Source organism: Bufo bufo, chromosome 1, assembly GCF_905171765.1.
Source record: "Bufo bufo chromosome 1, aBufBuf1.1, whole genome shotgun sequence".
NCBI lineage: Eukaryota > Metazoa > Chordata > Amphibia > Anura > Bufonidae > Bufo > Bufo bufo.
Window position 1 is genome coordinate 185,738,350 of NC_053389.1, and position 288,358 is coordinate 186,026,707.

Sequence of the window (288,358 nt, forward strand, 5' to 3'; positions counted from 1 at the left end):
CCGGAGCCAAAAAGTGACGCCCGTCTGAAAGAGGCCTTAGGGTCAGGAAAAAACATCATGCAAGTGTAGAACCAGATCAATTAAACCTGCCCAACGGAGACCACGAACTCCAGTCCAGAAAACTTTGATGGCATCTGACGGTAATGATAAATTCCTGCCATAACAGCTGCAGCCCTCCTATGTGCCCAATGGATATAAGAGTGGCCCAGAATCCATACCTGTAAAAACGAAATAAGAAAATTAATCAATCAATAAATGGGGCTGCGCATTAAGTTGATATCTATTTGACAACCACCTACCAATACATCTGATAACAGATTCATGCATACCGGCCTGCGCAGCGGCAGTTGCTGCACCGATCCAAAATGAATGGGATGACAATTTTTTTTGCACCAAGCCTCAATTCGGTTAAACACTTTCCTAACACAGCCCTGAACTGAAACTGAGACAAAGGGGACAGATCCTCATGAACCAGAAAAAAGGGAACATTACCCGGGGGCCTGATAGCTAAATAGCCTAAAACTGCCGCAACGGGGCAAATAACTTTATCAGACACTGCACCAATATGAACATTACAACCTATACCACACTGGTCTGTCTTAGACTTCTTAATAAAAATAAATAAAACAAAACCACGCACACCAACATGCTGCAGGGCTTGACCAAAAATACAGCGTTTAGAACGTGGTAACAGCTCACCAATACTCAATGCTCCGAAAAATAGTAAAACAAAAGCTGTAGAAAATAATGACGCCTCAAAAGAAGAAAAACAAACCAGCTGTGTAACTTTACATAATCTTACCAATAACTCAGGAGATATAGGACAACGCTCATCAGGCAAATGACCTATAGATTTGTAACCTTTCAAAAGCTGCCTTATTAAGAAGTACTCAGAAATTGACTTAGATCCAAAAAGTTTTTTGAAAAAACTAAACACCAGCTAAAATTCTACAAATAGTTCCAAACAAAAAGCCCAATGCCATTGATTTATTAGCTACCAAAAGAGAAAATGACAAACCAGAAGCAAAGTGATACCAGCGCAACCAAGCTGATAAATAGCTTTTCCATGTTGCCGTAGCCACCGAGCGACTCAACAAATCCAACGCTAAGACCAAATTAGACCCCAAAGGTGCTCCGGGCAAGGAGTCCCTAAAACATCGGAGACGGCACCAAATTCCGAAAACGATCCATCTGAAAACGTGACAAAGAATCAGCAATTTTGTTATCAATACCCGGGATGTGCACAGCTTTAAGCCAGATATTTAACTTCAAACAGAGCAAAACGAAAGGACGTAAAAGCTTCATCCCCAAAGGACATTTAGATTACAAGCAATTAACCGCAAACATTACGCCCTTATTATCCGTGTGCAAACGGATATGCTTATCTCTAAAATTCTGCCCCCAAAGCACTAACGCTACCACAACTGGAAATAAATCTAACAAAACCAATTTAGACAATACAGGAATCTCAACCCACGATTCATGCCATGAAGCAGCACACCAATGACCTTCCCAAAAAGCGCCAAAACCCGAACTACCTGATGCATTCATGAATAGGTTCAATTGTATCGAGTCAATAAAATCATCCTGCCACAAAGACCTCCCATTAAATTCCTGCAAAAAACGTAACCACACTAACAGATCATCCTTGCATAAAGATACATGTAAACAAGGATTGCGCAATACGACTAGATAGCTGCCTACAAAAAACTTGCCCCATAGGCATGATTCTGCAACAAAATGCTAACAGACCTAACAACGATTAAACTTCTCTAACAGTAACACTATGCCGCAATAAAAAATTCCTAATTAATAAAACTGCTTTTAAAAAATTTCTTCCGGTAAACTAAACTCACCAACACATGAATCAATAACTATCCCTAAACAAAACTAGAAGGAAACACCGTCTTCTAACTTGAGTTAGCTGGACCCACAAATAAAAAGTCACCCAGATAATGCACAATGCCTCCCTCCTCTCATGGAGCGCACTGCAACAGCCCATTCAAGAAACGTGGAAAAAGCCTCAAAATAAAAACACGAAATAGAACACCCCATGGGTAAACATTTATAAAAAAAAAAGAAAACACCCTCAAAAAAAAAAACCTAATGAATTAAAAGCAGATGGGTGAATTGGAAGGAGCCAAAATGCAGACTGAATATTAGCCTTAGCCATTAGGGCCCCTTTACCAAAAGCTTTAATAACAGAAACCGCCATATCAAACGTGGAATAACAGACACGCGACAAGGATTTATCAATCTCATAATTCAGAGATTTCCCAAACGGATAAGACAAATGATGTATAATCTGAAAAGAGTTAGCCTCCTTCTTTGGTACTACCCCAAGTGAAGACAAATGAAAATCCTCAAAAGGCGGCACCAAAAAAGGACCAGATATCCTGCCAGCATCAATTTCTTTTTGTATTTTTAATCTAACCACTTCCGGGAAACTCTACACAGAATGTAAATTACTCACCATTGTACAGCCCTGTCCCGAAAATGGAGGCAGAATGAAACCTTCATAATATCCAGCAGTTAATAAACCAGCTATCTGCTGATTTGGAAACTTGCTTAACCATGGCAGCATTTTCACTAAGTTTACCGGCGTCCAAGCTTTTGTAAAGAAACTCCTCCACCGTCGGTTGAGACAGCAAATTCGGCTTTCTAAAACATCTGGAAAGAGGGTGACTCCCGCTGCAAAATCTACATTCGTGCTTATACTTACAACTCGCAGGCCATTTACACTGCGATTCATTGTAAGCAAAGCAAAGACCACATTTAACAAACCCCCAAGCAGGGGAAGACTGCTGGGTTACTGCCGGTGATTTCTGGGGAAGCAAAAGATTTAGCCACAGGCCAGCATCTTTTGTACCCTAATTTAACTGAGAATAAACTGCCAATTTCTGACGAAAATTCTTATCATACTGAAACCATCCAAAACTGCCACAATGTCCACATGCTGAAATAAAGCTGAGCATTTCTTAGGTTATTTCTCACCAAGAATGCTGGCAAAGATGCAAAATGCCTGAAGCCAATTATTAAAAGATTAAGGTACAGGACGGCGCCTATCCTCTTCTGATCTCTCTTCCCTACGATCCAATTTGGAAACAAATTCCTTGGACGCAGGCAAGAGAGATAAAATATCCACATATTCTGAGTTCCATATTTTCTTTTTAACTGAAGTAGAAAGATGAATACCAAGAGGAGAGATAGAACAAGTCAGAACTTCCTTAAAACAACTCTCAGCAAGACCTCTAGACCTGTCAATTACGGGCAAACCTTGCGGAACCACTAATGGCTCCACAACGGTGACCGAATCACACCCCCTTACCCCTCAGCTGCAAGCCAAGCAGAAGACACATCAGTAGTGACAGGGTAACATAATGCAGACTGGGGGGGGGAAGGCCAGAGGAGAAGACATTTCTCCGGAATCTTCTCCCCGCCGAACATGGAGCTCAGGGACCAGGGATGCCGCCGCGCCTCCGTCTACATGTATAACCGGACCGCTGACATCAAAGCAGGCTCCAGCTCAGACAAGGTGGACGACAACTTGACCCGCAGAAGCCATTCCCGGATCCAGGAAGGGGCACCATCTTCTGAAGCACAGCTGGTGAGCTCCTCCATAAAGGCGTCTATCTTCTAGGTGGTCACACAGATCCAGGCTCCACAGGTACATCAGTGTCATATCGCACCATCTGGCACTGTGTTAGCCAAAGTGGAAGATGACCAAGGAGAAAACCATTGTTGGAACCAAATCATAAAAAACAAAGACTAGAATTTGTCAAAATGCATATTGACAAGCCACAAAGATTTTGGGAGAATATCCTTTAGACAGATGAGACTAAGCTAGAGCTTTTTGGAAGTCATATCAGCTCTATCAGCTGATTATGTTTGGCACAGGGTATCTTCAACCTGTGCAGGGTACAATGAATTCTCAAAACTATCAAGGCATTCTGGAGCGAAATGTGCTGCCGAGTGTCAGAAAGTATGGTCTCTGTTGCAGTCATGGGTGCTCCAACGAATAATGACCCAAATCACACAGCTAAAAACATCCAAGAACAGCTAAGAGCAAAGCATTGGACTATTCTGAAGTGGTCTGATCTACATCCTATTAAACATCTGTGGAAGGAGCTGAAACATGCAGTCTGTAGGAGGCACTCATCTAAGGGTGCATTTACATCACCGTTTAGCTTTCCATTCTGATCCGTCAGAAGAAGAGAGAGAGAAAAAAATGGATGCTGTTGCATCAGTTGTCATCTGTTTGAGCGATTTCTGTCTGAGATCCGTTTTTTAGACGGAAACAAAAGTACTGCATGCAGGACTTTTTTTCCCGTCTAAAAAAATGGATCTCAGATGGAAATGGCTCGAGATGACAACAGATGCAACAGGATCTGTGAATGCACCCTTACCTGAGGCAGCTGAAGCATTTTGATCACGAGGAGTGAGCCAGAATAACTGTGGACAAGTGCAGAAGTCTTATTGAGATTGCTTGATTGCAGTGGTTGCCTCAAAATGTTGTTCAACAAAATATTAACTTAAAGGGGTTGTCTCACTTCAGAAAATTTGCATTTATCATGTAGTAAAATTTATTACAAGCCACTTATTTATATATTGTTATCATCCATGTTGCTTCCTTTGCTGCGGGATTCATTTTTCCATTACATTTTACACTTCTCGATTCCAGAGGCTTTGGCGACCTTGTTATCCAGCAGCACACTATAGGGAAAAAGTACCAGCCTATGTGCACTCCTGCTTTCTCCTATAGTGTGCAAACATGACCACCACTGCTGGATTGCAGGGTGGTCATAACCATGGAAAAAAGCTGTGTATCATGTGATGGAAAATGAATCCAGCCAGCAAAGGAAGCAATATGGATAATACCTATACATTAGTAAGTGGCTTATATTAACTTTTTCTACATGATAAATCCCACTTGCTGAAGTGACACTACCCTTTTAAGGGTACCATCATTTCTGTCCAGGCCAGTTTTATAAATGATTCTGTTGAACACCAATTCAAAAGTAATGTCTGATTTTCATTAATTGATTTTCAGTAAAATTGTATTTATTATTACATTTGTCAGTTGCGAGTTATTTCAGTGACTATTGTGTTTTTTTTTTTTGTTCTTTTTCATTCTCAAGCCCTCACACAGCTCTGTAGAAAGAAAGAGAAAAAATATTTATGCTGAAAAATGAACGCCGCAAAATTTTTTATGTATTGCTGTCGCCCGCCCAGAGTTAATACAAGTTAATCAGAAAGTTATATGTACCCCAAAATGGCACCATTAAAAACTACAACTTTACCCACAAAACTAACCCATGTATGGCTACATTGACAAAAAAAAAAAAATTATAGCTTTTGGAAGGTGACGATGAAAAAAAAATCTCTTGGTCATTAACCTATTTAAGGACTTGCCCATTTTTTGCTAATCTGACCAGTGTCACTTTAAGTGCTGATAACTTTAAAACGCTTTGACTTATCCAGGCCATTCTGAGATAGTTTTTTCGTCACATATTGTACTTCATGACACTGGTAAAATGAAGTCCAAAAAATTCATTTTTATTTATAAAAAAAATACCAAATTTACCAAAATTTTTTAAAGAATTGCAAATTTCCAAGTTTCAATTTCTCTACTTTTATAATACATAGTAATACCTCCAAAAATAGTTATTACTTTACATTCCCCATATGTCTACTTCATGTTTGGATCATTTTGGGAATGATATTTTATTTTTTGGGGATGTTACAAGGCTTAGAAGTTTAGAAGCAAATCTTAAAATTTTTCAGAAATGTTCAAAAACCCAATTTTTAGGGACCAGTTCAGGTCTGAAGTCACTTTGCGAGGCTTACATAATAGAAACCACCCAAGGTATTCAAAACAGATTTTACAAACGTCGTTAACCCTTTAGGTGTTCCACAAGAATTAATGGAAAATATAGATACAATTTCAAAATTTCACTTTTTTGGCAGATTTTCCATTTTAATAATTTTTTTCCAGTTACAAAGCAAGGGTTAACAGCCAAACCAAACTCAATATTTATGGCCCTGATTCTGTAGTTTACAGAAATACCCCATATGTGGTCGTAAACCGCTGTACGGGCACACGGCAGGGCGTAGAAGGAAAGGAATGCCATACGGTTTTTGGAAGGCAGGTTTTGCTGGACCGTTCTTTTTTACACCATGTCCCAGTTGAAGCCCCCCTGATGCACCCCTAGAGTAGAAACTCCATAAAAGTGACCCCATCTAAGAAACTACACCCCTCAAGGTATTCAAAACTGATTTTACAAACGTCGTTAACCCTTTAGGTGTTCCACAAGAATTAATGGAAAATAGAGATACAATTTCAAAATTTCTATTTTTTGGCAAATTTTCCATTCTAATCCATTTTTCCCAGTAACAAAGCAAGGGTTAACAGCCAAACAAAACTCAATATTTATGGCCCTGATTCTGTAGTTTACAGAAACACCCCATATGTGGTCGTAAACCGCTGTACGGGCACACGGCAGGGCGCAGAAGGAAAGGAATGCCATATGGTTTTTGGAAGGCAGATTTTGCTGGACTGTTTTTTTTTTACACCATGTTCCATTTGAAGCCCCCTTGATGCACCCCTAGAGTAGAAACTTCAAAAAAGTGACCCCATTTTAGAAACTATGGGATAGGGTGGCAGTTTTGTTAGTACTAGTTTAGGGTACATATGATTTTTGGTTGCTCTATATTACACTTTTTGTGACGCAAGGTAACAAGAAATAGCTGTTTTGGCACAGTTTTTATTTTTTGTTATTTACAACATTCATCTGACAGGTTAGATCATGTGATATTTTTATAGACCAGGTTGTCACGGATGCGGCGATACCTAAATTATTTTTGCGGGATGAGATTACGGTTTTATTGGCACTATTTTGGGGTGCGTGTGACTTTTTGATCGCTTGCGATTACACTTTTTGTGATGTAAGGTGACAAAAAATGGCTTTTTTTACACCGTTTTTATTTTAATTTTTTTACGGCATTCACCTGAAGGGTTAGGTCATGTGATATTTTTATAGAGCAAGTTATTACGGACGCTGCGATACCTAATATGTATACTTTTTTTTTATTTATGCAAGTTTTACACAATAATATCATTTTTGAAACAAATAAAATGATGTTTTAGTGTCTCCATATTCTGAGCCATAGTTTTTTTTATTTTTTGGGCGATTGTCTCAGGTAGGGGCTCATTTTTTGCGGCATGAGGTGACGGTTAGATTGGTACTATTTTGGTGGGCATACGCCTTTTTGATCGCTTGCTGTTGTACTTTTTGTGATGTAAGGTGACAAAAAAATTGTTTATTTAGCACAGTTTTTTTTTTTACGGTGTTCATCTGAGGGGTTAGGCCATGTGATATTTTTATAGAGCCGGTCGATACGGACGCGGCGATACCTAATATGTATCCTTTTTTTTTTTTTCCTATTTTTTACCTATTTTTTTTACTTTGTTTGGGGAAAATGACGTTTTTGTTTATTTTTACTTGAAACTTTTAATTTTTGGGAGGGGAAAACTTTGCTTTTTCAACTTTTTTTTACTTTATTTTTTGTCCCACTTTGGGACTTCAACTGTTAGGGGTCTAATCCCTTTTCCAATGCATTCCAATACTTCTGTATTGGAATGCATGGGCTGTATGAGTAATACTGTGTGTATTACTCATACAGCTTCCGGCCTGTGAGATCCAGGGGGCTGGATCTCACAGGCTCGTCACCGGAAGGCAGCGCGATGCCTTCCTTAGACATCGCACTGCCTTCCATGCCATCGGGTCCCCCCTACAGCCGCATAGGGACCCGATGGCACCGCTGCCCGCCGGATAAGGTAAAAGCCGCAAACCGCAGGTCTGAATTGACCTGCGGTTTGCGGCGATCGCCGACACGGGGGGGTCACGGGACCCCCCACCCGGCGTTGTGACATGATGCCCGCTGTTGCGATTAACCCCTGCCGCAATCGTGATTTAAAGTTAGGACGTACCGGTACGCCCTGAGTCCTTAAGGACTCGGGAAACAGGACGTACCGGTACGCCCTAAGTCCTTAAGGGGTTAAAGCCCAAAACAGGCTGGTCACTAAGGGGTTAATGGGATTGTGTTATATTTGTCTGTTGCGACTGACTAAGGCCTCCTGCACACGACCGTTGTGTGCACCCGTGGCCGTTGTGCCGTTTTCCGTTTTTTTTCGCGGACCCATTGACTTTCAATGGGTCCGTGGAAAAATCGGAAAATGCACCGTTTTGCAGCCGCATCCGTGATCCGTGTTTCCTGGCCGTGAAAAAAATATGACCTGTCCTATTTTTTTCACGGCCAACGGTTCACGGACACATTCAAGTCAATGGGTCCGTGAAAAATCACGGATGCACACAAGATTGTCATCCGTGTCCGTGATCCGTGTCCGTGATCCGTGTCCGTTTTTTCCTATCATTTCAATGGCAAACTTGACTTAGATTTTTTTTTCATTTTTCATGTCTGTGGATCCTCCAAAAATCAAGGAAGACCCACGGACGAAAAAACGGTCACGGATCACGGACCAACGGAACCCCATTTTGCGGACCGTGAAAAAATACTGTCGTGTGCAGGAGGCCTAACAATGTGAAAACGAAAACACAATTCGTCAGCACATCCTATAGAATGAAAATATGAAAAAATGACTAAGGGTACTTTCACACTAACGTTTTTCTTTTCCAGTGTTGAGTTCCGTCACAGGAGCCCAATATCGGAAAAAAACTGATCAGTTTTATCCTAATGCATTCTGAATGGAGAGCAATCCGTTCAGGATGCATCAGTTCAGTCCCTCTTAGGTTTTTTGGCCGGAGAAAATACCGCAGCATGCTGCATTTTTCTCTCCGGCCCAAAATCCTGAACACTTGTCGGAATACCGGATCCGGCATTAATTTCCATTGAAATGTATTAGTGCCGGATCCGGCTTTAAGTGTTCCGGCAAAATGGATTCAGTTTTCCGGTCTGCGCATGCGCAGACCTTTAAGAATGCAACAAATAAATACAATAAAAATTACCGGATCCGTTTTCCCGGATGACACCGGAGATATGCATCAGGTATTTTAATGCATTTCTCAGTCGGATCCGCATCCGGATCCGTCATGCCATCCGTTTGCGACGGAACTGCCTGCCGGAATCCTCTGCCGCAATCCTCTGCCGCAAGTGTCCTTAGAAGGTGCACACACTGAGAGCCTCTGAAACCACCAAGCTCATTGTATGTTTTAAGGCCGAATGCATGCGGCCGTGTTCCGCGGCCGAGAGCGGTCCGTGGTATGCCGGGCTGGATTCCCGTTCAGAGCAGGAGCACACGGCGTCATTGGTTGCTATGACGCCGCACTACAGTAATACACTCGTATAGTGTATTACTGTAGTGCAGCGGCGACATGAAGCGCACGGCGTCATAGCAACCAATGACGCCGTGTGCTCCTGCTCTGAACAGGAATCCAGCCCGGCATACCGCGGAACACAGCCGTGTGCATTCGGCCTAAGTCTGTAACCCCTAAGCTTGTTGCCCGATGTGAAACCAGTAACAGTGCTTTGTTTAGCTATGCCTTTTCTTCCGCCATCCTAGGGGCGCCACACATACCAGTTAAGACCAAAACGATCCTTCTGTATGGATTGAGCCTCTCACACATGTCTCATGATCAAGGTTTAATATGTCGGAAAACATAAACCAAGGCATTACGATCCATCTTGGCTTAGGGACCAGGACATTAAAGGCCGACTTGTAGCCGTGATACGCTTGGTTTTGGTCACTAATTTGCATCTGAGTGTAAGGCCTCATGCACACGACCGTAGTTATGGTCCACATCCGAGCCGCAGTTTTTTGCGGCTAGGATGCGGACCCATGCACTTCAATGGGGGTGCACAAGATTCGGACAGCACTCAGTGTGCTGTCCGCATCCGTTGCTCCGTTCCGAGGCCCCGCAAAAAAAAGTATAGCATGTCCTATTCTTGTGCGTTTTGCGAATAAGAATAGGCATGTCTACAATGGGCCGGACCGCAAAAAATGGCACGGTCGTGTGCATGTAGCCTTAGGCTTCTTTCACACCTGCGTTTAGGTGCGGATCCATCTGGCATCTGCACAGACGGATCCGCACCTATAATGCAAACGCTGGTATCCATTCAGAACGGATCCGTTTGCATTACTCTGTAAAAAAAAAATCTAAGTCTAATTGTAAGTCAAACGGATCCGTCCTGACTTACATTGAAAGTCAATGGGGGACGGATCCGTTTACAATTGCACCATATTTTGCCAGTGACAAACGGATCCGTCCCCATTGACTTACATTGTAAGTCAGGACGGATCCGTTTGGCTCCGCATCGCCAGGCGGACACCAAAACGCTGCAAGCTGCGTTTTGGTGTCCGCCTCCAGAGCGGAATGGAGGCGAAACGGAGCCAAACTGATGCATTCTGAACGGTTCCTTATCCATTCAGAATGCATTGGGGCTAAACTGATCCGTTTTGGGCCGCTTGTGAGAGCCTTGAAACAGATCTCACAAGTGGACCCAGAAACGCCAGTGTGAAAGTAGCCTTAGGTGTCTCCACCTTAGGGCACAACTTATTTTCAGATAGTTGCAGTGCAGTCTGATCATTAGGTGGTGCTGATGCACAAAGATGAAGAAACTGCTGCTGCTGCTGTAGAGGAGAGGTGTCAGGATCACCAGCTCAGAAGATTATTCTCTGGCCTATTAGAAAGGTACATGATGTAAATTGTAGTGAAGGTAGTCTTTTGACCGGTGGCTGTATTTGTGTGTTATCCACTCCCTCCTGGTCCTCAGCTGTGGCCTGCGACCAACGACACTCTGACTCTCCAACTGACACACTCACATCGAGGCTTCCAAAGATATGAACAGAGAAACCGACTTCCTGTCCACACATAAATCCTCCACCACCAAATGATCCCACATCATGGGATATATGAAAAGGGTACTGAGAACTTTATTGGGAATGCTCATTTCTACAACATGTGGCTTACCGTTTGGTCTGGGTGTGTTATCTTTGGCCCTACAGTACAAGGTGTGTTTAGGAATAGCATTTATGTCAATTTCAGAATGTGGTACTATAAAGCTGGCAGGAGTAAGCCTGGCGATGGTGCACAGTCCTGTGACATTCTCGGATAACCATTTGTACGCTTTGTGTCCACAAACTAAGTATATGTCTTCTGGAACTGCCACTGCTGTGCTATTGAATAATTGGGTAATTCATTTGGCTAATTTTAACACTTTCGCCAGCTTATATCCTTTTAACTGACCTTTGGTGTTGTTAGCTAATATACCTGTGATAAGGTCCTGTACAGTATGGTTGTTGCAGGGTAGGTCTTTTCCGTTCACGGCATCTACACTAATACACTGCACGTGGCTGTTTTTGAGTCATTGCAACCTGAGTGTACAGTCGTGGCCAAAAGTTTTGAGAATTACATAAATATTGAAAATTGGAAAAGTTGCTGCTTAAGTTTTTATAATAACAATTTGCATATACTCCAGAATGTTATGAAGAGTGATCAGATGAATTGCATAGTCCTTCTTTGCCTTGAAAATTAACTTAATCCCAAAAAAGCCTTTCCACTGCATTTAATTGCTGTCATTAAAGGACCTGCTGAGATCATTTCAGTAATCGTCTTGTTAACTCAGGTGAGAATGTTGACGAGCACAAGGCTGGAGATCATTATGTCAGGCTGATTGGGTTAAAATGGCAGACTTGACATGTTAAAAGGAGGGTGATGCTTGAAATCATTGTTCTTCCATTGTTAACCATGGTGACCTACAAAGAAACGTGTGCAGCCATCATTGCGTTGCATAAAAATGGCTTCACAGGCAAGGATATTGTGGCTACTAAGATTGTACCTCAATCAACAATTTATAGGATCATCAAGAACTTCAAGGAAAGAGGTTCAATTCTTGTTAGGAAGGCTTCAGGGCGTCCAAGAAAGTCCAGCAAGCGCCAGGATCGTCTCCTAAAGAGGATTCAGCTTCGGGATCGGAGTGCCACCAGTGCAGAGCTTGCTCAGGAATGGCAGCAGGCAGGTGTGAGCGCATCTGCACGCACAGTGAGGCGAAGACTTTTGGAAGATGGCCTGGTGTCAAGAAGGGCAGCAAAGAAGCCACTTCTCTCCAAAAAAAACATCAGGGACAGATTGATCTTCTGCAGAAAGTATGGTGAATGGACTGCTGAGGACTGGGGCAAAGTCATATTCTCCGATGAAGCCTCTTTCCGATTGTTTGGGGCATCTGGAAAAAGGCTTGTCCGGAGAAGAAAAGGTGAGCGCTACCATCAGTCCTGTGTTATGCCAACAGTAAAGCATCCTGAGACCATTCATATGTGGGGTTGCTTCTCATCCAAGGGAGTGGGCTCACTCACAATTTTGCCCAAAAACACAGCCATGAATAAAGAATGGTACCAAAACACCCTCCAACAGCAACTTCTTCCAACAATCCAACAACAGTTTGGTGAAGAACAATGCTTTTTCCAGCACAATGGAGCACCGTGCCATAAGGCAAAAGTGATAACTAAGTGGCTCGGGGACCAAAACGTTGACATTTTGGGTCCATGGCCTGGAAACTCCCCTGATCTTAATCCCATTGAGAACTTGTGGTCAATCCTCAAGAGGCGGGTGGACAAACAAAAACCCACTAATTCTGACAAACTCCGAGAAGTGATTATGAAAGAATGGGTTGCTATCAGTCAGGAATTGGCCCAGAAGTTGATTGAGAGCATGCCCAGTCGAATTGCAGAGGTCCAGAAAAAGAAGGGCCAACACTGCAAATACTGACTCTTTGCATAAATGTCATGTAATTGTCGATAAAAGCCTTGAAACGTATGAAGTGCATGTAATTATATTTCACTACATCACAGAAACAACTGAAACAAAGATCTAAAAGCAGTTTAACAGCAAACTTTGTGAAAACTAAGATTTGTGTCATTCTCAAAACTTTTGGCCACGACTGTATGTGTGGACTAAATGTCATACCTTTGGTTTGCACTTGGAGACAATAACAGTGTGTCCAGCTAGGAAAACATGTGACATTAGCCCAATGTCCCTCTTGCCAGGGGGTAGAGCTATAATCTATCGAGGGTCCTGATCTGTTTATCATGAGCCATGGGGCATCTGCCCACCCTGCGACAGGTAAGGACACTTCCCTGTCCTTATCTTTTCTGGATTTACCTCGGTATATGCTAGTGAGAAAGATAGTAGAGTTAGACAGGTCAATCAGTTCAGAAAGGTCCAGGGGTATTGCAACATAAGTAAATATATTGGAAATAGCTCACTAGTCCCACAACCATAAGAGGTGCACAATCTGATGAATTCACCCTTCAAATTGTATGACTGTCAATGTAGGATTGGCACACTCAAAACATGCGGAGCCCCACGGAGTTGAAACAATTTATTATAACTACGTTTGATAAAATATGATAAAATACAATAAAATACATAAAATAAATTAAACAATGGTAGAAGTTTTGTAATATTCGAATCAACTTATTGCAGACAAAGTATCCTGGATGTTCTCAATAGTGGATGGGTCTGCAATGACACACAATAGATGCTTAACTGCAGATCCTAACAACAGGGTGTTGTCTTGCAAATAAAACGCACTCTAGGTCACTACAGTCCATATGTATACAAGTCACTAAATATTCAGAAGGACTGTTTGAATTCCAGGAGGTTGCATCAAACTCCGGATATATTCATATGCAAGAAAAACGCACTGAGAGACTCTACATGCAGAAAAGCGCATACAGTGATTTCCTATGCAGGCACTATATTCCTATCTCTGTATATCTACAGTTTCTGCAATCCATGCATTCCAAGGTTGTTATAGGAGTTTTTCATAAGAATTTTCTGCATGCATTTATATTTGTATTTTTCTCAAGAATTCTATTCAAGAGGATCCTCAAAGAAGTTATTCCACACAAAGTCCCGATTGCAATATTCACATATGAACGCTATATTGTTGTTTCGTTATAAATGTAAGTTTGTAACGATAACCCACACTTGTGGGCTTACCTGGCCTTTTTATTCAGCTGGTTTTTTCTGGGTGATTGTCGCTTCCGACTTTAGGCCGGCGTCCCGGTCTTTGCTGTGTCAGCGGCTTAGTATTCCCCAGTGATGACTTTCAGCTGGTTGCAGGCAGGTTAATATAGAGCGTCTTGTTTGAATCCTTGATATCCTCTGGTTTTTAACAGTGCACTGTTATTTCGGGGTTCAAATCCTTCAGGGGTGAAACTCTCGCCAGACGCGTTTCGGGGACACTCTCCCCTTCCTCAGTGGCATCACCCCTATGAGTGAATGGTGGGTTTTTATATCCCTCACGGTCTTGTGTGGAAAAGGATCATGGGAAAAGAAAGGGATCATGGGAAAATGGTATTCTGGAAAAGAAGGAGTATGGATTCTCCCAATATAAGTCTTCCCCTACCATATTTCTTTTTCATTTTTTTCATATTTCTTTTGCGTTTTTTTTTGCATGCGTTTTTTTTTTTTTGATATTTGTTTACATTCTTTACTCCTGAATCTGCTGTAAACCATATTTTCTCAGAATAACATTCATAGATAGTTCAAAGTTCATAAGTCATACGATATTGTTGCTTTTCATACATGCGGTTTTTGGTTGCGGTTATTGTGCGTTTTTTTTAAGATTGCGTTTTTTCACCATTTGTTGCATTTTTGGACCATTTGTTGCGTTTTTTGAAAATTTGTTGTGTTTTTACTTCGAAATGTACTATACCCCATGTTGCATTAAAATAACATTGATATTTAAAATTGTAGGGCAATTTTAGCAGCTTAAAAATGACCTCAAATTGGGTCGGATGGCGATACATCCGACACGTTCAGGGAAAATTAAGAAAATCATATCATTTATCAATCCTTGAATGATCATGTATGAACAAGATTGAAAAAGATTGAAAAAGAAATATGGTAGGGGAAGACTTATATTGGGAGAATCCATACTCCTTCTTTTCCAGAATACCATTTTCCCATGATCCCTTTCTTTTCCCATGATCCTTTTCCACACAAGACCGTGAGGGATATAAAAACCCACCATTCACTCATAGGGTGATGCCACTGAGGAAGGGGAGAGTGTCCCGAAACGCGTCTGGCGAGAGTTTCACCCCTGAAGGATTTGAACCCCGAAATAACAGTGCACTGTTAAAAACCAGAGGATATCGAGGATTCAAACAAGACGCTCTATATTAACCTGCCTGCAACTAGCTGAAAGTCATCACTGGGGAATACTAAGCCGCTGACACAGCAAAGACCGGGACGCCGGCCTAAAGTCGGAAGCGACAATCACCCAGAAAAAAACCAGCTGAATAAAAAGGCCAGGTAAGCCCACAAGTGTGGGTTATCGTTACAAACTTACATTTATAACGAAACAACAATATAGCATTCATATGTGAATATTGCAATCGGGACTTTGTGTGGAATAACTTCTTTGAGGATCCTCTTGAATAGAATTCTTGAGAAAAATACAAATATAAATGCATGCAGAAAATTCTTATGAAAAACTCCTATAACAACCTTGGAATGCATGGATTGCAGAAACTGTAGATATACAGAGATAGGAATATAGTGCCTGCATAGGAAATCACTGTATGCGCTTTTCTGCATGTAGAGTCTCTCAGTGCGTTTTTCTTGCATATGAATATATCCGGAGTTTGATGCAACCTCCTGGAATTCAAACAGTCCTTCTGAATATTTGTGACTTGTATACATATGGACTGTAGTGACCTAGAGTGCGTTTTATTTGCAAGACAACACCCTGTTGTTAGGATCTGCAGTTAAGCATCTATTGTGTGTCATTGCAGACCCATCCACTATTGAGAACATCCAGGATACTTTGTCTGCAATAAGTTGATTCGAATATTACAAAACTACTACCATTGTTTAATTTATTTTATGTATTTTATTGTATTTTATCATATTTTATCAAACGTAGTTATAATAAATTGTTTCAACTCCGTGGGGCTCCGTATGTTTTGAGTGTGCCAATCCTACATTGACAGTTATACAATTTGAAGGGTGAATTCATCAGATTGTGCACCTCTTATGGTTGTGGGACTAGTGAGCTATTTCCAATATATTTACTAAGTTTTATTCCCTTTTTCACCTAAGTTGAAATTTAGCTCCTTTTTCTCACAGCCATGGACATATGGAACCACATGGAGAATAAAAGGCAAAAAGCAGAGGCCTTCATATTTGATGTCATTGATGATGACATCATGGGATCGGGTGGCGAGACGTCTGTCTCTGACACGTTCAGGGATTTGGAAAATCTAATGCAAAAACAGCTGAGACAGTTCTGGGAAATACGTTCCTTGAAACAGTATTTGGCATTCAATAAGATCCCAAAGGGTTTGCAATTAACCAAATCACCAGCACAGGATTTATCAGGAGAGGCATTTAACAAAGAGTGGGAAGAATTTTTATCCACACAGTCACGTGTATTAGTCGAATTGATTATTAAACTGTCACGGAACAATGAACCAGACGTACAACAAGGGATAAGTGAAAATAAGAAGGCTTTATTGAAAATAAAGCTGTAAAGCAAAAGTCCAAACGGATGGCGAAACCGAAGCAGAGTCTTTGCGAAGCCAGAGGTCAGGAACCAGAAGGGTAGTCAGACGAAGCCAGGATCAGGAACCAGCAGGGTAGTCAGACGAAGCCAGGATCAGGAACCAGCAGGGTAGTCGGACGAAACCAGGATCAGGAACCAGCAGGGTAGTCGGACGAAACCAGGATCAGGAACCAGAAGCAGCAGCAGTCTAGAAGCATGTGAACACAGGAGGACCAAGCAAGGAACTGAAGCCACAGACCTCCTATATATATGAGCTGGGCATCCAGCTCCTCCCAGTGGGAAGGAGGAGCCGCAGGGTGGGAGGCTACAAGAAACCCAGAAACCAAGATGGCCGCCAGCACATGTCAAACGAAGGAGAACAGCAAGAAGGTAAGACCATGACAGTACCTCCCCCTCGAGGGCTCCTCCTCCGCGGAGTAAAGAACGGTTTCTGAGGGAAGCGTGCGTGGAAGGCTCGGAGCAAGGCAGGAGCATGGACATCTGCGGAGGGAACCCAGGAACGCTCCTCTGGACCATAACCACGCCAATGGACCAAAAACTGCACCCGACCGCGGACCAGGCGTGAGTCCAGGATATTGCTCACCTCATACTCCTCACGATTACCCACTTGGACCGGACGAGGCCGAGGAACCGAGAAGTGAAACGATTACACACCAGTGGCTTCAACAGGGAGACATGAAACACGGTTGGAGATCCGCATGCCAGGAGGAAGCGCAAGGGCATAGGCTACCGGGTTTACCCTGCGAAGCATTCGGAAGGGACCAACAAAGCGAGGCGCCAGCTTGGGAGTGGGCACTCGAAGGTTGAGGTTGCGGGTGGACAACCATACACGGTCTCCGACCTGGTAGGAAGGAGCAGGCGCTCGTCTGCGATCAGCCTGGAGTCCTCTGGCGCTGCGCAGAGACCTCAAGGGACTTCTGGATCAGTACCCAAGAAGCACGTAGGACGGAAAGGTGATCCTCCACAGCCGGAATATCCTGGGGAGAGAATACCTCCGGTAACACGGCAGGTTGGAACCCATATTGGCCATGAAGGGAGACGTCCCAGAGGAAGAGTTCACCGCCGTGTTCCTGGCAAACTCAGCCCAAGGCAGGAGGTCCAACCCAATTGTCTTGGTGATCGGAGACATAGCAACGAAGGAATTGCTCCAAGGCCTGATTGGATCGTTCTGCGGCCCCATTGGACTGAGGGTGGTAGGCCGAGGAGAAGGAGAGATGAATCCCCAACTGGAGCAAAAGGCGCGCCAGAACCTGGACACAAACTGACTCCCCCGATCCGACACAATCTCCTTGGGCAAACCGTGCAACCGGAAGACCTCCCTGGCAAAAATCGTGGCCAACTCTTGTGCAGAGGGTAACCTCTTGAGAGGAACACAGTGGCACATTTTGGAAAACCGATCCACAATCATGAGAATGACCGTATGGCCTCGGGATGCAGGGAGGTCCACAATGAAATCCATCCCCAGGTGTGACCATGGGCGCTCCCCGGTGGCTATGGGTTGCAGAGGCCCAACGGAAGGTGCCGAGGGGACTCACTCTGGGCACAAACGGAGCATGCCGCTACATATGCGGCGATGTCGGAACGTAGGGAAGGCCACCAGAACAGACGTGAAACAGCCCAGGACAGCTGATTCTTTCCAGGATGCCCCGCGGTCTTGGAGTTATGGTAGGTTCGCAACAACCGAGTGCGCAACTCCTCAGGCACAAAACATCTGCCGTTGGGTCTCCCAGAGGGAGCACCAGATTGAGCCGCCAAAATCTGCTCACCCAGGGGAGAGGTCAGGCTGGTGCGAATGGCGGCCAAGATCTGATTCGGAGGTATGACCGAAGTCGGAATCGACTCCTTCCTGGACAGCTCGGAGTACTGCCGTGATAAGGCATCCGCCCTGATGTTCTTGGAACCGGGTAGGTAGGAGACCACGTAATTAAAACGTGACAAGAACAGAGCCATCTGGCCTGACGTGGTGTCAATCTCTTGGCCTCAGAAAGGTAGGTCAGATTCTTGTGGTCCGTCAGGATGAGGACCGGAACCACCGAACCCTCGAGCAAGTGCCTCCATTCTTTAAGGGCCTGCACGATGGCCAATAACTCCCTGTCACCAATCTGATAGTTGCACTCCGCGGAAGACAGTTTCCGGGAGTAAAACCCACAAGGAAGCAGAGGACCCTCTGGTGTTCTACGCTGAGACAGAAGGGCGCCTACTCCCGTCTCAGACGCGTCCACCTCGAGGACAAAGGGCAACCCAGGGTTGGGATGCGACAGAATCGGAGCCGACACAAAGGCGGACTTTAGGGCCTCAAAAGCTCGGATGGCCTCGAGCGGCCAGACCTGGGAATTACTGCCCTTCCTGGTCAGATCCGTGAGAGGCTTGGCTAGCATGGAAAAGTCCCTGATGAACTTCCGATAATAATTGGCGAAGCCCAAAAAGCGCTGCAGGGAACGAAGACCACTGGGCTGGGGCCACTGTAAGACAGCCGAAACCTTCTCAGGATCCATGGAGACCCCTCAGCGGAAATGATGTAACCTAAGAAGGTTACCTGGGATCGGTGAAATTCGCATTTCTCAAGCTTACCGAACAGCTTGTTCTCTCGTAACCGTTGCAACACTCGTCTGACATCCAGAATGTGGGCCTCCATGGATTCAGAATATACCAAGATGTCATCCAAATAGACCACCACACACTGCTGCAACAGGTCACGGAAAACATCGTTGATGAATTCCTGAAAGACTGCGGGCGCATTGCACAACCCAAAGGGCATAACCAAGGATTCATAATGACCGGTCCTGGTGTTAAACGCGGTCTTCCACTCATCGCCCGCCTTGATCCTTACCAGGTTATATGCCGCCCTCAGGTCGAGTTTGGTAAAGACCGTGGCCCCTTTAAGGCGATCGAACAGCTCGGAAATCAAGGGTATCGGGTAAGCGTTCTTGATCGTGATGCGATTGAGACCCCTGTAATCGATGCAAGGCCTCAACTCACCGCCCTTCTTTTTCACAAAGAAAAATGCAGCCCCTGCCGGGGACGAGGATTTGCGAATGTGTCCGCGTGAAAGCGCCTCCCTCACGTACTCCTCCATGGCCTCATTCTCCGCTACCGACAGTGGATAGACTTTGCCACGAGGAGGAACGGCACCAGATTGTAACTCTATGGCACAATCGTATGGGCGGTGCGGAGGTAGGGCAACCGCGCGCACCTTATCGAATACATCCCGGTACTCCTCGTATTCAGGAGGCAACAGAGAGTCTGAGAAGTACACAGCAACTTGACAGACCCATGGATGCAACTAGCCCCACACTGCGGTGACCACGAGAGGATCTCGGCCGATCTCCAATCGAAAGTCGGATTATGCTTCCGGAGCCAGGGGTACCCCAAGACCACCGAGTAGTGTGGAGACGAAATAACCTGGAGGCAGACCGACTCTCTGTGAACGGCACAATGGCTATCCCCACTGGAAGGGTCTCATGAGTCACGTGTGGCGGCAGAAGGGGTCTGCCGTCTATCGCCTCAAGAGCCAGTGGGGAACCTCGAGCCTGCAGAGGAATGGAATTGGCGGCAGCGAACACATTATCAATGAACAAACCACCAGCACCAGAGTCCACCAACGCCTGGGTCGTCACCGAGCCCCCGACCCAGGAGAGGACAACAGTGATCAGTGGTTTGTCAACACGGGAAACCGGGGACGAGGAGACTCCACCCAAGATCTGCCCCCGACAGGATCTCAGGTGCGAGCGTTTCCCGGACGGTTCGGACATGCCAACCGAAAATGCCCACCGAGACCACAGTACATGCATCGGCCCTCGCGTCTCCGGAGTACCCTCTCCCCCTCGGACAGGCGAGCAAACCCCAGCTGCATGGGTTCACCCCCAGACAAGTCATCCCCAGGAGGCGTGGGAGGAGAGGGAGGCACGGGTGGGACAGCAAACGTAGGCGCCAATCTGTTAGAAAACCTCCGCGGCTCTCCTTAAAGGAAGGTCTCTCCCTGAGTCTGGTGTCAATCAAAATCAGGAAAGAAATAAGAGACTCGAGCTCCACTGGTAGGTCCTTAGCTGCAACCTCATCCTTCAAGGCATCCGAGAGACCATGAGAGAAAGCAGCGACCAGAGCCTCATTATTCCAGCCCACCTCTGCTGCCAGGGTACGAAACTCAATGGCGTATTCAGCTACGGATCGTGAACCCTGTCTGATGGACATAAGGAGCTTCGCAGCAGAGGCAGCACGAGCCGGCACATCGAATACCTTCCGAAGAGAAGCAACAAAACCGGAAAACTCGGCAACCACCGGATTGTTGTTCTCCCATAAAGGGCTGGCCCAGGCCAAGGCCTTGTCCGAGAGCAGCGAGATCAAGAAGCCCACCTTTGATCTCTCAGTAGGAAAGGCATGTGGCAGCAACTCGAAATAAATGCCCACCTGGTTAAGGAAACCTCGGCACTGAGTTGGCTCTCCCCCAAAGCGCTGTGGAAGAGGGGCAGAACCGGTCATACCCCAAAACACCCGCAGGCGCAACAACAGGTGTCGGGGTAGACTCTGGCGCAACAACCGGAGCGGCAGTAGGAGCGAGCCCAGGAGCGACAACCGACCCATCGGCAACGGGAGCGAAATGAGCCGTGCGTTCAAGCAGGGTTGCAACGCCACAGCGAACCGACCCAACAGGTGATCCTGCTGATCAAGTCTGGCAACCAGCGTGGGTAGCGAGGATGGCCCTGTACCGTCAGAATTCATGGCTTGGTCCTAATGTCACGGAACCATGAACCAGACGTACAACAAGAGATAAGTGAAAATAAGAAGGCTTATTGAAAATAAAGCTGTAAAGCAAAAGTCCAAACGGATGGTGAAACCGAGCAGAGTCTTTGCGAAGCCAGAGGTCAGGAACCAGAAGGGTAGTCAGACGAAGCCAGGATCAGGAACCAGCAGGGTAGTCAGACGAAGCCAGGATCAGGAACCAGCAGGGTAGTCAGACGAAACCAGGATCAGGAACCAGCAGGGTAGTCGGACGAAACCAGGATCAGGAACCAGCAGGGTAGTCGGACGAAACCAGGATCAGGAACCAGAAGCAGCAGCAGTCTAGAAGCATGTGAACACAGGAGGACCAAGCAAGGAACTGAAGCCACAGACCTCCTATATATATGAGCTGGGCATCCAGCTCCTCCCAGTGGGAAGGAGGAGCCGCAGGGTGGGAGGCTACAAGAAACCCAGAAACCAAGATGGCCGCCAGCACATGTCAAACGAAGGAGAACAGCAAGAAGGTAAGACCATGACATAAACGTAGATCTGAGATTTTGGATAACCTGTCAGAACAGATTACAAAACTGAAAAATAAAATAGACCAGTTTCCAAAAGATCAGATCTTCGAAATTTGGCAAAAAAGACTGTGTAAAAGTTTAGATAAAACAGAGCAAGAAATAATTACCAAAAAAATGAAAAAGCACAAATATATATCAAAAGTAAAACCAAACGAAATAAGATCAACAAATGAAGTGCCGAAAACAAAAAGCAATGTACAGATGTTAGGAGAATATGAGGACCATAACAGATATAGCGTACCAACCCAAAATAGATTTGAAACCTTGGCGCAGAATTCTTTTTTAGACCAAACCCCGCCTCACCACCCACCCAGAATCAGACGCAGACGATCACAATCACCAGATCACGAAAAACAAACACCAATACCTTACAGACCACCATACAATCTGAGGCACAGAACTCCACTATTGGAACAGAAGAAATCGACATACCAGAGGACACATGCAGAGAAACAGGACTCACGCTCACACAATGTTCAAGACAATTATTTAACAGACAGTCAGAGACACTATCACAGGGAATATCCCATAAAATTAAGAAAACACGACGAGGTAAGAGGAAAACCAGAGCACAAGAGACACTATTAAATACAGACCAGAGTAATATTGTTAATCTGAGTCAAATAATTCTCACACCTGCACAAATCACCTTATTAAATAAGGGATTAAAATTTGCCCCCACAAAAAAACTAAACAAATTTGATACCTACATAGGTATTCAAAAATTTATCCGGAAATTGTGTTTGAAAAAATATTTTTTGAAGAATCCAATTAGCACAGACACGGAGAAGGTAGATCCCTTCACACACACTCATTTAAAGATCAAATCAAAAAAGTTTCCGAGAGCAGAGATCAGTCCAGAGATATCTGCCTTTCAAAAAAACATTGAAATAGGTCTGAACAAGATCAAACCAAAAAGATCTGATAGGAACAATCTAACCAACGCCGAGATTAAGGCCATAAGAGAATTGCAGGAAGAACAGAACATTGTAATTCGCCCGGCCGATAAGGGGGGCGCTATTGTTATTTGGGGTAAAGACAAATATAATGAAGAATGCCTGTTTCAGCTGTCTGACCAATCCACTTATAAAAAAATAAAGAAGGATCCAACAAGCGAATTCAAGTTGGTTTTGACCAATTATTGTGATAAAGGTTTTCAACAAAACATTCTGACTGCACAGGAATATAATTACATTACGGGAACATTAGGTAGACTTCCAATTTTCTACTGCCTGCCGAAGATCCATAAGGATATTGAAAACCCTCCGGGGCGCCCAATTATATCAGGGATAGGGTCCTTAACAGCGAATCTATCGCAATATATCGACATCCTGCTGCAGCCATTGGTAAAAACTACCAAGTCCTATATCAAGGACACAACCCAAATAATTGGGATATTGGAGGGACTGGATGTCCAACCGGAGTGGATTATTAACACACTGGACATACAGTCCCTCTACACGATAATAGACCATACACAGGGGGTTTTGGCCCTAAAGGAACAACTGAATTCCAATGGGACTATGCAGCGGGAACAGATAGATTTTATAATAGAGGGTGTGGATCATATCCTTCACCATAATTATTTTTTCTTCAACGATGAATATTATTTACAGTTGAGGGGCACCGACCATGGGTACCAGGTTCGCCCCCAGCTACGCTAATTTATTTTTGGCCCAGTGGGAACATGAGTTTATAGACCCCAAGCTTGGGGGCGACCTGGTCCTATGGCGGCGCTACATCGACGATGTCGTTTTCATTTGGAGAAATGGTGAGGATGGACTACAACAGTTTATGCAAGACTTAAATAAGAATATATACAACTTACGTTTTACGGCAGGCATGAACAAAGAAAAGGTAGACTTCCTAGACATACAAATAACAAAAAAAGACAATAAATACCTGTGTAACACTTATCACAAACCAACATCTAAAAATGGGTTTATTCTTTTCTCTAGCTTGCCATTTGCCAAGATGGCTCACAAATGTCCCCCTCGGGCAGTTCCGCCGCATTAGACGTAACTGTACTGAAAATAAAATTTTTGAGGAAGAAGCCATAACAATGAATTTGCAGTTTAGAGAAAGGAATTACCCGGCTAAAATACTTGAAGAAGCTTTGGGAAAGGTAAGACAGCTGAACAGAGAGTCCTTCTTTGAGACCAAATCCCCACAGAACTTTGATAAAAGTTCTGAGTTCAGAATAATCCTGCCTTACAATGCTCAATCGAAACAAATCTCACAGCTGATCAAACAACATTGGCACCATGTGCTATATGATAAAATAATTGGCCCTATTTTACCAGCTCAACCACTCATTACCTATACTAAAGCTCCTAACTTGGGTATACAATAGCCCCTCAATAAAGGACAAAAAGAAGAAAACAAATACATCAGGCTGGCTGAATGCTAAAGGTTTCTTTAGATGTGGAACATGCATAGGATGTAGGAAAACTAAATTTCCCCAAAAAATGACAGAAATTTCCTCAACCCAAAATGCCTTCTCGATGACAGTGAAACAACCTCTGACATGCAATTCCTCCAGTGTGGTCTACCTAATCCAGTGCCCTTGTCCTAAACAGTATATTGGCCGCACTAAAAGACAGCTGAAAGTGAGAATATCGGAACATCTCAACAATATCACAAAAGGATGCGAAAATAATCCACTATCTAAACACTTTAAAGAGACACATAACAAAAGCTATACAGGCCTGACATTTATGGCGCTGGAGAAGATAGACACACACTGGAGGGGGGGCAATCACATAGAGAAAATGTCGAGAGCGGAATCGAGACGTATATATGACTTTGGGAGCATGATGCCAAGGGGACTAAACTCAGAGCTTGAAATATTTGGCTTTTTATAAGACGGAGGGTCGCCCGCCCGTGAGTCCACAGAGAGTCGCATGTTTGGCTGTTTATCAGCACTGTGACTCTCTCTGGGCCACAGGCGTGCGCCCCCTAACTCTTCCCTGAACGTGTCGGATGTATCGCCATCCGACCCAATTTGAGGTCATTTTTAAGCTGCTAAAATTGCCCTACAATTTTAAATATCAATGTTATTTTAATGCAACATGGGGTATAGTACATTTCGAAGTAAAAACACAACAAATTTTCAAAAAACGCAACAAATGGTCCAAAAATGCAACAAATGGTGAAAAAACGCAATCTTAAAAAAAACGCACAATAACCGCAACCAAAAACCGCATGTATGAAAAGCAACAATATCGTATGACTTATGAACTTTGAACTATCTATGAATGTTATTCTGAGAAAATATGGTTTACAGCAGATTCAGGAGTAAAGAATGTAAACAAATATAAAAAAAAAAAAAACGCATGCAAAAAAACGCATGCAAAAAACGCATGCATAAAAATATTTAGAAAATTAAGAAAATCATATCATTTATCAATCCTTGAATGATCATGTATGAACAAGATTGAAAAAGATTGAAAAAGAAATATGGTAGGGGAAGACTTATATTGGGAGAATCCATACTCCTTCTTTTCCAGAATACCATTTTCCCATGATCCCTTTCTTTTCCCATGATCCTTTTCCACACAAGACCGTGAGGGATATAAAAACCCACCATTCACTCATAGGGGTGATGCCACTGAGGAAGGGGAGAGTGTCCCCGAAACGCGTCTGGCGAGAGTTTCACCCCTGAAGGATTTGAACCCCGAAATAACAGTGCACTGTTAAAAACCAGAGGATATCGAGAATTCAAACAAGACGCTCTATATTAACCTGCCTGCAACCAGCTGAAAGTCATCACTGGGGAATACTAAGCCGCTGACACAGCAAAGACCGGGACGCCGGCCTAAAGTCGGAAGCGACAATCACCCAGAAAAAAACAGCTGAATAAAAAGGCCAGGTAAGCCCACAAGTGTGGGTTATCGTTACAAACTTACATTTATAACGAAACAACAATATAGCATTCATATGTGAATATTGCAATCGGGACTTTGTGTGGAATAACTTCTTTGAGGATCCTCTTGAATAGAATTCTTGAGAAAAATACAAATATAAATGCATGCAGAAAATTCTTATGAAAAACTCCTATAACAACCTTGGAATGCATGGATTGCAGAAACTGTAGATATACAGAGATAGGAATATAGTGCCTGCATAGGAAATCACTGTATGCGCTTTTCTGCATGTAGAGTCTCTCAGTGCGTTTTTCTTGCATATGAATATATCCGGAGTTTGATGCAACCTCCTGGAATTCAAACAGTCCTTCTGAATATTTTGTGACTTGTATACATATGGACTGTAGTGACCTAGAGTGCGTTTTATTTGCAAGACAACACCCTGTTGTTAGGATCTGCAGTTAAGCATCTATTGTGTGTCATTGCAGACCCATCCACTATTGAGAACATCCAGGATACTTTGTCTGCAATAAGTTGATTCGAATATTACAAAACTACTACCATTGTTTAATTTATTTTATGTATTTTATTGTATTTTATCATATTTTATCAAACGTAGTTATAATAAATTGTTTCAACTCCGTGGGGCTCCGCATGTTTTGAGTGTGCCAATCCTACATTGACAGTATTGCAACATAAGGCATACTGGCTGAGCTCACGGATCTGTGGGTACAGATCCAACAATCTCTGAGTTTGTCTCATTCAACCCCTGGACTAGAATTTTATGGTGCTGTATCAGTGAATTGTCCTATTCATCAACACTGCGGATATGCCTACAGTCAAAGTCATGATAAGTAGGTGGACCCTCATGGCTTACTGTTCCAGGGTCGTCGGGACAGCCTTTACTCTTTTACAATGTGAGGCGTGGATCCAGGTAGGTCTCCCTTCGAGTTTCACAGAGGTTGGGGTAGTCAGCAACACCTGGTAAGGCCCCTCGTATCGTGGTTCGAGGGTGTTTCTGACGTGTTTCTTGACCACCACCCACTCTCCAGGTTTGAGAGTGTGGCTTCCCTCTAGGGAGTCAGGATCTGGAATGGAAGAGAAAACTTGTGCACGTATGTTAGACAATTGTTTGCTCAAGGCTATCACATATTTTGCAACAGATTCATAATGCATTTGCAATTGCTGTGGGAAGTACTGCCCCATCCTAGGCCCCGTCCCAAACAAAATTTTGTGTGGAGGCCTAGGGGTGTGTCTAACTGAAAATAGTGCTATTGGCAGGCATTGTACCCAACTGAGCCCTGTCTCCCTAGTCATTTTCAGCATCTTGGACTTCAGTACCCTGTTCAGTCTTTCGCCTTTGTCGCTGCTTTGGGGTCTGTAGGGCGTGTGATAGGCTAAGTGTGACCCTACCATCGTCCAGACTTCTCGCTCTCCCTCCTTCTGTGATCGTCCCCTTTTTGGAGATTTTGTAGATTTGAGGCTGAACTCCGATACAGGCTAATAGGAGAACTCCTTGTCTCAGTCAGTGATACTTGTCAACAGGGTGTTCACAACTTATAGGCACAACACAGTACATCAAGACTTTAAAAAACATATGTGGTTCTTACTTTCATGCCCTCGAGGACGTCCCAGACTGATGCCGCACCCCTCCCTCAGATGAACACCAAGAGGCTACACCAGGGGACACTTTATAGGCAAGATGACTCAGTTTTCCTACCTCGTATTACGGGTCGCGATCCCGGTGTCCTTTAGTGCGCCTCTCCTCGTCTGGTCTCCGGGGGTACAGGAACAGAGGGTCCAATCCTCGAGCCCCACGCTGGGCTCCAAAATTGTTCTGGTTCTGGTCAAGCTGCCAGTTCGGTTGATGTACTGCTCCAAATTAATTAATGCTAAAGTATACGTATACTGAGAGATCAATACTGAGACAACACACAGCTGGGGGTCCTAACAGGATCTTTGGTTTATTGCAGAACAGCAGACAGTATATAGGACAGGAAGGAGTGGGGGGGGGGGGGGTGTAAGGTGGCATATATCTTTTCTATTGGCTATAAACTCTGTATTTTCTGTCACATCTATGTGCAAGAGGAAGTTCCCCCCTCCCCCTTCCAGATAGGGGAAGCTGCTTCTTTCTGTCTCTTTGAAGGTGCTTGCTTCATGTAACACATGATAAAGCAAAGAGCAAGATTCTTGTTATAGGCGTTGGCTGGGTACCTGGTACTACAGTATAGTTCTCAACAAGCAAGTATCCATTTTGTATCAATATTCCATAACACTGCTTTTGTAATGCCCCTCTGCTGCACACAAAGGGGAGGGGGGAAGCGTGCAGAGCACAGGAGTGTTACAAAATCAGTGGTCCAAGGGCTCTGGTCGGCACCCTGGTGTATTTCAACATACAAACAAAAGAAAGATATAGTTTTGGGTACTTTCACACTTGCGGCAGAGGATTCCGGCAGGCAGTTTTGTCGCTGGAACTGCCTGCTGGAACCGCCAATCCGGACGCAAACTGATGCATTTGTGAGACAGATCCGGATGCGTATGAAAAATGCATTGCAATACCGGATCCGTCTCTCCGGTATCATCTGGAAAAACGGATCCGGTATTAACTTTTTTTGCAGTTTCAAAGGTCTGCGCATGCGCAGACCGGACAGCCGGATCCGTTTTGCCGGAACACTTAATGCCGGATCCGACACTAATACACTTCAATGTAAAATAATGCCGGATCCAAAATTCCGGCAAGTGATCAGTATTTTTGGCCGGAGAGAAAACTGCAGCATGCTGCGGTATTTTCTCTGTCCAAAAAACGTAAGAGAATTCAGAATGCATTAGGATAAAACTGATAATTTATTTTCCGGTATTGAGCTCCTGTGACGGAACTCAATACCGGAAAACAGAAACGCTAGTGTGAAAGTACCCTTAATCAACATGATTCATGGTTTAATAGCTTTGATCATGTGTAACATCCCAGAGTTATGTTACTAAACTCTTTTCCCCCTCTACTATTTGTTGGTAACATGTGCATTGTCATCCTATGTGATTTTATTTAATATTATTCACAAATGTGCATTTTCTAAGCCTGTTATATATATTTGCTGTAATTTTCATGTACACCAGCAGGTGGCAGCAATGGGCTTAGGTCAGTTTAGCATATCTAGACTGGAATAGTTCATTCCAGTTTAACTCCCCACTCTTTGAGCAGAGTGGGCTCGCCCATGTCCTGCCTCATGGGGAGGGAAGGAAGTTACAGTGAGTGTGCCAGCCACCCCGGCTAGGGGAAGGCTGTGCTGGTAGGAGCTCCCAGTTCTAGGGATCCCAACCCAGAATCTCGTCTCGGCTGAGACAAAAGATCACCATTCCCAGTCTGAGCATTCAGCCTCAGCTGGTGACAAGCAAGCAGCCATCTCCAGAACGAACCATTCCCTGTGAGCACAACTGTGAGTACCGTCCAGAGACCAGGAGAAGCCAAATTCCTCCTCAGCTAGTCAGTCCCATACACAGCAGAAGATAGACAGAGCAGAATACAGATTCCTGCCATATTCTCCAGGCACATGATAGGAGCAGAAGAGATATTGATCCCTGCCATACATTGCCAATACCTGCTGGGATCCAAGACTATTGCTGTATCTCGTATGGATTAATGCTGCCTCCAGTAAATACAAGTTGAATTATATTACAAGTCTGGATCTCATTTACTGCTACCGAATTCCTCAATTACTCCTACTAGCAACACACTCATTTATTGCAAGTGAGCCAGGATCCAGGAGTCCAGCCGTACCAAGGTAGGAGACACCGTTGACACTATACCTACTACTACACAGAGACATTACTCCACTCTGGCATTCCTAACCTGGTACGTGAGTTGCAACACCTTAGAGGGCCCTGAGACCGTACCCTGCGCACGCTGCAATTGGCGTCACAAGCAAAAATTATAGACTTATATACCCATATCCGGACCCACTGCATAATTTGGCGTCCGTGTAACCGTATCACGCCCCGACTCATTGCACATGCTGACAGATGCTTTTTAAGTGTTTTTGCATTGAGGGACTGTAGCCACCAAAAGCATATTGACTATATAATTTGTTTTATGCAACCGCCATGATTATTGTACCCGAGACTGCATATGTACAGTAAAGTTTTAAGCTGTGCTGCAAAACTGAACCACATGCCTCTGACTGTCATTTATTTCCACACCAACCCGCAACCTTCAATCTTACATGAGGAGCACTTATCACTGGCACATTGGTTTTTTGCAGGCCCTGTCCATGGAGCTGTAACTGACTAACGTTGTCCATGTATTTTCAATAGCAGGCGTGCATATGTGCAGTTATTCTTCCAGACTTCTCCATATAGAGATGCGTTTAAGTGTTTTCATTGTGGAGAGGGGAGTATGCAGCTGTCAGACGCCTCTTATCTTCTTTAAGAACAAAGGATGGGGTATGTTGGGAGAGAATTAGAAGAATTTTCCGCCAACGTGTTTGCCCATTTTAAGGAACCACCGGCCATTTTTCTTTTCAATTTATTAAAATATAGCCCAACCATGCCCTTCAACACTAGCCACAATAAGCCTAATATTGTTAAACAGGAAGTTTATCTGCAAAGTTTGGCTCCCCAAACCTTGCTTAGTCTGAAACCCCCTTTAAGAAATCTGACTCTCACCCAACTCCATACATAAATAATCTGTGTGGAGATCCAAAAGTCATCAAAGAGGGTCTATGAGGCAGCCGAGCCTTGTGCTGGGTGGGGCGCAATTTATTCTTAGCTCAACCAGCTGTCGTCTGGAATGCAGTTACTGTAGGAACAAGACTTCGTAAAGCCAGGACCATGCCAGCGTCACACACACAGTATCAACCTGGGCTCCCATGAAGTGTGAATACACAGTGGATATAACTGCAGATTTGCCCCAGATTTCACCTTCTCGACTACAAAGGGTGAAATCTGCATAATGCTGCGGATTTAAAATCAGGTTCAATTATGTGCATATCCCACTGTGGAAAAAAATCTGTAGCGTATCCACCATCTGTGGCTGCACCCTATCTGTTTGCAGTTCTTGTGCTCATGTGGAGACCAGGACAGTCACCCACCATTTTTGCAGAACCTCCTGTGACACAAATGGATGATCCACATTTCTCCTAGCAAGATGGTCACCATTTCACAAGAACCTTATAAATGTAAGATAGAAGAGAGGTAAAAAAAAGCATTGTATCTCATAAATTCCCATTTCTTCGAGTAACATTGCTTGGCTACTAAACACTTTCAGAAATGTCTAAAGCGGCTGTGGTATTAGTCTACTGACCAAGACCTTACCTCAGGCTATCCAGCTGCCGAAACCCCCCAGCAACTAGTTGTAATCTGTGGGGGAACCCAACAGCATGTTTTCAATTTCCCTACAGTGCCACCTCAGGAGAGATCCAGCATTACAAAGCTCCTGTTTAAATCAATGGACTATCTGTGTAGTACAGCTTTCTGGGTCCTCCAGGGTGGGAGACACTCTTTGTAGCTGCTCTCGAATCTGGTTAATAGACAAAAGTCTTAGTCAGAGAGGCTGAGATCTTTTATTTTTAGAAGGGTCCACTGACAACAAGCTTATCATAAGCTATCCTGCCGCTAAAATCCACAGCAACTAGGTCTAATTTCTGGAGGAACCCAACGGCATTGGTTCAATTTCCCTGCAGTGCCAGGAGAAATTATGTATTGTAGTGTTCCCACTAAAATCAGTGGGCTATCTATGTAATACACTTGGCGAGTTCTCCGAGGTGGGAGACACTCTTTATAGCTGCTCTCCAATCTGGATAATAGATAAGGGTCTTGATCAGAGAACTCCTCTATAATAATTCCCTAAGAGGGTAATAGAAAGTGTGTATTCTAAACCAGACTACCACTTTAATGCCACATAAGCTGGCAGCACATGTTGGCATTGTGCTGGCGTTCCAGCTGTGCTTCACTCAACACCACAACAGCTGCAGAGAGCACTGCTCCTGTCAGTGATACAGCACAGTTCTCTCTACTGTTTCTACTTGGACACTAGTCAGTTACTCATGCGGCTCCACGTGATCCTGCCACAGCAGCAAAGTCGTGATGTGCCAGTATCTGGATAATGCTTTGAATAGTTTATAGACCGAGGAGGGGAGCAATGCTGAGTGCCCTGTTCACGCCCTTCTCAGCAACAAATGGTCCCTGGAATGATCAGGTCAGTGCCAACTTTTTTGTATGAGGGATTATGCCACCTACACACTTATTGTCATTTTCCTCCCTAAAGGGGGCATGTAGCCTACTATCTGCTAGATACAACCCCCAGCATTCATCAGTGAGTGAGAAGAAGACACAGATGCCTATGCTTGCTGTATATGAGAGGTTTACCAGAACGACTAACAGAGCAAAACCAGTACTTGTATTCTGAACAGGTAGCTGTAGCCCCAGGGTTGGAGATGATGTGTAAACTCTCCGGTCATGTCTGTGTTAGTAAATGTTTGCATTTCCCATGAAATAACAATTCTGGAGCATCGTTTCTTAGAACTCTCTGTTCTGCCATTCTTCTGCTACTCCTCTTGGAAATGGATGAATACATTGGCCATTGTCTTTTTTTTTTTTTTGCATAAAAGGTGTGTACCCCACACTGTCTTATACATAGAGCCAGAGTCAGTATGGACATGCCCCTCTAAGCGGAGGAGTGGTAATACCCAATTATTAAGTTATTCATACATTTCCAGGAGGCATAACAGAGGAGTGGCACAACCATTGTTTTTTTTAGGGAGAATTAGAGCATTTTCTAAAACAGAAATGTCAGGAAAGCTGTGTGGCCATCTTTAAAGTTATATCCCTTTAAAAAAAAAAAATGATAGCTTCAAAAGGGAGTATTTAATTGATCTGCAGTTGCCATGTACGGTCAGTAGGGTCATACCATCATCGTGCTGTATCTTTATTGGCAATGAAAATAAATTTGCCTAGAAATATGTGTAGTTAATGTCTTAATTCATACACTTGTAGGAACCCAGCACGGGAATTTCATATGGTATCGGGATGGAAAGAAGATTGGACAAGAAGGCATTGACCACTCATTTTATACACTGTACGTTATGTGGCATAGTCTCTGCCAGAACAGCCTGCCGGAGCTCTGGAGTTGGAACTGCCGGGTGTTACCGAAATGCCCATCAGCCCAATTGACTATAATGGGGTCTGGCAGAGATCCGGCCGTTAGCCGGCAAATATGGCGGGATTCAGCCTGACAAAAAACGATGCCACACCGGATCCAGAGAGCTCCGGCAGGCTGCTCTTTGCCGGAACAGCCTGCCGGACCTATCCTGCGAGTGTGAAACTAGCCTTAGATTAAAAGTCCCCAACCTTTTGTATGTTGTGAGCCACATTCAACTTTCAGTGATGGTCGGGAGCTACAGGCAATTCAAAAACGGAAGAGGGAAATTTTGAATATGGAGAAACAAAACCATGAAATTGTGTGAAATGTAGCATTAGTATTATACCATCTAGATTGGCACTGTTTGGTGGTAAATCTAAGATAGGTCTGCAACAATGTCAATTGCTGGTACATATGGTCATAACTCAAGACTACCATGACGAGCCACAGAAGCATGGGGTCGTACGCAACATTTAATACACTCGTTGGGGACCACTGCCTTAGAGGATGGGAGTGAGAAATGTAGACGTCCATTTTTAGGCTGGACAGTCCAGTTTTCTTGCTCCCTGTCCTCTTGGGTGTCCTTCTTTTCTGTGACTCAGCAGCATTGCACTGTAGAGTGCGGTACAACTACAGACTGACTGACTGAGGATCTCTCACCCCAGTCAGTCACTACAGCCGGCCGACATGTGACTCTGTGACTGACTGAGGTAAGAGAAGCACCCCGGGCCTGAGTGTAGCCCACCTTGGGGTCCCCCTTTTTTTTTTTCCCTTCTTATCATGCTACTAGGAGAGGAGGAGGGGCTTAGCAGAGTTGGGGGCATGGCTTAGTGATGATGAGGCATGGTCTCGAGTGTCTTCCTTTTTGGGGCCACCCTAGATATATAAATGATGAATGAATACAGCTATATTACTGATGTAAGGATATATAGATATATTTTCCAATAAATCTGATAAGTGCTGGAACATTTCTTTTACTTTCAATGGGTTGTGTATTATTTGTACATGAGCAGACAGGACAGACGTCTGTCTTCTTGGCCCTTAGGATTTTAAAAGTATTCTATCATTTTTTTATTTTATCACTTGGCTAAACTAATGGCAAACATAGCCGTAAAGGGGTTGCCACTCATCTTTCCTGAGACCTTGAATGGATCTTACACTCCCCCTCTCTTGTTATTTTGTCTGCAGAACAATTAGTCATTCTGTACATTTTATCATTCTATTAATGCACCAGGAGGATCAGGATGATTGTTCTATTCAATTACAGATTTATCTTCAAGTAAGTAATGTTTTTGGGGTTTATTTTATAACCGTGCTATGGGAATTGTAATATTACTGCAGCTGCTGCCCGTCCACGATCGTCTGTCTCTGGCTTGTACTATAGGATTGCATACAAGCAGAATTGAGTTAATACTAAGACCTCGGAGAGTTGCGGCTCAGACATTACATAAGCAGAGCTGTTGGTGCACGTAGCTAAGTGGCTGCCCATCGATTTCTAGAACCATTTCTATGTATAATGGCTGCAGTTATATCAAGAGTACAGTAGAAGATAATGACTTTTAGAAGCTGACACATGCACCCACAAACACTGATACGTAATTATCACCAATCCCATGGCCATATTCCAAATAGCTTTTCAAGAACAAGCACATAAAAGGTATCAGACTTGGGTCCAGGTTATTTGGATCAGAGAGAATTATCTAGACTGGCTGTAACTGTAGCAAAGAATGTTCCCATTCACTGGCAGCAAACAGAGATATTGAAAAATATCCATCCAAGTAATACTGGAAATGGCAAAGCTATTGCAAAGCCTGGATAAGTAACAACTGCCACCGGCAGCAACACCTAGTGGTGCAGGGTGTTGAAAGGGTCACTGATAATATCTGTGGTGGAATGGGTTCATGTTGCCATCCATAGTGGAGTAAAGCTGGCCATTAGGCCTCATGCACACGACCGTTGGTTTTGTCCACATCCAAGTTTTTGCGGCTCGGATGCGGACCATTCACTTCAACGGGGCCGCAAAAGATGCGGACAGCACTCTGTGTGCTGTCCGCATCCGTTGCTCCGTTCCGTGGCCCCACAAAAAAAAATAACATGTCCTATGGTGCCATATTCAACAATAAATAATGACATAATAATTAATAAACTCAAACCTCGTATGGATGAAAAGGCCGCGCTCTTTAGTAAAATCTTGGGGGTTACATAAATCAACCAACTTTTAAATACCAATATAAATACCATTCTGAATAAATAATAAAGTCCATTAGTGAAATAATTTAAGTCCACACAGAATTCTGAGCGACTAACCCCCCCAAAATAAAACAAAGACCGCGACAAATTGCAGGGAGGAGCTTCTTCTTTGCTCTTGACACGGCGACTGAACTCCACAGGTAAGATACCTTAATAAATAGGTGAATTTCCCGCCACTCCTCTCTGCTAACCAATCCTGCAGCTAGTTAAAAATAGAAACAGGCCCAGCAACTGGACAGCAACAGATTTATCCAATAGCAACGCAGTTCAGCGATCCAACTGACCAATCCTGAAGCTGTCCAGAATAACTCCGGTTCACTTAATCTGAGGAGAAATAACAGGAGACAAAAAAAGGGGGGGGGGGGGGAGGGATAGAAACACCACAGACCAAACAATATACACTGCTCAAAAAAATAAAGGGAACACAAAAATAACACATCCTAGATCTGAATTAATTAAATATTCTTCTGAAATACTTTGTTCTTTACATAGTTGAATGTGCTGACAACAAAATCACACAAAAATTAAAAAATGGAAATTCAATTTTTCAACCCATTGAGGTCTGGATTTGGAGTCACACTCAAAATTAAAGTGGAAAAACACACTACAGGCTGATCCAACTTTGATGTAATGTCCTTAAAACAAGTCAAAATGAGGCTCAGTAGTGTGTGTGGCCTCCACGTGCCTGTATGACCTCCCTACAACGCCTGTGCATGCTCCTAATGAGGTGGCGGACGGTCTCCTGAGGGATCTCCTCCCAGACCTGGACTAAAGCATCTGCCAACTCCTGGACAGTCTGTGGTGCAACGTGACGTTGGTGGATAGAGCGAGACATGATGTCCCAGATGTGCTCAATTGGATTCAGGTCTGGGGAACGGGCGGGCCAGTCCATAGCATCAATGCCTTAGTCTTGCAGGAACTGCTGACACACTCCAGCCACATGAGGTCTAGCATTGTCTTGCATTAGGGGGAACCCAGGGCCAACCGCACCAGCATATGGTCTCACAAGGGGTCTGAGGATCTCATCTCGGTACCTAATGGCAGTCAGGCTACCTCTGGCGAGCACATGGAGGGCTGTGCGGCCCTCCAAAGAAATGCCACCCCATACCATTAATGACCCAATGCCAAACCGGTCATGCTGGAGGATGTTGCAGGCAGCAGAACGTTCTCCACGGCATCTCCAGACTCTGTCACGTCTGTCACATGTGCTCAGTGTGAACCTGCTTTCATCTGTGAAGAGCACAGGGTGCCAGTGGCGAATTTGCCAATCTTGGTGTTCCCTGGCAAATGCCAAACATCCTGCACGGTGTTTGGCTGTAAGCACAACCCCCACCTGTGGACGTCGGGCCCTCATATCACCCTCATGGAGTCTGTTTCTGACCGTTTGAGCAGACACATGCACATTTGTGGCCTGCTGGAGGTCATTTTGCAGGGCTCTGGCAGTGCTCCTCCTGTTCCTCCTTGCACAAAGGCGGAGGTAGCGGTCCTGCTGCTGGGTTGTTTCCCTCCTACGGCCTCCTCCACGTCTCCTGATGTACTGGCCTGTCTACTGGTAGCGCCTCCATGCTCTGGACACTACGCTGACAGACACAGCAAACCTTCTTGCCACAGCTCGCATTGATGTGCCATCCTGGATAAGCTGCACTACCTGAGCCACTTGTGTGGGTTGTAGACTCTGTCTCATGCTACCACTAGAGTGAAAGCACCGCCAGCATTCAAAAGTGACCAAAACATCAGCCAGGAAGCATAGAAACTGAGAAGTGGTCTGTGATCATCACCTGCAGAACCACTCCTTTATTGGGGGTGTCTTGCTAATTGCCTATAATTTCCACCTGTTGTCTATCCCATTTGCACAACAGCATGTGAAATTGATTGTCACTCAGTGTTGCTTCCTAAGTGGACAGTTTGATTTCACAGAAGTGTGATTGACTTGGAGTTACATTGTGTTGTTTAAGTGTTCCCTTTATTTTTTTGAGCAGTGTATGTTTCAATGGCACCATGAGGTGCAAAGCCCATTCAGGCCATGCCCCTATCATTCTTGTCCATTTTGCGGACAAGAATAGGCATTTCTACAATGGGCCGCCCGTTCCGTTCCGCAAATTGCTGAAAGGCACATGAGCGGCTTCCGTGTTGCGGCTTCCGTGTTTGCAGACCGCAAAAAACTGAACGGTCATGTGCATGTAGCCTTAGATGTCAGCCGAACCTATCGATATCAGACAGGCCGGTCAACCATGTAATGTGTATGGGACTCTCCAGACTCTCCTACGACTGCCGATGTCAGGAGAAAGAAGAGTTTATCATGTTGAGTTTCAACATGACAGATCCTTTTGTCCTTGGGTAGATAAGCCGCCACCAGAGTGGATTGCCTATCTCTTCCCACAGAGAACACATTCATGCTCAGCCAAGCTGAGCATGCATGTGTGTGAGGAGTCAGGAGACTTTAGAACTGATGACCTATCCACCCAACACCTCACAGGTGCACCTGTGCCTTCTCACACAGTTGATCTGCGGGGGTCCCGAGTGTCAAACCCCCACCGATCAGATACTGGTGACCTATACTGAGCATAGGTAATCCGTTCTAAAATCTTGCGAAACCCTTTTAAGGCAACGAAGGGTTACTTTTACCATCACATCATCACTTTTGTTGTAGGATAGTAAAGAGGTTAATATGAGCATCCCTGGTGGTCTAGGGCACTGAAAAGGTAATGCTGCATAACTGGTATCCAGTGGGTTTCTCAGCTTTCCTTGTTCACCACTGACCCTTGACAAGAAGTTTCTTCTTCCTTTTCTGCACTGATCATAGAGATCATGGCAGGAAAGGGTTAGGGAGGACTGTGCTGCAGCGACTTTCTCTTGGATGAAGAAGTGCATCCAATGAACATTATGGTGGCCATATACATTTAAAGGGGCTCTCCAGTGTGAGCAATGGGTATCACGTGAACAAGAATATCCCCCTTCACTGATAGTTTACCACAATGTATCAGTGCGCATCAAGGTATCAGTCTCAGATCCAGGTTATTTGGATCCCAGAGAATTATCAAGACTGGATACCGTTGTGGCAAAGAATGCTTCCATTCACTGACAGCAAACCGATATTGAAAAGAGGAGTGGAAACGAAAAGTATTAGAAAGTTGCAGAACTTTCAACAGATGATGATTATAGTGTATGGACACAAAAACACTAACCCCTTTGAAGGGTAATATCAAGCCTTATGTAATCTGTCTCCTGGCAGTTGCATCCTTGTGACCCTATTCACAGAGGTAGAAATGCACAGCTCAAGGGTATGGTCAGAATATGCTAAACAAAGTCTGAAAACTGAAAAAAGTTACTTGGAGGAATTCTCTTTTTGGATTCATGTAACATTAAAACTAAAGCTGCCAACTGCACACAGAGAGCGAGATGTACACGTCAAAGGGAGTGCCTGGAAGAGAGAGCGTCCAGCGGAGCGGCTGCGAGCAGTGCTCAGCACTATTCTTCAGTCTCAGGTTTTAGAATATCCCCATTATTTACTATTATTTAGTATATGCTCCGTTTTACTTTGTGTTCTTGATACATTTTAATTCACCCAGTGAACACCAGAGGTACTACTTGTGGTGGGAGGTTTAATAAGCTGTGCTGGAATAGGATGATCTACCCCTTATGAGAGGGATGTCAGTAAGGCCTCTTGCACATGACCGTATGTATTTTGCGGTCCGTTAAAAAATACAGATGTCATCCACGTGCATTCCGTATTTTGCGGAACGGAACAGCTGGCCCCTAAGGCCTCTTGCAAACGAACGTATACGGAACCATTCATTTCAATGGGTCCACAGAAAAAAACGGAGGGTACTCCGTGTGTATTCCGTTTCCGTATATCCGTTCCACAAAAGTATAGAACATGTCCTATTATTGTCTGCACTAAGGACAAGGATAGTGCTGTTCTATTAGGGGCCAGCTGTTCCGTTCCGCAAAATACGGAATGCACACGGACGTCTCCCGTATTTTTTTCAGACTGCAAAATACATACGGTCGTGTGCAAGATGCCGAATAGAACAGTTCTATCCTCGTCCTTAATGCGGACAATAATAGGACATGTTCTATTGTTTTGCGAAACGGAATGCGCCCGGAGTACCTTCCGTTTTTTTGGCGAACCCATTGAAATAAATAATTCTGTATACGGTCCGCAAACAACACGGAACGGAAATGGAATGAAAATACGTTCGTGTGCAAGAGGCCTAAAAGGTAAGTCTTCAGTCACCCTCTTATTGATCCTCATTTTTATAATTTTTTTTTTTTCTTTACTATTAGTGGTTGCATTGGAGATGAGACATCCATTCACTGGCTTGGCGAGCTTGTACCTATACTCAACAGCCACAGCGAACAACGGGAGTTGCAGTATAAAGCATAGGGGAGGGACACAACAGGAACTTGAGCTTCTAGGAACATAAAAAGATTTTAAACTACCACGAGCAGGCTCCATATAGACACTGTAGTAGATGTAGTCACTGGTGTTAGCTTTGTCCTAATGGAGAAGAGATAAACAGCCAACACTGAATGGCAGGTGAGGTTAACCTCACCCAAAGACATTGGACGGATCCTCTGACAATGAGCTGATCACAGAGCGTCCCTCTGTAGAATCTCCCAGCTGAACTCTATGATGGAACCCTGCAGCAAGTGCTCAGTTTCCCTATAGCGCCACCACAGGGGAAAAGACACATTACAGGGTTGTAAGTGAAATTAAAGAAATCCTGTCACCTGTACTAGGTTACTCTCACTGAGAGCAGCAAAGTGTAGTGAAAGGCCCACTGATTACTGAGTACTGACCTGCTGAGCCCCGCAGGGAGATGAATCTGATGAGGCTTGCTGTCCCCACACTGCTCCACCTCCAGAAGATAACTGACAGGTTCATTTCCTGTTGTGCATAGGAAAGAAACCTGTCAGTCACTATCCAGTGGGGACAGCTGCCATCACTGGGCTCGTCTCCCTCTCAGCGCTGGTTCGCACTGCGGGGCTCAGAAGGTCAGCACTGGCACACCGCTGAAATCACTAGGCCTTTCACTACACTATGATGCCTTTAGTAAGGGCAGTATAGTGCAATTTACAGGTTCCCTTTAAGATGCAGTATAATGCCTCATTCACACAGTCAGGCCACATGCACACGACTGATTGTACCTTCTGTTTTTTTGCGGACACATTGAAATGAATGATTCCGAATACGGTCCGCAAAAAAAACAGAACGGACATGGAAAGAAAATACGTTTGTATGCACAAGGCCCCAGTGTTCGGTCAGTTATTTCCATCAGCGATTGTGAGTCAAAACCAGGTGCGGCTCTAAACACAGAACAGGTGCAGATCTTTCCCCTATACCTTATGTCTGTGGAGGCTCCAGTCCTGGGTTTGGTTCACAGTCACTGATGAAAATCAGTGACCATACACTGATTGTGTGAATGAGGCTTAACCACCTCCGGACCGCCTAACGCAGATTCGCGTTCCGGAGGTGGCAGCCCTGCGCAGAGTCACGCATATATGCGTCATCTCGCGCGAGCCGGGATTTCCTGTGAACGCACGCACACAGGCGCGCGCGCTCACAGGAACGGAAGGTAAGAGAGTTGATCTCCAGCCTGCCAGCGGCGATCGTTCGCTGGCAGGCTGGAGATGTGATTTTTTTTTAACCCCTAACAGGTATATTAGACGCTGTTTTGATAACAGCGTCTAATATACCTGCTACCTGGTCCTCTGGTGGTCCCCTTTGTTTGGATCGACCACCAGAGGACACAGGCAGCTCAGTAAAGTAGCACCAAGCACCACTACACTACACTACACCCCCCCCCCCCCCCCCCCGTCACTTATTAACCCCTTATTAGCCCCTGATCACCCCTGATCACTCCATATAGACTCCCTGATCACCCCCCTGTCATTGATTACCCCCCTGTCATTGATCACACCCCTGTAAAGCTCCATTCAGATGTCCGCATGATTTTTACGGAATCACTGATAGATGGATCGGATCCGCAAAACGCATACGGACGTCTGAATAAAGCCTTAAAGGGGCGTGATCAATGACTGTGGTGATCACCCCATATAGACTCCCTGATCACCCCCCTGTCATTGATCACACCCCTGTAAAGCTCCATTCAGATGTCCGCATGATTTTTACGGATCCACTGATAGATGGATCGGATCCGCAAAACGCATACGGACATCTGAATGGAGCCTTACAGGGGCGTGATCAATGACTGTGGTGATCACCCCATATAGACTCCCTGATCACCCCCCTGTCATTGATTACCCCCCTGTAAGATCCATTCAGATGTCCGCATGATTTTTACGGATCCACTGATAGATGGATCGGATCCGCAAAACGCATACGGACGTCTGAATAAAGCCTTACAGGGGCGTGATCAATGACTGTGGTGATCACCCCATATAGACTCCCTGATCACCCCCCTGTCATTGATTACCCCCCTGTCATTGATTACCCCCCTGTCATTGATCACACCCCTGTAAAGCTCCATTCAGATGTCCGCATGATTTTTACGGATCCACTGATAGATGGATCGGATCCGCAAAACGCATACGGACATCTGAATGGAGCCTTACAGGGGCGTGATCAATGACTGTGGTGATCACCCCATATAGACTCCCTGATCACCCCCCTGTCATTGATTACCCCCCTGTAAGATCCATTCAGATGTCCGCATGATTTTTACGGAATCCCCTGATAGATGGATCGGATCCGCAAAACGCATACGGACGTCTGAATAAAGCCTTACAGGGGCGTGATCAATGACTGTGGTGATCACCCCATATAGACTCCCTGATCACCCCCCTGTCATTGATTACCCCCCTGTCATTGATCACACCCCTGTAAAGCTCCATTCAGATGTCCGCATGATTTTTACGGATCCACTGATAGATGGATCGGATCCGCAAAACGCATACGGACATCTGAATGGAGCCTTACAGGGGAGTGATCAATGACTGTGGTGATCACCCCATATAGACTCCCTGATCACCCCCCTGTCATTGATCACCCCCCCTGTCATTGATCACCCCCCCTGTCATTGATCACCCCCCCCTGTCAGGCTGCATTCAGATGTCCGTATGATTTTTACGGATCCACGGATACATGGATCGGATCCGCAAAACACATACGGACATCTGAATGGAGCCTTATAGGGGGGTGATCAATGACAGGGGGGTGATCATCCCATATAGACTCCCTGATCACCCCCCTGTCATTGATCACCCCCCTGTAAGGCTCCATTCAGACATTTTTTTGGCCCAAGTTAGCGGAAATTTTTTTTGTTTCCTTACAAAGTCTCATATTCCACTAACTTGTGTCAAAAAATAAAATCTCACATGAACTCACCATACCCCTCACGGAATCCAAATGCGTAAAATTTTTTAGACATTTATATTCCAGACTTCTTCTCACGCTTTAGGGCCCCTAGAATGCCAGGGCAGTATAAATACCCCACATGTGACCCCATTTCGGAAAGAAGACACCCCAAGGTATTCCGTGAGGGGCATATTGAGTCCATGAAAGATTGAAATTTTTGTCCCAAGTTAGCGGAAAGGGAGACTTTGTGAGAAAAAAATAAATAAAATCAATTTCCGCTAACTTGTGCCAAAAAAATTTTTTTTCTATAAACTCGCCATGCCCTTCATTGAATACCTTGGGGTGTCTTCTTTCCAAAATGGGGTCACATGTGGGGTATTTATACTGCCCTGGCATTCTAGGGGCCCTAAAGCGTGAGAAGAAGTCTGGGATCCAAATGTCTAATAATGCCCTCATAAAAGGAATGTGGGCCCCTTTGCGCATCTAGGCTGCAAAAAAGTGCCACACATGTGGTATCTCCGTACTCAGGAGAAGTTGGGGAATGTGTTTTGGGGTGTCATTTTACATATACCCATGCTGGGTGAGAGAAATATCTTGGCAAAAGACAACTTTTCCCATTTTTTTATACAAAGTTGGCATTTGACCAAGATATTTATCTCACCCAGCATGGGTATATGTAAAATGACACCCCAAAACACATTCCCCAACTTCTCCTGAATACGGCGATACCAGATGTGTGACACTTTTTTGCAGCCTAGGTGGGCAAAGGGGCCCACATTCCAAAGAGCACCTTTCGGATTTCACAGGTCATTTACCTACTTACAACACATTAGGGCCCCTGGAAAATGCCAGGGCAGTATAACTACCCCACAAGTGACCCCATTTTGGAAAGAAGACACCCCAAGGTACTCCGTGAGGGGCATGGCAAGTTCCTAGAATTTTTTATTTTTTGTCACAAGTTAGTGGAAAATGATGATTTTTTATTTATTTTTTTCCCTTACAAAGTCTCATATTCCACTAACTTGTGACAAAAAATAAAAACTTCCATGAACTCACTATGCCCATCAGCGAATACCTTGGGGTGTCTTCTTTCCAAAATGGGGTCACTTGTGGGGTAGTTATACTGCCCTGGCATTCTAGGGGCCCAAATGTGTGGTAAGGAGTTTGAAATCAAATTCTGTAAAAAATGACCAGTGAAATCCGAAAGGTGCTCTTTGGAATATGGGCCCCTTTGCCCATCTAGGCTGCAAAAAAGTGTCACACATCTGGTATCTCCGTATTCAGGAGAAGTTGGGGAATGTGTTTTGGGGTGTCATTTTACATATACCCATGCTGGGTGAGAGAAATATCTTGGCAAAAGACAACTTTTCCCATTTTTTTATACAAAGTTGGCATTTGACCAAGATATTTCTCTCACCCAGCATGGGTATATGTAAAATGACACCCCAAAACACATTCCCCAACTTCTCCTGAATACGGCGATACCAGATGTGTGACACTTTTTTGCAGCCTAGGTGGGCAAAGGGGCCCACATTCCAAAGAGCACCTTTCGGATTTCACAGGTCATTTACCTACTTACAACACATTTGGGCCCCTGGAAAATGCCAGGGCAGTATAACTACCCCACAAGTGACCCCATTTTGGAAAGAAGACACCCCAAGGTACTCCGTGAGGGGCATGGCAAGTTCCTAGAACTTTTTATTTTTTGTCACAAGTTAGTGGAAAATGATGATTTTTTATTTATTTTTTTTCCTTACAAAGTCTCATATTCCACTAACTTGTGACAAAAAATAAAAACTTCCATGAACTCACTATGCCCATCAGCGAATACCTTGGGGTGTCTTCTTTCCAAAATGGGGTCACTTGTGGGGTAGTTATACTGCTCTGGCATTCTAGGGGCCCAAATGTGTGGTAAGGAGTTTGAAATCAAATTCTGTAAAAAATGACCAGTGAAATCCGAAAGGTGCTCTTTGGAATATGGGCCCCTTTGCCCACCTAGGCTGCAAAAAAGTGTCACACATCTGGTATCTCCGTATTCAGGAGAAGTTGGGGAATGTGTTTTGGGGTGTCATTTTACATATACCCATGCTGGGTGAGAGAAATATCTTGGCAAAAGACAACTTTTCCCATTTTTTTATACAAAGTTGGCATTTGACCAAGATATTTATCTCACCCAGCATGGGTATATGTAAAATGACACCCCAAAACACATTCCCCAACTTCTCCTGAATACGGCGATACCAGATGTGTAACACTTTTTTGCAGCCTAGGTGGGCAAAGGGGCCCACATTCCAAAGAGCACCTTTCGGATTTCACAGGTCATTTACCTACTTACAACACATTTGGGCCCCTGGAAAATGCCAGGGCAGTATAACTACCCCACAAGTGACCCCATTTTGGAAAGAAGACACCCCAAGGTACTCCGTGAGGGGCATGGCAAGTTCCTAGAATTTTTTATTTTTTGTCACAAGTTAGTGGAAAATGATGATTTTTTATTTATTTTTTTCCCTTACAAAGTCTCATATTCCACTAACTTGTGACAAAAAATAAAAACTTCCATGAACTCACTATGCCCATCAGCGAATACCTTGGGGTGTCTTCTTTCCAAAATGGGGTCACTTGTGGGGTAGTTATACTGCCCTGGCATTCTAGGGGCCCAAATGTGTGGTAAGGAGTTTGAAATCAAATTCTGTAAAAAATGACCAGTGAAATCCGAAAGGTGCTCTTTGGAATATGGGCCCCTTTGCCCACCTAGGCTGCAAAAAAGTGTCACACATCTGGTATCTCCGTATTCAGGAGAAGTTGGGGAATGTGTTTTGGGGTGTCATTTTACATATACCCATGCTGGGTGAGAGAAATATCTTGGCAAAAGACAACTTTTCCCATTTTTTTATACAAAGTTGGCATTTGACCAAGATATTTATCTCACCCAGCATGGGTATATGTAAAATGACACCCCAAAACACATTCCCCAACTTCTCCTGAATACGGCGATACCAGATGTGTGACACTTTTTTGCAGCCTAGGTGGGCAAAGGGGCCCACATTCCAAAGAGCACCTTTCGGATTTCACAGGTCATTTACCTACTTACAACACATTTGGGCCCCTGGAAAATGCCAGGGCAGTATAACTACCCCACAAGTGACCCCATTTTGGAAAGAAGACACCCCAAGGTACTCCGTGAGGGGCATGGCAAGTTCCTAGAACTTTTTATTTTTTGTCACAAGTTAGTGGAAAATGATGATTTTTTATTTATTTTTTTTCCTTACAAAGTCTCATATTCCACTAACTTGTGACAAAAAATAAAAACTTCCATGAACTCACTATGCCCATCAGCGAATACCTTGGGGTGTCTTCTTTCCAAAATGGGGTCACTTGTGGGGTAGTTATACTGCTCTGGCATTCTAGGGGCCCAAATGTGTGGTAAGGAGTTTGAAATCAAATTCTGTAAAAAATGACCAGTGAAATCCGAAAGGTGCTCTTTGGAATATGGGCCCCTTTGCCCACCTAGGCTGCAAAAAAGTGTCACACATCTGGTATCTCCGTATTCAGGAGAAGTTGGGGAATGTGTTTTGGGGTGTCATTTTACATATACCCATGCTGGGTGAGAGAAATATCTTGGCAAAAGACAACTTTTCCCATTTTTTTATACAAAGTTGGCATTTGACCAAGATATTTATCTCACCCAGCATGGGTATATGTAAAATGACACCCCAAAACACATTCCCCAACTTCTCCTGAATACGGCGATACCAGATGTGTAACACTTTTTTGCAGCCTAGGTGGGCAAAGGGGCCCACATTCCAAAGAGCACCTTTCGGATTTCACAGGTCATTTACCTACTTACAACACATTTGGGCCCCTGGAAAATGCCAGGGCAGTATAACTACCCCACAAGTGACCCCATTTTGGAAAGAAGACACCCCAAGGTACTCCGTGAGGGGCATGGCAAGTTCCTAGAATTTTTTATTTTTTGTCACAAGTTAGTGGAAAATGATGATTTTTTATTTATTTTTTTCCCTTACAAAGTCTCATATTCCACTAACTTGTGACAAAAAATAAAAACTTCCATGAACTCACTATGCCCATCAGCGAATACCTTGGGGTGTCTTCTTTCCAAAATGGGGTCACTTGTGGGGTAGTTATACTGCCCTGGCATTCTAGGGGCCCAAATGTGTGGTAAGGAGTTTGAAATCAAATTCTGTAAAAAATGACCAGTGAAATCCGAAAGGTGCTCTTTGGAATATGGGCCCCTTTGCCCACCTAGGCTGCAAAAAAGTGTCACACATCTGGTATCTCCGTATTCAGGAGAAGTTGGGGAATGTGTTTTGGGGTGTCATTTTACATATACCCATGCTGGGTGAGAGAAATATCTTGGCAAAAGACAACTTTTCCCATTTTTTTATACAAAGTTGGCATTTGACCAAGATATTTCTCTCACCCAGCATGGGTATATGTAAAATGACACCCCAAAACACATTCCCCAACTTCTCCTGAGTACGGAGATACCAGATGTGTACACTTTTTTGCAGCCTAGGTGGGCAAAGGGGCCCATATTCCAAAGAGCACCTTTCGGATTTCACTGGTCATTTTTTACAGAATTTGATTTCAAACTCCTTACCACACATTTGGGCCCCTAGAATGCCAGGGCAGTATAACTACCCCACAAGTGACCCCATTTTGGAAAGAAGACACCCCAAGGTATTCGCTGATGGGCATAGTGAGTTCATGGAAGTTTTTATTTTTTGTCACAAGTTAGTGGAATATGAGACTTTGTAAGAAAAAAAAAAAATCATCATTTTCCGCTAACTTGTGACAAAAAATAAAAAGTTCTATGAACTCACTATGCCCATCAGTGAATACCTTAGGGTGTCTACTTTCCGAAATGGGGTCATTTGTGGGGTGTTTGTACTGTCTGGCCATTGTAGAACCTCAGGAAACATGACAGGTGCTCAGAAAGTCAGAGCTGCTTCAAAAAGCGGAAATTCACATTTTTGTACCATAGTTTGTAAACGCTATAACTTTTACCCAAACCATTTTTTTTTTACCCAAACATTTTTTTTTTATCAAAGACATGTAGAACAATAAATTTAGAGCAAAATTTATATATGGATGTCGTTTTTTTTGCAAAATTTTACAACTGAAAGTGAAAAATGTCATTTTTTTGCAAAAAAATCGTTAAATTTCGATTAATAACAAAAAAAGTAAAAATGTCAGCAGCAATGAAATACCACCAAATGAAAGCTCTATTAGTGAGAAGAGAAGGAGGTAAAATTCATTTGGGTGGTAAGTTGCATGACCGAGCAATAAACGGTGAAAGTAGTGTAGGTCAGAAGTGTAAAAAGTGGCCTGGTCTTTCAGGGTGTTTAAGCACTGGGGGCTGAGGTGGTTAAAGGGGCTGTTTTTTTTTTCTTCTCCTTTTCTACAGGGCTCAGACGGTCCCCCACTCATTGTTGACATCGATGTTTATGGTCGCGCTAACTACCTGCCGCATTGCCCTGTGGGTCCCAGCGCAGCATCGCGTGTTTTCTGATGACTAGCAATCCACCGTGTATCCGCTCCCCCTCATTCATATTCTGCCTCCTGCCGCACATCGTGACCTCCTCCGTGCATCCGCCCCCTGAATCATTCTTTCTCCAGCCTGCTGCAGCTTTTGCCTGTATTTTACATAGGAGGCGTTTACTATGCTAAGTAGCATAGTGCTCTGCCTCCTTCATTGAGAAGAAAGCGCACTGCCCGGTGACGTCAGCAGACGAGAGGGGCAGGGATTAGCGGAATGTATTGCCGCCTAGTTACCGCCCCTCAGTGCGCTCTGCATAATCACTGAGGCTGACGGTGATGTCACCGGGCTCCCTGCGAAGCTGAAGCAGAGGCTTCGCTCTGCAGAAAGGGACCCGGTACGGTTCAAGAATCTTTGAATAGCGCCACTTCCGGCAGAGAATTTATCACATGAAAACGGGACATCAGAAAAGTCTGGCAAAGGTAGGACAGGAATGTATGTAATATTTATGTGCTTGGTGTTCACTTACAGCAATGTCCCCGATCCCGGACAACCCCTTAATTAGACATGAAAGTCAGGTCCTCCAGAGCGGAGCTGGTCTTAGGGGTTGTGCAACAGGATGCACCAGCAGGGAGAGAGTATGGCACCTGACGCTTTTGACCCTAGGAATCTTCTTGAGGCCTCATGCACACGGCTGTTGTGCGGCCGGTCCGTGCATTGGGGACCGCAATTTGTGGTCCCCAATGCACGGGCAACATCCGTGTGGCGGATGGGATGGATCGAGACCCATTCAACTTGAATGGGTAAATGATCCGTCCGCACCGCAAAAAAATTGAACATGTTCTATTTTTTGGCGGTGTGGAGGCAAGGATAGAAACACCAGCGAAGCACTCCGTAGTGCTTCCGTGGGATTCCATGCCTCCGTTCCGTACCACAGCTCCGGATTGCAGACCCATTCAAGTGAATGGGTCCACATCCGTGATGCGGGGAGGACACGGACGGTGCCAGCATATTGCGGACCCGCTGTTTGTGGGCCACAATATGGCCACGGCCAGGCAAAGGCCGTGTGAATGAGGCCTAAAGGGGTTTTTTCATCATAGACAATGGGGACATATCACTAGGATATGCCCCCATTGTCTTATAGGTGCAGGTCCCACCGCTGGGACCCACACCTATATCGAGAACGGAGCCCTGCAAGTGAAGGAGAGTGCACTGCGTATGCGCAGCTGCCCTCCATTCATTTTCTATGGGGCCGGCAAAAATAGCCAAGCGCTGGCACGGCTATTTCTGTCGGACCCATAGAAATGAATGCGCGGTACGCTCCCATTCACTTCTATGGGGAGCCGGCTTGGTGGTGGCCGGACCGGAGTCCTCCAGCCACCACCTTGCGGGGCTCCGTTCTCAACAGCGGTGGGATCCGCACCTATAAGACAATGGGGGCATATCCTAGTGATATGCCCCCATTGTCCATGATGAGACAACCCCTTTAATCATACTGTAGTATTATTTACACATTGTATAGCACTCTTATTAGATTACTTTATGTATGGAGCTGGTATTTCGTCCCTTTACGGTATGTCAGTATTATTTTAGCACCACCAGAAATGACTGCACAAAGAATTACCATACATAAGGGCAACCCTGCTCCAGAGAACATCGCCTTCTAGCCTCTAGCTTGCAGAGGGGGATCTTGAATAGGGGACCCCCATCTCTTAACTCAAAATTCTCATAGGATACTTGAAAATGCCAAATAGATTGTAGCACATATGTAAACTTGGGTCTTAAAGGATTACTATGGTAATTACTTACCTCATGTACATCTTCCCCATGCTTTCTTTTTCAGTTTGGGCTCTCCTGACCCATTTTCACCATGAGAAACAAACTCTGGTTTTGGTTCCATTCTCTATGTAGCATTTCCTGTTGCTGTATCCAACCAAACCCATGATGCACTTCTCCTTTCTCTCCAGCCCTTCCCCTAACAATGCACTAGTTTATAGCTCCTCCCATCCAGCTAGTTACATAGACACTCCCCTATCACTGCCCACAGGGCCAGGGGCCCACTCAGGTCTACTCGCAGATTGCTGAACAGTGGGGACTCTTCCTGGCTTAGGAGTCCCTGTTCTGATATGTCCATATATGGAATCAGTGCTATGACCATGAAGGGAATATCCCCAAGCATTGTCAGTATGCTTGGGGACACTCTGTGTATTTAAAGGGGTTGTCTCATCATGGACAATTAGGTGGTGGTCGGACCGGAGTCCTCCAAACACCACCTTGTTCCGTTCTCGATATAGGTGCGGGTCCCAGCACCTATAAGACAATGGGGGCATATCCTAGCGATATGCCCCCATTGTCCATGAGGAGACAACACTTTTAAGTCTAATTACCCTCTCTTTCTGAAATGTTCCTGCTGGGATTTGAACTCACAACCTTCTACATTAAAGGCATAAATCTTAACCACTGAGCTATTGAGCTCAATGCTAAGCTGTGACAGAAAAACCTCATAGTTGTTTACCACTTGGAACCGAACCCGAGTTCGAGAAATGTTTTTTTACAGTGTAAATCAATTTCTGAAGTTATTATGCGAAGTCTCGCATAATAACTTCGGCTCATCTGAGCCAATACATTCTAATACTGTACAGACCACTCGCTCCGTACAGTATTGAAACAAAGTTTTATGCAAATCGACTTTGGATGTTTCATCCGAAGTCGATTCGCTCATCCATAGTGGCAACTCCCTAGTGGCAACAAATGCCACAAGGGGGCCCACTGAGATTTATCGCCTAAGGGCCCACATGAACCTGGAGCCGGCCTTGACTGCCCATAACAACACCCAGCTAGTTTATAGCTCCTCCCGCCCAGCTAGTTACATAGACACTCCCCTATCACTGTCCTGCCCATAGACAGAAGATTGTGACCGTAGCCCAGAATGCAAGATAGGAGCAATAACGATAAAAGGAATAAATTACAGAATTACAGCTACCTTCATAAACGGTTATTTTAAAGGATGTTGATGCAAACTGGAAAACCCCTTTAGGCCTCTTTCACACGAGCGTGTCCGGATGCGTTGCGGCAAACCTGCGCGAGTAGGTACCCAATTGCAGTCAGTTTTGACTGCGATTGCGTTCCGTTGTTCAGTTTTTATCGCGCGGGTGCAATGCATTTTGCACGCGCGTGATAAAAAACTGACTGTGGTACCCAGACCCGAACTTCTTCACAGAAGTTCAGGTTTGGGTTCAAGGTTGTGTAGATTGTATTATTTTCCCCTATAACATGGTTATAAGGGAAAATAATAGCATTCTGAATACAGTAAAATAGGGCTGGAGGGGTTAAAAAAAATAAAATAATAATTTAACTCACCTTAATCTACTTGTTCGCGCAGCCGGCATATCTTCTGTCTTCATCTGTGAGGAATAGGACCTTTGATGACGTCACCGCGCTCATCACATGGTCCATCACATGATCCATCACCCTAAGGCCCCTTTCATATGGGCGACTTTTCCGCACGGGTGCAATGCGTGAAGTGAACGCATTGCACCCGCACTTAATCCAGACCCATTCATTTCTATGGGGCTGTGCACATGAGCGGTGATTTTCACGCATCACTTGTTTGTTGCGTGAAAATCGCAGCAAGCTCTATTTTGTGCGTTTTTCACGCAACGCAGGCCCCATAGAAATGAATGGGGCTGCGTGAAAATCGCAAGGATCCGCAAGCAAGTGCGGATGCGGTGTGATTTTCACGCACGGTTGCTAGGAGATGATCGGGATGGAGACCCGATCATTAATATCTTCCCTTATAACATGGTTATAAGGCAAAATAATAGCATTCTTAATACAGAATGCATAGTACAATAGGGCTGGAGGGGTTAAAAAAATAAATAAAATTTTTTAACTCACCTTAATCCACTTAATCACCGCTCATGTGCACAGCCCCGGCTTCTCTTCTGTCTTCTTCTTTGCTGTGTAGAGGAAAAGGACCTTTGATGACGTCACTGCGATCATCACATGGTCCGTCACATGATCCATCACCATGGTAAAAGATCATGTGATGGACCATGTGATGAGCGCAGTGACGCCATCAAAGGTCCTATTCCTCAAAGAAGAAGACAGAAGAGATGCCGGCTGCGCGAACAAGTGGATTAAGGTGAGTTAAATTATTATTATTATTTTTTAACCCCTCCAGCCCTATTGTACTATGCATTCTGTATTAAGAATGCTATTATTTTCCCTTATAACCATGTTATAAGGGAAAATAATACAAGAACACCTAACCCAAACCCGAACTTCTGTGAAGAAGTTTGGGTCTGGGTACCACATTCAGTTTTTTATCACGCGCGTGCAAAATGCATTGCACCCGCGCGATAAAAATTGAACAACGGAACGCAATCGCAGTCAAAACTGACTACAATTGGGTACCTACTCGCACGGGTTTGCCGCAATGCATCCGGACCTTATCCGGACACGCTCGTGTGAAAAAGAGGCCTAAGGCCCCTTTCAGACGAGCGTGACGGATTAGGTCCAGATGCGTTCGGGGTGCGTTCAGTGAAACTCACACCATTTTGCAAGCAAGTTCAGTCAGTTTTGTCTGCGATTGCGTTCAGTTGTTCAGTTTTTTCCGCGCGGGTGCAATGCGTTTTGATGCGTTTTTCACGCGCGTGATAAAAAACTGAAGGTTTACAAACAACATCTCTTAGCAACCATCAGTGAAAAACGCATCGCACCCGCACTTGCTTGCGGATGCAATGCGTTTTTCACGCAGCCCCATTTACTTCTATGGGGCCAGGGTTGCGTGAAAAACGCAGAATATAGAACATGCTGCGATTTTCACGCAACGCAGAACTGATGCGTGAAAAACAACGCTCATGTACACAGACCCATTGAAATGAATGGGTCAGGATTCAGTGCGGGTGCTATGCGTTCACGTCACACATTGCACCCGCGCGGAAAACTCGCTCGCGTGAAAGGGACCTAAGGCTACAACACCAGAGCAGCATACACAGTAGTGGCAAATGCATCTCATTCACATACCTCATCAATATATGTTATAGATTTCATCTTCGGATTAACCCCTTTCAATGCAAAGGGTGTAATCCATTGCAAAGTTTTCACACCAAACTATGTCCCATGTGGACGTCCAATTACTATTACAGTACCACCAGGAAAGGTCCACCATGACAACATTATTCATTAACAAAAAGCAGCGCTCGTTACACCTTGTACCCAGTCTCCTATCACATCCCAGTCAGCAAGAGGAATCAGAAGAGCTGGTTTACTGCACGTTCCAGCGTCTTCTGAAATTCTGCCCCCCCTTCTGACACTGTCTAAGGTTACCCCTCCTACTCCCATCCAAGCCTCCTCCTCTCCTGGCCATCTCTAGCCCTAGCGAGCTGGCAGGGAACAAGTCATCATCTGCAAGGGAAAGTCAGGGAGCAGGACTGCAGGCAGACACTCCTCTGGTAAGTCCGCTCTCCTCACTTCTATTCTATACCTCCCATTATGTGGAGATGACCCCTCGTTAGAGTTTACACTCATGTCGGGGGCAGACCACTTAGTGAATTCTCATTAGGTCCTGTGCAACTCGAAGATATGGAAATAATCTGGGAAGAGCACAAAAGCAGAAGTGGAGAAGTGCACTGGAAGAATTATAGCAGCACAAGCTGTATGGGGGCGGTGAACTCTCCCTTTCTGCACCCAGAAATAGCATATAGGAGGTTGTGGTCTAAAAGGTTTGCTCATTTATAGTGGCGACCTATTCCAAGGCGCAGTACACCGAATGTGATCACAACAATAGCTGTGTCAGTGGAGCTTACAATCTAGTATAGCACAGATGTGAACCCACACGATCTAGGGGTAAGGCTACATGCACACGAACGTTGTTTGTTTCCGTGTCCGTTCCGTTTTTTTTGCAGACAGGATGCAGATCAATTTATTTCAATGGGTCCGCAAAAAATGCGGACAGCACACTGTGTGCTGTCCGGATCAGTATGTCCGTTCTGTAGCCTCGCAAAAAAAATAGAACATGTCCTATTCTTGTCCGTTTTAGGCATTGTTACAAAGGATCCGCAAAAAAAATGGATGGCATACGGATGTCATCCGTTTTTTTTTTTGCAGATCCGCAATTTGCGGACCGCAAAACACATTCGGTTGTGTGCATGTAGCCTAAATCTGAGTATGGGTAGGATACATTAGTGACTATTGATAGACAAACCCAATATCCCAGGTACCTTGTCACCCACAAGTAATGGATAATATGATAGTCAACACATTTCTAAACTGGAGATTCAATTCCTTTTCATTTTCAGTATCACTGCTTGATGTCATGTATCTACTTAAAGGAAATTACACAATACCCAACCAGCCAGCAGCTTATATATACGGAAGTGGGCAAAAATCCAATAGAACTAATAAATTATTCATTTATATTCCTGCTCACTCTGGGCTTAGGAGTCCAGTGGGCGGGTCCACTGACTGAATGACAGCTATCTCTGCATGCACACTTATACAGGGCAGACTGTCAATCATCCATTAGGACCGCCCAGAATGAACGGGAATATCAATGAATAGTTTATAAGTTCTGCTGGATCTCTTCCCACAAAGCCATATATCAATCGCTCTATAACATGAGGCTGAGCAGATCAGACGCCTTGTACAATAGCTCTTATAGATTGTAAGCTCTTGCGGGCAGGGTCCTCTACCCCGCAAAACGGACAAGAATAGGACAGGTTGTATATTTTTTCGGGGCCACAGAGTGCTGTCCGCATCTTTTGCGGACCCATTGAAGTGAACGGGTCCGCATCCAAGCCGCAAAAACTGTGGCTCGGATGCGGACCAAAACAACGGTCGTGTGCATGAGGCCATATTCTGCGTTTTTTCACGCAGCCCTGGCCCCATAGAAGTGAATGGGGCTTCAGTGAAAACCGCATTGCATCTGGAAGCAAGTGCGGATGCAATGCGTTTTTCACTGATGGTGGCTAAGAGATGTTGTTTGTAAACCTTCAGTTTTTTATCACGCGCGTGAAAAACGCATCAAAACGCATTGCACTCGCGTGGAAAAAACTGAACAACTGAACGCAATTGCAGACAAAACTGACTGAACTTACTTGCAAAGTGGTGCGAGTTTTCCTGAACGCACCCCGAACGCATCCGGACCTAATCCGTCACGCTCGTGTGAAAGAGGCCTAAGGGCCCATTCACACCACCGTATTTTCAGTCTGCATCCGTTCTGCAAATTTTGCAGTATAAACCCCTCCATTATATTTCTCATTCCGTTCCAGCTCACTTCTGGCTTTGACAAAAAATTTGCCATAAAAAGCTATGTACACAACCGCACCGTGTTTTACGGTCCACAAATTGCGGATCAGCAAAACGCGGATGCTTTTTTATTATACGTGTGGCCTTGTGTTGTTGCTCATAGTAACCAATTCAATTTCCAAATTATAGAAAAAAAAGTGAGCAAAAATCTCATTGGTTGTCATAGGCTACACAAGGGTCTTCTTTTATCAAAGCTGTCTACAGTAAGGGCTCATTCAGATGGCCGTAGGTGTTTTAAGGTCCGCAAATTGCGGCTCTGCAAAACACATATACCGGTCATGTGCGTTCTGCAGGGCCACCACAATATGTATATTCTTTTCCTTGATTGTGGGGCACTGAAACGGATCTACGGACGTGGACAGCACACAGAGTGCTGTCAGCATCTTTTGCGGCCCTATTGAAATGAATGGGTCACAAAGTTGCGGAATGGATGCGGACCTATGGCTGTCTGAATGAGCCCTAAGGCTGTCTTTGTTGCCCAGAGCAACCAATCAGAATTCAGCTTTCATGTTTCCAGAGCTGTTTAAGAAATGAAAGCTGAGTTCTGATTGGTTGCTATGGGCAACGAAGACAGTTTCACAGACTGTTTTGATAAATGAGGGCATTTCTTTCTATCTACAATCCTCCTGGTGTTTCTCATAGTCCGACACCTCGTGATATGAAGTCATCACAAGTGTCACACATATGTGAGTGGCAGCAGGTGCCAAAACTTTTAGATTAGGAGAGTCTGCTCATTTGTTGCCCTGTTGATAGTGAAGGGTTAAGCTGTTTTCACCCACTGGAAACTAGGCCTTTCATGCCCGTGGGCTCTTGGCAGATATGGGAATTCCATGTGCAGTAGTTGTCCTGTCACACAGTTCGCATTTTAGTCAGTGTACAGTAAGTCAGACAAAGGGCTGTATTCTCCTGAGTCCAAATATGAAAAAAAAAGTGTCTGTGAACAGTTAATAAAAGACATAAACAGGGCTCGACGCTTCATTTTGAAAAAATCCTCCAAGTAAATTAATGGAGTTAGAAGGCTAAACTTCACCAGAATCCCCTGAAGAGCTTACTGTATGGGAATTGCAGGATCTTCAGATATTCCAGGGCCAGTTTGTGCCTAAGCAAGTGAATGGAGGCAAAGGGATTTTCTCGTTTTATGTAAATGAAACATAACCACTGTATAAATGAAAAGTTCTGATATCCACTTTGGCCCGGATTGACTAGACAGGGGGTCTTTCAATGCTCAGGCTGTACAATAAATCAGGCTCATATAGACTGCCTGTCTAAGGCTACTTTCACACTTGCGGCAGAGAGATCCAGAAAGCAGTTCCATCGCCGGAGATGCCTGCCGGATCAGGCAAAACATATGCCCACGGATGGCATTAGTAAGACTGATCAGGATCATGATCAGTCTTAAAAATGCCTGATCAGTCATTCCGGTATTCTGAATGCCGGATCCGGCACTAATACATTTCTATGGGAAAGTCTTCAGTTTTTTTCACCGGAGATAAAACCGTAGCATGCTACGATTTTCTCTTTTGCCTGATCAATCAAAATGACTGAACTGAAGACATCCTGATGCATCCTGATGCATCCTGAACGGATTACTCTCCATTCAAAATGCATGGGGATATGCCTGATCAGTTCTTTTCCTGTATAGAGCCCCTGTGACGGAACTCTATGCTGGAAAAGAAAAACGCTAGTGTGAAAGTACCCTAACAACGTAAGCCAACTTTTAGCTGTCTGAATTCTCTTCAGATTTATATGCCAGAAATTCTGGTCTCTTGCACACATTTTTTTGCCACTTTTTGAAATTTAGGTGGAAATATGGACATGGTTAGCTATGTTAGGCTACTTTCACACTAGCGTTTTTGCTGGATCCAGCAGGGTTCAGCAAAAACGCTTCCGTTACTGATAATACAACCCGTTATGAACGGATCCGGTTGTATTATCTGTAACATAGCCAAGATGGATCCGTCATGAACTCCATTGAAAGTCAATGGGGGACGGATCCGTTTTCTATTGTGTCAGATTGTGTCAGAGAAAACAGATCCGTCCCCATTGACTTGCATTGTGGTTCATGAAGGATCCCAGGACATAAAGCAAACACAGAAAATTGTGCACCTTTTGGCGCCAATTTATTCCCAAATACCCCAACTACATTAAGAGGTGTGCACCTTTTTACAAATGTGGCTACATCCACTGTAACAATCTTTTTTTAAGACTGGAACCTAAAATGGCCATTCATAATATATTAGAAAGGGGCCACAATATATTAGAAAGCTGCAGAATTCATTATTAAAGGGTATGTGTCGTTAGAAAATTATTAAAATTATTATTTAAATTAGGTTTTATTTTAAACATATTTTTAAAGAATTTTTGGTTATTATTTAAAATTTTCCGTGTCACTACTTTAAAAAAACAGCAAAAAATAAAATAAAAAATTCTGCAGTTTTTGTACTGGCCAATAAGCACCACTTCTTGGTCTGTACAGATCACTTTACTGTAGTTTTCAGCTTATCATTACAGGCAGGATTACAATGACAGATAATATATACATATATATATACAGTACAGACCAAAAGTTTGGACACACCTTCTCATTCAAAGAGTTTTCTTTATTTTCATGATTATGAAGGCATCAAAACTATGAATTAACACATGTGGAATTATATACATAACAAACAAGTGTGAAACAACTGAAAATATGTCATATTCTAGGTTCTTCAAAGTAGCCACCTTTTGCTTTGATTACTGCTTTGCACACTCTTGGCATTCTCTTGATGAGCTTCAAGAGGTAGTCCCCTGAAATGGTCTTCCAACAGTCTTGAAGGAGTTCCCAGAGATGCTTAGCACTTGTTGGCCCTTTTGCCTTCACTCTGCGGTCCAGCTCACCCCAAACCATCTCGATTGGGTTCAGGTCCGGTGACTGTGGAGGCCAGGTCATCTGGCGCAGCACCCCATCACTCTCCTTCATGGTCAAATAGCCCTTACTTTCAAAGTTTTCCCAATTTTTCGGCTGACTGACTGACCTTCATTTCTTAAAGTAACGATGGCCACTCGTTTTTCTTTACTTAGCTGCTTTTTTCTTGCCATAATACAAATTCTAACAGTCTATTCAGTAGGACTATCAGCTGTGTATCCACCTGACTTCTCCTCAACGCAACTGATGGTCCCAACCCCATTTATAAGGCAAGAAATCCCACTTATTAAACCTGACTGGGCACACATGTGAAGTGAAAACCATTTCAGGGGACTACCTCTTGAAGCTCATCAAGAGAATGCCAAGAGTGTGCAAAGCAGTAATCAAAGCAAAATGTGGCTACTTTGAAGAACCTAGAATATGACATATTTTCAGTTGTTTCACACTTGTTTGTTATGTATATAATTCCACATGTGTTAATTCATAGTTTTGATGCCTTCAATGTGAATCTACAATTTTCATAGTCATGAAAATAAAGAAAACTCTTTGAATGAGAAGGTGTGTCCAAACTTTTGGTCTGTACTGTGTATATATATATATATATATATATATATATATAAAACACAGGATCCACTATTCACATAGGTGATATCACAGCTTATCTACTCCCTCCTGACCTTTGCACAGGTCACAAACCATGCCAACAAAACTCTCCCAAAGAAGTCAATGACGTCCTCTCCTGTCTGTTGTGTCCATGATAGCTGCTGTAATTCATGCCTCAACAGGTCAGGCAAGAGGACACCTCCAATAATCATTTTCAAGAAAAAGATAATTAAAAATCTGCAATCGAAAAATAAAAATAGATTAGAAAAAAGGATATGTGTTGCTATCTGGTTTTAACTGGCAGAAAAAATTATTTTTAAACCAGACAACCCCTTTAAGGGGTCACCTGTAGCTGGGGCACTAATGGATACCACTGAGGATGGTGCACACTTTTATGGGAGCATTTGTGCTTACTGGGAAATTGGCAACCAAAATTCAGTCTTCTTGTCAAGATTGTAAGGACTTACATGTGCCTCGCTGGACTTGTGAAAAAAGATGGCAGCCCGCATATGTTCGCGGGCGAACAATGCGAACTGGCCATCACTGATGAGAAAACTACAACAATATGCAGTCTAGTGGAGAGGCCACTGCTTGGATATGGCTCCAGGCAACGTAGCCTAAGGCATGTCATTAGAAAGATATCACGAGGAGAGCTCTCTGACTCTATTTGAATAGCTCTGATGAAGTGTCTCAGAGATACAGTACCCAGTGCACGGAAGTAACCCTGCGCCCGTTCTGTCTATATTATAACCAGGAAAACAATGTGATTTCTGTACAGTCAAAACAAGATAACTTGTCTGGATTATTTTCAAAAGACCTTCAGCTAATTTCGAGCCCCCCCCCCCCCCCCCCCCCCTCCCAAAGCATGTTAAAATCCAGGAACCCTTAGGCTAGACTGCTGGCTTTGTGTAGAGGAAAAAGTCGATTTTATTGGGAATTCTTTTCACACCTCCTCGGCTGCTGGGCTGCAGTGGGTTTCATGGGGATGTGGCAGAATTTCTATTCTCCATCTACCTCTCCGCTCGGCTCCTCTCACTCTGTGACCCTAAGAACACACGAAAAGATAGAGCCGAAGGCCTATTATAGTCATAAAACGTGCTGGTTGATTTTTCGGTATTTCTGCACAGCTGTGAGAATAAATGGGATGATGGATGACGTGCTGGAGGGGGAGGTGGGGTTAATGGAAAAAATAGGCTTGGGAAAAGTTAGCAAACTATGACAAAGAGCAGTTAACATCATGAAAAGGAAAATCTGAAAAAGCTACGGTACTTATGGTTCAGTCAATTAAAGCTACGGTACTTAGACACTTACATTATGTACTGATATCTGGAAAGCATCCTTCGAGATTTCAGCCTTAGGTTCTAAGCACTACACGCAACTGCAACAACAGCAGTCCGCAAGGGGTCCCTTTAAGATGAGATAAGTGTTTCGTGACGCCAGTTGCAATGAAGCAACAATGGGACGGAGTCCCTTTAACCACTTCATATCCGCCCATAGGATATAAACGTCCTATGGGTGGATGTTTATCTCTGAATGGACGTTCTAGAACGTCCATTCAGAGATGGCAGCTGCATGCTAATAGTGCAGCTGCCGAGCAGGGGGCCCGCTGTCAGTGACAGCAGGCCACCCCAGAGAGAAGGCATGGACCTTTTCCTGGGTGTCCCTGCCTTCTAGATCGCTGTATACACAGTGCTCACCGAGTGCTGTGTATACAGATCAGGAAACGCTATGCTGGGAGAGCCGGGAGAGTGCAGGTCTTCTACAGACCTCGATCAACCCTGCACTGAGTCTGTACAGCGTTGTATTCTGCTGTACAGCCTCTCTGGGGGGTGCATTTCCCGTGTAACTGGGGCTACTATGTAAGCCCCAGTTACAGGAGAAATCAATGGTGAAAAAAAAAAAAGTGAAGGTAAATGTCCCCCAGAGGTCTTGTATGACCTTATGGGGGACACAAAGTGTAAAATAAAAAAATAAAACACTAAAGTGTTTAAAAAAAAAGGTTTCACAAAAAATAATAATCGCCAATTAAGTAATAAAAAAAAATTGGAAAAAAATAAATAAAATAGACATATTTGGTATTGCCGCATCAGTAACGACTGGCTCTATAAATATATCACATGATCCACCCTGTCCGATTAACACCATAAAAAAAATAAAAAACGGTTAAAAAAAAAAAAACGATTTTTGTCACCTTACATCACAAAAAGTGCAACTCCAAGTGATCAAAAAGGCATATGTCCCACAAAATGGTACTAATAAAACCATCACCTTATCCCGAAAAAAATGAGCCCCTACATAAGAAAATCGCTCAAAAAATAAAAAAAACTGTAGCTCTCAGAACATGGAGACATTAAAACATCATTTGTTAGGTCATGGTGATGGAGCATGTGATGAGCGCAGTGACGTCACCAAAGGTCCTTTTCCTCCAGGTCATCAAAGAAGAAGACAGAAGAGAAGCCAGGCTGCGCGAACAAGTGGATGAGGTGAGTTAAAGCGAACCTGTCACCATGATTTTGCGCATAGAGCTGGGGACATGGGCTGCTAGATGGCCACTAGCACATCTGCAGTACCCAGGTCCCACAGCTCTCTGCGCTTTTATTGTGTTAAAAAAAAACGTTTTGAGTGATATGCAAATTACCTGATATGAGTCCTGTAGCCGGAGATGAGTCAAGCGTCAAGGAGCCCAGCACCGCCCCGCGTCCTCCGAATCTCCTCCTTGCCGGCTGACGTCACAGAGCTGGAGCGCCGAAATCTCGCGATGCGCGAGCTAGCGCATGCGCAGTGTCGGCATCATGTTCATTCCCTGTGCTGGCATCAGCACAGGGAACGAACTACGCATGCGCTAGCTCGCGCATCTTGAGATTTCGGCGCTCCAGCTCTGTGACGTCAGCCGGCAAGAAGGAGATTCGGAGGACGCGGGGCGGTGCTGGGCTCCTTGATGCTTGACTCATCTCCGGCTACAGGACTCATATCAGGTAATTTGCATATCACTCAAAACGTTTTTTTAACACAATAAAAGCGCAGAGAGCTATGGGACCTGGGTACTGCAGATGTGCTAGTGGCCATCTAGCAGCCCATGTCCCCAGCTCTATGCGCAAAATCATGGTGACAGGTTCGCTTTAAATTATTATTATTTTTTTAACCCCTCCATCCCTATTTTACTAAGCATTCTGTATTAAGAATGCTATTATTTTCCCTTATAACCAGGTTATAACCAGGTTCTTCTGTGAAGAAGTCCGGGTTCGGGTCTGGGTACCAAACATGCCTATTTTTCTCACGCGCGTGCAAAACGCATTAAAACGCTTTGCACTCGCGCTGAAAAATCTTGCATTTTCCCGCATCCTATCCGGCCCTCACACGCGATGCCCGTGTGAAAGATGCCTAAGGCCCCTTGCAGACGAGCGTGTCCGCATTAGGTCCGGATGCGTTGCGTCTGCGATCAGGGAAAATCGTGCAAGTAGGTACGCAATTGCAGTCAGTTGCAGTCTGGTACCCAGACCTGAACCCGTACTTCTTCACTGAAGTTTGGGTTTGGGATTGGTGTTCTGTATACTTTATTATTTTCCATTATAACATGGTTATAATGGAAAATAATATCATTCTTTAATTTAGAATGCTAAGTAAAAGGTCCATTGTGGGGTTAAAAAATAAAATAAAAATGTAACTCACCTCATTTGCTTGAGGATGCTTGCAATTTTTACGCATCCCCATTCATTTCTATGGGGCCTGCATTGCGTGAAAAACGCAGAATATAGAACATGCTGCGATTTTCACGCAACGCACAAGTGATGTGTGAAAATCACCGCTCATCTGAACAGCCCAATTGAAGTGTATGGGTCCGGATTCAGTGCGGGTGCAATGCTTTCACCTAACGCATTGCACCCGCACGGAATTCTCGCCCGTGTGAAAGGGGCCTAAAACATCATTTTTTCTGTTTCAAAAATGCTATTATTGTGTAAAACTTAAATAAATAAGAAAAAGTATACATATTAGGTATTTCCACGTCCGTAACGATCTGCTCTATAAAAATGTCACATCACCTAACCCCTCAGGTGAACGCTGTAAAAATAAATAAATAAAAACTGTGCTAAAACAACCAATTTTTTGGTCACCTTGCCCCATAAAGTGAAATAATGAATGATCAAAAAGTCATATGTACCCAAAAATGGTACCAATAAAAACATCAACTCTTCCTGCAAAAAACGAGCCCCTGCACCAGACGATCGGCAGAAAAATATGGCGTTCAGAAAATGGAGACACAAAAGCTTTTTTTTTTTTTCAAAAATGCTTTATTATGTAAAACTGAAACAAACAAACAAACAAACAAAGTAGACATATTTGATATCATTGCATCTGTAACTACTTGGTCTATAAAAATAGATCTACCCTGTCAGTTGAATGTTGTAAAAAATAAAAACTGTGCCAAAACAGCAATTTTTTTGTTACCTTGCCTCACAAAAAATATAATATAGAGCAATTAAAAATTATATGTATCCCAAAATAGTACCAATAAAACTGGCACCTTATCCCCTAGTTTCCAGGGTCACTTTTCGGGAGTTTGTACTGTAAGGGTGCATCAGGGGGGCTTCAAATGGGACATGGCATCTAAAAACCAGTTCTGGTAAATCTGCCTTCCAAAAACATACGGCGCTCCTTTTCTTCTGCACCCTGCCGTGTGCCCTTACATCAGTTTACGACCACATGTGGGGTGTTTCTGTAAACCGCAGAATCAGGGTAATAAATATTGAGTTTTGTTTGGCTGTTAAACCTTGATGTGTTAAAGAAAAAAATGGATTAAAATGGAAAATGTGCCAAAAAAGTGAAATTTAGAAATGTCATCTCCATTTTCCTTTAATTCTTGTGGAACACCTAAAGGGTTAACAAAGTTTGTAAAAATCAGTTTTGATAACTTGAGGGGTGTAGTTTCTACAATAGGGTCATTTATGGGGGGTTGCCACTATGTAAGCCCTACAAAGTGACTTCAGACCTGAACTGGTTCTTAAAAAGTGGGTTTTGGAAATTTTCTTAACAATTTTAGGAATTGCTTCTACAATTATAAGCCTTCTAACGTCCTAACAAAATAAAATTACATATCCAAAATGATACCAAGATAAAGTAGACATATGGAGAATGTTAAATAATAAATATTTTATGAGGTATCACTTTCTGTTTTAAAAGCAGAGAAATGGAAATTTAGAAAATTGCGAATTTTTCAAAATTTTTGTTAAATTTGGGATTATTTTATAAATAAAGGGGAAATATATCGACTCAAATTTACCACTGTCATGAAATACAATGTGTCACAAGAAAACAATCTCAGAATGGCTTGGATAAGTAGGCATTGGCTCTAAAGCAGACAAATAGGGTGAACAATTGAGGCATTTGAAGAAAGACCAGACCTTGTGATGAAGTTCAATGGCAGCTTTAATTTGCATAAACGTTACTCCAAACGGTTTAGAGACTTTACAGATAGCATTAACTCTGGCAGACAAACAATTTCTACTCTGCTACATCGGTTTCACTTTGGCTCTGCTGTACTAACAGACTTAAATGGAACTTCTCTCTGTAGTCTGAATCTGGATTACGCCAGGGAATAGGTTAGAATCCTGGCAGCTCCAACATGTAGTCTCAACCAGAAAACACCAGAACTCCTTACCTCCTTCTGGTAGCAAACAGGACTGGCCCACTTCTGACCAAGAAAGGAGGGGAGAATGGAATGGTGAGTTCTATTCTCTCTAAGTGTACCACTGCCATGGTTGCTGCCACCTGCTGGTGAACCAGGCACATTACATGAACACTTGCATAACATTATTATAAATGCACAGTGTCTAGGGACCTGGAAATAAATGCTTAAGATAACATTATATTAGCATTCACAGATAGAAGCAGGGTGTAGGAGTGGTAATGCCACTCGGGGGTGTTACACAACCATCCAAAAATGGTTTGAGAGATGCATATTGCTTCCACCTTACTGCCACTGCTCAAGAACTTGTGGCAATGTTAAGACATCTTGTGCTATATCCCTGCTCTTACTGCATCAGTATTGAGGTCACATCTCTTGAGTTACTGGTTTCTCTAGTACAGAGATATAGGCAGGAATGTCTTCAAACTGTACCACCCAGATGGCCGATTCAGTGAGTAGGCTGAAGGACTGCTTAGTTGTTCACATCTCATTTTACTAAATGTTCGGCACATGCACAGAAAAGCTCCAGATGTACAGACTAATTGTGCCCATAGGCCCCCACGTATCCAGCATATTCCAAAAGAGTATCCTTTGGGTATACCTTTGTCTGGTATACATCTGCTGTGCCTTCCTATACAGAGAGACACTGTAAAAAACATACATCACACATTTACTTTTACAATCAAGCTGAGAGGCATGTGTTGGCCTACACAGTGGCATACCTGAAATCCAACCCAAAGTGATCTTGTCATAAGGAGGCCTCCATATACCGTAGAGTGTCAGTAGACCCCAATAATCAAAAATTCAGTAGATCATTGGAATCTAATAATATTGGTATTTTAAAGGGGTTGTCCAGTGGGGCAGAAGTTTTAGTAAAGTGCCCAGAATGGTGTGAGAAAATCAAAGAATTAATATTCAAAAGATCACTTTGGGTTGGATTTCCCAATGAAAGTGCATTTGCCTTTAATTTATATAAAGCCTCATTCACACAGTCAGTGTTTGGTCAGTGATTTCCATCAGTGATTGTGAGCCAAAGCCAGATGCGCGTCAAAAACACAGAACAGGAACAAATCTTTCCATTATACCTTAGCTATGTGGAGGCTCCACTCCTGGTTTTGTCTAACAATCACTGATGGAAATTATTGACCAACTCCTGACAATGTAAATCAGGCATGAAGCCTGTATTAGACTGGCAGATTGTTCGTAGTAACACTCGTTAGCGATGATCTGGCAGTGTAATACTGCCCCTGATTAGCCGATGAACGAGCAAGCTCGTTCATCGGGCAATCCAAGTTCTTCTACAGGTTTAAAAATCATTGTTTCCCTGCGGCAGATCGTGGTGTGTAATCATGATCTGCTGCCGGAAAACAGTGATTCAGTATGGGGACAAGCGATGGCATAAAAAAAAAAACATACTCACCTTATCCACTTGATCGCGGAGAGGCCATCTTGATTGAAGAAAACTCACCAATTCTCTCACGTGCTAACATGTAACGTCGCCACGCGCGAGAACTGGCACGTTTTCTTTAATCAAGATGGCCGCAACGGTTTCTCCCCGATCAAGTGGATGAGGTAAGTGTATTTTATTTTGTTTTAACTCTCGCTTAACCCCCTGATAGGCTGTATGTTACTCTCAGATGCTGCGATCAGCATTGAACACGGCATCTGAGGGGTTAAATGACGTTCCCCAACATTGCGCCCGCTCCATACAAGGGAATGCGATTCGTTATGAAGCAATTGGTAATGAATTGAACTTCATGTCAAAGTTCGGCGAAGCAGCCGTATCTAATTTTTTTTAAACTTCGCTCATCATCACTATTCAAGATCATAAGCCATTTTTTTTAATCAATCTCCTACTGCACACTCACTAAGGGCTGATGGCTCTGTATTGTGAAGGGCTTTCATAGATGGCTACTGTACCTCCCTATCTCACCAATTTCCATACATTTGGACCTTGATGGAACCTGCGTGGCAGAGATATGTGGCAGTGTGGAGACATACATAAATTAGGTCAACTGCCCTTTGTGACAAGCTTGATGGTGCAGTTGTTATGGGCAGGTCATCTGAGGCTAGCAAGTAATAAAGACATGCCATTCCATATGTGATGTAATATGGATTTACTGTGCTCTCTGCCCTTCTCTCCAGGGCTTGGGGTTTTCATGCTGAATTTCATATTTAACCAGAGATCTCCCTCTAGTAATTCTAGGCGGCATAAAAGTTTTGATTTCATATTTTGCCTTAATTGCTTTTAATTGCACGATACGCCAAATAAACTCAATCAAAATGTGCAGCAATCCAATGACCTAATGACCATAGTAGTGCAAGAATCCTGACATTTTCTTCACAACCACTTAAATATTTTTGAATGGCCAAGGGGTTGTTAGAGATGGTTCCAGAAACAGTCACTTTTCTTCATGAACTGCATCTGGTAGCACACCTCCGATATTTGCATACATTTCAAGGTTGAATAACAGAGGAATTGCACAATGCAGAATTATAAGAATAGATACTCTATAATTGTAGTTGGTAACTATTAACCCATCCATACAGGGAGACAGGTCCACTTTAACCATAGATGGCTTAGTGATCGGTGACAAGATAATCGATCTTACAATACTTTGTTTTTTTGTGACGCTTTTGAGTGTTTTATTTTCAGCTAAAACTAGTATAGGAGCTTCTTCTTTTAGCATCTATTCCTTACTATAGCTAAGAAAAAGGGAGCAGGATGAAGGTCCAGGATAAAAAAGATGACTGCCTTATTAGGCCTCATGCACACAACCGTATGTATTTTGCGGTCCGCAAAAAATGGATCTGCAAAAAATACGGATGACGTCCGTGTACTATCCTTGTCCATAATGCGGACAATAATAGGACATATTCTATTTTTTTTTGCGGAACGAAAATACGGATGTACGGAAACGGAATTCACACGCAATATCTTCTGGTTTTTTTTTTGCGGACCCATTAAAATAGCCCTTTAAAAGTGGCACTATACTTTGATTAAGCTTTTGATATGTTATAGGTTCATATCAAACGGTGGGGCCTGAGGGCTTGAGACTCAAACTGATCTCTAGAACGAGGGGAAAGAAGCATGCGCTGAGCGCTCTCTCTCTCCTTGCTGTGCAAGACGGGCCCCTCAGACTTTCTATAGAGCCTGTCTCGCTTCCCGTCTAGAGAGAGAATGTGCTAAGCATGAGCTTCTCTCCCCTCATTCTAGAGATAGTGAGGTTCACAAAGCTAAGACCCCCAACAACAAAAACTATGGGGGTCATTTATCAAATTGGTGTAAGGTGGAACTGGCTTAGTTGCCCATAGCAACCAATCAGATTCCACCTTTCATTTTTGACAGCTCCTTTGGAAAATGAAGGGTGGAATCTGATTAGTTGCTATAGGCAACTAATCCAGTTTTACTTTACACCAGTTTGATAAATCTCCCCATATGCGCCAATAAAATATAAAAAGTTTAATGAAAATACAGTGCTACTGCATCGACCCAGCCACAGGGGTGTAGTGGTTGAGTGAGTGAGCGTACTAGTGATGAGGTGCCGAGTATAGTAGTAGTACTCACAGTTCAGTTGTCCCTTGAGGCCGGCGTGCAGTGGATGGGAAGACAGCACGAAATCCTCCGGGGCACTCTCTATTGCAGGGAACACCAGCCAGATGGTTGTTGAGGTGCCCTTGATAGTAATGGGTGTTTAAGGTGCTTTGGTGGCTGGGCCCCTGTGTTCGTGACGCCTGCACCGTAAGGTACAATCAAGAGATGGAGCAGAAGAACGAGGAATGAGACAGTAGTTAAACTAAACAGGAACTTTACTTGTCAGATGTAGTAGGGCATCCAATATCATCACTTTGTCTTGCATACAGATGGCATAAAGTGCAAAGCTGCAAATCCAAATTAGCAGGCTCCTTATGGTGAATTGTAGAGGTTAACTCCAGCTTACTTTAGTAAAGGTGTTGTTCTTACTTGTACTTGGTTCCTGTTCTTGCTTTTATCTCTCAACCTTTCAGTAGTAGTTCAGATCCTCTGTAAATAAGTATTCTGACAGATGGCCTTTCTGTCCTTGGTTATGGTAGGGCAGCTTGAAGCTTAGAATCTCTCCACCTGATGCAAAGGTGACTAAAAACCTGATAAACGGCAATTATCTTCCTTAGCCTATATTCTTTAGGTCAATGATCCAACAACCCCAGGGCAATCTCCCTCCATTTGATATCCCGGAAGGGTATTCTACAGTATAGGATCATACAGTCCCAATCTTGGACTCAATGGTTGAGGCAAATTAGTTCCCCTGTCTCCTCTCCTTCCTTCTAACTCCTCCACTCAACTACACTCCTTATCTCTATCTCGCTTCCTGTGTCTGCACTATATAAGTGGTGTGATAGAGACCTCTAGAGGTGAAAGTATGTAGTGCATGTTACCAGCCTGTAATATGGATTCAGCAGCATAGAAAAAGAAATAGTGCAATATAACATCATAATACACACCAATTAGGAGTGGACTATACACACATGGGGGACACTACACTACTTTAAGGTTGCGGTCCAGACAGATGCCACACTTCAGTTCTCCTGGCCGGGCACTCCAGTTCTCCCAGTTGGGCTCCCAGCTGCAGCAGTGACATCACATTGACAACATGTGACTGCTGCAGTCACTTACTGGACTCTTAGGTGAACCAGAGAGGCAATGTAGGATCTGTCAAGAAATGATCTAGTCTTTATTCCAGGTGGATCGCATGTGTTGTCCAGTTTTTTCCTGAAACTAGACAACCCCCTTAAGCTTCTGGGCCCCTGTCTAAATGCTTTAGATAAAAGTCCAGTAACCTACACCTTGTATAGTGAAGCCGCTCCACCTGTCACTAGTAGAACATGTGTAGGCAGTCAATGGTATTCACTCAGTAGCATGTGTTCTGCTCTATGTATTAATAGATATTTCTAGTCTACTCAGGATTGTATGCTTGGTCTAACTACATACCAGGGCCCCGCATTATTCTCCTGTGCAGTAGGATATACATAGCATGCTACTATGTGGCATTCACTGCGCCTCTCAGTTTACACTACAACCACCAGTACATGAATAGAACTGAGAGAGATGGAGTAAGGAGTGAAAGATAAGAAGGCTAGGGTAAAGAGAGCGAAGGAGGGTGCAAGTGAAAATGTCTTCAAATACTAATTTCCTAAAGTGGAAATCCAATAAGGTATATAAACTTTTGCAACTCCAGAGCATCAAAAGAGAAAAGTGAAGTAACTTTGAAAATAGCCTTGACTATACAAACCTAAGCATTTTGGTGACTACAGCTCTGAGGCAGATTTATGTGACTATATGGTAACAGACTACAAACAATCCATGTGTAGTCTGTTACTACTCTACTACTGTCTGTAGGTTGGCCGTCATCTCCTGTGTTACCCAATGATTTCAATGCCCTTTCTTGAGGGCCAGAAAGCATTTTTACAGAACATTTACTAATACTGCCTTAAAATAAGACTTAAAATTTTGGTGGATTTTTTGGCACATTTACCCCATGCCCCTTTTCTGTGAAGCTACACCCTTTCTATCAAGCTCTACCCGCTTCTTGACAAATTGCTAAAAGGTTAGAAAAGTACCCAAAACATCTTAATAAATGTGGTACACAGTATGTTGAGCACTGGCCTATGCAGGACCTCGTCATTGGGAAATTTTCTTACATTTAAATTTTTGCACAAAAAGTTAATTATGGAATTAAAAATCTGGCGGCCCAGGTATATACATAAAAATCAGAGTGCATCCCCAGACATAACTGGAATCTCCTAGACCCCAGTGAACTCTGTAATAGGGCCCTCTATCTTCTATGTGCCATTTATAATAATGGAGCCTTTTTATGTAAAGGTGATGGACTCCTCCAGGTCTATGGCCCAGGGTTGACCACTGCACCGCTTGGTGTACTACAGTGAAAATGAAACTGTGTTCTGCCATTTGTAACCCTTCAAACTGTTTTCCTTGGGGAAGTTCCTCCTTTCATGTTTGCTTAGGTAGTTAAGACAAAGCATAATTTTCTATATAATTTGGTTCTGTCTTCAATAATAAGATAAGCAAAGGGTTGATATGTTTAACCATTCTTCAGTAATGATGAAAAGGGAAGAAGTCTGATGACTGCAGGTTGTCAGGGCATGATGGGAGTTATAGTTTTGCAACAGCTGGAGAGCCACAGGTTGGTAAAGATAGGTCTACAGTATTGTAAGAATCACTGTAATAAAATAAAAGTAAAATAAAAGCTGTGATTGGCTGATATTGGCAACAAATAGTTTGTCTTTTAGACAGCACATGCAAGAGATAAGAGGCTCAGGGGAGTTGTATAATCCTACAGACTCCATACAAACGGCACTCCCTAAACAGGTTCACATTCGATAGCTGTTGGCCAAACGATCAGCTTCTTCCCGACTCCCCCATACACGATCAGCACGGCGAAATGTGTATGAGGAGAAACCTCTGGCAGAGACTTCTGGTGGTGGCTTATCTCCCAGGAGAACAAAAGGATCAGGCGAAAATATTCGCTTCATCTGATTCTTCTCTCCCCCAACATCATATGTCAGGGAAGAGCCGGGAGCTTCCCATACACATAAATCTGTTGCCCGAAACTGCCGAGAATGGTGGATGTGGCCAACAATACAATCAGTGCTTTAAGTGGGCCAAAAGAGGTGCCGGTACTCTATTAGGCGCCGGTGCTCCCCCCCCCAATACTGAGCATGAAAATACCCTTAGAAAGTACCCTGAAAAAGAGCTACTGTAGAAAGAGCTACTGAACATAAATAAAATGTGCAAAAGGGTATTGAACAAAATGTTGTACAAAATGTACATAAAATAATTTATAAAAATTATAATAACATACTAACCATAGAACAGTAAACAGTAAACAGTAAAACATAAACCTGAGTCTTGAAGATGAAGGTTAATTTCTTTACCCCTGAAAAATATACAAAAGCAGATTCAATACAATCACAGTACATCAAATGAAAAATGAAAAATATTGTACAAATCATTTTACCTAGAAAAGGCTCCAGCACGTTTTGGGCTCCACTTTCCTTGCACTTTTGGCTTCGCAGTTTGTGAAGGCTGCACTTCTCCTCCCTTTTGCCAGCCATGTCTGCACATATGTTTGTGCATTAAACTGATCCAAGGGTGGTCCGTTGCATTTCAGGAAGATCAGATTTGAAAGCCTTTTGATGTCGAGAGAGTTTCTTTTATCTGTCAAAGTATCATTCATTGAGCTGAAAGCTCGCTCGCATTCACTTGTTGATACTGCAATGGTGTGGACAGCTTTAAGAAGAGGCTTCAGGTCTTCTGGTGTCTTGGAAGCTTTAAGGTCTTTATACTCCCTAAATCCTTGGACACTTTTCCTCTCCCCAACTCTGAATCTCTGACATAAACGTCTGACCGCTGCATCACCATATTGAATCTCAAGAGATGCAGGCCAGGAGTCAGACTGGAGGACCTTGATGTCTGAGAGGAGGTGACTGTCTGTCTTTTCAGATGAGGTTCTACTGACATGTGAGGAAGTTGTTGGAGTCATCCTGCACTTAACATTTTCAGCCAGGCTACGGAAAAATTGCCCAGGGTTGATTTTTATAACCCTCTCATTTTCATGCAGGCATACATTTCTGAAGATTTTCTTATTTTCAGCCTCAATGGCAATTTGTGTGTAGGGACCAGGTGTGGATACCATTGACTCAAACACCCGGATCTGTCGGTCCAGCTGCCTGTCGGCTTGATCCAAAGTCATGTCACGTCTCTGGAGCATTCTTGAGAGGTCACTGAGTTCTGTGACAGCGTCATACATGATGCCAAGATTGACCACAAAAGAAACAGTAGTGAGAACATCATTGAGTCCTTTGTATTTTGCTCTCTCTCTTGAGTCCCTGCTGGTATCAGCAGCAGCACTTGTAAAGTGTACCTGCAAAGCTGGGTAGTTCTCCCATACTGCTTTCACCGTTCTCTCACTTGAAGCAACCCAACGCACTGATAAAACACGGCCTATCACAAGGAGACGCTGTCCAACACTGTGAGCACTCTCTGTTAACTCCCTTTGGTTTTTTGGGGATGCATGGTAGAGGGAGTAAAGCTGATCTAAAAATATTTTAAAGTGGTTGATTCCTCCAACCTCCTTCAAAACATCACAAACTGCCAGTTCCAGTCTGTGATTGGAACAATGCCAGACAAACAGGTAAGGGAATTTGGAACAAAGCTGCGCAGCAACTCCTGCTTTCCTCCCAAGCATCACTGAGGCTCCATCACAAGCAAATGCCAACAAATGTTCCTGTAGGTAGTGAGGGTCAAAGCCATTATTATGAAGACATTCTAACAGTGCTGGTACAGAGAGGAACGAATGTGCGGTGGTGGGGGGGGGGGGGGGTCCTGGTACATAGAGGAACTAATATATATGTGTGTGATGGGGGGGTCTGATGTGCAGGGGCCCCCTACACATCAGACCCACCCATCAGACACATATATATTAGTTCCTCTATGTACCAGTACCCCCCCCCCCACCACCGCACATTCGTTCCTCTCTGTACCAGTACCCCCCTGCACATCAGACCCCCCCCCCCTCATCACACACATTAATTCCTCTCTGTACCAGTACCCCCCTGCCAGGGGGGGGGGGGGGGTACTGGTACAGAGAGGAACTAATGTGTGTGGGGGGAGGGGGGGTGCCTGTCACTCACCAGTACTCTTCAGAAGTTGGATTCCAAAGCAAAGTCGATGTTCTTTGCTGCACCGTCCGACTCCTGACTCCAAGGAGGACCAGTCACTGGTCGCCGCACTGATCGCTCCTCACAGGCGCGCGGGAAGGAGTTGACGTCACCTAACGTGAGGTCAACTCCCTGCCTGCGCCAGCCTGAGCCGTACTCTGCAACGACCCGCCCCCCTCCACTAGCTGCCCAGCCAACGACATTAGGGAGGAGATACTGCCAGCTCTCCGCTGCGCTCCGGTACCGGAAACCCACGTACTGGGCGCACGGAGAGGTGCTGGTACTCTCCAGGGCAATTTTTGGAAGTGGCGGTACTGAGTACCGCCGCGTTCCGGCCCACTTCAAGCACTGAATACAATACATAATGAGTATAAGGACCTTTAACCTCTTAAGAATGACCACCTAGTTTGGAAGAAGCCTCATTTTTCAAATCTGATGTGTCTGACATTGTTTTTTTTGTGACATATTATATTTTATGTTAGTGACGAATTTGGGTTGCTATGTTTTGTATTTTTGTCTAAAAGAATCTTAAAGTTAAATAATTGGAAACATTTTTTTTTTTTGCATTTTCATTTTTCACTCCCAGCCTTTCCAGAGGCCATTACTTTTTTATTTCTCCATACACGTAGCTGTATGAGGGCTTGTTTTTTGAGGGACAAGTTGTACTTTCTATTACCATTTAATACTGTACACAATGTAGTGGAGAGCTGTAAAAAAATTCTAAATTGGTTGGAATTGAAAAAAAACCAATTCCGCTGCAGTTTTAAGGGTTTTGTTTTTACGGCGTTTGCTATGTGGTAAAACTGACCTTATACTTTAATTCAACGGGTCACTACGATTATGGTGATATCACATTTGGATAATTCTTCTAGCGTTTTAATACTGAAAAAAAAAAACTTGGAAAAAGTTAATTTTTTCTTTTCATCCCCATATTCTAATCCCTACTTTTTTGTAGTTATGTGTACAGAGCTGTGTGAGCACAATTTTTTTTGTGGGGCAATTTGTACTTTTTATTGATACCTTTTAGGAGTGGCTATGATCTTTTGATCACTTTTTTATTGATTCTGTTGTGGGAGGTGAAATGAAGAAAAATAAGCGATATTACTTTTTTCTGTTTTACAGTATGGGATAAATATATGTATATTTTAATAGTACAGGAGTTTTCGCATACAGTGATGCCCATGATGTTTTTTACTTTTCATTGTTTATCTATTTTGATAATTGGTGAAAGGGGCTGATTTGAATTTTTATATTTTTTTTAAATAGTCCCCATAGGAAACTTGAAAAAGCAATCATCAGATTTCTTCTCTCATAGACCCCAGTGCTAATGCAGACTATGAGACTTACACTATATTCCTATAGAGCCCTGCCAGGAGGACTCAGGCTTCTGCACATACACTCCAGTTCCCCCGATCCTCGCTAGGGTGAGCTGGTATACAGAAGCGCGTGCTTCTGGGTTTTGGTGCTCCCAGATGCCATGGTTACATTTGATTACCATTATCATCAATCACATACATAAGCCCTAGGTTTCTGCTGTTTAAAACACCCTGGAGCAGGTGCCACCTTTAAAGACCCAACATGTGATGTACTATTACGTCACATGTCGGGAAAGGGTTAAGGTAGTCATACCACACAAAAAAGCTTGTTTTACATTTTCCATGTTTTTTTCATTTTTTTAAAAGTATGTTTATTTTTAGGGGGTTGTTAGATGGCTTAGGCTACTTTCACACTAGTGTTCGGAGCGGATCCGTCTGATGTTTCATCAGACGGATCCGCTCCGATAATGCAGACGTTCGCATCCGTTCAGAACGGATCCGTCTGCATTAAAACTTAGAAAATTTTCTAAGTGTGAAAGTAGCCTGAGCGGATCCGTTCAGACTTTACATTGAAAGTCAATGGGGAACGGATCCGCTTGAAGATTGAGCCATATAGTGTCATCTTCAAGCGGATCCGTCCCCATTGACTTACATTGTAAGTGTGGACGGATCCGCTCGCCTCCGCACGGCCAGGCGGACACCCGAACGCTGCAAGCAGCGTTCAGCTGTCCGCCTGGCCGTGCGGAGGCGAGCGGAGCGGAGGCTGAACGCCGCCAGACTGATGCAGTCTGAGCGGATCCGCATCCATTCAGACTGCATCAGGGCTGGACGGAAGCGTTCTGCTCCGCTCGTGAGCCCCTTCAAACGGAGCTCACGAGCGGACAGCAGAACGCTAGTGTGAAAGTAGCCTAATAAGTTTAGCAGGAATTTTACAAATTTTCAAATTTTTTTAGGGACCAGTTCTGAAGTGGTTTTGAGAGGCCTATATATGAGAATCCCTCATAATTCACTCCATATTAAAAACTGAACCCCTTAAAGTAATTAAAAATGGCATTGAGGAAATTTATCTCTTTAGATGTTTCTCAGGAATTAATGCAAAATGGAGGTAATGTTTAGAACATAATTTTTTTGCAGTTTCAATTTTAATCAATTTCTTTGGAGCATAGCAGGTGATAAAATGGAATGAATACTCCAAATTTCCAGATTTTGCCGTTTTAAGAAATATCCCATATGTAACCCTAGAGTGCTACTTTGTGGATTTTGGTCTCCATTTTTTAGGAGGTTTTTTGGGCACCATTTCAGCTTTGCAGAGGTCTTAAGGTGCTAAAACAGAAGAAACATCCCAAAGGCCCCATTTTGGAAACTGGAATTAATATAGGGGTGCAGAGAGCACATGTGGTTGTAATCTACTGTTTGGGCACACAGCAGGGCTCAGTAGGAAAGAAGCACTATTTGGTTATTGAAATCCAGATTTTACTGCAATGGGTTTGGGTGCCATATCAAACTTACTGCACCCCTGAGTACAGTACAATGGAAACCCCAAGAAATAGCCAAATTTTTGAAATTACACCCTCAAGGAATTCAGCTTGGGGTGGGGTGATGGTTTTAATCCCGTGGGCGTTTTATAGAATTTATTAGAATTGGACCATGAAAATGAAAAAAATAGTTTTTTTCTAATAGTACTTTGCTTTAGCCCCCAATTTTTTAAACTTTTTTTTTGCAGGGCTTAAAAGGAGAAAAAGCATCAAACTACTTCTCCTGAGTACAGAAATACCCCATATGTGGTCATGTGGGGAAACGCAGCACTCAGAAGGGAAGCAGCCGCATCTGAACTGTGTAATTTTGTGCAAATGGAATTTTTTGCAGTTTTTATTGGTACCAATTTTTTGAATGCTTTTTATTTCTTTTTTTGGCAGGTGAGCAAAAAAATGCAGTTCTGTCAGTGTTTTATTTTATTTTATGAGGTTACTCATCGCCATATCTAAGACTCATAACTTTTCACTTTAATGTAGCTCTATTAAGGGGCTTTTTTTTACAGAATGGCCTGTAGTTTTTATTGGTACCATTTTGGGACACGTGACTTTTTGATTGCTTTTTATCGATTTATTTTTTTTTGGTGAGGGAAGGTGACAAAAACAGCAATTCCTTAAGTGTTTATGTTTGTTAATGGCGTTCACCTTGCTGGAGAAGTAACATGATTCTTTTATAGATCAGATTGTTCCGGATACTGTGGTAACAATTATGGTAATATCTGTTGCAGTGTATTGTACAGTCAGTGTTACACTGACATTTAACCTGATGAAACCCTGCCTCATGCAGTGAAGCGGTCGCTAAAGACCACAGCATCTAATGAGGTTAAATCGCACTAGCACCTATTTTGGCCTTTGTAGCACAGTATCCTCTGTATGTTATTATTATTTATCTATGTCTGTGATCGCTAACATGTGCCTCTCCAGCTGTTGCAACACTGTCTTGCAGCACGACCTAAAACCCAGGGCATGATGAAAGCTACCCTTTTGCAACAGCTGGAAAACAACATATTGGAGATCACTGGCATATATAACATCCTTATCATATTATGGAGATATAATACAAATACATTCATTCAGTACTGAGAAAGCTGGAAGACAACCCATGATGGAGTTGTAAAGGCATTTTGGGTGCTATCCAGCTTTCTTTGAAACAAAAAGAGAATTTTGGTTGCCCATTGTGTCTAAGAAATAAGAATATTGCACAATATACACAATGCACTGGAAGAATTGCTTTCCTCTAGGATACATATGTGTAACAGATTTCTGTGGTCATAGTTAGGCAGGATGGTGGCAGTATTAGAACAGAACAGTGGAGGCTTGCGGTAGTACTTGGCCCCCTTCCATAGTTACTGAAAACTCCCACCCATGGGATATCACACGAACTGGAGAAGTGTCAGAGAGAGAATTAATCTCTCAAACAGAACAGCTAAAACAGCTCTATCTATACTTTTCAGAAGTTTCCATGATCATCTGCCAGCTTGCCCTGCTCCCTTTAACTCTATTCATCCTTTTCTCTGTGTGCTATACTGATCTGTAAGGGAACTGCACAAATAACAATTCCCTTATGTCTTCTTATTGTAACATGCCTAGGGAGAAGAGTAAGAGGGGGGCTGCAATAAATGTATATTCGCTTGATGCCTCCCTGTCAGCTATTGCTCTATTTGCAGAATACAGGCTTGTATGCAGACAGTAGGCCTAACTTGTACCTTAATGCCATGATTCTGCATTTGCCCTAGATTTCACCCTATGCATTGCAAAGGGTAAATTCCACAATGAAAATGCAGAATATTTTAAAATTCACCTCACACGTCAATTGACAAGTGGAAAATTTCTGCAACGTGTAGATGAGATTTTTAGGGTCTCACCTACTTAGCTGTTCATACTATATATTGCATTGTAGATTTTCCAAATACAAATCCATGCAGAAAGTCTGCCTAAAGATGTGTTTTAACCTAGTGTTGCGCAGCAACTCACAGGGGGGGTGGGGGGGGGGGATATAAGGGTGGAGAGAATGGGAATGATATCTGCGGCAATGAGGGTGGTTGCAGTTCTCGGGGTTGATAATTCCTGCTCCATAACATGATAGCATTAACCCTTTAGCAGTGAACCATAGCATGAACCCTTTAGAACAGGTAGCTCAACCTGCGGCCCTCCAGCTGTTGCAAAACTACAACTCCCATCATTCCCGGACAGCCCACAGCTATCAGCCTACTGAAGGGCATGGGGGGAGTTGTAGTTTTACAACAGCTGGAGGGCCACAGGTTGAGCATCCCTGCTTTAGAAGAACTAGATTGTGGTAACCTACCAGTTACCTGAGGACTTCCATGCTAAAGTGCTCAGGAGTTCTACCTTCAGCCTACCTCTTCCAACACCTGTGGTGCCATGACCTGCTCCTTTCCTTTGTAAAAATAGTGGACCTCTCTGATACATATTACCTACAATATATGCATTTGGGCTTTGGTGCCAGAAAATACAAAATCACCAGTATATATAAAATGTTAACGAGAACCTGCCACACTTTTTCCAGAATCTTTTCCCACAGAACCATGAATCGATCTGCTCAGCTCTTTTTGCCGGTTGACAACCAATATGGCCATTGTTACAGCTCAACATGGGCACCATTTCTGTTCTGACACAGTTTACCAGCCACGTTTTAGAGACTGTCACCATGCAGTGAGACATTCTGACTCCATATTGTAGAATAACAAGGTGGATGTGGCATTCAGGTCTCCAAGAAAGCTTGGAGACAATCCCTGAAGGAGCTGAATATAATTGTATACCTAAACTACACAGCAATGCCGCCTGCAGAAACAAGCACAATCTATAGTGAGTAAAAAATCATTTACATAAAGTAGTGTTGGAACTTCTAACATTTACATAGGAGGTAAACATGTTGTTAGGGCTGGGATTGTTTGTGTGAGTGAAGGCTGAAGCCCAGGATAGGCTCCAAAACAAATCTATGATGATAATATCACAAGATGTCTGCAGAATGTCAGCGGTAATACAGGAAGAGTACATCTTGCCTCATAGGGAAGCCCTTGAAGTAATATACCAGGAAATTGCTTAAAGGGGTTCTCTGGACCTGTACCTAATAGTCTCTGTGAGCACAAGACAATTTCAGCAGTACTTACCTTTCTGATGCTCTCCCAGACAGGATCACAGACCACCCATGGGATCACATGTCTGCCAAATGTCTGAGGCCTTTCCTCTGATGTTGCAACCGGATGTGCTCCTCTTTCTTCCTGTTCAGATACATATGGCTGACAGTAACATAAAAATAAAAAAGTAAGCCATGCTCGCCATCAACAATCCCTCACCACTGCCATGCTGAACCTCTCACTGTATGATTCAGCAGTGGGAAGTGGCCAGGGGCGGACTGGGAACTTAAAGTGGCCCTGGAGAAAATACTAAAATCGGCCCCGTTTTGTAGTCGGGTCCAAATTGATGGAAGGCAGGGCCAGCAATACCATATTGTGGCACATTATACCAGCCCAACAGAGCCAAATACCACAGTCCATCACAAGATACTGCTAGCAGCACACAATACATCCCCAAAAGCTTCCACTGGCCGGCCGTGAGGAGGCCCACCGGGAAATTTCCCTTTAAGGTCTATGGCCAATCCGCCCCTTGAAGTGGCATTGGAGAGAAGAAGGGACCAAAGCAGCAGTGGTGGAGGATCGGTGGGGGGTGAATAGGGGGGGGGGGGTGAATAGTGCTTATTTTTCATTTTTAAACCACAGAGAGCCATATATAAAGGTAAAAACAGCTAGATAATCCATTTAAATAATATGATATTGAGGGTTTGCGAAAACCTTTAAATAGACTGTATGTTACATCATAAAGAATTTTTTTTCCCTGTAGAAAAAATGTTTTTTATTTGCATGGCGCCAAAACTGTTATCATTTTGTAGGGAAAGGTGACATTTTCCTGTAAATGTGACTTCTCTGTGTATGAATCCCTATTTAAATATTTGCTTTATGTCATTCTGTAAAGGCAACAACTTCATCCCAAGGGCAACACATAGGAAAAATGCGTGTACACATCACCATCCAATAAAAAATTCATACATTGTAATACATACATAGTAATACATGTACTGTGAAAGATAGATACGTAGTGATACATACATTGTGTTACATTCATAGTTATACATGTAATGTGATACATACGTAGTAATACGTGTACTGTGAATGATACATACGTAGTGATACATGTACTGCGAAATATACACAGTGTCATGTATGCATCGTTCTAGCACATGACATGAGTACGACTACAAGGGGTTGATCACTTGCTCTATCTCCACTCAGTCTTTCACTCACCTTCCACTTCAGGCTACAAACTGAGCATAAATTTCAACCCAAACACAGTCCACACACCCCAAACACACGCTGCCTCTACCCATTGTTAGGGTTACTGAGATGGTGACCCATTAGCACACAAGTACACACAGTTTTCAGTAAAACAATATATTGATTTCCTCTCTAGGGTTAATAAGTGCAGACATATATTCATTTTTATATTTATGTAAATTAGCGAGTGAAGTATGAAGCTCAGGAAAGGCTTAAAAACAAATCACGATTAACATCACAGAATGTCTGCAGAATGTCAGATATGACAGCTCTAATACAGGAAGAGTACATTTTGCCTCATAGTGAAGCTCTAGATTTGGATCCCCTTAAAGTAATATACCAGAGAATTGCTTGATTAGTTATTTGGGGCACCAGGGGCTGGCCATAGTGCTAGGAGAACTGCTAGCGGAATGTTCCCTGTGCTGTCTTTACTGCCCCCTCCCCATGTATCTTGTTCAGCCCTATGTTCTCGCAGCAGCGCTGACGGCTCAGTGACTCGGTGCTTGCATAGTGAATCTGATGAGCGCTGCTCACTAAGCTCACCAGATCCACTGCGCAAGCGCTGAGTCACTGAGCCTCCGTACTGCCGCGAGAACACAAGGCTGGAGGACATGTCCCGCCCTGTCACTCAAAGGGGAGGGGGGAGTACAGGGAGTGCAGGGGGCGTTACACTAGTGGTGCTCCTAGCGCTATAGCCAGCACCCTGGTGCTTCAAATACCTATTTTACGTAAATATAAAAATGAATATTATGTCTGCACTTATTAACCCTAGAGAGAAAATAAATATATTGTTTTACTCAGCATGATCAACCCTATCAGGCGTTATGCCTGGTTTAATAGAGCTGATCATGCTAATGGAGGCTCTTTAAAGTTTTAATACAGTGCTTACAAAAATATAAAAAGAGACAAAATGACATCCAACTATAAAAACAGTGGAGACCCAGGACTTACAAGTTTTTTGCACTTTGAGGGTAGGCTAAACGAATGGATTCGAGCTCAGTGTTGTCTGCCCTCAGAAAATATTGTATGAATGCCAATTTGTGGTTTCAAACATGCTTTATAACTTCATTCTTTGGTTCAGGTTTCAAAATCTTCCAATAATTTATTAGTCAAAAGTGTGGGTTTTTAGTGGACAATAGGTAATGGGGGGTCTGAGATATTAAAGGGGTTTTCCGGGATGTTGACCCTCACTGATCTCATATCGATGACCTATCATGCATAGTGTTACATGTCTGTAATGCATATACAGTGATATATACATTATGATATGCACAACATAATACATGTACTATGTTACATACACTGTGATGCATACATAGTGATACATACACTGGGATCAATACATATAGATATAATACATAGAGTACATAGCATATTGTGTATTGTATATCTGAGGTATTGAGTAATTGTATTTTTATAGGATGCATGTTTATTGGGAGGTCAGAGATGATAGATATAGGTTGAATTCAAAGCTGTGTTATTCATATGGCCAGCAGAAGATGATGATCAAGTAACAGATATAAAACATTATAAAGATACCTTATTATTTAGGCATAGTCATTAGTGTACTAGAGGATCTTCTTAAAGAGGTTTTACAGTTTCTTTTTAACTGATGATCTATCCTCTGGATAGATCATCAGCATCTGACCGGCGGGGGTCCGACACCCGCGACCCCCGCCGATCAGCTGTTTGAGAAGACAGCGCCGCGGCCTTCTCACTGTTTACCGCTGGCCCAGTGATGTCACGACTAGTATCAACTGGCCTGGGTGAACAGAGCTTAGCTGCGCCCAGGCTGGAGCGCCGCTGCCTTCTCAAACAGCTGATCGGCAGGGATCCCGGGTGTCAGACCCCCGCCGATCAGATGCTGATGATCTATCCAGAGGATAGATCATCAGTTAAAACAAACTGTAGAACCCCTTTAAGGTTACAAGCTTTCAAAGGGCCGGGAGTCACACTATTTGGAGGTGACTTTGGGCCAATCAGTTACTTTAATGACAGTGTCTTTGTCACGGCAAGTGGGGATAAGAGGAACACCAAGTAAACAAACACCAACAGGTAAACAGACTAGGCCCCAAGGCTAGGGAGGGGCGAATGTTAACCTCCTAACAATCCCTGAGCCTCTCCCTGACTGCTGACAGTATGAGCAAGTCCTGATGGTGAACAAACTCATACGCTGGAACCTAAGCCCTGCTGACACTGTAGCAAACCCTAACTTAGGGAGAGGGGAATGAGACAGCTGGTACCTTCCACACAGGGCCGGTGCAAGGATTTTTGCCACCCTAGGCAAAGATCCATTTTGCCGCCCCCTCATGTCACTCACTCACTCACTGACAGACACACACACACACACTGACAGACACTCACTGAATTATGTACATAGAAACTCACTGACAGACACATACACTCACTGACAGACACACATACACTCACTGACAGACACACATACACTCACTGAATGACGTACACAGAAACTCACTGACAGACATACTCACTAACAGACACACACTCACTCACTGACCGACACACACTCACTCACTGACAGACATACACCTACCCACTGAAACACACACACACACACAGAAACTCACTGACAGACACTCACTCACTGGCAGACAAACACACACATATACTCACTGACAAACATTCACATACTCACTGACAAACACACAGACACTTACTGACTGACAGACATCCACACTCACTGACATACACTCACTCACTGACATACACACACAGACACTCAATGACAGACACACATACATTTACTGACAGAAAGACAGACATACACTGTTTCCATATCAGGCAAGTAAATTAGTATGTCATCGAGGTAAATAACAGCAAACCTCCCCACCAAATGAGGAAAAATGTCATTGATAAAGTGCTGAAAGACCGCCGGGGCATTAGTCAACCCAAAGGGCATGACCAAGTTCTCAAAGTGGCCCTCAGGGGTATTAAAGGCCGTCTTCCATTTGTCCCCTTCCCTGATTCGTATCAGATTATAAGCCCCTCTTAAATCCAACTTGAAAGACACCTTGGCTCCGACAATCTGATTGAATAAATCCGGGATCAAGAGAATTGGATAAGGATCACGGACAGTGATATGATTTAGCTCCCGGAAGTCTAAACACAGTCTAAGGGTCCCATTTTTTTTTTAAACAAAAAAGAACCCGGCAGCCACCGGTGACTTAGATGGTCTAATATGTCAGTTTGCCAAACTCTCGGTAATATACTGTCGCATAGCTACTCTTTCGGGTTGGAAAAGATAGCTTTGGCAATTTAGCTCCGGGAATAAGGTTGACCAGAAAATCATATCCTCGGTGAGGGGGTAACTCCTGATCTCCACCCTCAGAGAATACGTCAGAAAAATCTGAATAAAAACCGGGGGTAACACCTTAGTGGATACCACAGAAAGTGACGCGCCGAGACAGTTGTCTCTATAGAAATCACTCCAATTACTGATCTGTCTTGCTTGCCAATTTATGGTAGGATTATGTCTGGTCATCCATGGCAAACGTAGCACTAGAGGAGCAGGCAAACCCTTCAGTACAAAACAAGAAATTAACTTAACATGGGAATAACCCAACCTCAAATGAATATCATGTACCATATGAGTCAGACACTTTTGCGAGAGAGGGGTGGAATCAATAGCAAACACAGATATTCCCTTGTTTAATGTGCTTGTTTTAAAACCATGACTGAATGAACTGATAGTCCACAAGGTTAACCCCTGCCCCACTGTCAACAAATACTTCCAATTTAATATTTTCAGAGTCTAGCGCCACCATGGCAGGCAGGAGAAATAGGGTACTACCGGTAAAAGACAAAAATACCTTCTCCCACTCCCCACCCACACTTCAAAGAGTAAGAGAACTAGACCCATTAGTTACTACAACCTTCTTTTTTTTTCACCTTGACATTTAATATAAGGACATACGTTTATAAAATGTCCTTCTTTACCACAGAAGAAACAAAGTCTTCTCTGAACCCTGAAGTTCCTATTACCAGGGCAAGAAGAGACCTGTCCCAATTGCATAGGCTCATCACCAGACACGAGCTCGAGTGTCTCTGTACCCCGCGGAGCAGAAGAGGCTGTTTCCCCATATGGTAGTGCATCCTGAGTGAGGGGAACCTTGCACCTCTCTCTCAGGCGTCTATCAATCCGTACAGCCAGGGAAATAGCCGCCTCCAAAGAATCAGGGTTTTCGTGGAATGCCAGGACGTCTTTTAGTCTCTCAGACAGCCCTTGACAAAATTGACTACAGAGTGCTGGGTCATTCCACTCCGAATTAGTTGCCCATCTCCTAAATTCAGAGCAATGTGAGTCTGCAGAACGTTCTCCCTGACTCAAACTACGCAGCTTAGATTCGGGCAAAGAAACCCGGTCTGGGTCATTATAAATAAGGCCCAGGGCTCGGGTTTGGGTTAGGTGTTGTGTAGATTTTGTTATTTTCCCTTATAACATGGTTATAAGGGAAAATAATAGCATTCTTAATACAGAATGCTTAGTAAAATGTCCATTGAGGGGTTAAAAATAATAAACAAATTTAACTCACCCCATCCACTTGGTCGCGTTACGGATCTCCTCTTCTTTCTACTTTCTTCAGGACCTGGCTAAAGGACCTTTGATGACGTCACTGCGCTCATCACATGGTCCATCACCATGGTGACGGACCATGTGGTGGACCAAGTGATGAGCACAGTGACGTCACCACAGGTCCTTTTCATCAAAAAAGAAAGAAGGCATGCCAGGCTGAGAGTTCAAGTGGATTAAGGTGAGTTTATTAATTGTTTTTTATTTTTTAACCCCTCCATCACTATTTTACTAAGCATTCTGTATTAAGAATGCTATTATTTTCCCTTATAACCATAATATAAGGGAAAATAATAAAGATCGGGTCCCCATCCCGATCGTCTCCTAGCAACCATGCGTGAAAATCGCACCGCATCCGCACTTGCTTGCGGATGCTTGCGATTTTCACGCAGCCCGATTCACTTCTATGGGGCCTGCGTTGCGTGAAAAACGCACAATATAGAGCTTGCTGCGACTTTCACGCAACGCACCAGTGATGCGTGAAAATCACCGCTCATGTACACAGCCCCATTGAAGTGAATGGGTCCGGATTCAGTGCGGGTGCAATGCGTTCACCTCACGCATTGCACCCGCACGGAATTCTCGCCTGTGTGAAAGGGGCCTAAGAGGCGGACTTAAATAGAGCCTCTTAAACAGCTAACGAGCAGAACCTGTGGAGAGGTGGGATCCAGCCCACAACAACAAACAGAAAGGAAACACAGAAAGACCTGTCAGATAGGCTCACGTGCTGCAAGTCTATCCGATCTTCTCAGAACTCTCACAGGGCAGGCAGTGACAGTCTTATAACCTGACAGCACATATTCTGTATACATGAGGGTAGGCTCTCAGTGGGCACAAAAAAGCCCAGTTGCTCCTGGCTGCAGTAGACATAAGTGAAACTATCAGCATTTCCATGATGCAAATCTTCACATTTTAAGGTTTTATCCACTTAGTCATAGGTAATGTATTTGCTCTAAAATCCCTCTTTGGGATACAAAATATTTGGTGAGCTGGAACTTGTGACATCAATGAGGCATAAGGCAGATATTTCCTAGTTTTTACCTATATTGATGGTCTGGCATTGATTTTTCTTAGTCATGTGTTTTTGCAGAGGGCGCCTCCACCCAAGGCCCATTAAGAGGAAAAAAGTACTTGTTTTCGTGATGCCAGTTGCAGTGAAGCAACAAGGGCACAGGGCCCCTTTTAGTGATACTATGGAGGGTACCCAGGTGTAGGAATGCCAGAGTGGTTTTGGGTGGCATAAATGTCCCTTAATGTTGGTGCACGTGTCACGGTGCTCCTACCTGGATATGCTGGACCCCAAGCGTTGGCTCCAAAGCAATGAAAAGGGGGTTGTTAATGAAGGGGATGGAGAAATAAATTGAGTCCAGACCTTGTAATGAAGTTGACAGCTTTACTTTGCATAAACGTTTCTCCAAACAGACTCAGGCTTTGTCTTAGTTCCAAACTGTGGCAGGCAAACTCCTCTCTGCTACATCTGTTGCTCTCTGGCTCTGCTCTGCTGACAAGCTGGCTATATAACTCAGCTTTAGCTGTAGGATGCAACTTCTTTCTGTAGTCTGACTCTAAACTGGTTACATTTTCATCAAACAGGAGCATTAAATAATCTGCTTCATTGCCTAAAAAACACTTCATTACATAACAATTAATACCACAGACTCTGTGCCTTCACTTAATTGGCAATTCCCAAATATGACATCTCAGTAAATGTTTTTTAGCACTAATACATTCCACCTTTCCCTTAACCACCTCCGGACCGCCTAACGCAGGATCGCGTTCCGGAGGTGGCAGCGCTGCGCACAGTCACGCATATACGCGTCATCTCGCGAGACGCGAGATTTCCTGTGAACGCGCGCACACAGGCGCGCGCGCTCACAGGAACGGAAGGTAAGAGAGTTGATCTCCAGCCTGCCAGCGGCGATCGTTCGCTGGCAGGCTGGAGATGTGATTTTTTTAACCCCTAACAGGTATATTAGACGCTGTTTTGATAACAGCGTCTAATATACCTGCTACCTGGTCCTCTGGTGGTCCCCTTTGTTTGGATCGACCACCAGAGGACACAGGTAGCTCAGTAAACTAGCACCAAGCACCACTACACTACACTACACCCCCCCCCCGTCACTTATTAACCCCTTATTAGCCCCTGATCACCCCATATAGACTCCCTGATCACCCCCCTGTCATTGATTACCCCCCTGTCATTGATCAACCCTCTGTAAAGCTCCATTCAGATGTCCGCATGATTTTTACGGATCCACTGATAGATGGATCAGATCCGCAAAACGCATACAGACGTCTGAATGAAGCCTTACAGGGGCGTGATCAATGACTGTGGTTATCACCCCATATAGACTCCCTGATCACCCCCCTGTCATTGATTACACCCCTGTCATTGATCAACCCCCTGTAAAGCTCCATTCAGATGTCCGCATGATTTTTACGGATCCACTGATAGATGGATCGGATCCGCAAAACGCATACGGACGTCTGAATGAAGCCTTACAGGGGCGTGATCAATGACTGTGGTTATCACCCCATATAGACTCCCTGATCACCCCCCTGTCATTGATTACACCCCTGTCATTGATCAACCCCCTGTAAAGCTCCATTCAGATGTCCGCATGATTTTTACGGATCCACTGATAGATGGATCGGATCCGCAAAACGCATACGGACGTCTGAATGAAGCCTTACAGGGGCGTGATCAATGACTGTGGTTATCACCCCATATAGACTCCCTGATCACCCCCCTGTCATTGATCAACCCCCTGTAAAGCTCCATTCAGATGTCCGCATGATTTTTACGGATCCACTGATAGATGGATCGGATCCGCAAAACGCATACGGACGTCTGAATGAAGCCTTACAGGGGCGTGATCAATGACTGTGGTTATCACCCCATATAGACTCCCTGATCACCCCCCTGTCATTGATTACACCCCTGTCATTGATCACCCCCCTGTAAAGCTCCATTCAGACGTCCGCATGATTTTTACGGATCCACTGATAGATGGATCGGATCCGCAAAACACATACAGGCGTCTCCCTGGAGCCTTCCAGGGGGGTTATCACCCCATATAGACTCCCTGATCACCCCCCTGTCATTGATCACCCCCCCCCCCCTGTCATTGATCACCCCCCCTGTCATTGATCACCCCCCTGTCATTGATCACCCTCTGTAAGGCTCCATTCAGACATTTTTTTGGCCCAAGTTAGCGGAATTATTATTTTTTTTTCTTACAAAGTCTCATATTCCACTAACTTGTGTCAAAAAATAAAATCTCACATGAACTCACCATACCCCTCACGGAATCCAAATGCGTAAAATTTTTTAGACATTTATATTCCAGACTTCTTCTCACGCTTTAGGGCCCCTAGAATGCCAGGGCAGTATAAATACCCCACATGTGACCCCATTTCGGAAAGAAGACACCCCCAGGTATTCCGTGAGGGGCATATTGAGTCCATGAAAGATTGAAATTTTTGTCCCAAGTTAGCGGAAAGGGAGACTTTGTGAGAAAAAAAATAAAAAATATCAATTTCCGCTAACTTGTGCCATAAAAAAAAAATTTCTATGAACTCGCCATGCCCCTCATTGAATACCTTGGGGTGTCTTCTTTCCAAAATGGGGTCACATGTGGGGTATTTATACTGCCCTGGCATTCTAGGGGCCCCAAAGCGTGAGAAGAAGTCTGGTATCCAAATGTCTAAAAATGCCCTCCTAAAAGGAATTTGGGCACCTTTGCGCATCTAGGCTGCAAAAAAGTGTCACACATCTGGTATCGCCATACTCAGGAGAAGTTGGGGAATGTGTTTTGGGGTGTCATTTTACATATACCCATGCTGGGTGAGATAAATATCTTGGTCAAATGCCAACTTTGTATAAAAAAATGGGAAAAGTTGTCTTTTGCCAAGATATTTCTCTCATCCAGCATGGGTATATGTAAAATGACACCCCAAAACACATTCCCCAACTTCTCCTGAGTACGGAGATACCAGATGTGTGACACTTTTTTGCAGCCTAGGTGGGCAAAGGGGCCCATATTCCAAAGAGCACCTTTCGGATTTCACAGGTCATTTACCTACTTACCACACATTAGGGCCCCTGGAAAATGCCAGGGCAGTATAACTACCCCACAAGTGACCCCATTTTGGAAAGAAGACACCCCAAGGTATTCCGTGAGGGGCATGGCGAGTTCCTAGAATTTTTTATTTTTTGTCACAAGTTAGTGGAAAATGATGATTTTTTTTTTTATTTTTTTTCATACAAAGTCTCATATTCCACTAACTTGTGACAAAAAATAAAAACTTCCATGAACTCACTATGCCCATCAGCGAATACCTTGGGGTCTCTTCTTTCCAAAATGGGGTCACTTGTGGGGTAGTTATACTGCCCTGGCATTCTAGGGGCCCAAATGTGTGGTAAGGAGTTTGAAATCAAATTCTGTAAAAAATAACCAGTGAAATCCGAAAGGTGCTCTTTGGAATATGGGCCCCTTTGCCCACCTAGGCTGCAAAAAAGTGTCACACATCTGGTATCTCCGTACTCAGGAGAAGTTGGGGAATGTGTTTTGGGGTGTCATTTTACATATACCCATGCTGGGTGAGAGAAATATCTTGGCAAAAGACAACTTTTCCCATTTTTTTATACAAAGTTGGCATTTGACCAAGATATTTATCTCACCCAGCATGGGTATATGTAAAAAGACACCCCAAAACACATTCCTCAACTTCTCCTGAATACAGAGATACCAGATGTGTGACACTTTTTTGCAGCCTAGGTGGGCAAAGGGGCCCATATTCCAAATAGCACCTTTCGGATTTCACTGGTCATTTTTTACAGAATTTGATTTCAAACTCCTTACCACACATTTGGGCCCCTAGAATGCCAGGGCAGTATAACTACCCCACAAGTGACCCCATTTTGGAAAGAAGACACCCCAAGGTATTCCGTGAGGGGCATGGCGAGTTCCTAGAATTTTTTATTTTTGTCACAAGTTAGTGGAAAATGATGTTTTTTTTTTGTTTGTTTTTTTCATACAAAGTCTCATATTCCACTAACTTGTGACAAAAAATAAAAAGTTCTATGAACTCACTATGCCCATCAGCAAATACCTTGGGGTCTCTTCTTTCCAAAATGGGGTCACTTGTGGGGTAGTTATACTGCCCTGGCATTCTAGGGGCCCAAATGTGTGGTAAGGAGTTTGAAATCAAATTCTGTAAAAAATGACCAGTGAAATCCGAAAGGTGCTCTTTGGAATATGGACCCCTTTGCCCACCTAGGCTGCAAAAAAGTGTCACACATCTGGTATCTCCGTACTCAGGAGAAGTTGGGGAATGTGTTTTGGGGGTGTCATTTTACATATACCCATGCTGGGTGAGAGAAATATCTTGGCAAAAGACAACTTTTCCCATTTTTTTATACAAAGTTGGCATTTGACCAAGATATTTATCTCACCCAGCATGGGTATATGTAAAAAGACACCCCAAAACACATTCCTCAACTTCTCCTGAATACAGAGATACCAGATGTGTGACACTTTTTTGCAGCCTAGGTGGGCAAAGGGGCCCATATTCCAAAGAGCACCTTTCAGATTTCACTGGTCATTTTTTACAGGCTCAACTGGGTGGAGCCAACTGGGTGGAGCCGGCAGGCTTTTACAGGCTCAACTGGGTGGAGCCGGCAGGCTCAACTGGGTGGAGCCAAACATATGAAGATACCGGAGGCTATACTGGGAGAACGGAGCGGCGCCCAGGGATAATAGTAAGTGCAGGGAGATCCCTGGGCGCCGCTCTCCATGTCTGTATACTTAGTTTAGATTTTCTATTCTAGTGAAAGGTCCTCTTTAAACCCAATGGAACATCTCTGGGGAGAACTGAAAATGGTTGTCCACCGATGCGCCATATATTTAAAGCACCTGTTCCACTTTTTCCTACATAAAAATCTGATAAAGTGGCTGTGTACAGATGGGAGAAACTTCAAGAAGGCCAACCATCACTATCCAATACCATCATCATCTGTCCAAAACCATCCCTACAGTGAAACATTGTGGTGGCAGCATCATGATCTGGGGGACAGGTTGACTGGGAGTCAGGGTTGAAAGAAAACTGAATTAAGCAAGGTACAGAGATATCCTTAATGAAAACCTGGTTCAGAGTGCTCTGGACCTAAGACTGGGCCGAAGGTTTACCTTCCAACAAGACAATGACCCTAAGCTCACATAGAACACGAGTGGCTTAGGGACAACTCTGTGAATGTCCTCAGGTGGCCAAGCCAGACTCATCACTTAAAGAGGACCTTTCACCAGAATAGAAAATCTAAACTAACTATACAGACATGGAGAGCGGCGCCCAGGGATCTCCCTGCACTTACTGTTATCCCTGGGGGCCGCTCCGTTCTCCCGGTATAGCCTCCGGTATCTTCATATGTTCGTCTCCACCCAGTTGAGCCTGCCGGCGTCTCTTTCTCCCAGGCTGGAGTGCTGGCCAATCGCAGCACTCAGCTCATAGCCTGAGCGAAAAAAAAACTCTCAGGCTATGAGCTGAGCGCTGCGATTGGCCAGCGCTACAGCCTGGGAGAAGGAGACGCCGGCAGGCTCAACTGGGTGGAGCCAAACATATGAAGATACCGGAGGCTATACTGGGAGAACGGAGCGGCGCCCAGGGATAATAGTAAGTGCAGGGAGATCCCTGGGCGCCGCTCTCCATGTCTGTATACTTAGTTTAGATTTTCTATTCTAGTGAAAGGTCCTCTTTAAACCCAATGGAACATCTCTGGGGAGAACTGAAAATGGTTGTCCACCGATGCTCACCATCCAAAAATCAGAGTTTGCGAGCGTCTGCAGAAAAGGATGGCATAAAATCCCCAAATCCAAGTGTGCAAACCTTGTGGCATCATAGAGAAGAAGACTGGAGGCTATAATCTCTGCCAAAGTTGTTTCAACATAACAAAATGTGAAAAAAGTGGAAGGGTATACATCTTATATACATGGGGCTTTTCATTTACTAAAAATCTATTTAGTTTACCATTTCTGGCCAACTCAACATAATGATTCCAGACTGACAGAGTTTTGGGTCCTGTTTTTACATTGCTCACTGTTCTCCTAAAATGACATCATAATCTTATTCTGCTGGTCAGTAGACACCTCGTTCATATAGTTTTTTCATTGTTCTACTACATTTAAAAAAAAATAGAAACCTTTGGAAAAAATATCTTTGTCACCAGTTCAGCCATTTGTTTTTTTTCCCATTACATCATTTATTGTATGAGATAAATACTTTTATAATTTGAGTTTGGACATTTTTGCACTTTGCAATACCAATTATGGTTATTATTTTGCTTATTTACTTTTATATGTAAAATTGGAAAAGGGAGGTGATTAGAATTTTTTTTATTTTTGTGTTTTTTAAATTTTAAAAACATATTCTATTACTTTACTTTTTTGCCCCCTTAGGGAACGTGAGCCTGTGATTGGTCAATCACTTATAACATAGACAGCAATAGTATACTATTATAATCTATCAGAATTTTCTGCACTGCCTATTAAGTCCAGCCTGAGGCAGGGCTTAACAGATAGTTTACTATGGTAGGCCTGGGAGCCTTCACAAGGCCCCAGGTTGTCTTAACAACTCATTGGAAAGCAAAGGGAGCCCCTTCCCTCTGTCTATTCTATCAGATGATGTGGTCACTATTGACTGTGGCATCTGAGGTTTTAAATGACTGGGATCAAAGGTATCTCCTGGTCATTGTCAGCGGGTATCAGCTGCATTATTTAGTGAAACCTCCAAATTCGTGCTCTTTTTGAGAGAATGTAACCACTACACAAGTTGACTTAAAGGGGCTGGATGGCAGCCAATAGCAGGCTGTGACAGGAACGAGCCTCCCTAGAATCGCGGGTGACGCTAGGGAGGCTCGTTCCCGTCACGGCATGCTATTTGCTGCCGCCCCCATTGCCGGATGTTTTGATCCGCACGACGGGGTGATGTAGAGGTGGTCGTCTGGGCATCAGGAGCAACGCGGGTGTCGGGGAGCGGGGTAAGTATAACCTGTATGCGGTGCCCAGACATTTTGGGGGACATTATATGGGTTGGATAACCCCTTTAATCTAAGTCAATTACTGTTCAAGTTAAACCTTGCTGAGTCTGTATGAGACTGTGCTATCCTCGAGTGGGGTACTAAGGTAACGGTCCTAGGTCATATAAGAACTGACTGCTTACATCCACTGTTGTCCGATGTCATTATTTTATGGACTTGTGGTTTGTGCCACAAAATCAACGTCACAGGATATGGGATAAGGATTGGTGGGGTTCTGGCCACTGGGACTCCCACTAATCATGGGAATGGCAGTGAGGTGCGCCCCAATAAATGGATTGGCAGGTCAAGCATGCACACTGCAATTTAATTCAGCTGCTGGAGATAGCCGAGTACAGCTGGCAGTTTCATAGAGAATGTCTGAAGTGTCAAGGTCCGCCGATGGGCACTCAGGATCGCCACTCTCATGGGATCCAGTGGACAGGGAATAAGTAGATTTCGTGGCACAAGCCCTTTATCCTCATTGGTCAGTGTGATTCAAACAAGCAAGACTGGTTCTATTCCGTTCAGGATGCATCAGTTCAGTCCCTCTTACGTTTTTTGGCCGGAGAAAATACCACAGCATGCTGCAGTTTTCTCTCCGGCCAAAAATCCTGAGCACTTGCCGGAATGCCGGATCCGGCATTAATTTCCATTGAAATGCATTAATGCAAGTGTTCCGGCAAAATGGATCCAGTTTTACGGTCTGCGCATGCGCAAACCCCTTCAAAAATGAGAAAAAACTAAATACCGGATCTGTTTTTTCGGATGACAACCGGAAAGACGGATTCGGTATTGCAATGCATTTGTGAGACCGATCCGGATCCGTCTCACAAATGCGTCCGGATTGCCGAATCCTTTGCCTCAAGTGTGAAAGTACCCTAAGTGATGTGTTTTATCGCAGAGCAGATGTGAGAGGAATGTGTTGTCCTGTGGATGACTGTGCCTCTGACCAACTCCAGTCTTCTTTATGCCTTGGTGCACATTGTACAGATGTTTCAGAGCAGCCACTGTAATATGCCGTACACTCGACATTGTGCACACCAGAGCAGCATTCCATGAATTCTCTCTGAGTAAAGATTAACTTAGTTATAGATGAACACATTCCTGTACAGCTCAGTTTTCTTCCGGACAGCAGTCTTCTTTTCCTTTTGTAATCATTCAATTAAATGTGTAGTGTCAATGCGCAGACGCAGACTCACGTGGGCAAGCGCTTCAGAAAACATTACCCTGGATCTGTGTCAGTCACGGGATCAGGAGCACTTGCGTATTGACTAGCTGAAGCCAAGCACACTACATCGGGGATCTTGGGCGGATTGGCCATAGACCCTACAGGGAAATTTCCTGGTGGGTCGATGCTAAGGGGGCCACTTAATCCCTCCTCTTGGCCGTCAGCAAGGTACAGAAAAACCTAATGCCCTCTGCATTAACTAATGTAGGAGCATCAGGCACTTATGTGCCAATGGCTGCAGGTGCCCCCTCGAATTCAATGATATTACCATCCTCAGGACGATGATACAGCTTCGTACTGTGGGGCAGGTGGCAGTGTTTTGTCCTGCACTGTGGTATTTGGTTTCCCAGAGGAGGAATTTTGTGCTGCACTGTGGTATTTGGTTCTGCTGATGCAGTATTTAGTGCCGCACTGTGCCATTTGTTTCTGCTGGGGCAGTATTTTGTGCTGCACCACGGTATTGCAGGCCCCATCTACTTATGTTGTCCCGCCTTATATGTATTTGACCTGCCGACAACATGAGGCCACTTTCGTTTTTTCCCAGGGCCACCTTAAGTTCCGTGTCCGCCTCTGATGGGGATCATTGCGCAGGCACGGGAAACAACGGCGCATGCGCAAAATCTCAGGGTGGAATCGCACCTGAAAAAATCCAAAAGGCCATCAATCTAATGAGAAGGGACAGAAAGGGGCCGCGGTGAGCTTGGACTTCAAGCATGAAAGCCACTGCCAACTTGACTTCAAGAACCTAATTTACATATTTACTGCAAAGGCAGGGGCGTCGTTAGGTCAAAACATTCGGGGCTTGAGCCCCAGATATTTTGTCTAGTGCCCTGAATGTTATGCTGGCCTGGTAGCATTTTTTTTATTTATTTGGCTATTCCAGGGCCCTTTAATATTGATTGGTCCTGGGCAACCCACCACAGATCATCCCCCACCCCCCTTGTACTTGATCCTCTGATCCGCTACTTGCGGGCTGCGCGGGCATGAGTTCAGTCACTTTGTTGCGCAATCCCCTCCTGCGGCGCGTAATCCCGCGAGACCTGTCGTAGGAGTTCACGGGTCTCGCGGGATCACGCGCTGCAGGATGGGATTGCGCACCAAAGTGACTGAACTCATGCCCACGCAGCCTGCAAGTAGTGGATCAGCGGAACAATACAAGGGGACTGGGGGGATGATCTGTGGGGTTGCCCAAGGTCCACTCCCATCAATATTAAAGGGCCCAAGCAAATATTTCTGCAGTGGTGAGGAAATTAAACATAACAGATATTGGAAAGTTACCGAATGATGTATTATATAATGTCTGCAGTACTGTACTTCATTTGCGTAAACCAGAACACCCCTTTAAGCATGCCTTTAACCACCTCCGGACCGCTGTACGCACAGACGCGTCCTGGAGGTGGTTGATTCATTCCTCCTGGACGCGCCGGCGCGTCCTCTCGCGAGACGCGAGATTTCCTGTGAACGCGCGCACACAGGCGCGCGCGCTCACAGGAACGGAAGGTAAGAGAGTTGATCTCCAGCCTGCCAGCGGCGATCGTTCGCTGGCAGGCTGGAGATGTGTTTTTTTTAACCCCTAACAGGTATATTAGACGCTGTTTTGATAACAGCGTCTAATATACCTGCTACCTGGTCCTCTGGTGGTCCCATTTGTTTGGATCGACCACCAGAGGACACAGGTAGCTCAGTAAAGTCCCACCAAGCACCACTACACTACACTACACCCCCCCCCCCCGTCACTTATTAACCCCTTATTAGCCCCTGATCACCCCTAATCACCCCATATAGACTCCCTGATCACCCCCCTGTCATTGATTACCTCCCTGTCATTGATTACCCCCCTGTAAAGCTCCATTCAGATGTCCGCATGATTTTTACGGATCCACTGATAGATGGATCGGATCCGCAAAACGCATCCGGACGTCTGAATGAAGCCTTACAGGGGCATGATCAATGACTGTGGTTATCACCCCATATAGACTCCCTGATCACCCCCCTGTCATTGATCACCCCCCTGTCATTGATTACCCCCCTGTAAAGCTCCATTCAGACGTCCGCATGATTTTTACGGATCCACTGATAGATGGATCGGATCCGCAAAACGCATCCGGACGTCTGAATGAAGCCTTACAGGGGCATGATCAATGACTGTGGTGATCACCCCATATAGACTCCCTGATCACCCCCCTGTAAAGCTCCATTCAGATGTCCGCATGATTTTTACGGATCCACTGATAGATGGATCGGATCCGCAAAACGCATCCGGACGTCTGAATGAAGCCTTACAGGGGCGTGATCAATGACTGTGGTGATCACCCCATATAGACTCCCTGATCACCCCCCTGTCATTGATTACCCCCCTGTAAAGCTCCATTCAGACGTCCGCATGATTTTTACGGATGCACTGATAGATGGATCGGATCCGCAAAACGCATCCGGACGTCTGAATGAAGCCTTACAGGGGCATGATCAATGACTGTAGTTATCACCCCATATAGACTCCCTGATCACCCCCCTGTCATTGATTACCCCCCTGTCATTGATTACCCCCCTGTAAAGCTCCATTCAGACGTCCGCATGATTTTTACGGATCCACTGATAGATGGATCGGATCCGCAAAACGCATCCGGACGTCTGAATGAAGCCTTACAGGGGCATGATCAATGACTGTGGTTATCACCCCATATAGACTCCCTGATCACCCCCCTGTCATTGATTACCCCCCTGTAAAGCTCCATTCAGACGTCCGCATGATTTTTACGGATCCACTGATAGATGGATCGGATCCGCAAAACGCATCCGGACGTCTGAATGAAGCCTTACAGGGGCATGATCAATGACTGTGGTGATCACCCCATATAGACTCCCTGATCACCCCCCTGTCATTGATTACCCCCCTGTAAAGCTCCATTCAGACGTCCGCATGATTTTTACGGATCCACTGATAGATGGATCGGATCCGCAAAACGCATCCGGACGTCTGAATGAAGCCTTACAGGGGCATGATCAATGACTGTGGTGATCACCCCATATAGACTCTCTGATCACCCCCCTGTCATTGATTACCCCCCTGTCATTGATCACCCCCCTGTAAAGCTCCATTCAGACGTCCGCATGATTTTTACGGATCCACTGATAGATGGATCGGATCCGCAAAACGCATCCGGACGTCTGAATGAAGCCTTACACGGGCGTGATAAATGACTGTGGTTATCACCCCATATAGACTCCCTGATCACCCCCCTGTCATTGATCACCACCCCTGTCATTGATCACCCCCCTGTCATTGATCACCCCCCTGTCATTGATCAACCCCCTGTCATTGATCAACCCCCCTGTAAGGCTCCATTCAGACATTTTTTTGGCCCAAGTTAGCGGAATTATTATTTTTTTTTCTTACAAAGTCTCATATTCCACTAACTTGTGACAAAAAATTAAATCTCACATGAACTCACCATACCCCTCACGGAATCCAAATGCGTAAAATTTTTTAGACATTTAGATTCCAGACTTCTTCTCACGCTTTAGGGCCCCTAGAATGCCAGGGCAGTATAAATACCCCACATGTGACCCCATTTCGGAAAGAAGACACCCCCAGGTATTCCGTGAGGGGCATATTGAGTCCATGAAAGATTGAAATTTTTGTCCCAAGTTAGCGGAACGGGAGACTTTGTGAGAAAAAAATAAAAAATATCAATTTCCGCTAACTTGTGCCAAAAAAAAAAAATTTCTATGAACTCGCCATGCCCCTCATTGAATACCTTTGGGTGTCTTCTTTCCAAAATGGGGTCACATGTGGGGTATTTATACTGCCCTGGCATTCTAGGGGCCCCAAAGCGTGAGAAGAAGTCTGGTATCCAAATGTCTAAAAATGCCCTCCTAAAAGGAATTTGGGCCCCTTTGCGCATCTAGGCTGCAAAAAAGTGTCACACATCTGGTATCGCCGTACTCAGGAGAAGTTGGGGAATGTGTTTTGGGGTGTCATTTTACATATACCCATGCTGGGTGAGATAAATATCTTGGTCAAATGCCAACTTTGTATAAAAAAATGGGAAAAGTTGTCTTTTGCCAAGATATTTCTCTCACCCAGCATGGGTATATGTAAAAAGACACCCCAAAACACATTCCCCAACTTCTCCCGAGTACGGAGATACCAGATGTGTGACACTTTTTTGCAGCCTAGGTGGGCAAAGGGGCCCATATTCCAAAGAGCACCTTTAGGATTTCACTGGTCATTTACCTACTTACCACACATTAGGGCCCCTGGAAAATGCCAGGGCAGTATAACTACCCCACAAGTGACCCCATTTTGGAAAGAAGACACCCCAAGGTATTCCGTGAGGGGCATGGCGAGTTCCTAGAATTTTTTATTTTTTGTCACAAGTTAGTGGAAAATGATGATTTTTTTTTTTTTTTTTTTTTTTTTTTTTCATACAAAGTCTCATATTCCACTAACTTGTGACAAAAAATAAAAACTTCCATGAACTCACTATGCCCATCAGCGAATACCTTGGGGTCTATTCTTTCCAAAATGGGGTCACTTGTGGGGTAGGTATAATGCCCTGGTATTTTAGGGGCCCAAATGTGTGGTAAGGAGTTTGAAATCAAATTCTGTAAAAAATGACGAGTGAAATCCGAAAGGTGCTCTTTGGAATATGGGCCCCTTTGCCCACCTAGGCTGCAAAAAAGTGTCACACATCTGGTATCTCCGTACTCAGGAGAAGGTGGGGAATGTGTTTTGGGGTGTCATTTTACATATACCCATGCTGGGTGAGATAAATATCTTGGTCAAATGCCAACTTTGTATAAAAAAATGGGAAAAGTTGTCTTTTGCCAAGATATTTCTCTCACCCAGCATGGGTATATGTAAAAAGACACCCCAAAACACATTCCCCAACTTCTCCCGAGTACGGAGATACCAGATGTGTGACACTTTTTTGCAGCCTAGGTGGGCAAAGGGGCCCATATTCCAAAGAGCACCTTTAGGATTTCACTGGTCATTTACCTACTTACCACACATTAGGGCCCCTGGAAAATGCCAGGGCAGTATAACTACCCCACAAGTGACCCCATTTTGGAAAGAAGACACCCCAAGGTATTCCGTGAGGGGCATGGCGAGTTCCTAGAATTTTTTATTTTTTGTCACAAGTTAGTGGAAAATGATGATTTTTTTTTTTTTTTTTTTTTTTTTTTTTTCATACAAAGTCTCATATTCCACTAACTTGTGACAAAAAATAAAAACTTCCATGAACTCACTATGCCCATCAGCGAATACCTTGGGGTCTCTTCTTTCCAAAATGGGGTCACTTGTGGGGTAGTTATACTGCCCTGGCATTCTAGGGGCCCAAATGTGTGGTAAGGAGTTTGAAATCAAATTCTGTAAAAAATGACGAGTGAAATCCGAAAGGTGCTCTTTGGAATATGGGCCCCTTTGCCCACCTAGGCTGCAAAAAAGTGTCACACATCTGGTATCTCCGTATTCAGGAGAAGTTGGGGAATGTGTTTTGGGGTGTCTTTTTACATATACCCATGCTGGGTGAGAGAAATATCTTGGCAAAAGACAACTTTTCCCATTTTTTTATACAAAGTTGGCATTTGACCAAGATATTTATCTCACCCAGCATGGGTATATGTAAAAAGACACCCCAAAACACATTCCCCAACTTCTACTGAATACGGAGATACCAGATGTGTGACACTTTTTTGCAGCCTGGGTGGGCAAAGGGGCCCACATTCCAAAGAGCACCTTTCGGATTTCACTGGTCAGTTTTTACAGAATTTGATTTCAAACTCCTTACCACACATTTGGGCCCCTAGAATGCCAGGGCAGTATAACTACCCCACAAGTGACCCCATTTTGGAAAGAAGAGACCCCAAGGTATTTCGTGATGGGCATAGTGAGTTCATGGAAGTTTTTATTTTTTTTCACAAGTTAGTGGAATATGAGACTTTGTAAGAAAAAAAAAAAAATAATAAAAATCATCATTTTCCGCTAACTTGTGACAAAAAATAAAAAGTTCTATGAACTCACTATGCCCATCAGCGAATACCTTAGGGTGTGTACTTTCCGAAATGGGGTCATTTGTGGGGTGTTTGTACTGTCTGGGCATTGTAGAACCTCAGGAAACATGACAGGTGCTCAGAAAGTCAGAGCTGCTTCAAAAAGCGGAAATTCACATTTTTGTACCATAGTTTGTAAACGCTATAACTTTTACCCAAACCATTTTTTTTTTACCCAAACATTTTTTTTTTATCAAAGACATGTAGAACAATAAATTTAGAGCAAAATTTATATATGGATGTCATTTTTTTTGCAAAATTTTACAACTGAAAGTGAAAAATGTCATTTTTTTGCAAAAAAAATCGTTAAATTTCGATTAATAACAAAAAAAGTAAAAATGTCAGCAGCAATGAAATACCACCAAATGAAAGCTCTATTAGTGAGAAGAAAAGGAGGTAAAATTCATTTGGGTGGTAAGTTGCATGACCGAGCAATAAATGGTGAAAGTAGTGTAGGTCAGAAGTGTAAAAAGTGGCCTGGTCTTTCAGGGTGTTTAAGCACTGGGGGCTGAGGTGGTTAATGTGCAATTTCAACACAGTGGGCTTGTGCCCCGGATGTTTTCAGACCCTAGCAACGCCCCTGTGCAGGGGAATAAAAGTTGTTTTACAGTGATCATGCGCCTCGGACATCTTACAAAAGAACATAATTAGAAACCTGATATCAACACCTTTAAGGTACTGATGGCGGTTTATGGTCCATTTTGGTGCTGACAGGTTCTCTTTAAATGTCTTTCTAGTAATTCTGGGGCGTACATATTTGGGGTGTAGATTTTGCAGTTGCATGTGCAACCCATCGATAGATACCCATTACGGAATACAAGTGGCAATCTAATGATTGCTTATTATCGTCACCTAGGGTGACTTAAAAAAAAAAAAATATATAGATTTAGTAAAATAAAAATATAAAAAGATGACTCTTTACCCGATAGAGATGGTTGTGTCTGAAATAGCCGAACCCACCAAGGAGTGTACTCATACCATGTAGTGTACATGAACAGCTTACATAGATTTTACTGTAGAGGCCCAACAACAGATACTAAGTATGTGGAATCCTGCAGAACAGGTCATAGGGAAAACATCTGCCAAGGCAATTAGTTGCAGACCACAGGCTTTATGACTATTATTTTTGTGTGGAAAATGAGTAAGCAGCCAACGTTCTACCTGCCAACATAAAGCAAATTGTTAAAGTGACACGGTTGGATGTGCTGTATTGGCAGGTTGGGAATTCTGCATAAAGCCAGGAGATTTTCTATTCCAGGAATCTGCCACTTGATGCTGGAAATTATCCCAGATCCAGGATTCATGAGCCTCTTGTTACCAATCAAAAGCATAGCCTGGATATGCAGCTTCCCAGAAGTGCACAGACCTTAGATGCTGAATTAAAGATACCGGTAAAAGTGGCTGTCACGTGTCCATAGACCAAAAGATCTTCTCCGCGATCTTCACATCAAACACCAAAACATGCTACATCAGGCCTCATGCACACGAGAGCATTTTTGGTCCACATCCGATCTAACATTTTTTGTGGATCAGATGTGGACATGTTCATTTCAATGGGGCCACAAAAAAAGACACAGTGTGCTGTCCACATCCATTTGTCCGTTCTGCCACCCCGCAAAAAAGATTGTCCATTTTGCGGACAATAATAGGCATTTTTAACATAGGGCAGGATGCGGAGAATGTGAAAATGCAGAACACAGTTATTATCTGTGTTTTGCGGATCCACAATTTGCGGACCGCAAAATGGATAAAGTAGTTTGCTTGAGGCCTTAAAGGGGTTCTGCAGTTTGTTTAACTGATGATCTATCCTCTGGATAGATCATCAGCATCTGACCGGCGGGGGTCCGACACCCGGGACCCCTGCCGATCAGCTGTTTGAGAAGGCAGCGGCGCTCCAGCAGCGCCGCGGCCTTCTCACTGTTTACCACAGGCCCAGTGACGTCACAACTAGTATACACTTGCCTGGGCGGGGCTAAGCTCTGTTCACTTGAATGGAGCTTAGCCCCGCCCAGGCCAGTTGATACTAGTCGCGACATCACTGGGCCAGCGGTAAACAGTGAGAAGGCTGCGGTGCTGCTGGAGCGCCGCTGCCTTCTCAAACAGCTGATCGGCAGGGGTCCTGGGTGTCGGACCCCCGCAGATCAGAAGCTGATTATCTATCCAGAGGATAGATCATCAGTTAAAACAAACTGCAGAACCCCTTTAAGCTGGAGACATGAGAAAATATTCGTATGGTGTATGATTACTGATGACCAACTAGCAGTCTGATAGACAGATGGCAGATAGATAAATACATAGACACATGGATAGATACATAGATATATATATAGATAGATAGAGCAAAAAATAAAAAGCAGCACACTGTAATGAGGGTGCAAATCCTTCAAATAAACCAGAGACAAGGGTCCACCTAATAGTAGTAGAAAAAAAGGCAGCACTCCAGCGTAACGTGAAAAGAAGTGGATGGTTTATTAACCCATCTAGCAGCAACGTTTCAGCTCTACTCAATGGAGCCTTTATCAAGCTGTGATAACATGTGCCATACAGGATGTATAAATACTAGTGTCAATCACGTGTAACATAATTGCATGATTATCAAAAAAATCTAATAAAACATGATTACAGTTTAAAAATTCCAAAACATTCATGATTATACAGTGTCCTTTGTTTTGAATCATCTAGTGTATAAAATCCATAAAGTGGCATGATCCCCATTAGTGAATTAATCAGTACAGAATAAGGCCTCATGCACACGACAGTTGTTTTTCTCGGCCTCCGTTCCGTTTTTTTTTTTTTGCGGATAGGATGAGGACCCATTCATTTCAATGGGTCAGCAAAAAAATGCTGATAGTTCATCCGTTTGTGTTCCCCGTCCGCTGTCCGTGTTTCCCTTCAGCAAAAAAAATAGTGCATGTCCTACTTTTTTCACATTTGCGGACAAGGATAGGCATTTATTACAAGGAATCTGTGAAAAAAAACGGATCCTCCAATAAAAATGGATGCCGCATCCGTTTTCTTTAGCGGACGCACAATTTGCGGACGCAAAAAACAACTGTCATGTGCATGAGGCCTAAGGCTACATGCACACGACCGTAAAAAAACTGATGACTTCCGTATGCCATCCTTTTTTTTTGCGGATCCATTGTAACAAATAAAATGCCTAAAACGGACAAGAATAGGACATGTTATATTTTTTTTTGCGGGGCTACGGAACTTTTTGCGGAACCATTGAAATGAATGGGTCTGCTTCGTATCCGCAAAAAAAAAAAAAACTGAACGGACACGGAAACAAAATACGTTTGTGTGCATGAGGCCTAAATCAATTGTGCATGATAAAAACAATTAAAAATCTCTTTGTAGTCCATAGGCATCTCTCACCAGAAGCTGGAGAACCACGAGATCTAGTTCGGCGTCAGGAAACATGGTACTCACGCGAGATACGGGATTACTAAGGAAAAGCTCAGAAACCACAGTAAAGATGGCCGCCGTCTATTAAATATTAAGAGCGCATGTGTCTGCCCGTAGAGTTCTTGAGCTGTGATTCCACCTATGTGGTGTATTTGCTACAATGTCCTTGCCACCTACTATATGTGAGTGACACAACCTGGGACTTAAAAACACGAAACTGTAATCATGTTTTATTTGTTTTTTTTCTGATAATCATGCAATTATGTTACACGTGATTGACACTAGTATTTATACATCCTGTATGGCACATGTTATCGCAGCTTGATAAAGGCTCCATTGAGTAGAGCTGAAACGTTGCTGCTAGATGGGTTAATAAACCATCCACTTTTTTTCACGTTACGCTGGAGTGCTGCTTTTTTTCTACTACTAGATAGATAGACAGACATGTAATAATTAGCTGTATTTGGCGGTAGAATTCCACCCGGCTTTGATGGCTTCATATGAAATATTTGTTTTCATTGATTCATGCTTGGATCCGGACAGCAGATGTGCACAGAAATACAGAGGGAACATATGTATTTGTTTTAGGTTTTCATCTGCATAATCTAATATGTATCTGGATGGTCTGCTATTGAAGAGAGCCTCGGGATGTGACACTGCCATCATGTGCTTGACTAGACGCATGTCTGCTGCATGTGTACAATCTCCCCTCTGTTCCGCCAGCCATTCTCTCCCATCATCTGCACATTTCCTGCACTTAGAACAAGAGGTCATTTTTTTGGTTGTCCTCTTGTGTGAGTCCTAGTATCCGGCCTTCAGCAGACAAACACTAAGGGCTCATTCACAGGGCAGATTTTGTGATTCCTGTATAGATTTCCGAACAGTGTCAAGAAGGAACATGCCCCTTCTAGGCACGGGTTCCAATGCAAAAAACACCGGAAACTTTGGTAGGTTAAAACTGCGGGTAAATGCAAAATGGTGGCAGAAACCCAAGGGTCAGCCTTGGATTTCTGTCACGGATTCCCCTGCAGAATAGTCTAGTGGACAAATCTGCCATGTGAACATAAGAACCCCCATAACAGCGCTGATGTAGGCTATAACTCCGTTTTTTATAGACCCTGAACGGCCAAGACTCTCGCTTTCTGTACCGGTCTTGATAGCCCCTGCACTGCTGGAGGATGCACCACATTTATGGCGAGGCATAGGCCTCCTCATAAATTAGGCACATCTTCCCACAGTCCATGCACCTGAACAGAAATCTATGACCGCTCACAGCTGCCGTAGATTTCTGGCTTCATATGCATCAGAAAACTGCTGTACATGAAGATAAATTTGTCCCAGCTGTTGGCCACGCCCCTTTCTAATCCTTGTCACATCCCCCTTTAAAAAAGTGGTGAGGGCGGTGCAAGAGGCACTTGCGAGTTTTTTCTTCTTCAAAAAGTCGCATTGAAAAAAATCGCAAACACACAGCTTGTGACTTTTTAAAGTCACTTTTCTCGTGCAAGGGAGATGAAAAATCTTGCATCTATACTTTAACTAATCTGAGATTAGTTGCTATGGGGAACCAGCAATCAGTGTATCCCTGACAACCAGTCTGCCTAAAGCTCCTGTAGTTGAAAGCATTGAGACAATGTGGAAGCCAATCAGCTTCCACATTTTATTTTTCAGAGCTCCTTTGGAAAATGAAAGGTGGAATCTGATTGGTTGCTATGGACAACTAAGCCAGCTTTCCTTTACACCAGTTTGGATAAATCTCCCCGTATATCTATACAGGGCTAGGTGGTGAAGGACGTCTGCTGCTTTTGTGATGTGGTGTGCGGCATTTAAAAATGTCTAACCAAATACAGTCCAGGGTTTTATTGAATATAATCCGGAGAGTGAAATTCCAGAGAAAAAATATTTGTCTTTATTAAATGTAGGAAATCCATCCAACGGCTTCTTCTGTGACAGAGGAATTTTGGGTGTTTTTTTTTTTTTTTTTTTTAAATGGATACTTGGAAGATCAACTTTCCACAAACTATGATATATAACAGACTTGAGAAGAAGCAGCTTGGATAGGCCAGGCAGGATATTTCTGCTTAGCTGGGCTTAGACCAAGCTTGTTGGAAGGGTGGGTGATATACAATAAGGGTCCATTCACACATCCGCAATTCTGTTCCGCATTTTGCGGACCCATTCATTTCTATGGGGCCACACTATGTGCTATCCGGATCCGCATTTCCGGATCCGCACTTCCGGGTTTGCAATTCTGTTCACGAAAAAAAATAGAACATGTCTTATTTTTGTCCGCAATTGAGGACAAGATTAGGCGTTTTCTATTATAGTGCTGGCGATGTTCGGTCCGCAAAATGCGGAACGCACATTGCCGGTGTCCGTGTTTTGCGGATCAGCGGATCCGCAAAACACATACGGATGTGTGAATGGACCCTAAAGGGGTTGTCTCAGGGTAGACATTGACAACATAATGCATTGATTCACTATCAATATCTTATTGGTGGAGGTCTGAACGCCTTGATCCCCCGCTCATTTCCTCATTGAAGTTGGTTCTTCTGTTGGCTCGGTTTAGCTTTTTCCATTGGCCACATTGCTTTCCTTTGATATTAATGGTCCAACCATGCAAGCTCCTTAAAAAACCTGCGAAGCACAAACCGCAGACAAAGTGGCACTACCATTTGTTCTATCAGACAGTAGGGAAAGGCAGTCAAACCTCCACCAATTGGACATTGGTGGTATAAGCTTGAGAAGCAGCACCGATGTCTCTACTGAGTCTTCACATCTAAATACCAGGGGTTTATCTAAAGGGGTTTGCAGGATTTTTATATTGCTAGCCTATCCTCAGTACAGGCCATCAATATCTGATTGGCGGGAATCCCACACCCCGCACCCCCACCTATCAGCTGTTTCCAAGTAGCTCTAGTGGTGGAAATAGGTTCCAAAAGTGGTTATTGCAGCACTGCTCCCAGTCAAGTGAATGATATCAGTAGAAAAATCCTGGAAACCCCCTTTAAGTAATTATGTAGTCCTCTTCTATTAACATTCTGTTCAGCCATTTCTGAGCCATGGTCTGTATGAGTATGAAATGTTTGGTGACGAGCACCCATATATTCTGCGAACCAGCTTATATTGAAATGTAAATCTATACTCTTAGGCCTCATGCACACGTGTTTTTTCACTGTCAGTGATTTGGCTTCAGTGGTCCGTGTCCGATTTTTCTTCAGTTGTGTTTCCTTGTGTCTTCCTTTTGTTTTGTCTGACAGGGGGGAAAAAAGGAAGGTTAATGAAAAGTGTAATTTTATTGCACCAAGGTCTTGTAGAAAAAAACGGACGCGGACATGGATGACATACCAGTTGTGCATCCGTTTTTTTTGACGGACCCATTGACTTGAATGGGTCCGTCCTCCGTTTTCCACTGACAAGAATAGGACACTGGCGAAGTTTTTTTAGATGAGACCCATGAGCCAGGAATTTCTTTCCACCTTCTGGTCTTTCATGAGTACAAGATCTCCTATTTGTAAGTTTGGCTTGACCGGCTGCCACTTCCTACGTCCTTGCAGAAGGGTTAAGTACTCCTTTTTCCACCCTCTGCTGAAACAGTTGGCCAGATGTTGAACGTGTTTCCACCGTTTCTGATATAGGTTACCAGAAAAAGACTCTTCAGGTGGATTAGGAACATATCCAATCTTCTGAGTGAGAAGAGTTGCTGGAGTGAGAATGGCAGGGGATTCCGGGTCCATAGATACAGGTACAAGAGGCCTTGCGTTGACGATAGCAGATACCTCAGCTAGGAAGGTGGTCAAAGTCTCATGGGTGAGCCTTGAGAAGTTTGAGTCCATAGGCATACAGTCTAAAATTTTGCGGGTGATGCCTATCATTCTTTCCCATGAACTGGCCATATGAGAGGCATGAGGGGGGTTAAAGATCCATGTACAACCATTGTTGGCCAAGTAGTCTTGAACTGGCTTAGAGTCGATTTGCAATTCTCAGCAGGCGCCTATGAAGTTGGTTCCACAGTCAGTTCTCATTTGCTTTACTGGTCCTCTGATGGCTAGAAATCGTCTTAAAGCATTGATGAAACTAGAAGCGTCCATGGATTCTATTACTTCAATGTCTATAGCACGTACACTTAAGCATGTAAACAACACTGCCCATCGTTTGCTGTCTGCATGACCACCTCTGGTCCTTCTTGCAGTGACTGTCAATGGCCCAAAGACTTCGAGACCAACATAAGTAAACTGTGGTTTGGTGCTTGTCCTATCAATTGGCAAATCAGACATTTGTTGATGTTGCAGTTTTTCCCTTGCCTTGCAACATTTAATGCAATGGTGAATTATATAAGCAACCTGTCTTTTTGCTCCCACTATCCAAAGACTTGCGGCTCTTAAAGCAGCCTCAGTGAAATGTCTGCCTTGGTGCTTGATTCTTTCATGAAAATTCTGTATCATCAGTGTAGTAACATGGTGATTGGCAGGAATAATGAGGGTATTCCTTTCTGAAATCTCTAACTTAGGCCTCTTTCACACTTGCGTTGTCCGGATCCGGCGTGTACTCCACTTGCCGGAATTACACGCCGGATCCGGAAAAACGCAAGTGTACTGAAAGCATTTGAAGACGGAACCGTCTTCCAAATGCGTTCAGTGTTACTATGGCACCCAGGACGCTATTAAAGTCCTGGTTGCCATAGTAGGAGCGGGGAAGCAGTATACTTACAGTCCGTGCGGCTCCCGGGGCGCTCCAGAGTGACGTCAGAGCGCCCCATGCGCATGGATGACGTGATCCATGTGATCACATGATCCATGCGCTTGGGGCGCCCTGACGTCACTCTGGAGCGCCCCGGGAGCCGCACGGACTGTAAGTATACTGCTCCCCGCTCCCCGCTACACTTTACCATGGCTGCCAGGACTTTAGCGTCCCGGCAGCCATGGTAACCACTCTGAAAAAGCTAAATGTCGGCTCCGGCAATGCGCCGAAACGACGTTTAGCTTAAGGCCGGATCCGGATCAATGCCTTTCAATGGGCATTAATTCCGGATCCAGCCTTGCGGCAAGTGTTCCGGATTTTTGGCCGGAGCAAAAAGCGCAGCATGCTGCGGTATTTTCTCTGGCCAAAAAATGTTCCGTTCCGGAACTGAAGACATCCTGATGCATCCTGATGCATCCTGAACGGATTTCTCTCCATTCAGAATGCATTAGGATAATCCTGATCAGGATTCTTCCGGCATAGAGCCCCGACGACGGAACTCTATGCCGGAAGACAAGAACGCAAGTGTGAAAGAGCCCTTAGCCTTGTTTAGGCGACCACCAACCCTTAGCCGTGATCGTCAATTACTGGTTTCAAGTTAACAATGGGCCTGCTTTTTGGAATATCTTGCTTATCATGTATACATTTCAGTTCCATGTGAAAGGCACTCTGCTGTACGTTACGTATCACAAGCAACTCACTTAGGACAATATCTTCTGCAGTGAGAGGTTTATGGCACACGTGCCAAATGTAACATTCAGTGTTATGTTTCTCAGCGCGAAAGCACTGTACAATGTGGACTAACCTTGCAATGGTGTGAACAAACCTTGACAATCTGGAGAAGCATTCAAAGCAATGACAGTCCAAGCCAGCCCTCTTTTCAGACTTAATGTCAAGGGTTCTAACTTCAGGGCGAATCTCTGGATCTTCATGAGGGTCTTGGAGACTGAAGACTTCTTGAGAAGGAGTTTCTTTACTCTGGTTCAGCAAAAACTCTGGACCGTGTTTCCTTTTGAGCAGATCTATGGCTTCCTCCGCTGTGGGCAAGGATTTGAGTGCGTCATCCACGTAGAAGTCTCTTTCAACTAAGTTTTGGGCATCTTTCCCAAACTCTGACTTACCATCAGAGGCAGCCCTACATAGACCATATGTAGCAACAGCAGGTGAACGACTGTTACCGAACACGTGCACCTTCATGCGGTATTCAACCATTTCCTAGCTGGTGTCATTGTCTCTGTGCCAAAGAAACCTGAGATAATTTCTGTGGTCTTGCCATACGATAAAGCAGTGGAACATTTGTTCAATGTTTGCAGTAATGGCAACTGGCTACTTTCTGAATCTCATAAGTAGTCCTATCAGATTATTGGTCAGGTTTGGACCGGTGAGAAGAACATTGTTCAGAGATACGCCATTATGTTTGGCACTTGAGTCGAATACCACTCTTATCTGGTTTGGTTTCCGTGGGTGATATACTCCAAAGGAGTCAAGGTATTAGCATTCTTCATGCTCTTGCAAAGGTGGAGCCCGCTCTGCATGGTCATTTGTGAAATATCTTTTCCATGAAGGCTTCAAAATGATTTTTCATTAGATTTTTAATGTACAGTATGTTGCAAGGATATGTATCTGGATAGTGCCTGTTCCTGGTTATCAGGAAGTCTGGCTCTTACAGCACAGAATAGTAAAGATGCAACCCATTGGTTAGATGCATCTTTGAAGAAACCATTGTCCATTATTTTAATAAACTCTTGTCATCTATGGACAAGGCTAATCTGTTGTCCTCTTGCTTTACCTATTAATGATGAATACATGTCTCAAAGTGAGTTGTGCGACCATTTTTGCGCACAAAAAGTTTTGAAGGAGTTCACTTGAGATGGTTTGTGGCTCTTATTTATACATACATCTCCCACAATCACCCAGCCTAAGTCGAGTCTCTGTGCATATGGGGTGTTGTCAAGACCGTTGTATTGTTGCAGCACCTTGTGGACTTGTGATGATAGCCTTACAGTCTTTTGCCATATGATTTGATGAAAACCAGTGCTTTAAGTGGGCCAAAAGAGGTGCCGGTACTCTATTAGGCGCCGGTGCTCCCCCCCCCTGCACATCAGACCCCCCCATCACACACATATATATTAGTTCCTCTATGTACCAGTACAGTACCCCCCCCCCACCACCGCACATTCGTTCCTCTCTGTACCAGTACCCCCCTGCACATCAGACCCCCCCCCCCCCCCCCCCCACTCATCACACACACACACATTAATTCCTCTCTGTACCAGTACCCCCCTGCCAGGGGGGTACTGGTACAGAGAGGAATTAATGTGTGTGTGTGTGTGATGAGGGGGGGGTCTGATGTGCAGGGGGGTACTGGTTCAGAGAGGAACGAATGTGCGGTGGTGGGGGGGGGGGGGTACTGGTACATAGAGGAACTAATATATATGTGTGTGATGGGGGGTCTGATGTGCAGAGGGGTACTGGTACAGAGAGGCACTAATGTGTGGTGGTGGTGGGGGGGGGGGGGTACTGGTAAAGAGAGGAACTAATGTGTGTGATGAGGGGGGGGGGTCTGATGTGCAGGGGGGTACTGGTACAGAGAGGAACGAATGTGCGGTGGTGGGGGGGGGGGTCCTTGTACATAGAGGAACTAATATATATGTGTGTGATGGGGGGGTCTGATGTGCAGGGGCCCCCTACACATCAGACCCACCCATCAGACACATATATATTAGTTCCTCTATGTACCAGTACCCCCCCCCCCCCCCACCACCGCACATTCGTTCCTCTCTGTACCAGTACCCCCCTGCACATCAGACCCCCCCCCCCCCTCATCACACACATTAATTCCTCTCTGTACCAGTACCCCCCTGCCAGGGGGGGGGGGGGTACTGGTACAGAGAGGAACTAATGTGTGTGGGGGGAGGGGGGGTGCCTGTCACTCACCAGTACTCTTCAGAAGTTGGATTCCAAAGCAAAGTCGATGTTCTTTGCTGCACCGTCCGACTCCTGACTCCAAGGAGGACCAGTCACTGGTCGCCGCACTGATCGCTCCTCAGTCACAGGCGCGCGGGAAGGAGTTGACGTCACCTAACGTGAGGTCAACTCCCTGCCTGCGCCAGCCTGAGCCGTACTCTGCAACGACCCGCCCCCCTCCACTAGCTGCCCAGCCAACGACATTAGGGAGGAGATACTGCCAGCTCTCCGCTGCGCTCCGGTACCGGAAACCCACGTACTGGGCGCACGGAGAGGTGCTGGTACTCTCCAGGGCAATTTTTGGAAGTGGCGGTACTGAGTACCGCCGCGTTCCGGCCCACTTCAAGCACTGATGAAAACACAACACTTGTAACACACTCCAAGCTCTTTGATTGTCTCTCTGCGTTCTTGCAAAGTCTTTGCCCTGAGCCCACGACATTCTTTTAAAGGATGAGGTCTTTTGTGGATAGGGCACATGCGATTAGGGTCCCTTTCTTTAAGGACGGGGGTGTCCTTCCTAGTAGTGGAGGTTGCAATAAGTGGGACGTTTATTTTGCTAATGGATACTGTTCCCCTTTAGTCTCTATGTTTACTTGTTGTGTTGTCATATCTTGAGCATGAGGATGAAGCAGGCAGAGTGGATTCTGTGAAGTCAAAGCTGAGATCATTCTTCTTCCGAGCTTGGTCAGTGATGAATCTGGAAAAATAAGAGAAAGAGGGAAAAGACACATTGTGTTCTCTTTTATGTCTGGAGCCCTGGTCTGCCCATTTTTCTTGCATGCCATGTGGTAGTTTCGACGCAACTGGATTGACACCATGGGCAGTCTCAAGGTAACTAGTTATCTTTGGGAAGGCTTGAAGTCTCTTGAATAAGGCGCTTTCTATAGCTTCATAACTGCCATAGGTCTGTTCAAGTCTCTCCCATGCTGCAGTGAGACCTTCCTCTGAGTGGTCTGCATGAACTGCTCTTAAAGTCTTTATGCGTTCTGCAGATTCTGGGCCTAACCAGTTGACAAGCAAGTCAAGTTCTTCCTTGGCAGTGAGGTTAAAGGGGTTGTCCGGGTTCAGAGCTGAACCAGGACCTACCCTTATTTTCATCCAGGCAGCCCCCCTGAGGCTAGCGTCGGAGCATCTGATGCTCCGATGTGCTCCCTTGCTCTGCACTAAATCGCGCAGGGCAAGGTCTCTTTTGTTTTCAATAACACACAGCCGGGCGGAAACTTCCGCCCGGCAGTGTGTTTGGTGACGTCACCGGGCTTCCTGGCAGCCCCATGGAGAACCCCGGTACGTCACCGGATCTCCCAAAAATGCCTTTGCCCTGCGCGATTTAGCGCAGGGCAAAGGAGAGCATCAACTGCTCGGATGCTCAAGTCGGGGGGAGGGCTGCCGGGGTGAAAATGGAGGTATGTCCGGGTTCAGCTCTGACAACCCCTTTAGGATCGCTGATTACTGCATCAAAGGTCGATTTCCAGACTCTGTAGTTTTCAACACGGTCAGGTCATCATACTTAGAGAGACTAATGTTAGGGTACTTTCACACTAGCGTTTTCATTTTCCGGTATTGAGTTGGTATTGCAATGCATTTGTCAGATGGATCCGGATCCGTCTGACAAATGCATCTGTTTGCGTCCGGATTGCTGGATCCGGCAGGCAGTTCCGGCGACGGAACTGCCTGACGGAATCCTTTGCCGCAAGTGTGAAAGTACCCTTAATCAGCTCCCTGCGCATTATGTATCTGGCAAAGTCCGACATGTCTGATCTCCCATTCCTTGTTGCTGGATTGCATTGTGGTATGTCTGGGGCATGTAGATGCTCTGGCATATAAGGCTGAGATTGATCAGGACAGAATGATGTGGCATAAGGATTAAGCTGTGGTTTAGTCTCTGGAGTATCAGCTGGTTCGATGCTAGAAATTACCTTGTTATCGGTGGGTGACGATATCTGGTGCTCTGTGGGTTCACACTGTTGGTGATTTAAAAGTGGTGTTGGTACATGCGATTTAGCAGGAGGAGCAGGCGATTATTGCTTTAGCACATATCTGGCAGTGTGGTCAGCTGGGTCTTACACTTCTCCTTGGATGAAACAGTCTAGGTCGGTACCTTGTCCTAATGCTTGCTCGAAGACCTTCAGTTTAGCTAAGGTAGCTGCTTCTTCCCTTTCTGTTTGGAGAATTTTTAGTTGGGCTTCTGCCTCTGCCTCCATCTGTGCCCGACCTTCCGGAACAAGAGGTTTTGGAAGATGAAAGCGTATATTTGGTTGAAGTTGATCGACAGGATCTCACCTCCTGCAAGTGTGAGATGCGGAGTTCTGCCTTGCTCTTAGTGTCTTGTACTAAGGCATCCTTCTCTTGGATGAGATTCTTTCTCTCTCTCAACTCTTCTGAAGCATCATCAAAATCGGAATCGTGATGTACAGTCGCTGATAGCGGACATAGGTGTTAAACGATTCAACGCTGTGGTTAACTTTGGTGCATCATTGTTATAGCGTGAAAGAGCTGCTATATAGTGTTCAGTTCTTTGCCATAAATCATTTAAATTGTCACTAAACTACTCTTTGGTTGCCTCAAAGTTCTCTCTAATCTTTTGTGTTGGTTTGATAACGCATTTAGATCATACAGTTTGTTCTTCAGTGAACATGGACTCTGCTTCCTGTATATCTGAGTTTTTGGGAGCAGGGTGAGTTTCCGTATGTTCAGTGACCGAGAAATCCACGGAGGCTCTTGTGGACATGTCATTCCTGTTTAAGTGGTACTGTCTCTTTAAGAAAGGTTTCGGCTTACTCACTGTGCTTATGAAGCCACGTGCATGTAAGATGGCGGACAGCTCTAAGCTTGCTTGCTTGCAGACTGCGTGTAGATATGCAAAGACTGTAGATTTAGGCTTCGTTTTGACTATTCTGCCACAGATGTACATTAGAGAAGTCTCTGACTGGTTGTGAGTGGTAATCTCTGTACAAGCAATGGTAGACAGCTGAACTCACTAATATCCCTAGGTCGTGGTACCAGTTGCGTGTGAAGCTCCAGTGAGGAGGATACAATGGAAATGCTTTGGTAATTTATTGGGTTTACCTTGAGCAAAGATATATAAAATACATTAGGACATTAGAGGTCAAAACTAAATGGCCTCACTAGCTCTGAGTCTGCTGAAGAAAAGAAAGACACAGGACCAGAACAAACAGGATATGATGTCACTGAAAGGGAGGAGTAGACAGAGAGCAAAGGGCAAATGGGATTTACATAATACATTTAGGAAACCTATAACAAGAAAGACCACAGGGTGGCAGCATTACATAACATGGTAATGATATGATAACACAAATACAGCAATTTATCTTAAATGGAAGAAATAAATGCTGGGACAGCACAGCGGTGTGTCCCATAATGCACATTCTAACAGATTGCAGAACAGGAAGCAGAAAAATAGTTCCTTTCTTCCAGATAACTAATACAGAAAAAACAAGTCTTTACATATAAAAGCCAAAAAGAGCTGCTGGAAGCTGTGTATCACTATCTATGTTGAGGACAGGAGCCTCTTCAGGTTCTTGTACAGTACATACATTACATAGTGAAGCTGTGAGATATAATTGAACTGTCTTCATCTTGTGCTTAAAGGAGTAGCTCATTCTCGCACAACTAGAGGGCAGTACGGAAGTAAAACCACACTGTATTGTACTGTAGAGAAGCTCCACTAGACAGCCAATCAATGAATGCCCTTCAGTTAATACAGGTGTTATGATGGTGAAATGTCCATGCTCATTGGCTGGATCTTCTAGCCAGTCATACATGTTGCAGATCTGGACCGTCGGTGGCATTGTATGTGGAATTTTATTTCAAGTTATAATGATTGAACAATGTAATTTGGAATTGTAATTTGGAGGACTACTGCCTGGTCCTGTTCCTCAGAAAACTGGATGTTTGGAGGTCTTCAGAGGCTTATGTAACTTTTGTTTAGGACTTACCTTTAAATTATTTTTTAAAGGCTGAAAACAGATTATATCCCCTCTGAAGTGAAGTGATGCACCTTTCCTGAAGGTTCTCCAGTGAAGCTACAGCTAAGAAGAGAACACAATCATGTCAGTGATATACAGTGAAGTTGCAGTTGATGAACCAACCAATGATAGCTTCTGGATGGTAAGTGTAATTTATTTTATCACCAGCCTTCCCTCTGTGTTTTTTATACTTTTCAACAAGACGGTTTTTTAAAATAAAAAGGAAATTATTCATCAAGGCATTTGAAAGTAAAATCCTCAGGAAATATTTATATGTCAGCATGTACAAGTACCTTTCATTAGCCAAAGCAGTGTTCCTCAACTCCAGTCCTCAGGGCCCACCTACCGGTCATGTTTTGAGGATTTTCTTAGTATTCAGCAGGTGATATCATTTGTGTCAATGCATCAGGATTTACCACAGGTACAGTGGGATGCGAAAGTTTGGGCAACCTTGTTAATCATCATGATTTTCCTGTATAAATCGTTGGTTGTTACGATAAAAAATGTCAGTTAAATATATCATATAGGAGACACACACAGTGATATTTGAGAAGTGAAATTAAGTGTATTGGATTTACAGAAAGTGTGCTATAATTGTTTAAACAAAATTAGGCAGGTGCATAAATTTGGGCACCACAAAAAAGAAATGAAATCAATATTTAGTAGATCCTTCTTTTGCAGAAATTACAGCCTCTAAAAGCTTCCTGTAGGTTCCCATGAGAGTCTGGATTCTGGTTGAAGGTATTTTGGACCATTCCTCTTTACAAAACATCTTTAGTTCATTCAGGTTTGATGGCTTCCGAGCATGGACAGCTCTCTTTAAGTCGCACCATAGATTTTCAATTATATTCAGGTCTGGGGACTGAGATGGCCATTCCAGAACGTTGTACTTGTTCCTCTGCATAAATGCCTTAGTGGATTTTGAGCAGTGTTTAGGGTCGTTGTCTTGTTGAAAGATCCAGCCCCGGCGCAGCTTCAGCTTTGTCACTGATTCCTGGACATTGGTCTCCAGAATCTGCTGATACTGAGTGGAATCCATGCGTCCCTCAACTTTGACAAGATTCCCAGTCCCTGTACTGGCCACACAGCCCCACAGCATGATGGAACCACCACCATATTTTACTGTAGGTAGCAGGTGTTTTTCTTTTTCCTCCATGCATAACGCCCCTTGTTATGGCCAAATAACTCAAATTTAGTTTCATCAGTCCACAGCACCTTATTCCAAAATGAAGCTGGCTTGTCCAAATGTGCTTTAGCCCACCTCAAGCGGCACTTTTTGTGCTGTGGGCGGAGAAAAGGCTTCCTCTGCATCACTCTCGCATACAGCATCTCCTTGTGTAAAGTGCGCCGAATGGTTGAACGATGCACAGTGACTCCATCTGCAGCAAGATGATGTTGTAGGTCTTTGGTGCTGGTCTGTGGGTTGACTATGACTGTTCTCACCATTCGTCGCTTCTGTCTATCCGATATTTTTCTTGGTCTGCCACTTCGAGCCTTAACTTGAACTGAGCCTGTTGTCTTCCATTTCCTCAATATGTTCCTAACTGTGGAAACAGACAGCTGAAATCTCTGAGACAGCTTTCTGTATCCTTCCCCTAAACCATGATGGTGAACAATCTTTGTCTTCAGGTCATTTGAAAGTTGTTTTGAGACCCCCATGTTGCTACTCTTCAGAGAAAATTAAAAGAGGGAAACTTACAATTGACCCCCTTAAATACTCTTTCTCATAATTGGATTCACCTGTGTATGTAGGTCAGGGGTCACTGAGCTTACCAAGCCAATTTGAGTTCCAATAATTTGTTCTAAAGGTTTTGGAATCAATAAAATGACAACAGTGCCCAAATTTATGCACCTGCCTAATTTTGTTTAAACAATTATAGCACACTTTCTGTAAATCCAATAAACTTCATTTCACTTCTCAAATATCACTGTGTGTGTCTCCTATATGATATATTTAACTGACATTTTTTATCGTAACAACTAACGATTTATACAGGAAAATCATGACGATTAACAAGGTTGCCCAAACTTTCGCATCCCACTGTATTTATTCTGTGGGATATTCTCAAAACATGACCAGAAGGTGAGCCCTGAGGACTAGAGTTGAGGAACACTGACCTAAAGGCTTTGTGAATTTCTGCAACCATTTTACAAAAAGTCTTTGCAATATTCTACCCTTTTATGTCTACTGGTGCTACACAGATCTATCTCCAAATTAGATTTGGCAAATCTTGTGTCGTCTCATCCTGCCACCTCAGACTACAAAGGGTATATTTGTAGTCTGTAACCACAGAAACACTTAGCGCTGCATAGCCACTTTACACTTACTAATCACTCATAAATGACAGGTTTGGATTAAAGTCCCTTTACAAGGGTCGATGCATAGGCATTTATAGGGAACAAACTGAATGTTACTGATACTTGCCTGACCGTCTGCGGAGATGAGAATATAGCTCAGTTCTTATCTTATTGATAAGAATGTGGCTTAAATAATTATTTATAACCTCTTAGTAGTTTAGAGATATTGTTTATTAGATGACGGGCACAAAGTGAAAGAACCAGTCACACGGCTAAAAAAAACAGCTCAATATTTTTAATAAAGGCCAATTAAAAAAATGATTTTTAGCCAAAAATTTGAAACATACAATTGCAAATTGCCTCTACATAGCCTTTAAAATTAATTTTTGATTTTCCCCTCAATGTTCACATAATCTGATTGCGAAGTGACAATATTTTACATCATGAATCAGAAAACTGAAACAGTCCATCAGCCTTTTTACCTTTCAGTTTACAAATATAATAAAATACTATATTTTTTAAGTAATTACTCACAAAATAAAAATAACACTTTCACTGATTCTTTGTATCAAAGCCAAACAATTACAGCAGCACCGTAAAGCGGATGGAAGATGGGTATCGGCTGTGTGATGATATTATAGCATGTTTCCAAGACAGAGCCAAGATAGAGAAGCAGTATTCACTACAGATGGAAGAATGGGTACGCAAATGGAAACCAATAGTGGACACCAGTGAGTATTATAAATGTTACAGTCACTGAATTCAAGTATATTATTTTTTTTGTTAGATGCAAAGAACATGAGCTAATGAGACTGAAAGAATCCCCAGGAGGAGAAACCCTTACATAATAGAATAATGACAGAAGTCACTGCTAACCATACATAAAATAAAACCCCAGCACTAACAACGAGTCTTTCATCCTGTCGTTATAGCGCCCGCTTTTAGTGATATTGAGATGACTAAATTGATAACATTTAACCTGCACAGCACTGCTGAAAAGAGATGTCAATATAGAGATATTCATCTGACGGGGTTCCCTCTAGTGGCCAATATGAAAACTAATATTTCATATTTTTGTTATTCAGCAAATGCACAAGTTACGTTTTTAGGCTGTAGCAAGAAATCTAATTTCTCACATGAAATCCAAACAAAGGGAGAACATGTTGCCACTTAAAGGGGTTGTCTCACTTCAGCCAATGGCATTTATCATGTAGAGAAAGTTAATACAATAATGTATTATGATTGTCCATATTGCCTCCTTTGCTGCCTTGATTAATTTTTCCATTACATTATACACTGCTCATTTCCATAGTTATGACCACCCTGCAATCCAGCAGCGGTGGCCGCGCTGTACACTGTAAGAAAAGGAGCCGACCTCTCTGGTGCACTTGATTGCACATAGGCTGGCAATTTTTCCTATGGTATGCAAGCATGACCACCACTGCTGGATTGGAGGGTGGTCGTATCCATGAGAAGTATAATGTGATGGAAAAATGAATCAAGCCAGCAAAGGAGACAATATGGATAATCACAATACATTAGTAAGTGGCTTGTATTAACTTTCTCTACATGATAAATACCATTTGCTGAAATGAGACAACCCCTTTAAATTTAACCATAGGTCCCATGTATGGCTCCCTCTTACGTGCCTGGCAGTCCTTCATGACAGCTACTGAGCGGCTCAGCGAGTTACATGTACAGATCCAGAAGACCCTGATGACAGATGACACTGATAAAATCCGCAACTGGCAAAAGGAGACGTATCACCGCAAGATCTTTGGTGGATTCAAGGAATCCTGTGAGATTGAAAATGGTTTTTACAAAGCGCAAAAGCCATGGGCTAAAAAATTCAAAAAGGTAATTGAATATGAACTATTGTTATTTATCATATATGGAATGAAAACTCAGGGACACTTCACAATTCTTACAATCTCCATGTCTGGACTTGTCCAGAGATTCCTCCAATGGAGTCCAATCCTGGCTCAGAACTGAGGCCCACAACAGGCCCTATGAAGTTCTGCAGCAGACAACCACATTTGATGCCAATAGGTGACGCACAATACTAACCCTATCAATGATATGACCTCTGTGTAATGGTAACCAGAGAGTTTATGGCATAACTGAAGGCAGTCATGTACTGCATCCTTCAAAAGTGGTCCCACATGGCACTTTAATGGAAATATTTGGCAATAATGATAGGGGCGACGCCAGAAATTTGGCATTTGCCCCTCATGGTGTCACTGAGACATTTTATTTTGTGCTGGCTTGTTTTCCCCCCCCCCCCCCCTTCCTTGTTCTTTTCTCTACATGTCTCCTCAGGTAAAGTTAGCCGGTAACAGGACAGCATTTGATTGGTCAAAGGTTGCTGGGCATTGAGCTATTTTTAACCGTGGAAGTGGATTGGAGGAAGGTCATTTTCAGTGGGAATTTCAAGTATTTATGGAGGTCACTCACCAGCTGAAGAGCTGTCAGTGCTTGAAGAATCAAGGAGAAGAAAATGCCATCCTCTGCGTGTCAAGCACGGTTCCAGCGGTGGCAGCGGAGTGAGAGAAGGGCCCCAGCGGTGTAGAAGTGGCCGGTGAAAGAAGAAGCGGCTGAGAATTCCTACTGGAAGAAGGAAGACATCGCTGGCGTTAGAAGGTGGCAGCGGAATAGAGCAGCGTCCTGGTCCCCGGTCGGCAGAGCTACAGCGGCGAGGAGAAGAGGAGGCCATGGAAGAGCTGCTCAGCCAGCTTCTCAAAAGAGCTGATACCTGCGGTGGGGAGGAGTGACTGCGCAGATGCCTGGCTGAAAGAGCGCCGGAGAGGGAAGAGGCGGGGCCTGCAGCTCAAGTCGCGGCGGAGGAAGAGGCAAGCAGCGGCATCCTGGAGGAAGAGTAGCGCAGAGGGCGGAGTGCAGCACAGGAAGCGTCTGCAGCGGGGAGCCGAAAGTGAGGGATCAAGGTGGGCCACGTCATCAAGTGGTTATGGTGCGCACTTCTGGAAGAAAGAAGAGACCTAGGATGGCTTACTCTCCGTCAAGGGACCAGAGCTGTGGAGTAAGTGGGCGCCGGCGGTCCCCTCCTAGGCAAGTGGTCTCGCAGCCTGGTATTGAGGGGATAGCCAGGCTGCCTACTGAAGACTTGACAGATCAGGAGCTGGGTGAGAATTCATGTAGGCATGCATTGCTGCCTACCAACATTAGTGCTTCTTTTTTGCAGGGTTTGGCAAAGGTTTTTTCTTTTTCTTTTCAAGTATCTTTTTATTAATTTTGACATCTTGAGTAACAAACAATAATACATTGTTCAAATAAAGTGTTTAACATTGAATACAGCTATTCATATCACACTTCCAAGGTAACATGGTATAGATCACAACTTGAAGGCCTAGCAAAGAAAATGCAATTGTCTGGCTAGTCTATGAGACCTGTATGATGGACTTAGTGGAAATACAACATTGAGATTTGGTAAGTGAGACAAAGCAAAAGAAAAAAACAAACCTAGTTAAACGAAGGTGTGAATAAAGTAAATGAATGAACACGGAATGAGGGGGGAGAGGAGGGGAAGGACGTAGGGGAGAGAGTACAACTACTGATATGGTAGTATGTGAGATGTTGTAGGGATCAAGTGTTATGGGTTGATTCTGAAAGCTGGCATGGACAGGGGGTTGTCTTTCGGTAGGAGATCCAATCTTCCCAGATCTTGGCAAAGGTTTTTTCTGACCTAGCCAAAGGTGCTGCCTCTGGTTCTGAGGCAGTGGCCCCGTCACCGGCTGCGGTTTGGAATGACCGGCCCTCATCGACGGCTATTATCGCTGATGGGGGTTTAGCCTGGTTTCAGTATGATGAAACATTTCGGCAAACATTAGCGGTGCATTCTTCATTAAAATGGGGTAGTAAGGATGTGGGCTTATGGTTAAGTTTAATGCTCCCTCAGAGATCTGGCGGAGTGATTAAACAGCAAAGCAGTCAGTCTCAGAATATTATGAAGAAGGGGTTATGTTTTGCTTTTAATGAGTCAGCATGTAAGTGGTTAAATTCTTGTAAATGTAAACACCGTTTGCTCTGGTCCGCACCCTATGTTTCCCTGTTTCAAAAGGGTGTCTGGACCCCAGTGATGTTGGAAAACATGGCCCCTTGGTTAGACATTTACCCAAATCGGGAGAAAGCGGATCTAATTCTTAATGGTTTTAAACTTGGTTTCTTTGTCCCTAAATTTAAAGGTCCTGGGTGTGTTTGGATTGAGAATTTGAGTTCAGTTAAATTCAATGAGGGAGTTGTTCGGGTTAAAATTGAGAAAGAGGTATTAGCGGGCAGAGTGGCTGGCCCTTTCCTCATCCGTCATTTCAGGATTTCCGATTATCACCTTTGGGATTAGTGCCCCCCCAAAAAAGCGCTTAATGAATTTAGGTTAATTCATAATTTATCGAATGATGCATTGAATAAAGAACTTTGTTCAGTTTCTTATAGTTCCTTTGATGATGCAATTAGTTTGCTTAATTCTTTTGGTCAGAGTTGTTTAGTGGCCAAGGCAGATATTAAAGCGGCTTTTCGTTTGTTGCTGGTCTGTCCAGACCGTTTTAATTCATTGGGATTTCAGTTTGATAGAATTGTTTGCCAATGGGGTTTTTCTTTATCTTGTTCTTATTTCGAGTAGTTTTCATCTATTGTTTATTGGGTTACTATGTTTTCAGTTGAAGTTGGTGGTTTGTTACATTATTTAGACGATTTCTTGTTTATTGGTCCTCCTGAATCAGATATTTGTTTATCATTGTTGAATCGATTTGTTGAAGTCTGTAAGTTTTTTGGTATCCCTTTGTCGGAAGAGAAGACGGTTTTGCCTTGTTGTGTAATTGAATTTTTAGGGATAACCATTGATACTATATCGATAGAATTTTGGCTTCCAGTAGAGAAAGTGCAGAAGATGTTGGAGCTTATCAGAAATGTTGTCAGTCAAGAAAACTACGTTGAGGGAATTGCAGAGTTTATTAGGTTTGTTTGTTTTTGCTTCTAAAGTAATTCTCATTGGTAGAGTTTTTTCTAGAAGACTTTATATTGCGACCAGGGAAGTTAAATCTCCAGGTGCTTATATTAGGCTCGCTAAATCATAAAAGGATGATTTAAGGGTTTCTGAAGCATTTTTAATTCATTTTAATGGAGCTAGTATTTGGCAGCGAGAGTTTGTGGATTCTGGGGCATTGGGTCTTGTGACCGATGCTTCGGGTTCATGGGGATATGGTGCGTTCTTTCAAGGTCAGTGGTCTGCTGAGCCGTGGAATGAATCTTTGAGGTTAGCTGGTGTTACTAAAAATGTAGTTCTGCTTGAGTTATTTCCGTTGGTTGTATCCTAAGTAGAGCTAACTCAATAGCTGATGCATTTTCTCACTCACAGTGGGAGAAATTCTATGCCTTGGTTCCAAATGCGGAGAAAGAAGGAATCCCGTGTCCACCCTACCTGTGGAGTCCAGTTTGGCATTAATGTGTGAGCAGATCCAAAATTCTTTAGCGCCTAATACTTGGAGCTGGTATACAGTTTCTTGGAATAAATGGTCTTCATTTTGCAGATCTAATAATGTTAATGTTTTTGACGGTAATTTGGGTTTGATTATTGATTTTATTTGTAGCTTAGTAAGAGCAGGTTTGGGGTGTGCTGTAGTTCAGAAGACTTTAGCAGGGGTGAGGTTCTTTTTTAAGTTAGCTGGCCTTCCTCCTGTCAATAAGTAATTTGTAGTTAAACAATTTTTTAAAGGTTTTAGGAGGGCTAGTGTTGCTCCGGACGTTCATAGGCCCGTTACTGTAGAGCTATTATCTAGGTTGGTATGTGCTTTGCATCATTGTTCTTCTTCCCTTTATGAGTTTAATTTGTTTAGGTCTGCATTTATTGTTGCATTTTTTGGGGTGTTAAGGGTTAGGGAGCTTGTTGCTCCCAATGTTCGTTCATGTTCGTCTTTGTTGTTGTCGGATATTCAGTTATTGCCTTCTGGTGTTATAGTTTCAATTAGAAAGTCTAAGACAGATCAGTTAAGGAAGGGTTCAGTTATTACACTGTCTCAGCTTATCGGTTCAGATATTTGCCCAGTTTTGGCTGTCAAGGAATTGTTGGATGTAAGGCCGCCAGTTTCAGTTTTTTATTATTTTTTATTCATGCTGATGGCTCTTCACTGTCCAGATTTCAGTTCAATGCTGTTTTTAAAAAATGTTTATCCTTTCTGGGCCTGGAGGGTGAACCTTATTCTTCTCATTCCTTTTCGTATTGGTGCTGCTACTGAAGCGTCTAGGATGGGCTTGTATAAGGCTTTAATTAAGAGATTGTGACAGATACAAGTTGTATAGCAGGCCTAATTTGGTGTTACTGTAATTTAATTCTCTTTCAGGTTCTGGGCAGATCAATGTTTGGATTTTCGGTCATTCCTTTGTTTTTTGGGCAGAAAAGAGAGCGTCAGTCCGTAACTATGCTCGCCAATTGTTTTTTTATATTCCCTCTGTTTCTGTTTATTGGTTAGGGTTTAGGGGATTGCGTTGGAATCAAGTGGTTCCTATTCTCAAGGGTGAATTTCAGTCTCGTATTCCCCCCAAGTAGTTATCTTTCATGTGGGAGGTAATGATTTGGGGAAGGTAAATCATTTAGATTTATTAGCAGACATGAAAAAGGATCTGGCCTACATTAGTAAATTGTTGCCAGGAGTTATTTTGGTTTTCTCCAAAATTATTCCTTGTTTTGTTTGGAATAGCCCACGTTTGCGGTTTCTAGACAGAATTAGGAAATGGATCAACAGGGGATTGGAAAAGTTTTTGCCGTCATTGATTCGGTGGTCGTTTAGGCATTTGGAGCTGGATGGTTCTGTGTTGAGCCTTTATCGGGATGATTTGGTATATTTATCTGAAATTGGGTTAGATATTTTTAATCTGAGCTTGCATTCAGTTGTTGAAAGGGCCGCAGTTTTGTTGGGGGGTGCCAAGTGCGGCTAATGCCACACTTGGCTGTTGGGGGTTAGTTGCCCGGCCTTCTGAGTGGACTCATGAGTAATTCTTAATGGACGTTTAATTAATTTATGAGAATTTTTAATGAATTAATTAATGGATTGGTTTTAACTTGGTTACCCCCTTTAATAAAGACCGCGGCCATTTTAATCCATATATGTTTATGTGTTTTATTTATTACCTGGTTATATGTATGTTTATGGTAAGTTGTCGAATGTGGCACCATGAAAGGGGCGACGCCAGAAATTTGGCGTTTGCCCCTCATGGTGTCACTTTTTTTGGGCTGGCTTGTGTTCTCCCCCCCTTCCTCCTTCTTTTCTGTACATGTCTCCTCAGGTAAAGTTAGCCGGTAATAGGACAGCGTTTGATTGGTCAAAGGTGTTGCTAACCAGTTGCTGGGCATTGAGCTATTTTTAACTGTGGAAATGGATTGGAGGAAGGTCATTTTCTACGGGAATTTCAAGTATTTATGGAGGTCACTCACCAGCTGAAGCGCTGTCACCGCTTGAAGAATCAAGAAGAAGAAAGTGCTCTGCCCGCCCTCCCTGGGGGGGGGGGGGGGGGGGTTAGTCATCCAGCCTTCTGGGTGGATTCATGAGTAATTCTTAATGGACGTTTAATTAATTTATGGGAATTTTTAATGAATTAATAATTAATGGATTGGTTTTAACTTGGTTACCCCCTTTAATAAAAACCTAGGCCATTTTAATCCATATATGTGTATGTGTTTTATTTATTAACTGGTTATATGTATGTTTATGGTAAAGTTGTCGAATGTGGCACCATGACTAGTTCCTGAGAGTTATTTACTGTATACACATATTCTCTTCAATTAGTTGAATGTGGTCATTCTATCACCAGACAAGGATCAGTAATCACCACAACCATATCTCAAAACTGTTGATGTCCTCATGGAGACCACTTCAGTGTTTGTAACTCTCTTCACAGCTTGAGAAAGCTAAATTAGCTTATCACAAAGCCTGCAAGAAGGAACATTTAGCAAGTGTCAGAGAAAACAATGGAAAGATCAATCCAGAACTCTCTTTAGAAAAGCAAAAGAAACTCACAGAAGATCGTGAAAAATTTAACCAGGATAAAGCAAAGGTGAGGTGAACCTAGACATAGGGAACCCAAGCACTATGGGCCAAATTTATCATTACACTTACATCTTACTCCACTTTTACATATGTCACTTTTGGCTAAGTCAGATTTATTAATGGTCCTTTAATACTGTGATAAATGTGGTTTGACAGTAGCAGTTTAACCTTCAGTAAGCAGCTTTACAAAAGTCGCACATCTTTACGAAAAAGTTGCATGTTCTATTAAAAAGTCGCATAAGATAAGCATGGTCCTCACTGGAGTGAAATTGCGCAATTTTTTGCAACTTTTTAAATTGTCGCAATAGTAAATCTGTCTAGAGATTCATTTACATAAGAAAACACGCCCACTTTCAGAAAACTGACGAGCATAGTGCATAGCCAATACAAGTTACAAATTTTTGCGAAGTTTTAGCGATTGTGCAAAAATGTGTGACTTTTTCACTCCATTATTTTGACTTGAGCTAATGATAAATCTGGCCCTATATGTACAAGCAGCGCTTCAACTTTAACTGGAATAATTAGGTCTAAAAAAATTGAATTTGTAGACTCTGGGGGAGATTTATCAAACTGGTGTAAAATAAAACTGTCTTAGTTGCCAATAGCAACCAATCAGATTCATCCTTACATTTTTCAGAGCTCCTCTAATAAATAAAAGGTGGAATCTGATTGGTTGCTATGGGCAACTAAGCCAGTTTTATTTTACACCCGTTTTGATAAATCTTGTCTTTTGGAATCTATAATTTGTCAGGCAAGATCATACAATTATAAAACTGGAGGCCATGATCTCCATATATATTAGTTATAGTTACCTAAAAACCATTTGTGTTCATATCTGAGTGATGGCCAATTCAATATTTGTACAAAGAAGTAGTTATGGAAGGTCCGTTTTGCTGTACAAGAGACTTTCTTTCGATGCAACACAGATGTTAAATGTTCTTTCCTCAAAGACAATTCCTTTCACAGTTTTGAGCAGCCATTGTGCTCAGTGGATGGTTGCAGGTAAGACTCCTGGCATCCCTAGCAAACAGCTGATTTTCTTCGGGGAAGCCATGGCTAGCTAGGCATTTCCTCTGCAGTGGCTTTAGGGTAAGTGTTATATTACATGGCAGCAGGGCCGGTGCAACCATATAGGCGAACTAGGAGTTCGCCTAGGGCGCTGGCCTGCTGGGGGCGCCCTGGTTGGCTCCCCCTGACTGGGGCTGCAGCCCTGGGCGAGCGACTCCTGAGCCGCCCCCAGCGCCGTTACAGGGGGGCCAGGAGGTGGAGGTCCTTCTTAAATATGGCAGAGCAGGCATCTGCTTACCCTGATGGCAGGTGCCTGCTCTGCCAGTTAATTACCGGAGGAGAGGAGGCTGTTCTAGCAGCTCCCCACTCCTCCCTCGTGCGCCCTCTGTGATGCCGGAATATGACGTTATTCCGGCCCCAGCAAACTAAACGGCGCACTGGAGGACTGAGGAGCTGCACCACACTGGACCCCAGGGAGGTGAGTGTTTAAGTGTTTGACTGAGTGAGTGTCTGCCTGTGTATTTATGTCAGTGACTGAGTGTATGTATGTCTGTCTTTCTGTCAGTAAATGTATGTGTGTCTGTCATTGAGTGTCTGTGTGTGTATGTCAGTGAGTGTGGATGTCTGTCGGTCAGTAAGTGTCTGTCAGTGAGTTTCTGTGTGTGTGTGTGTGTTTTTCAGTGGGTAGGTGTATGTCTGTCAGTAAGTGTCTGTCAGTGAGTTTCTATGTACATCAGTGAGTGTCTGAGCGCGTGTCTGTCTGTCAGTGAGTGTATGTGTGTCTGTCAGTGAGTGTATGTGTGTCTGTCAGTGAGTGTATGTGTGTCTGTCAGTAAGTTTCTGTGTACGTCATTCAGTGAGTGTCTGAGTACATGTCTGTCTGTCAGTGTGTGTGTGTGTGTGTGTGTCTGCCAGTGAGTGAGTGACATGAGGGGGCAGCAAAATGGATCTTTGCCTAGAGCGGCAAAAATCCTTGCACCGGCCCTGCATGGCAGCCATTCAGATAGATAGCTGTCCATGTGATACATAGATGGCTCAAATCAGCTAGAGCTGGTCTTCTGGTTCACAGATGGGAGATCTGACCAGGGGACCCCGGGCTATGATGTACATATGCTCTAATAGGGCACCATGAGAGAATGACTTTCAGAAATTAAGCCAACAATGGGAAAGATCTCATTCATCATTTTAGGTAGATTATCCTTCTCCGGGGACAAAGAAATCAGTGGTACTACTAGCGTGCAGTATACAGGGATGACAGCCAGAGAATGAAGCTTTCCTTCCAGAGAGTGTCTCCGCATCCTTGTCATTTGCCACCTCTGGGTCTAGGAAAGCCATCCAGAAAAGGGTCTCCACAAGAGCAGGAAAGTTCACACAGAGAGGGCCTCCACACTCCATGTAGAAAAGGTCAATGAGTAGTCCTTGCTGACCAGGGGATGGGAGTCATAACAGGCTAGGGATTGTGCATCCTGAAAGAAAGAGGTTTTATTGGGACAGAGGATGAAAGCAGTGCTACTGTCTGTGACTGTCACTGGAATTGTGTTGGTCTTTAGATTCCGATTACTGCAGTAGACTGCAATAGTACCAAATCAGTCTGTTGTCATAGCCATGTATATAATCTCCTAGCCAAAGCATAATGCAGGGGTGGCCAACCCGCGGCTCCTCGCACCTTCACTTGCGGCTCTCAGAGGAGCGCACTCTCCTCTACATATACAGCTCACAGGGGAGCGGGCCAGGGATGTCGCAGGTATCTAATTATTAGCAGCACAGGGGAGAAGGAAGAAGAAAGCAGTCCCCCCTCCCCCTGTGCTGCTGCCGCTGCCACCGATGAGAATGCAGAGGGGAAGAGGAGGGGCTGTGGCTACTGCCACCAATGAAGTTAACTCACTCATTCATTCAAATGCAGGAGGCGGGTGCTGGCTGCAGAATAATATAGCCTGCACCCGACCTCTATGAGAGGTAGCTAAGATCCGCGGCAGTTAACCGCTTAGGTGCCGCACCTGAGGGGTTAACTGCCGGGGATCGCAGCGCAGTCATAGAGGCCAGGTGTCGGCTATGTGATTCTGCCGGCACCCGCCTCCTGTATCTGTATTAAAGGTGAATTGTTATTGGTGGCGCGCAGTCCACGGCCCGCGCTCTGTGGAGAGGGCGACACAGTCCTCAGAGCAGCGGCAGCAGAGGTAGGATAAGCCTCCTACACAGTTTTATTTTATTAAAGTACTGATTATGGGGGTCTTATCTGACATGGGGGTAGTATGAGCTCAGATAAGACCACCAAATCCTCATCAGACCCACAAAATAAGCCTCCCCAGTGCTCACATAAGACACCAAAAATCAGACACCCCATGCTCACATCTCCCCATGTCAAATCACCCCCCCCCCCCACCACCACACATGATCTCAGAATGGGGGTGGGGAGGTCACCTGAGCATGTTGCGGTCACCTGAGCATGGGGCGGTCATCTGAGCATGGGCGGTCATCTGAGCATGGGCGGTCATCTGAGCATGGGGCGGTCATCTGAGCATGGGCGGTCATCTGAGCAATCTTGAAACACATTGTGAAAAACAAAGATTGCCAGAAGTCTCACTAAAGCTGTCTACACTACAGGTAGGAAAGGTGGTTTAAATGCACTTTTAAATGTTTAATAACTCAATTGCAGTAATACTGTAGTGTGCACACATATTTGTGTAAACGTATAGGTTGTGGCTCCTGGCAGTCAAACTTTTTTTTCTGGTTCTTTGTGTCTGAAAGGTTGGCCACCCCTAGCATAATGGCTTATTGGCATCCCTCTTGCACACACTCACGCAGGGCACCTGTCCCACCAGCAATTACTTAACTATATCCCTCATACTGACCCAGGACTACTTGGGAATCTGAAAATATAGCTTTTGCATCAGGTAATTCATTTCCTCACACAGAAATAATTACACCAAATTGACAAAAAACAGACTGGGAAACTTCATAGGCTATATAAATTACAGTAGAAGTTGTGCATTAGGAGCACCATGCAATAAGCCATTTCATGTATCAATTGCAGGTAAAGCAAAAATATGAGAAATCCTTACAAGAACTCAATAAATATAATCCCAAATACATGGAAGAAATGGAAACCGTGTTCGACCAAAGCCAGCAACAGGAACAGAAGAAAATTCTCTTCGTCAAACAGGCCCTTCACGCTATACACAAACACCTTGATATCACCAATAATGAGAGGTAAGTGACCAGGAAGATCTCTGCCTAAACTAGGGTTGAAACTATTCTTGCCAGGAGACACTGGCTGCATAATATGGGGTGTGACCTTGGGGGGCATGCCTTTGTGTTAAGACCATGTTATTATCTAATTATATAGTGAAAGAGTTAATATCAGCTTCCTTGGTGTCAGAAAGTGGGGGGGTTATTGCATCCATGATGTCTTAGGAAAGAAAAAGGGTTAATGTTCAATGGTCCGGTTCAGTGTCTGGGGTATCCCTTGCCCCTTGGGAGGTTTCTACGAAATCTGTTCCTCTTATAGAGCAAGTAAACAGGACGCCAGCTGCGGTTAAGCAGCGGAAGCACAAGGCTCCCTTTGTAGATGGTAATGTTAGTACCCAGAGGTAGGATTTCCAGAGTGGTGCAGGGTGGCCTACAATCTCTGTAGATGTTATGTAAACGTGTCACGGTGTTCCTACCTGGATATCCGTGGATCCCAGACGTGATGTGGTCCGAAGCAGTGCAAAAAGGGTAGTTGAACTTGGATGAGGAGTAAGTAGAATATATGGAGTCCAGACTTTATAGTAACATTGAACAGTAGCTTTTACTTAGCATAAATTGGTAATCCAAACAGCTTCTAAACGATATCTTGGTCTTCAGCAGGTATTGGCTTAACGTTGGCAGGCAAACACTTCTCTGCAACAATCTCAGCCCTGCTATGCGGTAGCTCTCTCAGCTCTGCTATGCTTGGCTGGATAAATAGGAAACTCTTCCTCTTCTGCTGGAACTTAAGTTAGCTGTAGTCTGTAGTCTGTCTCTTACTTATAATCCTAGGAACTTCTTGTCCTGGCAGTGAGTACCTCAAGATTTGGCTCAGCTTGGCTGAAGGCATTGCAAGCCCAGGAGGGGACAAGCAACCATGTAGACTTCAGTGCTCTGCTTGCCAGCTTTCCCTCCCTAAGGAGGGTGGAGTAGACATGACCTGTCCCCAAGGAGAGGAAGGCTAAACTGCCACTAACTTCTCCCTAACACTGAACTTCTCCCTCGCTAGAGAGGGCTGGAAGGAACCAGAAGGTTCCTCTCCAGAGAAACCATCTCTGCCAATTGCTGCCGCCATCTGCTGGTGGACCAGGTAATTGCATGAACACAACAGTTTCAGGAATAAATATGCACATTATTAGGCAATACATTAGATGGTATACATTAGCACATAGGAGACGGTAGGAAGGTGCCAAAAAGAAGTGGTAATGGCACTCCGGGACATTACAAATGCCCAAATCCCCAGAGCAATGAAAGGGTTAATTATGCATCCCTGATGTTCTAGGGCAGTAAGGGATAAATTATTTTGCTGGCACCAACTTCATAGCATCAGTTTGCGTGCAGTGTGGTCAATTACTGTCTAAGTGGCGACCTCAACCTTAAAGGGGTTGTCTCACTTCGGCAAATAGCATTTATTATGTAGAGAAAGTTAATACAAGCCACTTACTAATGTATTGTGATTATCCATATTGCTTCCTTTGCTGGCTGGATTCATTTCCATAACATTATACACTGCTCATTTCCATGGTTATGACCACCGTGCCAGTATGTGCCTTGTATTAACTTTCTCTACATGATAAATGCCATTAGCTCAAGTGAGACAACCCCTTTAACAATGGGTTTAAAAAATCTGATTAATAGTGCAAGATGTAATGAGAAATGTCGAGACACAACTAATGTCAAGCTGCTTTTCCTGATTTAGTCATTTATGATCTAAACTACAGTTTTAGATATAGAAACATAGAATGTGTCGGCAGATAAGAACCATTTGACCCATCTAGTCTGCCCAATATACTGAATACTATGAATAGCCCTTGGCCCTATCTTATATGAAGGATGGCCTTATGCCTATCCCATGCATGCTTAAACTCCTTCACTGTATTTGCAGCTACCACTTCTGCAGAAAGGCTATTCCATGCATCCACTACTCTCTCAGTAAAGTAATACTTCCTGTTATTACTTTTAAACCTTTGCCCCTCTAATTTAAAACTATGTCCTCTTGTAGCAGTTTTTCTTCTTTTAAATATTCTCTCCTCTTTTACCTTGTTGATTCCCTTTATGTGTTTAAAAGTTTCTATCATATCCCCTCTGTCTCATCTTTCTTCCAAGCTATACATGTTAAGGTCCTTTAATCTTTCCTGGTAAGTTTTATCCTGCAATCCATGTACTAGTTTAGTAGCTCTTCTCTGAACTCTCTCCAAAGTATCAATATCCTTCTGGAGATATGGTCTCCAGTACTAAGCACAATACTCCAAATGAGGTCTCACAAGTGCTCTGTAGAGCGGCATGAGCACCTCCCTCTTTCTACTGGTAATGCCTCTCCCTATACACCCAAGCATTCTGCTAGCATTTCTTGCTGCTCTATGACATTGTCTGCCTACCTTTAAGTCTTCTGAAATAATGACCCCTAAATCCCTTTCCTCAGATATTGAGGTTAGGACTGTATCACTGATTTTATATTCTGCTCTTGGGTTTTTACGCCCCAGGTGCATTATCTTGCACTTATCAACATTAAATTTTAGTTGCCAGATTTTTGACTATTCCTCTAGTTTTCCTAAGTCCTTTTCCATTTGGTGTATCCCTCCAGGAACATCAACCCTGTTACAAATCTTTGTGTCATCAGCAAAAAGACACACCTTACCACTGAGGCCTTCTGCAATTTCGCTGATAAAGATATTAAACAATATGGGTCCCAGAAGAGATCCCTGAGGTACCCCACTGGTAACAAGACCATGGTCTGAATATACTCCATTGACTACAACCCTCTGTTGTCTGTCCCTCAGCTACTGCCTAATCTATTCAACAATATGGGAGTCCAAGCTCAAAGACTGCAATTTATTGATAAGCCTTCTGTGTGGGACAGTATCAAAAGCCTTAATAAAGTCTAGATAAGCGATGTCTACTGCACCTCCACCATTTATTATTTTAGTCACCCAATCAAAAAAATCTATAAGATTAGTTTGACATGATCTCCCTGAAGTAAACCCATGCTGTTTTTCATCTGTCAATCCATGGGATTTTAGATGTTCCACAATCCTCTCCTTAAGTATGGTTTCCATTAATTTCCCCACTATTGATGTCAGGCTTACTGGCCTATAGTTGCCCTATTTCCCCCTACTACATTTCTTGTGAATGGGCACAACATTTTCTAATTTCCAATCTTTTGGGACGACTCCTATTACCAGTGATTGGTTAAATAAATCTATTAATCTGTTATGGATACAGCATTTCACTTGGGTTGTCAGCTTGGACATGCCTAGCAACCAGTCTGCTTAAGGTCTTCTGATTGAAGCTGAAATGGCAATGAGCTGATGGCATAAAAGGGGTACAGAGTTTTTAATCAGGGGTGCTTGTTTTTAATTAGAGGGATCACTTGAAGCTCCTTGGCCCCAGTGTAACATCTGTTACAGCCTCCCATCTATGATGTTCCATTTATACTTGTGTGGCCTTTAAGCCACCTTAAAGGGAACCTGTCATGTGGATATTTGATTATAATCTAACTAATTATATACAATCATTAACTACTAAAAAGTACCTTAGATGTATTCACTTACTGGTGTGACAGATGGTTACCTCATAATATACACACAAAGATGCCGCATGCCGCATGCTAATGAGCTGATTTGAGTCCAGCGTGATGTCATTGAGTCCAGCGTATATTTAATTCAGAGCTATAGCCACTCCCCTGCCCACCTGCTGCTGATTCCTATGGAAACAAACTGTCATTCAGCAGCAGGTAGGCGTGGAGAGTCAGGAGCTCGTGAATATTCAGGACTCATCATTATCAGCTGGAGCTTTTCAATACAAGATGGTGGCAGATTGACTGGGTCAAATAAAGAAAGTGACCCAGCATTTTGCTAAGAGAATCAGTCACTTATTTATGTTGCCCTTAGTTAGGACACCATAAAACTGGTGACAGGTTCCCTTTAAAGGGATTCTGTCACCTCGTATAACACAAATTCAGATTTTAAACCAGTCATGCTCCACAGCTTACCTTGAATCGGCTGTGCTGTTCTATATTGTAATCCGTCCAGCAGTTTTGCAGAAAAACGACTTTTATAAAACCCTGAAGGTGCCCAGAGGGGCGTTATGTTCCCCTTTGTGTGCCCAGTAACGCCCCTCTTACAGTGCCTAAAACGCCTTCCTCCAGAATCCCTAACCTCCCACAGCGTCTCATCCCTCTCCTCCCCCTCCCTGACGGCCGAGCGAAGTCTCGCGCGAGCATCGGACGTCACTGGGCTCGGCGCATGCCCAGTGACGACGATGAAGCTCCTGCCCTCAGTCTCCAGCAAATCGCACTGGCGCAGCCCTCAGTGGGTACTGCGTCTGCGCGAGACTTCGCTCGGCCGTCAGGGAGGGGGAGGAGAGGGATGAGACGCTGTGGGCGGTTAGGGATTCTGGAGAAAGGCGTTTTGGACATTGTAAGAGGGGCGTTACTGGGCACACAAAGGGGAACATAACGCCCCTCTGGGCACTTTCAGGGTTTTATAAAAGTTGTTTTTCTGCAAAACTGCTGGACGGATTACAATAAAAAACAGCACAGCCAATTCAAGGTAAGCTGTGGAGCTTTAAAATTTGTGTTATACGAGGTGACAGAATCCCTTTAAGCACCAAGGTCCAGATGTGACTGTTATATCTGTATATCTTACAGCTACACCTCTGTCTATCATATTAGATAATTGGGCAACATTTGGAATTACTGACCATTATAAGAACATACTCACAAGTCACCAATATTGAAAGTACCACATTTGGGTATAAAGGCCTGCTACCAGGAACGTCCGGGAATATCCCAAATACCACTATGCCAACTTTTGGGCAGACTTTGCATAAACCTTTTCCTTTTTGTGATCCAGTTGGGTCTGACTGCAAGTATTTTTAGAAAACTCTTGACACAGACTGTACATGTGGAAATTGCATTAATAACGTTTTTCTTTTTTTTGCTATATATGTAGTATAATGATAGTATATGGCGACCTGAACCAGGCCATTTTGAATGTCAGTGACCAGGATGATTTGAAGTGGTGGAGGAATAAACATGGCCCTGGGATGTTCATGAACTGGCCCCAACTGGAGGTGAGATGTAATTTGAGTTCGTATTTGTTTTTAAGTGTAAATATTGAACCAGGATCACTGAAAATGTAGTCCTATCTGAGGGCAGAATGTCACATGGCAGGAGGAGCTGAGCAGATTGATATATAGTTATAGTGGAAAAAGATTCAGTATAAATTCCTTATCACTCAGTCCAGTGGGCGGTCCTATTCAGCATGAAGAGTCACACAGGGAAGGCTGTCAATCATTGAATAGAACTGCCCACAGTGAACAGGGATTTACACCAATAGATTACAAGTAGTGTTCAGTGGATTGAAGTCCACAATGTGGACTTCGATACGAATTTCAGGATAAATTCGATACAAAACCGAATTTCCTTGTGCTTCGTGATAGCGAATAGATTTTACTTGAAATAGTGTAAAAAAAAAACATACTTACCTCGTCCATTTGATCATGACGGGCGAGCCACCTCCATCTTGCTTGAAGACCTGACATGAAATCCCAAGAGCGGTGATGTATGACGTCACCACGCCGGCAGGTACAAGATTTTGCGCCAGATCTTCAAGCAAGATGGTGGCGGACGGCCCGTCGCGAGCAAATGAATGAGGTAATAGTAATGGAGGTAAGTATGATTTTTATTATTTTTTTAATTAAATTTTACACTCTGTTATTTATTTCAGATGCTTCAATCGTGTACGAACTCGGCATCTGAGGGGTACAATGAGGGGGGCCGTGCAATTACCGCTCCCTGTCATTGCACCCACTACTTACAAAGACATGCACTTCGTGACAAAGTAATTTGTCGCAAAGCAAATTTTTTTCGTAAAATTCGTCGAAGAAGCTGAATCAAGTTTTTGAATAATTCGCCCATCTCTAAAACAAGTTTTACTGATTCTTTTTAATATTTTTTCCAAAAAACTACAGTATATATCAATCTGCTCAGCTCCTCCTGCCCTATCACATGCTGCTGACTGATTCTTAATCAAAAGTACAGGATCAAATAATCACTGCTAGCACCGCAAGGTTCTGAGATAAGTGCTAACATACAGTATATGGTAATCAATTAGTTTAGCAATTTGTGCATGTGGTACCAAAGAAGCAGTTGTACAGTCCTCCACTGTCTGTAAAACAATGTAAGGCCTCTTTCACACTTGCGTTGTCCGGATCCGGCATGTACTCCACTTGCCGGAATTACACTCTGGATCCTGAAAAACGCAAGTGTACTGAAAGCATTTGAAGACGGATCCGTCTTCAAAATGCTTTCAGTGTTACTATGGCACCCAGGACGCTATTAAAGTCCTGGTTGCCATAGTAGGAGCGGGGAGCGGGGGAGCGGTATACTTACAGTCCGTGCGGCTCCCGGGGCGCTCCAGAATGACGTCAGAGCGCCCCATGCGCATGGATGACGTGATCCATGTGATCACATGATCCATGCGCTTGGGGCGCCCTGACGTCACTCTGGAGCGCCCGGGGAGCCGCACGGACGGTAAGTATGCTGCTCCCCCGCTCCCCGCTACACTTTACCATGGCTGCCAGGACTTTAGCGTCCCGGCAGCCATGGTAACCATTCAGAAAAAGCTAAATGTCGGCTCCGGCAATGCGCCGAAACGACGTTTAGCTTAAGGCCGGATCCGGATCAATGCCTTTCAATGGGCATTAATTCCGGATCCGGCATTGCGGCAAGTGTTCCGGATTTTTGGCCGGAGCAAAAAGTGCAGCATGCTGCAGTATTTTCTCCGGCCAAAAAACGTTCCGTTCCGGAACTGAAGACATCCTGATGCATTCTGAACGGATTTCTCTCCATTCAGAATGCATTAGGATAATCCTGATCAGGATTCTTCCAGCATAGAGCCCCGACGACGGAACTCTATGCCGGAAGAAAAGAACGCAAGTGTGAAAGAGCCCTAATATATCCATGAATTCTGGAAGGAGATTATATAGGTTATCATTGTAATTTTCCTCATTTAATATTTGCCATCAGATGCTGCCAATGTGCTCATATCTGAATTCTAGCTGTAGACAGATACCACTTGATCTTTATCATCCATTATGGTTTTCCAGTGTGTCTGTAAAAAATATTATCTGTCCATGATTTTTGATAAGTTGTCCAAATGAAAAAAAATAATCTGGTTGACAGCCTTGGTTGAAGGAGCATTTCCTTGCACTAACACCTAGAAAAAAAACAGTAGCAAAAGTGCTATAAAACAATATGTATTTACAATGCAGTTTAACTGCTGTTTTTGCTGACGCGGCAATGGTGCTACTTCTTGCTAGACTATCACCTCTACATCTTTCCTGTGGTAACAAGGTTTCTTTGTTTTAAACCGTCTGAAAATCAAGAAGAATTCAATGATGATATCAGAAAGACAGGAAGTAGCTAGCTAGACAGAACTGCAAGAAAGGTAACAAAAGATATGGCAGTTTTGTTGAACCCCTCACAGACATACACACCTATGGAAAAACACTTTAAAGAAAGTGACAATATTTTGTGTGACCCATAGCAGTTACCACCTCCCGTTCACTCTACAACAGGAAAGTAAATGAACCTTCAGCAAAGTATGTTGTTTTCTTTAGAGAAGGGGTCGTTCGGGGGGCCATACAAAATTCTCAACTTAAAAATTTGAGTGCTATATTTGGTCAAACATATAATTGACTTAGGGGTAAGTTACAGAAATTGCGCTTTAATTTAAAAAAAATCCAGAGCACTGTATTCTTGCAGCACAAATTGGCACTATGTATATTACATATAGTAGAGGCGCCATTTTGGCCAAATATAGCAGTAAAATTTTTAAGTTGAGAATGTTATATATTTAGTTCTTTATTTGGCATTAATGGCAGCCAAGCTCATCCCAGGGGGTTCAGAGAGGGGTTCACCAAGCTTCCACTCTCTATGCCTCTGCCTTCGCAAATACATAAGCCTCAGGTCACACCCCCATCAGACCCCTCCAGCCTCAGATCAGACCCCATCAGACCCTCCCCAGCCTTCATTAGCCTCAGATCAGCCTCCCATCAGACTCCCCAGCCTACATCAGCCTCCGATCAGACCCCCATCAGCTCCCCCCAGCCTCTATCAGCCTCAATAAGCCCCCCCCCCCCCCGAGCCTCCAATCAGACCCCCCAGCCTGCACTATCTTCAGATTGGACCCCAGTGAGACCTCAGACCAGATGTTTAAAAAAATAAAAAATAAACTTAACACTCCAGCTCCGGAAGGCGCTGCCACTTGGCAGAATCACTCACCCTCCCTGGTCTTCTTCCCTCCGCGCTGTACTGTGACCTGACAGCGCACGGTGTTAGGTCATAGTGCGCACCTACGTGCACTACGTCCTGTCGCTGTACATGTCAGGACACAGATCGGGAAGAAGACCAGGGAAGTTGAGTACAGCCAGCGTAGCATTGTTCTCACCTTCCCGTCCCTCCCGCATGCTAATGACCACTTCCATAATGGAAGTGGTCAGTAGCATTTGCACTATATGCTCTGGCAGTGGGGCAGGGATTCGGGGTCCACATGAAATGATCCCGCAGGCAGGAGGTTCCCCACCCCTGCTTTAGAGGAATGTGTTGATTTCACTTTCAATCTTCATCTGCAGGAGTGGGATCCGGATGCTGAACAACAGATAGTAAAAAAGAAGAAAGTGAAAGAGGAAAAAGTGAAGTTATATAGTGTGACGCCCACCGAAAGCAGGTGAGATTATATACGCTGCAAAAAATGAATCCTGAAATATTATATTGGTCTGAACATGCCACTGTGCTCTATACACACTACCAAATATTCATAAAACACGCCTTTTTAAAACCTGATTTTCTATAAATAGGGGCTATTAAGTTAACATCCACCACAATTTCCTAATATATCTTTGAAGGATGGAACTGAGAATGTATGTCAACCTCAGTGAGCTGGACAAAAATTTTTGAAAAAGAGCAAACAGCAGGAGGCGCTATACAGATAGATTTCAGTAAATAACAGAGGCTATGCAACATTTTTAATTGCATCCAATTACAAAAGTATTCAGATCCAGATGTTGCTTTGAAAAATGTTGAATATTTTTCCTGCGACAACCCCTTTAATATGAAAGTTTATTTATGAACATGCACAAAAATATAAATTAGTCTGTGGACATTGGATAACCTAAGTCTGGAGGAAGGCACCATTCACTAATCTATAGACACATAATCATGAATCTATAGCTGTCACTAACTGACTGAGCCAACGCTCCGGAGTCATAAACCCACAGTGGGCAGAGAGTAAAAAAATACATATCAAACTATACAGTATCTTTTCCCACAAAAGTATTTATTGCTCTGTGCAGCATCTTCTGCATTATTACATACTGACCACTGTTCAAAGGGATAGAAGGAACAAATGACATTGCCTAATTTAAGCTTGGGATCCAATGGGGACTCTAAACACGATACACGTTGCATGTCGCATTGAGTGAATGGGGTCGCATTGAGACTCACCAATTGCCACAACCACTGTCGGAGATGGCAACTAGTAAGTTGTTACACTCTGTTCACTTCCATTGTGCAGTGATTACAGTAGGCTAGTATTGCAACGCTACGATCTTTGGCTGTGTGACGTGTGTCATGGGCAAAGTACCTTTGTAGTTGTCGGGGATATAAAGCAAAAGGCTTTATATAAAAGAAAGGATCAAAGAAAAAATTTCAAAGGCAGTTGATCCTCGAGGTGGACATATGCAAAAAGAGTTTGATCGGTTATTTAATTATATTGTGCAATCAGTAAAACAAGGTACAAGCATCTATGCAAAAATATAAATTATTTATTATACAATAATTAATATACAATCAATAACAATAAATATAAAACCAATGATAGTAAAATGTAGTACCCAAAATCCGCCCATAGATGGTGCTAACACAAATCTACCAGCCCTCTATATTTATGCAATTTTGCTCACAATTATGAGATATATACCATCAATTGATTATGCATAAAAATTAAATAAAGAAAATGACAGACACGAGCCCTTGCTCTTCCAAAACTATGACCAATCTTTGATAGTATTGGTAGTATTGCAATAAAGCTTATAAATTATCGGCTTGATATCAGACTAGGGAATATAAAGATTCCCAACAGAGAAGTTTTCTTGTGGTATCAGTATTAGATCTTTTATTCAGTTATATGCATCGTAACTGAACAGCGCCAACATTGATGTAGCACCTTGATGTAACAGGCCGAACTGGATGGACAAATGTCATTTTCGGCCTTATGTACTATGTTACTATGTTACCTTAACACTATATCCACACAAAATGGGGATTTTGGCTAGATATCAAGTGAATCAATTTATCAACACTACGCAACATAAAATCAGAGAGCAGAGTCTAGTGGAAGTCAGCTCTCAAGAGTTTTTCTGATAATTGGGATTTTCTTCCCGGCATCTTTTCTTTGTTCCTTTGGGATCCTTTTTTTTCTACCTCCTCTATGGGGGTTATTATCCACAAACTTATCAGTTAGACACACCTTCCTAGTTTGGAACTTCCAGATCACTGTCGGATAGGCGTGTACATGTGATAAGGGTGGTGATGTCACTACATCACCCAGAATGCACTTCTGCTCCTGTTATAATGTCACCTACTCATACCTAGGTGGCACTGTTGTATAAGCTATTAGCATCATACTATAAAGAGTTAACTACGCAAGTCTGACTTCATCTTGCATTCTATATATTTGACATCTAGAACCTAAATTAAAACTAGAGGGATTAATTCTGACACTTCTTACCAATTAAGGACAGACTTCTAGATGCGCCTTTGAATGTTTCTCACACTCCTAAATTCATGTTATAGATAATAAAATGATGAGCTTGTTCTCTCACAGAGATATCTGTGCCTCCTCTGCTATACCAACGGTTAATTGATTGTGAGTAAAAACACCACCTCTTTACAGATACTCATTAACAAAGTCCATACCCAAACTGTATTCATCATATAATAGGAATATATGCGTTCCTAAGACTATATATACAATAGAAAATACATAAATGTCCTTAATAAGACGTAACAATATAAAACAATACATATGTCTTATTGAATAAATGGAGAGGAAAAATGTGAAAAAGGGTGGCACTCACCACTGCTGAAATGAAATGTAGTCCTTTATTCTTCATGAATAAAAACGACAGGCAGGAGCATATCAGCAAGATGCACGGACATAAAAGCAGCGACGGCCGTTTCGCGCAAATTCGCTCTTCGTCTGGCCTCTGACCTCACTGCGCTGGTGCCACCCCTACTCTTTTCTATCCTTATGTCATCAACATATGTCTTATTGATTTTCTTATACAAAACTAAGGTTGATTATCAGCGTATATAGATATCACAGATTTTCTGCCTCATTAATAAATACCAAACTGTAGAGGTAATTAGCACCAGCTGCATCTAGAGAGCAGCCTTATCTCCTGTAATAAATCCATAAGGAGACAAGAGGGCCTCTTTTCAGACTGGTACATCCATGAGAAGAAATCTTATTAACAGTGACCTTTCCATGAACTTCTCTCGGCCATCTTTAAATTACATACATATGCAAGATGGCCTCCTATAGTTATATATAATCAAATCCACTATAACTAGGATATTTAGATAAATGTTTTATACACTTATGAAAAAGCACAACATAGTGCCAGCCTTAGAAATACCATATTCAAATACCCTATTAGGGAATCATGAGGTAACTAAGGGAGAGTCTTCTCCTCATCCACCAGAGTGGTGGCGAGCACCTTTTCCTGGAGGACCCATCACGTCAAGAGAGGCTTCCTTTTTTAAGTCCTTTTATCTGTTTTACAGTATGAATAAACCACCAGTAAATGTCCCTGGAGTGCGGGTACGAGCCGTCTATGATTATTCTGGACAGGAGTCTGATGAGCTCAGTTTTAAAGCAGGTAAGGACTTTTCACCTTATAACTTAAAGGGGTTGGCCACTTTCTGGGTACTTGTGACCAATGTGTTTGTAAGATAACTATATAACACTTACTAATATAGCATTTGTTGATATTCTGTGCCATTTGATATATTCCATAAGCCATGTGCCCATGTTGGGCAAATCATCTGTGCCACCCACAATGAGGTCCTGTCCATAAGATGGTCGCTGATGGTGGGTCATGTGACCAGACACTTCACTCAGCCTTCTCTATTCTCATACACTGCACCTGCACTAAACTCCCAACAGCAGATGGCAGGTGCGATGTATCTGAATGGAGGAGGCAGTGTGTTGTGTCTAGAGTTATTTTTGCCTAGTCACATGACCCTCAAACAGCAGCCATTTTATGGACAAGACCGCCTTGTGGACAGCACAAAAGACTTGGCCCACTAGGGGACATACCTTAGGAAATATAGAAAATAGCATAGAATATAAACACTATACTATATTAGAAAGCGCATTATAGTAATCTTACAAACACACTAGTTTATTGTAACCAGAAAGTGTCCAACCCCTTTAAAATGATATCCATATTGTATTGTCTTAACCACTTCCTATAAAAACATCTGAATCCCCATCTGCCAGACACTTAAAGCCCTGACTCTGATCTGCCCAGGAGCACCCACCAAACTGAAAATTGCCAATCTTAGAGTCTCCATGTGGAACTATTTTTCTAGGCAATCCGGCTAAAAGCTGGATGGTTGGGAGGTGTGAAAGTGAAAGATTGGGTCACAGTGGGCCAGATACTAATGTATCTGAGGTCTGGTGTCCTGTCCATATTTTATTTAGCTAAAAACCAAAAAAGGTAAAGAGGTAAAAAAAAAATTGAATATTGACATTGATATTGTCATATAAGCAAGTCCTACAGGACAAGGATATACAGTTGCAAGAAAAAGTATGTGAACCCTTTGGCTGATATGGATTTCTGTACAAATTGGTCATAATATGTGATCTGATCTTCATCTACTGTAAGTCATAACAATAGACGATCACAGTCTGCTTAAACTAATAACACACAAAGAATTAAATGTTACCATGTTTTTATTGAACACACCATGTAAACATTCACAGTGCAGGTGGAAAAACAATAATTGCTTACCGGTAATTGTTTTTCTCGATACCCATGACGGCACCCATGCGAGGAGGACCTCCCATCCGGGACAGGAAACCTGAGGATATAAAAATGTTCACACCCCCACCACACCTCAGTGATTGTGATTACCGGTCTCCGGAATGTGCCAACACCACCAAAGCAATAAAAGATTTTGACAAGAGATATATATACACTGCTCAAAAAAATAAAGGGAACACAAAAATAACACATCCTAGATCTGAATTAATTAAATATTCTTCTGAAATACTTTGTTCTTTACATAGTTGAATGTGCTGACAACTAAATCACACAAAAATTTAAAAATGGAATTCAAATTTTTCAACCCATGGAGGTCTGGATTTGGAGTCACACTCAAAATGAAAGTGGAAAAACACACTACAGGCTGATCCAACTTTGATGTAATGTCCTTAAAACAAGTCAAAATGAGGCTCAGTAGTGTGTGTGGCCTCCACGTGCCTGTATGACCTCCCTACAACGCCTGTGCATGCTCCTGATGAGGTGGCGGACGGTCTCCTGAGGGATCTCCTCCCAGACCTGGACTAAAGCATCTGCCAACTCCTGGACAGTCTGTGGTGCAACGTGACGTTGATGGATAGAGCGAGACATGATGTCCCAGATGTGCTCAATTGGATTCAGGTCTGGGGAACGGGCGGGCCAGTCCATAGCATCAATGCCTTCGTCTTGCAGGAACTGCTGACACACTCCAGCCACATGAGGTCTAGCATTGTCTTGCATTAGGAGGAACCCAGGGCCAACCGCACCAGCATATGGTCTCACAAGGGGTCTGAGGATCTCATCTTGGCACCTAATGGCAGTCAGGCTACCTCTGGCGAGCACATGGAGGGCTGTGCGGCCCTCCAAAGAAATGCCACCCCACACCATTACTGACCCAATGCCAAACCGATTCTAGTAAAAGCAGGGCGGCACTACCTTCTTGAATTCGCGGTGCACGTGTCCGTGGAATGGCGTCCAGACAAACGTTTCAAAGAAGAAGACCAGCACTTCGCAGATGTAGATCAGTATGTAGATTTATTCAGTCACATATTCAAGTGGCATAGTGACTCGTTTCAGCACAAGTGTGCTTTCATCAGACTGCAATGAAACATCTTACACTCCAGCTATTTATACATAAATGAAACACTAAGAAACTGACATCATCAGAGGAGCTCCGCCTCCCTCATTAAATAAAAATTCGCATATCAAATAATCGCAATGAGAAATTCGCAATGAAAAATTTGCAATAGAAAATTCGCTAAAAAATTCGCAAAATCCACTCTGTACTGGCAAAGATTTTCAGTCAAATAGTCCATTTTGGCAGTGATTAATCACGCTGAAGAAAGAAAGAAATATATTTATCAGATTGCATAAGGCCGAATGCCTTATAGGAAGCAGGACACATTGTACTCACGATTGAGGCCCCTGGGCTCCATTGTCTGAAGACGATGGATCCAGTAAGCCTCTCTTTTCAATAACAATTTATTTCTATCACCCCCTCGACGGGGTAATGATACACCTTCAATGATCTGATACCTCAACTGCGAGATATTATGTTTTTTATCATGAGAATGAAGGGGTATTGGAAGTAATAAATTCTGTTTGCGGATAGTAGATTTGTGTTTACTTAGTCTGTCCTTCATTCTCATCGAGGTTTCCCCCACATATAATAATCCACATGGACATTTAAGAATGTAAACCACAAATCTACTATCACAGGTGAACGTGCCCCTTATTGGAATATTTTCACCTGAGTGAGGGTGGGAAAAACATGAACCCTTTATAACGCTGGAACAATTGACACAATTTAAACAAGGAAAAGTGCCCCGTCTAGGTGTAGATAAAAAAACTCTGTCCTCTTTATATTTTATTACTTCCCACATCTGCCCGGACTATTTTATCCCTAATATTTTCTGCCCGTTTATAGCATATCATGGGTGGCCTCTGGAACTCTCCTATCTGTGGATAGGACTTGGATAATATGTGCCAATGTTGATTGACAATTGTCCTCAGGCGCTGGGACCAGGGATGGTATTTAATCACTAAGGGGATCCTTGTTTCTTTCTTAGTTCTATCCGGTGGTGTAGTCTCAGCTTTATTACGCTGTATTTTAAGTAGATCAGGGGGGTAGCCTCGCTCTCTAAATTTATTGGTCATATCGTCTAATCTTGTTTGACACATATCCCTATCACTAACGATCCGTCTAACCCTCTGGTATTGTGAATATGGGATAAATTCCTTGATGGTTGCTGGGTGACTACTTGAAAAGGACAGCAAACTGTTCCTATCAGTTGATTTCACAAATAAATCCGTCTGTATCTTACCTTCTTTGTCCCTAGTCACCCAGGTATCCAAAAAGGAAATTTTATCAGAACTATGGTGTACAGTGAATTTAAGTTCATCCCAGATGGAATTTAAATACGTGGTAAATTCCATTAGGGATCGGACGTCGCCTCGCCATACGCAAAAAATATCGTCGATGAATCGACGCCAAAATATACAATGTTGATGATATAGAGGGCTAGAGTAAACGAATTGACACTCAAAAGAAGGCATATATGTATTTGCGTATGGCGGCGCGACGTTCGATCCCATCGCGGTCCCATGGCACTGCTGGTAAAAAGAATCTTGAAACAAATTTTGCTCAAGAACTATTTTCAAAAGTTCCAGAAAAAAATCCTTTTCTGCCTTTTTGTATGTGCTTGTGCCTAAGAGACCCGCGACTGCATTGATTCCTTTTTCATGAATAATAGATGTACAAAGACTGCACACATCTAAAGTGACGAATATGCAGCCTTCATCCACCTGGAGAGAGCTAATTTCAGATAGAAAGTGGCCAGTATCTCGAATATACGATGGTGCTAATTTAGTTAGAGGGGTTAATACCCTCTCCAAAAAAATAGCTGGATTTGAAAGTATGGAGTCGGTGGACGCCACTATCGGGCGACCTGGTAGATTAATTAGGGACTTATGCACTTTTGGTAGAGTATAAAACACCGGGGTAATCGGATGTTGATTTATAAGAAAGTCCCCCAATTTGGCGTCCACCACTCCATTCTCTTTGGCTTTATCTACCACTCACTGTAAAATTTCTTTGATATGGTAGACTGGATCACTATTTAGTATTTTATAAGTACTACTATCCTGTAATTGTTGTAAAATTTCACTAACGTAATATTCTTTGTCTAAGATAACGATGCCCCCCCCCCCCCTTATCTGCAGGTTTTAGTATTAAGGATTTCTCCTTTAATAAGGAGTCAAGGGCATGTTTCTCCTCCACAGGTAAATTATAATGTACATGTAACTTTCCTTGTTTACATTGTTGCAACAATTTATCCACATCATTTTGCACCAATTTAACAAATGCCAAACCGGTCATGCTGGAGGATGTTGCAGACAGCAGAACGTTCTCACCCGCGTCTCAAGACTCTGTCACGTCTGTCACATGTGCTCAGTGTGAACCTGCTTTCATCTGTGAAGAGCACAGGGCGCCAGTGGCGAATTTGCCAATCTTGGTGTTCTCTGGCAAATGCCAAACGTCCTGCACGGTGTTGGGCTGTAAGCACAACCCCCACCTGTGGACGTCGGGCCCTCATCTCACCCTCATGGAGTCTGTTTCTGACCGTTTGAGCAGACACATGCACATTTGTGGCCTGCTGGAGGTCATTTTGCAGGGCTCTGGCAGTGCTCCTCCTGTTCCTCCTTGCACAAAGGCGGAGGTAGCGGTCCTGCTGCTGGGATGTTGCCCTCCTACGGCCTCCTCCACGTCTCCTGATGTACTGGCCTGTCTCCTGGTAGCGCCTCCATGCTCTGGACACTACTCTGACAGACACAGCAAACCTTCTCGCCACAGCTCGCATTGATGTGCCATCCTGGATAAGCTGCACTACCTGAGCCACTTGTGTGGGTTGTAGACTCCGTCTCATGCTACCACTAGAGTGAAAGCACCGCCAGCATTCAAAAGTGACCAAAACATCAGCCAGGAAGCATAGGAACTGAGAAGTGGTCTGTGGTCACCACCTGCAGAACCACTCCTTTATTGGGGGTGTCTTGCTAATTGCCTATAATTTCCACCTGTTGTCTATCCCATTTGCACAACAGCATGTGAAATTGATTGTCACTCACTGTTGCTTCCTAAGTGGACAGTTTGATTTCACAGAAGTGTGATTGACTTGGAGTTACATTGTGTTGTTTAAGTGTTCCCTTTATTTTTTTGAGCAGTGTATATTCATATCTAGAAAACAAATTGTTTTTTTTAGGGAGGGAAATTTTAGGGGTGCCGTCATGGGTATCGAGAAAAACAATTACCGGTAAGCAATTATTGTTTTCCCCTCCCCCATGCGAGAATAAAATATAAATCAAATTTTAGGGAGGGACAACGGCCTGAAGAACCTTCCTCCCGAAGGCCGCGTCCTCATTGAGATTAAGCCTATAATGCTTGTAAAAGGTATGAGGGGTGCTCCATGTCGCAGCCCTACAAATCTGACTAAGGGAGGCTTTAGCCCTCTCTGCCCAGGAGGTGGCTACTGACCTGGTGGAATGAGCCCCGAATCCCTCCGGAGGAGGAAGCCCGAGGGAAGCATAGGACAAGAGGATGGCTTTTTTAACCCACTTGGCTAAGATTCCCTGGGAAACCTTGCAGCCTTTCAGTCTACCCTGATATTGAATGAAAAGATTTTTGTCCACTCTGCAGGGAGCGGTAGATTCCAGATAGAAGATTAAATACCTCCTGACGTCTAGACAGTGGAATTTCCTTTCCAACTGGTTGGCCGGATTTGGACAGAAGGAGGGAAGGACTATGTCCTGATTCATATGAAAATTGGAAACTACTTTAGGACGGAAGGAGGGAATGGCTCTAATGATCACTTTATCGTCCAAAATGGAAGTATATGGTTGGAAGGCAGAAAAAGCCTGGATCTCTGAGACCCTTCTTGCCGAGGTGATGGCTATTAGAAAGGCCAGTTTACAGGAAAGGATCTCCAAGGATAAATCCTGTAATGGCTCAAAAGGATGCTGGGAAAGGGCCGTAAGGACTGAATTAAGGTCCCACGGAGGAGTAAGGGGCCGCAACGAGGGATGAGCTCTGGAGGCAGCATTCAAAAATCTCTTCACCCAGGGGTGATCGGCTAACCTGCAGTCAAAAAAATAACTCAGTGCTGCCACCTGGATTTTTAAGGTGGAAGCCTTAAGCTTCTTTTCTAAGCCCGCTTGTAGAAACTCTAGAATCCTAGGTATTTCAGGCTCCTTAAGGGGGTCAGGAGTGAAACCCAGGAAGGTGGAAAAAAAACCCAGACTTTCAGGTATTTATTGGCCGTGGATTCTTTCCTGCTCTTAAGTAGGGTGGACACCACTTTGTCTGACAGGCCCCTGTCTAGCCAGATGTTCCTTTCAACCTCCATGCTGTCAACTTTAGAGTATCCGGGTCGGGATGGAATAAGGGACCCTGAAAGAGAAGATCCTCCCTTGGTGGCAGAGGAAAGGGAGGGAGGAAGGCTAACCTCTGGAGAGCTGAAAACCAAGCCCTCCTGGGCCAATATGGGGCTACTAGGACTATGGATGCTCTTTCCCGTGCTACCTTGTTCAACACTGTGGCGAAACCAACCTCGCCACTGGGTTTTGGAGGGGCCTGGCTACCAGCCTCTTGCCCCAGGATTATGGGCCCTCTCATCAGCCAGGATTCCTTTGTTCACAAAGGACTTGTACTAACTTGAACCCCTGGTCTAATTCGTGCCATTTTGGGATGTTAAATGACTATGTGTATTGAAAAGGGTGGGACATTGTATACGCGGAGTAGTGAGGTCTGTTCCATTGTCTCTCTGTGTGTATTGGCGATGTCCTTTGTCCTGAGAGATAATTGAATTACGTCTCGGTTGTCTCCAGGACAGAAGACATTGTGTATTCTCCTGCCTGTGATGATTGCATCAACCCAGAGTGAGGTAATTGGATCACGGGCAGAGGGGAGGATTTTGTGTGGGAGTGTTTGAGTGTATTGGCTGTTTTTACAAAACCCTGTGGGTGGTAACCTTGTTGGAAAATGTGTATAAATCAATGCTTGTGTGTTCAAATAAAGAGTTCCTGTTTTACCCTTCATCATGTTGAGGCTGGTGTTTGGGTAACTGATCGACACTGGGGATTGCTATACGCTGAAGATTTGCTATACTCCCCTGGCTATACTATTAGCTCTTGTAAGAGCTGTTCCTGCTCTCTGGATTTAGGAGAGGTTCACCCACTGGCACCTGGAGCCTTGTCGTAGGTCCAGGGTGGGTAGGAGACGGCGAGACCTCAACCAAGCTTCGGCGGTTCGTGGGGTCTGCAGTGCTTATGGTGTCAAGTGGAGTGCTTGGAGTCCTCGGGAAGCACTAGGAGCATCTATTGACAGAGGTACCCGGTCGGGGTGCTAGGAGATCTGTTACAAACACCTGCGGGATAAGACAAAAGGGAGGGAAGGCATAGCCATCCTCCTGGCTCCAATCCTGAGCCAGAGCATCCACCGCTGTCGGGTAGTCTAGATGGTTGAGAGAAAAAAAAAAATCTGTTTTCCTGTTGGAACGGGATGCGAAAAGGTCTATCAAGGGGACCCCAAATACCTGGACTATCTGAGAAAAGGACTCGTGGTTCAGACACCACTCCCCCTGTCTTAAGTCTACCTGGCTCAGAAAGTCTACTATGGAATTGTCTTTCCCTTTCAGGTGGACTGCTAAAAGAAAGAGGCTTCTGTCCTCTGCTACCCTGAAAATATCTTGGCAGAGGAGGAGGAGAGACAGGACTCTTGTGCCCCCCTGACGATTTATGTAAGAAACCGTGGAGTAAAGGAGCAACTTTTGGTTTCTTAGATGGGGCAGGGCTCTGGATAGGGCCATCTGAACTGCCTTCAACTCCTTGAAATTGGAAGACTGTCTTCTGGTCGTTAGATCCCATCTCCCCTGCCAACATGTGTTGTCTGAATGTACGCCCCATTCCCAGGGACTGGCGTCTGTCGTTATAATGGTCTGTGTTTGATAAACCCATGGGTTCTCTATCGACAGATGATCTGGGGACATCCACCATATCAAAGACGCTCTTGCTATTGAGGACGGATGGAAATTCTAGTGATTCCTGAGACCCGTCCCATTTGTACAAGATGTCGGTCTGCAGCTCTCGAGAATGGAATTGTGCATAGGGAACTACTGGAATGGCCGACGTCATTCGACCTAGAACTGCCATAGCCTCCCTTAAAGAACACTTCGTAGGATAGGAAGAGATCCCTCATCACCTCTATTGTCTTGGCCACCTTGTCTGGAGGAAGGAAGCTTCTCTGAAGTCTGGAGTTTAACTGTATTCCCAAAAATACACCGCTCTGAGAAGGGGTTAGACATGACTTTTTCCAGTTTATTTTCCACCCCAGACCCTGTAGAGTGTTGCATACAAATAAAATGTCTTTCCTGAGTTGTTCTTCTGAATGGGAAAAAATCTGAAAGTCGTCCAAATATGGTACTAGAGAGATGTTCTCAGAAATGCAGCGACCTCTGCCACGATCTTGGTGAAGACCCTTGGGGCTTGAGAAACTCCAAAGGGGAGAGCCTTGTATTGGAGATGCCACCATTCCCCTTTTTCCCAAACTGCTGCACGTAGAAATTTCCGGGATTTCGCATGTATAGGTACGTGGTAATGAGCGTCCTCGAAAATCCAAGGTCGCCATCCAACACCCCTGGGAAAGGAGATTCACTGTGGATTTTATTGTCTCCATCCTGAATCTCTTTTTTCTCTGTTTTGGGGACAGACGGTCCGAACAAAAAAATCTGCCAGTAAGGACTGGAATTCTAGCTGGAACCCACTTTTTATTGCATTCAGAATCCAACAATTTTTTTAGATTGTGCTCCAGGCCGGCAGGAAATAAGCAAGTCTTCCCCCTACCTGGCTTCTGGCATCTTTGGGACTTATCCTTTCCTTTATTATCACTGGATTTAAAGAAAAAACCTCCCGACTTTCTGGGAAATCTTTTTCTCTTTCCCCTGGACCTCAGTTTACTTTTTTGATTTTTAAACCCTGATTGGCGCCCTCCTAAAAAAGGTCTTTTCTGTGGAGTAGGAAACCTCTTTTTATTGTCTGAGGCCTTCTCCAGAATATCATCTAGAGAAGACCCAAACAGTCTAAGACTTTCGCAAGGGAGGGAACAAAGGCGGGCTTTAGACCCTTGATATCCCCTCCAGGGTCTTAACCAAACTGTACGCCTGGCAGCATTGGAAAGGGCGGCAGCCCTAGCGGAAAATCGGACAACATCTGTGGAGGCGTCGGCCAGAAAGTCTGCTGCTTTGTGGAAAGTCAGGAGGGAAGCTAATAAATCCTCCCTAGGGGTTTTATCCCCAATATGGGATTCCAATTGGCCCAACCAGAGTTTTAGGGATCTAGAAACCCATGAGGCTGCAATAGCGGGTCTGAGGCTGGTGGACGCACTTTCCCAAGCTCTCCTGAGGTACACGTCTGCTTTTTTGTCTAGCGGGTCATTCAGGCCCCCCAGATCCTCAAAGGGGAGATCCGCTCTTTTTGCCACACCTACTAAAGGGGCTTTGTCCCAGACGCTGGTAATTGAATCTTCAAATGGATATTTACGTTTAACTGAATTAGGTATGAAAAATTTCCTATCGGGGTTCTTCCATTCTTTTTTGATCAGAGCCTCAATATTCTTGTGAACAGGGAACGCTCTATGACATCTGGGTCCTAAACCTTCAAAGGCTTGATCCACCAAGGATTTGGGTTCTTTTATGTCCTCTAGCTGCATCGTGGACTTAACAGCTTTCAACAGGGGTTCCACGTCTTCCAGGGGAAAAAAGCACTTTCCTGCCGCATCTTGGTCAGAGAAAGAGAAGTCATAGGAGAGCTCCCCTGATTCTATAACTTTAACGTCGGACAGATCTGAGTCAGATTCCCAGGCTGCGGATTGTTTAACTGGGGATTTGCGATGCGAATGTCTTAATGCCTTTATTGAAGATCTGACCTCAGATTTGACCAAAGCCTTAATAGATTTGGACAGGCTCTGCAATTCCTCCATAACCAATTTTCCAATGCATGACTGGCAAAGAGGTTTGGCATAGGAGGAAGGTAACGGGACCCTGCATCCCCCCCAAACTCCTTGTGCTTGGACTTCCCTGATGCCTTTTTAGGAACCTTGGGAAATTTGCAGTAAACAATAACACAAACCGCCAATAAATTAGGGGAAAATACGGATGGATCCTACCCTAGCGGTTGTCCCCCACTCCTCAGGACCAGTACCGGACTAGAAGGCCTCAAGGGTTCACTGGGGTCGGCGCGACCCGAATCCACAGGTTCTGACATCTTCTGTTCGGATTCTTTTCTTGTAGGTTGGCTGTCCCCTCCTGCTGCCGCATTTGTAGCGCGCCTCAGCTTCCTCCTGTCTGACTTTTTAAATTCAGCGCCTAATCCCGGTACTTCCAGGTTCGTGAAGTCACCGGAAGTAGCGCGGTCCGCGCATGCGCAGTGGCCACCGGCAGCTCCGGCCGCCATCTTTGAGAAGGGCCGAGCTGCCCTCAGCCACCGCCGCACCCCTGCCCAGGACCAGCGACCGCCTGAACACGGCCACAGCGATCCCTCCAGAGGCCAGGAGGGTGCAGGAGGGAAGCAGTCTTTGGCAGTTGCTCCCCCAGGAGACTTACACTGCCCGGGATGCGTCCATTGCGGTGCACGGACCTGGACCTCCCCAGCCCCTGGGATGTAAACTCGGTAAGGATCCTCAGGATCTCCCATCCGGAGGACAGGAAAACTGAACTGTCTATTGTTGTGACTTAGATGAAGATCAGATCACATTTTATGACTCATTTTTGCAGAAATTTATATCATTCCAAAGGGTTCACATACTTTTTCTTGCAACTGTACGCAACATTTGTAATAGGGAGATACTTACAATTCCTAGATGACTTCTAATTTCTTGTTTTATTTCATTAACACAGAAAAGGATAACATTATTTACTATTTTGGCTGTTCCTAATTTCTGGTGTAAATTGCACCAACATTTTCCACATTTTTGGAGCAACTTGAGACATATTTATGAAGCAAGAAATCCAAAAAGAATCTTCCAGTGTGGCTCGCCAGCAAAAGAGGTGTAGCTTTGTAAGGGAATCAGTCACTAGTTTTATGGTGTCCTAACGAAGGGGAACATAAACTAGTAATCCCCTTAACAAAATGCTGGGTCATTTTGCTAAAATCTTGTGTTAAACAGCTCCAGCGCATGCCGAAAGAGTCCCCATATTCATGAGCTCACGACTCCTCGCCCACCTGCCTCTGATTGACAGTTTTTTTCCCCATATAAATCAGCAGCATGTGGACGGGGAGAGCCAGGAGCTCATGCATATGGGGACTCGTTCGGCATGCACTGGAGATTATTTTAGCAAAATGGCTGGTTCAATTAAAGGGGTTGTCCGGGTTCAGAGCTGAACCCGGACATCCCTCCATTTTCACCCCGGCAGCCCCCCTGACAAGGCATTTTTTGGAGATCCCGACGTACTGGGGCTCTCCATGGGGCTGACAGGAACCCCGGTGACGTCGCCGGCACTGATGGGCGGGATTTAGCTCTGCCCTAGCCAGTAAAATGGCTAGGGCAGAGCTAAAGCACGCACCTCAGAGCCGGTGACGTCACCGAACACACTGCCAGGCGGAAGTTACCACCCGGCAGTGTGTTATTGAAAACAAAAAAGCCTGTGCCCTGCGCGATTTAGCGCAGAGCGCATCGGAGCATGAGATGCTCCGATGCTAGCCTCAGGGGGGCTGTCTGGGTGAAAATAAGGGTATGTCCGAGTTCAGCTCTGAACCCGGACAACCCCTTTAAGGCTAGCTTCACATGTACACACTTCACATCTTCCGAAAACAGCCTGCCGGAATGAACCGGATTCGGCGCTGCCGGATGCGAATGGGATGTGTGTCGGCCCCTCTAAAGCATAATGGGGTACAGCAGACATTCTGTTTGCATCCGTCTGACAGTCGGAGAACCCGCCAGACACAAATCGCTCGTCCTGTGGTTTGTGTCGGGATGATCCTCCACTTGCCTGCCAGAACAGGCTACCGAAACGCTACTACCGCGGATGTGAAAGTAGCCTAAACAAAGTGACCCATTTTGCTAAGAGGACATGTCACTAGTTAATGTTGCCCTTAGTTAGGACACCATAAAACTGGTGAGTGATGCCCTTTAAGAAGCAACTGTCACAAAATTCTATCTCAAAGAAAGCCAACCAATAGTCGAGTTGAAGTTAGACAACAGTGTCTAGTCATGACCACGTTGATCACCCTCTCTGAGCCACTGTGATAAATCTCTCTAGGCTGCTTGTCTACGTTTACATGATCTACATTTTAGACAGGATTTCTCCCACTTCTTGTCACTCATCTAGTACTAGCCAGTCCTTATGCAGTCTGAAAGGAGTACTTGTTGTAGTACCTGCAGGTCTAGAGTCCTGCTAGAACTAGAGTCAACTATGAGTCACCTATTGGTCACCTTGTAGTCCAAGCGGGACCACACTGAGTGAACAGATCCTTAGCATTTATATAAAAGCTTGGACGCAATTTACGGTAGTTAGACACAGCTGCATATCCCAGAAAGGGAAAAAGGCACAAAAAGTACTAAAATGGTAAATACATGCAGTAATTTATTGATTATATTTCTAATTTGATGATGTCTCTTTGGGTTTTTAAGTGCAACAAAAATTTGTGGCATTGGGGTTAAAGTGGCTTAAAAACATAAAAGAAGTGATACTCGCCTCCACCCTCTACTTCCAGCTTGACAAGCAGAAAACGCTTTGAAATGTCCTCTCACTGGCCGCACCATTGCCCCACGTCTGCCAGTGATCGACTGATTGGGCAATTTAAGGCATTTACTTGCATGTCGAGACAGGAGCCAGACCTGAGCAGCTTCAGCAACAGTAGCGTGGGAATGGTGGAGGTATTGCTTAGTTTACATTTTTAAAGAGCCACTGTACTTCCCCATAATTAAATTTTTTTAAATAGAGAATGGTGTAATTAGCAAATTTCTAAATCTCTTAAAGGGAATCTGTCGCCCCGATTTTGGCTCATTATCTACAGTAATACATGAGTAGTAGTGCAGATAAGGAGTCCAGATCACTATTTTTTATTTTCCTACTTGCACCCGTTCCCTCGCTGTCAGCGCTCAGAGCTGTGTTAAAATACATTGTCAGGACTGCTTGCGCATTTGCACAAGTCCTCTCCATTATGTTACAACAGCAATCTGGACTGTGTTTAAAGGGAACCTGTCACCAGTTTTATGGTGTCCTAACTAAGGGCAACATAAATAAGTGACTGATTCTCTTAGCAAAATGCTGGGTCACTTTCCTTTAATTGACCCAGTCAATCTGCCAACATCTTGTATTGAAAAGCTCCAGCTCATAATGATGAGTCCTGAATATTCATGAGCTCCTGACTCTCCCCGCCCACCTGCTGCTGATTGACAGTTATTTTCCATATGAATCAGCAGCAGGTGGGCGGGGGAGTGGCTATAGCTCTGAATTAAAAATACGCTGGACTCAACGACATCACGCTGGACTCAAATCAGCTCATTAGCATGTGGCATCTTTGTGTGTATATTATGAGGTAACAATCTGTCACACCAGTAAGTGAATACATCTAAGGCACTTTTTAGTAGTTAATGATTGTATATAATTAGTTAGATTATAATCAAATATCCACATGACAGGTTCCCTTTAAGTGCAGTTTTGAGAGCTGACAGAGGGGGAACCAAAGTCAGTCAAAATATAAAAAATATTGATCTGGACTCCTTATATGCTCTAATACGCATGTATATTGCTGTAGATAAAAGTCCAATATCAGGATGACTGATTCCTTTTAATTTAAAAATATGGCTGGATCCACCTGAAAAAAGCTGTAAAGTCAGGGCCACTAGGGGTCTCACTTCCATTTAACTTGCAGTCCACTGCCTGTTGTCAGGCAAGATCCGTCCCAGGTAACAGAGACACAAAATACGGCTGAGAGGAAGTGGGGCATGTCAGAGCTAGCTGAGCTCCTGAGCCTGATAAGAGAACTGCTTCTACACAGCTTCTGAACATCACAGGAGCCTCCTGTATGTCTGCAAATGTAATATATATCCCTCCTTATCTGTGAGCTCCAGAGCTAAAAAAAATAATAATACATAGTGGGAAGTAAGGGAAAGGACGTCACAACAGTACAGTGCTAGCACAATGCCACAGAAGGGAGACGCCCCCTTGCTTCTGAGTGAAATGCATCAAGCTGTGCAGCTGAAACGGAATATGGCTGCAAAAAAACATTAGGGAAACCTAAAAATAACTGTTCCTTCACAGTTATGATTGTACAAAGACACACAGCCCTTATGCAAACTTCTTTTGAAAACTCAGGTATGCTTTAAACTACTCTAATCCAGCTACCAGTTTAAACTTGCACAATTAAGTACAACACATCTCTAACTAAACTTGTCGTAACCAGGTGACGAACTGACAAAGATTGAAGATGAGGACGAACAAGGCTGGTGTAAAGGAGTGACTGATCATGGTCAAATGGGCCTCTATCCTGCCAACTATGTTGAAGTTATTACCGGATAGTGGCTGAAAAGTATCAGGAATTCAGTATTTGGTATATGACAATCAGCTCTACAGGAATTGTACTCCTCATTTGTTCCGATCTGGGCTGAGGTTAGCAAGTGACTGGAGCATGAAAGTTTTTGGACTGTTACTGATTAAAGAAGACAAGTTAGGATAATTATAAAGTTTCCTTAAAATGCTGTTACCCAAAATTCGTCCTTCCTAAGGGATTACCACTGCCTGGGTATTATTAGCACCAGTCTGTCAAGCATTCGTCTGTTTCTTTTATATCAGCAAATCAGAATAAACATTCTTCACTCTGAACTGTAAAACTGCACACAGATTTCAGGAAATGTCCGGTCTGGACCATCATCATACCCAGTGTGATTCACAGTCCCATGGATGCTGCAGTGTAATATTGTGTGTTGCCTTTTGAAGCATAAGTCTTTATGGAGAAATTAGGCTGTATGCCCTATGCCTGCCCCCCCCCCCCCTCCCTCCTCCTCCTGAAGGAATGTTATGTTTTCATTTTGTTTTTTAAAGAAACGCTAATGCAATAGAAAAACAATAAACCACACCGAATTGAACAAATTGTCTGTTTACGTCAACAAGTATGATCCTCTCTGTAACTTACAAAAATATTCGAACAAGTTAAGTGTGTAAAAAAAAAAAAAAAAACGTAGCTAGGGTACGCACACTAAAATACATAAGGGAGATTTATCAAAAAGTGTGAAAGAAAATGGGCTTCCACCAGATTCCACCTTTAATTTTTCAGAGCTCCATCGGAAAATGAAAGGTGGAATCTGATTGGTTGCTATGGGCAACTAAGCCAGTTTTCCTTTACGCCAGTTTTCATAAATCTCCCCCATAATTCTCACATGTAGATCAAACTTGAGGCTTCACAACACAAATACACATCTTACAATCCCAATCAAAATCCAAAGGCAAGACATGCAGATATTGTGGCAAATTTGTTCATGGTGTAAAATGTGTTCTTAAGGACAGAATTTTACCCAAAAAATATGGATTTGAAATCCGTGCAAGTCCCATCTTCCGGCGCGGTTTCTGCACAACTGATCAGCCACACTGAATTGGATATCTACATGTGGGCCTGCGGCAGGTTAAACACAGCAGAGTTGTGTGTTAAAGAGGACCTTTCATCAGTTTAACCCTAGTCTAATTTTAGTCTTACCTTATAGGGCGGCCCCCCACTGATGCCATGGCACTTCACTTTTCTTTCTTTTTTTTTCAAAGATCCCCCCCCCCCGTTCGTCTGCTCTTGGCCCCGTTGATTTTGGTGCCTTATATTATAATGAGCCGACTCGGTTATACTAGGCAGAGACTCGCAGTTTCGTTGGGGGCGGTTCTCTTCTCCCTGGCTGTGAGCGCAACCAATCAGAGCGCACCGCTCTTAGCCAGGGAGAAGCGCATCCAATCATAGCGCACCGCTCTTAGCCAGGGAGAAGCGCATCCAATCAGAGTGCACCGCTCTTAGCCAGGGAGAAGCGCATCCAATCAGAGTGCACCGCTCTTAGCCAGGGAGAAGGACATCCAATCAGAGTGCACCGCTCTTAGCCAGGGAGGAGCTCATTCTCCCTGCTAAACTGCGAGTCTCCGCCTAGTATAACCGAGTCGGCTCATTATAATATAAGGCGCCAAAATCAACAGGCCTAAGGTCTTTGGAAAAAAAAAAAAAAGTGCCATGGCATCATTGGGGGCTGCCCTATAAGGTAAGACTATAATTAGACTATGGCTAAACTGATGAAAAGTCCTCTTTAAGCAAAACTTCCATTAAAGGGGTTGTCCCATCACAGACAATGGGGGGCATATTGCTAGGATATGCCCCCATTGTCTGATAGGGACCCGCACTTATGCCTAGAACGGAGCGGGGAAAATGGTGGCTGGAGGACCCCGGGTTTCCCACCGCCAAGCACTCTCCCCATACAAATGAATGGAAGCGTTCCGTTCTCTGTGTAAATGTGGGTCCCGCTCCTATCAGACAAGGGCGCATATCCTAGCGATATGCCCCCATTTGTCTGTGATGGGACGACCTCTTTAAAGTCAATGGAGGGAAAGTCGAGCATGACTTGCAGCACAAAATTCGTCATGTCTGGATGTTTGCAACTGCCGCAGTTGCTGTGTGTTGCATTGCAACACCACTGGGAGAAAATACATGAAATGTTGCCGTGTACAGGTTATCCAAGTTAATAAAAAATTGTGACAGTCCCTGTAAATGGTCTAAAATAGCAAAAGAAGTGATACTCACCCTTTTTTTTTTTTCTCAATACTCACCATCTGCATCTTTCTGCTCTGTGCTCTGCTGCTGTTTGTTTTCCTGGCTGCAGTGGTGACGTTCCATGCGCACAAGTCACCGCTGCAGCCAATCACTGGTCTCAGTAGTGACACTGTGTATACTGCTGAGGCCAGTGATTGGATGCAACTTTGTGCACAGAACATCACTGCTGCAGCCTAGAAGATGATGGCAGCTGCAGAAGGAATGAAGCGCAGCACTGTAAGAAGGGGGAAAAAAAAAAGTGGAGAGTATAGATTCGTTTATGTTAGACCATTTACAGGGGCTGCCCGGGTTTGTATTTAACTCAGATAACCCCTTTAATGAACCAAATTATTGACATAATTGTTTGTTCAGTGGGGGTGCAACCCCTGCCGATCATCAAGACAAAGGACCATGGCGCCACCCTTTTTCCAGGTAGTGTTTTGTAGAGGTGCAGCTGTGTCTGGTACTGCAGTTCAGAATCATTTACTGGGGCTTGGACCCCCCACCATAAAGGTTTAAAACCTGGATATGTTGTTTTGAGTATTAATTTATTATACTGCTGCTTAAAATAGGTTTGAACTGATGGCTGCTACTGGAAACAGCCGGCAGGACATCTCCATTGTGCTGTCCTAGACTTTAGATAGCTAACAGTGTGCATGATTCTGTATAGGCAGAAGAGGGGAAAGCTGCCAGACACCGGGGGCCACGTTAATTAATCTACAGTATAAGAAAGATCTTTGTTGTCCATGACAGACATTGGGGGAGCGACCCCCATATCTAGATTGTAACTGTGTAGTTTAGGCTACTTTCATACTTGCGTTCAGAGCGGGTCCGTCTGGTATCTGCACAGATGGATCCGCTCCTATAATGCAAACGCTTAGATCCGTTCAGAACGGATCCATTTGCATTACCATGAACATAAAAATAAAAATAAAATTTTTTTATTTTTTTTTCATGATAATGCAAATGGATCCGTTTTGACTTTACATTGAAATTCAATGGGGGACGGATCCGTTTGAAAATTGAGCCATATTGTGTCAACTTCAAACGGATCCGTCCCCATTGACTTACATTGTAAGTCTGGACGGATCCGTTTGCCTCCGCACGGCCAGGCGGACACCCGAATGCTGCAAGCAGCGTTCAGGTGTCCGCCTGCTGAGCGGAGCGGAGGACAAATTGTGCCAGACTGATGCATTCTGAGCGGATCCGCGTCCACTCAGAATGCATTAGGACTGGACGGATCCGTTCGGGGCCGCTTGTGAGAGCCTTCAAACGGAGCTCACAAGCGGAGCCCCGAACGCTAGTGTGAAAGTAGCCTTATATGGCCTGCCTGACTGTAACCTAAAAAACATTATAACACACAAGCAGTTGAATCAAAAGAACACACAAACCATATATATTCTAAAATAATTATTTTAATACTTTACTATCAAGCCCATGATGGTGTCCAATGACATGAGGAAACCAAAAGTACTACTTGCTATGAGATGTTTTTATTCACAGAGTTATAAAAATGGGTTAAATAACCTTCATCTGCAAAAAACTGCATATTGCATGTACATCCATGGCAAATCGCTGGAATTGTAATAGGACAAAAATAGAACCTGGCTGAGTGCTGCCCCACAGTGGAGGGAGATGGGAGTGCACACAGAATCTGTTCGGGAGAATCCTAAGTGTTAGGCCTCATGCACACAAACGTATTTTGTTTCTGTGTCCGTTCGTTTTTTTTGCGGATAGGATGCAGACCCATTCATTTCAATGTCCCTTCCGTAGCCCCGCAAAAAAAATAACATGTCCTATTCTTGTCTGTTTTAGGCATTGGTACAATGGATCAGCAAAAAAAAAAAAAAAAAACAACTGATGGCATACGGATGTCATCCGTTTTTTTTTTGCGGATCCGCAATTTGCGGACTGCAAAACACATACGATCGTGTGCATATAGCCTTCTGCCGGAGGAATCAGCCAGATTGTGTAAGTGATGTAGTAGAAGAATGCCAAAGTTTCTCTAGTAGTATTAAAAGGTAAGTTCACATGTGTTCCGAAATCCGGTAGCCTGATCCGTCTGCCGTATACTGTCGTTCACTGCCAGACTCCGTTAACTATAATGGAATCTGGAGGTAATCCGGCCACTTTATGGCATAAATATCAGGTTTCGGCCCAAGAATTGCTGTTACAGGCAGCAGCTTTTGTCTGGCCGACAGCCGGCATTTGTGCAGGAATGCTGCCAGATCTCCTAACGCTAGTGGGAACATAGCATGATTGAAGTTGACTGAGGGAGTGATTCATAGTTCAAAACAGATGTAATCCCAACTTCTATTTTCAGATAAGGTCCATTAAAATATCCTCTTCCATGACACTTTGCGCCTGCACTTGTTGTAATCCTGGTTGAGGGACGGGTCCCCGAGGCCCTGCATTCATCATGACACCTGCAATTGCAAATCAGAAACATTAACAGAAGGAATATCATGTTAAAGGGGTTATCTGGCAAATTATCTGGATGACCTATGCTCAGGATAGATCATCAATATCAGATCGGCGGGGGTTCGACACCCAGGACCCCTGCTGGTCAGCTGTTAGAAGACCCTGGTGCTGTGGCCTCTTCCTAGCCCATGTGACGTGACATGGCCCAGCTGCAGCTCAGCCGCATAGAAGTGAATAGGGCTGAGCTGCAATACCCAGCATAGCCGCCATACTATGTACGGGCGCTGTGCTTGATAAACTGCTTGGAGTCCGCTGCGCTCACCAGAGGCTCCCGAAAGCAACTGAACGCAGGGGATGCCGGGACTGGGACACTTGCTGTTGTGATAATGATTGATAACCTAATCTGTGGATAGGTCATCTTTATCTTTTCCTGGATAACCCCTTTAAAGTAAAATTTCAACATGTGGCCTATAATCTATATAATGTCATCTGTAAACCACAGATTAGAATGGATTAGGCCATGCTCACGTAGAGTGAAATGAATTTGAGACAACCATCCAAAATTGCACATAAAAATGTTTTATGGGGGTGGTTTTCACAAGCAGAAATTAATGCAGAACAGTGTTAAATGTGTTTACTTGTGTAGTTACGTGCTGACTGCCGTGTGCCCTTAAAGGGTTATTCCTATCTGGGCATTTGTGGCAATATCCAAGGACTGGAGAGGTGCCCGCATATGCATGTCTCTCTCAATTCACTACTGTCGGAGTTCTGAAAGCAGCTTAGTTATTTTCGGAACTCCCACAGCAATGAAGAGAGACAGCCAGGCTTGCCTATGCACCTCTCCCAATCTCTGGGGTCCGCACCTATTGGAGATTTATGGCATATACTGTGGATAGGCCCTTCATGTCCAGATGACAATACCCCTTTAACAAACACTGTGTATTTCTAAGCATTATAGAAGACAGTGCTGTTTCAAGCCCCCTAGGGGGACCTCATTACCGGAGTGTTTACCCTCACTTCCTTACTAGGCCTATTTTTCAGTTTTAGCAATGGGCCTATCTAACTGTAAATAATTACTTAATTTCTGAGCCAACTTACATGCATTTGATATTATTTTTCACAGGACACATTAGACTGTTACAAAAGATTTCAAGACAAAACATTTCTAAAACAATTACTGTATGTTTGCACTGTGAAAATGTACGCTATTAGTGTAATTTATCTACTGGCTGGGCTGACCAAAAGACTAGAGTGCATTTTGGCAGCCCATTTTTCCATACTGCCAGTACAGATGTTGTACAGTGTCAAAATATTAGAAACTCCTTTAAAGTGACTTTTTTATGTTAACCCCCAAGGTATTCATTTTCAGCTTTTAGTTAGTAGTAGTCTGCTATACTATTGCTAAAGCAAGTAACTATAGAAATAACTTTTAATTTCATTTTACTTTTTATAAAAAAAAAATAATTTCATTATTTTTTATTTAATGAAAAAAAAGTGAACAAACCCATTGCTGCCACAGTCAGGAAAGGAAGGGGTTAATTCACAAAAGCCAGACTCACAATTAATTTTACAACCAGCAGGAGGTGTTCTCACATCAAGAAGAGTGCTCCCCTGCCAACTTTTTCCCTTTCCACTGTGATGGATCATTGTAGCACTCTGCTACAACAATGCCACGCAGGGAGACCACTTTGGCTGGTCTCTGTGATACTTACTGTGACTGCAGTTGTCTAGTGACAGCGCAGTCACAGAGATCGGCAGCGCCACAGGGCGCCTGCGGATCATAATGTAACCTGTTGCTTTTATATGTCAGGTTACACATAAGACCTTACCGCCACAACATATACAGTCATGCAGCGGTAAGCAAAAGGTTAAGTTAATTATACCATAAAATAATACCAATAAAAACATGTTCTCAGATGACAATGTTGAACATAGTAACACAATAACATGGTTTAAAAGGCTGAAAAAAGGAGATTTTTGTGAAACTCACCTGTAAAATCTTTTTCTCGTCTTTTCCATTGGGGGACACAGACCATGGGTATAGCTTAGAGATATTAGTAGGAGGGACACTATGCAAATGAAAGAGCTTCTCCTCCTCGGGCTATACCCCCCGACTCCACCAGGAGGAACTCAGGCATTGCACAAGCAGTAGGAGAAGGAGCAAGAAAAAATTATGGAAACCATCGGACCAAGCCATAAGGTCCAACCATAAACAGAAACTGAACTGAAGACCCCTCCTGCAACAGGCAGAATGGGTGGGAGCTGTGTCCCCCAATGGAAAAGACGAGAAAAAGATTTTACAGGTGAGTTTCACAAAAATCTCCTTTTCTCGTACTTTTTTCCATTGGGGGACACAGACCATGGGACGTCCTAAAGCAGTCCATGGGGTGGGAAAAAATCTCAGCACCGCCAGGAGGAACGTCCAACGGTCAAACAGGTACCACAGCCTGCAAAACCCTGCGGCCAAAGACCGCATCAGCCGAAGCCAGTGATGCAACTGATAAACTTCGTAAAAGTATGTAAGGACGACCAGGTGGCCGCCTTACACAGCTGAGACGCAGAGGCACGATTGCGTCTTGCCCAGGAAGCCCCCCACCGCCCTAGTGGAGTGAGCGGTAATCCTAGCCGGGGGAACTCTACAACAAGCGCGATAACCCGCGGAAATAGCCGAGCAGATCCAGAGCGTCATGAACGGCGGACGGAAGCAGTAGCCGCGAGATACACCTTCAGGGCCCGTACGACATCCAGGGAATGCAGTTCCTTGGGTTAGCCGGAGAAGGGCAAAAGGAAGGCAGGACAAGATCCTCATTAAGGTGGAAGGGAGAGACCACCTTGGGCAAAAAGGAGGGGACCGGACGGAGCACAACCTTATCCTGGTGGAAAACCAGAAAAGGCTCCTGACAGGAAAAAGCGGCCAGCTCCGACACCAGTCTGATTTAAAAGCTTGTGATGGGATTTGAACTCACAGCTTCTGCATAATAGCCCAGAACTTTAATCACTATGCTATGTAGCTGTATTAGAAGTTATGGCCACAAGGAAGACCACTTTCCAGGTGAGAACAGTCAGAGAGACCTCCCTCAAAGGCTCGAAGGGGGCCGACTGCAGAGCGCGCAGGACCAAATTGAGATCCGAAGGAGACAAAGGGGGAACATACGGGGAAACCGAATGTGACACCCCTGAAGAAAGGTCTTCACAGGACCCATAAGAGCAAGGGACCTCTGCAAAAAAAGACGGCCAGCGCCAAAACCTGACCTTACAGGGAACTAAGCGACAGTCCCTGCTCAAGCCCAGACTGAAGAAAAGACAGTACCATCGGGATGGAAAAGCGAAGGGGAGGGAGCCCTGAACTCTCACAAAAGGACAGGAAGGCCTTCCAGGTACGATAGTAAATCCGGGAGGAAGAAGACTTCCTCGCTCTGATCGTGGTCCTAATCACTGAATCTGAGAACCCCCTCTTCTTCAGGATGGCGGTTTCAACAGCCACGGCTACAAACGAAGAGACCGTAAATTCTGGTGGAAGAGCGGGCCCTGAGACAGTAGGTCCTGTCTGTCGGGTAGAGGCCATGGGGCGTCCGCCAGCATCCGAGCCACGTCCGAAAACCACGCGCGGCGAGGCCACCCTGGGGCGATGAGAACGGTCGGGATCACTTCCGCCTCGATCTTGCGTAGAACCTTTGGTAGGAGAGGAGAAAATAGGGGAGGCTGAAGTCCTGCCACGGAGACACCTGCACGTCCATCCGTACGCCTTCGGATCTCGGGCGCGAGCCAGGAACACTGGGAGCTTGTTGTTGAACCTGGACGCCACTAAGTCCACATCCGGACGGCCCCATCTGTGGCAGATTTCTTCGAACACTTCTGGATGCAGAGACCACTCGCCTGGATCCATCTTGTTGCGCCTGTCCGCTGTCCAGTTGTCCACTCCTGGAATGTAAACTGCTAACAACACTGGAACGTGCGTCTCCGCCCACGTCAGAATTCTCGTCACCTCCTGCATCACCATCCGGCTGCGGGTCCCGCCCTGATGGTTGATGTAGGCCATGGCCGTGGCATTGTCCGATTGAATCCTCACTGGGAGGCCCGCAAGGAGAGGAGTCCAATGAGAGAAGTCCAAAGAGAGAGAGAGAGAAGTCCAAAGAGAGAGAGAGAGAGAGAAGTCCAAAGAGAGAGAGAGAGAGAGAAGTCCAAAGAGAGAGAGAGAGAAGTCCAAAGAGAGAGAGAGAGAGAAGTCCAAAGAGAGAGAGAGAGAAGTCCAAAGAGAGAGAGAGAGAGAAGTCCAAAGAGAGAGAGAGAGAGAGAAGTCCAAAGAGAGAGAGAGAGAGAGAAGTCCAAAGAGAGAGAGAGAGAGAAGTCCAAAGAGAGAGAGAGAGAGAGAAGTCCAAAGAGAGAGAGAGAGAGAGAAGTCCAAAGAGAGAGAGAGAGAGAGAAGTCCAAAGAGAGAGAGAGAGAGAGAAGTCCAAAGAGAGAGAGAGAGAGAGAAGTCCAAAGAGAGAGAGAGAGAGAGAGAGAAGTCCAAAGAGAGAGAGAGAGAGAGAGAGAGAGAGAGAGAGAGAGAGAGAGAGAGAGAGAGAGAGAGAGAGAGAGAGAGAGAGAGAGAGAGAGAGAGAGAGAGAGAGAGAGAGAGAGAGGAAAATCACCCTCAGTTCCAGAATGTTGATTGGAAGGCGAGACTCTGCCGCCGACCAAATCCCTTGAACCGTGCGAGACTGGAGAACGCCGCCCCAACCCAGGAGGCCGGCATCGGTGGTGACGACCGTCCAGGAGAAAAGGATCTCCCCGACCTCAGGTTCAATGGGGATAGCCACCAACGGAGAGCTGCCCGAACCCGCTGAGACAAGCGGATGCGATCATCTAGACCCAGAGAGGTTTTTGTCCCAGAGGGAAAGGATCTCCTGTTGTAACAAGCGAGTGTGAAACTGGGCATATGGAACGGCTTCGAAAGAGGCCACCATAAGACCCGCATGCATTCCCGTATGGAGAGGAACTGGGATCGCAGTAGATTCGATACTGCCCCCTGGATCTGGGAGGACTTGGAGGGTGGCAGGAACACTCTGGCGGACAAGGTGTCCAAAAACCATTCCCAGGAAGGGGAGCTTCTGGGATGGGAGCAGAGAGGACTTTGGAAAATTGATTATCCAGCCGAACTGTTCCAGAGTCTGAACAGTGATCCGGACGCTGTCCTCGGCCTGCGGAAGCGAGGGGGCTTTTATCAGGATATCGTCCAGATAGGGCAGCAAAGGAATGCCCCTGGTACGAAGAAGCGCCATGATCGGTGCCAGGATCTTGGTAAAGACCCGAGGGGCGGTTGCCAACCCGAAAGGAAGGGCGACAAACTGATAATGACGAGCCCCAATGGCGAAGCGCAGGAATCGTTGGTGAGATTCTGCGATCGGAACATGCAGATAGCGTCATGGATGTCCACGGACGCGAGGAACTCCCCTGGAAGAAAAGAAACAATAACGGAGCGGAGGGAGAAAAAACGTTCCGGTGGTCTGGACGCACACTCTATCTTGTAACCAGACGTTACAATCTCTAGAGCCCATGCGTCCTGAACATGAGTCCAAATCTGCTGATAAGAAAGCAGGCGGCCCCCCACCACGAGGGGTGGGGGCGCCACTTCATGCAGAAGATTCCTTGGGAGCGGAAGGGCGGGTCGACTGTGTCCTCGGGCGCCAGGTAGGCTGGGGTTTGAAAGAGGGCTGCTTGCGGGAGTCCTGTGACCCTCCTGCAGAGGAAGCAGGCGACGACTTGTTCGCAGAGAAGCGGCGAAAGGACTGGTACCGAGAACCGGAAGTCCTCGCCCGAAAGGGTGCTTAGCCCTAGCCTGGGGAAGGTGAGTGCTTTTGCCCCTAGTAGCGGCAGAGATGAACTCATCCCGTTGAGCCCCAAAAAGTCTGGAACCCTCAAAGGGGAGGTACGCAAGGGAACGCTTGGAGGAAGCGTCAGCATCCCATACCTTCAACCAGACCTCCCTGCGTTGAATGACCGAGAGGGCCGAAATGCGGGCAAAAAAGGGACCAATGTCCATGGAAGCCTCACAGAGGAATTTGGAGGCCTGAGACATCTGGAGAATCAAATCCAGCGTGTCCGCCGACGCACCTTGGTCCGCCAGGTCCTGGTGATGGCGCTGCAGCCACATTGAGAGAGCTCTGGCCACCCATGCCGAGGCAAAGGCAGGTCGCAGGGACGTGCCCGCCAGTGAGAATATGGATTTTGCCAGAGAATCTAGGCGCCTGTCCACAGCGTCCTGCAGAGAGGAGCCGTGTTTTTGGCCAACCTGGCTACCGGGGGGTCCACCCTAGGGGGAGAAGACCACTTCTCCACGCTGTCCGCCGGGAAAAGATAGAGAGTATCCATGCATTTTGTGGCGGAAAACTTCTGATTAGGACGGGTCCATGCCCTGGCTATGACAGCGGAAAATTCCTCATGGACCGGAAAGACAGCAGCCTGCGTTTTTTTGGGAGGAAAAAGGGCGAACTCCCTCCTAGTGGAAGGAGGAGAATCCCCTTGGAGATTAAAGGTGTCACGGACAGCCGCTACTAGATCAGCCACCATGGTGGAGAGCTTTGGCGGAAGGTCCCGCTCCGTGACCTCGTCCGAGCCGGACAATTCCCTTTCAGACCTGCGCTCCCTAAGGAGGGAAGAGAGGAGTCTGAGCAAGCTTCTAGCCGAGGGGAAGAAGCGGAGTCATCCGAGGAGGGATGCTGTCGCTCACGCTGCCTCTTAGTAGTCAGGCGTCCTCTGCAGGAACCACTGTGAGCGGACGGAGTGGTTGGCGCTGCAGGATTGGAAACGGACATACGTTCTATGAAAGACATGGCTGCCTTGGCGAACAGGGCCAAATCAGCGGCCGCGCTGGACATGGCAGATGCCCAAGCGGGGGCCGCAGGCTCCGCAGTGACCGGGGGGGGGGGGGGGGGGGGCTGGACTGGGCAAGAGAAGGGGGAGAAAGGTGATTCTGTCCAGAGGCAGGGCAGGAGGCACAGGCACCAGTGACCGAAAGTGGGAGCAGACACTCCAACAGGACCCCATTGGGGTCTGAGAAGAGGTCTTACCGGACTTAGTCTTAGGCATGATGGTCTCTTCACAAAAGTGACTGGAATCAGTACAGAGAGAAAAAAAATAAAAAATCCTACCGCTCAGGCATCCAGAGAGGAGCAGAGGAGCAGCCGTTCAGTGTGAGAAGCTTCTCAGCAGCAGCAGGAAGGAGCCGGAGTTCCGATTAGGCTCCGCCCCTGGCACGATTAGGCTCCGCCCCCGGCCGCGATTAGGCTCCGCCCCCCAATCGCATCATAGGAGCGGGAAAAGAGCTCACTGTGTAAAGAAGGGAAAGAAAATGGCCCCCGGCGCCGCTCAGCGTGGAAAAAACTAAAGTAAGGCATCCCCAGCAAGGGGGATGGCAAGCCCAGAGAAGCGGAGACCGGAGGGGGAAGTGCTCAGAGACATGATATGCCGGCAGAGAAGGAGCAGGGACATCCAGAGACGCCTGCCCAGTTAAGTGCCTCAATAACCCTTGCGCTCCAGACAGAACAACAATGCCACCTAGATCCCCATTCACCCAGGAGGCCCATAGGTCTCAGAGCAGAGAGGTAGGGAGGGAGGAGGGGGACACACAGAGGTGCGGCTTCATACTTATCTGCTCCTGCAGATCTTCTCCCTCGACTCCAGGACCAGCAGGGATGCACCTATTCAGACATCTGACTCCTTGCTCAGGAGTGCAGTGCTCTGGAGGAGGGTGGCAGCAGGTGACCCAGGAGCTGGTGGGATGCCGGAGCTGACAGGTCGAGCCCGGATCCACTTGCCTTCTTGGGGGTATAATGGAGGCAGCCTGGCAACGTCCAACAAACGGCGGCGGGCACTCCATGGGGGACCAGGAAGGCGCAATGCCGACCTGCGTCCCCAGCTGGAAGAAAAATAACAAAAGGGAGACGAATGAAAGTGTCAACCTCCTTCACCAGACACTAAGCAAAGACTGAGTTCCTCCTGGTGGAGTCGGGGGGTATAGCCCGAGGAGAAGGAGCTCTTTAATTTGCATAGTGTCCCTCCTACTAATATCTCTAAGCTATACCCATGGTCTGTGTCCCCCAATGGAAAAAAGTACGAGAAAAGACATCTGTCCATCTAGTTCAGCCCGTTATCCTGCAAGTTGATCCAGTGTAATGATGCCCCTTAATTCCTCTCTGACAGTATGATGCTCCTGAACTTTTTCTTCTCCAGGCAGAAGAATTCCCCCTCGTCTTTTCAGGGCATTTCACATGGACAGATTTTCACCATATTTTTTTGTACGTGCCATTTATATAAATTAATCATGTCCCCCTTACACACCTCTTCTCAAGACTAAATAAATCTTTCCTAATAACTAAGACCCTCCATGCCCCTTATAAGTTTAGTTGCTGTTCGTTGTACTTTTTCCAGCTCCGGGACATCCTTTCTATGTACTGGTGCATATTCCAGATAGTGCCGCACCGAAGCTTAGTAAAGTGGTAATATAACCGTCCCTGTCCCGAGAGTCTATGCCTCATTTAGAACAAGACAAAATCCCCCTAGCCTTAGAAGTAGCTGATGGACTGAATAACAGCATGCAATGTCAATGGTGTAAAAGTACATACAGTGTTACTCCAGTGTTTGTGACTAAAAGTCTCAACTAAGCAGAACCTTGGGGGAACTGGAGGCAGGGCTGTAATAAGAGCCTGACAAATGGCTGACACTCAATGACTAAGTTACGGGGAAACAGAGGGAGCCCAATTCCCCTGTCTAACCGCTTCGATGCCATGATCACTTTTAACTGATGGGTTAAACAGCTGGGATTGGATTTATCTCAGATCCCAGGCTGTGTAACACAGTTGGCACTGGCGGTGCATTGAGTGGACTCCCCGCCTGAGCCTACTCCATACACACCCTTGTGACCAATGACATATATTAGTATTATTGGTCTTTAAAGGTGTTGTGTTGTCCCATCTCACCTCTTCAGGGCTCCCGCTGGTGTGCAGCTCTGCACTTTCTGCCTCTTTTGGGGGACTATTGTTCACATCAACAGCATAGGCAAGCAGCCCTTTAATGATGTCACTGCGCACTGTATTTTCATTAGCTACATCAGCGCTAGCTCAGTAGAATAGCTCCAGGGTTAATGTGCATGTCCTGGAGCTGTTCTACTGAAACTTTAGAGGCTGGTGCGAGCTGGCACCACAGAAGCTGTAAATGTTCCCTGCGCTGCACAAGTGCAGCCAACACTGCTATACTGGAGTTGTGGCCGTATCAACGGACTGAGCATTATAAAGGGGGTACAAGAAAGAAGAAAGTGGCTAAAATTGGTGAGCTTACTTTCATTTAGGCTACAGGATGGGACCTAATCAGTAAGATAGGAATATCCCTTTAAGAGGTTAATAGCGGATTAAGCTCAGATTTTGTTTTACAGGATTTGGAAATCATCTGCACGTACACAGATTTTAAAACATAACACGCTGGCTGCCTACATGATCTAGTAGAAGGTGCTAAGGAGCCTACTGCATACTGTTCTAACTATTCAGTGCAATGTACAACATAATACGGTACCCTCCCTCTAATGGTGGCTACAGGTACGCAACGTGACCCCCATACAGGTAATGACAAGCAAATGAATCCTAGCAGAGAAGCATTTACAGAAATGTAAAGCCATATTTGACTTGCACCTCATGCAAATTAAATGGGTTATCAGAGTAAAAAAAAAAAAAAAAAAAAAAAAAAAAAATAAGGAAGGGCAAAAAAAAAAAAAGGAAATGTGATTAAACAACAACAGAACGCATACTTATCTGTTCAAACCCTCTCCGCTTCAGCATCACTAGACTGATCCTCCCAGCCAGGGTTTGATTGTAGGCAATCACTGGCCTCAGCAGTCTTGTGTCATATACCCCTAAGGCCATTGACTGGCTATACCAATCACATGCAGTACACGTCACCGATGCAGTCATGTAAACCAAGCACAGACAGGAGGATTGGAGCGGCAGGGGTTAAAACAGGCGAGTATGTATTTTTTTTTAACATCTTCCTTGCTTTTTTTTTTTAAAACTCTGACAACCCCTTTATTTATAAAAAATATAAATGGCTACTTTGCCACTATTAAAGGGGTTGTGTCATCTGATATACTGGTGGCATATATTTAGGATACGCCACCAATGTCATATATTGTAGGTGCGGGTCCCACCTATTTCTAGAACAGGGACCCCAAAGTGAGAGAGTGTGGAGTGAAAGGAAAAAAATAAAAAAGTTATGGTCCTCAGCATGTGGTCATATAAAAATGAATGTTGTTATCAATAAAACATGTTTTATTGTGCAAAAATGGTGCCTTGCTCCTGTGCTGCATTCAATTAGGGGTGCAGCAGCGCTCCTAGGAAGAAGCGATGGAAACGGTAAGCTTGGCAGTTTGCTCTGGCTCCAGCCTGCTTTGCTCCCCTGTGCTGCATTCAATCAGGGATGGATCACCAGTGGAAATTAGGAAGAAAAAATAAATTAAAAGCTTGGCAGCTGCCTCCCCTCCTCCAGTTCCCTTCTGTCCTCTGGTCGACCCTGCTGTGCCATGCGACTTTTCATTTTATAGGGGACAGCAGTAGGAAACAAAAAGAGCAAAAAAAAAAGTGCATGTGGTCTTTACAAAGAGGGTCCTTGTAAAGAAACTCTGCTGGCTTTACAGGTTTTGTTTCGACATACCTGGCATGGGTGCCCGTTGTGCCATTTGACTGCCCCACTGCTGTGCTGGGGCCTGATGCATAAGAGACTGCCCTGAGATCTGCAACTGTGGCTGGCCAGGGGCCTGGTGTGGCATCTGTTGCCCCAGTGCTTGGTGAGGAAGCATGCCTTGCGTTGCCTGCTGCAAGTGATGCAAGGGCTGCTGCGCTTGAGGAACTGTAGCCTGCGGCTGGAAGAAAATATAAAACATTTGTTAACATCTTGGACCTGACACTACAAAGTTGATCCAAAAGATATTCTGTTTTAGCAATACCTTTAAGGAGGCCCAGTATTAAAATAAACATTGCAGCCCTGTAGCTATTGTGGTGCGAAATCAGAGCTCGAATCAGGCGCAAAGTGGATTACAAAGTTGGGTACATTCAGTGCTCTGTTAAAAAAGACATCACTTGGTCCACGAGAATCCCTTTTTAGTTCATTAGCAGAGATGTGTGATGTCAAACTTGGAGAAGGCTCCCCTCTCCTGAGAAGGTCAGGCTGGCGCAGGTTATGCTGAGCCGCCATCTGGCACACAAGGGGTCCGACGCCCTCTGGTGACATCACTCACATCTGGTCTCCATCAGCCACATGCACTCATTTAGTTATCGGAATAGAAATCATTTCCACTCTGACGCTACAGTTTTTAAGAAAGGATTAGCTTCAGATTGACAAGTGACGATAAGCATTGGCAGAAGGGGCAGCGTAGGCCTGAAAGCGGCCACTCGAAAATCAAATGCATGTATCAGCTACTTTATATAGCCATCCCTGGCAATTCGAGTTTCTGCAGTTCTCTGTTAATAAAGCTTAAAGGGAGTGTGTCATCGGAAAATGACCCATTGTTTAAATCAAGTTTTTAAGTTAAACATGTTCTTTTCAAATGTTTTGGTTATTTTTACATTTTCCATCTCTATCTAAAAAGCCCTAAAATAACGCCGTTTTCACAAGGCCTAAAATGCCAAGACTTCCTGTTCTTTGACAGAAGCCACACGTGCTCTAGACATAATAAACTGCAGACTTTGTACGTTCAGACCGGCTGTCTCTAGACCTGCCCCAGATCTATCACAGTGGCTCAGGCGTGATAATAAATGTGGTGCAGGGACAGACACTTTTCTCTGATTCTATACAAACTATCCCGTCCCCGATCAGCTAAGCCCCACCCCCTTGTCAAGCATGTTAGAAAAAAAGTGTAGAAATCCTACATGCGCCAAACTGCGCCACATCTTTTGGTAGGTTTTAGGCGCAGACTCATTAGTAAATCTGGCCATTGACTTCTATGCAAGATTTTCCTATGCATGCTCAGTGTGACCTGTAAGCAGATCAGGAGGGAGTAGATAAGCTGTGACAACACCTATTGTGAATGGTGGATCCTGTGTTATCTATTCAGAGGCGATCGCTCTCATCCTAATCCTGCCTATGATGATAATGAGAGGACTACTGAAGAGTTACCAAGTCTTCACATATTATTAGGTCAATGTGAATACTGTATGATACAAGTATTTTTAAAATATAAAATAATAGAAAAATGTGATTAACATAAAAACGGGATTTAATCTATTGGTCACTTTCTTACGACACATTCTCTTTAATAAACGCGTAATGATATTTGATGAAATGTAAAACATAGCTTTGATCATTTAATATTTTCAAGATATTTGGTTGTTGTCAGCAAATTGTAAAAATCCTGTATATAATCAAGCGGGTGACAGCCTTATAGATCGGATACTACTCACAGAGTTGGAGACAAAGGGGGTCATTTATGATTAGATATACACCACTTACATCTGTCGCAGATTTTGGCTAAAAGGTTCTTTACAAAAAAAAACTGCGACCTTTGACCGCTCACGCCAGTGCCGAAAAAGCAGTCGTGATGTGGGCGTGTGAGAGGGCAGGCCCTCATTTATAATTTTCTACACCAGTTTTTGTCGTAGAAATTACTTCAATCTACGCCAGCAAGGGAGCTGGTGTAGATTTAAGCTTGGTGTATGCCGCCGAATCATGCACCGAAGTTATGTAGAGGCCTGCGCCACTACATAACTTTGGCACATCTGCCACCAGCGCAAGGGTATTAAGACCAATGTCTAAATCGCCAGTCTTAATAAAAGGACCTCAAAAGTCTCCAATCAAAGGAATTCTCTATAATCTAAACAGCCTGGACTTGGAGACAAACGAAAGTGTGACATCATCAGAAAATAACACAACCAAGGAATAAGGAGCTCAGCAAAGGAATAAGGACAAACTACTGCAACATCCCCTGAATAGAGTACAGCCGAGGAATAAGACAACTACATAGAATGTGTCGGCAGATAAGAACCATTTGGCCCATCTAGTCTGCCCAATATACTGAATACTATGAATAGCCCCTGGCCCTATCTTATATGAAGGATGGCCTTATGCCTATCCCATGCACGCTTAAACTCCTTCACTGTATTTGCAGCTACCACTTCTGCAGGAAGGCTATTCCATGCATACACTACTCTCCTACTTCCTGATATTACTTTTAAACCTTTGCCCCTCTAATTTAAAACGATGTCCTCTTGTAGCAGTTTTTCTTCTTTTAAATATTCTCTCCTCTTTTACCTTGTTGATTCCCTCTATGTATTTAAAAGTTTCTATCATATCCCCTCTGTCTCGTCTTTCTTCCAAGCTATACATGTTAAGGTCCTGTAATCTTTCCTGGTAAGTTGTATCCTGCAATCCATGTACTAGTTTAGTAGCTCTTCTCTGAATTCTCTCCAAAGTATCAATATCCTTCTGGAGATATGGTCTCCAGTACTGAGGACAATACTCCAAATGAGGTCTCACTAGTGCTCTGTAGAGCGGCATGAGCACCTCCCTCTTTCTACTAGTAATGCCTCTCCCTATACACCCAAGCATTCTGCTAGCATTTCCTGCTGCTCTATGACATTGTCTGTCTACCTTTAAGTCTTCTGAAATAATGACCCCTAAATTCCTTTCCTCAGATACTGAGGTTAGGACTGTATCACTGATTTTATATTCTGCTCTTGGGTTTTTACGCCCCAAGTGCATTATTTTGCACTTATTAACATTAAATTTTAGTTGCCAGATTTTTGACCATTCCTCTAGTTTTCCTAAATCCTTTTCCATTTGGTGTATCCCTCCAGGAACATCAACCCTGTTACAAATCTTTGTGTCATCTGCAAAAAGACACACCTTACCATCGAGGCCTTCTGCAATTTCACTGATAAAGATATTAAACAATATGGGTTCCAGAACAGATCCCTGAGGTACCCCACTGGTAACAAGACCTTGGTCTGAATATACTCCATTGACTACAACCCTCTGTTGCCTGTCCCTCAGCCACTGCCTAATCCATTCAACAATATGGGAGTCCAAGCCCAAAGACTGCAATTTATTGATAAGCCTTCTGTGTGGGACAGTATCGAAAGCCTTACTGAAGTCTAGATAAGCGATGTCTACTGCACCTCCGCCATCTATTGTTTTAGTCACCCAATCAAAAAAATCTATAAGATTAGTTTGACATGATCTCCCTGAAGTAAACCCATGCTGTTTTTCATCTTTTAATCCATGGGATTTTAGATGTTCCACAATCCTCTCCTTAAGTATGGTTTCCATTAATTTCCCCACTATTGATGTCAGGCTTACTGGCCTATAGTTGCCCGATTCCCCCCTACTACCTTTCTTGTGAATCGGCACAACATTTGCTAATTTCCAATCTTCTGGGACGACTCCTGTTGCCAGTGATTGGTTAAATAAATCTGTTAATGGTTTTGCTAGTTCACCGCTGAGCTCTTTTAATAGCTTTGGGTGTATCCCATCAGGCCCCTGTGACTTATTTGTATTGATTTTAGACAGCTGACTTAGAACCTCTTCCTCTGTAAAGACACATGCATCAAAAGATTCATTAGTCTTCTTTCCTAAATGAGGTCCTTTTCCTTCATTTTTCTTCGTAAAGACTGAACAGAAGTATTCATTGAGGCAGTCAGCTAGTTCTTTATCTTCTTCCATATACCTTCCTTCTTTTGTTTTTAATTTAGTAATTCCTTGTTTTAGTTTCCTTTTTTCATTTATGTATCTGAAGAATGCCTTATCGCCTTTTTTCCCATGACTGAGCTAATTTCTCTTCTGCCTGTGCTTTAGAAGCTCTTTTAACTTGTTTGGCCTCTCTCTGCCTAATCTTGTAAATTAGCCTGTCATCCTCGTTTTTTTTTGTTTTTTTTTATAATTCCTAAATGCTATCTTTTTGTTTTTAATGATTTTGGCCACTTCTGCTGAGTACCACAGTGGTCTTTTCCTTTTTTTGCTTTTACTGACAAGCCTAATGCAATTTTCTGTTGCCTTCAATAGTGCCTCTTTTAAGTAGTCCCATTTCTCCTGGACTCCAATGAATCTGTTCCAATCTGATAGGGACTCGTATACCACTAATCTAATTTTAGAAAAGTCTGTTTTTCTAAAATCTAAAACTTTTGTTTTTGTGTGGTGTGACTCAGTCACTGTACTTAGTAAACCACACTGACTGGTGATCACTAGATCCCAAGCTTTCCCCTACAGTAATATCATATACCAATTTCCCATTTGTGAATACTAAATCTAAAATGGCCTCCTTCCGGGTTGGCCATTACTACTACTGCAACATCCTAATAGGACACAGCATAGGAATAAAGACAAACACTGGTGATGTCATTATGATCAGACACAGCATAGGAATAAAGACAAACACTAGTGATGTCATAATAGGACACAGCATAGGAATAAAGACAAACACTGGTGACGTCATAATAGGACACAGCATAGGAATAAAGACAAACACTGGTGACGTCATAATAGGACACAGCATAGGAATAAAGACAAACACTGGTGATGTCATAATAGGACACAGCATAGGAATAAAGACAAACACTGGATGATGTCATTATGATCAGACACAGCATAGGAATAAAGACAAACACTGGTGACGTCATAATAGGACACAGCATAGGAATAAAGACAAACACTGGTGACGTCATAATAGGACACAGCATAGGAATAAAGACAAACACTGGTGATGTCATAATAGGACACAGCATAGGAATAAAGACAAACACTGGTGATGTCATAATAGGACACAGTATAGGAATAAAGACAAACACTGGTGATGTCATTATGATCGGACACAGCATAAGGCCTCATGCGCACGACAGTATGCATTCTGCAAATTTAGATACGCAAAATACGGATACTGTCCATGTTGCATCTGCATTTTTTGCAGACCTATTGACTTCATTGGGTACATGATTTGCATTTTGTGGTACAGGGCATGTTCTATCTTCTTGCAAAACAGACATTTGGATGCGGAAAGCACACAGATCAGCCATGTCCATTGCGCAAAAAAGGCAGAATATGTCCACAAAATGAGGATCATGTACCAACTGAAGTCAATAGGTCCATAAAAAAAAATGCAGAAGGTACACAGACTCCTCCATATTTTGTAGATCCTCGATTTGCAAACCTCAAAACAGATGCGGTCATGTTCCTGAGGCCTTAAGACAGACTCTACTGTGACATCACTACAAAGAAACCCTGGTTAACAATAAACCACAGGGGAAAATGTATCAACACTGGTGTAAATGAAATCTGGCTAAAATGCACACAGCAACCAATCAGATTCCACCTTTCATTTTTCAGAGCCCTTTGGGAAAATGAAAGATGGGATCTGGTTGCTATGGGCAACTAAGCCAGTTTTCCGTTACACCAGTTTTGATAAATCTGAAAAACAGTTTTGATATTATTGTGACACCATCATAATGGAACGCAGTCACCAAGTTTTAGCTGGGTCCTAATTTGGCACTGGTCGGCCATAACTAAAGTCTGCTTTATTTGCTGTTTAAATGATCAGGACTATGACTGTTCACCTCTATACACTTTACATTATATTGGTGGGGCATATCCGGTAGTCGTGCTGCTGAGCGGCGAACGTTTTTTTTTGTGCGCCTAAGAAATCCGCTGACAAACGAGCATTCCTACAAATGTCTGTTTCTAATCATCAGCCTGTGTAAGAGGCTCCTTAAAGAGAACCTGTCACCAGGATTTAGTGCATAGAGCTGGGGACATGGGCTGCTAGATGGCCACTAGCACATCTGCAATACCCAGTCCCCATAGCGCTCAGCGCTTTTATTGTGTTAAAAAACAGTTTTGATCCATATGCAAATGACCTGATATGAGTCCTGTATCCGGAGATGAGTCAAGTGGAAAGGAGCCCAGCACCGCCCCGCGTCCTCCGAATCTCCTCCTTGCTGGCTGACGTCACAGAGCTGGAGCGACGAAATCTCGCGATGCGCGAGCTAGCGCATGCGTAGTTCGTTCCCTGTGCTGATGCCAGTACAGGGAATGAACCTGATGCCGACACTGCGCATGCGCTAGCTCGCACATCGCGAGATTTCGGCGCTCCAGCTCTGTGACGTCAGCCAGCAAGGAGGAGATTCGGAGGACGCGGGGCGGTGCTGGGCTCCTTTCCGCTTGACTCATATCAGGTCATTTGCATATGGATCAAAACTGTTTTTTAACACAATAAAAGCGCAAAGAGCGATGGGGACCTGGGTATTGCAGATGAGCTAGAGGCCATCTAGCAGCCCATGTCCCCAGCTCTATGCACAAAATCCTGGTGACAGGTTTTCTTTAAGGAGAGAAGACATCTCCATGCAGATGTGGCCCTTGCCTGGATTCCCTCTCAGTATCCCAGTGCTGCAGGGTAACAATGCGAATAACTGCCCACTAGTTCAGACTAAGCATCACTGCGGACAGGGACTTATGGGAGGGATGCTAATCTCTGACCAGCGCTCTGGAATATCTTGGTGCAGGATACATAAAATAAGGAGGATGGTCTGTACTGGATAAGAGCTGGAGATGTGAACAGCTGACGGGAAATTGCAGAATTTACATACTGGTCAACCAAATGAATGGCTCTTCAAGTAATGCACGGACGCCCTGGGTCTGCCAGAGTGGGCAGTCCCATGTCTAAAGTGATTGAAGCGTTGAGACATACCCTTCAAAGGGGAAATCTATAAAAATTTTAACACATTAGAAGATGCCATTATAGCAATTTCTAAACCAGGTGATCCTTTCAGAATTCATACATGACTGGAAATGTCTGACAATTCTTCTGCTACCTAACCACTGCTTTCAAAGATGCTCCTTAAAGAGGACCTGTCCCCTCTCCTGACATGTCTTTTTTAATAGCTTCATTCATTCCCCATGTAATAACAATTCTGGAGCATCTATTCTTATGGCTCTATGATGTGCCATTCCTTTATTATTTCTACTAGAAGTTATGACTGAATTGCCATTAGCCTTCAGTAAGGGTACAGAGGGGAGGGAACCAGTTGGGGGTGTGTACCTGCAGACTCGCTCTATCCAATCAGTGCGGCCATTGTCAGTCTGTGCAGGCACACACCCCAACTGGTTACCTCCCCTCTGTACCCTTACTGAAGGCTAATGGCAATTCAGTCATAACTTCTAGTAGAAATAATAAAGGAATGGCACAACATAGAGCCATAACAATAGATGCTCCAGAATTGTTATTACATGGAGAATGCATGAAGCTATTAAAACAGGAAAGTTAGGAGTGGTGACAGGTCCTCTTTAAGGGTGTCCGAGATGTCCAACAAAGGAACTAAAATGCTTTACATGACAACACAACCACTTAAAGGGGCTGTTTCACTTTTGCAAGTGCCATTTATCATGTACAGAAAGTTAATACAAGGCAGTTACTAATGTATTATGATTGTCCATATTGCATCCTTTGCTGGCTTGATTCATTTTTCCATCACATTATACCCTGCTCGTTTCCATAGTTACGACCACTCTGTAATCCAGCAGTGGTGGTCGTGCTTGCACACTATAGGAAAAGTGCTGGCCTCTCTTGTGGCTGGGACCGTGGAAGCTCACATAGGCAGGTGCTTTTTTGTATAGTATTCAATGCACGTCTCGGCGGCCATAAGCCCCCATCTCTGCAGCCTATCAGCATCTCCTCTACCTCCAGCGGCACAGTGCCTGGCGAAGGCCAGACACGGCCGAAAACGTTTGCACAATTTTTGCAGCAATCCATTGCAAATAAAATCAATGAAAGAAACCTTCTGCTGTGATTTATTTTGATTCAAGCACGACCACCACTGCTGATGGATTGCAGGGTGGTTGTGATGTATAATGTGATGGAAAAATGACTCTACATGATAAAGGCCACTTGCTGAAGTGAGACAACCCCTTTAAGCTTACAGACCAGTGGTGTCCCCAATCTCATGGATCCAGCTCCCCCCAATAAGTCTTGGGATGTCACTTTTAGATGATGTGAAGTTCACTTAAAGGGGTTCTGAACTTTGTTTTAACTGATGATCTATCCTCTGGATAGATCATCAGCATCTGATCGGCATCTGAAAGTGCAGAACCCCTTTAAATTAAAAGCAACAAACCATAGGATACTTACAGGCTGCTGGCTGAGCAGTAGGTTTCGGAGTTGGGGGTTGGCACCAGGGTTTTGAGGTCTCAGCATGGTTCCTGCCTGGGGGTTCTGAGGTTGACCAGGGGCTTGCACTGTAGCTTGTGTTGCCTGCTGAGGCGCCTGGTTGGGGCCCTGAGGTGCCTGTTGTTGCTGCATTCTGATTTGTAACTGTAAGGGATGATTGAAGGTCAGTGAAGTCTCACTTCTAGTAAAGGGTAAGAATTGTGCAAGGACAGTGAATAGCACCTAAAGAGATGGTCCAGGTTTGTGGCATGTTAAAACAACTGCTTGCTGTAATGGTAATCGGCACTCAATACACTGACTTTTTGAGGGACTTGTGGTCGGCTGGTGCCTATGCACAGTAGCCAACTAAATAAGCAGAGATGTAGTGCAAAGAACTTGTAGCAAACAGGACGGTGAGCATATTACATAGCTTTTTGCCCTCACCCCAGTATACCTTGGTCCAGTAAAGCTGCAGTAATGCTTCCTTCATAGTGACTGGTCCAGTTGAGGGAAGTTACACCGCTACAGATAAAATGTCATTACAGCCTACCCAAAACACTGGACGAACTTAGAGGGTATTTTAGACACTAGTTTTTTCAATAGGTTCCCCTGAGTTGTTTTAAATTGCTGGGCAGACCCATTACATTCTCTACCATTGCTGTGCATATGTCACCAGAATGTAAGCTGTACGACTGTGGCTAAATACATATGCAGGTTAATACACATGGACGTGGTGTGTGAGATTACTGTGGAAGCTCACCAGATTCTGGGATCTCTGCTGTTCATCCATCATAGTTACCTGGTTCACTGATGTCATGCCTTGTGTTACCTGCTGCCCGGACATCTACAAGATGGTGAAGATAACATTAATTGTTATTCATAAGAAATAAAGTAGCACACACAGTAAGAGGCACTAGTGAATGATTTACTTGCTGCGGTACGGTCTGTGTCACCGGCAGAGATCCAGGTTTATTGGATAAGAAGGCTTGAGGGTTGGGCTGGACAGACCCAGCGCCCATAGACTGACCTGCCCCCATCTAAAAGAGCAAAAAGTGAAATAAATCAGCAGGTTTCATAGCGAGTACTCGGACAAGATGCTGTTTGAGAATAGGTTGTGATCAGATCGACTTGGTTTATTAAGTGATATTCTTATTTAGCGCACCTTACTCAGTGGCCAGCCAATAGGTAAGAGGAGAAGCCTTAAGGTACATTTGAATATCCAACAGGCTATTCCGGTTGCCTGTTCTGGCACAAATGCCAGCTGTTAGCTGCACAAAAACTGTTGCATGCAATGCTTTTTGTCCAGCCAAAACCTGGTATTTATGCCAGAACATGCAACCGGATCACCACTGGACCCCATTATAGTCAATCTGAAAATGACAGATCTGGCAAAATATAGCAGGCTGCTCTCTGCTGGAACAGCCTGCCGGATCCGCTGCCGCAGATGTGACGTGCTCTAAACAAGCTGAATTGTTAAGATTGTAGTATAATTTAGCACAGGATTGCAAGATAATTAGAATTTCACAGGGTTAGAAGCAGAAGACTGAGGTTTATTAGTTTATGGGGGATATTTATCATAACTTGTCAAAGAAAATTGCCCCAGTTGCCCATAACAACCAATAAGAGTCCACCTTTTATTTTCTAAATTTTCTGAAAAATTTAAGGTGGAATCTAAGGGTTGCAAAGGGCAACTAAGCCAGATCTCCTTTGCATTAGGCTACATCCACACAACCGTATGTGTTTTGTGGACCGCAAAAAAAACAAAAAAACGGGTGACATCCATATGCCATCCGTTTTTTTTTTTGCAGATCCATTGTAACAACGCCTAAAATGGACAAGAATAGGACACGTTCTATTTTTTTTTTTGCAGGGCTACGGAACGGACATACTGATGCGGACAGCACACGGTAAAATGAATGGGTCCGCATCCTATCCGCAAAAAAAAAAAAAAAAACGGAACGGACACGGAAACAAACATGTACACGTAGCCTTAGTTTTCAAGAATCTCCCCCAATATGTTGACATTTTGGAGGTTCTCAACCCCTGCAGGTACATTTTATAAACCTACATATGTTCAATAATCCATAATATTTGATAACGTGTCAGACAAAGAAATAAATTAAAAAAAAAATCCTCAAATGAATCATTTTGTTCCAGCATATATATTACCGAATGTTCTCCTGTACAGCAGGGACTTTCAGACAGCCATACTGAAAGGCTTCTATGGGGATCCAAATCAGTTCAGTTGAACAGTGGCAAGTTTAGATATTGCACCCGTATAATGGACACTAAAATACGTCTGCAACATGGACGCCTGAAGGTGACACAATCATAAGACTATGGCTCTGTCTGGATAACCCAGAGGATGGCTCTACCTCCTGATACTATTCAGCACAGTTGAAGCCTGTGCAGGTTACACTTAGTGCAAGCGACAGGGAAAGTAAGGGTCAGAAGGTAACAGGATTCAGATGCAGTAAAAGTCCCTTCTTACATTTCGGTTCTGCAGCTGCACTTGTTTGTGATTGGTGATCACTTGTCGGATACCGTTGACAAAGCCGCTCTGATCATATGGAATCAAACCCATAAAGATTTTCTTCTTGGAGGAGTACAACAGCATAAGAACCCTGACTTCACATGGGGTGGTGTGAGGAAAATGCACACAACCGGCCTAAAACAGGGACAAAAAGAAGAAATAATGAAACTGCAATGCCAAAGATTACGAGTCTGTGCTTCAAGTTTTGTTGAGATGAGAAACTCTAAGACACGTATAAGGCTAATAATATGATGTATACTTACAAAACCGTTCCCCATGATACGGTAGAGACCCTTAAGAGATTCCAGGTCCTTGTTGGTGAAGTGGAATTGCACCATGCGAGAGTTCCTGAATAATGGTCCTAATGTTGTCTGCAATAAGATAACTGCAGTTCTTTACTGCTCTCTATACATTGGGTCTTATTTTACAGCTACTGTACTGCAGTCAAAGCAGCCATAGCTGATGACAAACAGATTATGGCTTCGGATATGACCAGACATTGGGGCTATATAGCCTGGACACCATATATTTCCATTAGGGTTTACAGTCTTAAATGGAATCTCTCAGCAGTTCTGACCCTTTACAACGGCTCGCATTGCTATATAGGCGACAGGGCCAGCAGTGTAAGCATAACTGGGGTGACAACTTTTAATGCCCCCAGCATTGCAATCACAACTACTATGGAGGGAGTGCCTCGCTGTTCAGGGCCCTCACATCTCAGCAGTGAACATTTCCCCAGGCGATGGCTGTAGGGCTGTAGCACCCAATCTGGAGAGGCCAGAGGGGCCTGGAGGAATGTTCAGTGCGGAGAGCTGGTTGGCTTTTCTGGTCACGACCATCACAATAGGTAGGTTCACACTACATATATCTATACACACATTATATTTTTTTTTTTCTACATTAATACGCATAAATAACTTAGAGAGGATTATATACCAATAACTGTTGAGGGATCAGCTGCATGATTAACTTCTGAGGCCACTGATCAGTTTTCCTGGAATAAAAAAAATAATAATTGACTTAATTCTTGATGAATTGCAGTTCACATCTCAATAATGAATACACACATTTGACACAATTACATAAGAATATGTAAATATGCCATGCAACAGAAGTTGTCACTACAACGCCCCCTTCATTTACATCACTTCCTGCTATGCCTGCCCCATGCAAGCACTCTGTACATAAGGGCTCATTCACACGGCCGTTGTTTAATCGTTCCCTGCATTGGAGGCCGCAATTTGCGGTCCCCAATGCATGGGCACCATCCGTGCGGCTGCCGCGATGGGTCCGTGATCCGTCCACACCCCAAAAAAATAGAACATGTTCTATTTTTTTTTGCAGTGCAGAGGCACGGACATCAACCCCATGGAAGAACTCCGTAGTGCTTCCGTGGGACTCTGTGCCTCCGTTCCACACTGCGGACCCATTCAAGTGATTGGGTCCGCATCCAGGATGCGGGGTGCACACGGCTGGTGCCTGCATATTGCTGACCCACTGTTTACGGGCACGGACGACCAACGGCCGTGTGAATGAGCCTTAAAACTGCTAATACAGATATATCTCTTCTCGAATTCAGCCACTTCCCCCTGCAGTCTATGACAAATCTTCATTTCCACCGAGTAAAGGCCGAGAGAGGTGACTAGTAGCTGAATGAGCACAAAGCTCTTCTAATGACTGGTAGGGGCCACAGCAGGCCGATGTCAGTCCGTTTAGACACTTACAGATTTTCTCCAGGGTTGACATACACTTGGCATGGAAGGGAACGTGTCAGCTTTGCATTTGTGTCCACAGATGGAGGTTTAGGCTTCTATATGAAAAACAGATAATACACTTATACCGAGACCATTCAATACGAAGAAAAGAGGTCACCGGACATAACTCACCTCTTGCCACTCAAGCACACCACTCCAGGCCAGCATTTTGTTGGCGACAGACTGCTGGGTATTGGGCAGCTGTGGTGCCCCAATCTGAGGCGCAGTCGATTGTTGAGCTGGTACACCAGGCGGTGCTCCCGTACCAGGCTGTCAGGACACAAAAGTCAGAATTATTTGACCTGATAACATACATTGGTGCCATCTAGAAACAGAATACTTCCATCTATCTCAAACAATTCAGGTCTTAGAATTACCTCTTATTCTGTCAAATTTTTAAATGGAAAGTTAAATAGTTTTATCTTTTGTCTGGAGTGAATAACCAATACGTTACTCATTACAGGGGTTGTCATTGATTTTGTTGTATAGCATTGAAAAACACACCTGCTAGATATGCAGTCATAATAGGGGAACGGGGCACACAGAAATCCCACAAGATTAAAGGTGTACACATTCATTTTCTCTGACAACAGTAAACTATATGATCGCAGCATTTAACCAGGAGTTGTGAGTTAGTCTGGGTCATTAAAGGGGTTGTCTCACTTCAGCAAATGGCATTTATCATGTAGAAAAAGTTAATACAAGGCATTTACTAATGTATTTGGACTGTCCATAATGATTTCTTTGCTGGCTTGATTCATTAGTTCACCTCATTATACACTGCTCCTTTCCATGGTTATGACCACCCTGCAATCCAGCAGTGGTGGCCGTGCTTGCACACTATCGGAAATGGTGCCAGAGAGGCCGTGGCTTTTCCTTTAGTCTGCAAACACAGCCACCGCTGATGAATTGGACTGTGGTTGTAACCCCTGGATATGAGCAGTGTATAATGTGATGGAAAAATGAATCCAGCCAGCAAAGGAGGCAATATGGAGAATCACATTGCATTAGGAAGATCCTTGTATTAACTTTGTCTACTTAATAAATGCCATTTGCTGAAGTGAAACAACCCCTTTAAATCTACAGCCAGCTTACTTATTGGAGCCATTGGATATCAGGGGGAAATTAAGTACAATTATATTGTCAATCTCCTTAGAGGATGCCTAACATTTCCATACACTTACAGGACTGAAGCTCAGGTGCCTATTGCTTTAGAATTCGTACTCCCATACAGCTCTGTGTATGCGAGTATGGACTCCCCTGTGGATGCACTAAGCACTGTACAGGCCAGAGCATCGCTGGAAGGATCTCCCATAAGACATTGCTCCTCTTCTAAAACCTGACATAGCCCATCTATGCCAGGCTTTAGGAGAGCAGCGCTTGTACAGGCAGGAACAGCAATGCTCTGGCCTGTGGAGCGCTCAGTGTGGCCGCAGGAGAGTCTGTACTCCCATACACACACCTGTACGAAAGTACAGATTCTGAAGCGCAACAGGCACCTGGGGAAACGCTAAAAAGAGTATATTTGAAAAAAGATTTTTAGAGCATTTACAATAAGTTTTAATCAAGTATATAGATTTAGACACACTAAGCTTTTCAGAATGAGCAGTGGAGTCAAGCAAATCTAAAAGGTGTCTGAAATGCAGGACAATACCATCGTCTGTGGGACAGGTGGTTGTGGAGCCGTCTGTTGGGTCATCATTCCCTGAGTCGGTCCAGGCCCTGTGGTTACAGTGGAAACTAAACTTGGCTGAGGAGAAGACGCTATTAAAGCAGCGGTAGAGGTAACCATCTTGGATGCTTGCCCTTGAGGCATTGTGGGAGCCGGTGGTTGGTTGAATGGTGGGCCAACAGTCGATGCCGACGGCAAGGCTCCAAGTCCAGGAACTGAAAGAAAAAAATGCAATAAAGACAGACTGAAAAGAACCAGAACTAAGGAAAAAGTAAACTGGTATTACCAAAATGCATCAAGAAAACGCCCCAGAAACGCAAGTATACCTCCTAACAGTCACGTTAAAATTGGAAAAACCCTCCCAAAAATGTCACATTTTTATTGTAGATTTTTAATGTGTCTGCAGGAGACACTATTGCATTTTAGTTTCAAAAAATCATTTATTTTATGATTCATATAAGAAAGTTACAGCATAAAGATACATTACAGATCAATATTACATCATAGATTATCTTCAATATGCGTTATTAGATAAGATCTAACAATAAAAAGAAAAGAAAATAAACAACTCGGATCAATCAATATCAGAAGTAAGCAAGCACAATGAGAGGCTATACAATCGAATACATATGCATTATAACGTGAAGGTGTATCTGAGGTCCACAGAAAAAGTAGATGACATCCAAGGGTTCCAGACTTTTTCAAAAACATCAACAGTATCTGTCCTGATTGCAGAAAGTCTTTCACAGAGAAGCAATTTGTTGACCCTATCTATAACCGCTTGTTTGCTAAGCGAGGGTGTACGCCATTTAAAAGCGACATGAATTCTTGCAGCCAGCAAGATAAATTGTGATAGCTTAAAATTAGCCATGGATAACCCAGAGGGTTTGTCGCCCAATAGACATTAGGAGATCGTAGCTAGATAACTACAGCTTAAGGTGGAAGCAATTACTGAGCAAATCTGATCCCAAAAACGTCCCACCACAGGGCAATTCCACCAAGTGTGTAGCATCGTACCGTCCGCATCACATCCCCTAAAACACTTCTTGGATACCTCTGGGTACATAAGATGTAACCTGGCTGGAACCATGTATGTTCTATGTAAAATTTTAATAGAGGTCTCAGCTAGGGTAACTTGCCAGGAGCCCTTCATAAGTGTTTGCGAACGCTGGAACCAAGTGGAAGCAGAGGACTCCCGTCCCATGTCGCTTTCCCAAGCCAACATGTAAGGAAGTTTTATCCCTCCTGGGTGAGCATCAAGGTATCCATACACTCTGGACAGGAGACCTTGTTTATACAGAGAATATATGGCCATTCTTTCAAAAGGGGTGAAGTCTATGTTCTGGGCTGACCCTACTAATGACTTCAAAAAGGAGAAGATGCTATTAAGATTAAAATGTTCTCCATCAGGAGGAGAGTGTTTCTCCAAGAAACCCCTTTTAGAATCTAAAGTGCCTCTAAGGAGAAATTTGTGTAGTGTGCAAAGGTTGTTGCTGATCCACCAGTGAAAAGACGTGGGATGCAAACCCGGGCGAAACAATGGGTTGCCAAAAATCGGGGTCAGCGGGGATGGAGTGGACTGCAACTTATATTTGAAACGTACTGACCTCCAGAGTATCAATGAATAATGTGATAGGAGGGATGTGCTACGGACGGTCGACGGCAAAGATGAAGCCGTCCATATCAAGGCCTTCCAAGTATAAGGCGCCATGTTAGACATTTCTACAGAGACCCATAATGGCTGCTTTCTCTTGTCCAGTTGTGTTAAAAAGAGCTGAGCTAACCTAGCAGCTCTAAAGTATTTCAAGAAGTCTGGTACTGATAACCCCCCTTGGGATTTATGTTTGCACATCGTGGATTTAGAAATGCGAGGTCTCTTATTAGCCCATATAAACTTCATAACATCCCTTTGCAGAGATTTTAAGTCGGCTGAAGGGACTGGGACTGGTAGCGTTCTAAACAAATACAGTAGTCTTGGAAGCACTACCATTTTGACTATATGAATCCTGCCAATCCATGATACCGGCAGGGAGGTCCAAGATTTCAGATCTTGTCTAATTTTATTGTACATCGGGGGGAAGTTAAACTTGTAAACCAATTCTGGTTTGGTCGACAATAACAAGTCATCCGCAAATAAACTCAGTTTGTATTCCGTCCCACCTATAGTCACTCCGCTAATGTCAGGGTTGCCTCTAATATGAATGGCCAAAGGCTCCATTGCTAACGTAAAGAGGGCAGGAGATAAGGGGCAGCCCTGTCGTGTACCTCTATAAATCCTTATAGGGGAAGGACTAGAGGTGGGAAGTTTAAGGTTCGCTTCAGGACAGGAATACAATGAATTCACCGCTGCAAGGAAGGGACCACTTATTCCCATCTTAGATAGTACTTTGTTTAAATAGACCCACGAGACTGAGTCGAACGCCTTTTCTATGTCTAGAGCCAATAGTACTAGAGGTATTTTACGTTGATTAGCTCCCTGCACTAAATTTACAACTTTTCTTATATTGTCTGGGGCTTCTCTCCCAGGGATGAACCCCACCTGGTCCTTATGTATTAAATCGGGTAGAATGGCGTTCAACTGCCTGGCTAATATGGAAGTGAAGATTTTGTTATCTAAATTAAGGAGTGAAATTGGCCTATAGTTCGAGGGGTTCAAAGGGTCTTTGTTGGGTTTGGGGATACACTATTGCATTTTAACCCATTAGTGCCATAATAAATTTTAGCCTTAAGGGCCAATAATATTTTCCCCCTTTGTGACAATATATAATATACAATACACATTACATAAAGATTGTAGTAGGAAAGAAAATGGTGCACGGCGGCACCTGTGATTAACCAATTGTCCTACCACAACCCATCCAGAGCTCCATGATCCCAGGAAGGAAGCTAGATAGGAAATAGAAGCTATCCCTGGGTAAAAATGACATGGTGATGTTAAATTGGCAGGGAAAGGGAGATATCCCTAATTTCGCCCTAGGCGGGGGGTACTGCTCTGGCCCTGATAACTAGATGTATGTAGCAGCCTAACAGCAGAGCACCCGCCCTGATAAGGGCGACCCTGTCAGGAACCTTGCCCTGAAATAGAAAGCCCTAGTACGCCCTGCTCCTATCTATCCCTACGTGCATGTTTCACCTTCAGAAGAAGGACTCATCAGGGGAAACATGGGGAGCTGAGCACAAATATAATTGGGATTCGTAGTAACGGCCGTAATGTAATGGCCCCAAATCTTCGGATCTCAAATGATAATGGAGCTGAGTCTAGGTAAAGAGTCAGCTCAAAAAGCAAGATGGGGGCGGTATTGTGGCATATGATGGTAGCAACAGTCCACCCTGACTAGGGGCCTAGTATGCACAGGCGATGATAGGCCTAACTTACCAACAGAAGCCACTGGTCTTTTAAAAGGAGCGCCATCCTAAAACGAGGCTTGGCTCTCTCCCTGAGACGCGGTGATCATTGATGACGTCACCGCGCATTGAACGCGCCTGGACATGCGCAGTTCCTCTGACGTGGTTGCCAGGTGACCGGGACGCATCTCCGGCAGCAGTCAGTATAGCGATCCACCAGATGAGCGACCGCAGTTTAAAAAAATGGTATTCAAGACGTTATATATAGATAATTTTAAAGCTGATGGCATCAAGCAAATATGAACACACACAGTTAGCCCATATCAGGGCCGTAGAGGGAAAATTCAAGATAGGAGTCGGCAGTCCACCTAATCGATGCTGCTGCCGCACCTATGTTATGTGGTATATATGATAATAGACAATCGCACGTGTCCAACTCGGTACACGTGCAGCCTATATACAACCTGAGATAATGTGAATACAAGGAATCAAGTTAAAGGACTAGATGAAGCAACTATAATTTAGCTTCTCATTTAATCCTAATGGAGACATGGTTTGTAAACGATAAGTCCACCGGGCCTCATGCTGTAGTAGAATGCGGTCCCAGTCTCCGCCACGTATAGGTGGGTAAACCACCTCGATACCTATAGCTTTTATGCATTTAGGGTTACCCTGGTGACACTCATGTACGTGTCTGGACACTGCAGTGTCTCTGCTGTTAGCAATGTCACCCAGATGTTCCCCTATGAGTCGGCAGAACTCCCTTTTTGTTTTCCCAATGTACTTCTTTTTACAGTCACAAGTAATCTTATAAATGACCCCCTTAGTCCTGCAATTAATAAAATGCTTGATAGTAAAGGATTTCTTTAAGTTGGTACTGTAAAAAGTTTTGTTACATTGGATCGTATTGCACGCAACACAGCCGCTACATCTGAAATAACCTTTGGGTTCGCGGTCCAACCAAGTGCCCTTTTGTGGGGCAGGGGTATAGTGACTTTGGACCAAGAGGTCCCTTAGTCAGTGACCGCACCAAACTACTTACCCCTGGGGGTAAGAAAAATGAGGATCAGAAAATACGCCTCATTACCACGTTTGATGGTGCGTCAGGTCGCGTGAAAGAGATCCTGAAAAAACACTGGCCTATCCTGTTAATGGACCCCGACATCAGGGAGGTCATTCATGACTATCCACAAGTCACTTTCAGGAAAGGTAGCAGCATAAGGGACCTCTTGGTCCAAAGTCACTATACCCCTGCCCCACACAAGGGCACTTGGTTGGACCGCGAACCCAAAGGTTGTTTCAGATGTAGCGGCTGTGTTGCGTGCAATACGATCCAATGTAGCAAAACTTTTTACAGTACCAACCTAAAGAAATCCTTTACTATCAGGCATTTTATTAATTGCAGGACTAAGGGGGTCATTTATAAGATTACTTGTGACTGTAAAAAGAAGTACATTGGGAAAACAAAAAGGGAGTTCTGCCGACTCATAGGGGAACATCTGGGTGACATTGCTAACAGCAGAGACACTGCAGTGTCCAGACACGTACATGAGTGTCACCAGGGTAACCCTAAATGCATAAAAGCTATAGGTATCGAGGTGGTTTACCCACCTATACGTGGCGGAGACTGGGACCGCATTCTACTACAGCATGAGGCCCGGTGGACTTATCGTTTACAAACCATGTCTCCATTAGGATTAAATGAGAAGCTAAATTATAGTTGCTTCATCTAGTCCTTTAACTTGATTCCTTGTATTCACATTATCTCAGGTTGTATATAGGCTGCACGTGTACCGAGTTGGACACGTGCGATTGTCTATTATCATATATACCACATAACATAGGTGCGGCAGCAGCATCGATTAGGTGGACTGCCGACTCCTATCTTGAATTTTCCCTCTACGGCCCTGATATGGGCTAACTGTGTGTGTTCATATTTGCTTGATGCCATCAGCTTTAAAATTATCTATATATAACGTCTTGAATACCATTTCTTTAAACTGCGGTCGCTCATCTGGTGGATCGCTATACTGACTGCTGCCGGAGATGCGTCCCGGTCACCTGGCAACCACGTCAGACGAACTGCGCATGTCCAGGCGCGTTCACGTCATCAATGATCACCGCGTCTCAGGGAGAGAGCCAAGCCTCGTTTTAGGATGGCGCTCCTTTTAAAAGACCAGTGGCTTCTGTTGGTAAGTTAGGCTTATCATCGCCTGTGCATACTAGGCCCCTAGTCAGGGTGGACTGTGGCTACCATCATATGCCACAATACCGCCCCCATCTTGCTTTTTGAGCTGACTCTTTACCTAGACTCAGCTCCATTATCATTTGGGATCCGAAGATTTGGGGCCATTACATTACGGCCGTTACTACGAATCCCAATTATATTTGTGCTCAGCTCCCCATGTTTTCCCTGATGAGTCCTTCTTCTGAAGGTGAAACATGCATGTAGGGATAGATAGGAGCAGGGCGTACTAGGGCTTTCTATTTCAGGGCAAGGTTCCTGACAGGGTCGCCCTTATCAGGGCGGGTGCTCTGCTTTTAGGCTGCTACATACATCTAGTTATCAGGGCCAGAGCAGTACCCCCCGCCTAGGGCGAAATTAGGGATATCTCCCTTTCCCTGCCAATTTAGGGATAGCTTCAATTTCCTATCTAGCTTCCTTCCTGGGATAATGGAGCTCTGGAACCTCTGGGTTGTGGTAGGACAATTGGTTAATCACAGGTGCCGCCGTGCACCATTTTCTTTCCTACTACAATCTTTATGTAATGTGTATTGTATATTATTTATGTGTATTAAAAGTTACGTTTTAGACTTAACATATTCCATATGATCGCCTTCCTAGGCTTGTTTTGATAGATAACAGGTTATCCAAAACGATTTTTCATCCCCTTAAAATTCTTACAATACAATGTACCAAACCAGAGATATGGGCAGTTAAAGCAGCCCCTCCCCCCCCCTCCCTGTCAGTCTGTAGGAGAATGAGGAAGCAGCTGCAGAGCTGACAGGCTGCAGGAGGGAAGAAAAATAGTATAAATATATAGAAATGTGACATCATCATCATTGTAGTGACCCAGATAATGAAATTATATTATTTTACCTGCGATTATTCCCGACTTGATTTCGAACAGTGATTTCTCCTGTTTGGCTGAGACTGAGACTAATGAGGTCATTTTGGTCTTGTTGAAAGCCTGGAATCTCAGCTTTCAAACAAAACCAGTTGCATGTTTCTCCATTCAAGGGATAGCAGCATCTAAAGCAGGCCTCCCCGCTCCACTTTCTGCCGGAGCTGGACTCAAGCAAAACAGTGGCGGTTAAATGGGTTTTCCAGGCTTTTAATACTGATGACCATACTGCGATCAGCGGCAGTTAACCCTTCAGGTGCGGTACCTGAGGGGTTTACTGCAGCGGATCGCTGCGCCTCCCCCCCCAGTATAATAAACATTGGTGGCGCAGTGCGCCCCCCCCAAACACCCCAGTATAATAAATATGGGTGGCGCAGTGGGAAGTGCCAATGAGGGTTAAAAAATTTATTAACTCACCTCCTCCAATTGATCGCGTAGCTGCCGGTCTCCTTTTCTTTTTTTCAGGACCTGCGGGGACGTCACTGAGCTCATCACATGGACCATTAGCATGATGATGGATCATGTGATGTACCATGTGATGTCATGACAGGTCCTTTGACAGGTCCTGAAGAAAGAACAGGAGACCGGCTGCTACGCGATCAATTGGAGGAGGCGAGTTAATAATTTTTTTCTTTTATAACCCTCATTGGCACTGCCCACTGCGCCACCAATGTTTATTATGCGGATCCATCTCACAAATGCATTGCAAGAACGAATCCATCTCTCCGCTTGTCATGCGGACAGACGGATCCGTCTTATCTTTTCACACATTTTTACCGGTCTGCGCATGCGCAGACTGGAAGGACGGATCCTGCATTCCGGTATTTTGAATGCCGGATCTGGCACTAATACATTCCTATGGGGAAAAATGCCGGATCCGGCATTCAGGCAAATCTTCAGTTTTTTTCGCCGAGATAAAACCGTAGCATCCTGCGGTTTTATCTTTTGCCTGATCAGTCAAAATGACTGAACTGAAGACATCCTGAACGGATTGCTCTCCATTCAGAATGCATGGGGATATGCCTGATCAGTTCTTTTCTGGTATAGAGCCCCTGTGACGGAACTCTATGCCGGAAATGAAAAACGCTAGTGTGAAAGTACCTTAAAATATTAAGTTTAAATCCCCCCTTTCCCAATTTTACATATAAAATATCTAAACAATAAATAAATAAATAAATAAACATATTACATAGTGCTGCGTCCGAAAAGTCCAAACTATTAAATTATTAAAAATTATCTCCTATGCGGTGAGCATTCGCCATTTTTTAGTCACCTTGTCACCCCAAAAAATAGTATAGGACTGTTCTATTATGGGCCGAACGTTTCATAAAATGCAAAATGCACGCAGCTTTTTTTGGAGTTTTTTTTTTATTTAATTTTTTGCGCTGTATTAAGTATCGCAATACTTTTTTATGGTGACAAAAGCGAATCAAAATTTTGGTATCGAAACAACCCTACGCCGATCTGATCAGCATAGCGTTGTCACGATACCAAAATTATGATTCGGTTTCGATTTGGCGACTAAAAATTTTATTTGGCTCCTAAATTTTTCAGTTCAGGAGCCAATGGCTACTAGGTATTTTTTTTTAGTCTGGAGCACTGTAATGTGAATTTTTTTTCTTGGTCTGGAGGATCACTTTAAATGGGAAATACACTCAAAATGTGTGTGTCTAACATATCAGAAAATCATGAAAAGATGATCCTGGTAATATCTGTGATCTTGGATCACCACTGATGAGAGATTAAACCTCTTTGGCACTGCTCATAGATTTCTGTTAAAGGGAACCTGTCACCGGGATTTTGTGTGTTATAGCTGAGGACATGGGTTGCTAGATGGCCACTAGCACATCTGCAATACCCAGTCCCCATAGCTCTGTGTGCTTTTATTGTGTAAAAAAAAAGGAGACTTTTGTATTACTTACCAGTAAAGTCTCTTTCTCGCTCTTCCTTGGGGGACACAGGAAACCATGGGTATAGCTCTGCTCCCTAGGAGGCGTGACACTAAGTGAAAGCTGTAAGCCCCTCCTCCATCAGCTATACCCTTCAGCCTGGAGAAGAGACTGCCAGTTGCGTGTCCAAGTAGTGAAAGATAACCACCAACCGGAAAAAAGAACTGTCTAGCCCCAACGGGGGCAACCAAGCCGGAACCACAACTGTAACCCAAATGAAGGGCGGGTGCTGTGTCCCCCAAGGAAGAGCGAGAAAGAGACTTTACTGGTAAGTAATACAAAAGTCTCCTTTTCTCGCCCATATTCCTTGGGGGACACAGGAAACCATGGGACGTTCCAGAGCAGTCCCAGAAGGGAGGGACCAGAACAAACTAGACCAACACCAGAGGCATCAATCAACTGCCGCCTGCAACACCAGACGGCCTAAAGCGGCGTCAGCCGACGCATGAGTATGCACCCTGTAGAACTTGGTGAAGGTGTGCAAGGAGGACCAAGTGGCCGCCTTGCAAATCTGCTCCGTAGAAGCCCGATTCCTCTGAGCCCAGGAAGCCCCGACCGCTCTAGTGGAGTGAGCGGTAACACCAAGGGGCGGAACCTTGCCCTTGGCGAGATAAGCCTCAGTAACAGCCATCTTGACAAAACGGGCGATAGCAACTTTGGATGCCGCCATCCCTCTGCGCGACCCCTCCGGAACCACAAAGAGCGAGTCAGTACGCCTGAAAGAGCTGGTTACCTCCAGGTAAATCTTGAGCACCCTGACAACGTCCAGGCGATGAAGCTTCCTCTCCCGTGGGTGGGAAGGGGAAGGACACAAAGAGGGGAGAACGATGTCCTCGTTCAGATGAAAGGCGGAGACCACCTTAGGAAGGAAGGAAGGGACCGGACGAAGAACCACCTTGTCCTGGTGGAACACTAGGAAAGGTTCCAGACAGGAAAGTGCCGCCAATTCGGACACCCTCCGAAGAGAGGTGACGGCTACAAGGAAAATAACCTTGGAGGACAGAAGTCGCAAGGAAACCGTCCGCAGAGGCTCGAAAGGAGAAGCCTGGAGCGCTGAGAGAACCAGGTTCAGGTCCCAGGGCGGTACCGGAGGGCGGTACGGGGGAACCGCGTGAGCCACGCCCTGAAGGAAGGTCTTGACAGGACCAAGGGGGGCCAGTGGGCGCTGAAACAAAATGGATAGCGCAGACACCTGACCCTTCAAAGAACTCAGGCCTAGACCTTGGGCCAGTCCGCTCTGCAGGAAGGACAAAACGGTGGGGAGAGAAAAGCGGAGCGGAGGAATCCCCAGATCGGCACAGAACCCCAAAAAGGTCCTCCAGGTCCTATAATAGATCCTAGAAGAGGACGGCTTACGGGCGCGGATCAAGGTGCGGACGACGTCCGCAGAAAAACCCCTACGTGTCAGGACGGTGGTCTCAACAACCACGCCGTCAAACGTAGGGACCCTAAACGCGGGTGGAAGATCGGTCCCTGAGAGAGAAGATCTTCCCTGGCGGGCAGCGGCCAGGGCGCGTCTGCCAGGAGCAGCATGAGGTCGGCATACCAAGACCGGCGGGGCCAGTCCGGAGCGACCAGGATCACCGAGACGCCTTCCGCCGCGATCTTCCGAAGGACCTTGGGCAGGAGAGGGATGGGAGGGAATATGTATGGGCGCGCGAAGCCTCGCCAAGGAAGAACGAGGGCGTCGGCACCGCAAGCTCCCGGATCCCTGGCCCTGGACAGATAGGCGGGGACCTTGTGATTGAATTTTGAGGCCATGAGGTCCACGTCCGGTATGCCCCAACGAAGGCAAATGGCCTCGAATACCTCCGGGTGAAGAGACCACTCGCCGGGGTCGACAGTGGTGCGACTGAGGAAGTCCGCCGCCCAATTGTCCACCCCTGGAATAAAAATTGCCGATAGGGCCGGGACGTGGGCTTCCGCCCAACGGAGAATGCTGGAGACCTCCCGCATTGCAGCAGCGCTGCGAGTGCCCCCCTGGTGGTTTATGTACGCCACAGCCGTGGCGTTGTCCGATTGTACACGAACTGGATGACCCTTCAACAGATGAGTCCAGTGTCGTAGAGACAGAAGGGCCGCTCTCAGCTCCAGGACATTGATCGAGAGTTTGGACTCCAATGGAGACCAAATGCCCTGGACGGATCGGGGAGGAAACACGCCTCCCCAGCCCAAGAGACTGGCATCGGTTGTAACCACCAACCAGTTGAGTGGCAGAAAAGACCTGCCCAGAAGAGGGGACTGTAACCACCAGCGGAGAGATGACCTCACCGGAGGTGATAGATGGAAGGGATGATCCAGAGACTGCGGCGATTTGTCCCAGGAGGAGAGGATCGCCCGTTGGAGAGGGCGGGAGTGAAACTGCGCAAATGGGATTGCCTCGAAGCAGGCAACCATCTGCCCCAAGACCCGCATGCAGAAGCGGAAGGACGGTCGACGGTGGAGAAGGAGACCCCGAACCGCCCCACGGAGGATCAGACGTTTTTCCGGAGGGAAGACGTACTTCCGCCGCTCCCGTGTCTAAAAGCATTCCCAGGAAGACCAGTTGTCTGGAGGGGGGAAGGGAGGACTTGGGGAAGTTGATGACCCAACCGAACCTCGCCAGAGTCTCTAGAGTGAGATCCACGCTGGCAACCGCTTGAGAAAGGGACGGAGCCTTGATGAGGATATCGTCCAAGTACGGTAGCAGAAAAACACCCCTGGAACGGAGTAAGGCCAAAACTGGGGCCAGGACCTTGGTGAACACCCGGGGGGCTGTTGCCAGCCCAAAGGGAAGGGCGACAAACTGGAAGTGGAGGTCCCCCACGGCGAATCGGAGGAAGCGATGGTGACACCGGGCTACCGGAACATGGAGGTAGGCATCCTGTATATCGATGGAAGACATGAAATCTCCCTGCTCCAGGGAAGCCACCGCGGAACGGAGGGACTCCATCCGAAACCGTCGAAGGAGGAGAAAACGGTTGAGTTTTTTGAGGTCCAAAATGGGCCGCACCGAACCTCCCTTCTTGGGAACTACAAAGAGGTTCGAGTAGAACCCTTGGAACCTTTCCTCTAGAGGAACGGGGGTAATCACCCCCCTGTCCAGTAAGGCTTGAACGGCCGCGGAGAACGCAGCCGCGCTTTTCGGGTCCCGCGGCGGGCGGGAGCGAAAGAACCGATCTGGAGGGAAGGATGCAAATTCGATTTTGTATCCGGAGGACACAATTTCGAGGGCCCAGGCGTCGGAGACGTGAGCCAACCAGACGTCCCTGAAAAGGAGGAGCCGGCCCCCCACCCGGGTGGGTGGGGGCGCGCCTTCAGGCAGAGGATTGCTTTGCTGCGGGTGTGCGGGCAGCCTGCGGCTTGCGCCAGGAGGGCTGCGCCCGAAAAAACGGCTTCCTACGCTTGTCCTGGGGAGGAGCCGAAGCGGCAGCTGTGGTGGGAGCCCCAGAGGCCCTGCGGGAGGACCGAAAACGAGACGCCCCAGGGCGTCCGCGGGGGGCGCCCCTGGCTTGGGGTTGAGGAAGATGGGTGCTTTTACCACCCGTGGCCTCTGAAATAAGTTCGTCTAGGCGAACCCCGAAAAGGCGGGAACCCGCAAACGGTAGCCCCGCCAAGGAACGTTTGGAGGCAGCGTCCGCTTTCCAAACCTTCAGCCAGAGCTCCCTCCTGACGGAAACTGCCAGGGCGGAGGAGCGTGCAATAAGGGCTCCCGCATCAAGGGAGGCCTCACAAACAAAATTTCCGGCCCGAATAATAAGCTGGGCCAAGGAACGTAGGTCCTGGATGGGGACGTCCGAGTCCAACTCCTGTTCCAGCTGCGCACCCCAAGCAGAGATTGCTTTCCCTGCCCAAGCAGAGGCAAAAACCGGTCTGAGAGCAGAACCGGAGGCAGCAAAAATGCCCTTGGAAAGGGTCTCCATGCGACGGTCCTCCGTTGACTGAAGAGAGGACCCGTCGGGAACAGGGATGGCCGTGTTCTTTGACAGCCGGGCCACAGGGGGGTCCACCTTGGGTGGGGAAGACCATGTGGCCACGACATCGGCTGGAAAAGGATAGCAAATGTCCAGCTTCTTGGGGTTGACAAAACGGGCGTCCGGGCGAGCCCAAGCCTTAGACACCACAGAGGAGAAATCAGAGTGGATTGGAAAGACTTTTGAGACCTGCCTGGGTCTGATAAAGGAGACGCTAGCTGCGTCCGAGCTAGGGGGATCATCCTGCACCTTAAAGGTGTCACGAATATCAGAGATGAGTTGACCCATCGCTGAGGCTAGCTTGGACGGCAGGGCCGAGTCCATTTCCAAATCTGAAACCGCCAATTCACCTTCAGAGAGCGAATCCTTTGGAGAGGAGAGGCTCGTCTGGGTGCGCACGCGTGGCGGGGAGAGTGAGGCCTCAGAGGAGGAGGCTCGCTCTACTCTAATACGCTTCTGAGAGTGCCTAGCTCGGGAGGGGTCACTAAGGGAGAGTGAACCCGCTGCAGCGGCAGAAGCAGTGGACCCGGAGGGCGCGACAGTCAGAGAGGCGTCCTGCGGGGTAGGTGGCCTGTCTATTAGGCGGCCCACGACATGAGTGAGGCTTTCCACGGCCTGGGACAGGGATCTAGCCCAGTCAGGCGGGTCAGAGGAAGCAGGGAGCGACACAGCGGGCGACTGAGGCTGCGGTGGAGCCCGGCATGCAGTACAGTGCGGATCAGACTGCCCCCGGGGAAAGGGTTCCCTACAAGCAGTACAGGCATGGTACCAAGGCTTGGCGGCTGCAGAAGGGTCTGACATGGTGGAACAAGATGTTGCACTTAAAGTCGGAGACCCCAAAGAAAAGGAACGGGGATAACACCCAAGCGACAGTACTGTGGCACGGAGGGGGTTAACAGTCCTACCAGACCCGGATGATGCAAGCGGCAGCGGTAAGGGGAACAGACTGAGGAGGCTGTGGAGGAGAGGCAGCAGCACGGAGATGAACGCTTCGGATCGCCCTGCAGAGAGGATTCCACGCAGCACTGTGAGAAGTGGAGCCCGATGAACCCGGAAGTAGCGGAGCGCATGTAGGAAGCTCCGCCCCCCCTCTGCCGCTCTGAAGCAGAGCCGCGCGCGCGCGGCAAAATGATTTTAACCCCCCAAGTGATAAAGTGCCGGCCATGAAATGGCGCCGTTCACGCCATGTAAGCGGCCCCCGCCGCGCCTGGATGTGGCAGACGGCTTGCTTGCATGCAGCCGTCCCCTGTAAAGCAGCGTCCCTGCCAAGGACTTGCCCAGATAAAAAACTCCCCTCCAACTATGCCCGTTCCGGGGGGGGGGGGGGGGGGGGGGCGGGAGGCGGAGGCTGTAGCAGTGTGGCATGTAGCAGTGGCCATGGCCATGGGGGACGTAGCAGCGGTGGGAGGGAGGGAAGGGGAGGGGAGGCTGGAGCAGCCACTCTCACCATCCGCTGTCTTCACCCTCAATCCGTCCAGCAGGGTCGCCCCTTCAGCTCCTGGCACCGCAGTGGCAGGAAGCCGGGGGAGGGACTTGGCGTGCGGGCGACCCTGAGCTGGCGGGACGCAGGGGAGCGAGGCTGCCCCGGTCCACCTTGTCTTCTGTGGGGGAGGCGGCAGTGCGGAATTACCGGCACTGGCGCAACTCAACCCCGGGAGAAACAGAGGGGTCTAATGCGCCTCTGTTGTCCCTGTAGGTAGAAAAAAACCGAATTAAAAACAACAAATAACGCAAAAATAAAAATCATAGGAAACAACCCTGCATAAGCAGGGGGTGTCTTGCCTCCTTGGACACTAAGCAAAAACTGGCAGTCTCTTCTCCAGGCTGAAGGGTATAGCTGATGGAGGAGGGGCTTACAGCTTTCACTTAGTGTCACGCCTCCTAGGGAGCAGAGCTATACCCATGGTTTCCTGTGTCCCCCAAGGAATATGGGCGAGAAACAATGATTTGATACATATGCAAATGAACCTGAGATGAGTCCAGCGTGAAGGAGCCAAGCATCGCCCCGCATCCTCCAAATCTCCTCCTTGCTCCCCGATGTCAGAAAGCTAGAGCGCCGTAATCTCGCGATGCGGGAGCTATCGCATGCGCAGTGTCGGCATAGTGTTCCTTCCCTGTGCTGGCATCAGCCTCAGGGAACGAACTGCGCATGCGCTAGATCGCGCATCGCGAGATTACGGCGCTCCAGCTTTGTGACGTCGGGGAGCAAGGAGGAGATTCAGAGGATGCGGGGCGGTGCTGGGCTCCTTCAAGCTGGACTGATCTCAGGGACAGGAATCATCTAAGGTTCATTTGCATATCTATCAAATGGTGTTTTTTTTACACAATAAAAGCACACAGAGCTATGGGGACTGGGTATTGTGGATGTGCTAGCAGCGATCTAGCAACCCATGTCCTCAGCTCTATATACAAAATCCTGGTGACAGGTTCCCTTTAAAGAAAATGGCACAAAACATTCTCAGGAAAGGCTCAAAGTTCCCGTAAAGTAAATCAATGTGCAGTGCCAAAGGGGTTTGAGTGATCTGATCTGTCTTTACGTGTCCTTTTATTCTGGAAATCAGTGAAGGGAGATGACCGAAATATTGAAGACACAGACTTCACCAATGAGTTACGTGTATCTATAACACATTAGACAATCATTTTCACTGTATTTAATGGTAAACTGTACAGTCATGCACTTCAAGGGAAGAAGAGCAGCAAGAAATACTTACACCGATTCTGGTTATTGCTCTTCTGCATCTCGGCAGCTTTAACTGCAGACTGGGCAGCAAGCTGTGCGGGTGTCAAGTTGTTTGTCTGAGAAGGATGCTGAAAAACATAAGATCATCACGTGTGAGAGGATGAGACACTGGATTAGTAGCAGAGCTGGAGCGTAGCTATCACAATGTACGAGCAGTGTATAATGTGCTGGAAAAATGAATCCAGCCAGCAAAGGAGGCAATATGGACAAACACAATACATTAGTAAGAGTTTTTTGGAGAGGGGTTTTGGGGCAGTTTTTTCAGCCAAAACAAGAAGTGGATCCAGCAGGAAGGAGACATGTTGCCTTCCTTTATATTTCCCATTCCTTTCAAATCCACTTCTGGCTTTGGCTCAAAATCTCCTCTAAAACCTCCATATGAACCTTCCCTAATAAGTGGCAGTTGGAATGCACCTCAGAGTTTTTGCCTTCCTCTGAATCAACAGTGTAGGATTATAGGTTGGACTTGACGAACCTCTGTCTTTTCCATAGAACTAGGTAAGGTAAGAGGTAACTATTTGCTGACAGTCTTGTGAGCTACATCATCAATTCTGGTTTTAGCATAAAAGTTATTCTTTGCTTTATAAAAAGCTATAAGATTTTCCAATATACTGTCTGTATGAATTGTTCACGTTACAAGATCTCCGCTTGCTGTCATGTAATAGGAAAGCTCATTGTTTATTCCCGGGGTGTATGAATCTGCTCTGCTCATGTGATGGACACATTGGTCAAGGTAATGTGCACACACTAAGGCCCCTTTCACACGGGCGAGTTTTCCGCGAGGATGCGATGCGTGAGGTGAACGCATTGCACCGCACTGAATCTGGACCCATTCATTTCTATGGGGCTGTGCACACGAGCTGTGATTTTCACGCATCACTTGTGCGTTGCGTGAAAATCGCAGCATGCTCCTCTTTGTGCGTTTTTCACGTAACGCAGGCCCGATAGAAAAGAATGGGGTTGCATGAAAATCACAAGCATCCGCAAGATTTTCACGCATGGTTGCTTGGAGACGATCGGGATGGGGACCCGATCATTATTATTTTCCCTTATAACATGGTTATAAGGGAAAATAATAGCATTCTGAATTCAGAATGCATAGTACAATAGCGCTGGAGGGGTTAAAAAATAAATAAATAAAAAATTAAACTCACCTTAATACACTTGCTCGCGCAGCCCGGCTTCTCTCCTGTCTTCTTTTTTGCTGTGTGCAGGAAAAGGACCTGTGGTGACGTCACTCCGCTCATCACATGGTCCGTCACATGATCTTTTACCATGGTGACGGACCATGTGATGACCGGAGTGACGTCACCACAGGTCCTTTTCCTGCACACAGCAAAAAAAGAAGACAGAAGAGATTTAGCAGACAACGGCTCTGACGTTAAAGTGTAACTGCCATTCGATTTTTATTTGTGTAAGGGTCCATTCACACGTCCATAGTGTATTGCGGATCCGCAATAAACCCGGCCAGCACCCCCCCCAATAGAAGTGCCTATTCTTAGGACATGTTCTATTTTGTTGCGGAGCCGCAGCCCGGAAGTTCGGGGCCGCGCACCGGAAATGCGGATGCGGAGAGCACATGGTGTGCTTTCCGCATCTCTTCTGGCCCCATAGAAAATGAATGGGTCCGCACCCGTTCCCGATATTGCGGAACGGATGCGGACCCATTTGCGGACGTGTGAATGGAGCCTAATACATAGGGTTTCAGTAATGTATGATTTCAGTAATTAAAGTATATTACACTGATGTTAAGTTGCTTGCAAAGGTCTTGGCCATGCGTCTGTCTAAAGTGATTCTGTCTATCATACACTCTGATCAGACTGGCTTCATGCCTCAGAAATCAACGTCAATTAATATTAGAAGAGTGTTTGCTAGTATTCAACTTCCAGCTGATAATGTTGGAGATAGAGCTATCCTTTCTTTGGATGCGGCCAAGGCCTTTGACAGCATTGAGTGGCGATTCCTGTGGAGAGTTATGGCGTATATGGGATTTGGAGATGAGTATATATCCTGGGTCCGGGTGCTATACTCTAAACCCGAAGCATGTATCAGGGCGAATGGAGGGGTGTCCCCCAAGTTCAGTCTGGGCCGGGGTACTAGACAGGGGTGCCCGTTGTCGCCTCTGCTATTTGCAGTTGCGATTGAGCCATTAGCCGCAGCAATTCGTAAATCAATGGACATCCGGGGGTTCCAATATGGGACAGTTAATAATAAAGTGGCGATGTATGCAGATGACACCCTGCTTTTTCTGGGAGATACTGGTCCATCGTTGGAAGCGGCTATGAAAATCATTGATTGCTTCGGGGATCTGTCGGGTCTGACTATTAACTGGAGTAAGTCGGCGATTATGCTGCTCGACGGGCAAGTGCAATCACAGACAGTCCGAGACAGAAATATTCCATGTGTAGCGACCTTTAAGTATTTGGGTATCCATATATCTCCGAGAATCCGAGACTTTGGGCGCCTTAACTTTGACCCGTTGGTTATCAAATTTCGTAATAAGACTAAGGCATGGTGTAAACTATATCTGTCGGTGGCGGGAAGAGCTAATCTCATTAAAATGGTGTTGATGCCCCAGCTACTCTATGTTCTACATAACTCCCCCGTCTGGCTGTCAAAATCCAAATTTGTTCCTATCAATGCTACTTTCAGGGAGCTCATATGGCGGAAGGGGCAACCGAGAATTAAGCTTGAAACGTTGCAATATCCTAAAACAGAAGGGGGCCTTGCAGTGCCAAACCCCTGGGTGTACTTCCTGGCTGCACAATGCCAACATTTTAAGGGGTGGATGGAACTGGAGTCGAGTGAGATATCGTGTCAGTTGTTTAAACATTGCTTGTCCTCTAATGACCTAATGCTGATCCTTGAGACTAGGGGGGCTGGAAAGAGTGGTCCGATGGGCGATTTTGGACACTTGATGCAGTCCGTATGGAATAAGGTCAAGCTCCTGAGGGGGGTTTTCGGCAATACGGAATATACTCCACTGTGGGGCAATCCTGTGCTGCCGGAATTCCTCTCCCTGTCTGAGTTTGGGGCATGGAAAAGGAAGGGTATTCTGAGGTTGGGCCATCTTTTGGAGGAAAAGAAGTTCATGTCATTTGCCAGATTTCAAGAGAAGTATGAACTGCCTAGAACTCACTTTTATAAGTACCTTCAGGTGAGACATGCTTACAACTCCACATTTAAAGGTACGACTATGGTGGCTGGGAGAGATGCTGCATTGCACCAGATTCTGTCCAGGGGGGCGAGGAGAGGTATGATTTCCTGTATATACAAGCTGCTGCTTGAGAAGTTTCTAATGTCGCATCCGCTTACGGCTAAAAGTAAATGGGAGAAAGATGTTGGCGAATTAACTGATGACCAATGGTCTGACATACTGGAGGCGATACCTCTCTCTTCCTTGAGTGAAGGACGTAAACTCTCGCAGCTGTTTATTGTCCATAGGGTCTACAAAACACCGTTTTTTTTGTTCCGTATAGGGTTCAGACCCACGGATGAGTGTCCAAGATGCTCTGTGGTGTCTGCAGATTTGTTGCATATGATGTGGACGTGCGAGAGGTTAGGGAGATACTGGGAGTTGGTACGTCAGACAATACAGGATGTTTACAAGGTACGAATACCCTCTGACCCGAAAGTGTGTGTGTTAGGATATGTCTCTGAATTGGCCACTGGGCAGGTGCATAAAATAGCTATAGGGAGAATGTTATATGTCGCTAGGAAGTTAATAGCCCTACATTGGATACAGACAGCGCCGCCAATCCTAGGCGAATTCCTAAGTGCGGTTGACACAATGCTGAGTTATGAACGGATGGTGTACCAGAAGCGTGGATGCCCAGCGAAATTTGAAAATTTTTGGGATCCATGGCTGTCGTTTCGACGTCTGAATAGAAATGTTTAAAAATGTGCCTTTGTATTTTGTAGGTTAGGGTGGGGTGGGATGGGGGGGGGGGGGGGGGGGGGGGGGAGGTTGGATTGGAACTGGATTAATACACATAGTTTGGTGCCCTTTTTGTTATTAGTCCTATGGATAATATGTCTCTATGTCATCCTTGTATGTATTGTGGAAAAACGTGTATTTACACTGTAAAATGTTTAATAAAAATGATCTGATTTAAAAAATAAGTATATTACAAAAATCTTCAGTATCACTGTCCCTACACATTACACAAATAAAAATAGAACGGCAGTTACACTTTAATACGCCTTACAGCCTTCTTGGCAAATTAGACGCATTGAAAATTTGGTGAGAACTTTCACATGCAAGGACTAAACTGGCAAAATTACATCCCCATGAGCCCTCTCTCTAGACACAGGGGGTCCATTCAGTGTCATATGTGTAGCAGGCGGGAAAACAAACACTGGAGGATACCGGGCCCCCAAAGGCTGGTATGTGTTAGGATATCTCACAGATGCCATTCACTGGCGTCTTGATCTCGGTTGCAGTGGTGCAAGATGTGCCAAAATTATTGATAGATGCATGCCATATAATAATTCTGGAGCTTAGGTTTCAGGCATTACTTGCACCAGAAAACTGAAGTAAGTAATGGTAAGTGTGTTGTGCTACCCGCCTGCAAAGCTCCACCACTTTTAACAAGAGGAGAAGCAAAAAGTTTCACGGTTTTTGCACAAACCACTACTTGCGCAAAATTTTTTAACTTTTTGAAGCCTCAATTCTAGAGCAGGTAATATGATCACAAACAAGTCAGCCCCTTAAAAAATGAGGCACATTGCTACAAATTAAACGCATAACAACTAAGAAACATACAAAATATATAAATAAATGATAACATAGGCTTACGACACCACATTTATGAGCATACCATGTACGGAGCCTGGACTTGTGGAAGCTGGTGAGAAGGGGCACTGGGAAGCTGGGAGGGCACCACAGGGAACTGCGGCTGGGGAAGAGGCTGTTTCGATGGAATGGCTCCCCCTACTGTAAAGGAAACACAAGATGTAACTACTGTATTATCAGTGCACAGAGAATATGGGAAACATGCAGACATACACACAGCCAGGGTTGGCTCCAGGTTCATGTGCGCCCTTGGGCGATAAATCTCAGTGGGCCCCCTTGAGGCATTTTTTTTACATTTACATGTCCCCCTGTGGCTCCCACACCGTATAATGACCATCAGTGGCCCCCATACAGTATAATAAGCACTAGTGGCCCTTCACACATTATAATGACCCCCAGTGCCCCCATACACACAGTATAATTAACCCCACAGTGGCCCTCCATTCAGAATAATGACCCCCAGTGGCCGCCACACTGGGTGTTATACTGTATGGAGGGGGCACTGGGGGTCATTATACTTTATGGGGGGGGGGTCACTTGGGGTCATTACATTGAATGGGGGCTCTGGGAATCATTATACTAAATGGGGGGCACTGGGGGTCATTATACTGTGTAAGGGGCCGTCAGAGTGTAATGACCCCCCAGTGGCTTCCTCACATACCTATCATGCTATATGCTGGAGCACAGGGGAGCCGGCAGTCCTGTCATTCACTAACCACAGCTCCCTGCGCTCCTTCTCTCCTCAGGCCCGCTGCAGCAGTCAGTGAGACACACGTGAGGATGTCACCCCTGGGCCGGGCCTGGAGGAGAGAAGGAGCTGTGCAGTGATGTAGCTAGAACTGACTGGGCCCCAGAGCAAATTTTAGTATGCCCTCCACCCCTTCACCCCCTAGTGGGTTCAAATCACGTTTTTCCTATCGGTTTGATGTATACAAATGTGCAGCACCCCACGATTTTGTATCCTGCAGAGTCCAGTAAAAAATACATGCGTTAACGTATATTTTTTTCTACCATGGAACTATATGGTAAACGGACGCCACTGTATGGCATCAGTCTGAGGCATCTGTTAACGCATACATTTTTGGTATTCATTAAACGGATGGCAAAAATGTGAGGTGAACCCAGGCTTAGTGCCAGAAAAAGCACCAGTACACAGCGGAGCAGAGAGGGGAGGCCGCCAGGTACTGACAGAGCGCACAACCTGGGTCTGGCGGTCAGGGATGAGGACTGTGTTTCCCAAGGATCATTTATCTATTGGGAAATACAGGGCACAGTATAATACACTAGAATCTACAAGTTTCACCCGAAAATAAGACCTAGCCCTATCTTGCAGCCCTACTCCAAAAATAAGCCCTAGATAATTTTTATATTTATGGATTCAGCAGCTCAGGAGCGCTCACTAATGGCTGCCAGGGTGGGCAGACAGGACCTCAGCGCTCTCCCAGCTGATCGGAGGCGGGCAGGAGTTACGATACAGCAGCGCAGGCCAACACTTAGCCTTCAATGAATCCGCTAGCCCGCTCATACATCGCGGCTGGGGGCTTGACTAAATGCAAAATTATGCCAGCAGCCGCGCTTCCATCTATGGTACCATCCGGGTACATCGCTGGGCGGCTTCTCTACCCTGTACTGCCGCCAGCCCGCATGTTCTAACTTACCCCTACCGTAGCTGAATGAGGCAGCAGGAGGATGTCCATCTCCTCTCTGCTGCCTGGACCTGGAGGTGCTGATTGGTGGTGAGCGTGTCCTGCTCCCTCCCCCACCTCCACCAATCAGCACCCTGTCATCTCTCACGCCGGATCTCCCTGGTAACGTACCGTACACATTGCTGCCTACGGGTTCAGGTCAGTGTACGTATGGTACCAGAAAGAAGTGTGGCATTGCCTGCCAGAGTACTGTACTGGTATCATACTGTAGCACTGTGCCACCCACTGTGATTCTACTGTATTTTAATAAATCTAGATTTTTTGCTCAAGCATTAATGTGTGATTCCTAAAAATAAAAGTTTTACAAAAGGTATGTTTATCCTGCTCTCCCAGGCCCAGACCTAGCATTGTGAGGCTAAGTTTACACGGCAAAATCAGCGGCAGAAAAACCTGTAGTAGATTATTAGCTGAAAACAGGTAGTTTTTCGTAGCAGATTTCAAATTTTGTGGAGGTTTTAGTTGCGTTTTTAGAAGAGTATTTGGTTGAGGTTTCTCTGCTTCCCCATTGCCTTCTATGAAATCCACAATCAAATCTGCTTCCAAGAAGTAACGGGTCAATCAGTGATTGAAAAAAACTCTATCATTTTACATTGTGTGCCCAAGGTGGAGTTTTTAACATTAAAGGGGTTATCCAACGTCTCCAACAGCCCCCCCATGTGCCGGGCCCCTCACAAGTAATATACTTACCCCGCTTCCGGTCCCCGCACCACCACTGCTGCTTCTCCCTGTACACGGGGGGAGCAGCAAATGGCAGGCGGGGACGAGCCTCCCTAGCATCTTGGGTGACGCTAGGGAGGCTCGTCCCCGCCTGCCATTGGCTGCTTCCCCCTCCTGACACCGGATATTTTCATCCGTGTACAGGGAGATATTTTCATCCGTGTATCAGAAAAGTGAGCATCTCCTGATCCTCACTGGGCAAGATAAGACCGCCACAGTGGATATACCGCAAATGTCTAAGGTGAGAAAACTGCTTTAAGGGCAATTCTCTGGTACAATTTTTGGTAGGGACAGTCTCTCTCCACAAAGATGAGCCATACAACTAACCTGGAAGGACCATTCCTCGAATGAGTATCATGTGGCGAGGGTCCTGGCTGTAGTCCTTGGGCTGTGGCTCCATCATACTACCCACTGGCATGGCTTTCTCAAAAAGCGTCCTCAGGGCTGGCAGCTTCCGAGGAGAAATAATGGAGAAATGGATTCCCCTCTGGCAAGATAATCAAACTGCATGAGAAATTTGACTGGCAATATCCTTCAAATAAAGGTTAGCAAATTGACATTTTTTTCTAAACTTATTAAACATATAGATCCTTTCTGTAGCTACAGCAATGCAAACATAGAAAATATAAGCCATCAAACAGCATCTACCTCCCCAATCTTCTGGACCAGGTTCTCCGTTGTGTACCCAGAGTAGGTTGTGCTCTCTACAGCAGGAAGCAAGTATGGCGGAGAGTTGCAAATTAAGATGCAAACTTTGTGCGTCTGCCCACTACGAGAGACAAATGACGAGTATTATTACCAAAGCACAAGATCCTTGTCATGTAACAAGCAAGGGAAAAACGGAGACAGGTTTCTATGATCACGCGTGATCTGCTGCTCTGTTCTGTCCCCTGTAGATGACATGTGGCTACTGCCATACAGTAATCCATCTCTCAAGCATTTTCACTGCCCTGATGTGTCCTGCCATAAGAGACCAGTCTGAATTCTGCAAGCAATATGGGAACCAAATGCATGGCCAGGACATTCAAAGCAGCTTTATCGATGATCCAGCTTCTAATACTACCAGCAATATGAAATGAATAGCTGACCATGTCATCTGTTTATTACCCGAGTAAAGGTTCCAAACAACTGGTTGAGTTTAGTCACTCATAAGGCACTTACATCTGTTCCCTCATCTTCTTGAAGTCGTCGAACAGTTGCAGGGCAGTGCTAAGTCCTTCAGCGATGAGGCTACAGCTCTCCCCTCCACCTCCCATAAACCTGCACAGAATTAATGACAGAAGATTGTAACATTTTTTTTATTAATTCCCCTTTCCATAACAGTCATTTTTCTATATCGGATGTATGGGTTATAGCTTTATAGCTGTTGGGATGGTGTGTGGTGACATTTTTTCATTAAAACTTTTATTTTCCGAGGGACATTTAACTTTACAATTTTTATTTATTGCTGATTTCTCCTGTAACTGGAGCGGACATAGTAGCCCTAGTTACAGGGGGGAGTACAGCCCCCAGAGAAGTTGTATAGGGCTGTACAACCTCACTGCAGAGCTCATCTGGGACTGATAAGACCCAACAGCTCACACAGACTCCCACCAATCACATGACCACTGGGACTGGAGCAGGAAGCAGCATCACCACTTCCTGATCTATATAAACAGTGCTTGCTGGGCGCTGTGTAAAGAGTGATCATGGTGGTGAAAACATGTCCCAGCTTTCTCCATTACCATGCAGGTGTGATCTCTTCAAGTACGTTTTAAAATATGTCTGTAGAGATGAAGGATGACTTGCTGGATGTATATAGTCAACAGGCGGTCAGGAAAGGGTTAAAGCGATACTAAGTTATATCGCTTCTTTATGTTTTACTACTTGCACAATAAAAAGCATTTTACTTTGCGCCACTTTGTGGAATGCATAAAACTTTTTAAACACATTTTATTCTGTACAAAAAAAGCAGCAATTCTGGCATTGCTGTTGTAGTTCTGTTATTTTGGGATTATAATTTTTTTTGCACTGTTCACAATGTGTGATACATAACATGCTCATTTTATAATACAGGTCAGTACAGATGCTGCGATATCAATTACGTGTAGGTTTTTTTATAGTTCTTTTTCACAACATTTCAATGAACTTATATATTTTTTCCTTTCAACAATATTCATTAGTCCTGCAAGGACACTTGAACATGCAATCATTGTATCGCTTACATAATACAGGGTACTACGCATGTTGGTATAGCCTAATAGGGGTATGTCAATGGCAGACATGGGGACCTCTGACTGCCATGGGCATCGAACACCACCTCATGATTGCATTAATGGGGGTACTGGTAGCCACTGAAGTGTTAATCTGCTGTATATCTAGAATTTAAAAAATAACAATTCATATAAATTCAGAAATAAAATAAAATTAAAAAATAAATACATATATTTAGAAATAAAAATAAATAAATAAAAAACTCTTACACGATGCTGTCCAGCCACTGAACAAATTCATAAGCACTGCTGGTGGGAGCGTGACACTGGACATAGGACTCCGGGGCACAGTCCACAGTGTTGAAGACCACAAGACTATACTGTGTGCCGCCATACTGAAACACAAGACATTACCAGTCAGCATGTGGATATCAGTATAATGACCAGTGACTATTTACAGCTAACATGTGTAACTCACATCTCCTCCAAAGTCAGTTTCTGCTGGAGGGCCACCGTTAAAATATCTGGAGAAAAAAATATTATTAATTATAATGGTAATGTTTAGAATATGCAAAAAAATAAGGATTTTACAGGTAAGCACAAAAAAATCCTTTCTCGCCGAGTTCATTGGGGGACACAGAAGACCATGGGTATAGCTGCTGCCACCAGGAGGCGACACTAAGCAAAAAATGTGTTAGCTCCTCCTCTTAGCTATACCCCTCCTGCAGACACTGAGCTAATCAGTTTGTACAAAAGCCGAAGGAGCAGCCAGGAGAAGCCAACAGAAAACAATAAAAAGGAAGAAAAACTGAGATGGGTCAGAATCAAGAACAGGAGGGACTCATCAAGGAGAGCCAGCAATGTACTTATAGGGTGGGAGCTGTGTCCCCTAATGAACTCAGCGAGAAAAGGATTTTACAGGTAAGCACAAAAATCCTATTTTCTCACTCGTATCATTGGGGGACACAGAAGACCATGGGACGTTCAAGAGCAGTTCCATGGAGAGGGAACAAAAACAGAACTAATCCAAGGCCGATCATAAAGGCCCCGCACAGAAATGCGGGGGAAGGACACCCAAAGAACCCTGAAAAAGGGACAGGAAGAACCATTCCCCAGAAGGCCAGCCAGAGAGCAGCTGAATACGCAGAGGCTCCGGCGGGGCAGAAGAAAGAACAGCCCAGGGAACATAAGTCACTGCTTAGGAGACTTCAGAAGAAGTGGAGAGCACACAGAATATCCACAAGATGGACAAGAATGAAGGCAAGTCAGTCACCGGAACAAACGGAGCGACTGCGGAAGATAAAGGAGAGAGAAACATAGCCTGGAACCAGAAGACTTCTAAGGAAGTGAAACTCAAGGATCAGAACCCCGGGAAAAAACCACCCTAGAGTCATCAACAGTCACAACATGGCCTGAGAAGAAAAAAAGAGAGGAATTCTACGACAGCTGGTAATAGGCAGCGTGCGAAGGAGCGGTGCAAAAAGAAACCACTAAGTGGAATACTGATTGGAAGAAGACGAACCGAAAATGGAGTCTGGATATCAAGGGCCAGAGAACTGCAGATGTGACAAGCTTGCCCCCCATGGTGGAAGAACTAGGGGGGCCAGAAGGCAAAAAAACAGGCTGCAGAAGAGAAGCACACTCCAGCGGAACCATGATGACCAAGTCAGGGCTAGAGAACCTGGATGTCAGGCATGAGAATGGCCCACAAGAAAAAATTCTTGAGGGAGTGAAGAAACCCAATGGGAACAAGGCAGTGGAACCGACTCAAAACACACAAAGAAATTGGGGAGTAACCTGGTAGGAAAAGAGTATCCTCCGGGATCAAAAACGTCCCCTTCAGACCTACGGCCAAGGGGTTTGCTTCATAAGAGTGTTCCCCAAGGAGAATGACAATGTGGTAAGCAGAGGCATGTAGAGCAGGACCTTAAATTCCATAACAAGAAAGGAGAGAAAGAGAGATAATGCAGCAGCACTCTGCAAACACAAATAAAGTACAATAATGCCATAAATATAGAAAACATTCTGGTGCTAATGCTACGCTTATTTAGCAAATTTGAGATTCTTGGCAAATACATTTGTACAAAATTATTTGGGCCCGTCTGCCAAACGTCAAGGTGATCTCTATATGATGGGAACCTAACACTAAATACTACCTGTTATGTGCCATAATGGCCACCATAAAATTCAGGGAGTGTAGGTTCCACATGCATGCTGGGTTCACTATGCTTTTTACCATTTTTAGTGCCACCTCTAGGGCCAGAGGAGAGACTCCACCTGAAAATGAGGTCAAACAGTATTGCAATACTCTACCTGAGAAGGAAGAAAAAACTGGAAACCAGTGCAGACATTCCACCTACTGAAGGAGTGCGGACGCTGAGTGTGCCAATGACAATCAACAAAATGAGAATGCTCCTCACAGGGATTCAAGGCACAAGGAAGGGTATGTGGTGTGCCAACACTCTGTTAAAAAATTCCAAGGACGTTTATGTCTTGTCAATTAGTGGGTTTTGAACCCTAGGATACTGCATGAGAGCCAGACACCCCATCAGTGAGCCACAGACCTACCTGGAAGACAGAGGCTGCCACGTAGGCGCCCGACACCAATCAATACAATGACTACCTGAGGAAGGGGATAGATTGAAGTAATCACAGTATCCAGTAGTAGTGCCAAAAGACCAACTATGACGGGGGATAAGGCGATTGTAGGTAATGTGTCTAGCAAATAGGGCAACCATGGACCGGGATGCAATGTGACAAGGAAGAATTGATAGTAGTCATGGTAGACAATGTTCAAGCCATTACTCCACCTAAGAAAGACGGATAATGCAATAGGATGGACAGTTTCCAGTGGTAGTGGAATTACTCCACCTACGGAAAGAGGGGAACCCGACAAGATGTACAGGGTTCACTGGTAGTGCAACTACTCTACCAATGGAAGGAGGGTAAGGCTACAGGATCTACAGTATGCAATTATGGTGCAACTAATCCACCTACAGAAGGGGGAAATCTGACAGGACGGATGATATCCAGTATTAGTGAAATTACTCCGCCTGCAGAGGGGGTAATGCGACAGGACATAAGGTATCCGGTGGAAATGCAATTACTCCACATAGGAAGTAAATAATGCGATAGGCGTACAGCTGTCACAGAAAATAATGCACTATAATAGATGCAAGCATAACATACGGACTAAGCCCTCACTCTATTGATAAAATCTGAGACACTTGGTCAATACATTTTGATCAAACACATCTAAGCCCATCTACCAAGCGACAAGGTGGTCTCAGTTCAGGCGGGTCCTACGCTACATCTGCCTATGCCGTTATGCATTTATGTTGAGGAGCGCAGACCCCACACATATAGTGTGTTGCTCCTAGTTACCTCCATGTGCAACAGCAACTGGTGGGAGGAGCTCATGGGGCAGCTGGTGGGGTGAAGACATGGGAGCGAAATTTTCACGCTCTGAAAGTACAGTCGTCGCCGCCCCCCCTCAAACACTCTGGAAGTGCGGCCTAGTAGGCCGCAGAATTGAGGCCTCGTATACAGGCGGGGCCGACCGAAAGAACTTCTGGTTGGGACGGCAATGCAGGGAGGGAGCAGGAGTGCCAATGGGGAACAAAGGAGGCCGAGAACGGGCATATCGATGCCCAGTGAAGAAAAGCAGTGGCTGCTGAAGGAGACATGCGACCGCCGGGAATGCACCACACAGCCTGGATAAAAGTGAGGGGGCTAGGGACCAGAATTGGGACTGAGGGCTGGTGAGTCACTAGTTACAGGGAAAGGGCCAAGGTTTTGAGAAAAACTTATATTCCTGTGTTTAGTTAGAGAACACAGGAGAAGGGGGGCCAGCAGGGGAGGTAGGTAATATACTTACCCTGACTGTTTATGCCCACCCTGATTCCATCAGTGTCACCTTCCTCAGTGTGCTGCCCCTTGGGGAGGACGGCTACACCGGTAACAGGGGGGACTTCAAGGAGTAGCAGATAAGGTGACACTGTAGCTGGCGGATAACAGTGGATTTGAGATCCACTGTTCCTCCTTTTCTTCCAGAGGTGGGGAACGAGGAGCGGGCTTGAGGACCCACTGGTCTCCCCCCTCAGGTGTGGGAAAACAAGTGGTTAGAGCCTGCTTGTAGCCCGAACCTGGAGAAAAAAAAAAAAAGGAAAGACCTTTGGCAGACCTGCAGAAAAACATATCTGCCTCCTACGGACACTAAGCTAAAACTGATTAGCTCAGTGTCTGCAGGAGGGGTATAGCTGAGAGGAGGAGCTAACACTTTTTTGCTTAGTGTCGCCTCCTAGTGGCAGCAACTATACCCATGGTCTTCTGTGTCCCCCAATGATACGAGCGAGAAAAAAGAATTAACCACACTTGAGTTGTCCATCCCTTATCAAATGGAAGCTGATTCGGTCCAGGTTTACTAGCCACATCTGGTCAGACATCTAAATGTAATATTTTATGGTGCACAAAACCCCAATCTCACACAGAGCTGAGAGATCTGATCTGAGAACAGGGGTTCCTGAGTCTCCTATCTGAGTGGAGCGATAGAGCATATGCGTGACAGACTTCGCTCACTTCTAGGAGACTGCTGGAGATAGCCGACCCCTGTGCTTCATAGTCCCATAGGCAGTGAGTGGAGCCATAGACCTATAATAACCACCCCACTTAAGGCTATTCTCACACTTGCGTGGTTAATTCCGGTATTAAGATCCGGCAAAGGATCACAATACCGGAATTAAAAGGATCCGTTTTTGTTTTGCACATGAGGATGCATCTGTTCCGTTAGGATGCGGTTGTGTGAAATCAAAACGAAAAAAAAAAAAACAGATCCATCACTAAATACATTGAAAGTCAATAGGTGACTGATCCGTTTTTTTAAGCTCCTAAAAAAAAAAAACTGATCCGTCACCATTGACTTACATTGTTTTCAGTGCCGGCTAAAAAAAAATTTCCGTTTTTATGACCAGGCAAAAAACTGCAGTGGTTACAAAACTGAATGCTGCCGGGACAGAAGACATCCTGAACGGATCTCTTTCTATTCAGATGGCATAAGGACTAAACGGAAAAGTTTTTTTTCTGCTATTGAGATCCACTGTCGGATCTTAATACTGGAAAACAACAACCCAAGTGTCAAAGTAGCCTAAGGCTACTTTCACACTAGCGGCACGGACCTCCGGCAGGCTGTTCCGTCGGGTGAACAGCCTGTCGGTTCCGTCCTGCCGCTAGTGACTGTATGCCCCCGGACTGCCGCTCCGTCCCCATTGACTAAAATGGGGTCGGAGTTCCGGCGGAAGCACGGCGAGGGGCTGCTGGGATAAAACTACGACATATCTGACATTTATTCCGGCAGCCTCTCACCGTGCCTCCGCACCGCCCCCATTGTAGTCAATGGGGATGGAGCGGCAGTCCGGGGGCACACAGTCACTAGCGGCAGGACAGATCCGACAGAACAGCCTGCCGGAGGTCCGTGCCGCTAGTGTGAAAGTAGCCTAACACAGGGACTTGGGGACCACCATGAAGATTGCACTGATCATGCATTGATCACCTATCCTGTGGATGGCTGATTGGATGCAGTCACTTTTTGCCTCGTGTGAGGTGCTGTAGTAGATTTCCTTTAACACACACACAAGACATAACTTACTCTATCGCTGGAAGAAGATAATGTTTCCTCAAAGACTCAAAGTAAGGTCCCAAATTAGCTGTTCCTTCTATGACAAAGACAACGTCAGATACTATGCCTCCATTTCCCTGGGTAGATGCGTCCATTGCTCGAACTGTTCTCTATGATCTGCAAGAGACAAATATCAGGACTGGTTAATAGCTCCATTGTATGCATGCTGCAACATAGCAAACAACTAATGTCTACACTTCAAGAGGCGTTTTCTTTCACACAAAAAAATAGAGGACCCTGCAGTAAAATGAGGAGACGCCGGCAAAAACTTCTGGTAGGTCCTAGCAGCAGAAACACTAATTGTCCCAGCAATAACATCTCCCATTGGCCAAAAACATCCCCAAAAATGTAAGCACTAACAGCAGGGTCTTGATGTACTGACTACCTGATTTCTGGGATTTGTGCACAGCCATGTTGATGGTCAGGGGGTCTTTGTTCAGGGAATGGGGGGGGGGGGAGAAATAGGGATCGACCGATATTGATTTTTTAGAGCTGATACCGATAATCTGTGAACTTTCAGGCCGATAGCCGATAATTTATACAGATATTCAGTGAATTTTCATTTTAGAAAAAAAAAAATAATCTACACAAATCTGCTGAAAATTAATGTTTATTGTTAACGTGTAGATTTTTATTTTGTAAATCTTTCTTTTTCATTTATACTTAATTTTTTTTTTTACTAACTTTTAGCCCCCTTAGGGACTAGAACCCTTGTCCTATTCACCTTGATAGAGCTCTATCAGGGTGAATAGGACCTCACATTCTCCCTGCTGCTCTGTGCTTTGTGCACACAGCAGCAGGGAGCTAACTACAGCAGCCAGGGCTTCAGTAGCGTCCTGGCTGCCATGGTAACCGATGCCACTGAGGAGGGGAGAGGGGACCCTGTGGCCACTGCCACCAATGATTAATACTGGAGGGCTTGGGTGGGGGGGCGCACTGCGCCATCAATGTTTTTAATACCGGGGGGGGGGGGGGGATGCACTGTGCCACCAATGAAAATCACTATCTCATTAATTTATAAACAGGAGGCGGGAGCTGGCTGCAGAAGCAGAATCACATAGCCGCCTCCTGACCTCTATGACAAGTAGCTGCGATCTGCGGTAGTTAACCACTCATGTGCGGCACCTGAGGGGTTAACTACCGCAGATCGCAGCTACTTGTCATAGAGGTCAGGAGCCGGCTATGTGATTCTGCAGCCAGCTCCCGCCTCCTGTTTATGAATTAATGAGAGGGTTATCTTCATTGGTGGCGCAGTGGCAACAGCCCCTCCCCTCCTCTTGTCCTCCCTCCTCTCATTGGTGGCGGTGGCAGCACAGGGGGGAGGAAGACACTGCTTCCTTCTCCCTGTGCTGCTGACAGCAGCGCGATCCGTGTTCTCGATTCGTTATCGGAATATCGACAAAATAGATGCCGATGACTTTCAAAATCCTGAATATAGGCTGATAATATCGGTAAAACCGATAATCGGTCGATCCCTAGGAGATGCCATAGGGGAGACGTAGTGTTACGTGGCGTATGATCAAATGAAAGGTCAGCAAAGTAAACCGTGGACAGGTCAGGTCCACCAGGGCGACTGTCACTTATCAGCTCGTCACTCTAGCTTACAGAGGGGGGCCAAAGCAAGGAACCCCCACCCCTCTTTGGAAGGCTACTTTCACACTTGGGTTGTTGTTTTCCGGTATTGAGATTCGGCAGAGGATTTCAATACCGGAACAAAAATGTTTCCGTTTAGTCCTCATGCATTCTGAATGGAAATACATCCGCTCAGGATGCATCAGGTTGTCTTCCGTTCTGGCAGCATTCTGTTTTGTGACCGGACACACAATCTCTGCAACGCCAAAAAATGGATCTGTCACTGGAAACAATGTAAGTCAATAGTGATGGATCCGTACTGCGCCGGAGCTCCGCCCCATTATAGTCAATGGGGATGGAGCGGCGGTACGGCGAAATAGCGGAAGGACGGATCCGACAGGGTGGACAGCCTGTCGGATCCGTCCTGCCACAAGTGTGAAAGTACCCTTAATCAGCTTTAGGCTAGGGCTACACAACGACATGCACAGCTCAGCAGACAGTATCACACAGGATAGGATTAGATACAGAGCTCAGCAGACAGTATCACACAGGATAGGATTAGATACAGAGCTCAGCAGACAGTATCACACAGGATAGGATTAGATACAGAGCTCAGCAGACAGTATCACACAGGATAGGATTAGATACAGAGCTCAGCAGACAGTATCACACAGGATAGGATTAGATACAGAGCTCAGCAGACAGTATCACACAGGATAGGATTAGATACAGAGCTCAGCAGACAGTATCACACAGGATAGGATTAGATACAGAGCTCAGCAGACAGTATCACACAGGATAGGATTAGATACAGAGCTCAGCAGACAGTATCACACAGGATAGGATTAGATACAGAGCTCAGCAGACAGTATCACACAGGATAGGATTAGATACAGAGCTCAGCAGACAGTATCACACAGGATAGGATTAGATACAGAGCTCAGCAGACAGTATCACACAGGATAGGATTAGATACAGAGCTCAGCAGACAGTATCACACAGGATAGGATTAGATACAGAGCTCAGCAGACAGTATCACACAGGATAGGATTAGATACAGAGCTCAGCAGACAGTGTCACACAGGATAGGATTAGATACAGAGCTCAGCAGACAGTGTCACACAGGATAGGATTAGATACAGAGCTCAGCAGACAGTGTCACACAGGATAGGATTAGATACAGAGCTCAGCAGACAGTGTCACACAGGATAGGATTAGATACACAGCTCAGCAGACAGTATCACACAGGATAGGATTAGATACAGAGCTCAGCAGACAGTATCACACAGGATAGGATTAGATACACAGCTCAGCAGACAGTGGGGCGGGGTACTGTAGATGTCACTGTTATAGTGGATACTGTTGATATCTTTCAACTACACACACAAACATTAAAGGGGTTCTGCACTTTGTTTTAACTGATGATCTATCCTCTGGCTAGATCATCAGCATCTGATTGGCAGGGGTCCCGGGTGTCGGACCCCCGCCGATCAGAAGCTGATGATCTATAGATCATCAGTTAAAACAAAGTGCAGAACCCCTTTAAAATGCGGGTGTAGCAAACTGTCAGTACTGCATATGTACATTTTTTCAGTCTCTAAATGTAAAGACATGTCAGATTCACTGACAGCAAACAGAGATTTTGAACTGGATCAAGCTTTACTCATAGAAAATCCTACAGAACACTGTGACCTCCTGGAGCTACAGCAGTGCACCCAGAACACCTTACATATCTGCCCCGAATCACAGCAAGCAATGCAGGCAAATAAAGCCATCCAGTCCTGCTGAATGGGCAAGGCACGCTGGGCACTGTAGTTCTCCAGCAGCCGGCCAGACGCTACAGTTGGTCCTGTACCTTTCTAGAGCACACCCCGTCCCATATACGCCTCCCACAAATACCTCGACTCTGCCAGGAGCTGTCTTCCTGGGCGGAGGGTGTGTGCCCCCTCTACCCGGGCACAAGGTCCAGCAGATGCTGTGCCCCAGTCTTCGTCCCGGAAGCTCCCTCTCTCCACACCAGTTCACTACCAGCGACACGCCGGCGCAGGGCGGCTAGAGGAGCGCCGCTTTGTATACAGAATAAGGCTTACACCTCTGGGATGGATTAGTGCTGTCTGGCTCACGGCGCTCTTTGACAGAACTCACACCTTATGAGGCAGTAGGCGCAGCACTGGCTGTATCTTTGGTGCCACCTAGAGGCTTGTAATGACATGACACCAACAATAGAACTTCCATCACTTTCAGTTCTGTATTGCTGGAATATGATCAAGTTTTTAGATGTATTGCAATTTATAAAAGTAACGTAAGATTAGCCTAATATATAAAAACAATGCAATGGAGTTTGTGATTCTGTACCATGGGTCTAACAATTGTTAGAATGCTCCAGTTCCCCATCTCATACCTCCCAACTTTTGAAAAGAAGGAAGAGGGACACTATTGCACACTGTGCCAAATTTTTTCCCAACTAGGCCACGTCTCTAACTCCGCCCAAAACATAACTAAACACCTAATCCCACCAATTCCCTTAAATGCCCTCATATAGTAATTATTCCCCCCTTTATGCCACCACACAGTAGTTATGCCAGCATTGTGCAATGAGCAGGACACTGGGTCAGTGGGGGTGCTATGCAGTGGGTCAGTGTATATGTATATAAGTTTGTGACGCCAGTTGCAGCTTGCGCAGGTACTGTAGCAGGGCCCTTTAAGATGTTATAGCTCATGTACCAGGTGAGGAATGCCAGAGGGGGATATTGTCTGTGTATAGCAGATATGGTAGTGTCAATGGTGTCTCCTACCTGTGGTACGGCTGGACTCCTGTATCCCGGCTCACATGCAACAAAATGAGTGTTGTTAATAGGAGTAATTGAGGAATGATGGAAATCCACACAGATAATAGGGTCCAACTTGTCTTTACTTGGTGGTATGATATGCAGCTTTGATCCATACAAGTTACAGCTTTAGTCTAGAGTCCCAGCAGGTTTTGGCAATATGTGTCAGGAATCTATATGTATTCTGCATCTGATCATACGCCTATTAGATCTGGCAGGTATCTGTCTTCTGCTCTGTCTGTAGTCTGCTTAATATGGGTCTGACTAGCTGGTGAGGTACTTATCTTCTCTTTGTCTTTGGATCTGTACTCACAGGACTGCTCGCAGGGTATGATGGTGGCTTCCTGGAGATCTGATAGTTCTGTGAAGGGCTGCTTTCTTTGTCCACAGCTGAGGTAAGGGACTCAGGCTGGGAAGGTTGATCTGGGGCCTCATCCGAGGCTTGGATCCTTGGTTGGGGTCCCTGTTTCTGGGAGCTCCTACTAACACAGCCTACCCCAGCAGGGGGGTGGCTCACACACTGACTAGAACTTTCCTTCCTCCCCCTGAAGTAGGATGTGGGAACATTCCACTCCTCCTCAGATAGGGGGAAGCTAGCCTGGAATGGTCTATTCCAGTCTAGGTCTATTAACTAGCTATGGTCTGCTTACATATTGCTGCCACCTGCTGGTGTACATGGAAATTACAGCAAATATATATATTAACAGGCCTAGAAAATGCACATTATGGAGAGAGTGATGCAAACTTATACCAGATGACAATATACATACACTTAACATTATGAAGCAGGGGAACAGAAGTTTAGTGACATACTTCAGGATGTTACATACCCCGTTACTTTAAGTGAAGCCGTCCTCGGCGTATGCTAGGATAAGAGGAATAAGCTCTGGGTACCAAATAAATAACGTGCTGCATGAATTACATATAAGACATTACATAAACAAAACATTTAACGGTTTCCTCGAGGTTCCTGCCCGCTAGAGTAAGGTGTCCGAAACACAGTTTCCTTCTCTTGGTATAACCAGGTAACCTATTACTGCACAAAGCAATACCTTTACTGACTGACTTTGTATATCGTCCACCAATATCAAAGAGAGCATGGGGGTGTTTTTACTCTGTAATCCCACCATTATGTAATGGAATGCCCGCAAATAGAAGGGTGGCTTTATCCTGTATTCCCTTCCCTGCATCATAGCCTTGAATAAATTTGGCTTATAGCACGATCACTATGAGGTCTATGAGGAAGCTAAATTATGGCTCTAAGGCTTGAGGCGCCTTACCTTAGGCAAACGCTCAGAAGGGGAGGTATTCGTCATCTCCGTGTCTTCTGGCTAGTCACAGGAGGAGGGCTTTTAATCCCGTGCGCTCCTGGAAATGAGACACCTCCGGATGGGAACAATCCGGAACATAAAACAAGCGGGAAGGAGCAGCCTAGGGCTTCTAACGATTCCCGAAGCAGCAGGGGTACCTGTGAAGTAACTAGACCTGTCAGGACTTACCACTTGGTCCTACCCTGGGTACCTATGGGTATATATCACCAGGTGTAGGCCATTAGTATTAAATGGCCCTATGATGACAGTCCGTATGAAGGGGGGAGAGAACAAGAGCTGTGAAAAGGCACACTTTAAGCAAGTTGCTACATTTTGGTTAAGTGCAATGGTTAAGTGCAATCATTCTGAATCGTGCATAAATTCACATTGTGGCATCTGGACGGATACTACACACAATGGGCAGGTTACTTAAACGTTACATAACTGTAAACTGTTACAATAGTGCAAAATTATCATAATAGGACAATCACAAAGAGCTCAGGTATCACGTTTGAGTCTTTTCTTTGGGTGCAAGCTTTTATGTTGCAAACATTTGATATAAAATAGTGCAAATTTTATTAAGTGCAAGGATAGGCTCAACAATAACTTGAGTCCGTATTCCTGGAAGTGCTTGTAGTTGCAGAATCCTCTGGAAACTGATAAAAGTTCTTTGCAATCCACAGGGCAAAAGAGTTAATTGTAATCCAAAGGGTTAAAATGTCATATAATAATAGCAGCAACAGGCTATCAAGTAACCTGAGAAAGGGGATAAAATGTTCAACTTGGAAATGAAGGGGTTAAGTGCTGATGGGGGGGAGTCCTTACTAGCATGACCATCTGGATGAGGACAAAACACTGGCAACCTGAAACAAAAGGGTTAAAACACACAACATGCCAACAGGTCCTCACCCGTCAGGTAGCAGTCCACGGAGTGGCTCCCAAACAATGTCACTTTAGATTTTTTTTTCTTTGCAGGGGACACCTTATAGGTAGGTGTCCAGCTCCTCATCGCTGCTGGAGCTGCTAAAATGCATTAGAGGTTGCTCTAGCCTCTGCTGGTAGCTCAAAGTAGTGTTGGTGGTGGTGCGCCACCGCCCTCTACCGGTGACAGTAGGGATAGGCTGTACCGACAGCCTATAGAGAACGCTGCAGTAGCTTGCCGCAGACCGGAATCCACAGCCGGTGCAGGTAGTGGCAGAATCTCTGGCTGCAAAGGCTCTGGGAGGCCTGGAGCAGTTTGTTGGGGCTGCTTCCAAGGAAGCACATAGGGAGGCATGAAACACGGCTGCACCTTGGGGTTGAATGTCAGGACACTGTTATTTATTTGTCCCACCCTCAGGGTTGGTGGTGGTGACAGGTCTGGAATCAGTGGCGCTGGTTCAGGCTGTGACCCCTCTCTGAATTGTAGGCGGCCATCGGGGCTTCTTGTAAACAACGAGTCTTGCCCGCAGAGCCTGGATCCTCCTGCCAGGTCTCTGGGGTGACGGCAGGGGAGAGTGGTTTCTGCAACAGGGTGACTCCAGCTGCAAAGAGTCCCTGCATGGACCTCATAGGGGTGTATTCCACTTGGTCCCCCACATACAGATTGTGTCTCTCCTGGGGCAAATAGTGGCGTTTCACTGAACGACGGCCCACAAATACCTCAGTCCCGGAATAATTGTCCTGGAGGAATCCCACACCTCGCTCCACCGAGAACCATAGTACTGTTCCGGTTCTTCTAGCTAACTTGGGGTCGCCTGGTTGGGGGTCATCGATCACCTGCTTCGCCCATTCCTCAACTGCCGACTTGTACTCCCACGCGGTCTAGGCGAAAGCAGTAATCTCATGCGGCATGTCTGGGTTCAGGCTGCGGAGCTTGGCGTAGCTGGGTGGCGGAGTGGAATCTCCAGCCGCCTCCGTCGCACCAAGATGCACAGACAGCGGTGCAGGTTGGGGTCTGGTGACGTTGGCGGGTGTCGCGGGACGCGATGCAGGCCTGGGCCTGACGGCAGGAATCGGGGTCTCTGGACGCGGTGCAGGGGCGGACTCGGAGCGGGCCTGGGCCTCAGGGAGCAGGGTTGCTCCTACCTGCTGTCGCGGCCGGGCGGCCGGTTCCGGTGTCCCCTGGTCACGATCCTGCAGCTCCATCTTCGTCTGCGCCGCAGACTGGATGCTGGTGACAGTAGCGACGGCCTCTGCGGTGGATGGCTCGACGTCAACTTCCATTCCGGTGGGCACGTCTTCTTCCGCGGTGGCACTTGAGTCGGCGGAGGGATCCACGGCCTCCGGGAACTTGATCGGGTCCTGGCTCTTCACATCAGGGATCGGGGTCTCAGCGACGACCTTCTCCGACTCCTCTGGGATGCTGGCCAGGGTAGGTGATGCTGGGTCTTTGGACACGGAGGGATCCACTGCCTCCGGACCGGCACCAAAGGTTGATGGGCCGCGTCTCTGTAATAGTTGGGAGACCTGGATCTCCAGCGGCTGTTCTGGGTAAACAGGCTCTCCACCGATGGACATCTCGTTCCACTTGGGACGCGGGTAGGCCATCTTTGCTGTCCTTCTGAACACACTGATCGCCAGAACTAAGGGAGGGGCGCAGAGGGTGGAGTCTTTATCACCTCGGGTCTCAATAACAAGTTCATGGAGGGCAGTCTCTCCTGAAGGGGCGTATTCGACATCTTCGCGCCTTTCTTGAGGGGGTGTCGCTAGATTTTCCCGCTTCTGGGGGGCGTAGACAGCATTTTCACGCTCTTGAGAGGGCGTTTCTTTATTCCTTTGTTTCTGGACATGAAGATGAAGCGCCATTTTAATGAATATGGCGAATTTCACAATGCCGAATTAACTCTTTCTATGCAGGAGCGCGCGTCCAGCGCTTTTTTGGCACGACAATACAAGTAAGAAAGTCAATTTTTTAGCGATTTTTGCACAATCTTCAGCCTTGCTAATACTGTGAAACATGCGGTTTAAGTCCGTTTTTAGCGCACAATTGGACGCAGTTCTGTTGTTAGGGATGGACACACAATTCAATCCGATCCTGTTCGTGACGCCACTTGATGCAATGAGCAGGACACTGGGTCAGTGGGAATGCTATGCAGTGGGTCAGTGTATATGTATATAAGTTTGTGACGCCAGTTGCAGCTTGCGCAGGTACTGTAGCAGGGCCCTTTAAGATGTTATGAGCTCACGCACCAGGTGAGGAATGCCAGAGGGGGATATTGTCTCTGTATGGCAGATATGGTAGTGTCAACGGTGTCTCCTACCTGTGGTACGGCTGGACTCCTGTATCCCGGCTCACATGCAACAAAATGAGTGTTGTTAATAGGAGTAATTGAGGAATGATGGAAATCCACACAGATAATAGGGTCCAACTTGTCTTTACTTGGTGGTATGATATGCAGCTTTGATCCATACAAGTTACAGCTTTAGTCTAGAGTCCCAGCAGGTTTTGGCAATATGTGGCAGGAATCTATATGTATTCTGCATCTGATCATACGCCTATTAGATCTGGCAGGTATCTGTCTTCTGCTCTGTCTGTAGTCTGCTTAATATGGGTCTGACTAGCTGGTGAGGTACTTATCTTCTCTTTGTCTTTGGATCTGTACTCACAGGACTGCACGCAGGGTATGATGGTGGCTTCCTGGAGATCTGATAGTTCTGTGAAGGGCTGCTTTCTTTGTCCACAGCTGAGGTAAGGGACTCAGGCTGGGAAGGTTGATCTGGGGCCTCATCCGAGGCTTGGATCCTTGGTTGGGGTCCCTGTTTCTGGGAGCTCCTACTAACACAGCCTACCCCAGCAGGGGGGTGGCTCACACACTGACTAGAACTTTCCTTCCTCCCCCTGAAGTAGGATGTGGGAACATTCCACTCCTCCTCAGATAGGGGGAAGCTAGCCTGGAATGGTCTATTCCAGTCTAGGTCTATTAACTAGCCATGGTCTGCTTACATATTGCTGCCACCTGCTGGTGTACATGGAAATTACAGCAAATATATATATAAACAGGCCTAGAAAATGCACATTATGGAGAGAGTGATGCAAATTTATACCAGATGACAATATACATACACTTAACATTATGAAGCAGGGGAACAGAAGTTTAGTGACATACTTCAGGATGTTACAATTGTGCCTGATTCACAGATTATGCCCAGATATGTGCCACCTGACAGTAGAGATGCCCAGATATGTGCTCCCTCAGAGTAGTTATGCCAGATATGTGCCCCCTCACAATAGTTATGCCAGATATATGCCCCCTTACAGTAGTTATACCCTGATATGTGCCCCCTTCACAGTAGCGATGTCCAGATATGTGCCCCCTCTCAGTAGTTATGGCCAGATATGTGCCATCTCACAGTAGTTACGGACAGTTATGTGACCCCTGACAGTAATATGCCCAGCTGTGCCCCCTCACAGTAATATGCCCAGTGAAGTGCCCCCTGACAGTAATATGCCAGCTGTGCCCCCTGACAGTAATATTCTGCCCAGCTGTGCCCCTCACAGTAATATGCCCAGTGTGCCAGCATTAGCCAGGCAAGGCCAGAGTTAACAAACCTGGCCCAGCCCTCTCTGGAGCTCAGGAAGTGGGCTGGCTCCACCCCCTGGTTCCAGAAGATTCCAGTCAGAGTAGCTGTACAGAAGGAGGAAGAAGGAGCTGTCTCCATGTGGTCCTCTTGCATATACTCCAGCTCAACCCCTGATGCCCCAGATAGCAAATAATTGTGCTGCAATTTTGAAAATGACTTGCTAAGCTATTGCAGACTTGTCAAGCTTCACAAGTATGTTGCAAACTTGTAGCAAGTCTGCTTTGCAAGTCTCCAGATTAACTTGCTTTTGCACACTTGCTGCAAGTTCTCGTTAAGTTATTACGCTCTTGCTAGAGACTTGCCAAGCAAATTTGCTGCAAGTTGAAAAAGTGTCAACTAGAACTTGTGCTGCAAGTTCTCTGCAAGTGTACAACTTGCCAGATAATGTGTGCAGCAAGTTAACAAGACTTACAATTTAACCCTGCCACAAGTTTGTGGCAAGTTATCCTTGCTATCTGGGGCCTTGCAGTGGCATCTCTAGCTTTCAATTTTTTTTGGGGGGGCACACTGGGGGCCAGGACAAAAGTAGGGGAGGGGCAGCTATAACAACGATACATTTACACAAGTATGCTTAGAAATGCTGCGATACTTTACCAAATACCTAAAACCGCAACAGGGAAGAAAAGTTCTGCTGTCTGTGTTTAAAAACAAAAACAATCACTCAGATTTCAACATGTCCTAGTTGCCTGTGGATGACACTTATAGGGAGGGGGATCTGTGGATGACACTGCTATGGGGGGGATCTGTGGATGACACATACCGTATATAGCCTCTTATGCTATATGTGTCATCCCTATTTATGCAGCACGCCAGACCTGCAGGGTATTGCGATTGTGAGGTCACGGTTAACGGCAAGCGAGGGTTACTCACAGTTCTGTAGGGAAACCCTGGGCAGGCATACAGCAGTGAAGGAGAGGTTGGCACAGGAGTCCTCTGGGGCACACTCTGTATTTAGGGACCAGGCCTGGTGGTGGATGAGGTGCCCTGGATGTTGCAGGTGTTTTATGTGCCTGGGGCAAGGTCCCTTTAAGGTTCGTGACGCCAGTGCCTGTAACGGTGGCACACCGATTGGTAGTATTAATAAGTGAGGTACACAGATGGTATGGTGAACCAAACTTTGCTTTACTGTAATCAGTTCAACTTTATACAGTTGGGTGTCAACTCAGTTCCACATATCAGGTACACTTCACAAGCAGGCTTTCACAATTATGGCAGGTATACTGTTTCCTTGCAAGATACTCAGAGGGTAAACAACAACACACTCAGAATCAGGCTGTACCTTCTCCTCAGAGATCGTGTACACTGTTCCTTAGAACTCCTGTCTGGTTTTTATCCCAAGGCCCGGATACCTCAATGCTGGCTTTTATCCTTGGTAACAATCTTCCTCAGGTACTCATCCTTGCTTTACATTACTACTCCTTCTGCCCTTCAGCTTACTTGTACTAGCTGGAAACACTGGCTCTGCTTGACTTGGTGGGAACTGCAGGTTTTCTCCCAGGAGGCAAACTCTTCCCCTGGGGTGAATCTTCTGAGCTAACCATGGCTCTCTTGATCAGCAGGTAGGCTAGGATCCCTCTACTAGCCTCCTAGTAACAACTAGAAGCCTGGGCTGTCTAGCTGCATGTCAGGAGAAGGCCCTCAGCTTGTCCCTGGCTGGTGCCTTCTAACTTGTCTCTGCAGACTCCTGACTCTGAACTCCCTCTCCCTGTCTGGGCCTGGACCTTTATACTAGGGGGTTCTCTAACTCCCTCTAACGTCTGGGATGTCTAACTGCACCCAACTAGGCCTGCTATTGCATATTACAGGGGAACATTGCATATAAAAATACATTATAAAATACATAAGATGCACAATTAAATATAACATTCCTGTCCCTTGTGAGTAGGAGTAACGCACACACCAATTGACCCTTGTGTAGTGCCCACGCCTATCTAGTGGGACACTACATACCACCACGCTATAACGTCGCCCGACCTCGGCGCAACATGGAGGGGCCCTGCCCAGCTGGATACTGCATCTGAAAAAGAGAAAACGCAAAGCAGGAAAATTTTCATCTACATTTGCAGAAGCACATTATATGCATAAATCAGGCAGTTCCACTGGCTTAGGAACAAGTGACGGTGAAAAGGGGCGTCGTTCTCTTCTCTCAGGAAAATGTGAGGGAACAGGGGCGCTGACCTGGCACAGCGTAGCATTATTACCAGGATAGTCCATAAGTGCAAATTGTCCTTAATAGAACAGCAGAAAAATGTAAACAATTTAAAAGTTCTTGGAGGCTCAAGGAACAAATATGAGTCCGTACCCAGGTTCCTTTCTTATTTAGAGTGAGTGTCTTTCACCAGCAAGGCAAGGTAGCAAATCACAGAGGCTCGCTTACAGTGGAGTCCATCTCTGGGCACATTTCTTTAAAAGAGCAAAAATCTCAGAGGCTCAGGTACTTTTGAGTCTATCACTGGGCACGTTTCCTTAGAATTAGGTTGCACAATAAAATGACAGCACATAAAAGATAGCCCACCCTTTCAAATGGCATAATATAAAAACAAGTGCTGTAATACCCTTAATCAACCTGAAAAGGGGGTTAAAGGGTTAAAGGTGCAACAAAAATAGGCACAACTTGGTGTGAGATCGTAGAAGCAGGCAGGAGGTCCTGTAAACAAGATGGTTTTGCTGACATTTTTATTTCAGTGGGTGACCACTACCACTGAGCCGTGGGTAACTGGCAGCAGCAACAAAGGACCAAAACAAAGGACTCCTGTCCTGAAAGGGTTAAATTTTCAGAAGTAATCCCTTGGCAAAGCAAACAAATCAAGGGCCTAGCAGGCTAATTCACAGGGGCATATCATAATCACCTGGCTCTGCTGGCAAATGAGGCCGGTAATAATCCTCCACAGGCGGATGTGCCCACAACACGGTATTAGGGGGCAGCTGCAGCATGAAGGGACCCCTAATAGGTATTGGCCCCATAGGCCTAGGGGTGATGACAGTTGCTGACCGCACCGGTGCAGGGATAACAATCGCAGGTTGTGCTTGCCTAGGTACCGCCGCCGCAATCGGTCCGGTGGGCTCTGCGCAGCAAGTCACAGGGTGAGAGGGCCTTCTTGGGGGCCTCGACACAGCTGTGGTAGCAGAAGGTGGCCGGCGGGTAGGGACAGGCACCCTTACCTCTTCCTTCTTAGGCGGCGTCTGGATCCTGGCGGTGGCAATCTTGCGTAACTCCCGCAACTTCTCCTCCAGACGGACGATCTGGTCGTCGAGGCTCTCGGTCTCAGGATCGCTGTCCTCCGCTGTCGCCGCCGGCACAGGTACAGTAGATGGTGCATCGGACGCAGCCGCTGCAGGCTCTGGTGGCGCATCAGGTCTCTTACCCTTCCGGATATTCTCCAGGGTAACGCGGAGTCCTTTCAGATTCTCCATTTCTTGAATTGTTTTCTCCCGGCGAGGCAGCTCAGGGGACGGATAGGGGCTCACTCATTTCTCCAACACTGTGGGCTGCCAGAAAACATTCGGGCCAATGAAAGAGCCCCGCTCTTGGAATGCATGATGGGCCGGTTCTGGAGAGCGCGCTGGTTTGCGCTCGCAGCCAGAGTAGTCCTCACCTGCCTCCCAGTCCTCCGGTTCTTTCTTGGGACGGGTCACGGCAGTAGCATATGGGCCTCGCAGGCTCTCGGCTGGGGTGAATTCCACTTCCTCTCCCTCGCGGAGGTTATGCATATGCTCGGGGAGGTAACCCCGCTTGACGGATCTCCGGTTTACGTATAAGTCTCTGCCGGTAGTATAGTCTTGTATGAACCCGTAGCCACGGTTCTTATCGAAGGCCACAACCAACCCCTTTCTCCTTTCCAGGCGGGGTTGGGCGTTAGTGTGGCGCTCGTGAACGGTCTTTGCCAGTTCTTCGTAGTATATCTTGGTCTTGGTATTTTTCTTTATGGCGGCCTCCCCGATCTCTGCCATTAACGCTGACCACTTGAACGAGGGCTGAAAGAAGTCCCTCCAGGAGCCATAGTAGTTCTCCGGTCGCGTCCCCAGTGGCGGGCAGGCGGGCTTCTCCGGTCCCGGAGAGTAGGCCGGTGGAGCGTCCTCTGGCTCTACACCAATATCATCCATTTCCAGCAAATCAGGCGCAGACATCCCAGCAGAGCAGTCTTCACTCTGCAACATGCTCGATCCTTCTCTGGAGAGCGACAGGGTGGCGCCAATAAGTTCAGACAGATCCTCCCAGTGCAGGCCGCCCCCCAGGTACTCCAGTATGGGGGAGGCGGAGTCCATTTCTGCAGACATGCAAATGTCCAGACAGGGCGGTGGCGCCGACATTGAGCCTTTTCCCGCTCTTTTCGGCAAAAAGGCGCCAACTTTTACCGCCAGTTCAGGATGAAGATGACGCAGCAGTAAATTCAAGCAAGCTCAGCGGCCATCTTTAGCAAAAACGCTGTCTATTCACTGACAGCAAGCGGTGGCTTAAACAAGCAGCAAACAGTCCAGAAAACACTATTTTCACACCGCTACTTAGGACAGTCTTTTGGGCCCAGCAATTTTCAATAAAACAATTAGGGCTTGTCACTTTAAGGCAGTCTTTAGCACACAGTTTTATATCCGCAATGGCGCAGGAATGTTCCGTAAATCCTGTTCGTGACGCCAATTTATGCAGCACGCCAGACCTGCAGGGTATTGCGATTGTGAGGTCACGGTTAACGGCAAGCGAGGGTTACTCACAGTTCTGTAGGGAAACCCTGGGCAGGCATACAGCAGTGAAGGAGAGGTTGGCACAGGAGTCCTCTGGGGCACACTCTGTATTTAGGGACAAGGCCTGGTGGTGGATGAGGTGCCCTGGATGTTGCAGGTGTTTTATGTGCCTGGGGCAAGGTCCCTTTAAGGTTCGTGACGCCAGTGCCTGTAACGGTGGCACATCGATTGGTAGTATTAATAAGTGAGGTACACAGATGGTATGGTGAACCAAACTTTGCTTTACTGTAATCAGTTCAACTTTATACAGTTGGGTGTCAACTCAGTTCCACATATCAGGTACACTTCACAAGCAGGCTTTCACAATTATGGCAGGTATACTGTTTCCTTGCAAGATACTCAGAGGGTAAACAACAACACACTCAGAATCAGGCTGTACCTTCTCCTCAGAGATCGTGTACACTGTTCCTTAGAACTCCTGTCTGGTTTTTATCCCAAGGCCCGGATACCTCAATGCTGGCTTTTATCCTTGGTAACAATCTTCCTCAGGTACTCATCCTTGCTTTACATTACTACTCCTTCTGCCCTTCAGCTTAGGCTACTTTCACACCTGCGTTCGGGGCTCCGCTTGTGAGATCCGTTTGAAGGCTCTCACAAGCGGCCCCGAATGCATCCGTCCAGCCCTAATGCATTCTGAGTGGACGCGGATCCGCTCAGAATGCATCAGTCTGGCGGCGTTCAGCCTCCGCTCCGCTCAGCAGGCGGACACCCGAACGCTGCTTGCAGCGTTCGGGTGTCCGCCTGGCCGTGCGGAGGCAAGCGGATCCGTCCAGACTTACAATGTAAGTCAATTGGGACGGATCCGTTTGAAGATGACACAATATGGCTCAATCTTCAAACGGATCCGTCCCCCATTGACTTTCAATGTAAAGTCTGGACGGATCCGTCTGAAGCTACTTTCACACTTACAATTTTTTCTAAACTATAATGATAGTGGGCACAGAAGTTATACTGAATGCCCACCATGGTGCCATTGAGCATTAGTTTAAGGGTTAATTTATTTATGTCTTTACTATTTTCCCGCCTTTTGTATTTTAATATACAATTCCCTTTACATTTTCTGAGGTAATTCTAAGTGAGGATTCTGATTGGTACCTGGTTGCTCACCTGTTGCTGAGGTACCTGTTTTCTGCCTCTTCCTGATTGGTTGTGGTTATTCTTGGGCGGGAAAATTGAATATTTAAAGAGGATCGCAGCAGGTCCGCAGCCTGTCCGCCGCGGAGCTTGGATGAAGAGGACGTCGTAGCCTGGAGGCAGAGGTCGTCGTCTGAAGCCCTGGTATATTGCCGGCGTAGCTGCAAAAGAGCTATTTGCTTCGTCGGCATCTCCAGGCGGAAGCGAGCGGCAGAGGGGCAGTAGCCGAATATAGCTGTAAAGAAGCGGAGAAGTAGCGGCGGACTGAAGAATATTAAAGAAAGCGGAGTCAAGTAGCAGTGTGGCGTTTGAAGGAGCGAAGCAGCGCCGAGGCAAGAGGTTCAAGTAGCCGAAGATTCTGAAGTAGAGTCCGCTTACTGTCCAGCTAGAAAGAAAGCCAGAACTTACCGTTCCTGATGGAAGAGCTCCTGCAGAGACTGATTCATCGCGCCGAGTCAAGAGGAGGGGAGGCGTGGCTTCAGCGATGTTTGGAGGACGGCTGCTCGGCTGAGGAAGAAGATGCGCGTTCACGTGACGTCGCGCGGCGTGATGACGTCAAGGAAGAAGCGACGGCGTCTGTGATGTCATCAAGAAGCGCGTCCCAGTGCGCTGAATCGCGTTCTTCAAAACGGATCAAGCGGCCGAAGAGGGCTTATTCGCCACCAGAAGCAAGTTCCAGGAAAGGTAGCAGTGTGCGCTCCTCCTCCAGATGTGCGGTATCGCAACCTGGGGTTTTGAGTAGAGCGCAACTGCCGGCCTCCAGCGCCCCCAGCATGGACCAAGGACCGGAGACTGGTGAGGAGATATGTGGGCAGAGCTTTGCTTTGCCCACCAACATAGGAAATAATGATAGTAAATTGTTAATTAGCTTAGCTAAATTGTTTTCTGAATGGGCTGCAGCTAGTGCGCCTGTTACAGTAGATCAGCCTGCGTCAGTGTGGAAGGATATTTCAGCTGATGCAGGTGCTGATATTGTGATCAGTAATAAGTCAGCTAATAGTTTAGTTTTAGATAATGGAGCTGGCATAAGTGAGACCTGTTTAAAGGAAGCGTTGACATGTGACGGCTCTCCTTTGGGGTTTCATTTATCTCAGTCGGTTAAGGAGAAAATTTGGAGGAGGGAGTACATTGATATTTTATCGTTGCTCCCTTCTGCAAAGGATTCATTTAAAATTGAGAAGAAATCATTTGAGAAGGAGGAAGATAGGAAGAGGGTTGCGCCAAGATCTTTTAATAATTGGCTACAGGCCTTTTTCATCTATTCTTCAGTATTTTGCGCAAAGCATCCTAATAGTAGTGTTGGTCTGTTTCAGCATATGGACTCCATTTTAGAGGCTTACCGCAATTTTGGGGGCTTCGCATGGTTTACATATGATGAAACTTTTCGTCAGAAATTAGCGGTACATAGTAACATGAGTTGGGGATCTAAGGACGTGGGTCTTTGGCTTAGTTTAATGTTGCCGCAAAAAAGTGGTTTTCAGGTTAGGTCTAATTCAATGGTGTCTGGTGCTGTTGCGAAAAAAGGTGTTTGTTTCGCATATAATGAGTCAGCGTGCAGATGGTTGAACAATTGTAGATACAGGCACGAGTGTTCATTTTGCTCGGGCGCACACCCTGTTTTTCGGTGTTTTAAGAAATCTAACCAAACCGCTGTACAAAATCAATCAAACAGAGATTTTTCAAAAAGCGCAGACACCAGTGAAATGGGAAAAAATGCTTCCATGGCTAGATTTGTTTCCAGACCGTCTGAAGGCGGAGCTAATTCATAGAGGTTTTGTTAATGGTTTTTATGTACCTAAATTTACTGGGAAAGGTTGTTTAATAAATGATAATTTGCCATCAATTAGGAAGCATTTAGATATTGTTGAGGATAAGATTGTGAAAGAGTTGAGAGAAGGTAGGATAGCTGGCCCTTTTGATTCCCCCCCTTTTTCTGATTTTAGGGTTTCTCCTTTGGGAATTGTACCAAAGAAAAATCCTAATGAGTTTAGATTGATCCACCATTTATCATATCCAGCTAAAGAGTCTTTGAATGATTCTTTGGACAAGGATATAGCGTCGGTAGCTTATACTTCTTTTGATGATGCTGTTTCTCTTATACGTACAGTTGGGGAAGGGTGTTTTATGGCAAAGGCAGACATTAAGGCCGCTTTTCGTCTTTTGCCAGTAGATCCAATAGGTTTTAATTCATTAGGTTTTCAGTTTAACGGTCAATTTTTCTTTGATAAATGTTTACCAATGGGGTTTTCTTGGTCTTGTTTTTACTTTGAGTCATTTTCTTCCTTTTTGAACTGGGTTGTTATTAAAGAGTTGGGTTCTATGAACGTTATACATTATTTAGATGATTTTTTATTTGTTGGTAATTTTAGTGATTGTTCTCGTTTATGTGAAGGATTTTCACAAATTTGTCAGTATTTTGGTATTCCATTAGCACAAGAGAAATCAGTAGGGCCTGGTCAGGTGATCGAGTTTTTAGGTATTATAATTGATTCCGTTAATATGGAAGTCAGGTTGCCTATGGAGAAAATTGAGAAAGCGAGATTGTTAATTAAGAAAATTGTTTCAGTAAAGAAAGCTCAGCTGAAAGAAGTGCAGAGCTTATTAGGTGTACTGGCTTTCGCGTCAAGAGTCATTCCAGTAGGTCGTGTCTTTTCCCGGAGGTTATATATGGCGACGAAAGGGTTAAAATCTCCATATGCTCATGTTAGGATAACCAGAGTTCTTAAAGACGATTTAGCAGTGTGGGATGAATTTCTAGTTCATTTTAATGGTCGTTGTGCTTGGCAGGAAGAATTCCGGGAGGCAGGCTCATTAGGTTTATTTACGGATGCCTCAGGTTCATGGGGGTACGGTGCATTTTTGAATGGCCAGTGGTCTGCTGAACCATGGCCGGATTGGTGGGTTGAGTTAGGTTTGAATAAAAATTTAGTGTTGTTAGAATTGTTCCCTGTAGTGGTTTCATTGGTAATTTGGGGTAATGTGTTTAGGAATAAGAGAGTTTTAATTTTTACTGATAATAAGGGTGTGCTATTTGCAATTAATTGCTTGTCTTCTCATTCAGAAGTAGTTGTTAGATTGTTACGTTATTTGGTTTATTGTTGTTTAGAGCTTAATGTTTGGTTGAAAGCTAAATATATTCCTAGTAAAGATAATAAAATAGCTGATTCACTTTCCCGCGCACAGTGGGAAAGATTCTTTTATCTAGTACCACAGGCAGAGAAAACTGGAATTCCGTGCCCAAAGCGAGTTTGGAATCTTATCCGGACGTAATCAACAGTTTTATTAAGAAGTCTGTAGCTCCGCGTACATGGGAAGTATACTCATTAGCGTGGAAGAGATGGTGTCAGTTTTGTATAGTTTTTAATCTTTCATGTTTTAATTGTGATTTGGATGTATTTTTTCAGTTTCTTTGTTCTTTGTTAGATAAAGGTTTCAGTTATTCAGTTTTACATTCATCAGTTGCAGGTGTGTCGTTCTTTTATAAAGTAGCTGGTTATCAGTCGTTTTCAAATCAATTCATAGTGAGACAATTTTTGAAAGGTGTTAGAAGGTCATTTATAAAAGCTGATGTTAGACGACCAATCACTTTTGAGTTACTCGGGTCTTTAGTGTCAGTATTAGAAGGGTGTACATATTCAATTTTTGAAGCGATTTTATTTAAAACTGCTTTTGTGGTGATATTTTTTGGGGCACTGCGAATAGGAGAGTTAGTAGCAGCCAATAGAAGGTCTGTGTCGCCACTAGAGGTTAGCGATGTTAAATTATTTGTTAATTCAGTTGAAATTTTTATTAAAAAATCAAAAATGGATCAGCTGGCGAGAGGCACATGGATTAAGTTAGCTATGTTGAACGAATCACGGCTGTGCCCAGTTAAAACAGTGGGTGATTTTCTCAGAGTTAGACCTCAGAACAAAGGGTCATTTTTAATTCATGAGGATGGGTCAGTTTTAACAATTTATCAATTTAATGCGGTATTAAAGAAATGTTTGGAATTACTGAATCTAGGTAAAGAGAAGTATTCGTCTCATTCTTTCCGAATTGGCGCAGCAACAGTTGCTGCCGGCCTGGGATTAAATGAAGCGTTAATTAAGAGAATTGGTCGATGGGAATCTAACAGATTTAAGTTGTATGTTAGGCCTAATCTGGTTCTTTAATGATTTTGATCTTTTTCAGGTCCAAAGGAGATGGTTATTTGGATTCTGGGCCATTCTTTTGTGTTCTGGGCAGAAAGAAGGGCTGCGGAGCGTAATTATTTGAAGAATAATTGTTTTGGTTCTTGTTTTATTTCCATTTTTTGGTTGGGTTTCAGGGGTTTAAAATGGTACCAAATCATTCCGATATTGAGGGGTGAGTTGGTTTCATTACCACATCCAGATGTTTTAATAATTCATGCTGGTGGTAATGATTTAGGCAAAATTAAGACCTTGGATTTATTAGATCATATGAAATCAGATATGTTAAGTATTAAATCTATGTTGCCTGATGTAACAGTGATATTTTCTGAAATTATACCAAGACTGATTTGGAGAGGGGAGCAGTTTGGTTTTATGGAAAAAATAAGGAAGAGGATTAATAGAAACTTGGAAAAATTTCTTCCTAAACTGAATGGATGGTCTTTAAGACATACTGAACTAGAAGGTTTTGTTACAGGCCTTTATCGGAATGATTTGGTTCATTTGTCTGATATAGGAAATGATATTTTTAATTCAGGTTTGCAGGACATGATAGAGAAGGCCGTGGTTTTTAGGGGGGGACATGTGGGATAATTCCCTCATGTCTGGTGGGTTAGTCACCCAGCTTTGCTGGGGGGATAATTTGTGGACTTATGAATTTTTAAAATGAGTATTTATTTATTTATTGGTTATTTATTTATTTAATTAATTATTATGGTTATGGTATTATATTGATGTAACCCTTAATAAAAGACCACGGCCAATTTCTACCACAATTTTGGTTTGTGTTTATTTTATTAGTATAAGATTTATTTATTAATTATTATATATATATATATGAGTATTGCTCATATGGCACCATGATAGTGGGCACAGAAGTTATACTGAATGCCCACCATGGTGCCATTGAGCATTAGTTTAAGGGTTAATTTATTTATGTCTTTACTATTTTCCCGCCTTTTGTATTTTAATATACAATTCCCTTTACATTTTCTGAGGTAATTCTAAGTGAGGATTCTGATTGGTACCTGGTTGCTCACCTGTTGCTGAGGTACCTGTTTTCTGCCTCTTCCTGATTGGTTGTGGTTATTCTTGGGCGGGAAAATTGAATATTTAAAGAGGATCGCAGCAGGTCCGCAGCCTGTCCGCCGCGGAGCTTGGATGAAGAGGACGTCGTCCCGCCCGCCCTCCCTGTTATTAAGAAGAAGAAGTCGTGGTCTGATATTGAAGGGGGGTTAGTCACCCAGCTTTGCTGGGGGGATAATTTGTGGACTTATGAATTTTTAAAATGAGTATTTATTTATTTATTGGTTATTTATTTATTTAATTAATTATTATGGTTATGGTATTATATTGATGTAACCCTTAATAAAAGACCACGGCCAATTTCTACCACAATTTTGGTTTGTGTTTATTTTATTAGTATAAGATTTATTTATTAATTATTATATATATATATATGAGTATTGCTCATATGGCACCATGCAGACGGATCCGTTCTGAACGGATCCAAACGTCTGCATTATAGGAGCGGATCCGTCTGTGCAGACATCAGACGGACCCGCTCTGAACGCAAGTGTTAAAGTAGCCTTACTTGTACTAGCTGGAAACACTGGCTCTGCTTGACTTGGTGGGAACTGCAGGTTTTCTCCCAGGAGGCAAACTCTTCCCCTGGGGTGAATCTTCTGAGCTAACCATGGCTCTCTTGATCAGCAGGTAGGCTAGGATCCCTCTACTAGCCTCCTAGTAACAACTAGAAGCCTGGGCTGTCTAGCTGCATGTCAGGAGAAGGCCCTCAGCTTGTCCCTGGCTGGTGCCTTCTAACTTGTCTCTGCAGACTCCTGACTCTGAACTCCCTCTCCCTGTCTGGGCCTGGACCTTTATACTAGGGGTTCTCTAACTCCCTCTAACGTCTGGGATGTCTAACTGCACCCAACTAGGCCTGCTATTGCATATTACAGGGAAACATTGCATATAAAAATACATTATAAAATACATAAGATGCACAATTAAATATAACATTCCTGTCCCTTGTGAGTAGGAGTAACGCACACACCAATTGACCCTTGTGTAGTGCCCACGCCTATCTAGTGGGACACTACATTTCCCCCTCCATAACAGTGTCATCCACAGATCCCCCTCCCTATAACAGTGTCATCCACAGATCCCCCTCCCTATAACAGTGTCATCCACAGATCCCCCTCCCTATAACAGTGTCATCCACAGATCCCCTCCCTATAACAGTGTCATCCACAGATCCCCCTCCCTATAACAGTGTCATCCACAGATCTCCCTCCCTATAACAGTGTCATCCACAGATCTCCCTCCCCGCCTCTCACAGGAGTGTACATTTGACATTTCTAAACTGTAATCCATATCCTGCAGTAACTTTAACTTTAAAATCAGGATTAATCGGCCGCTCATCTCTACTAGTACCTTAACCTTACACCACTCGGCTAGCTTCGGTAACAGGGCCAGGCTACAGCCTACAGGCACTGCCTGTTAGTTGTTACCGAGCGAGTGCTGATTTCTGCAGGTCAGAGGATACGGATTACAGTTTAGAAGAAATGTACACTCCTGTGAGCGGTCCAGTGGCGGATCCAGAGCCTGGTCTCGGGAGGGGCATTTCCAGATTATTTTCTGTCCGCCGCTACAAAACAATGGTGCTTATAGAACAGACTACACAGTGTAGAGGTATACTGTATATTGTGTGGCACAGTGTAGAGGTATACTGTATATTGTGTGGCACAGTGTAGCGGTATACTGTACATTGTGTTGCACAGTGTAGAGGTATACAGTATATTGTGGGGCACAGTGTAGAGGTATACTGTATATTGTGGGGCACAGTGTATGCTATATGTGTATAACAAACATGTTTCACATGAAAACTTACAGTTACTTGGCTTGGCCCTTGGGGATCTCGGACACCACTTCAACACTTTGGCCGGGGGGCTCGGTGGAGCTGATGTGTTTTATCCTAATGAGAAAGATTTCATAATAAGGATTTGGAGAAGTGGCAGAGGGATAGCAGAGCAGGGAGAGGCTGGTGCTGCTACTAGGGGGTCATACCATGGGGGAGTAATAAAGCCCACCATAATGCCCCCCCCCCCCAGTAGAAATAATTCTCCTTATAATGTGACAGTGCAAAAAATACCCCCTTGTAATGCCTCCAGTTGAGCTAATGTCCCCGTAGTGCCCCCATAATGTGCCAGTATAAAATACCCCTATATAGTGCCCCCAGTAAATGCCCCCATAGTGCTCCTCTCCCCCCTTCCTCCTAGTGCCCCCCATAATGTACCAGTATAAAATGCCCCATATATTGTGCCCCAGTAGATACCCTCAGTGTCCCCCATAATTTGCAAGTATAAAATACCCCTTCTTAGTGCCCCCCGTAGATGACTCCATAGTACTCCTCTCCCCCCTTTCCCATAGTACCCACCATAATGTGTCCCAGTATAAAATGCTACTGTACAGAGCCCCCTATATAAAATATCCCTTCTTTGTGGCCTCAGTAGATGCCCCTATAGTGCCCACCAATAATGTGCCAGTAATAAGTGCCCGCAATAATGTGCCAGTAATAAGTGCCCCCAATAACGTGCCAGTAATAAGTGCCTCCAATAATGTGACAGTAATAAGAGTCCCCAATAACATGCCAGTAACAAGAGCCCTCCCATCACATGCCAGTAACAAGAGCCCCCCATCACGTGCCAGTAACAAGAGCCCCCCATCACTTGCCAGTAATAAGCCCCCCCATCATGTGCCAGTAATAAGCCCCCATCATGTGCCAGTAATAAGACCCCCATCATGTGCCAGTAATAAGACCCCCCCATCATGTGCCAGTAATAAGCCCCCCTATCATGTGCCAGTAATAAGACCCCCCCATCATGTGCCAGTAATAAGCCCCCCCATCATGTGCCAGTAATAAGCCCCCCCATCATGTTCCAGTGGGGGGCACAGAGTGATGTAGGGGGGGCTGTGGCCCCCTCTGGCCCCCCCTTGGCGACGCCACTGATGCCCTGGTCACCTCTGTCACTTCCACGAGCTCCAGGAGATACAAGCAAGCAAGATCTAAAGGAGGATGATTTGCATGGCTACAGCGAGAGAGACAGTGTAAGCTGTGTACCAGGGTGGGCTTCCCAGGATACAGCGGAGTCACAAACAAGGAAAACAACTCCAACACCAGCTTTTGCCAATACAGAATTTTACTTAAACGTGGTAATGAACACAACCACAAATGCTGGGAACATACAATAAATTTACAAACACCCAGCCCGAAGGTTGAGACCCTAGTGCTGCACAGTGTGGCGCCCTCCGATGGATGCAGGAGGAAAGTGTGGTAATTTACCTATTGGCGGGCACAACTAAACTGCCAGACCTTACCTGTTATTACACTAAAAAAAACAAGAATAACTGTTTGGGTGTGTGGTGTGGGCTGGCCTGCGGTGCACCACAACAGCTTTCAATCTTACAAAGCTCTACAGTATTCTCCCCTCCCATAACTGGTGTTGTAGCAAGTGCCTGAGTATTCCTACTGAGCAAAACGCCATCCTGGCTTGAGTTTGTGGGAAGTTTATCAGCTGTCTAGTGTGAAATGTCCCTTTAAGTTATGGAGTTCTTGCAATAGACAGTAGAAACACTTGTGGCCTGACACAGAGACCCTAAGGCCTCTTTCACACGGGCGTCACGTTTTGGCTCCGGAGGCGTCCTGGGTGCAATGCGGCAAACCCACGCGAGTAGGTACCCAATTGCAGTCAGTTTTGACTGCGTTTGCGTTCCGTTGTTCAGTTTTTATCGCGTGGGTGCAGTGTGTTTTGCACGCGCGGGATAAAAAACTGAATGTGGTACACAGACCCAAACTTCTTCACAGAAGTTCAGGTTTGGGTTCAAGGTTTTGTAGATTGCATTATTTTCCCTTATAACATGGTTATAAGGGAAAATAATAGCATTCTGAATACAGAATGCATAGTACAATAGGGCTGGAGGGGTTAAAAAAAATAATAATTAACTCACCTTAATCCATTTGTTCGCGCAGCCGGCATCTCTTCTGTCTTCATCTGTGAGGAAAAGGACCTGTGGTGACGTCACTGCGCTCATCACATGGTCTATTACACGATCCATCACCATGGCGCTGGATCATGTGATGAGCGCGGTGACGTCACCACAGGTCCTTTTCCTCACAGATGAAGACAGAAGAGATGCCGGCTGTGTGAACAAGTGGATTAAGGCGCGTTAAATTATTTTTATTTTAACCCCTCCAGCCCTATTGTACTGTGCATTCTGTATTCAGAATGCTATTATTTTCCCTTATAACCATGTTATAAGGGAAAATAATAATGATCGGGTCCCCATCCCGATCGTCTCCTAGCAACCGTGCGTGAAAATCGCACCGCATCCGCACTTGCTTGCGGATGCTTGCGATTTTCACGCAGCCCCATTCATTTTTATGGGGCCTGCGTTACGTGAAAAACGCACAAAGAGGAGCATGCTGCGATTTTCACGCAACGCACAAGTGATGCGTGAAAATCACCGCTCATCTGCACAGCCCCATAGAAATGAATGGGTCCAGATTCAGTGCGGGTGCAATGCGTTCACCTCACGCATTGCACCCGCGCGGAAATCTCGCCCGTGTGAAAGGGGCCTAAGGGTACTTTCACACTTGCGGCAGAGGATTACGGTATGACAAATGCATTGAAATTCCGGATCCGTCTCTCCGTTTTCATCTGGAAAAACGGGTCCGGCATTTATTTTTTTCACACCGCAATGCCGGATCCGTTTTGCCGGAACACTCGGGGCCAGATTCGGCATTAATGCATGTCAATGGGAAAAAATGCTGGGTCCAGCATTTCGGCAACTGTTCCGGAATTTTGGACGGAGATAAAACCGTAGCATGCTGCGGTATTATCTCCGTCCTGAAAAGTCAAAAAGACTGAACTGAAGACATCCTGATGCATCCTGAACGGATTTCTCTCCATTCAGAATGCATTAGGATAAAACTGTTCTTTCACGGTATTGAGCCCCTAGGACGGAACTCAGTGCCGGAAAAGAATAACGCTAGTGTGAAAGTACCCTAACTAACTTACTACAGGCCTGGTCTCAGTCTCTAGGCGCCAACACTGTAATGAGGTGTGTGCACAATCTTACCAACCCGGGTCTGCTCTGCATCCGCTAATGACTGAACAGAACAAATGTCTCTCCAACAAGCATGCGGTCCTGCAGTGTATGTAGCTTTGCTCCTCAACTTTCATCAGCGTTCCTGGAAGCAATCCTCCTTCCTCTGCACAGGATCAGGGTCTTGGGCACAATCAGTTTCACTTAGCTGCCGCTCTGGTCACTGAGGTATGCTCCCTCACCTGGATGCTGTCGGATCCTCTGCTGACAAAGTTCCTCAGTCTCAGCTCCCTCTAAGATGGCTGCTCCCTTTCAAGGCTCTCTGTATGTAACTCCATCTCTCATGAATAGGGAAATATGCAGTCTGTAGCTGTGTTTAGGAAACAGCGGCATCTTGTGGCCAAACAGCAAAATGTCAGTCCAGATCATTTAATTTAATCTACACAGTATTCAGACAAGGAGAGATCTTCCAACCTAGCTGTTCTTGTGCAATGCTCTGCAGAACTCCTCTGTCAGCTCCTGTGCCCAGCATTGTCTCCTCACTGCCTGCAGCTACTCAGTAAAGCCTTCAGCCCTGAGTCTGTGCAGTTGAAGGGGTTAAGAATCCAGGGAGAGAGCAGACAGCAGAAGATGGCAGTGCAGGGGGGCGTGGCCATTACAGTGACGTCTGGTGTACAGCCTTATATCTGATCTCTCAGGCTTGTGCATGAAACATCATCAGAGCAGGGAGAGAAGCTGGCATCACAGGTCATGTGACCCTCAGTGAAATCTGAGAAAGCAGCAACTAGAGATAAAGTGAATTGTAAAGTCCTTACATTTGCCTGGTTAGAAACATACAAAGAACAAAAAAATAACTCAGACAACCCCTTTAAGGCTATCCAGACACTGCTGCTGCAGAGGGACAACAAGTTAAGACACCCCATGCACCCCAGAATAGTGCACACCACATCCACGGTTGCCAGAGCACAGCTATTAGTCAGTGATCCCTATAGCAGATATTCTAGCCAGAGTAATCTAAAGACCAATGCTCTACTCATCTGCTTAGCTTATACTGGGACTTCTAGAAGTACTTTGCATTGTAACACCACTGCTGGATGTACTACAACTTCAATCCTTCATACAGTAAAGAGGGACTCTTGTTAAGTTTAATCTGTCCTGGTCTCTGACTTTCCTAACACCCCCTTCTGCCATTGAATTTTTATCACATGCCCTGCCTAGCACCAACATGGACATTAACACCATGGGCACCCCTGAACCACTATCAGGCAGGGAGCCCACAGCTGAAGAGAGTGCCCTGGGGGAACACAGAAGTGCCCCTCCTTCTTTGCAATGGCCTGAGGGAGTACACCGGGACACCATCAGAGCCACTACTACTCCCATCCTCTTCTCCGGCTCCTCAGAGGCTAGCTGCACATGCTGGCACTGAGCGCTGAGCTACTGATGTTTTTGGGGGTGGCTGGCCTCATGATGTCATGAGCTGACTGTCCCACCCTGTAAAGTCAATGACTAATTCACTTCAGCCGCTACATCCTACATGTCTAAGCCACCGCTAATCGATGATTACAGTTGGAAACTTTGCCCTCTAAAACAGTTGTAAGGGGTTAAAAAACAAAACAGAAACAGTGCCACTTATATCCATGGCTGTGTCTGGTATAGCCGTGAATGTGTAAGGGGGATAAGCTTTATTGCTCGTTTAGTAACGTTCAATCACTGCTCTTATTTCTGTTCTGCTCCATTATAGGAACAGAACCATGAAAATAAAAAGCTTTTCCATCCAATGAGAGAAACTAACGGCTCCCAATGGATTTTGACAGAATTTGTGACTAAGTCCCTTAATGGAGCCTTCGGAGCAGGTGTGAACACAGCTGTAGGCCATGTTAATATGGCAAAATACGCCTCGGAAGAATCTAATTTGTATTTGCCATTCAATCTGCAGCAGAAATCCAAATCTGACCCTTGGTTTTCTGCTGCAGTTTGTAGTTTGTGAAGTCACGGATCTGACCGTGGATAAGTCCCATTTAATGGGGGTAATTAACATGTGTTCACCTGCTGCAACTTTCACACAGAAACCACACATGTTCCTTCTTGATACAGAACAGACTTCAAATCCATGTGGAAAAAATCAGCAGTCATGTGAACAGAAAAGAAGATTTCCATTGGAAACAGCGGCGTTTTCACATATGGTTGTGTCTCCTCTGTGTGTGTTGTGTCTGACACTGAGCAGTAGGTGGCAGCAGAGGACAGCATCAGGAAAAACAGGACAACACTGCCGACACTGCATGGCATGGTTGGTGTGCTGAGTGTATGGAGCACTGTAAATGATGAGGAGGACACGGTGCTCACCATAGTGTTGAAACTCCCACCCATTTAACATTGATGGCTTACTGTACACTACATATACATCATCAATTTTCAGTTTTTCGTCCCTCCAAAAAAGAATAAAAAGGTCCTATGGTAACAATAAAAGTTACAGCTCAACCCACAAAAAACAAGCCCTCAAATAACTGAAAAAATAAAAAAAGTTATAGGTGCCAGAATATGTTCCATCCTTTAAAGGATAACAGTCACATTTAGACCCTAATTTCAATTTTCATATATGTAGTTACTAATAACATGATATTCCAGAATCAGTTACTATTAGACGGACTAACCCCATATTTAATAAGATTCAGCCCTTAGCAACCAGTCTGCATAAAACTGCAATTTCACTATTCAGTTAAGATGGCAGCCACTGCCCTCACCCTGAGGCTAATCCCGCCTGCCCTCACTAGCCAGTAACAATAGCCCCCCAAAAGTGTCAGTAACCAGAGCCCTCCCCCCTAAAGGGTTAATCTCCTGCAGCACAAAGGGGTCCTCTTACCACATGTTGCTTTCAATTATACACTGAGCAGACGGCAGATCTCCCTTCCCTGGTCTGCGCTGCTCCAACTCTGCATTCTCCAGCTCTGCTGAGTGAGGGAGCGTCTGCCAAGCGCAGGGACAGGGAGAAGTGCACACAGCCCAGGCACGGTTATCAGCTGCTGGGGAGGACCTGGCTTTAATCATTTACTTACAGTCCCTGGCTGTCAGTAATGTGACCTTGCACGCTGCGTGCTCTGTCCTTCAATAGATAGACGGACCATGTCTAGCAACCCTATTGTAAGCACAGGTAAAAGTAGGCAGTACAGGGAACAAAAATGTGGAATTAAGGGGTAATTGAATACACAGTGAAAAGTTGAAATAGGGGCACCAAGGTGATATTAATCACCACAAACCAATACTCCCAAAAAAAATAAAAATACGACAGTTATGCCCCTGAGCTTAGGACATGCCCCTAAACTGCCAGCTTGAAATAAATCCAGCAGAGCAATTGGAGCAATGAATGAGGAGATCTCTGGACCCATGTGAGGTACTGCGCTGGTTCTAGCTTTGTTAGAAAGAGACTGTCATGTCCTATATGATGTCAGATTTTCATTTTTTACATTATTCATGGGAGAACCCCTTTAAGGAATGGAAGAGAATATCTTTCAGTTCTGGTCATGTGACCAGACTATATTATAAGGTAATTTTTTATGGCAAGAATAACTCTGCATGTCCATGTCAAAACCAGAAGAACTTGACAGATCAACGGGATCCACTGGATTCTGTGGAGATCGGTTTTGGGATGGATCTGGTACTGCAATGTGGTTTCTCACCAAACTGACCAAATTAAAAAGAGCACACTTAAAGAGAAACTTTCATAATTTAGTTTTTAGTTTAAATACCTTTACTTGTGGGATACTGCCACCCTGCCTGATTTTTTTCAAATTGCGCTCCTACTCTCCGCTGTACCCACCTGTACATATGTGGGGAGTACCTGGTGGTACTGTGTACCCTATTGTTATAGGCCCACATCAGTTCAGGTAGGTACTCAGGCCACCAAGCCTTTTGGCTGTCTTCCCCAGTCTGCAGCATCTGGAGCAAGGTGCGGTTGAAGCGCTCGCACTCCCCGTTTCCCTGGGGGTGATACGGGGTGGTGCTGGAATGTTCAATCCCATACAGTTGTTACAACTCATTCATTAGAGTACCCTAAAAACATGCTCCCTGGTCCGAATGTATCCTTTGTGGACACCTGAACACCTGTATAAAGTGTTTTCAGACCGCTTCTGCGGCCGACTCTGCCGCCTGGTCTATGGTGGGTACAGCCACCGCATACTTTGTGAAATGATCTGTCATGACTAAACAGTATGAGTGAAACAAACAATTGGACGGCACTGCGCTCTGGTTCATTGTTCTAATGTCATTAAGGGCTCCAACATATCACACCCACACACAGGACAACAAATTCCAGTACGGGGTCACTTTACCTGTGACAGTAGCTTTGTTATCTACTTACTAAAATGTCTGTGTGGGTTGTGCTATGTTGGAGAAACAACAATGCGTATCAAAGATAGAGTGGGAAAACACAAATCCACAATCAGGAAAGAGAATATCTTGTTACCTATCCCTCAACACTTTATTGAGAAAAAACATCATATCTCACAATTACGTTTCCAAATTATAGAGGAAGTGACCCTACCAAGACGTGGAGGAAACCGCATACAGATGCTTCACCAGCGTGAAGCATATTGGATCCATCGGCTCGAGACGCTTGCCCCCAAAGGCCTCAATAAAGAATATTCACTGAGCAGTTTCACTTAAAAGAATATATGTATATTATAATATGTTTGTTTGTATTTGGTTCTATAATTGATTATTGATAACTCAGACGCTGTAGTATGGTATGAATATAGATACATACTCTGCCGTATCCTATTTTCTTTCCATTGATTGAGTTTTGTTTATACTGAGTTACATAGCAACATGACGCCGTGATCAGGTGACTGGTCATGTGGCTGGGGGCGTATGCCTTCAATTACAGCCACATGACCGCTCACATGATGAGGGGCGGGCATTTCAAAAGGTGTATTTAAATGGTGTATTTAAATGGTGCATTACATGTGTTGTATTGAGCTATCATCACCTGTATTTGATAAAGGCAAACCTTATGCCGAACCGTGCCTCACATGGGTGACGAATAAAGAAGTTTTCAGCTCAGCAAAACGGAGTGCTGGTCTTTCTAAACATATAAACAGTATGAGTGTCCCAAGGTAGAGTACCCAATCTGTACGTAATCGATCATAAGGAGCTCTAGGGGCGCTAAGGCCTGGATGTCCCGGATAGGAGCTCGCTGTTGAGTACTCTTATTCAGCCCGCAGGGCCGACATTTAAGACATGCCTCGGCCACCATGTCTGCCAGATCTGGACAGTATACCAGTTGTTGGAGCCACTTGAACGTTTTTTCGCTCCCGAAATGGGCACCCCTCTCATGGGCTTCCCGGGCAGCCTCCGGTCCCAATGACATTGGGATGACAATCTGTCGCAGGTACTGCAACTCTGATTGCAAGTATAAGATCCGACACAGGAGGCCCTAGGTAACAGTCAGCTTATCCCACTGATTCAACAACATTTGGCCCTCTGTAGTCAGATGGGCCTGCTAATCTGGCCGAGGCCAGATCTTGGTTCGGACCCATTCTTTCACTTTCAACAGGTCCGGACAGCTATTCTGGGCTCTCTCCCAATCAGTCAACGTCTTTCCCAACACTATGGACATCCCCGGACGCCACCCCACTTGAATGTGCCATGTCCTGGTGTAATCGACCAAGGTCAGGAGTTTCAGTGTCCTCTAGCTCTTCATCTGCACTCTGAGTCGACAACCCTACAGGGACTCGGAAGAGTGCATCGGCGTTGCCGTTCTCCCTACCTGACCGGAACTTCATGCGGTAATGGTACTTAGAAAGGCGAGCCAACCACCTCTGCTCAAGCGAACCGAGCTTGGCATTCTCCAGATGTGCTAATGGGTTGTTGTCCGTCATCACGGTCAGCTCTGCACCTATCAGGAACTCCGCGAACCTTTCAGTCATGGCCCACACCAGTGGCAGTAGTTCCAGTTTAAAGGAGCTATAGTTGTCAGGGTTGCTCTCTGACTCCCTCAGAGACCGGCTGCCAATGACAATGACCTCTCACGTCCATCCTGGACTTGGGATAACACAGCCCCCAGACCATGTAGACTTCCGTCAGTGTACAACAGAAATGGTGTGTCGAACCGCGCATAAGCCAGAATCGGGGCACTGGTCAGCGCTTCTTTCACTGCTTCAAAGGCCTCTTGGTCCCCATTTGATGGGACCATTCTTCGGGCCCCCTGCAGTGCCCCTTAATAACTCGTTTAATGGGCCCACCAAATGAGCGAATTTGGGTTTAAACCTCCTGTAGTAGCCAGCCATTCCCACGAACGCCCGCACCCCTCGCAGTGTACTCGGCTGGGGCCACTTCTTGACGGCCTTCACCTTGCTGGGGGACGGCTTTACCCCCTCCTGGGTGACCAAATGTCCCAAATACTCTATCTGCTGTTGAAATAGTTGGCACTTCTTGGGCTTGATCTTGAGCCCATGGTCTCGCAGCCGTCTTAGGACCTGTCGCAGCTTTTGAAGGTGATCCTCAAAGGAGGCCCCAAACACTACTATGTCTTCCAGGTATATTAATACCGACTCGAAGTTGTGCTCTATCAACCGCTGGAATGTTCCCGGGGCATTGGAAAGGTCGAATGGCATCCGGTTGAAGTCGTAGAGTCCCATAGGTAGGATGAAGGCTGTCTTCGCTTTGTCCCTCTTGGCCACCGGTACCTGCCAATACCCACTGGCTAGGTCAAGAGGTGAGAAGAACTTCGCATGACTCAGGGAGGATAATGACTCCTCAATTTGCGGAATGGGGTAGGCATCCCAGATGGTCTGGGCATTCAGCTTCTGATAATCCACGCAAAACTGGAGACTCCAATTTTTCTTCCGCACCAAGACTACTGGAGCACCCCAAGGGGTTTGACTCTCCTGGATCACCTGGTTTTCCAACATGCTGGCCACCATGTCCTTCACCTCCTGGTACATTTTAGGCGGGAATTGCCGGTAAAGTTCCCTGATTGGTGCAGCATCACCGGTGGAGATTTCGTGCTCGATTGTGGAAGCACACCCAAAGTCCTCATTATGTCTTGAGAACGCCTCCTGAAATATCCAATGGGTGTATTCTAGCAACTTCTGTTGCCCTGGAGTCAGGGTCTCGCAGTCCACCCCCATCCGGGCCATGATCACTGAACCGTTCCACTCCGCTTTTGGGGTCTACCTTTTTTTTTTCAATCAAATCGTTTTTTATTGTTCAAATAAAATTGGTATATCACAATACATTTTGTATCACAATTTTCTTGGAGTTTTCTCCCCTCCAAATCACAAATATACACAATTATAAAAACATTATCATCTGTCCATATATTTGTTACATCTTCTACAATCATTGTACATAATGAATATACCAAGATATAGACAAATCATTTACAAAGTCATTTGACTGTTATAACCCCAACAGCACCCACCCCCCCCCCCCCACCGGCCAACCCCCCCCCCCCCCCTCACCAGATCAGAGCATGAATTTCCAAGATCTTTTATATTACAACATGAGTGTGAGACAACCATTCATTCCACAACTTTTCAAACTTCAAGGGACATCCCCTCCTAACAAACACTCCCTTCTCTAATGTTAACATATCATTCACCTTTCTCACAAATTCATCCACCGTTGGCGGACTTCCCTGGATCCACCTAAAGGCAATCAATTTCCTGGCCACATACAGTAGTCTCCCAACTGCCACCTTGACCGCCTCTCCCCCACCAATCTCCTTCACATATCCCAGCAAACATATCTTAGGGTCCTTCTGCACCCTCAACTCCAGGTTACGATTAATCAAAGACAACACCTCATCCCAATATCTACTTAGCACTGGACAAGACCAAAGCATATGAAATAGATCTGCACCTTCCGCCATACATTTTGGACAATTGTCATCATTTCTAATCCCAATTTTCCGCAAAAATACTGGAGTTTTGTAAACTCTGTGGATGATAAATAGTTGTGACAACTTGCCCTGTTCACTTACAGACACTCTCGGAACTGCCTCCAATATATCTTCCCACTGTTCCTTTGGGATGTCCCCCAAATCCTTTTCCCATTTTCTCATCCTAGTAAGGGGGAATTCTACCAGAAATTTGTCTAAAAGCAGAGTATACACCTGTGATATCAAACCTCTCTTTCCTCCAGCTGGGAGAACCAGTTTATGGACCACATCCACTTTTGCAATAGTGCATCCCTTCCTTATCGTGACCTCATATGCGTGTCTCAGTTGCAGATATTGATAGAACCACACTTTGGGAATGTTGAATTCCTGCTGTAGACCTTGAAATGATTTAAATATACTAGTCTCAATCAATTGACCTATCCTCATTACTCCATGGGATTCCCAATTTCGGACTCCTGATAGAGAAATGAATTCTGGCAACAGGTTATTGTTCCACAATGGGGAAAGCTCTCCTACCCCACCAACTCCCCTGATCAATTTCACCTTTGCCCACACTTTTTTCATAAGTTCAATAAGCGTCACTTTCTCTCTTCCCCCATGCATTCCTGCGCCCTCCAGAATACCCATAAGATCCCTACTACCCAACCAGTGTTGCAGTATCTTCCCCGTCACATCTGGTAGCTGAAATTCCATCCAACCCTTAAAGTGTTGACACTGAGAGGCTAAGAAATAAATCCAGGCGTTAGGGACAGCCAAGCCACCTTCAGACTTGGGATATTGCAGCGTCTCCAGCTTAATCCTAGCTTGACCATATTTCCAGATGAGATCTCTAAATATCGAATGTATTTTCCTAAATCTCTCCACTGGGATCCATACAGGTGCATTATTCAATATGTATAGTAACTGAGGCATCATTACCATTTTTAGGAGATTCACTCTACCCACTACTGACAAAAAGAGTCTACCCCATGTCCTAGCCTTAAGCCTGAAGGTATTTAGCAAAGGGGTTAAATTAAGCTCTTCAAAATCTAGCAGTCTAGGTGTTATATATAGCCCCAAATATTTAAACTTGCCCACCCAAGGAATCAAACTATCTGCCTGCACACCAGAGAGTGCCTGTCCGTCAACCGGCATCAAGGCGGACTTCTGCCAATTTATCCGGAGTCCAGAGAAGCCACCAAATCTATCTATTAAAGCCATGGCCGCATCCAGAGAGCCCCCAGTGTCACCCAAAAATAACATAGTGTCATCAGCATACATCGCCACTTTGTTTTGCGTCTCACCATATCTAAACCCCACAATATGAGGTGACAGGCGAATAAGGGCTGCAAGTGGTTCAATTGCTAACGCAAACAACAAGGGTGACAATGGGCACCCCTGTCTGGTGCCCCTGGACAAAGAAAAGCTATCTGACAGCCCCCCATTAGCTCTGATCCGTGCTTTTGGGCTTGAATACAACACTTTCACCCACTGAATAAATCGAGTACCAAAGCCCATGACTCTCAATGTTTCCCATAGGTAGTTCCATTCAACACTGTCAAATGCCTTAGCGGCGTCTAACGCAAGTAAGGCCCTATCTCCTCCATTATCTGCTGGAATATTCAGACTAGTATATACTCTACGGATATTTATAGCAGTCGATTTCCAAGGCATAAAGCCAGTTTGATCCGGGTGCACTATAGTAAGTATTACTCTGGACAACCTGTTTGCCAACACCTTTGCCAGGAGCTTCACATCTGCTGTTAATAGCGAAATTGGTCTATAAGAATCAGGAACTTTGGGATCCTTCCCAGGCTTAGGAATAACTACTATGATAGCCTCCTGCATAGAATGTGGTAGCGAACCCGTCTCCAGAGAATATTCAAGAACCTTTAGTAATTCAGGGAGAAGTATCCCTTGCAATTTTTTATATACCTCCACTGGTATACCGTCTGCCCCCGGCGCCTTACCATTCGCCATCCCCCCAAGAGCTGCCTCCAACTCCTCCAGCGTGATCGGCTCTTCCAGTCTCTCTCTATCCTCCTCTGATAACACTGATAGCTGAGCCTCAGCCAGAAAGGCGGACAAGGCCTCCTCCGAGCTAGACGCCTTAGTAGCATAGAGAGAGACATAAAACCCTTTTAGAATATCTAATATCCCTTTTGTATCCTGGCTACTATTTCCGTTACCATCCATTAGCTCTTGTATACAAGAAGAACCCCTCTGTGCCTGAGAAACCACTGAGAGCAAATGCCCAACTTTCTCTCCCTCCTCAAAGGATCTTTGGCGGTAGAAACTATGCTTCCTATCCGCAGCCTGTAGTAGGTGACACCTCAGTTGTTCCTGAGCTACCTCCAGCGCCTCACTATTATCCATGGTGGGGGTTCTACCAAACTCCCTTTCAGCCTCAGTCACTTGTACATGCGCTTTAACATCCGCCTCTCTGGATTTAGATTTATGCTTACTTATTTCTTTGATCAATACCCCTCTCAGAAACGCTTTCATGGCATCCCATACTCCGTGAATTGAAGCCGTCCCTCCATTAATAGAAAAGTACTCCCTGATCTCCCTAGTAATCTCAGACAGATCCCCCAGTACATTCAGCCAATGCGGGTTACATTTCCACAACCTCGGTCCCTGCCTAAGCACGCCCAGGCACAAATCAACCTGCACCAGGGAATGGTCAGACAACGACCGAGGGTGATAAATAACATCTCTTATCAATGGCAGCATAACATCATTAACCAAAGCCAGATCTATGCGTGATAGTGAATGATGCGTAGCAGATCTACATGAAAACACCCGCTTATCCGGGTTACGCAGCCTCCAAACATCAAGTAAGCCAGTTTCCCTCATAATATTCTTTAGAGCCACACTCCCCGGTGATCCACTGGCACCTTCTACCCGACATCTATCTATGGAGTCATTCAATGTACAATTGTAGTCCCCCACTAGCAGCCACGGCAGTCCAGGGAAGTCCGCCACAAAGGTCATAATATCCCTTATTAAAGGGGAAGCAAAAGGTGGAGGCACATACACTGACACCAACACCACCTGGATCCCATCAATCTTGCACACTACACACACATACCTGCCCTCAGCATCCACACATTGTTTCAGATGTTCATACCTTATACTTTTATGCACAATCACACTTACGCCCCTGGAGTGAGAGGAATGGATTGCATGTACCACATGTCCTACCCAATTTTTGTTCAGCCACTGCACATTATCATTTGACAAATGCGTTTCCTGTAAGCAGCAGATAGCCGGCTGAAATCGACTCAAATATTGAAATATACATTGTCGTTTTCGTGCATCAGCCATTCCCCTCACATTCCAGCTCAACACTTTAATCACCTGTGTCATAATGAAAGATTACATCATGTTTGAATCTCACACTCCATACTAAAGTCACTCTCGCATAGTTCACGCCCCTCACCCATCTCTGACCCGTCCCCCTCCCCCCCCGACCCTCCCCCTCCCCAGTGATCAGACTACTTTGAACAGTAACCCCCCCCCCCCCCCCCCTCCCAAACATCCAACTCTAACGCAGGGCAATCTGTAAGCACCATGCCCAATGCTGAACAAAAATCATTTCTGATTCCAACACTCTCCCTCAGGTAGAGAATCCTCTCCACAACTGGGAAATACATTTCTTATCCCAACTTCCTACTCCTGCATCAGGATCTACCGTGTGGTAGCAACACTCAATACACTTTATAACAGGTATAACGTTCAAGTGACATTAAGGTGCAATCCTATGCATATAAAGTGAACACAAACTGCAAACTGTTTCCTTCAAGTGTCCAGGGCCCCACTTCTCAATTGCCTCTCGTGGACGTCCAGCCACTGTGTCGCTTCATCAGGGTCCTCAAAAAATCTGGTGGATCCCAATGCCACCACTCGCAATCTGGCCGGAAACAACATGGCGTATGGAACTTGTAGCACTCTGAGCCTTTTCTTTATATCTATAAATCTGCTCCTCCTCCTCTGTACCTCATTGGAATAATCCGGATAAATGGACACTCTGACCCCATTCATGACCATCTCATCATTATCCCTTGACTGGCGTAGGATAGTGTCCCGATCTTTGAAGTGTAAAATCTTCGCCAGTATGGGGCGAGGAGGCCTGCCTGGCGGGAGCGGCCGCGACGGGACTCTGTGCGCCCGCTCAACCGCGTACAGGGAGGATAGGCCCTTCTCATGGAATAACTGGTGCAGCCATTTCTCCACAAACTCTGTAGCATTGGCCCCTTCTGTTTTTTCTGGCATTCCAACAATTCTCAAATTATTCCTCCGCGATCTGTTCTCTAAATCATCCGCTTTGGCGTATAAGGCAGCTATATCTTTCCCATTCATTTTTGACGCCATTTGCAGGGGCTGAATAACATCTTCCAGTGAGGACACCCTCTTTTCCAGATCTGAAGTACGCTCAGAAATCTTGTGCAGGTCATGCCTGATTATGGACACGTCTGATCTCAGGCTGCCAACTTGTACTGCAAGCACTTTAAGGGTACTGTTGCAGCTTGCCACCGCCACCATTATATCTTTCAGTGTGGGCTCCCTTGTAGAATCAGCCCGCAGGCCTGCTGGAACTGTTTCAGGGACCGCAGAATTGGGCACCGGCTGACCGGAGAAAACCGGGTCATCGCCGTCCATGGATCCGTCCTCCTGGTCAGAGGAGGTAGGAATATCTGCCCCTTTATCACTGGCCGAATCGCCCACTCCACCATCCAATCTGGCATATCTACTAAGTTTAGCAGCCGCACTCTGGCTCACCAACTCCTGCCGCGCCGACCCCTCTCCACTTCCGGCGCCATCTTGGATTTTCTCCATGCGGTTTTGTTGCGCCAGTTTGGACGATTTCCTCTGCATTTTCAGGCTCCGATTTTGTCACTGCAGTCACCGGACACCTTCCTCTCCTTAGGTAAGTAGTTTCAGGCAGTTTTGAGTGCGCTTTCACTGTAAATGAGCAGGATCTTGGCAGGAGCAGTGAAACGTGCGTCTTACTCCATGCACTCACAAGCCACGCCCCTTGGGGTCTACCTTTGATGGACCTCTACAGCGTAGGTCCAGGCTGATCTCCTATCCGGCTGTTGCTTGAAGCCCCTTCATCGAAGGATGTCCCCTTCGGACACATAAACTTTGGACAGCAAGGTATTCACAGGAAGGGTTAACTCGCAGTCTTCAACATTGAGACAGCGTACGGGCACACATCCATCCTTCACAATAGCGAGGGCTCGGGCTACCAGTGGGCGAGTCTGCGTTTCCTCTTGGTAAGCGGGCTCGATCAGGACCTCCAGTCCATTCAACTGTCATCCAACCCCCACCGGCAGCATCAATATTTGTTCTTGTTGAGGTGGGATCTTCATCGGGGTCCTCCGCGGCACCTTCACGTGTCCAATGGGACGACCGGACATGTTGCTCTTTCGCAGACTACAACTTCTCACCATCTGCTGCAAAACCTTCTGGGTTGGTCGGTGCATGGTGGCCCGTTGCCAATACTTCGGCCCTTCTTTAGCATAGAGTTGATGGTCTAGGTCTCTCAGCACATTCATACCTAGTGTTACACCCATTCCTTTCCGGGACAAATGGTCCACCAGCACGACCCCCTTCTTGCCGATGTCTTGCCCAAACAGTCCGACCCCATCCAGACTATCCCTCGGAAGTCCATCTCTCTGTTGTTGGCAGCTGTCAGCCTGATGACTCTTCGGTCTTCTGGCTCCATCATATGTCCAAAGTGTCTTTAGAAGAACTCAAGAGGCATAAGGGTGCACTCTGACCCTGTATCAACTAGGCAGAGTACCTTTTGACCTTCCAACTCAGCTTCCATAACAGGGCTGCTGGCATGCAGGTCGTGTTCCTCACGCATAGGGCTTAGTTTTTGGTGTACCGCCACAGGACGCCCAGCTACTGCGCCGGTCGGAAGTTTAATGTCGGCTCGGACTTCATCTGTTCGGTGCACTCTCTGGCCGTACTGTCGACAAGCCCAGCAGAGGGGCCCTCTTTTGATGTGTCCCCGCACCTGAGTTATCCTGGGTGGAGTGGCGCGGGGTGCTGGGGTCATTTCCATAGGCCGGGGAGATTCTGCCTTCATCTGGGACACTTCCAGCCAAAGTTCTCTCAATTCTGTCCTCAGGGCCTGGACCACATCCCGACCGATCCCCTGTAGCATGGGTGCTACCCACTACTCTTGCCGCCACAGGCATGTGCTCTTCCTCTCTCTCCACGGCAGCTAGGTAGACGCTGTAGAATGTCATGTTGGCCGTCGGCCAGGTCATCTCTTGCAATTTGTCCTGTAAGAACTTGTTGGATAGCCCCACTATGAACTGGTCTCCTAGTAGCCGCTCCACCTCCAGAAAGGCTCCCATGGCCTCTGGGTCTCGCCGCTGTAATTAATTTAGTGTCTCCTGTAGGGCATTGGAGTACTGCATTAGGGTCCCGCCCTCTCGCTGCGGTCGATTGAAGAAGTAGCTCCTCAACTGCACTACTTTAGCAAGCCCCCCGGGCTCTCTCCAGCAGGGAGAATATTTTCTCTAGGGTGTCTCTCTCGGATTCAGGCCTTACCATCACTGTCCGTCTGACGTCACCCTCTAGAGCTCCCAATGCAACTTCTTCCCACAGCTCGGGGGTCAGGTTACACATTCTAACCGCACTTCGCACCCTTTCAGTCCAGTCATGCAACGTCATGTTTTTACCGTCAAATTTTGGCAGGTGACGCAATAAGGTCCAACACAGCAGTTCACAATCTTACCATGCTCTATATTATTCCCCCTCCCATAACTAGTCCGGTAGCATGTGCCTGATTATTTCTCCTAAGCAAAACGCTGAACTGGATAGAGTTCGTGGGGGTATTTATCAGCTCTCAAATGTGCAATGTCCCTTTTAGTAATAAAGTCCTTGTAGTACAGTAGCAACACTTTAGGCCTGACACAAAGCAGAGACCCTAAATAGCTAACTACAAGCCTGGTCTAAGTCTCTAGGCGCCAAACTGCAGTGAGATGCATGCACAATCTTACCGACCCGGGTCTGCTCTTTAGCCACTGATGTCTCTGAACCAAACAACCAGTCTCTCCCGCAAACATGAGGTCCCACAGGGTATGCAGCTTGTTCCTTAGCTCTTGTCAGCCTTCCTGGAAACAGTTCTCCTTTCCCTGGACAGGATCTAGATTTTGTACAATGATCAGCTTCACTCAGCTGCAGCTGTGGTCACTAAGGAGGTCCTCTTTCTCCTGGATCCATTAGCTTCTCTGCTCACATAATGCTCCTCAGCTCTCAGCACCTAAGATGGCTGCAGATCCTTCTCTATGCACTGAAAACCACACCTCTCATGAATATGGAAATGCATATGCAGTCAGTCAGCTGTGCCTAGGAAACAGCAGCATCTTGTGGCCAAACAGCAGAACATCAGTCCAGAACATTTAATTTAATTCACACACAGTGTTCAAACAGTGAGAGCTGTTTCTCAATCTCACACCTGTACTAGATGTGTATTGTGATGTCATCTAACAGCCTATACTAGATGTGTATTGTGATGTTATCCAGCAGCCTGCACCAAATATGTGTATTGTGATGTCATCCAGCATCCCTCATCAGACATGTATTATCAGTGCTCCAGAATAAATAAATAAATACCTAGGAGCCATTGGCTCCTAAACTGAAAAATTTAGGAGCCAAATAAAATTTTTAGTCGCCAAATTTAAATACATATATAATTATGATATAAAAAATTGCCTCATTCACACATCAGTGATTTTGGTCAGTGATTTCCATCAGTGATTGTGAGCCAAAATCAGGATTGGAGCCTCCACAGATAAGATAAGATAAGTATAAGGCCTCATGCACACGACCGTTGTGTGCATCCGCGTCCGTTCCGTCATTTTTCACAGTTTAGCGGAGGTCCCATTCATTTCTATGGAGCTGTGAAAGAAAACTGATAGTCCTCCGTTTTTTCTCCGTGTCCGTGATTCCAGTCCGTCAAAAAAATATAACCTGTCCTATTCTTGTCAGTGGAAAACGGAGGACGGACCCATTCAAGTCAATGGGTCTGTCAAAAAAAACGGATGCACAACTGGTATGTCATCCGTGTCAGGGGCGGGCTGGGCCGGGGGGCAGGGAGGCAATTGCCCCCCAGGCCGCCCTAAAAAAACGTCCGCTGGGCCGTCTTTAACAAATAATTTATACATTTTTTTATTCCTCAGGGCCGCACCGCCGATCACCACAGGCGGCGCGGCCTTGGATGTAATTACGGCGGGCAGTAGGAGATGAGCGCTTCCACTGTGGAAGAGCTCATCTCCATAGCGATACAGATGCCTGTGCTGTGGGGCAGGGGAGGAAGAGGCGTGTCCCTCCCCTGTTCTTCTGATAGGCCGCAGGCACTAATGCCTGCAGCCTATCAGAGGCCGGCTCAGGCAGTGCGATGACATCATTATCATCGTGCCGCCTGAGCCGGGCAGCACACAGCAGGGACACAGGCCGGAAGAGGCCTGCATCGCATCACTGCTGATAGAGGTAAGTATTAGTGTTTTTTTTTTTTTTCTTTGCGGGGGGAACTGTCACTATGGGGGGGGCTGGCACTATGGGGGGGCTGGCGCTATGGGGGAGCTGGCACTATGGGGGGGAGCTGGCAGTATGGGGGGGCTTGCACTATGGGGGGACTGGCATTATAGGGGGGGCTGGCACTATGGGGGAGCTTGCACTATGGGGGGGAGAAATGGCACTATGGGGGAGCTGGCACTATTGGGGGGCTGGCACTATGAGGGGGGAGCTGGCACTATTGGGGGGCTGGCACTATGGGGAAAGCTGGCACTATGGGGGGAGCTGGCACTATGGGGGGTGCTGGCACTATGGGGGGGTGGCACTATGGGGGAAGCTGGCACTATGGGGGGGAGCTGGCACTATGGGTGGGAGCTGGCACTATGGGGGAGCTGGCACTATGGGGGGGAGCTGGCACTATGGGGGAGCTGGCACTATGGGGAGGGCTGGCACTATGGGGGGGCTGGCACTATGGGGGAGCTGGCACTATGGGGGGGAGCTGGCACTATGGGGGGGCTGGCACTATGGGGGGAGCTGGCACTATGGGGGGAGCTGGCACTATGGGGGGGCTGGCACTATGGGGGGGGCTGGCACTATGGGGGGGCTGACACTATGGGGGAGCTGGCATTATGGGGGCATTTCTTACTGGCACATTATGGGGGGGCACCATGGGGGAGAGGAGCACTATGGGGGTATCTGGGAGCTCTAAAGGGGCTTTTTTGAATTATTGGCACATTATGGGGGGCACTATAGGGGAGAGTGGCACTATGGGGCATCTGGTGTCACTATAGGGCATTATTTGGGGGCACTATGGGGAAGTGGGGGCTCTAAAGGGGCCTTTTTTATTGGCACATTATGGGGTGCACTATGGCATTTGGTGGCACTAAGGGGGCATTTTTTACTGACACATTATGAGAGGCACTATAGGGGAGAGCGGCACTATGGGGCATTATTTGGGGGCACTATGGGGGAGTGGAGAACTATTGGGGCATATGGTGGCGATAAGAAGGGGCATTTTTACTGGCACATTGTGGGCGAGAGGAGCACTATAGGGGCATCTGCTGGGGGCACTAAGAAGGGGCATTTTTTTACTGGCATATTATGTGGGACACTATGGGGAAGGGGGAGAGGAGCACTATGAGGGCATTTACTGGGGCACTATATAAATATTTTATACTGGCATTCATTATGGGGACATTAGCTTAACTGCGGGCACTAAGCGGGGGTATTTCATGTACTGTCATATTAGAGGGAGAATTATTACTACTAGGGGGTATTATGGGGAGCTTTACTACTACTGGGGGGCTATGATGAACATGATTACTAGTATGGGCACTATAGGGGCATTATTACTACTGAGTGTGCTCTGGCAGAGAATTATTTCTATTGGTGGGATTTTGGGGAGCACTGTTACTTTTGGGGCACCCTGGCATAGTATCAGCTTAGCACAATTATTTTTTGGGGACATTATCTTTATACTATTAGTGTCTGGGCGCAGTTATTTTTTAGAGCACTGTGTGCCAATAATTGTTGAAGGGGGCATTATCTGTGTGGTAGTAGTATTTCTAGGGGGACTGTTTCTGCAGTATAGTATTGGGGGTGGCAGGAAAGGGTGTTCAGAAGATGTGAAGATGATGGAAATGTGGGAAACTAATGTCTGTTTCTCAATCTCTGCAGAGACGGGAGATGGCAGAAAAATTATCATGGCGGTCTGGTCTGAATGGAGAAGATGAGGAAAGAGAACGTCTAGAACAAAGGTCACATCACTGGATGTAAGAGGTATGAGGTGCTATGTAGGAGAGGAGATGCTCCGGCTCCCCCCCCCTGCCATTTGCAGGAGGAGGATTCAGAGCTGGGTGAGGACGGCAAAGGGGGACAGTAGGCCACAGGGGGGTGGCAGATGGTGGGGGGAACCACAGGCCTTGAGCAGGATCTGGGGAGGGAGGAGAGCGGAGGAGCTTCCTGGCTGAACCTGCTGTTTATTGTATAATGTGAAGCAGGCAGTGCAGCCAGGACAGGCCCCCCCCCCCCCCCCTCTCCGTATGATGTGTAGAGACAGGCCTCAACTATAGAATGTCAGCGGTACAGTGTTTGTTGGGAGTAGCCTATTATATGTAGGAGGGGCTTTTAATAATGGGCGGGGCTAAAATGGGCCACTTGACTGAATTTGCCCCCCAGGACTAAGGCTGCCAGCCCTCCCCTGGTCCGTGTCCGTATTTTTCTACAAGACCTTGGTGCAATAAAATTACACTTTTCATTAACCTTCCTTTTTTTCCCCCTGTCAGACAAAAAAAAAGGAAGACACAAGGAAACACAACTGAAGCAAAATCGGACACCGACCACTGAAGCCAAATCACTGACAGTGAAAAATCACTGTTGTGTGCATAAGGCCTAAGGGAAAGATCTGCACCTGTTCTGTGTTTAGAGCCGCACCTAGTTTTGGCTCAAAATCACTGACCAAACATTGACTGTGTGAATGAGCCATTACTGTGTGCAGTGTCCCGCACCTCTCTCCTCCTTCTCATTCCATTTGGTCCTCTTACAGCTGAACTTTAAAACTTGAACTTTCATCACTGATGAAAACTATTTACATAGTTCAAAATTTACGGTTTATTGGTCGCAATAAACAGTCAAAATGACTGACTGTCAAAATGCCAGCGTCATTTGGCCATCCTGTGTAATGAGGCATCCTCTTTCTTTTAGATCCAAACCACCATCTAACAGGGCTCAGGATTTAATGGCTCAAGTGAAGGGCCTTCTGAGCTAATTTGGATTAGATCATCCAGTGTAGAAATATGAATTGATTGCATACTTTTGATTTCATTCTGTTTTGGGCAGATAAACCTTCGTTCACATGGGATTGAGTTCTACTTTTCAATAGTACCATCCTGGGGTATATATAATTTATTGATCAACTTTTATTAAAGCAGTTCTCTGGGCTTTTAATATTGATGACCTATCATGCTTGCTGCTGCTATGTCTATGGCAAAGCAGCAGCGCCCATGAAGAGATACGGGAGGTGGCACTTGCACACTCCGTGTCCTCATACAGCTGATCGACGGGGGTGCTGGGTATCAGACCTCCGCCGATCTGATATTGATGACCTATCCTGAAGATAGGTCATCAATATTAAAGCCCAGAGAACCCCTTTAACTCTTTGGGGAATAAAAAAAACAAAACCTTTCCACGCCTACCATCGCCTATCTGAACTTCCAGCACCGATGGGGGTTGCATAGCATTATATTGATTTATGATGCTATGTAACCCTTACAGTTCTGGAATGTATTAGATGACACTGACATAATGCTGTCAGTGTTATCCAATACATTCCAGAACTGTAAGGTTTAGGCCGAATGCACACGGCCGTGTTCCGCGGCCAAGAGCGGTCCTTGGTATGCCGGGCTGGATTCCTGTTCAGAGCAGGAGCGCACTGAGTCATTGGTTGCTATGACGCCGTACACTTCATGTCGCCGCTGCACTACAGTAATACACTATACGAGTGTATTACTGTAGTGCAGCGGCGACATGAAGCGCACGGCGTCATAGCAACCAATGACGCCGTGCGCTCCTGCTCTGAACAGGAATCCAGCCTGGCATACCACGGACCGCTCTTGGCCGCGGAACACGGCCGTGTGCATTCGGCCTTACATAGCATCATAAATCAATACAATGCTATGCGACCCCGGCAGTGCTGGGAGTTAAGGACAAGTGTTCTCCCTGACACGGGCTGCAAGTTCAATGCGTGGACCTTGTTCGTGTGAAAGGGACCTAAAAGGGAATATATAATGAAGGGAAAGTAACCCATTGTTTGTTTCCTTATGTGTCCTCCAGTACCTCCTTCATCTCTTGTCTTTGTCCTTGGTTCAGCCCTTCTGTGTTCCCTGTGGTGCTTTAGTGCTTTATGGTCTCTGCTTCACAGCAGCCTGCTGCATGATCTTCGGTGAGGGCCTGTCTCCTATGATCCTGCCTCCGCGTTGTCTGCACTGAAGGTAGAAATTAGGGATGAGCGAATCGACTTCGGATGAAACATCCGAAGTTGACATCACAATTAGGGATGAGCGAATCAACTTCGGATGAAACATCCGAAGTCGATTCGCATAAAAGTTCATTCTAATACTGTACGGAGCAGGAGCTCCGTACAGTATTAGAATGTATTGGCTCAGATGAGCCGAAGTTATTGCTTTGCGAAGTCTTGCGAGAGGTTGTGCAATAATTTAATAAATTAATTTGTACTGTAAAAAAACATTTCCTGAACTCGGGTTCGGTTCCAAGTGGTACAAATTAATTTATGAAGTTATTCCACGAAGTCTCGCGAGTACTCCTAGGATACAGCGAAGTCACAAACGAGGAAAGCAACTGAATTGGCACTTAAAACGTGAAGTCCTTGTTAAGGGCAGTCAACAACACTTGTGGCCTGACACAAACAGCAACCTAACTGACTACAGGCCTTGTCTCAATCCTAGGTGCCAAAACTTCATGAGATGGATGCACGATTAGTCTTACCGACCTGGGTCTGCTTTGTGTAAGCTGGTGACTGTAGATGGAACAAGGGTTTCTCCAACAAGCGTGCAGTAGCGCAGTGTCTGTGGCTTTACTCCTCAGCTTCCATCTAATTTCCTGGCAGCAGTTCCCCTTCCGCTGGACAAGATCAGGGTAATGGACACGATCAGCTCCCCTTGGCTGCAGCTTTGATCCCTGGAAGATGCTCTCACTCTTGGATGTTGATGGATTCTCATCACACACAGCTTCTGGATGCCTCTTCCAAGCTCACCCTAAGATGGCTGCCACTGCTGCTTTTCTCCCCAGGTTTTGTAACTCCCCACCCTCTGATAGTTTTTAACATCACATGAATCTAGAAATGCAGTCCTTTTAGTTATGCTTAGGAAACAGCGGCCTCTTGTGGCCAAACAGCAGAATGACAGATCAAATCATTTAACTTCATTTACATGAATACAATGTTCACAAAATGAGTGCTGTTTCCTCATCTCACACAGCAGCCTACACCAGATATGTGCATTGTGATGTCATCCAGCAGCCTGCACTAGATATGTGTATTGTGATGTCATCCAGTAGCTTGCACCAGTAGTCTCTATTGTGATATCATACAGCAGTCTACACCAGAAATGTCTATTGTGGTGTCACACAGCAGCTTAGCTTGCACCAGACACATCTGTTGTGATGTCATCCATCAGCTTGTACCATATACAGTATGTGTACTGTAATGTCATCAAGCAGCCTACACCAGGCATGTGCATTGTGATGTCATCTAGCAGTCTGTAGCAGATATCTGTGTATTGTGATGTCATCCAGCAGCCTGTACCAGATGTGTATTGTGATGTCATCCAGCAGCCTGTACCAGATATGTTTATTGTGATGTCACCCACCTACTTTCACCAGGCTTGTCTATTGTGATGTGTCACCCAGCAGCCTGTACCAAAAATGTCTATTATGATGTCATCCAGCAGCACAGGCGTAACTACAGCCACAGCAGCCATAGCATTTGCTGTGTGGCCCAGAGGTTGAGGGGGCCCAGTCAGGAGCAAAAGCATTATACTTATGTCTCTTTTTCAGGTTTACTATGTTACAAGATTTAAGTCATATGGGATTTCTTTGAATTCTATAAAACCTCTCTTTTAGCAGTTACATGGTAATAATTTACTGACTGTGTAGCTTATTTTTTTTCAGAGTAGTATTACAGTATGGCCACTAGAGGCCAGGAGAACAGCTTGGTTTCAATGACCTGGCCCTATGCTTTACTGCCCTACTGCTGCTAGAATGCGTCTATTGTGGTTTTATAACTCTGCATCTTATAATTTAACCTTTATATTGTTATCACTAGCGTAATATGCCTATGTTTGTTCCCAACATGATTCCATTACTCCGGCTTTGTTTGTATTTGAACAACTTTGGTTGTAAATTTGCAGATATACAATCCAACTATAGAGCAAAAAAGATATTTATTGCCAATTTTCCATAACAGGCACATTGGGGCCCATTTACTAAGTGACTATCGACTGTTTTACACGTAAAGGGAGTCGCAAGTCCCCTTTTCTGTCCGTTTACGGTTTTGTGACGTTTCTGACAGGGGCGTGTCAGGGGCCGTGCCTGGAAATAGGCGCAAATTTTGGTTAATAACTATGCCAGCCAGGGGCTGGCGTAGCTTTTACTCCGGGCTCATGGACTGCCACAGTTGCGCCTAATTTATGATGAGGCGCATGCACTCACATGTAACGGGGCCCGGCGCTGTCACTGTATTTCATGTCGGGCCCCCATCAGAGCACTCATCACAGCAGTGTTCCATCCACTCGGTCCGGCATCTATCAGGCCCCGTCACTGCTCTACTAGTAGTATTCACAAACTAAGCGGGTAGGCGGAGCCTGACTAACATTGGTCAGGCTCCACCCACCCACGTCATACCTGAATACTACTAGTAGGGCAGCGATGGGGCTTGATAGATGCTGGACCGAGTGGATGGAGCGCTCTGATGGGGGCCCAGCATGAAGTACAGTGAACATTACTGGGGGCACTATAGGGATATTATTTGGGATAGTGGAAGGACATTACTCGGGGCACTATAGGGATATTATTGGGGATAGTGGAAGGACATTACTGGGGGCAGTGGGGGACATTACTTGGGGCAGTATAGAGACATTACTATGGGCGCTATAGGGACATTACTGGGGGTAGTGGGGGATGAACATTACTGGGGGCACTATAGGGATATTACTGGGGGCACTATAGGGATATTACCTAGGGATATTACCTGGGTGCACTATAGGGATATTACCTTGGGAGTGAGTAGCCTAACTCACTCCCAAACATTACTGGGGGCAGTATAGGCACATTACAGGGGGTAGTGGGGGGATATTACTGGGGGGCACTATGGCGACATTATTATTAACAAAGACACAATAGGGGACATTAATATTACTGGAGGCACAATAGGAGATATAATTTCTGGGTGCACTGTGGGAGCATTATTATTAATAGGGCACCACAGTGGTTCTTTTTATTACCAGGGTCACTAAGAGTGCATTTTTAATACTGAGTCACTTTGGAGCACTATATGGGCATTATTATTATTTGGGAATATAGCAGGCACTATAGCGGCCTTTTACTGGGGGAATTATGGGGGCATTACTATTACTGAAGGCACTGTCAGGGGCATGGGGGCTTTGATAGCTGGTGTACATTCTGGGAGGGTGGTGATGGATTGCTGGTGTACGTGCTGGTGCTTTTGGGGGGGGGGGGGGGGGCGTATAGTGCTGGACACAGAGGGTGATTGTGATGGACGGTTTGGGAGTGAGTTAGGCTACTTTTTACATTACCGTTTTCAATTCCGCCTTTGAGATCCGTCATAGGATCTCAATAGCGAAAGAAAACTCTTCAGTTTTGTCCCTATTTATTGTCAATGGGGACAAAACTGAACTGAACGAAACTGAATGCACCAAAATGCATTTCGTTCCATTTGGTTGCATCCCTATCGGAACAGCGTTTTTCTGTCGACGATGTGGTGCGGAGCAAGACGGATCCGTCCTGACACACAATGTAAGTCAATGGGGACAGAGAAAACTGATCCGTCCCCCATTGACTCTGAATGGTGTTCATGACGGATCCGTCATGGCTGTAGAAGACATAATACAACCGGATCCGTTCATGACGGATGTATGCGGTTGTATTATTGTAATGGAAGCGTTTTTGCAGATCTATGACGGATGCGCAAAAAAGCTAATGCGAAAGTAGCCTTATATGCTACATCCAGGGTGGGCCCTTTAATTTCCCATCCTGCATAAGCTACCAGCTGACTTGAGCAGCCAATGGCTGTTGGGTTTTTGGAAGGGCAGGGGAGGAGCACTGTGGAGAAGGAGGTGATCCGCCATTATTGTACCATGCTTGCTTCATCAGCACAGTCAGAAGCACAGCCAGCAGGTAATTAATTTTAACTTAATCAATTTCATCACATGGATTTCATTAGAGTAAGGGCTCCTGCCCACGGCCGTTGTTATAGTCCGCATCCGAGCCGCAGTTTTTGCAGCTCAGATGCGGACCCATTCACTTCAATGGGGCCGCAAAAGATGCGGACAGCACTCCGTGTGCTGTCCGCATCCGTTGCTCCGTTCCGAGACCCCGCAAAAAAAATATAGCATGTCCTATTCTTGTCCGTTTTGCGGACAAGAATAGGCATGTCTACAATGGGCCGCCCGTTTCATTCCGCAAATTGCGGAAGGCACACGGGCAGCTTCCGTTGTTTGCGGATCCGCAGTCTGCGGACCGCAAAAAACGCCACGGTCGTGTGCATGTAGCCTAAGGGCTCATGCCCACGGCCGTTGCCCCGCATATGGCGTGTCCGCAATACACGGGGCACCGGCCGTGTGCATTCCGCATCACGGATGCGGACCCATTCACTTGAATGGGACCGCAAATCCAGAGATGCGGTGCAGAACGGAACCGTGGAACGGAAGCACTACGGAGGCCTTCTGTGGGGTTCCGTTCCGTGCTTCCATTCCGCAAAAAAAGTAGTGCCTGCACTACCTTTTTGCGGTGCGGACCGTCGGATGCGGATTGCGGACCCCACGGGCACTGAGCGCTTATGGTCATGGGCATGAGCCCTAAGGGACATTAAAACAGGTTGTTTATATTTTATAAATTGGGGACATAATTAAATTTGTAGGGGTCGGGGAGTACACACATGGTGTAGATGCTGCAGGTTTGTGTACTGATCAGCGGCAATATACTACAACGCATTTATACATATTATGGGGAGGGGGGCTCTATCCAAAGTTTGCCCTGGGGCCCATAGAACTCTAGTTACGCCACTGGGCACATGTTACATTCTCACAGTTTATTTTTCTCATGGATTCTCACATAATCTGTGCCACATGGAGAAACCTAATAAGCCCCTGGCAGGCTGTACAGTATGCATCCATAAGATGGGCTGTGCACACGAGGCCTAAGGACATGTTCACATGCCACTTCAAGGTGAGGCAAGGAGTCACTGGAATAGTACACCACTTGTTACTGGCAACATATTTTTATTTATTTTTTACTTCCTTGAGAACGCAGTGTAGTTGTAAAGAGCAGGGCCGTCTTTAACAAGGGGCAAAAGGGGCAGCTGCCCCGGGCCCAGTTGCTCCTGGGGGGCCCAAGGCAGCTGCCTCTTGAGCCCTGCTGGCCACTGCCCCGGGTGTCAGGCTGTCAGGTACACAGTAGGGTGCTGCCATGCCACGCAACGCCTGCCTGCCTGCCGGCACTCCAGGCAGCGAACTATGAGAGCTGTGATTCTCTTAAGGACCTTAGATGGCATCATCACCATGTGACCAGTAACCTAGCAATATTACTGGTCACATGGCTATGAGGTCATCAAAGGTCCTGTCTACCAGGAGTGTTGCTGCAGGAGAAGTTTGCCAGACTTGTGGAGCTTTTTTTGTGAAGATTACATCAGGAAAAGGTGACAGGGGCTGTTATGCTAATATACCGTAAGCTACTGTATACTGTGGGGTGCTGTATATTGTCGGGTGCTATACTGCTCTATTGTATACTGTGGGGGGGCTGTATACTGTGGGGTGCTATACTGCTCTACTGTATACTATGGGGTGCTGTATACTGTGGGGTGCTATACTGCTCTACTGTATACTATGGGGTGCTGTATGCTGTGGGGTGCTATACTTCTCTACTGTATACTATGGGGTGCTGTATACTGTGGGGTGTTGTATACTGTGGGGTGCTGTATACTGTGGGGTGCTGTATACTGGGTGCTATACTGCTCTACTGTATACTATGGGGTGCTGTATACTGTGGTATGCTATACTGCTCTACTGTATACTATGGGGTGCTGTATACTGTGGGGTGCTATACTGCTCTACTATATACTGTGGGGTGCTGTATACCATTGGGTTGCTGTATACTGTGGGGTGCTATACTGCTTTACTGTATACCTGGGGTGCTGTATACTGTGGGGTGCTGTATACTGTGGGGTGCTGTATTCTGTATACTTTGGGGTGCTGTATACCGTGGGGAGCTGTATATTGTGGGGAGCTGTATATTGTGGAGTGCTATACTGCTCTACTGTATACTGTGGGGTGCTGTATACCGTTGGGTTGCTGTATACTGTGGGGTGCTATACTGATTTACTGTGGGGTGCTGGGGTGCACTGTAACACTAGGGTGAGCCGAGCCCCGGTCGTTTCCTTCCTGCAGAGCGGTGCCCATTTTCAGCCTGAGCCCAGCTGCCCAGAGCACTGGATCCTGAGCCGCTGGAGTCTTCAGAACTGGAAGTATTTACAGTCATTCACTGTACTCTACGAAGTGTGTGGATTTTTTTTTTGTGTGTGTTGTGGTGTAGGGTGTGATTGCATGCTAGGGTGTGGGATCCAGGGGGCCCAAGTAAATTTTTGCCCAGGGTCCAATCAATATTAAAGACGGCCCTGGTAAAGAGAATAAGATAGACACCATGTACTTGTTGACCTCTTCCTGACCCAATGGAAGGTTCCCTTTTGGGACTCCTTGTGTTAAAAAGTTTGGTAAACCGTGCTTTTCAATACACCCACAGTGCACATGTAGCGCAGCAATCCAGAACCGGGTCAATGTAAGGGGACTCGCTACATTCCCCTGGATTTACAAATTGATATCCTAAAAAGGTAAATCATGCTGCTTTTAAAAATTTTGATGACAACGGAGCAGATATTGACGGCTTTTTAAAAGACTTTGAACGCCAATGCATGTTAGAGGGAATGGAGGAAGAAAGCTGCGTCTCAGTACTCAGCAGCAAGTTAACTGGGCGGGCGGCAGAGGCTTATAGAGCAGTACTGGATGAAGACATTCTGAATTATCAAAAGATAAAGGAGGTACTGTTGTCCCGATTTTCCGTCACCCCAGAGGCGTATCGCCTGAAATTCATAGAAATAAAAAAGACTGGGAAGACTCTTTCACCGAATGGGCCTGCAGGTTAAAGAGGGCAGCACACAACTGGCTGCAGGGATCCCAAGCTTTAACGTTGGAGGATGCTTTGCAGCTCCTCACGTTGGAACGATTCTATGATGATCTGGAGAAGGATCTCAGGCATTGGGTGAGAGATAAAAAACCCAAAACAGTAGAAGAAGCAGCAAAATTGGCGGATGAGTATCAGGACACCAGACGGTTCGAAGTCAAAGAGGTACGAGCCAGCTCCAAACCGTTTGTCCCTTTTTCCCCAATACATAAGCCCGTACCCTACCAAGCAACTACAAACCCCAGGCATCAACCCAAAGGATAATGGGGGGAGTCAGGAAGGGAGATACCCAAGTAGTTAAACGGCAACTAGTAGTACCCCGGAAGTTTAGGGCAGAACTGCTAAAGCTTAGCCACGATATTCCATTGGCTGGGCATTTAGGAGTGACCAAAACGAAGGATAGGTTAACGCAGACCTTCTATTGGCCAAAAATTCTCAAGACATTAAACTATACTGTAGGACAGGGATCAGCAACCTTCGGCACTCCAGCTGTTGTGAAACTACAATTCCCAGCATGCTTCATTCATTTCTATGAGAGTTCTTAGAAGAGTATGCATGCTGGGAGTTGTAGTTTCACAACAGCTGGAGTGCCGGAGGTTGCCTACCCCTGCTGTAGGACATGTGAGATATGTCAGCGGACAGGTAGGAGGGGGGATCGCCAGAGGGCTAAACTTCACCCCCTCCCTATTATTGAAGAACCCTTTAGCAGGGTAGCCATTGATTTAGTAGGGCCGCTCCGCAAATCGGCCACATATGGAAAGAGCTACATCCTCACGGTGGTAGATTTTGCTACTCGGTATCCAGAGGCTGTGGCTCAGTCCAATATAGAGGCCAAAACCGTGGCAGAAGCCCTAGTAAGGATCTTCACCCGAGTAGGATTCCCGAGGGAAATTCTATCGGACAGAGGGACTCAATTCACGTCCCATCTGACCCAACAATTATGGAAAAGTTGTGGCGTGAAACTCCTGTTCAGTACACCCTATCACCCGCAGACGGATGGAATGTGAATGGTTCAATGGCACTCTGAAACAGATGCTCCGAACCTTCACACCGTCCAATCCTCACTGGGAAAGATTCCTACCTCACCTCCTATTTGCTTACCGGGAAGTGCCCTAGGCATCCACGGGGTTCTCCCCCTTCGAACTTCTTTACGGAAGAAGAGTCCGAGGACCCCTGGATCTCATACGGGAGCACTGGGAGGGCAATACAGGAGAGGAGGGGGTACCTATCGTCCACTATGTGCTGGAGTTTCGGGACCGGTTGCAGGCGCTCACTGAATCTGTTTGGGAACACCTGCAGATGGCTCAGACACGCCAAAAGAGATGGTACGATAAGGGTGCCAGAGATAGGGTCTTTGACATAGGTCAGCAAGTCTGGGCTCTGAAGCCAGTTAAGCAGGACAAATTACAGGCCTCTTGGCAAGGCCCTTTTAAGGTAGTAGAGAAGCTAAGCGACACTACGTACATAGTGTGCAAGAGTTCAGATGAGAGGTTCAGACATGCCTTTCATGTGAACATGTTAAAACCATATTACGAACGGGCAGAGGATATAGCGGCGGTGTGCGCGGCGGCAGGGGAAGATAGTGAAAACTTACCCCTGCCAGATTTACTCACCACTCTATCTCTATAGACCAAGTGCAAATAGGCGAGGGGTTAAACCCTGAGGAGAAACAGACAGCCTCTCAATTACTACAGGGTTACAAGGAGATGTTTTCTGCTGTCCCGGGATATACCTCTGCTGCAGTCCACCGAGTAGAGACTCAGGGAGACACCCCCCTGCGACAACAGCCTTACCGTATCCCTGTAGCTGTTCGAGATAATATGTTAGCGGAGATACAAGAGATGCTGCAACTAGGGGTGATAGAGCCATCCCAAAGTCCTTGGGCCTCTCCGGAAGCTCAAAGACCGCATTATAACAGACGCATACCCCATGCCTAGAATTGACGAGTTACGGGATAAGATGGCTGGGGGTCATTACCTAACCACTCTAGATTTATGCAAAGGCTACTGGCAAATCCCTCTGGAGCCAGCAGCCATTCCCAAGTCGGCATTCGTCACTCCATTCGGGCTTTACCAATTCAAGGTTATGCCCTTTGGAATGAAGAATGTGCCGGCTACCTTTCAGAGAATGGGAGAATGGCTGACAGACTTCTGGAGGGGTTTCAGGACTTCTCATGTGCGTACTTGGATGACATTGCCATTTATAGTCGCACATGGGAATCCCATCTAGAACACGTAGCCAGGGTCTTAGAGTGCCTCCAGACCGCCGAACTAACGTTGAAACCGGACAAATGCCATCTAGGAATGGCGGAGGTCCAATATTTAGGGCATAGAGTGGGGTCAGGTAAGCAGCGTCCCGAGCCGGCCAAAGTAGAGGCCATTGCTAATTGGCCCCGTCCTACTACCAAGACTCTAGTATTAGCGTTCTTAGGAACGGCGGGGTATTACCGAAAATTTGTCCCAGAATATAGCGCCCTGGCCAAACCCCTGACCGACCTAACCAAAAAAGCCCTTCCCAAGCTCGTAACCTGGTCTCCGGAGTGCGCAGAAGCGTTCCAGCAACTAAAGTTAGCCCTCAGCAAGGCACCTGTGTTGGCAGCACCAGACTATAACAAAACCTTTCTTATGTACACAGATGCCTCCCTGTATGGGCTGGGAGCCGTGCTGAGCCAGGTGGGGGAAGATGGGTTGGAGCACCCAGTGGCGTATCTCAGCAGGAAACTTTTACCCCGGGAGGTCAGCTACGCCACTTTGGAAAAAGAATGCTTAGCTCTGGTGTGGGCCTTAAAGAGGCTCCAACCCTATTTGTATGGTCGCCCCTTTACGTTGATGACGGACCACAATCCACTTGTATGGTTGAACCGCGTCTCAGGGGACAATCCAAGACTATTACGCTGGAGCCTGGCCTTACAACCGTACAATTTTACTATGCAGTACAGGCCAGGCCAACAACATGGGAATGCAGATGGATTGTCCCGTCAACCGGACTTGGACACATAAAAACTTTCGTTCTTCGGACATCTCTGAGCCAACCCGACAGGGTCTAGGCAGATATGCCGACCCATGGACTTAGGGGGAGCCGTGTGAAGATATGCGTATTGTGTGGCCTGTAATTGTACCATGTAATTTGTCTATTGGGTAATTTTCGTGGGTTTATTGTCTGGAGATAGTTTTGTTATACAGTGTCTGGACTAATTATCTCCAGGCAAACAAAGGGAGAGACCTGTGAAGATATGCGTATTGTGTGGCCTGTAATTGTACCATGTAATTTGTCTATTGGGTAATTTTCGTGAGTTTATTGTCTGGAGATAGTTAAGTTATACAGTGTCTGGACTAATTGTCTCCAGGCAAACAAAGGGAGAGACCAAACTGTAAAGCATGTACTATTGGTTGTTTCTTGCCTCCCCCTGGGAAGGCCCCCCCTTGCAGGGGGTACAGTATAAATACAAGTTCTGTTCAATAAAAAGAGAGTCTTTATAGATTGGCTGTTATAGATTGGGAATCTACCGAACAAGCAACCGAACGGAGGGCTATACTCACTGCGTGCTTTTCCGTTCGGGTAAACCAGACGCTACTACTACGGGGTTCGTTACAGGGCGTAACACCCAATATAAGCATTATTAGACAAGAGAGGCATTGAGTTATAGCAAATATAATATGGGTACGCAGACCCAAATACACAATAAATAGAGAAAGAGATTTAGAACAAATCACAGTGTGAAAAATAATAAAAAACAACATCTTTAGAGCATCACTCGCAATATCAAAGGATCAACAAGTGTGAAAAATATCATGCATCTTGCGTGAATTGGAATCTTACATATGACAATCTGCCTGACCAAATTTTGTTTATACTTTATGTGAGTAACAATACTTCAAAGACCAAAGAGGGTCTTGTTCAACAACCCACCTATCCCACTATGTTTGTGTCCCTAATCTGTAGTCTGCCCAATATTCCTTTCAGTTGTTCTAGTAAATACCATTCTGTTAAGGAAAATGGTTTCATTATGAATTGAATCTCATTGTCTGACATGTGCTTGAGAATAAAATGTTTCCATTTTTTGAACAATTTATGAGTGGATCGTTCTTTTGACTGAAAGGTCGCCAAACGTTCTTGATGAAACAACTGTTTTAGTTGTGTAATGATAGTGCAAAATGTGGGGATTTCAGGTTGCAGCCATTGCTGTAAGATACATCGTTTAACAACCATACAAATTGAGTAAAAAAAGATCAGGAAGGCTTCCCCCATCACTTTCTTCCTCTTCACAGTGAAAAAGGAACAACATTGGGGTCAATCTCAATTTTCTCCCCCATAATTCCTCCACCATATCACCCACCTCAGACCACAGCTGTCTACTATTGGAACACGTCCAACGTCCATTAAAAAGGTCTGTATGACCTATATGACATTTAGGACAGTGTGTTATACGGTCGGGTTTGAGCGGGTGAGAAGGTACATTGAAACCAAAGATGGCCCTATGGATAATTCTCAACTGAGTGTCTCTCCATACCTCATTTATTATATGCTTCCTAACTCGCAACCATCCCTTATGCATCAATTGTGTAATGTTTACTAAACCCAGCTGCTCTTCCCATTTTTGAAAACTTCTTTCTCTATCATTTAATAGTTCTTCAGTTTGCAATCTGTAGTATAGGTGGGAGACTGAAGTTCTCCCTCCCCCCAACTCCAATATTTTGTAAAAAATATTATGTTTTATTTCCTTGTGAACCATTAGTAGATTTGAATGTATGGCTGCCTTTACTTGAGCATATTGTATAGTTTGAAAAGGGATAATAGAGAATTTATCTATCACTTCCGACTCCCTAAGCCATCTGGGCTCCACGGGATGTAGCAAGTGCTTGACCTGTAGGATTCCCTTTAATGCCCACTCTTTAAAAAGACTATTTGTATATCTTTGTGGAAACTCCGGGTTATTCCACAATGTAAGGTGTTTAGATATCCCATATGATAACCAAAACGTTTTCCTCAGAATTCTCCATGTAGCAATGGTATCCTTGATGAGGACAGAGTTTTTAATCCAAGCGGGAATGCTAATTAATCTTGCATGTAATAGGGCTACCAAGGACCAGGGAGCGCAGAAACCAGCTTTGAAAGGCAAGGCAGAATAAAATTCAGTGCCATGAATCCATGGGTCTTGCCATACAAGCCAGGTTATAACCTCTTACATCTGGGAAAGCTATACCACACAATTCCTTAGGGGCCATTAGCTTACGCAAACTAATTCTTGGGCACTTGCCGTGCCAAAGAAAGGTTGTGAAAGCTTTGTTTATCCTATTTATGTCAGCATGCTTCAAGAGAATAGGTATAGTTTGTAGGGGATATGATTTCGGCCCATTAGGGATAAAGGGAGGTTGTGCCATTGTCGTAACTCATTAATGATATTATTTATTAAAGGGACATAGTTTAGCCTGTAGATGGATTCCAAGGTTTTACCTACAGTTGCAAGAAAAAGTATGTGAACCCTTTGGAATGATATGGATTTCTGCACAAATTGGTCATAAAATGTGATCTAATCTTCATCTAAGTCACAACAATAGACAATCACAGTCTGCTTAAACGAATAACACACAAATAATTAAATGTTACCATGTTTTTATTGAACACACCATGTAAACATTCACAGAGCAGGTGGAAAAAGTATGTGAACCCCTAGACTAATGACATCTCCAAGAGCTAATTGGAGTGAGGTGTCAGCCAACTGGAGTCCAATCAATGAGATGAGATTGGAGGTGTTGGTTACAGCTGCCCTGCCCTATAAAAAACACACACCAGTTCTGGTTTTGCTTTTCACAAGAAGCACTGCCTGATGTGAATGATGCCTCGCACAAAAGAGCTCTCAGAAGACCTATGATTAAGAATTGTTGACTTGCATAAAGCTGGAAAGGGTTATAAAAGTATCTCCAAAAGCCTTGCTGTTCATCAGTCCACGATAAGACAAATTGTCTATAAATGGAGAACGTGCAGCACTGCTGCTACTCTCCCTAGGAGTGGCCGTCCTGTAAAGATGACTGCAAGAGCACAGCGTAGACTGCTCAATGAGGTGAAGAAGAATTCTAGAGTGTCAGCTAAAGACTTACAAAAGTCTCTGGCATATGCTAACATCCTTGTTAGCGAATCTACGATACGTAAAACACTAAACAAGAATGGATTTCATGGGAGGATACCACAGAGGAAGCCACTGCTGTCCAAAAAAAACATTGCTGCACGTTTACAGTTTGCACAAGAGCACCTGGATGTTCCACAGCAGTACTGGCAAAATATTCTGTGGACAGATGAGACCAAAGTTGAGTTGTTTGGAAGAAACACACAGCACTATGTGTGGAGAAAAAGAGGCACAGCACACCAACATCAAAACCTCATCCCAACTGTGAAGTATGGTGGTGGGGGCATCATGGTTTGGGGCTGCTTTGCTGCGTCAGGGCCTGGACGGATTGCTATCATCGAAGGAAAAATGAATTCCCAAGTTTATCAAGACATTTTGCAAAAGAACTTAAGGCCATCTGTCCACCAGCTAAAGCTCAACAGAAGATGGGTGTTGCAACAGGACAACGACCCAAAGCATAGAAGTAAATCAACAACAGAATAGCTTAAACAGAAGAAAATACGACTTCTGGAGTGGCCCAGTCAGAGTCCTGACCTCAGCCCGATTGAGATGCTGTGGCATGACCTCAAGAAAGCGATTCACACCAGACATCTCAAGAATATTGCGGAACTGAAACAGTTCTGTAAAGAGGAATGGTCAAGAATTACTCCTGACCGTTGTGCACGTCTGATCTGCAACTACAGGAAACGTTTGATTGAAGTTATTGCTGCCAAAGGAGGTTTAACCAGTTATTAAATCCAAGGGTTCACATACTTTTTCCACCTGCACTGTGAATGTTTACATGGTGTGTTCAATAAAAACATGGTAACATTTAATCCTTTGTGTGTTATTAGTTTAAGCAGACTGTGATTGTCTATTGTTGTGACTTAGATGAAGATCAGATCACATTTTATGACCAATTTGTGCAGAAATCCATATAATTCCAAAGGGTTCACATACTTTTTCTTGCAACTGTATCTTGATGCCAAGATATTTGATAAATGACTTTGCGACTGGTATATTCTCCACTGTTTTCTCTCCTCCTCCTCCTGAACCGGCACTTCGCAAAAAGAGAATTTCACTTTTGGAATAATTTATTTGCAGTCCTGAGATTGAGCCAAAAGCAGAGAGCGTTTGCATTATTTTGGCTAAATCGGCAATAGGATCCGCCATGAATAAGACAATATCGTCCGCAAATAAGGCCAGGTGCATATTGTGAGGGCCCATTGTCAAGCCCTCATACATTGCGGGTGAGTCTAAACATCTAGCCAGTGGCTCAATCGCTAGATCAAAAATAAGGGGGGACAAGGGGCATCCCTGCCTAGTTATTCTCTGTAAAGTAAAGCTGTTAGACAAGAATCCTGCCACAGAGACCCTGGTCTTGGGGTTTGTATACATTCCTGATAAGACTGAGCGAAAGAGACCTTGGAAGCCCATAACATCAAGGACCTGATCAAGCTAATGCCAACCTATGCTGTCAAACACTTTTTCTGTATCTAGCGTGACAATAGCCAGATTTTTCCCAGAATATTTCGGGGATCCAGCCAAAGAAAGTGCCAAAAAGACCTTTCTAATATTAATGACCGCAGACCTCCCCTTTATAAAGCCCACTTTTTGGGGTGAGATTAAAGAAGGGAGGATAACCGCCAGCCTATTGGCTAAAATTTTAGATAACAATTTTATATAATGGTTAATCAGAGAGATCGGTCTGTAAGATGAAGGGTCCTCCGAATCCTTCCCTTTTTTGTGAATTAAGGTAATCAAAGCTGTGTTCATATGTTCGGGGATAGTTTGTCCTTCTACTATAGAAAATCACCAAAAAAATGAATAAAACTAACTTACATATGTATGAAGATCGAAAAAACTTTATTGTAAGTATATATAAACATATAAACAATACATACATATATAATAAAACAGGCAGCACAAGGCGGGACACACAGATGAGTAGCAGGACCCAAGGAGAGGCCGGGAGATCAGTGCACGAAATAACAGGGAAAAAAGAATGCTAGCTGAAAAAGCATGTCTCAAAACCTCATAGCAGCAACGCCCCAAACAAAGTGCAAAGGAGGCAATTGTGGAGATTGAGGTTGGAATGAAAAGGACAAAGTATAAACATACCCTGACTGGTGCAAAGATCTCTCGGCCGACTCCTGACCCAACGCCGTTTCGCCAGTAGATCTGGCTTCTTCCGGGGATACGGAAACACATAAAAACATCTCCCCTATATAGTGCCCACACAGGTGTGTGGAGGAAAATTAAAATTGCAGGACCTGAATGACATCAGCACCAATGGAATTGGAGCCCTAGTACCTAAGGGCCAATCAATAGAACCAAAAGCACCTAATGGAGGCAGGACTAAGATGACAGAGCGAGCATGTGAACAAGCACATGACCGCAGTGTCAGAGGTGCATCATACGACACACTCTGATCATCCCAGAAAAACCAATCAGTAGCCCATGTAGTCATACGGAGGAGGAGCCGAGGGCAGTGCAGTAGGTGCGGCCAAACATCTGAATGACAGCAGCATCAACAGAAAATGAGGCCTCAGACTCCAAGGGGCAGAGGACTAGTTATACGGCGATCACATGACTGCACGCGACCGCAATGTCACGAGCGTCGCTGAGGCAACGCCCCAAATGCAGCACCACAAGCAGTGGTGGACGCCCCACCCCAGCAACGCAGGCAAGCCTTAGTGACGGAGCGGTCACGCGATGCGCCACATGACCGCGGCGGCACATTTGAGGCTGCTCCCACACCCGCGCTCAGAGCGGATCCATCTAGTGGATGCACAGACGGATCCGCTCCCACAATGCAGACATAGGGATCCGCTCAAAGACAGATCCATCTGCACCATGGTTCAGAGGAGTTCCAAGTGTGCAAATTAACCAGACGGACCCGTCCAGACCCCACACCGAAAAGCCAGCGGGAGACGGACCCGCTCGAAATCGTGCCACATTGTGTCAACTTCAAACGGATCCGCGCCCACCGACCCACACTGCAGGCCCGGACGGATCCGTCTGGCTCCGCGCAACCAGGCGGACACCCGAACACTGGAAATTGCGCCCGGGCGTCCGCCTGCCGAGGACCTCTCTTTTGCTCCTTTTCTATAATTGATACATCCCGTGGTGGATGTCCTTAATAACATTCCCTGTTTTTTTTAGTCCTCTTGGCGTCCCTCAGCTCATTCCAGGTCCCGTGTTTTTAATCCTTTGTCTGTCATTCCCCTGTTTTTTAACGTACTGTGCTTTCCTAATTTATCTGTAGCACTACCGATGACGTCTGTCGCAGTGGAGGACCATTCCAGTGGAGTCATGGTTCCACACTGGGTTATGTCTGTGTGCATGGTGCTTTTTGGATACATTCTGGACTTCCCCGGGCCATATGCTGGCTATACAACTACGCTTGTTCCATCAATATTACACAACAACTCCCCTTCTCTCGAGATGTTCCGACCATATATTTTCACCATGATGTATAATAATAATTTCTATAGTTTTCATCTGTCCTTTCCTTTCAATCACTGCACCGAGCACTCTTTTCACTTGCTTGTCACGCGCGCCTCTCTTCCCCTTTTTAGTATATAATTATCTTGCGTGTGTTTTATTACAATTGAATTTGTACTCCATTGGCACTTATTTTCTCAGCAATTGTGTATTGTAATAATTCAGCCCCCCAGGTTGGATGCTCCTGTCAATATTTATGTATATGTATATATATATTATTTCTGGTTTATGCATTAGCACTTTATGTCAAACTAAGTCAGTTGTTGTCCTGGAATACTGTCATTTTTTGCCATTATTCCTCTCTATTATACACTGCTCAAAAAAATAAAGGGAACACAAAAATAACACATCCTAGATCTGAGTTAATTAAATATTCTTCTGAAATACTTTGTTCTTTACATAGTTGAATGTGCTGACAACAAAATCACACAAAAAAAAATATGGAAATCAAATTTTTCAACCCATGGAGGTCTGGATTTCGAGTCACACTCAAAATTAAAGTGGAAAAACACACTACAGGCTGATCCAACTTTGATGTAATGTCCTTAAAACAAGTCAAAATGAGGCTCAGTAGTGTGTGTGGCCTCCACATGCCTGTATGACCTCCCTACAACGCCTGTGCATGCTCCTGATAAGGTGGCGGACGGTCTCCTGAGGGAACTCCTCCCAGACCTGGACTAAAGCATCTGCCAACTCCTGGACAGTCTGTGGTGCAACGTGACATTGGTCGATAGAGCGAGACATGATGTCCCAGATGTGCTCAATTGGATTCAGGTCTGGGGAACAGGCGGGCCAGTCCATAGCATCAATACCTTCGTCTTGCAGGAACTGCTGACACACTCCAGCCACATGAGGTCTAGCATTGTCTTGCATTAGGAGGAACCCAGGGCCAACCGCACAAGCATATGGTCTCACAAGGGGTCTGAGGATCTCATCTCGGTACCTAATGGCAGTCAGGCTACCTCTGGCGAGCACATGGAGGGCTGTGCGGCCCTCCAAAGAAATGCCACCCCACACCATTACTGACCCAATGCCAAACCGGTCATGCTGGAGGATGTTGCAGGCAGCAGAACGTTCTCCACGGCATCTCAAGACTCTGTCACGTCTGTCACATGTGCTCAGTGTGAACCTGCTTTCATCTGTGAAGAGCACAGGGCGCCAGTGGCGAATTTGCCAATCTTGGTGTTCTCTGGCAAATGCCAAACGTCCTGCACAGTGTTGGGCTGTAAGCACAACCCCCACCTGTGGACGTCGGGCCCTCATATCACCCTCATGGAGTCTGTTTCTGACCGTTTGAGCAGACACATGCACATTTGTGGCCTGCTGGAGGTCATTTTGCAGGGCTCTGGCAGTGCTCCTCCTGTTCCCTCTTGCACAAAGGCGGAGGTAGCGGTCCTGCTGCTGGGTTGTTGCCCTCCTACGGCCTCCTCCACGTCTCCTGATGTACTGGCCTGTCTCCTGGTAGCGCCTCCATGCTCTGGACACTACGCTGACAGACACAGCAAACCTTCTTGCCACAGCTCGCATTGATGTGCCATCCTGGATAAGCTGCACTACCTGAGCCACTTGTGTGGGTTGTAGACTCCGTCTCATGCTACCACTAGAGTGAAAGCACCGCCAGCATTCAAAAGTGACCAAAACATCAGCCAGGAAGCATAGGAACTGAGAAGTGGTCTGTGGTTCACCACCTGCAGAACCACTCCTTTATTGGGGGTGTCTTGCTAATTGCCTATAATTTCCACCTGTTGTCTATCCCATTTGCACAACAGCATGTGAAATTGATTGTCACTCAGTGTTGCTTCCTAAGTGGACAGTTTGATTTCACAGAAGTGTGATTGACTTGGAGTTACATTGTGTTGTTTAAGTGTTCCCTTTATTTTTTTGAGCAGTGTATATGGTATGCACTTTTTATACTGTACACGGTGCGATAATAATGAGTCTGAACATGGTCTCTTAACATAACATCGCGGTGTGGTGGGGTGTAATCCACCTGTCCACAGCGCAATGTAGTTATCTGCCGTCCATTTGGATTAAGAGGGGTTAACTGTGTGTTGTCGTATTCTATGTCTCTTATGTCATGTCCAGTTCCCAGCCACTGACCTGGTACTTTTTACCCTGACCTATATTTAACAAGTTTCTATGCATTCTGACCATCTGCCCATTTTTAGACGAGTCTGTGGGCTGGTATGTGTATCCGCATTTGGGCTGCTTTCGAACTGGCGTTCGGGGTTCCGCTTGTGAGTTTTGCTTTTGGGGCTTTCGCGGGCGGCCCCGAGCGGATCCGTGGACCCCCGGTTTATTCTGGGTGGACACGGATCCGCTCAGAGTGCAGCGGTTTGGCTCCGCCTGGCCTCCATTCCGCTCGGCAGGCGGACGCCCGGGCGCAATTTCCAGCGTTCGGGTGTCCGCCTGGTTGCGTGGAGCCAGACGGATCCGTCCGGGCCTGCAGTGTGGGTCGGTGGGCGCGGATCCGTTTGAAGTTGACACAATGTGGCATGATTTCGAGCGGGTCCGTCTCCCGCTGGCTTTTCGGTGTGGGGTCTGGACGGGTCCGTCTGGTTAATTTGCACACTTGGAACTCCTCTGAACCATGGTGCAGATGGATCTGTCTTTGAGCGGATCCCTATGTCTGCATTGTGGGAGCGGATCCGTCTGTGCATCCACTAGACGGATCCGCTCTGAGCGCGGGTGTGGGAGCAGCCTCAAATGTGCCGCCGCGGTCATGTGGCGCATCGCGTGACCGCTCCGTCACTAAGCCTTGCCTGCGTTGCTGGGGTGGGGCGTCCACCACTGCTTGTGGTGCTGCATTGGGGGCGTTGCCTCAGCGACGCTCGTGACATTGCGGTCGCGTGCTGTCATGTGATCGCCGCATAAGGCTACTTTCACACTTGCGTTGTTCTTTTCCGGCATAGAGTTCCGTCACAGGGGCTCTATACCGGAAAAGAACTGATCAGGTATGTCCCCATGCATTCTGAATGGAGAGTAATCCGTTCAGTTTGCATCAGTATGTCTTCAGTTCAGTCGTTTTGACTGATCAGGCAAAAGAGAAAACCGTAGCATGCTACGGTTTTATCTCCGGCTAAAAAAACTGAAGACTTGCCTGAATGCCGGATCAGGCATTTTTTCCCATAGGAATGTATTAGTGCCGGATCCGGCATTCAGAATACCGGAATGCCGGATCCGTCCTTCCGGTATGCGCATGCGCAGACTGAAAAAAAAGGTGAAAAAATAAATGCCGGATCCGTTTTTGCCGGATGACACCGGAAAGACGGATCCGGCATTTCAATGCATTTTTTCGACTGATCAGGCATTTTTAAGACTGTTAGCATACATTTTGCCTGATCCGGCAGGCAGTTCCGGCGACGGAACTGCTTGCCGGATCTCTCTGCCGCAAGTGTGAAAGTAGCCTAACTAGTCCTCCGCCCCTTGGAGTCTGAGGCCTCATTTTCTGTTGATGCTGCTGTCATTCAGATGTTTGGCCGCACCTACTGCACTGCCCTCGGCTCCTCCTCCGTATGACTACATGGGCTACTGATTGGTTTTTCTGGGATGATCAGAGTGTGTCGTATGATGCACCTCTGACACTGCGGTCATGTGCTTGTTCACATGCTCGCTCTGTCATCTTAGTCCTGCCTCCATTAGGTGCTTTTGGTTCTATTGATTGGCCCTTAGGTACTGGGGCTCCAATTCCATTGGTGCGGATGTCATTCAGGTCCTGCAATTTTAATTTTCCTCCACACACCTGTGTGGGCACTATATAGGGGAGATGTTTTTATGTGTTTCCGTATCCCCGGAAGAAGCCAGATCTACTGGCGAAACGGCGTTGGGTCAGGAGTCGGCCGAGAGATCTTTGCACCAGTCAGGGTATGTTTATACTTTGTCCTTTTCATTCCAACCTCAATCTCCACAATTGCCTCCTTTGCACTTTGTTTGGGGCGTTGCTGCTATGAGGTTTTGAGGTATGCTTTTTCAGCTAGCATTCTTTTTTCCCTGTTATTTCGTGCACTGATCTCCCGGCCTCTCCTTGGGTCCTGCTACTCATCTGTGTGTCCCGCCTTGTGCTGCCTGTTTTATTATATATGTATGTATTGTTTATATGTTTATATATACTTACAATAAAGTTTTTTGGATCTTCATACATATGTAAGTTAGTTTTATTCATTTTTTTGGTGATTATCATGGCCCCTTTGGGGTCCGATGTTTTTGATGTTATTCTGTCCGGTTAATATTGGTTGACTTCTACTATAGAAGAATAAAGCGTAGCGAGCACAGGAGATATTTGAGTATTTAGGGCCTTATAAAAATCAGCAGAGTATCCATCGGGACCAGGTACTTTGCCAGAGGGGAAAGCTTTTATAGTGGACTGGATTTCCACCGCCGTAATTGGGGCATTTAAATTTGTGAGTTGTTGTTCCGAAATTTTGGGGAGGGATAAGGCCTCCAAAAATGCCCTACCCTTTCCCAAATCTCCCTCTCTCCTCTGGTAGAAGCGATCAAAGTAATCTCCTAAAAGGTTGGTTATCTGCTGCGGTCTGCGCTCCCGAGCCCCGTCCCTACCCTTAATGCAGTGTATTTGAGTCCTTAGGCGTCTGCCTTTTGCTAGAGATGCTAGCAATCGTCCTGATTTGTGCATTTCAATGTCAAATTTAGTTTTCTTGAAACTTTCTTGCTTGTCAGCCCAAATATCAAACTCTCTCTGCGCCAACACCCATTTACCTTTTGCCTCTGGGGTCTGAGCGGAGATAAAGTCCACATGAGAGGACCTAAGAGACTCGCTGGCTTTTTGAAAGCGTTTTCTTGCTAGATTCCTAATGGAGGATGTGTACGCCAACAGACGCCCTCGGAGTACCGCCTTGCCAGTCTCCCAAAGTAGCATTGGCGACTGAATATGGCATTTGTTATCGTCCACAAACTCCATCCACCATCCCTGTAGTAATTTATGGAAATTTTCATCCCGTAGCAGGAAGTCAGGGAATCTCCAGATATATTCATTCCCCTGGGATACTGATCAGTAAGATCTAGGAGAAGAGGGGAGTGATCCGATATTACCATGTCTGAAATGACAACATCAGAGACTCTCGGGAGAACCCCAGGGGATATGAAAACATAATAAATTCTAGACCAACTCTCATGAACATGTGAATAATGCATGAATTCTCTATCTTGCGGGTGGAAAAGCCTCCAACAGTCTTGAAGAGAAGTATTAGTGGTGAAATCGGACAATGTCACCTGCTGCTTTTGGGTTTTATCACTTTTCCTATCCTCCTGTGTGTTCATGACTAAATTGAAATATCCCCCAATTAACTTCTTTGGATGAGAATCATTAAGTATCTTGTGACTCACAACCTCAAGAAAACCACGCTGGTTGTGATTAGGAGCGTAAAGGTTGTACAAGCTATAGTCCCCAAAAGTGCCAGATATATGAATATGCACCATCCTTCCTTCCTTCCTGGTCTGTGTCTACAGAGTGGGTCACGTGAGAGAGGTGACGCGCTATGAGGATCAAGACAACCGCTTTTCTACCCACTGCCTCAGAACCCTGTACCTCACCTACCCATAGTTTTTCCATTCTAGGGAAGTCATCCTTCAGTAGATGGGTCTCCTGCAGCAGCGCAATATCTGTCTTTAATCGCTTTAGGTGACACAGAATTTTCATACGCTTGTTTGGGGAGTGCAACCCCTTAACATTCCATGAAACAATTCTCATGATACACCGCTGCAGGTAGAGCCATGTCCAGAAGTTGTATACGTGTTAGAAAGATGATGCCCCTCAGAAGGGTCACCTCTCAGGAAGGGATCACCTCCCAGCAGGGCTCCCCCCTCCACAGTCAGGCCACCAACATGTTGATTAACTGAGTTTGCCATTAATAACCGTAGACACTAGTCCACTGATAAGTCTCTGTTTTTTGGGGCATATGGATTCCATCCGTAGTTTGGCACATTTTCTGGTTCTCAAACTTCTGGTATCCTGAGGAGTAACGATTTTCCTCTTTTTTGTCTTCGATTTGGCGTAAAATTCAAAATAACCTGAAAAACATGGGCAACAGGTATAAGCATGTGGATGACAGGAGACGTATGAATGGTCCTGACCTGAGAGTGGGTGATTCTGTGTGGCTGTCCACAAGAAACATTGAGCTTAAAGTACCTTCTTGGAAGTTGGGCCCAAGATTTATTGGTCCATATAAGATCACTGCCATTGTTAACCCTGTAGCCTTCCGTCTTGAACTTCCTCAGGCTTTGAAAATTCATAATGTATTTTATAAGTCATTGTTGAAGAAATGTGTCTAACCTGTTGAGCCGATGTTAATGCGAATCGTCTGGTGAAGGCTTTTCACAGAGTCCATCCTGATAAGGTCGGTCCTGGGTGCCCGGAGGTCACCCGTAGAAGGGGGGTACTGTCACGGTCCCTCAGGTGACTGATGTTAGAAGATCAAGGAGACTGGCTGAGCGTTGAGGAATCTAGCAGCCTCCTTGATTTCTCTTGATTCAATATTGATAGGGTTAATGACCACTTCCATTTTCTCAGCTGTTTCTCAGTGGTCATCACTTCTACCCTTTATAGTCTGACCCCAGCCTTCTGACTATGCAGTAGATAGCTTTCATTTGGGTTTGGCTGAGCTGGTGTGAGGTCGTCTTTGGTGTTCCTGCTTGTCCATCTCTACATAAGTTAAGTGTCGCGTTTGTTTGGGTTTGTTATATTCCCTGTTGTTTATATCTGGGCCTGAAGCAGAGACTTCCTTTCGTCCATCTTGGGAGGAATGGGTTGTCTCTGGTCCTAACCTTATTCTAGGGCCTTTTAGTGAATAAAGGGCCTAGGTATCCTGCATATGAATATTCCTACCTTCAAGGTCTATTCATATTAATAGGTAGTTAGGGCCCGGAGCAGGGTTGTTTAGGAGGTGTCCTGTTCCTTCCCTAGGCCCAGTTACTGTTCCCCTTCTCTCCTGTGTTCAGTATGGAAGTTTTCCCCCCATACTGACCGTGACAAAAATCATATACACACACAATGAGGGCTCTAAAGCTATCAGGGCTCCTCTTTTCTCGAAATATCTTTAAAATGTTCCCCCAGTGGCGTGCCCAGGGGGGCGGGGGCGGGGGGGGGTGCCCCGGGTGCCGGCTGAGCCGACTCTCAGGGGGGTGCCAGAACAGAAGCAATGAGCGCTTCCATCAATACAGATGGAAGCACTCATTGCTTTTCCCTTTATAAGATGCAGTGCATCTTATAAAGGGAATACTAGTGAGTGCTTCCATAATGGAAGTGCTCACTAGTCTGCAGGAGGAGGGGGAGAGAAGCGCTGTGGGCACAGTACTTACCCCTCCTCCTGCTCGCTCTTCTCAGGGCTGGCGCTGCCTGCAGCGTCAGGACGTATAGAGCGCACTCTGATCTGACGCTGCAGGAGGTCAGGTGACTGCAGCGCATACCCTGAGAAGAGAAAACCGCCAGGACAGGGAGAGTGGCAGCAGGAGAGGTAAGTTACTTTATTATTTTACAGTCTGATCTGAGGTCTGATATGGACGTCTAATAGGTGGTCTGGAGAGGTCTAATGGGGGTCTGTATTGGTCTATGGGGGGTCTGGAGGTCTGACTGGGGAGGTCAAGAGGAGTGACTGGGGGGGTAAGGAGGTCTGACTGGGGGGGGTCTGGAGTGGTCTAATGGGGGTTCTGGAGATCTGATTGGGGGTCTGGAGATCTAATGAGGGTCTGATTGGGGGTCTGGAGATCTAATTAGGGTCTGATTGGGGGGTCTGGAGGTCTAATGGGGGTGTGATTGGGGGTCTGGAGGTCTAACTGGGGGGTCTAGAGATCTAATGGGTTTTTGATTGAGGGTCTGGAGGTCTAATGGGGGTCTGGAGGTGTGACTGGGGGTATAGAGGTCTAATGGGGGTCAGATATGGGGGTCTGGATGTCTAATGGGGGTCTGATTGGGGGTCTGGAGGTATGACTGGGGGGTCTAGAGGTCTAATGGGGTCTGATTGGGGGTCTGGAGTTCTAATGGGGTCTAATTGGGGTCTGAAGGTCTGACTGGGGGGTCTGGAGGTCTAATTGGGGTCTGATTAGGGGTCTGGAGGTTTAATGGGGGTCTAGATGTCTGATATGGAGGTCTGGTCTGAGTTCTGATATGTGGGTCTGGAGGCCTAATTGGGGGTCTTATATGGGGGTCTTATCTGAGGTCTGATATTGGGTCGGGGTCTTACATGGAGGTCTAATGGGGGATTGATCTGAGGTTTAAAACTGGGGTCTTTTATGGGGTCTGACATAGAGGTCT

At 45.3% G+C, this 288,358-nt stretch overlaps 2 protein-coding genes across 5 annotated transcripts; one reads left to right on the top strand and one right to left on the bottom strand.

Annotated features, from left to right (window-relative positions):
- The first annotated feature begins 53,313 nt into the window (after positions 1 to 53,313).
- On the top strand, positions 53,314 to 157,241 carry LOC121002029 (protein kinase C and casein kinase substrate in neurons protein 1-like). The gene is made up of 10 exons (XM_040433327.1): positions 53,314 to 53,412; positions 115,415 to 115,566; positions 118,297 to 118,453; positions 119,344 to 119,579; positions 125,628 to 125,783; positions 129,819 to 129,994; positions 134,965 to 135,085; positions 138,650 to 138,744; positions 141,864 to 141,958; positions 156,560 to 157,241. The coding sequence occupies exons 2-10, from the start codon at positions 115,507 to 115,509 to the stop codon at positions 156,673 to 156,675; spliced, it is 1,212 nt and encodes a 403-aa protein (XP_040289261.1). The 5' UTR covers positions 53,314 to 53,412; positions 115,415 to 115,506; the 3' UTR covers positions 156,676 to 157,241.
- Positions 157,242 to 160,832: 3,591 nt separating this feature from the next.
- On the bottom strand, positions 160,833 to 220,262 carry MED25 (mediator complex subunit 25). Of its 4 annotated transcripts, none has more exons than XM_040433350.1 (20): positions 220,127 to 220,262; positions 216,626 to 216,772; positions 211,460 to 211,505; positions 211,252 to 211,376; positions 209,951 to 210,049; positions 209,438 to 209,558; positions 209,117 to 209,276; positions 206,392 to 206,507; positions 201,543 to 201,639; positions 186,442 to 186,674; positions 184,920 to 185,057; positions 184,758 to 184,840; positions 183,970 to 184,027; positions 183,297 to 183,404; positions 182,992 to 183,168; positions 181,430 to 181,537; positions 181,261 to 181,344; positions 180,483 to 180,665; positions 172,031 to 172,238; positions 160,833 to 161,355 (listed from the first exon to the last, which is right to left on the bottom strand). In XM_040433350.1, exons 2-20 carry the CDS (start codon positions 216,748 to 216,750, stop codon positions 161,249 to 161,251), a joined length of 2,376 nt encoding a protein of 791 aa, XP_040289284.1. In that variant the 5' UTR covers positions 216,751 to 216,772; positions 220,127 to 220,262; the 3' UTR covers positions 160,833 to 161,248. The 4 variants fall into 4 exon arrangements, with proteins under 4 accessions (XP_040289284.1, XP_040289291.1, XP_040289270.1 ...); XM_040433357.1 differs by having other exon boundaries at positions 181,300 to 181,344; positions 184,758 to 184,843; XM_040433336.1 differs by having other exon boundaries at positions 184,758 to 184,843.
- Positions 220,263 to 288,358: the final 68,096 nt, after the last annotated feature.

Bases quoted from the DNA above. Each gene is read 5' to 3' on its own strand.
- MED25 (XM_040433336.1), bottom strand. From the start codon at position 216,750: ATGGACGCATCTACCCAGGGAAATGGAGGCATAGTATCTGACGTTGTC. The intron at 206,508-209,116 runs GTTAGTTGTATG...TTTCCTTTACAG, and splicing joins TCGAGGAATGGTCCTTCCAG to TAGGGGGAGCCATTCCATCG. The intron at 181,345-181,429 runs GTAAATCATTCA...ACCATCTTGTAG, and splicing joins CACAGACCGTACCGCAGCAA to ATGTCCGGGCAGCAGGTAAC.
- LOC121002029 (XM_040433327.1), top strand. From the start codon at position 115,507: ATGTCAGTGATATACAGTGAAGTTGCAGTTGATGAACCAACCAATGAT. The intron at 125,784-129,818 runs GTGAGGTGAACC...TATCAATTGCAG, and splicing joins TTAACCAGGATAAAGCAAAG to GTAAAGCAAAAATATGAGAA. The intron at 129,995-134,964 runs GTAAGTGACCAG...CTATATATGTAG, and splicing joins GATATCACCAATAATGAGAG to TATAATGATAGTATATGGCG.